We start from the raw sequence: 272,476 nt of genomic DNA on the forward strand, positions 1-272,476 counted from the left end.
GCCCTGGGCCACATCCTTCCCTCTTGCTGGCAGACTGAATGGTTGTCCTGTGGCTGAGGACCAAGTTGCTCTCACACTTCTAGAGGGTTTGTGTTGAAACTTTTCAAAAGTATCATTGCATTTATCTGCGGATATTGCATAATAGCAATTGAATTGAAAAATAATGCTTTTTAATTAGTGTTAGTGCTGTTAAATAATACATTTTTAAACCAGATTATAGTAGTTTTTTTCAAATTTGTAAATTGCAGTAAATTTGAATCAGCTGTGGTGAGCATTGTTGGCAGCGTGATCCTAAGGATGCAGAGAACGGTAGGCAGAATACAAGTAAAACGAGATTTAATTGTCAAAGGAAGCAGGGACCACATCATTACAGCACCTCAACAGTCTACAAAGTAAAATGATCCAGCATTGAAGGGGAGAATCAGGTGGAACTAAATATAACTAAATTATTAATGAGCATTAGGCATACTTGCCAACTTTGAGACCTCTGATTTCGGGAGGCGGGGGTCGGTGGCGTGGCTGGGGGTGTGGTTGGGGCGGGAGCGTGGTTAAGAGGGAAGGAGTATAATTCACCAACTCGAGTATTTCATATATATTTCATATATATATGAAATATTTGACTTTCAGTGAATTCTAACTATATATATTTATTTCATTATATATATAAATAAAAGAAAGAGTTGAATTTCAGACGGCACCTATTAAATACACAGTAATAAAAACACAGTTGCTCTACTAACTGTACTGTGCTTGCTGGTTACTAAAAAAAACCAACAACACTTACCTTTCACTATTTGATTAACCATTAAATAAAGTACAGGGATCAATAAAGTACATTCTATTCTATTTTATGTACAGTAGATGGCAGTATTGTCCTGTTTAAGAGGGTCACAACATTGCTGAGTTAGGTCCGCATGGAGCTGGAGGGGGCGCGGCATCCAGCTCTGCCTGAATTTTGGAAGAATTTCGAAGGAAATTTGTCCCGGGAGGTTTTCGGGAGAGGCGCTGAATTTCGGGAGTCTCCCGGAATATCCGGGAGGGTTGGCAAGTATGGCATTAGGTGTGCTGGTTGGGCAATAAAATGAAGTAAACGTGCTTCAAAACACAAAGCCCAAACAGAAAATACTGACAAAATAAGACCACCAGGACAGGAAGTGAATCCAAACACAGGAAGTTAATAACAAAATAATAGTCATGAAGCATCAGGACATTAACTTCAGAAAATTACCCAATGTTTTAACAGCAACTCAACTTAAATGCCAGAATATTGTTAAGTGTTTAACTTGAATGGATTCCATTTATTTTTCCAAAATCTAGGTAACTTTTTTTTCTAAAGTCTCGTCTGGATTTATTTTGTAGTGAAATTTGCCAGTGAGCACAGAAGTGTGGTCACTCTCCTTTTCACTGACGTATGCCTTGACCTGATCACTGAACATATAACAACCCACATCGCCTTTCAGCCAAAGGAGCATGTACCGTCAAATAAATTGTGTGATTAATATGCATTCATAATCAATGTGATACTTTTATGTGGTAATGCAATAACTTTAACAGCATATATATATGTGTATATATATATATATATATATATATATATATATATATATATATATATATATATATATATATATATATATATAATCAGAATCAGAATAGTTATTTTTGCCATTGTTTGAGGACGGGTACACAAACTAGGAATTTTTCTTGGTGCAATCGTGCAACATAAAAGACATAAAACACAGAATAGAATAACATGAGCTGTAACTGAGCTATCAGATATTGTTTTTGTATATATATATACCTAAATAAACATAGCTTAGTGATGCATATAATGTTCAAAATTAATATATATGATTAAAATAAACCATTTATGTGAGATACTTTATTTTCCATTATCAATAATTATGATCAATTTTAAAAATGGCATGCTCTGACTGAAAATCTCTATGGTTGTAATTGTACATGCTGCTGCCTTTCGTACAGATGTCGCAGGTTTTATTCCAGGGCCATTGGGCATGTCCAGTACCTGTCCCAAACATTAAGGTAAAATGGGAGAGTTGTGTCCAAAAGTGTGTAAAAATCAAGCTGGATCAAAACATGTGATTTAGTTGCTGTGGAAAATTAATAATCTTACACTTGAATTTAATTGTCTTCAATAAAAATTCTATCTGACCTACTTACAGTTTATAACCTTACCAAATGAAAAACAGCCAAATATTATTATTTAATGAACACGTAAACCTTAAGCTAAGGTCAGGTTAATTTAGAAAAATAAGTACCAACCAAATATACTGCATAAGAAGGAATTCAGAAACTGGTGAAAATTACATTTTCACTGCTAAAGTAAATTGATTTTAACTGAATGAATAGACAATAGTAAAATGATGTTGTTGTTTTTTTAGAACTTAGTCTAAATGTATTTGTTGCACTTAAGAAACTTCTCTATGACTTTAGTTCCAGACTTCCTCAGTTTATTTGAGATTGTCATTATGCCACAAGCGGTGGAAAACTGTATTACAACTGAGTACTGCTGCGGCCCATACGGACCACAGCTGAAAAAAAAAAAAATGTTGATGGCCTTTCGGCACTCTAACGCTGATCTAAATTAGCAACCTAAGAGTGAATTTAGCATATTGATTTAAAGATAAAAAAGGCAACACTGCCACGCCTTGCTTATGTCACTTTTCCTAATTTCCATCAACAAGTTTGTAAAATAGGAGTTGTTACTTCAAGAGAATAGTCACATTTAGGGATGTTGTTAATTGATACACGGGATATGACTACCGCAAATTAAATTGTCTCTTCTTATTTTAAAACAATGAACAAGTGACAACACTGAAGGGTAAACATTGACTATCTTGTGTTCCAATGGCAATGTTTCTTTATTTTCATTATACATCAGTGTATTCTATAGCCATATTAATTATTAAATCAAAAAAAGGTTACAATAAATCCACCTGGTGTAATAAGAAATAAAAAAAACTTAGTCTGAATTCAAACTTTTTAATTGATGCAGACAATGTCCTGAATGGTTGTGAATAATGAATCTCTGTGATAAAAATGAGGACGATGTAGAAGAATGGCTCAATTAACTTCTGTGGAATTATTATAATAAAAACCGGTAGATACATTTCAAAATGACTCTTTCCTTAAAAAAAAGTTTGTGTTTAATTACTGTGAGTGCAATAATGTTTTAAACAGTATTAAGCATGTATCCTAATGTCTCATTTGGATAATGTGTTTTGCCCAATGTGCTACCGTTCCTGAAAATATTGCACTTTGTTTCAGAACTGCCGTATTTTCTTATTCATTTTTTTTTTACCCTCTCTGTCCTTCGGTCACGCACACGCACACACACACACACACACACACACACACACACACACACAAACACACACACACACACACACACACATACACACACACACACACGTAATACATTTAAGTCATTGTGATGAAAAAAATGAGTGGCGCTGTGATTTGGGCTGGTTTGTAGAAGCCAGAAGCGATGCCCTCAAGTATCACCCTGGATGATAAGGCAATCCCAGTCTCTGAATAAATAAATACATTAAAATCATAATCTATGTGTTTTCCCCTCCACCCTTCAGAACCCCATGCCCAATTCTGACCCCTCATCCCCACCCCCTCCACCCAGGAACTGACATACCACTAATACACACCCCTTCGTCGCTGATGCAGCCACCACTGCTGTTACTGCCCCCAGCGCCATAAGAAAAAAATGAATGCAGCTTTGCAATAAATAATGTATCTCACATTCAGGTGGAGTCAGTCTTTGGCCCCATCACTTGCACACCCAGGAAAAGCGAAATATTGAATCAGGGATGGGGAGTGGAGGGAGTCCAGTGACAGAGCACCAAAGAGTGAGAAAAAGAAGAAGAGAGAGGGAGTGGAGGAAGATGGAGGGGCAGGAGAGGGAGAGAGTGGCAAGCATATTATAACTCATCCATGTGGATCACCCTAGTAGATTGGGAGCAATCCCTTGTTGAAATTGTCTTCTAAACACTCAGAGAAAGAGAAGGAGACGGGACGGAGCGGCCAGCCCATCTCAGTGTTGCTGTGTGTGTGTGTGTTCTCACACTGTCCCAGCTCAGGTAGAGACAGCTGTTTGTGTGTCCATTCCACTTGGTGTGTGTGTGTGCGTGTGTGTGTGTGTGTGAGTGAGTGTTCTCACACTGTCCCAGCTCAGGTAGAGACAGCTGTTTGTGTGTCCATTCCACTTAGTGTGTGTGTGTGTGTGTGTGCTGTCTTGTGAGTGAGGCATGCTAGTGAGTGTCTGCACGTGTGTTAGAGCGAGAGAGGGAGAGAGAGAGAGGTACTGTGTGTGTGTGTGTGTGTGTGTGTGTGTGTGTGTGTGTGTAAGGAAGAGGGGGTATTATGCACCCTGGATGTTGCCTTGTGCTTTAAACAGCTGCCTACAAGCCCAGGTATTGCGCGCCGGCTCCTAAATAAGCAGCACGTTCATGGTGCCCCTCTGTAGGACAGCAGGCTCAGCTGCAGGGTGTGAAATCAGACTAATACAGATGCTTGAGCGGGAGCAGGAGGTGGCTCCTGTGTGACTTTCTCAGGCTAGAGGTGGAGAGGAAAAAAAAAAGAAAGAGGGGACTGTAACGGCATAGAGGGGGAAAAAGAGACAGTAAGGTCAGTAAAAACCTTTTTGTAATGTGTGCTGTGTGGAAGTCAAGACTACTTTTGAGCTGCGGTTGTGTTTTTTTTTTTTTTTCTGGAGAAACTATCGATTCTTATAAAGTTTGTGGCAAGTGTGTTCTACGACTTGAGGCTGCCAGCTGAGTGCAGATAGAAACCCTGGACCTGTGTGCAATGGGGAGGCGGGTATTCACTTGGAGTTGTCCAACTCTGAAGTTTGGTGTGTGTGTGTGTGTGTGTGTGTGTGTGTGTGTGTAATGTCCAGTGCTGCTATGTGCAAAACTTTCATGCAAAGTGCAAGAAACATTCAATATTTGTTGTGCAATCCCGGCATCGGATATTCTGACTTTAAAGAGAGGCGGAACACGAGTGTGTTTCGTGTAAAGTGCAAAGTAAAAGTCCATAGATTGTATATGTATGATACGTTATCCAAACAACTGCATTTAAATTGTTGACATTTTGGAGGCTATATTGCTCAGTGCAGGTGTGTGTTTTAACGTGCACTACTCAGCGGTATTGCATTAAAAGAATTGTATGTTTTAGAAGAAAGCCACCATTCACAGATTGTGGATTTGTTGCACACACCAAATTGTCAGTGTGTCATGTGTTGACGTTGCCCAATGGGAGAGGTCAGTGTCTACACGTGACCGTTGCACAGACACACACACACACACACACACACATACACGTACACACACAAAAATAAGATGGCGTCCAATGTTTTCTTCTTGTTTTCACTTCACATGAGGAAAATAAATCTATACATTGTATATTTTAATCCATACTGAGCAGGAGAAAAGAAAAAAAAAACATAATACGGCGGCTCATTTTTGTTCGCATCCAGTATTTAAATGTGTGGCGCAGCACACCAGCCACAAAGGCGAAAAAGCCGCTACTACCAAATTGTCAGCAATACTAAAGACATCAACAAAAAAATTTCAGCCATCCATCACAACTGTCACCCGGTTTCTGTGGTGACAGTGATTTATTCCCGGCCTGAAATCCATTTGGACTAACTCACTCACTTCCTCACACACACACACACTTACACACACACACACACACACACGCACAAACACAAACCTCCCCAACACCAGGCGCAGAAAGTCTTACAGTGTTAATAAATGGTGATTCAGTTTTGTAATTATATTGACAAGTGTTAATTGTCCATCAGGTAGCTAACATGGCAGGTGTCTGACAAGTCAAATATGTTTTTACTTCACTGCAGCTGTCATACTTTGACTCTAAAGGAAAGTACCATGCACTTTATTTTTCTAAGTCTTGTCTTTGAATGATCTGGATCAGAGATGATCTAGTCATGAGGAAGGAATTGGTTATTATTGCAAAGACTAGTTTTGACATGTGCGTTAGCCATGTGATATTTCATCTGCCTGAATGCATGACAGTAGGTGCATGGAAACTGTACACTGAGGTGTGTGTAATCCCAGGTGTGTGTGAGGATGGGGGGAGGGGGGGGGGGGGGGGTTAGGAAAGCCGGCATGCTTCCCTTCTTCATCCTCGGCTTCATTTAATTTCCTCTCTTTTCTCCATAGCTTCTGTGATATTTTTTCATATATCCCATGATAAGTCATGTCCTATTTGCTGTGTAGGCAGATTTATCAGTCCAGCCACTGCTACTCATATCCTCCAACAGGCAACTAGCAAAGCCCCAGATATTGCCTTAAACCTTGACCAAGGCCCACGACTGCTTCCTTGGCTCGCATGTGCATGCAATCCTTTGTTTGTTTGTCATTTAGCCGTTTCCGCGCTGTATCTTGTTTTATGCATTGGTTGATGGGTGACACGCCGATGCTGTTCTGGTAGTGGCTGCCAGCTCTTGATATGTGTGTGTGACTATGTTCGATGTCTGTGTGTGTGGAGTTGCGGTCAAGAGATGCATCACTCTGCTCTGGCCCGTGCTCGTCGGGAAGGCCGAGTCTGACTTTGAGGTTGAGACTGGCCGGAGAGATCACATAGCCTTAAAATGCTTCACACTAGGGACGTGCAGTCAGGGTAGGCAGGTCAGGCCTGAATAATAAAACCATAAATAAAAACATTTTGTCCAATTATTTCTCTTATTAATATATGTTCTGCAACATTACAATCATTTGGAAACATTAAAGGCCTACTGAAACCCACTACTACCCACCACGCAGTCTGATAGTTTATATATCAATGATGAAATATTAACATTGCAACACATGCCAATACAGCCTTTTTAGTTTACTAAATTACAATTTTAAATTTCCCGGGACTTTTTTCTTGAAAACGTCGTGTAATGATGACGTGTACGCAAGACGTCACGGGTTTTTAGGAAGTATGAGCACTGCGCACACACACAGCTAAAAGTTGTCTGCTTTAACGGCATAATTACACAGTATTTTGGAGAACTGTGTTGCTGAATCTTTTGCAATTTGTTCAATTAATATTGGAGAAGTCAAAGTAGAAAGATGGAGTTGGGAAGCTTTAGCCTTTAGCCACACAAACACACGGTGATTCCTTGTTTAAAATTCCCGGAGCTGAAACTTTACTATGGATCAGAGCGCGGTCAAGCGAACATGAATCCCAACCAAATGTCAACCGGCAGGTTCTGGTGAGAAAATTGTGGTCAAAAAGTCGGCACTTACCGTAGAAAAGCTGAGCGTACAGCTGCCGTCGACTCCCCTGAGACATTGTGATCAACTCACCCGTGGACGTACACTTCCGACTATCAAGTAATATTAAACTTACTAAAACACTAGCAACACAATAGAAAGATAAGGGATTTCCCAGAATTATCCTAGTAAATGTCTCTAAAAACATTAGAATCCGTCTCAATGCAATCACCTTTTTTTTTTTTTTACTTAAGTTTTTTTTTTCTAGTCCGTCGCTATCAATATCCTCAAACACAAATCTTTCATCTTCGCTCAAATTAATGGGGAAATTGTCGTTTTCTCAGTCCGAATAGCTCTTGCTGTTGGAGGCTCCCATTAAAAACAATGTGAATATGTGAGGAGCCAATAACATGTGACGTCATTGTCTGCGACTTCCGGTAGAGGAAGGGCTTTTCTCCAGTTGCGAACTTTATCGTGGATGTTCTCTACTAACCCTTTCAGCAAAAATATGGCAATATCACAAAATGATCAAGTATGACACATAGAATGAACCTGCTATCCCCGTTTGAATAAGAAAATCTAATTTTAGTAGGCCTTTAACATAACTATAAATGACTATTCGGTACGGCGTGGCGCAGTTGGGAGAGTGGCCGTGCCAGTAACCCGGGGGTCCGTGGTGCAATCCCCACCTAGAACCAACCTCGTCACATTCGTTGTGTCCTTGAGCAAGACACTTCACCCTTGCTCCTGATGGGTGCTGGTTAGCGCCTTGCATGGCAGCTCCCTCCATCAGTGTGTGAATGTGTGTGTGAATGGGTAAATGTGGAAGTAGTGTCAAAGCGCTTTGAGTACCTTGAAGGTAGAAAAGCGCTATACAAGTACAACCCATTTACCATTTACTATACACTCAAAGTTTGATATATTGCAGTCCTTTAAATAAATCATGTTATTCCCTAGATCGCGTTACATAGAATTTTTTTTTTTAACCCTTCTCTTTTTGAAAAATGTATGCGCTGTAGCTCGGCTGCCTAACTGCTTGGTGAATAGTGCTCCACTTGATGTGACGTGAATGGTGGATTGAGCTCCCAAGCCACGGAATGGTGCAGACACTATCCACCAGCAGACACTATCCACCAGTAGGTTTGGACATTGCTGGGTTAACATTTTATTTTTATTTAATTATTTTCTGTCTTTTTTTATTCCTTATTTTCGGACACTTTCATAAAGAAATTACCATGTTAGTTTGTAAATATGCAAACATCCATCCATCCACCCATCCATCCATTTTCAACCGCTTATTCCCTTTGGGGTCGCGGGGGGCGCTGGTGCCATCTCAGCTACAATCGGGCGAAAGGCGGTGTACACCCTGGACAAGCCGCCACCTCATCGCAGGGCAATATGCAATCATTTGGTGAAAAAAACAATGTAATTGAAAGGGTGAATATTCGGGGTCCATGGCACAATCGCGCAATATTTTACTACGTTATATCAAACTTAGAGTGTATTTGCACTAGGGTTGTACAGTATACTGTTTTTAGTATTGTGCCGCGATACCAATAAATCATTTTCAGTACTATACTGTCTCTGAAACGTATCAGTAATGCATCACCCCCGCCTGCGTCGTCGTCTTGACATTGCTGGTTTACGAGCAGAGGAGCAAGTTCGGCAGCGCACAATACTGGAGTACTTACAAGCAGACACAGTGTGTAGACAGAATAGGGAGAACGGATACATTTTGGCTCAAAAACCAAAGATAAAAGTGAAGTTATAACACTGAAACACCCTCGGGAAGAGGTGCTTTAAGACATGGCTAGGTAGCTAGCGGCTAACGTTCATCAGCCGTCTGCAGGGTTTTAGCTACTTCTAAATCACTAATCCTTGCCTCCATGGCTACAAATAAAGTAAGTTTCTTACAAGTATCATCACAGAGGATTATATATATATATATTTTTTATTTTTATTTTTTTTCCTCCTTTCCAGCTTCTCAGGCAAATCATATAGTTGATGTAGATGCCCATATCGGCTGTTCAGATTTACTTTACAAAAGAAAAGAAAAAAAGTAGGACAATTCTCTTGTTGCCTTATTTGTATTTGACTTTATTAAATGTGTTTAAATTATCATTAAGTGCAGCCGGGCCGGAGCAGAAGGTGATAGAAAGAGAAAAAAAGGAAGACCGAGGGGGAAATTGTGGGGACAAGAGGTGTAATAGACAGATAAAAGAAAAATAACAACAGCAAACACAATAACAACAACAACAACAATATAACAACATCAGCACATACGATATGTACAAATATCATGGTAAAAGTGATAACAAAGAAGCAGTTAGCGAAATCAATCAATCAATCAATCAATGTTTACTTATATAGCCCTAAATCAAATAAATAATAATGCAGAAATGACAATGAGCATTTTTACACAACAATTGGAGCATTACAAATACCAATAGAAATAGCGCTATTGATAATGAACAATACCAATAATTTACCTCTATTATATACATAAGATCAAATACTTCTCTAAACTGGGCTTTCAAGACAAAATTGAGGTGATCATACAAAGTATGTTTTCATGGAGGATAGTGCACGTACCTCACATACACGTACAATAAAATGTAAGACGGACACCCATTTAAAAAAAATTATTTTTGTGTTTTTATTTTATCAAATGCAAATAAATGAGACCAAGAAGTATTTGAGAAAACATGTTTTGATAATGAATTGCTCTCTTCTTTCTCTCGGTATATCATCCTAATGAGCAACATGTTTAAGAACATATGAATTTCAGTAAAATCTCTCTGAAGTGCTTTGAGTCTCTAGAATAGCGCCAAATAAATGTAATACATTACTATTATTGTAATTTAAAAAAACAACAACAACAAAAACAGTCCAAAGACGTCTGTGCCTCACCTGGTGTGAAGGTCACCACTCGTCACTGCTTCACACTCAGTCTGCAGCGTGGATGTTTCATTTGTAAGGCAATTAATTATCATTATCACTGGAATAAAGAATCATTTTTATGGGTCAGCCGTCATTGTTTTTTTTGCATTTTCTGTCGTGTGCATGCCACATGACACGGCGGATGTTTAGTGTGCACTATATGTAAACGGTGACTATTCAGTAGAATGAGCCTTTGACAAAACTCTTGTATATTATTGGAGTTATATATTCATACATTTTTTTATATATAAAAAATTATGTGGTCGTTAACGTCATTTTCATCAAAAACAGATTCCAGATGACTTGTAGAACAGGCATTTGTCTACTGCTTTTATATAATTTTATCGATTTGCAGCGGAAAATATTTGACACTTTAAATTGTGTATACTTTTTTTATCTGACAGGAGAACACTTTTTTTTATATCATTTGGATGTATTTATTTCAATCATCTGAGCAGACCAATGCTAACCAGTTAACACTTGAATCACGACAGACTCAGGGACTTATACACCCCTATTTGTGGCCCTGCTTGAGATTTTGAGTGCTGCTGGTCATAATGATTCAACTCGGACTAACTCGGTCTGGGCTCGGCCAAGATTCTGTGCCAAACTTAACTCCGCTCCTGAAATCCTGGATTCATGGCTGCTTTAGGAGCTTAACATGGTCGGCCGGCCATTCAAACATACTGGATGGACTTTGCTGCCTGTTATCAGCCGTCTACTCGGAGGAAGCCATTCGTTCCTGCACTTCTTCACGAGGCAACCATCATCTGTTCTGACATTTTAACTATTGCAATTATTTAAATTTTTAACTCACAATCATTTTGTAAAATACTCACCAGGCAAACATATTGTATGAGGACATTTCTAAAGTGTTTTTGTTCTGAGGTCCATTTAAGTTTAATTTAATAACATTTATTGTAAAGATTAGAGGGAAAAAATCTGAATTATCATTCAGATAATAGTGTATTTATCATAATTTTTTACTTTTTGATTAATAGAAAGTAAAAAAAAAGTGTTAAAAATCAGTGTTCATACAGTTTTACAAGAAATAAACATTTATCATTGTATTCTGTACTACTAATACACAAACATGGAAGGCTGGGTATATATTTGGTTTATTGTGTTCCCATTAAGGATGAAAATTATAATTGCATAATAAATTAGCTGATTAGAAATAATTGTGACGATTGCATGAATGGTATTTTGTTGCTTTGTTTGTTTTAAATTGAGACAAAATGGAGTGCATGGCTGCACCTAGCAGGAGTGCAGTTGATTCAGTCCTAAAGGGGTCATATTATGATTTATTTATCCATATAAAAAACTTCCTTCTTATACGTAACATGTAATGGTGGTTCTTTGGTCAAAATGTTGTATGGATTATTTTTTACAGACCATCTTAAACCACTTTCTGACGTTTTGTCTTATTTACTTCAACTGGATCTTCTACTCGTCAGCCAAGTTGTAGTTTTTAGCGAGTCTGCTGACACACATAAGTCCAAACTAATTTGTATTAGGAATGGCAACAGTGGAGGATGCATGTGCATGTACGAACCAATCTGCCCCACAACAAGAGGATAGCAAAAGTATTCAGTGCAGCACAGACTAGAATTGCGGTGTCATGCCATATATGGAGAATTTCACTGGTGTCCCAATTAGGAAAAACGTCATAATTTGGTCAAATTACAAAAGAGCTGTTTGGAATTTGCCCAATTCGAAGGAAATTTTGTGGCAGCAATATTGTTTTTAAATATATCTTTGCTAGGCTACCATGGTTTGGTTTCAAATTTTTCACGAATTACGCAAATCCCAAATACACAAAAACAGGTAGCTATAGGTATGAAAATATATATATTTTTTCTCTGAATATTAGGTTCCACGTTAAAAGTAATTTTAATTTTAATTTAAAACACTACCTTCTTCACAAAAAAAACAAATCTCAATATTTATGGAACATGTCCACAAAAAATATAGCTGTCAACACTGAATATTGCATTGTTGCATTTCTTTTCACAGTTTATGAACTTACGTTCACATTTTGTGGAAGTATTATTCAATAAATATATTTATAAAGCATTTTTTAATTGTTGCTATTTGTAGAATATTTAAAAAAAATCTCAAGTACCCCTTGACATACCTTCAAGTACCCCGAGGAGTACGCGCAGCCCCATTTGAGAACCACTGGTCTAGATATTGTTTTGAATATGTTTTGGTGTACAATGTGCGTACATTTTGCTCCACAGTCATATTTATAGCCTGTGTTTGGAGTCTGTTCACAGTTTGGAAATCTAACCCCGCCTTGCGTTCTCCAAAAGTATCGTAATTTATTTTTCTGAAAATGTTCACTGTTTCAATATATATCTTGAAGTTGAAAATAAACTTCACAAACATATAGATTCACTCGGTCCCAACATTGGGTACACCGGCACACTCTCTGATGTCGCAAATCGTTGTTATTGTGCACATGCCACGATTGGATAAAAATAATACTTTATGCTACCTTTTATTTATGTTTTTTCAAGGCCTGAAGTGAAGAAGGAGCTTCTGTTAAACACAATTATCCAACATTGTAACAACATTTATTAGTCAGAAAAGATGAAAATCACCGCAAGTCCCCTTTAAATAATTTGCAGTATAAAAAAGAAGAACATGACCCTAGCTTCCATGCAGACCTCCACTACGGCACAGAATGATGGAGTGTGATTGAAGCAGGTACATTATTAAAAATGTTAATGTGCTCAAAAGTCCCAACACAAAGTGTAACTGCAGGGAAGAGTGAACCAATCCTAATCATGCAGAAGTTCCTCAAGCATGCATACTGACTACAGTCCATCCAAGGGATTAGTTTGATTACATTAATGTCACTGATTTTACAAAACTCTTCTTGACATCCTCATTGCTGCCTTTGCCATTGTTGTCTGCAAGTTGGTGTCCATGCTGGGCTGTGGGTTACATTCCCTTAAGTCTGCAACATTCATTGCATGGACATACAGTACAATTTAATCATGTTAGGCCCTCTTGCACAATGTCTAGAGTAAATACGTATGGTCGTTCCTTGCCTTATTACAGCTTATTACTGCAGTCATGTGCATAATCACCCCACGCTTTTGTTATGTGTGAGTAACTTTTGCACCCCCAGCTGCAATCCTGACAAATTATTGTTCTTTTTTAGCCCCGCTTGTTTATCTGTGCTGTCGCCTATGTCTATAAGAAGAAATCTAATTGTTCGGTCTATCAGCGTGCTCTCTCAACCATGACACATAACCAAAAAAAAGCTAACTGAACTACCCCAATCAGCCAGCATAAAACAATCATCAGATGCAAGTTATGATTTACTTCTTACTTTATACAGTTGTGTACGATAAATAAAGAGCACATATTAATTGGGGATTCGAAAAAACAGCACAGCGTTTGTTTTATATGGTTTGACAAACACTACTTTCAGATTTCTTTCGGTGGAATTTCTCATTTTGATGTACTGGTCTAGTGCGCTATCTGTAAGAGTAATGGTGGTGGCGTTTGGTGGTATGTTGATTCAATCTTGGCTCTTCTGCAATAATTCAGGAGAACGCAAGAGGTGGGGTGAAGGGGGAGGCACCATTTTACTCCGCCATTCCCCCTCCACCATCACTGGAATATAATACGCTGTCTCCTGACCTTCAAATCATGCAGCGTTGCAGTCATTCCAATTGGCCCGGCCGCCATTAGCGTGAAATGTCCTCTAGCCACAGTGGCTTTTGCACATGGAAGATTTCCTTTCACTCAGCGTGGTTTCCCTCCTCTACTTTGCTCCTTCCCTCCATCTCGCTTTTTCTCCAGCACGCTCCCTGAAGCCGGTGATGGAGGGTGGGAGCACCATGCAAAGAAATGAGTCACCACAGGAGATGCTGTTGGTTAAAAGACGGCATGAAAAACATTTGCCCCATTAAATATCATTAAGTTGCTTAATTTTCCTTCAGAAAATCGGCTTTGTTATATATGACAAGAAATATACTATAGATTTTTAGTGGCTATTCAGCTTTTTTTTTCTCGAAATTAGCAGCTGGAAACATCTCATATACAATCCTATTGTGAACCCAGTGGCTACTTCATTTGGTGCATTTGCACATTTTAATGTGCTGTATTTTAAACTCAGGCCTTATTATGAGGATATACCTTTCTTTACTATTGTAGGGATCGACGTACAGTATATCATACTGAGGTGTTTTAACAGTTGGGTTTTCTATTTTGCTGACAGGAAAAGATACATATATGTAATTACTACAAAAACAGGTGCAGTTCTACACCACTATCCAAAAGAGGTGTGAAAACAAATTGATTTTCAAATGAATCCCGATTTGTATTTGCAACCATTCTTAATCAATTCCAAAAATTTAATTTATATTTAACAAATATATTATTTTTCCATCCATCCATCCATTTCTACCGCTTATTCCGTATCGGGGTCGCGGGGGGCGCTGGCGCCATTTATTTATTATTATTATTATTATTATTATTATTTAATCCGTCCTTTGTAGCCAAGCAAATCCTAGTGTTGATGGAGATGCTCATATTTGCTGGACAGATAAGTAAATAACACAAAAATGTATCAAAACTGTTTATTTTATGGAGAACTGTACTTAATCATAGAACTGGAAACTGATGTTATTGAAAATGTATTGATTATGAATTGAGAATCGTTTTGAATCAAAAAACGATTTTGAAGCAAATCCTTACCTCCAAGAATCAAATCGACTCAAATCATGTGGTGCCCAAGGATTCACAGCCCTACTATCCAACCACAACAATAAACATATTCTACAGATTGATATTTGACTGTATTTTATTGTATTTTATTCTACTTTGTTTATATTGATTGACTAAGGGCAAAATATATATTTTTTTCAAAAGTGAGGGATATCTCCCTGTTTGTGCTGAACTCCTGTTTCTGCTGGTGCTCCTGTTTTACAGACCAGGACTGTCCAACTCATTTTCTTCGTAGGTCACTTTACAGTAAAGGCTGTCCTCAGAAGGCCGTTTGTAACTGCATAATTTATATAATATAACCTCATAGAAAAAAGTGTAATCTCCACAATTCCTCCTTTATTTGATTATTATCATTGTTTACCAACAAACTGGTGAAAAACCTGCTTTGGAATTATCAATCTAGGTGACAAGCAGATATTCAAGTTCAGCTATTTATTTTAAAAATGGTTGAAAAATAACCCTAAAAATAACCCTTGAAATAGCTTATTGCATCAAATAATTGCACAATATCCAGCTAAGAAGAATTTCAGCTGCATGCAGTACCATTTTTTGTGTCAGAATTAAAAATTTAAAAATATATTTTACTTTTATTACTTACACGCTTTGTGAGCCACATAAAATAATGTGGCAAGATGTGGATCTTGAGCAATGAGTTTGACACTTTAAACCACAAACTGGCTGAGACTGAATCAACAGCACCTCTGCTGATTCTAGTCAAGTAGTGCACACTGTTTTTGCCTCACTTATTAATTAACTAGCAGTTAAATATTTAAATAACAGACAATTACTTATTTTTTTATTACAATTATTCAGTTAATATGCACATTGTATTATGTACTAAAAAATGTTGATCTTTGCAAAGGCAAAATGGTTCATAAAGCGATCTTGTATTGGCTCCAATGAGATGTAATGTACCTAATATTGTGGCCAGTGAGTGCATGTGTGCATTTTCTTTTAAAATAGGAACAGAATATTTATTTTTTAAAAATAGGTCAAAAATATTAGTCATAATCTTTTCTGCAGGCATAGCTCCCAGTGCATGTAGATTGTAGTGCAGACCCAGCATCAGTGTGATGGGCTTACGTTCAGCTGGTTGATGGTGTTTGATGGAGCATGTGTCCGTAGTTCCCTTGGCCAAGCGCATGACATGCAGAGTGTGTCGCCACCCTTACTTATCATATCGCATAAAAAGATCGACGGACTGGGCCATAGAAATCACATGACAGAGCTCAGAATGCATTATGTTGCCAGTATAGATAGATCAATAATTGAAATGGGACATATTTGATATGATCTGAATATTAAAAATATATCAGAGGGCAAACAATAGCCATGTCTGTCTTCAAATCTGTGCTGCAAGATGTGTGTCAAACCTCCAGAGAGATGCTTCATTCAGAAGGGTCAAGGGGTTCACGCAGTGTTTGATGGATGAAAGATTTTTTTTAATACCATCATTTGGATTGTTCATTTTAAAAAAGGAGCGGTAAATAGCATCAGCTGCACCTTTCAGTTTAATGTTTATTGGCAGCATGCCTCATAAATTATTACTCTTCTATATTCATAACTACAAATTCATTTTCAGATAATTTCAGTATACTCACACATCTCAACATTTCATTGTTGTGTTTTTGTTGATTTGGCTCACTACGTCACAGTGTGTTATGTTTCTGGGACAATTGAGATGTTTTGTTTTTTTCTGCTGCATTTACTCGCTCACTTTCTCTTGCATTTGTGGATAGGTGACCCAGGTGCAATGTGTGAACTGATCAGATTGTCTACATAAATCACCATTGTGTTAGCTGATATCACACACTATGTTGTCAGAAAGAAGTCTATCTCTCAGTACGGGTTGTTGAATTTTTTTGTAATGCATAGTGTGCGTACATTTTTTGATTAATGCTATTATTATAAGTGCTATTACCTTAAGGTAAAATTGAAAGGCATGCACTGGATGCAGAGGATTCTAATATTATTGCGCAAAATACTTAGCAGCAATTACATTTGTGAAAATAAAAACAAGTGCAATATGAGGCTAACCATTAAAATGGCTTCTGTTTTGGAATTGCATTACGTTGATTAGACTGACAAAATAATTTTGTTTCTCCCTGTTGAAAAGAGTGTATTGACCGTCCATCAGAATCATTTAGATGTCCTGATGTATGTGCTGTAGCAAAACAATGGGTTGTTTCCACCTCCTGAGCTTCTTCTCAGATTTGCAGAACGGATCATATCCTTGTAAAAAAACAAAACACATTTGGGAACCAAAATTCTGATGTTCCATAACCAGATCAACCTGAGGCCGATGCCAGCAAGTCATCTAACAAACTGTTGGACTGATTGTAGAGTGGCATTATTGTCCATTTTCACTTTTTTTTTTCACAAATTATTTTGATCTGAGGAGAACATAAAATAAATTCAACCAAAATTAAAGAAAAATGCTACATTCATAGGTAACATTTTTAGACTTAAAGTAATCTATGCACAAAATAGATGAATGAACACTCTCCAAACAATGGTGGCACACAAAAATTGCACAAAATGTGTACACAACACTAAAATGGCATGCTAATACAATGTGCTAAATTTGCTGTTTTATCTTATTTTTCTTATTTATGAAAATGTTATATTTTCATATTTTCAGAACTGTTTGCTTCTGAACAAAATGCTATCCCATTATGCAGGAACATTAAAAAGAGAATAAAAATAACAAATCCTTAAATATCACGCAAATATACAATCCATATTTACTTAATGCATTAAATAATCAGATTTTGTTGACATAAGAATAAAAAAGATTAATGAAAAATATTAAAACAAATTGGAGGTGTTTGGGTTTTCATTGGATGTTTGTGATGAATGTTGTATGATTATTTTACCGTGGTAAGATAAACCATATTAATGATAAACTGCAATAAAACATTAGCACTTTAAATGAAAATTATTGTTTAACCGTGGTTAAAAACGGCTCTTTGATAATTTATTGAAAAAGCAAGATAGAAGACCAACAGCTATACCAATCTCAAATCCAAACATGAAAACAATCGATAATGTTGTATTTTCTCAATAGGAAACGACATACCCCAATCTAAACATATATAAACACATTGCTGTTTGAGCAACTAACGTATTCAATGGTGCACGTTGAAACTCCACGCTGTGCTCTTTCAGGGCAGAGTGATCGTTCTATACTCGGAGGAATATAACCTGGAGGTGTCTACAACAGAAAGTGAACACACGTGTGGTCACAAAAACAGAACACAAAGCACTCTTTTCGCCTCTGTCATGAAAAGCACTCTGAAAACCTTTACAAATTAAAATGGAAAAGAAAATCATATTTCAGAATCAGAATAAACACTAAAATTAAACAACTATGGCAATAAAGAGGCAAGAACAATAATAAGAACAATATTTCTTTATTCTGCTAATAATTCTTTCTTCTGCTAAGAAAGTATATTGTGTGTATATTTATGTACTTATCTCAATAAATCTTGATTAAAAAGAAGATGTCAGTAAGTTTGTCAATCAATCAATCAATCAATGTTTATTTATATAGCCCTAAATCACAAGTGCCTCAAAGGGCTGCACAAACCACAACGACATCCTCGGTAGGGCCCACATAAGGGCAAGCAAAAACTCAACCCAGTGGGACGTCGACACTGATGACTATGAGAAACCTTGAAGAGGACCGCATATGTGGGCCCCCCGGGGGACCGAAAGCAATGGATGTCGAGCGGATCTAACATGATATTGTGAAAGTCCAATCCATAGTGGAATTAACGTAACCGTGAGAATCAAGTCCAAAGTGGATCCAATATAGTAGCGAGAGTCCCATCCAAAGTGGAGCCCGCAGAAACCATCCCAAGTGGAGGTGGATCAGCAGCGTAGAGATGTCCCCAACCGATACACAGGCGAGCGGTCCATCCTGGGTCCGGACTCTGGACAGCCAGTACTTTATCCATGGCCACCGGACCGGACCCCTTCCACAAGGGATGGGGGGACATAGGAGAAAAAGAAAAGAAACAGCATATAAACATTGATTGACATTGATTAATTGATTGATTGATTGATTGATTGATTGAATGATTGAAAGTATTTTGGTTATGAGTTACAGCTCATCTTATTACCTGTTCTGTCTTATATGTCTTTTATGTTGCACGATTGCACCAAGAAAAAATCCTAGTTTGTGAACCCGTTCTCAATCAATGGCAATAAAAACTATTCTGATTGTGATTCTAATTCTGATTCTGATTCTGATTTTAGAGTACATTCAGCAATACTGTGATAATAATGGTACCTGTGATAATTGGGGTCACAATAACTGTGATATGAAATGTTCATGTCATTAATTAGACATTTTGACCACTGCAAAATTAAATGTTTAATTAATATTTGCATTCAAACTAATTGCACACATTTTCATTTAGCTAATTATACACAAAATCAATTAAATCTGTGTTAAGGCTAATTATTTTGTTTTGAACATGAATGTATTTCAATTGAAATGAACAGATATGTCTTTTTTTATAACAATAATAAATAGTCTGTTTAGTTAGGTATTATTTTTATTTTTGTACAAATAAAAGGTCCTAGTAATCTGACAATGAGAAATTACAACAATAGAGTAATGTCTGTCACTGTTTATGTATTTGCAATGCATCACTTTTTGTGCAATATGTCCATTATCTGTTGATCGATCAAAGTGCATTTGGTCACTTTGACTATGTTGCACTGGTGAACCTCTGTGGATCTCATTTTTATTTTGGGACAAATATAAGTGCCTGCATGTTTGTGCTGATGAACATGAAAAATGGGGTCTAGGAAAGATGGGGTTGTGAAGGGGCCAAGCTGTCCCTGGCCATTCATTCTCTGTTGCCCCCCCCTGTCTAATTAATGGGCCACATTCATACACGTTATTGCACCAGAGGGTCTGTCACTCATTAATCATGTGACCTTCTGTGGCACAGTTAATGACCTTGTAGGAGTAGATCAGCTGGAGATGGCTGAAGCGCTAGAATTAAATTGTTTCTGGAAGTGGTCATGGTCACATCGGGCCCTTTTAACAGCCACTCAGCTCAGGCCCTCTCTGGTTACACCTCGACCTGTCATGCCCACCATCATTTGACATGGTTTGGATTAGTAATCAGGGCATGGAGTCAGTGATTATGTAAACTCAGCCCAATTTGACAGCTTAGCTTTATCTGCATGTAAATTACAATTATGTGTCATTCTATTTCTATTGTTTCCCCTGTTTTTGTACATTATTATTGCTACCACCTTCTTACAGCACGTGGTAATGACTTGTAATTGTGTAGTTATTTTTTGTAATTTATTGCTGCCATATATCACCGTTGCTTGCGTTTGAAAGAGCATACAAAAGAAAAGGACATATTTTGATGCAGCGTAAGATTTCACACATTGTTTTAACTTCAATACAGCAACCATAGCATTCGCTTTTAAATCTTCTCGTTTTGCGTGCACATCCAGGGCAGATCAGGGTCTTTTATGACATTTTACCGCAAACAGATTCCTAGCCACTTCCTGCTCCGTCACAGATAAGAATGTCATAGCTAATGTTTACAAAGACCCCTGTAGTGTGCTGAATTAGTTCTGAAAAGACATTTTTACTGTTTTGGAAGTCTGACATTTTGACACCACATTTGTTAACGGTACTAGTTTGATTTCTGTATCAAAGAGTAAGAATACAAAAGTTGCATTTAATTGTTGAGGGATTGTAAACATTGCCAACTTTAAGTTCTTTTTTTCGTAAAGGGGTACTTTTTTGGAATTTTATCTATGAATTAGGGCTGGGCGATATATCGATATACGCGATATATCGCGGGTTTGTCTCTGCGATATAGAAAATGACTATTGTATTTTTCGGAGTATCAGTCGCACTGCCGAAAATGCATAATAAAGAAGGAAAAAACATAAATAAGACGCACTGGAGTTTAAGTCGCATTTTTGGGGGAAATTTATTTGATAAAACCCAACACCAAGAATAGACATTTGAAAGGCAATTTAAAATAAATAAAGAATAGTGAACAACAGGCTGAATAAGTGTACGTTATATGACGCATAAATAACCAACGGAGAAGGTGCCTGGTATGTTAACGTAACATATTATGGTAAGAGTCATTCAAATAACTATAACATATAGAACATGCTATATGTTTACCAAACAATCTGTCACTCCTAATCGATATATCTGATGAAATCTTATACGTCTAGTCTCTTACGTGAATGAGTTAAATAATATTATTTGATATTTTGCGGTAATGTGTTAACAATTTCACACATAAGTCGCTCCTGAGTATAAGTCGCACCAAACTATGAAAAAAACTGCGACTTATAGTCCAAAAAATACCGTATATCGTAATATTCGAGTATACATTCTTACGCAGTTGTTTTTAGCTGCGGGCATTACACTACATGCTCTTCCCACTCCTTCTTGTCTCTCCTTCTCACACGCTTACATACATACATCACATACTGTCATATCATACGTCACATACGTATACGCCCTTGTTGAGCAGAGAGGTAGCAGCGTGGATAACGTTAGCTGTGATACTAGTGGAGTGTTGCGAGCGGTAATACGAGAAAAAAAAAGGTGCGAATGAAGGAAGAATTAATTCCCAAGAAAAACAGCAGGAGGTCCATCGTCTGGCATTGATTTGGCTTAAAGCGGGTAGATGTTGAATAGACAACTTTAATTTGTCAAGTGTGGGGCACAAGCGTTACTACCAAAAGTAGCATTACTGCTAATATGTAGCATCATTTGAAAAGTCTCCTGCTAGTAACTGAATAATAAATACAGTTTTGGTCAATTGACTTAGTTGTGATTTCCTTTTCTGTATGAAAGTTTAAAACGAGCATATATTAATGCAGCATGAAGCAGAATGTTTTAATGTAGACACATAGAATCATCATCTTGCTGTGATTATATTTATCAAGTGTTAATTCAAAGCTAAGGCAAAATACCACGATATATATTGTATATCGCGATATGGCCTAAAAATACCGAGATATTCAAAAAAGGCCATACTTTGAATCACAATTAGAGATGTCCGATAATGGCTTTTATCTGATATTCCAATATTGTCCAACTCTTAATTACTGATTCCGATATCAACCGATACCGACATATACAGTCGTGGAATTAACACATTATTGTGCTTAATTTTGGTGTGATGCCCCGCTGGATGCATTAAACAATGTAACGAGGTTTTCCAAAATAAATCAACTCAAATTTTGGAAAAAAAAATTCCAACATGGCACTGCTATATTTATTATTGAAGTCACCAAGTGCATATTTTTTTTTTAACAAGCCTCAAAAAAGCAGCTTGGAATTTGGGACATGCTCTCCCTGAGAAAGCATGAGGAGGTTGAGGTGGGCGGGGTTTAAGTGAGGGGTTGGGGTAACGAGGGTGTATATTGTAGCGTCCTGGAAGAGTTAGTGCTGAAAGGGTTTTTGGGTATTTGTTCTGTTGTGTTTATGTTGTGTTACAGTGCAGATTTTCTCCCAAAATGTGTTTGTCATTCTTGTTTGGTGTGGGTTCACAGTGTGGCGCATATTTGTAACAGTGTTTAAGTTGTTTACACGGCCAACCTTTAGTGTGACCTGTATGGCTGTTGACCAAGTATGCGTTGCATTCACTTGTGTATGTGAAAAGCCGGAGATATTATGAGACTGGGCCAGCACGCAAAGGCAGTGCCTTTAAGGTTTATTGACGCTCTGTACTTCTCCCTACGTCCGTGTACACAGCGGCTTTTTAAAAAGCCGATACTGATCATTTTGAAAACCGATGCCGATAATTTCTGATATTACATTTTAAAGAATTGAAATTATCTTACACAATCCTTGTGAAAGAAAAGAGCACGTGTTTCTCTTTTCTAATGCATCCTAACTCGTAAATAACACTAGCAAAAGTCAGCTAACAATGGCGCTAATGACATTTGTTCTATTTTGCCTGTACCAGTAAAGCAATCTAAAACTCATCCAAAAAACTCCATCAATGTTTCACATACATGCTGTAAGAATATGTTTAATGGAGGATCAGACACATTTACAATAATATGTAATATTTACGTGTTTTGTTCATTTTACGCATACGGCGGCATATTCATTTTACAGACTCATCACAATGTTTGCTTTTCTCTTCAACAACAACACTACTAATCATGACAGACTTCATTAGAGACAACAAAGACGACTTTGTGACAAATTATTATCCAGAACCTTATACTTTTGAGCCTGAATATAAATGTTTCTACAAGTTCTAGAAGCTCTGTGCGAAACAAATGCAGCTTTAGTAAAACACTAAGCATCATCATGTCGTAGTATTGCCTAATGGTAAACAATAAATACAAACTACGAACATAATACAACAATCACTTACTGTACAATGTCTCATTTCACTGGGATGCAGACTGATGGGAGATATTTATATCTTCCCATTTAGATGAAGAATTAATCATAATCTTCATGCAGTTTAACAAAAAAGTGCAGCAAACGAGTGTCAATTTGTGCCTTTCTCGCAATCTGAGGGTATAGATTGGAAGTCAAAGTTAATCATTTGGTCAATATTCAAGTAACAACATATAAATACAAAACATATTGTTGGCGGTTTTGTTGAGGACTTTATGGCCGGTGTAGTGTGCTCCCATTAGCTGCATCAATAGCCACCTCGTACTTGCCGTATTTTATGAAGTAGAATGCATAAATGAAATAAAATAGTATGTGTTCTTGTCTTTGATAGAGATTGTTAATGATAGGCAAAATAATTTTAAAAAGTGCAGTTACTCTTTAAATATAGCAAATGCTGGTACTCACTAACATCTCTTGAGAGTGTGTTCTTATTTTGTTTCTTTTGTACAAAGAATCACACAATAATAGTAAGCCATTTTTTTCGTGATTTCATTTTAGTACAATACATGCATCAAATTAAATTAAAGTTTGATTTAAAAAACAAAATCATGAATTAAAAATAACATTGTAAAAAACGTTTCTCATGAATAAAAAAAGTGTAAAACTAATTGTAATTGGGTGTATTCTGGTGGGGGAGGGGCTCAAAATTAAATTCTGCTTTGGGCCCCAATTAAGCCCACTGTGCATTTGTCTCATGAAAGCCAATTTAAGTTTAACTTCTAATTGTGACAAATAAAGAAATTAATTTGTTAAATCTGCTCTCCTAAACCACTATTGGTAGCACATGGTTGCCGTTTGTAGTGTTGTTATATGTTGTTGTCTGTCAAATGCTGGATTTTTAAAATGTGATGAATCCATTTTTTGAATCCCTGGTAATGCAAACAAAATAAATAAATTAATTTTAACATCAATCCTAAAAAGACCCCAACATTTGACACACATGCAAGTTGATGGCCAAAATGTTATATAGGAAAATATTTTTTTATGTTTTGCTTGAATATATATCATTTATTTGATCAAAACCACATAAAAAAAAATCTAAAGTGCTGTAAAGGCCTATTTTAAAGTACAATTTACCAGTGAGCACAACAAACTGAGTTTCCTAACTCATTTTTGCAGTGACGTATGCAATGACCTGATCACTGAACGTGATGTGCGTTCAAAAACTGCAACTATACATGATTACTCCAATACTTTTTGTGAATAATTACATGAGTTAATGCATTTAATTTGAGAGCCTTATTTTGACAAACATACAGTGCTTTAAGTAGTGTTCAAATAATTTGTTGATGTATCGATCTGTCCATCCATCTTCTCACGCTGAGCTGAGGTCGGATCACTGGGGCAGCAGCCTAAGCAGAGAAGCCTAGACTGTTTGTTGATGTAAAAAACCCGTTTCCATTTGAGTTGGGAAATTGTTTTAGATCTAAATTGAAACAGAATACAAAGATTTTCAAATCATTTTCAACCCATATTCAGTTGAATATGCTACAAAGACAACAAATTTGATGTTCAAACTGATAAACTTTTTTTTTTGCAAATAATCATTAACTTTAGGATTTGATGCCAGCAACACGTGACAAAGAAGTTGGGAAAGGTGGTAATAAATACCGATAAAGTTGAGGAATGCTCATCAAAGACTTATTTTGAACATCCCGCAGGTGTGCAGGCTAATTGGGAACAGGTTGGTGCCCTGATTGGGTATAAAAACAGCTTCCCAAAAATTCTCAATCTTTCACAAGAAAGGATGGGGCGAGGTACACCCTTTGTCCACAACTGCGTGAGCAAATAGTCAAACAGTTTAATCATCATCTATGGTACATAATATGATCAAAATGTTCAGAGAATCTGGAGAAATCACTCCACGTAAGCGGCATGGCCGGAAACCAACATTGAATGACCGTGACCTTTGATCCCTCAGACGGCACAGTATCAAAAACCAACATCAATCTCTAAAGGATATCACCACATGGGCTCAGGAACATTTTAAAAAAACACTCTCACTAAATACAGTTTGGCGCTACTTCTGTAAGTGCAAGTTAAAGCTCTACTCTGCAAAGCGAAAGCCATTTATCAACAACATCCAGAAACGCCGCCGGCTTCCCTAGGCCCGAGATCATCTAAGATGGACTGAAGCAAACTGGAAAAGTGTTCTGTGGTATGACGAGTCCACATTTCAAATTGTTTTTGGAAATATTCGACATCGTGTCATCCGGAGCAAAGGGGAAGCGAACCATCCAAACTGTTATCGACGCAAAGTTCAAAAGCCAGCATCTGTGATGGTATGGGAGTGCATTAGTGCACAAGGCACGGGTAACTTACACATCTGTGAAGGCACCATTAATGGTGAATGGTACATACAGGTTTTGGAACAACATATGCTGCCATCTAAGTGCCGTCTTTTTCATGGACGCCCCTGCTTATTTCAGCAACACAATGCCAAGCCACATTCAGCACGTGTTACAACAGCATGGCTTCGTAAAAAAAGAGTGCGGGTACTTTCCTGGCCCGCCTGCAGTCCATACCTGTCTCCCATCGAAAATGTGTGGCGCATTATGAAGCGTAAAATACGACAGCGGAGACTCCGGTCTGTTGAATGACTGAAGCTATAGATAAAACAAGAATGGGAAATAATTCCAATTTCAAATCTTCAACAATTAGTTCCCTCGGTTAATTGAGTGTTGTTAAAAGAAAAAAATGGATGTAACACAGTGGTGAACATTCCCTTTCCCAACTACTTTGGTACGTGTTGCAGCCACGAATTTCTAAGTTAATTATTATTTGCAAAAAAATATATATAGTTTATGAGTTTGAACGTAAAATATTTTGTCTTTGTAGTCCATTCAATTGAATATGGGTTGAAAGGGATTTGCAAATCATTGTATTCTGTTTACATTTACATCTAACACAATTTCCCAACTGATATGGAAACGGGGTTTGTTTGTATTTATGTTTTGATTTAATTTATTGTTATATGGAACTCCTGCAATGAGGGGGCGATTTGTCCAGGGTGTACGACGCCTTCCGCCCGATTGTAGCTGAGATAGGCACCAGCGCCCCCTGAGACCCCAAAGGGAATAAGCGGTAAAAAATGGATCGATGGGTAAACTTCAAATCTTTGCATTTGCAGTTCAAAGACACAGTTAAGTAGTGCTTGTAACATTCAAAACAATTAGGTATTTATTTCCAAAGGCATTGTGAGAGATATTAAGAGAGAGGGTTTTTCTCATTTTCAGGCTGTTTTAGCCGCCGCAAAGTGCAAGAAAATCATTGTTGGATCCGATATGTTTATAAATAAATATTATGAACAAAACATTCCAGGATGTGTCCAAAGTTTAATCGTTGGTTGCATTGGGGCTGCCACCTTCTTTTCACCATCGCAACATTGAAATGTTGGCTTTCTTCTCAGTGACATTGAAATGGAGGGATTTTGTTTATCCTCGCCTTTTGTTTATTTAACATTTTGCTCAGCGGGGGAGTTTCAGATAGATTGTTTTCAAGACAGTCCCTGCAGACAGCGAGCAAACACTCTACAGCTTCATCAAACACAACTATCTTCAACTTTCCCCCTCTGCCGCATGCAGGGAAAAATGAGTGAGAGGAGCATGGTAATGGAATATGATTGTAAACCATTGTCATAATTTTATGTCTGTCTCTCTTACGGTTGTTTTTTAGAAGGTTTTTTTTTTTTTTTTTCCCTAGCTCAGGAAGGAAACTCATTGATGGTTAAAAACATTCTCATGTGGCGAACATTTGTGAGGATGATGCTAGTTTTTTTCCCCCTCTAAGAAGGCATCAAGACATAAAATCTAACCTGAAGTTAAAACAATTCCATTGAGTCAAGAAGTTCAGCCTTGCACAAAATGACTTGTAAGTTGATTTCTTTCAAAGTTTAGTTCCAGCTTGGGACCAACATTTATTTTTTCAGTCAAAATTCCATTGTCAGGAATAGTGTTGTTGTTTTTTTTACCGTCAGAACTGGTTGCAAAGGGGCAGTGAGCTCTGTGGAGAGTGTAGATAAATAAAGAATCCCCAACACAAACGGCCACCGTGCCATTATCCCTCCAACCAACCTATCATTTTCCTTCTATCCATTCTTCCACCATCTTTCTCTCTGTTGAGAGTGCAGGCTTGATTAATTTTTTCCACTGTTCTGTAACCATGGCAATAAGGTCACTGCATATGATACTTAATTGAATCTTCCTGGTGCTTTTGTGTGCATCTCCTGTGTCCAGACAATATATATATATATATATATATTAAAAAAAAATCTTCCACTGATGACTCCAACCCGCGTTCCTCACTCCTCTCCCCTCCATCTTCCCTTTCATTTGTGCCCCATGAATTTATTCATTTGTTTCCGCTTTCTTGTACGTCCTTTCATCCCTAGGCCTAGTCTTCCTTGTCCTGTCACACTATTTTACTCTTTTTTTTTCTTTTCCACCAGCATTGTTCCCTTACATGCTCTGTCCCCTCCCCGTGTCAGTGCCATAAGCCAAATGCCGCTTTATTTAAATGTGTCTTGTGTTTGCACGTGCTTGCTGGACCAACACTTGAACTACATATTGCCGTTTAATCTCCAAGTAATGCACACTGCCTTTTCCCCCCGAAAAAGCATTTGCATACTCAAATTAGTCTCTGGCACAATCATTGCATGTAATACAAATGACACTGATGACTCAAGTGCCCAAGCAAAAGTCTATCAGAAAAGCCCAAGGTCCTCTTAGAGCAGGTGCCCTGATTAATGATTAGAAAAGCAGGGTCCTCTAAGATGGGGACTTAAGTGGGGAGACGTGTCTCCTCTTCACAGGGACATTGGGCAAACACGGAAACATATGCTCAAGCGTCTTTGTTCAGGCAAGTATAAAAGATAATCCACGACAAAAGGGCGTCGACTTTTCCAGGGAGGAAACTGTGGAGTGGGTGAAGAGCAGAGAGTTATGGATATGGTTTTGGTTTACCAGGCATACAGTTACAAAGAGGTACGTCGCATATTTACAGTTTCACTCGTCTGAAAACGAGTAGGAAGAAGCAGAGCCTATTTATTCCTACCCATTTCATAGCAATTGTTCACTTCCTGTACTTAATGTATAACATAACATCTGTAACAAATGCATTATATACAAACCCCATTTCTATATGAGTTGGGAAATTGTGTTGGATGTAAATATACACGGAATACAATGATTGGCAAATCTCTTTCCACCCCTATTCAGTTGAATGCACTACAAAGACAAGGTATTGTCAGAGTTAGTTTGTGACGAACCCCAAAATGCTGAGAAAGAGGCAGGCTTTTAAATAAATAAAATGATAAATGGGTTGTACTTGTATAGCGCTTTTCTACCTTCAAGGTACTCAAAGCGCTTTGACACTACTTCCACATTTACCCATTCACACACACATTCACACACTGATGGAGGGAGCTGCCATGCAAGGCGCTTACCAGCACCCATCAGGAGCAAGGGTGAAGTGTCTTGCTCAAGGACACAACGGACGTGACGAGGTTGGTACTAGGTGGGGATTGAACCAGGGACCCCTCTGGTTGAGCACGGCCACTCTTACACTGTGCCACGTCGTCCCAATGTTTTACAGGATGTTTTACAGGTAAACATCCATCCATCCATTTTCTACCGCTTATTCCCTTTTGGGGCCGCGGGGGGCGCTGGCGCCTATCTCAGCTACAATCGGGCGGAAGGCGGTGTACACCCCGGACAAGTCGCCACCTCATCGCAGGGCAAACACAGACAGACGGACAACATTCACACTCACATTCACACACTAGGGCCAATTTAGTGTTGCCAATCAACCTATCCCCAGGTGCATGTGTTTGGAAGTGGGAGGAAGCCGGACTACCCGGAGGGAACCCACGCAGTCACGGGGAGAACATGCAAACTCCACACAGAAAGATCTTGAGCCTGGGATTGAACCCAGGACTGCAGGACCTTTGTATTGTGAAGAAGACGCACTAACCCCTCTTCCACCGTGAAGCATGCAGGTAAACATGTTTTAATTAAAATACTAGAAAAAGAACAAAAGGGGTAAAACAAAATGCGCGCACGAAGCGGAATACAAAACTAAAATAGCTAGCATGGGAGCTATAAAACAAAAGGATCTTAACATGGAAGCTAGCAAAAACAAAAGAGCCTCACGTGGAAGCTAGCCGGTAGTGTGCAGGAAACAGAAGTCGTTACTTGTAGAATGAAAACAAAACGGAAGCAGGGAACAAAAGACAGTAAGCTACAAACAGATACCGAAATATAGCTTACCGCTACGCTGCAATGACACGACACGAAACGACACGACAGGAGCGACAATACGGAAGTAACATTGACACGACAATAATCCATCACTGACTTGATGGGAAGACAGGTCTAAATAGGAGCGGGCTGATTGACACCAGATGTGGCCAGGTGCCAATCATCCGCAGCTGAGCGGAAAACGCTTTCAGAGAGAAACAAAGGAAACAGACAAAATAAGAGCACTGACAGGAAATACTACACACACAGAGGAAACAAAGACAAATGCAGAGGAAAAACAAACATAACCAAACTGTCAGAGACGAACCTGACAGATATTTGATGTTCTAACTCATAAACTTTTTTTTTTTTGCAAATAATAATTAACTTAGAATTTCATGGCTGCAACACGTGCCAAAGTAGTTGGGAAAGGGCATGTTCACCACTGTGTTACATCATCTTTTCTTTTAAAACACTCAATAAACGTTTTGCAACTGAGGAAACTAATTGTTGAAGCTTTGAAAGTGGAATTCTTTCCCATTCTTGTTTTATGTAGAGCTTCAGTTGTTCAACAGTCTGGGGTCTCCGCTGTCGTATTTTAGACTTCATAATGCGCCACACGTTTTCGATGGGAGACAGGTCTGGACTGCAGGCAGGCCAGGAAAGTACTCACACTCTTTTACTATGAAGCCACGCTGTTGTAACATGTGGCTTGGCATTGTCTTGCTGAAATAAGCAGGGGCGTCCATGATAACGTTGCTCGGAGGACAACATATGATGCTCCAAAACCTGTATGGACCATTTAGCATTAATGGTGCCTTCACAGATGTGTATGTTACCCATGCCTTGGGCACTAGTACACCCCCATACCATCACAGATGCTGTCTTTTGAACTTTGCGCTTATAACAATCTGGATGGTTATTTTCCTCTTTGTTCCGGAGGACACCACGTCCACAGTTTTCAAATATAATTTGAAATGTGGACTCGTCAGACCACAGAACACTTTTACACTTTGCATCAGTCCACCTTAGATGATCTGGGGCCCAGCAAAGCCGGCCGTGTTTCTGGGTGTTGTTGATAAATGGGTTTTGCTTTGCATATTAGACTTTTAACTTGCATTTACAGATGTAGCGAACAACTGTAGTTACTGACAGTGGTTTTATGAAGTGTTCCTGAGCCCATGTGGTCATATCCTTTACACACTGATGTGGGTTTTTTGATGCAGTACCGCCTGAGGGATCAAAGTTCTGGAATATCGTCTCTTACGTGCAATTATTTTTCCAGATTCTCTAAACCTTTTGATGATTTTACGCACCGTAGAAGGTAAAATCCCTAAATTCCTTGCTATAGCTCGTTGAGAAATGTTGTTGTAAAACTGTTCGACAATTTGCTTACATACTGTAGTGGTGACCCTTGCCCCATCCTTGTTTATGAATTACTTAGGATTTCATGAAGGCTGCTTTTATACCCAATCATGGCACCCACCTGTTCCCAATTAGCCTGCACACCTGTGGAATGCTCCAATTAAGTGTTTGTCGAGCATTTCTCAACTTCATCAGTATTTATTGCCACCTTTCCCAACTTCTTTGTCACGTGTTGCTGGCATCAATTTCGAAAGTTAATGATTATTTGCACACAAAAAAAAAACATGTTTATCAGTTTGAACATCAAATATGTTGTCTTTGTATCTTATTCAACTGGATATGGGTTGAAAAGGATTTGCAAATCATTGTATTCCGTTTATATTTACATCTAACACAATTTCCCAACTCATATGGAAACAGGGTTTGTATATAGTTCCCATGAATATACAGCTATTAATAATAAGTTTGAGCATTTTAGCAAGTAAGATACAGTAGGACCTCAATTTAATAGTTAATTTGGTTCTATGGCAGAGTTTTTGGTAACAATTTTGTATGAGGAACATATTCACCATTAAATAGTTGATTATTGAAGTAACAAAGACTTAATTGAGAGTTATTTGGACACTTGGGTAACATATGAGGGTTAGGGTTAGGGTTAATAATAAGCAATAATTCTGAGGTTATTGAGGCAAGACTCTTAGTTAATGGTTTACTGGTTGTATAATAAGGCCATGCAGAATAAGGCATCAATAAGTACTTAATAATGAGTAATTAAGTGCCAATATGTTACTAATTTGCATGTTAATAAGCAACTAATTAATGCTGAATATGTGTTCCCCATACTAAAGTGTTATCGAGTTTTTAACTCAAAACACTTCAAATCAATGTTGCCCACCGTAAAAAAAAAAAACTAAATCAATTCAGTTGATGCTTGCTCCCCGAAAACAGTTACACTTTTAACATGAAACATGCCTTTTAAAAAGAAAAACAAACTTTCCGATAAGTAAAACTGTATGAAAAACCATACAATAGAATGTATAGTAAACATAACTACATATGTTTGTTTAAATAATGTAATAATAATGTGCCTTGGAAAGTGAACTTCTATGGTATCTCCCTCCATCGTCTTCTCCATCAAACAAACCATTAGCAGCTTCTTCACATTTTCATGGATAAATGTCCGCTGATTAGAACATAATTGGCTGGCGTTGGACTCATTCTTCTTCAGTATGGCGTAGACTAGCAGTGATACACTCAAACTGCTTCACCCAGGCGCCAACACACATGCAATTTTTTTTTTTTTTTACAATTTCTGTCATTATTTCAATGACTAGGACCCTCTACTTCTTCTCAGCACTGTCCTTCACACTCACTTTCTATTTTCCAAACGTTTGAAAAAAAGCTATGCTGATCTCTAGCTATAAGCTAAATGTAGCGAATAAGACCCGATGTTTTGGTCGCATCTTACGGGATTCACTGCGACATGTGCTACACCAACTAAAGGCGGAGATGCTTGCAACACAAATATTTGCCTGAAACTTAGAGCATAATAGCCGAGAGACAGCTCTTATCTCTTAAGTCGAGGCACTCTTTGTTATGATTTTCTACTTGGCAAGGAGATGGCATAGCAGTGGAATGTCAAGTTCAATTGGTTTATTGAGAACTTGATGATTACGTGGATGTGTATGCTACTATGTGTCTGCATAAATGGCTATGTGTTGAATTATCATATGTAAATACCGTGAAGGCTGTTGAAGTGCGTGTTGGATGAAATGGCGTCTAAATCCGAAAGGGAGCAAGCCAGAGGAAGTCCAAAGTCAAAGCTAGGGGCCAAAGGCAGGAGACCGAGTCCAAAGTCCAAAAACGAGGTCGAGGATCCAGGAAGGCAAAATGGGGGCCAGGAGGGAAGCAGCGGTGGTGACACGACACTGTGGGAAGAGCAGGAGAAACAGGGATCAGGGAAAACACAAGGGCACAAGGAAATAGGCAACGAGCAAGATTAGGAGGAAGTCAGAAACACGCAGTTTACGAGGCGTAGTTTACGTTCCGACATCAAGGAGTCAGCGTCGGCCTTCTTCATACTGCCCTCCTTCATCAACGTCAGGTGTGTCAGGTGGAGAGTGGGCATGGACCGCTTGATGAGTGCTGGGGGCGTGTCTGGAGTTTGCAGCGGAGCCTTTGTGTGCTCTTGCAGCAACGGGAAGCACAAAGTGTGTGTGTAACACAATACTCTTACAACCCCAGTTCAGTCCAAAATTGTGTTTTGAAGTTGTGACCTGAGAACTGGCTGCGAATACGATCTCCGATTATTTCGAAATGCAAAACAATGACGACTAATTAATGCTTTCAAGCAAACGGCATATTTAACATAACTTCAATGGTACACAAAACCCTGACGGTCGACAGTACGATTAGGTTTTTTTAAGTCAGTCCCAGTTCCAAGAATATAATACGTGTTCGCTCATGCACTCTCCATAAAAAAAATTACGTTTTCCATCCATCCATCCATTTTCTACCGCTTATTCCCTTTCGGGATCGCGGGGGGCGCTGGCGCCTATCTCAGCTACAATCGGGCGGAGGGCGGGGTACACCCTGGACAAGTCGCCACCTCATCGCAGTTTTGTTGAAGCATAATTTGTGGAACAGTTTTTTTGTTCTCTGCTGTAACTAAACAGTTATTCATTTTTACTTAGAACAAAAATAACAATAGCTTAGCTTAGCTGTGAAAATTATGTTTTTCTTGTTTTTCTAGCTATTCTGCCTAACAATTTGACAACCCCTGCGCCATACCATTGGTGGACCAGCCAGGACACCTATCAGGATGGGTTTTGCTCGATAATCAGTGTTAGTACTGGTCATGTACGCAACCCTTTAACATATTATGTTAAAATACTTAATTCAAGACATTAAATCATATGCCTTTAGATTTTAGCATGCTTATGTGTTTACTTACAGTACCTTCTAATGTATGGACATCCGACACATTCAGTAATTACCCCCAAAATAATTACCAGTGATTTTAACGGGGCCACATATACATGATGGCCACTTTAAATATGCATAAATGTCCATATTTACTGTCCAACATAGTTTCACCATTTAAATAAATACGCTATTTGGCAAATGGAAAGTCATTTTCCTTAAAGGTCAAATTTGTGAATGTTAGTCTATTGTATAGGAAGCCATTTTTTCTCTAATAAAATTGTGACAGTGATCTCAAGGCAATCATTACACTCAAATAAAACCGAGTGGTATGCGGAACGAGACAAGAGGGGAACAAAATATAAAATAAAATTATACATCAGTTCTGACATGTTTGCCATAAAAAAAAACATTAGCAGTTAGCTACAATTTGAAGAGACGGTCTATCAATAATATCAGTCTGAAAATGGGACAGGTTTGTTGCTGTCTTTAAATCATCAGGGACTCCATATTGCTGAAAAGCAGGCAGGTATAGGAAATGCATTAAGGCTTGATGTTAATGGGTGTGGCAGGAGCTGTGGGACACCCAGGGGCACATCGCTCACATCTCACTGGGTCACATGCCCCACACAGCCGCCTCTGACCAACCCCTCTTTTACAAGCACCACAGCAACACAAATATTGCATTTGCTTTGTTTTGCTTCTGTGGATCTTTACATTCACTTACTGGCCACGACATTAGGTACTCAATATGAGACCCAATACAAGAATTGTTTAAAACGTTCAAACGATATAAAAATGTAATTAAATTTAATGCATTAACTTCTTTCATTAATGACCAATAATATCACAATAATCGTGTATCAACGCAGATTAATCACACGATTTATTTTGAGCGCACATCATTCTTTACCGTACATTTACCTTAAGAGACACTAGGTCAGGGGTCGGAAACCTTTTTGACTGAGAGAGCCATACACGCCAAATATTTTTAAAACTATTTCCGTGAGAGCGATATATATATTTTTTTTTAAACACTGAATACAACTATATGCGTGCATTTTTAAGAAAGACCAACACTTTTAGAGTATAGAAAGTCTCGTATTCTTTTTAATAACATAGTTATTCTGAGGCTAACCAAAAATAATTAAAATACTTCTTACCATCAATGCGACTTCTTGAACAGGTGCGGTAGAAACCGGATGGATGGATGAAAATGCATGAGAATGTTTTATATTTTGAACGTTATTTTTGACACTGTGATTACCAGCGGAATTATTCATTACTTACCTTGTTAAGCAATGTCAGCTAAGGTTTATCTGAGAGCCAGGTGCAGTCATCAAAAGAGCCACATCTGGCTCTAGAGCCATAGGTTCCCTACCCCTGCACTAGGTCTTGTGGTGAAATGGTTCGCACGCCACTTTCACATGAACTCAACCGACTACGATCAACTACCGACGACGACCGGTACCACTGGCTTGTTCAGTGTCGAATGGGTGCTACAAATTGTGAGTTCAAATATTTTATTTCTTAATTGTTTCCTGTTTCATTTGGTTTTATACAATTATTTTAATTTTGACAGTGCCACATAAGATATGTTTTAATTGCTGAAGTGGGTTTACTGAATGTTAAATGCACCAAAAAATAGACCGATTTGTACACTGTTGAGGGGATTTAATGGCCAGCAGTGTGCAAGTGTGTTTCTGTATAGTATCTCCAGCCATGTCCATGTGGTGACATATATTACGGTATATTGAGAGGTGAAGTCGGACTAAATAGGACATCACTGTAGGCCTATGTGAGAAACTGTCATACCTATGGATCATGTTTTGTTTTGTCATGTTATGTCTTGGTTGACAAGACTTTGCAGCATCGCGTGGACATCGGGGGCGGTACCTCTGGATTGGCAGACCGTGGTGGTCGTTCCTCTCTTTAAGAAGGGGGACCGGAGGGTGTGCTCCAACTATCGTGGGATCACACTCCTCAGCCTTCCCGGTAAGGTTTATTCAGGTGTACTGGAGAGGAGGCTACGTCGGATAGTCGAACCTCGGATTCAGGAGGAACAGTGTGGTTTTCGTCCTGGTCGTGGAACTGTGGACCAGCTCTATACTCTCGGCAGGGTTCTTGAGGGTGCATGGGAGTTTGCCCAACCAGTCTACATGTGCTTCGTGGACTTGGAGAAGGCATTCGACCGTGTCCCTCGGGAAGTCCTGTGGGGAGTGCTCAGAGAGTATGGGGTATCGGACTGTCTTATTGTTGCGGTCCGTTCCCTGTACGATCAGTGCCAGAGCTTGGTCCGCATTGCCGGCAGTAAGTCGAACACATTTCCAGTGAGGGTTGGACTCCGCCAAGGCTGTCCTCTGTCACCGATTCTGTTCATAACTTTTATGGACAGAATTTCTAGGCGCAGTCAAGGCGTTGAGGGGTTCCGGTTTGGTAACCGCAGGATTAGGTCTCTGCTTTTTGCAGATGATGTGGTCCTGATGGCTTCATCTGACCGGGATCTTCAGCTCTCGCTGGATCGGTTCGCAGTCGAGTGTGAAGCGACCGGAATGAGAATCAGCACCTCCAAGTCCGAGTCCATGGTTCTCGCCCGGAAAAGGGTGGAGTGCCATCTCCGGGTTGGGGAGGAGACCCTGCCCCAAGTGGAGGAGTTCAAGTACCTAGGAGTCTTGTTCACGAGTGAGGGAAGAGTGGATCGTGAGATCGACAGGCGGATCGGTGCGGCGTCATCAGTAATGCGGACGTTGTACCGATCCGTTGTGGTGAAGAAGGAGCTGAGCCGGAAGGCAAAGCTCTCAATTTACCGGTCGATCTACGTTCCCATCCTCACCTATGGTCATGAGCTTTGGGTCATGACCGAAAGGATAATATCACGGGTACAAGCGGCCGAAATGAGTTTCCTCCGCCTTAGAGATAGGGTGAGAAGCTCTGCCATCCGGGAGGAACTCAAAGTAAAGCCGCTGCTCCTCCACATCGAGAGGAGCCAGATGAGGTGGTTCGGGCATCTGGTCAGGATGCCACCCGAACGCCTCCCTAGGGAGGTGTTTAGGGCACGTCCAACCAGTAGGAGGCCACGGGGAAGACCCAGGACACGTTGGGAAGACTATGTCTCCCGGCTGGCCTGGGAATGCCTCGGGATCCCCCGGGAAGAGCTAGACGAAGTGGCTGGGGCGAGGGAAGTCTGGGTTTCCCTGCTTAGGCTGCTGCCCCCGCGACCCGACCTCGGATAAGCGGAAGATGATGGATGGATGGATGGATGTTATGTTTTTGATTTTGGACAATCAGTCACGTTTTGCACTTCCTGGTTTTGTTTGTTTCCATGCCAACCTCATTAGTTTTCACCTGTCACGTCCCTGTTCTCAGCCTCACCTGTTTTCACTAATCATCACAGCTATTTAAGTCACTCTTTTTCTTGTCTTCGTCCTGGGATCCTCACACTCGCACGCACCCTATCCATGCTGTTCAAACCTTCACGTCCTCGCCGACAGTTTCATGCCGAGTAAGTTTATGTATTTATGCCACAGTGCTATTTTTGTTTTGTATGTTCATAGTTCATTCATGCCAATCAAGCAAGTGTTTTTGTTTCCTGTTTATATTTTGTAGTCAAGTTTTATACCTCCTTGTGAGCGCCCTTAGTTTGATTATTTTTGATTATAGTGTTTGTTTATTTAATAAATCATGTACCTGAATTCATTCCTGACTCGTCCCACATCATCCTTGCATCGAGGAAGCACAAACATCCACAGCCCCAGCCTGACAGAAACTGATATACAGTATGTATATATATATACATATATATATATATATATATATATATATATATATATATATATATATATATATATATATATATATATACATACATACACATAGAAGTGGCGGGCCGTGCTGTCTGACTTCAATGATTACTTCTCAAAATACCATAATTGATGTCACCATATGATCATTGCTGGAGAAACACTATACAGAATCACATTTACACCCCACTGGTCATTGAATTACATCAACGGCATACAAAACGGGTTATTTTCTAGCTCATTTAAAAATCAGTTAAAACGTATCAGCGATTAAAACATATACCTTACACTTCTCTGCTTGGCTTATGCAACTTCCGGTCAATAAAGTTTGATTCAAAGTACACACTTATCAAATATATATTAACTGCCCTGACCACATGATGGCAACACATACACATGTAACAATGTTAATTAAATGACAAGCATGACACAATTTAACAGCAAGAGTTTACAACTTTTAGTTGAAACAGAACAGCTACTGTCAACACCTTGTGATCTGATTGGCTATCACAACTGTCTTTCAACTCTATGTGTTCTCTAATTCATCCGCTAACGGTCCCGGTGAGTATCCAATCCCAGGACGCGTAAATGTCACTTTCAACGTGGGGCCATCAAGAAGGCCTTACTGACAACACCTCGTGATCTGATTGGCTTTCGTAACTGTCTATCACCTGTATGTCCTCGATCACTTACAGTGCATAACCGCCCGCATTGTTGATCTTGAAAGATTTGATACAGCATGGCAACAGAAGCTAGCTGAATTCTGATTGGATACAAACTAAAACCCAAAACAACAGCACTGGAAGGAGCATAACATGACATGAAGACAATATGAATACTTTTAGATATTTAGGAAAAGTAAATCAAAAAATAATTGTATCTTTGATTATGATCATGATTTCTGGTTACTTTAGGCCAGCAGAGAAGGCCATGGTGGCCCTGAAGGCACACCACTGGTACATCGTCACAACAACAAATGATTGCATTTATCATGTATGGGGTCTTTCTGTGTGGAGTTTGCATGTTGATTGGCAACACTAAATAGACCCTAGTGTGTGAATGTGAGTGTGAATGTTGTCTGTCTATCTGTGTTGGCCCTGCGGTGAGGTGGCGACTTGTCCAGGATTCCCCGCCTACCGCCCGAATGCAGCTAAAATAGGCTCCCCTGACCCCGAAAGGGACAAGCGGTAGAAGATGGATGGATGGATGTATGAACGCAGAGTAATCACCCAATTTTTAAGAAAACCTCTTTGATGCATTGTATTTCTATTATGACGGTATTAACAACCTAACTAGGCATCTCCTTTATAAACATGATGTCATGATCCAAGACTTGGATCATGTCATGTTCTGTTTTTGTTCTGTTTGTATATCTTGTTTTGTTATTTGACGTCTCTTAGTTCCTGGTGGCACTTCCTAGTTAGTTTCTGTTGCCCTGGTTATGCATTTAGTGTCACCTGTTTCTTGTTTGTCACGCGCACTTGATGTTTGATTATCTCCCTATATATGCCTGCCTTCTTTTGCCATTCAGCCTCTGACTGTAGTTTGCTACACGCAACAAGTGACGTTGCATTTCCGCATTGTGGTACAGTTGTGATCAAAATAATTCAACCCCCACACAATTTTGGTGTTTTAGCAAGTTGGACATTTATTCCGTATTTTGTTTATAGTCACATCAAATAAAGATGCATTAAATAGACAAATGCAACTTGAATTACTACATTATATTTTGTAACATACCAAACAGTGTCATTTCTCTTAATGTCTCATTAACAAAATTATCTAACCCCTTGAAGATCATAACTCTTAAGAACAGAATTTGAATAAGGTCTTTTCAATCATGTGTTTAAAACACATGTAGATGTGATTAGAATCATAACGAGCAACAATTAAACTGATTGAAAAAGACTGTGACGCTCAGCTTCTTGTAGATGGTCAATGGTGTATTTGCAACATGGTGAAGTCCAGGGAGTGGTCAAAGAAGTCAAGAGAGGAGGTAATTTCTCTTCATAAGAAAGGATATGGATTTAAGAAAATAGCAAAGACATTACACATTCCAAGAGACACAGTTGGGAGCATAATTCGCAAGTTTAAAGCTAAAGCCACAATGGAAACACTACCCGGGCGTGGTAGAAAGAGGATGCTGAGTGCAACTGCTGTCCGGTATTTGAAGCGTACAGTGGTGAAAAATCCCCGGGTAACAGCTGAGGAACTACAACAGGACATTGCAGAAGGGGGAACGCAGGTTTCGTCACAGACAATAAGGTGCGCACTACAAGATGAAGGCCTCCATGCCAGAACTCCCAGGCGCACCCCACTTCTGACTACCAGCCACAAGTAAAATAGACTCCAAAAATAGACTTATTTGATATGACTAGAAACAAAATCGTCTTCAGTAATGCGGACGTTGTATCGATCCGTTGTGGTGAAGAAGGAGCTGAGCCGGAAGGCAAAGCTCTCAATTTACCGGTCAATCTACGTTCCCATCCTCACCTATGGTCATGAGCTTTGGGTCGTGACCGAAAGGATAAGATCACGGGTACAAGCGGCCGAAATGAATTTTCTCCGCCGGGTGGCGGGTTCTCCCTTAGAGATAGGGTGAGAAGCTCTGCCATCCGGGAGGAGCTCAACGTAAAGCCGCTGCTCCTCCACATCGAGAGGAGCCAGATGAAGTGGTTCGGGCATCTGGTCAGGATGCCACCCGAACGCCTCCCTAGGGAGGTGTTTATGGCACGTCCAGCTGGTAGGAGGCCACGGGGAAGACCCAGGACACGTTGGAAAGACTATGTCTCCCGGCTGGCCTGGGAACGCCTCGGGATCCCCCGGGAAGAGCTGGACGAAGTGGCTGGAGATAGGGAAGTCTGGGCTTCCCTGCTTAGGCTGCTGCCCCCGCGACCCGACCTCGGATAAGCGGAAGATGATGGATGGATGGATGGATGGATAGAAACAAAATACGGAATAAATGTCCAACTTGCTAAAATACCAAAATTATGTGGGGGTTGAATAATTTTGATCACAACCGTAAATACCCTTTGTACTGTACGTGATTAGCTTCTATGCTATTTTGTTGGTTTTTCCCTAGCTTACACACTCGCGCCTTCTCTTCTCTTTGTTCTTTCTAGCTCATATGCTACTTCTGTTGGTTTTTGCTTATAGTGCCTTTTGGTTCTTAGTCTGTTTTGTAGTGTGTTAATAAATCATTATCCTTACCCTAACGCTGTGTTCCATCCTCCGCTGCACCCACGAGAGAGCAACTCTTCACCACGATGCCAGCTAGGTGTTAGAGTACAGTCCGAAGCCGAATGGCAAAAGAAGGCAGGCACATATAGGGAGATAATCAAACATCAGGTGCGCGTGACAAACAAGAAACAGGTGACACAATGCGTAACTAGGGCAACAGAAACAAACCAGGAAGTGCCACCGGGAACTAAGAGACGCCAAATAACAAAACGAGATATACAAACAGAACAAAAACAGAACATGACATTATCCAAATCTTGGATCATGACACATGACTTGGATCATAATAGAAGTGTTTCTAACTAGTGCATGCTGTGAGCAACATTTATATATGTGGACATATAAACATATAACGGGTAAAAACAATTTCAATGAAATTATATTAAAATGTCGTTGACCTCTCAACTCAAAATACTCCACCACCAACCTCCTGCAGTGAGCAATACGTTCAAGTATTTTATTTGCAAACCGGCTGACTTTTAAATGAATGCAAACATCATTCAAATAAGTCCTCACATACAGTATATACACAGCCCCAGAAGCACACATGCTACTTTTAATTCACTGGCAATCCCTTCCTCCCAAGTGGGGCATTTGTCTACAATCAATCTAAGTGCTGCATAAGAATGGACCTATTAATGAGCGGAGCACGCACAAGGCACGGGGCACGCTTCTTTTCTCTCTCCACGTTGAATATGAAAGCGCGTCGAGGCTTTAGGATGCCCATCTGCTCCCCACACATGTCGCCCCATTGCTACAATGTGCTCGCGTAACAGGCAGCCATTGTAGCAACAAGTGTGCGCACATTTCCACGCTCACCAGTTCCCTTTACTTGGCAGCGTGCCTGCTAAACTGCCCACCCCCTTATCAGAAAGAGACTTGATTGTGCAAGGGGGGAGAGCACGGGGAGTAGACACGGGGCGAGGGCAAGGAGGGGGATTTGATTTACATACTACAGCTTAGGCAACACTCATCTGATTCTAAACAGCTCCGAAGCAATTAAGGGTCATTAGTCCTTTTGTTTTGTCTCGTGGCGGCGTGTTACACTGACAGCATCTGGGGCACAGTGACCCCTGTGGGGATTGCCTGTGGGAATGTCAGCCTTGTACAGCGTGTCGCTCCCACCCCGCGCCCACCCTTTCCGCGTCTTCAATGGTTGCCACTCTGCCACTGACACAGCCTGCATGCAAACACTCAGGACCAGGCTGGTAGTTTGGCAAAGACCCAGCATTTGGAGTGTGCAGCTGCTTGTAACCAAATCCAGTCTTCTTATCCTAATTAACCTCATCAGCTTCTTCTAAATGAGATACTTTGCGGTATTCAATTAAACATTCATAGCATTGTACAACAAATTGGCAGGTGTGTATATTCAAATGTCATGGAAGACAATGTGAAAAAAACAACTACTTACTGTAAGACAAATGTGCTTTACACACTTAGATATTTGCATACATTGACTTAATGTGTGTCTGTACACCACAACAATATGTTAGCGGGAAGGAAACCTTTCATGATCTGGCAACTTATTTTTGTTGAAGTGCCTGGTTTGTGGGTCATGGGGCAAAGCCACCTGTGCGCACACCTGGTACTCATTTTCTCATGACTACTTAAGCTCTCTAGTTCTTTCCCTCGGCGCCAGTGGATTCCTGATGGTTCACACTTCTAGTCGTGAACTTCTCCTCTGCTTTGGCTCCACTCACGCTCCTCATTCCCTGTGGCTCGGACGCGCCTTTGCCATGTAGTCTTAACTGTTTCTTCTTCACACCTTCTGTGTGCGATTTCTGTTTCCCCACATCTTAAGTATGCATCCTTAGTAATTTTAGACAAAGCTAAAGCTATTCAAAGATCGTCTCTACCAGGGGTCAGCAACGCGGTGCTCGCGGGCACCAGGTAGCTCGTAAGGACCAGATGAGTAACCCGCTGGCCTGTTCTGAAAATAGCTCAAATAGCAGCACTTACCAGTGAGCTGCCTCTATTTTTTAAATTTTATCTATTTACTAGCAAGCTGGTCTCGCTTTGCTCGACATTTTTAATTCTAAGAGAGACAAAACTCAAATAGAATTTGAAAATCCAAGAAAACATTTTAAACACTTGGTTTTCACTTGTTTAAATAAATTGATTATTTTTTTCACTTTGCTTCTTATAACTTTCAGAAAGACAATTTTAGAGAAAAAAATACAACCTTAAAAATTATTTTAGGATTTTTAAACACATATACCTTTTTACCTTTTAAATTCCTTCCTCTTCTTTCCTGAATATTTAAAATTTAAAGCCTACCCAGCTGCACCAAACTTTTGGTGCCTTGTTGACCCAGAAAAGTACAGGGGTGTATGCGCAGCAGCTATGAAGGTTGCAAGCCTGTTTGGTTCAACTTATCTTTGTGAATCAGCCTTTTCTGACATGAACTTCATCAAGAACAAACACAGAACACGCCTCACTGATGCACATCTGCAAGACTCACTCAGAGTTGCAGTGTGAAGTTACACACCAGAGTACAACACACTAGTTAACAGCATGCAACGCCAGGCTTCCCACTAACTGACAAAGAAACAGATAACAGATTTGATGTCCAGTTCAAAGCGTGACATGATTTAGTTAAAAATTTGAGTTGACTCTTGTATTTTACATGTGTTATTATTTGTACAAACATGGTGCAAAGTAATTCATGATTTTTTTTAAATGTTGGTGGGTAGCTAGTTAAAATGGGATATTGTGATTTCACAAGACTGTCTTAGAAGTGATCATTTGAAAATGTTCAATTTAAAAAACGTGCACTTAGAGAAAATACACAAATAAAGTGTTGCATATTTATATGCATCTGTTTCTATATATATTTATTGTGAGACATCATTAAGAGGATCAGTGTTTCCACAAAGATAAATATCATTGATTATTGATAATAAGATAGAGTAAAAGGTAAATTGAGCAAATTGGCTATTTCTGGCAATTTATTTACGTGTGTATCAAACGGGTATCCCTTCGCATTAATCAGGACCCAAGAAGTAGCTCTTGGTTTCAAAAAGGTTGGTGACCCCTGGTCTATACCATAAGCGCCAATGCCAAGCACCCATGTAGGATTAATGGCAACTTTCAAACTTTAAAATCATTTTTGAAAAATTAATATTGTTGTAGTTAATTTTGTGGCCAGTTTGGTCCGTTTCACAAAAAAAATAAAGCCACAAATCATATGGGATATTAAATTTGCTGAACGTCTATATTTTTTTCAATACACACACACCGAGCACCCACTGGCAGAAAAGTAGATCGCAACCTACGGTCTATACTACAGCACTCTAGTGTTTTTAAGAATCTGCTGTACAAACGTGAGTCCCACAATTTTATAAATCTGAAATCCTGGGTCACTAGTTGAATAGCCCAAATGATGGAAAAGAGAGGACCTAAAATGGAACCTTGAGGAACATTTCTCGTATAACTAAAATGTTGAACAGTTGACTACTGACTGCATCTGAGTTAAATAAACTGCAGCAACATCTTAGCTGCATAAATCAGATCAGGAAACAAATTTAACTGCCAACTGGAGAAGACTTAAAGGGGTACCTTGAGGAAAGCTTCAGTTCTGTAAATCACCAGTTTGAACCACAGCATTCTGTGTTTGCTAGCAATGTTAAAATTTTAATTCAAGGATCTGCCAACAGAAGACTCAAGTGTTTTTAGCAGCTTGCTGCAAAAAATGTTTGTCTTCCAAGTTTTGAACCTAACTCAAGGGCTGGAATGGTGTCATTCCCCAGCAGGATTTGGGCGCCGGACCACCAGTTGAATAGCACTGCTTTAGAGAATGCATGCGGTCAAACAGCCGCTCTAAATAAGAGTTAATGCAAGCACATAACATTGCCTCAAGGACAATTGTGCATCTGTAATGAAGGCTGAGATGTATCCTGCAATATGTTTGTTTGTAAGTTTCATTACCCACGAGTGTTCAGCACCCGTGTTGGTGTGTAAAGGCTTCCAAAGCTGCAAAAAGACTCAAAGGTATGGAATGAAATGTGAATGTTGTCCATTTGTGTGCCTGGAAGACCCTCCACACCGGGTATAGAAAAACACTTACTGTTAATGTAAATTGCAAGGCGGCATAAATCAGGCGCCTGTGCGCAGCCCGGGAGAATATCGTGTAATAGTTATTGCAAAATGAAGTGGCATTGGGATCAATATCTCACTATATCTCACTCTGGCGTAATGGCACCGAGGGAAGCTGGAGGCCAAGGGAGTCCGGTCCCTCCACCTTACCATGGGCCAATAAATCTGCCTGACCTGCAGCCTGCTTATTAAAGTGCATACACAATCGGCAGCAGCCATCCGAAAATACAAGCTTACTTACTGACCTGGAGTCGAGGGAAATGGATGACTCTACCTTGTCTTAGGGCAAAGGTTAAAGACTGAAGCTTTTGCATTTTTGCATCTTTGTTTAGCATTCCAATACAACACTTTCAGGCTTGGAATAAAATTGGTTACCGAGTATCTGGGAGTAACCAGTTATACGTAGTAAAATTGTGCAAATAAAATAAAATAGTACAATTAAATTACTCCCATTTGGCAGTACTTAGTACAATGATATGCCCAGTCGTGTGCAAAGATATGATGTGGTTAGTTGGTATTTAAAGGCAACATGATGATTTTAATCAGTGTTTAAAATACTTCATTATGGTCTAGATCAGTGGTTCTCAAATGGGGGTACGCGTACCCCTGGGGGTACTTGAAGGTATGCCAAGGGGTACGTGATATTTTTTTAAAATATTCTGAAAAAAGCAAAAATTCAAAAATCCTTTATAAATATATTTATTGAATAATGCTTCAATAAACTATGAATGTAAGTTCATAAACTGTGAAAAAAATACAACAATACAATATTCAGTGTTGACAGCTATTTTTTTTCTGGTCATTTGCCCTAAATATTGATGTTAAATATTTCGTTTTTTGTGAAGAAATGTTTAGAATTAGGTTCATGAATCCAGATTGTTCTATATTACAATCCCCAAAGAAGGCACTTTAAGTTGATGATTACTTCTTTGTGTAGAAATCTTTATTTATAATTGAATCACTTTTTCAACAAGTTTTTAGTTATTTTGATATATATATTTTTTCCAAATAGGTCTCACTACAAATGAGCAATATTTTGCACTGTTATACAATTTAATAAATCAGAAACTGATGACATAGTGCTGTATTTTACTTCGTTATCTCTTTTTTTCAACCAAAAATGCTTTGCTCTGATTAGGGGGTACTTGAGTTAAAACAAATGTTCACAGGGGGTACATCACTAAAAAAAGATTGAGAACCACTGGTTTAGATGATACTGTATGTATCGGTTATGCTTTGGTGAAAATCTTGCTCCACAGTCATATTTTTAACCTGTTGTTTGAGTCTGTCTGCAATATGTTCGTTTGTGGAGGCTTTCCGAGATTGCAAATGAAACCACGTCCCACCCACTCCAAAAGTATCATAATATATCTTTTGAAAATGCACACTGTTATATATATCTTGAAGATGAACAGTAGCAAATCAACTTGGTGTAGATGTACTCGGTCACAACATTGGATACACCGCATAGGCGGTTAGTTACGCGCTACATTTACTCCGTTACATCTACTCGAGTAACTTTTGGGATAAATTGTACTTCTAAGAGTAGTTTTAATGCAACATACTTTTACTTTTACTTGAGAAATTCTTATAGAGAAGAAACACTACTTTTCCTCCGCTCCATTTATCTACATTCAGCTTGCTACTCGCTACTGATTTGTATCGATCTGTTAATACCCGTTTTTTTTTTGTTTTGGTTCGTCAGCCATGCCTTCAAAGTAGGATCTATCGCATGCCTGCGTTTCACCAATCAAATGCAGTCACTGGTGACGTTTGATTCCGTTTCACCAATCAAACAGAGCCAGACGGTCACATGATTAACTGCCCAAAAAGTTTCAGAGGCAAACAACAACAACAATGGCAGGGACGACAACGAACGCAAACACCCGTGGCCTCACATAAAATCGATGTTCACGCTTCAGACAACCAAAAAAAACAGTTATGTAGGGCGTTGTCATATGTGTCTCCCCAAACAAGTGGACATTTCTGCTTACATGAACTCAACGTCAAATTTGAGGAAGCACATCGCGGTAAGTTACGTTAATAGATATTTTGTCTGTCACCGCGGGCTAATGTTAGCTTCCCTGCTATGAATCACTGTCAAATGTACGTAGTTTGGTTATAATTTATTAACATACTGCAGCTTCATAGACAGACAGAGACACACACACTCACGCATGCATACAAACACCAATCAGAAGTGCACCTGTGTTCCCAGGTGCAGCCCCCACCTATCAGACTTTATGATTTGCGTAAAGGTTAACTTGTTATTTTGCTTTGTAAAACTCTGCCTACTGAGCCTTTGGTGCTGTTACGTTACTGTGGCTCAATTTGCCTTAATTGTTTTTATTTTAATGTCCATCCATCCATTTTCTACCGCTTATTCCCTTTTGTGGTCGCGGGGGGCGCTGGCGCCTATCTCAGCTTCAATCGGGCGGAAGGCGGGGTACACCCTGGACAAGTCGCTACCTCAATTACTTAATACATTTTAATATAATATTATATTAATAATAACATTTTTAAAATAACATTTTTCCCCTCAGGGATTATTACAGTATTTCTGATTTCTGATTCTGATATATTATTGTTTTAGTTGCTTAAGAGTTATTCCTGGCTCTGAATTTGTTCATTGCTATTCTTATGTTTTTGTGCATTATTTGTAGCCGTCATCATTAAACGAACAGGTTACTCATAATTTACTCAGTACTTGAGTTGTTTTTTCACAACATACTTTTTACTTTTACTCAAGTAAATATTTGGGTTACAACTCCTTACTTTTACTTGAGTAATAAATCTCTATAGTAACAAGACTCTTACTTGAGTACAATTTCTGGCTACTCTACCCACCTCTGACACACCGGCATACTAATTGATACAGAGAGGCATTACAAAAAAACGGTTTTGAGCAGCATTTAGGTCACTGCATGTTGCACGTCGGTGTTATCATCCACATACTAATATTAAATGAAAATAATTTGTTTTCCTCTCTTTTGTTGTATTTTCTCAAACCAAGACTTGATGTTCTCGTCTTTTTACGTCACAGTTTAGCGGCTAATCCAGTGTCGTACTGGTCGATCTTGACAAAATAGTCCCATGTAAAATGTCTTAAAAATAAATAAACAATATTTATATTAGAGCCATCAAAGCAAGTGGGGGTGGGCATTAGATGAGAATAAATAACACAAAAGTTCCAGGCAGAAACCTTTCCCACTCTGCAGCCCGTTCCAAAAAACTCTTGTTTCAGACCACGGAGAACGCCGTTTACAAGAGGAAAGGCTGAAACGATACATTTGTTTAAAGTTTCCATCTAAATACATTACTTTGGGTACAGGCCGTGAGTCTCAGAGCCTGTGAAGCAGAGGGGGAGAAGTTCTGTGTACTGCATACTAAAAATACCCTAATTAGGAGATCCGCCAATCTGTGGCGTCACTCAGTACACGTCCGTACACTAAATTAGTTAAATTTAAAAATATATATTTTGGCTCTAAATGAGCCTCCTATGACCCATGGAAACACTTTAATCCGATTGTGTTTGTTTTTTGAAAAGTTTAACTAACACACCTGGATTATGCGATTGGAAACCAGATCCCTCCAGGGGGTTTTTATGCCGCAGAGGACCCTTCGTACCGCGCATGCGCCAGTCTCAAAGAGCGGGATACAACCCAGAAGCAGATACCATTAAATAAAAACATAGCAATAATTCTAATGAAGAGGAAACTTTTTATTTGCTTCACAAATGAAAAGAACATAACATTTTGAAGTGCATTGATGGTAAAAGAAAAGAAACAGATTTATTTCAGAAGATAGCTTAGAAAATCTAGAATCCCATTTTAATTTGGATTCCCGAACAAAATTCGAGCGAGATGAAAGATAATGAAGCAGGTACTGTGTATTAAAGACGAATAATAAACCTCTTCATGCTGAATTTGTGCATTCCAAACCGATTAACTTTCCGCACAATTGGCAAGATAGTCCAAAACAATAGCAACCTTCTTCTGGAACAGTATCAGACAGTCTTTTCCTTGATGCTACTGTCATTATTGGTAGTAGCATCATGTTTGTAGCACAATTTAGGATCTTTTCTTGAGGCCGTCTGCTATTTAACATCAGCATCTCCATTAGAGTACTAATGTTTAAAATATGTGCTAATATTACAGCGGACATCACTTATAATGAGGTGTGAGGATCCGCAGATGGCTAGTGTGACGTTATAAATCAACCAGAAAGGGAATTAATTTAACTGTGCTAAATTGTACAGTGTACAGAAGGCACATGGCATATGACCAATAGTCGCATTAGAGAGTGTGCTTGGACACTTGGACTTCACACGTGGATGTGAAAATACAAAAAAACTAACTATTTGAGAAATCAGACTAATTTAGTGAATGGAAACACAGTGAGTGACTGACTCCCACCGTTAAAAAAAGACTGCTAAACACAGGATTCAGAGGCATCCAAAAGTGTATGTAAGCTCTGGCTAAAATGCATGGACCTTAAGAAATTCACCACAGGTAACCCTTATATGTAAAATTATACCCTTGCTAATTATTTGTGTACACATATACTTAGATATATAAAAACAGTATAGTGCATGCTACCATAAATATGCAGTATAAAATAGATTATAATATAATAGAATAGAATAGAATAGAAGAGAAGAGAATAGAATAGAATAGAATGAACTTTATTGTCTCTATATTTGCATATAACGAGATTAAAGACTCCAACTTAAGGTGCGGTAGTGGGAACAAATATGGGGTGAAATAAATGACATAAGAGGTAAAAAGGAAAAAGTAACAATTGAAATAAACAGACTACTATCCAATAAAAATAATAAGCAATTCTGTACAATATACAAAACACTATAGAAGTACAAAATACAAATACTGTACAATATACAGAGCAAGACAGGAGTACCGAAGTAATAAATAACAATCAGTGACGGACGTATTGCACTCGAAGGGTAGTATTGAGAGGGGCGGGTTGCCCACATCTGAGGTCCTCTCCAAGGTTTCTCATAGTCAGCATTGTCACTGGCGTCCCACTGGATGTGAATTCTCCCTGCCCACTGGGTGTGAGTTTTCCTTGCCCTTTTGTGGGTTCTTCCGAGGATGTTGTAGTCGTAATGATTTGTGCAGTCCTTTGAGACATTTGTGATTTGGGACTATATAAATAAACATTGATTGATTGATTGATATTGCACAGTATGGTATTAGGGCATTATATTTTATAGGGGTGAATTATTATTATTATAAGTTAGAGTTCAACATGGTGACAGCTTTGGGAAAGAAGCTGGCACTGAGCCTGTTTGTTCTGGCTTTGATGCACCTGTAGCGCCTGCCTGATGGTAGCAAGTCGAACAGGTGGAAGCCAGGGTGTGTGCTGTCCTTGGTAATGGCTCTGGTGTGTGTTGTTTGTTTGTTTGTTTGTTTGTTTGTTTGTTGTCCTTCAGGGAGCATTCCCAGAGTTCAGCAGTTGCACGGCTGTGGGGAAGAAACTATTTCACAGGCATGTTGTCCTGCTCTGGATGCTCCACTGCCTCCTTTCCAACAGAAGCGGAGCAAACAGTGTGTGTGACGAGTGTGAGGAGTCCTTCCTGACATCAGGACAACCTCCTTTGCAGCGTTTACTATCTTTTGTAGAGCGGACCACAATATATGACGACCCTCAAAATAATAAGTTTTTGTAAAACTATTTTTGAAGACAAACTCGATGGCAAAAAAGACAAAACTAAAACTTTTAGAATTGTGTTTTCATTACCAGTGTAATAAATTAAAATAGAACATCAACACTATGGAACGGTGAACCGTATTGTTCAGATATTTACAAACCCTCCTGTCAGTCTCCTGGAAGTGATCAGTTTGTGGGCCACACTATTCCTTTAGGTGTACTTTTTTTTTTAAATTGTATTATAATTTTTTATATCTTTCTCACGTAATGTATAACTCCCGGCATTGGTTTTTCTACTCACCAAATCGCTGAGACACCCTTTGGGGCAGCTCTCTGTTATGTGGTATTATCTTCCATCGTCACTGGTATATGTGAGTGGCAGGAAGAAAAGACCTTAATCACTGGTACAACTACATACTATTGGCTGCAAAACAGGGGGGCCTAAAAACTGAGGGGGAAAATTCTGCCTTTTAAAAATTAAAAAAATAATTACAAATTAAAATAAGATTCCATAAAAACTCAATACAATATCAATCTGGTCCTGAAAGTAAAAAAAAAAATAGGGTTACCAGAATAAAATTGAGAGAATGTCTAAAACTACCTACATCCCCTATCCAAAATGCAAAATAGTTCATTCCATCTGGATAGCGGAAACCCCAACGTGAAACGCTTCACTCAACACAGAGGTCATTACGTCAAATATCTTGTCTTTGTAGTGCATTCAATAGAATATGGGTTGAAAAGGATTTGCAAGTCATTGTATTCCGTTCATATTTACATCTAACACAATTTCCCAACTCATATGGAAACAGGGTTTGTAAAAAATAGCAACAATTCAAAAATCCTTTATACATATATTTATTGAATAATACTTCAACAAAATATGAATGTAAGTTCCTAAACTGTGAAATGAAATGCAACAATGCAATATTCAGTGTTGATAGCTAGATTTTATGTGGACATGTTTCATAAATAGTGATGTTAAAGATTTCTTTTTTTGTGAAGAAATGTTTAGAATTCAGTTCATGAATCCTGATGGATCATGAAAGAGGGCACTTTGAGTTGATGATTACTTCTATGTGTAGAAATCCTTATTTATATTTTAATCACTTGTTTATTTTTCAACAAGTTTTTAGTTAGTTTTGTATATTTTTTTCTAAATAGTTCAAGAAAGACCATTACAAACGAGCAATATTTTGCACTGTTATACAATTTAATAAATCAGAAACTGATGACATAGTGCTGTATTTTATTTCTTTATCTGTTTTTTTTCCAACCAAAAATGCTTTGCTCTGATTAGGAGGTACTTGAATTAAAAAATGTTCACAGGGGGTACATCACTGAAAAAAGGTTGAGAACCACTGCTATATGTTAATACCATCTTTAAAAAGTCAAAGACCTAATTAAAAGTTTAAATGTGTTTTAAAAATATTATTTTCAACCAAATTGCAATCATTAGTTTTACTGTATGTAGATATAACAAGTTTCAGGGTATAAGGCGGTGACGTTGGGTTTAGGGTGGCATGGGTGGCCCTTTAGGAGTCTTGTGTATGGGGGCCCAGAATTTGGTACTGCAACTGCCTATGAGTGCTATAAAACACTCCTGGTCAGTCAGTCTTCAAGCAGATCTGTCATTAGGGCAACATTATACCATCTGAGGAGATACAATGATGAAAACAAGCACAACCTGACTTTTCCTGTTGCTGTATGGGTTGTGGTTTTATAGTGTACAGCAGTGACGTGCGGTGAAGTTCATGGCTGGTGAGACACTGACTTCATCACGGTCAGATTTATAACCATAGGAACCCTATAGAGTATCTTATTCACCATTTGATTGGCAGCAGTTAACGGGTTATGTTTAAAAGCTCATACCAGCATTCTTCCCTGCTTTGCACTCAGCATCAAAGGTTGGAATTGGGGGTTGAATCACCTAAAATGATTCCCGGCCGCTGCTGCTCACTGCTCCCCTCACCTCCCAGGGGGTGAACAAGGGGATGGGTCAAATGCAGAGGACAAACTTCACCACACCTAGTTTGTGTGTGACAATCATTGGTACTTTAACTTAATGTGGCAGGTACTTTAGCTAGTATAGTAGAAGTTCTCAATATTTGGGCCAATCAGAAGTCTAGATTACGACTCGGAGAGAGTAGGACAGACACAAATAAATACTTTAAATGATACTGGTGTTGTTTAAACATGTACAATGCAACAAGTAGTGGACAGACATTAAGAAGAATGGCCATTCAAAACAAAAGAAAAAAACAGAACGGAATCTCAACAAACAATGTTGGTTTAGTTCAGGTAATTCATAAAAAGTAATATCAAAAGTTCTTCGCATTTCATACAGCCACACGGGTTGGCGTAGTGGATATGGCAGTTTGTAGTGAAAGTTCAGTTTATGGCAGGTTTTGTATGAGTTAGTGCAAAAGGCCGCAGAGCAATGAAGTGCGAGGCAAGGGGTTCAGCTATAAGCCGCCTACCTGCCCGACCAGAGCAGGTGGAGTTCAAGGGTTGAGGAGGTGGAGATCCTTGGGCTCGGGCTCGAGGCCTATCTACAGCTCGCCATCCAAGACTTAGGGACAGGCCTACGTAAACACAGGACCCGGAGTTCAATCAATGTGCGCACATATATATCGACATCAAGTCATCTATCGTTCAAACTTCAATAAATAAATAACACTTATTATTATCATTATTAGCGATAATACTGCTAACATTAACAATATTAAATAATCACATGTATGTAGAAAATAACAAACACGACAGTACAGAGTGGTTTCACTATGACAGGTGTAAACGCGCTCCACCGGCAGTGTTCATTCATTGTCTTTACTGTAGCATAAAAAAATGCAGATGGCCTTAAAACGCCACAATACTCAGTCACCATATTTAAATATCCAAAATAAAGACTTGACATAAATATAAATTCAATCGGATCAGAAACATTGGACGAAACGGGATTAGAACCCGATGCTAAGTGCCCATAGAAAATACATGGGTACGGCTAGTAGCTACTATTAGCAAACAAATTCACTTACCAACTCGGCTTAATATCTCAACATCGACACACTCTTTCGTCACAACTCGGCCCTGATGGTCGGCACCTTTAAGTTTAGAATAAGTTGTAAAATGTTGGAATGTTGTTTTTACGATATGCAGACAAACAACAACTTTAAAACATACTGGCTTCAGATGTCCCCTGGCCTAGCCAAGTAGTCGCAAGAATGATCCCTGGGATCACTCTACCACCAGGAGGCGAGCCTCACACAGTGCGTCTTCGCAGCCATTTTATGATTGCCCAGCACAAGAAATACGTTACACACATACAGTTGTTGACAAAATACACTGTACATCATATACCTTAGCTAACTGAACTATGGAAATGTATAATATAATTCATATAGCAATACGGTATCACTGCACAGCAGCCGCCTGTTAGCCGAGTCATTGTGCATTCCATGGTGAGGCTCAACTGGTTCAGTATTTGAACGGCAAATGTGAATAAAAATAATCTAAAACTGGTGAAGTTAAATGGAAAATAACTTTATAGTATAATCACAGGATACATATAACAATGTATTTATTTTTTTTCTTTTTACATTTTTTTTCTTTCCATGATGGCACGTGAGGCTCCGGCTCACCTGCCTCCCCTGACTGCACGTCACTGGTGCACAGTATCCACTTGTTCAATTGTATTCATCAGACTGTAACACTCGACACTTCCAGTGTAAGGGTTTCAAATTCCTTAGCTGGAAATCCTTCACCCGAATTCAACTATAATGTAATACTAAGTGAAAAAAATCTACAATGTCATCTGCAATTATTTATTTATTAACAAATGAAAGAAAAACTGATATATTTTGAAGGTTGTGGTTTCATTGTTTGAAAATAGTGTTAATTTAGACATTATTAGGACTGCATTGCTGACACCGTTGATGAAAGAAGTGTAAAGTATGAAGAAAACCATGTGCTCTCGCCGCTTTGGCCTAAGCCCTTGTAAATAAATATTGAGATATATGAGATGCAGAATCAAATGATACTCTACAAAGGAGTAGTTATGATTTTATATATTGTTTGTGCCTTTTCTGTATTTCACACATGTTATTGCTGTCCTTTTTTTCCCCCTCTGGTTTCAAACTAACTACAATAAACAGCAGGAAGCCAGCAGACTGAGTGTACTGCAAAAATAATAATATAATGATATTGGCTCGGAGTGATTTGCTTGATTATTCAGCTTTTATCCATCCTTAAGATTGTTGCAAGCTATAGTTCAGCTTTGGGGCAAATATTATTGGCCAGTATGGCGGATGTTGGCAAAAGGTTATGAATTGGAATGGTAGGAAAGTAGAATGAGCGGTGAGACTTGTGGTTCACAGTTTTTTCTTCTTGCATCCAGTTAAGGATATGAAAGTCAAGCCTGCTTGTAGACAATGATGCACTTGTATTATGTTTTGCAGGCAAAGGACAGTGAAATAAGCGCGTCTTCTGCTTCACAGTTGGTAAGTACTTTCTTTTTATTCTTCTAGTTCACAACTGTGTGTAGGAGCTGCATTTTTTCCTCTGCAAAAAGTTGAATAAAGTAAGGGTTAGATAGATACTGTTTTAACCATATCCTAAAGTAATTGATAAAGTTTATTTCATATCTTGTCTATGGTACTACAAAAAAATAGTTTTCAACAATCCATTTCCCTGGATCGCCCTGCGATGAGGTGGCGACTTGTCCAGGGTGTACCCTGCCTTCCACCCGATTGTAGCTGAAATAGGCGCCAGCGCCCCCCGCGACCCCAAAAGGGAATAAGCTGTAGAAAATGGCATTTCCCTGGATCGTTCTTATATACATCATAATCATGTTCAATTTGATTTGAGTCTGTGTCTAATTCCAATGTCGAGCAAAATCATTAAAAAGGAGTGACTTCAATTTACAAAAATCCCACCTCATTCTGCGTAGGCATATGTGTATTTCCATCCATCCATCCATTTTCTACCGCTTGTCCATTTTGGGCTCGCGGGGGGTGCTGGAGCCCATCTCAGCTGCATTTGGGCATAAAGGCGGTGTACACCCTGGACAAGTCTCCACCTCATCGCAGCATATGTGTATTTGTGTTTTTAATTATTGAAGTTAAAGTGAAGTGAATTCGAAAATGAAGAGTAAACTCAAGCGATTGATAACAAAAAATGATTGCATTAATCATGTATATACGGAGATGTGATCAGGTCAACAGATATGTCAGTGCAAAGATGAGTGAGGAAACTGCGACTGGTGCTTTCTTTCAAAATATGCCTGGATTTTCTTGAGATAAAACTGTTACTAAAAAATGCAAATACCGTATTTCCTTGAATTGCTGCCAGGGCACTAATTAATTTAAAACCTCTTCTCACTCCTGCGCTTACCAAAGGCATGCGATAAAAGTAAGCATGCACTAATTATTTTAAAACCACTTCTCACTCCGGCACTTACCCAAGGTATGCAGTAAAAATTTGAGTGTGATGTAAGCTTGGACCTTAAATCCTACTGAATAGCTCTTAATCTTCTTTTCTTTATGCGATTTCAAATTACTGATATTGAAATCAGCCTCCTCCATTTTGAAAATGATGACAGGGGAAGTGTCACTCGTGACGTCACGAGTTTGACCAGGCGGTAATACTAAGCATGCGCTAATTATTTTGCGAAGCGAGTTTGACCCGGCAGTAATTCAAGGCAGGCGCATACTATATGCCCTGCGGTAATTCAAGAAAATACGGTAAATGACGTTTATTCAAGTAAAACATTTGAAAAATGTTCCTGGATGACACACAGACAACAAAATAACACGTAAGTCCAAATATAAGAGCCTTTTTTAAATGAGAACTGCATTTTGGAGAAATGTTGTTTATCATTCAATCGACAGAAAAGACAGATGTGTTTGTGTGTGAGCTAATAAAATCTTCTATTTCGCCCAACATCCAAAAACCGCCAACAATAATCAACAATAATCATTTTGTGACCCGAATGTTAACCAAGTATTAGTGATATTGTCATTATGAGTGCTAACACAGACAAACTATTTATAGAGGCGCCGAGATCAGAGAGCGGTTGCATGTGTGGCTATATTGACACCATCAGCTGGTGAGCTGCTTTCTCACCTCGGAGCTCCATCCATCCATCCATCCATCCATCCATCATCTTCTGCTTATCCGAGGTCGGGTCGCGGGGGCAACAGCCTAAGCAGGGAAACCCAGACTTCCCTCTCCCCAGCCACTTCGTCTAGCTCTTCCCGGGGGATCCCGAGGCGTTCCCAGGCCAGCCGGGAGACATAGTCTTCCCAACGTGTCCTGGGTCTTCCCCGTGGCCTCCTACCGGTTGGACTCGTAAAAGTTAATTCTAGATCGTAAATATTGCCTCCCACCTTGAGAGTAGAAGGATGAGAACATAATTAGACAAATTGGTAAACTTTGGCATCCAATTTAGATCCGGAAATGGCAAGAAAGACACAAAAACACGCTTAGTTTCACTCCCATTTATTTCTTCACATGGATGGTCACATTTATTTTTTATTTAAAATGCATAAAAAATGAAAATATACGTTTGTTGGTTTTACTTTAGGATTGTAAATTATAGGCAAAATTATTTTAAAAAAAGTGCATTTACCCTTTACGCTAATTTTGAATTATGCAAGCAAGCAATAACCTGTGATTAATCATGATTAATCCCCATTCAAAATAGTGATTAATCTGATTTTAAAAATGTATTAATTGATAACCCTTGTTTATTGTTAAAATTACATAAAATCCCTGAAATGTATTTGGCAATTTCAGGTTGTTGGTCAAAGTTACCGTGATGCATGTGCAAATGTGCATTGTCAGCCAGTGATCTGGTACTGACAGGCTGTAGAATCAAACATTTCAAAAGCACGTTGGCCCTCTCAAAAAATCTCTAAGACACAGCAGAAGGCCAATTTAATTTAATCATGATTAAATATCCCTCATTTTTATTTTGCATGTGCAAGGAGAGTAAAGCGAAAAAATACCAAGCATGTAGAAAGTAATATAGGCAGCAAGTAGTAGTTAGGGCATTTCTGTGTGACGTGAAAAGTCTAATTTGTAATTAAGAAAAAAAGGATGAGCCCAAATTGTCCTAACCCAGACACATGTAAATGATGAAATATAGTTCAACCTCTTTGAAAACATTTTCTTCTGTGAATTTAGCTTTTTTTTTTTCCTCATGGGAAAAAAAAGTAGGGTTGTTCAAATGTTTTATCACATTAATCACAGGATTGTTATGGATTCATTTGTATTAATTACGTGTCATTTTTATTTCATCAATATTAATTATTTCATTTTGCCTGAGCAAAGAGTCAAGAAAGAAGGGAACATATATACACTTACCATATTTGCCAACCCTCCCGATTTTCCCGGGAGACTCCTGAATTTCAGTGCCCCTCCCAAAAATCTCCCAGGACAAACATTCTCCTGAATTTCTCCCAATTTCCACCCGGACAACCATATTGGGGTCACTGCCTTCAGCGTCCTCTACAACCTGAAAAGGAGACTATTATATATGTCTCCGTTATCCATAGGTTTATCTATAACCCATAAAGTAGGCAGGCACGGAGCTATTTCTCAGCGTGTGTTTATTCCAGCCGGCATGTTAATACACTGACACACAACATCAGGATTCCCATCATGCATTGCTTCAAAACTACTGTAATGTCCAAAAACATAACAGAGATGAAGCAGAAGAACGAAGAAGAGACATGCCGACGACGAGTAAGAGGAAGAAGTACGCTTGCAAGTTCCAAAATGATTGGAAAAAAATATCTCAAATTCGGAGGTCTCAAGGTTGGCAAGTATGTTTATCAAACATTATTTGTTTCATTCATTTAAAACACTTCCTTGTGTTCTAAAACAGTGTTTCCTAACCATAAGGGATGGGGCCCAATTTTGGGCTGCAAGGAGGGGCGCCAAAAATGATCTGTTTCTCAGTTTTGGTTCGTATGGGCCGCAACGGTACTCATTTATCATACACTTTTATACCACTTGTGGCAGTATTGACAATATGAGCAAACAAAGGACGTCTATAGCTAAAGTCATAGAGAAGTTTATTAAGCGCAAAAATATGACTAAATTGTTGAAGCTGTATTTTCATTTACACTTAAATTTTAATGACAGTTTAATTAGGAAACATAAATATTGTTATTATTTATTATTAATTTAGTTGGATTAGTTTTATTTTAGCGTTGCTTATTTGTATGTAAATGTTTTTTTCATCAGGTTTTATAAGTCCCTTCTTTTGTAGTCGATAGTATTTATTTTTGTAATCTTATTTTTGCAAACTGCAAGTATTAAAATCAAGCGTAAGATTACTAATTCAGTGTTAATATTTAAGTCAGCTATACAGTTTTAAGTGCTGTCATATGTCTACTGACAGATTTATGTTGGCTCGATACGCTACTTTGTATTAGAAATTGCAACAACATGTGCATGTACGAGCTAGTTTTCCCCTCAACAAAAGGATAGAGAAAAAGAAGTAACTTATTAACTACAATGACGAACTACAATGTCAGACTCGCACAAGGTACTTCCACTATGTGTCTACCATATATGGAGATATCCGCAAGCAGTGTCACAGGACGCAGCAAATTCCAAACAGCTCATTTGGAGGAAGTACAAAGGAAGGCAAAGTTGTTTGATAAACATCTGCAGTTTGATTTTTAATTTCCGGGTCTAATGGGCCTTCACAAAAATATGTACCTTTAGGTAAGAAATGTTGGTTTTGCATAATAGGTCCTCTCTAACATGATGTTCATGTTGACAAAATAAACAGTCTTTCTAAATATTTATCCACATTAATGTGGACTTGATACTCCTTCTGTGTTATTAATGTGCTATTTTAGCTGGAAGTGCTACAGTGAAAAGAAAACTCCTTCCTGCAGCTTGTGCATAATACTTTGTGTCGGTCGACTGTTCCCTCATGTTTTTTTTTGTACTCAAATTTCCCATCAAGAGGACCGAAGTGCTGTTTAACGTCTGCTACGTAGACTTGTTTGGTTCTGCAGCCTCTCACTACCCGACCAACTGCCCATTTGTGCAGGCAGTAACTTGGACAAACTAAGATTTTGAGTCAATCTGCCCTACAGGTTGACTCCAATTGCAATGCAGTTTTATTCTTGACATATTGTAGAAGTGTATCTAACACATGAGCCTAAACATCCAACACAACGTGTTGCCTCAGGTGTTCATCTTAGCAGCATCCGATGGATGTAAACGACATGTAAATGTAATACCCAGACTGACCTTGTCGTCTCTGTGTCGATTTGTGACCAGTGGCTCACCCATCATCTGCTCCTAAATGAGTTGACAATAGAGCTGTGTATTGATCTGGTCAGGCTTCAGGGAGAAATGTCAAGAGCAGGACACACCCTACACATCTGCATAATGTCTGCAGACACTATCTTGCCTTGGCATCACTGATACTCATGTTTTCTGTCTAACACCTGTTAGATAGAGACATAGACGAACGGACGGACAGATGGACTTTATCCATCCCAAGTGGGAAATCAAGCCCAATGCAGCTATTTCAAAAACCGTACAGACATAGAGTGTATCATTTAGAACGTAATACTTTGTTACAAAAACGTCTAGCACATTAGTACCTCAATTTTCGAGCTTAATTGGGTCTGGGATGGAGCTCTTAAATCAAAACACTCGCATCTCATATTAACGTCTCCCATTTAAATACATTTGAAATCAGTTTCCTGTGAGGGTTGGACTCCGCCAAGGCTGCCCTTTGTCACCGATTCTGTTCATAAACTTTATGAACAGAATTTCTAGACACAGTCGGGGCTGAAGGTATCTGGTTTGGTGGCTGCAGGATTAGGTCTCTGCTTTTTGCAGATGATGTGGTCCGGATGGCTTCATCTGGCCAAGGTCTTCAGCTCTCACTGGATCGGTTCGCAGCAGAGTGTGAAGCGACTGGGATGGGAATCAGCACCTCCAAGTCCGAATCCATGGTTCTCGCCCGGAAAAGGGTGGAGTGCCATCTCCGGGTTGAGGAGGAGTGGAGGAGTTCAAGTACCTCGGAATCTTGTTCACGAGTGAAGGAAGCGTGGATCATGAGGTCGACAGGCGGATCGGTGCGGCATCTTCAGTAATGCGGACGCTGTATCGATCTTTTGTGGTGAAGAAGGAGCTGAGCCGGAAGGCAAAGCTCTCAATCTACCGGTCGATCTATGTTCCCATCCTCACCTATGGTCATAAGCTTTGGGTCATGACCGAAAGGATAAGATCACGGGTACAAGTGGCCGAAATGAGCTTCCTCCACCGGGTGGCGGGGCTCTCTCTTAGAGATAGGGTGAGAAGCTCTGCCATCCGGGAGGAGCTCAGAGTAAAGCCGCTGCTCCTCCACATCGAGAGGAGCCACATGAGGTGGTTTGGGCATCTGGTCAGGATGCCACCCGAACACCTCCATAGGGAGGTGTTTCTGGCACGTCCGACCGGTAGGAGGCCAGGATGAAGACTTAGGACATGTTGGGAAGACTGGGGGAGAGGGAAGTCTGGGCTTCCCTGCTTAGGCTGCTGCCCCCGTGACTCGACCTCAGATAAGCAGAAGAAGATGGATGGTTGGATTGATGGATGGATGGATGGATGGATGGATGAATGGATGGATGGATGGAATTAATTGAATTGGTGCATCACAAAACAGTACAATTTTAACATGTAACACGCCTTTTAAAAAGACACAAAAACTTTTGGATAACAAATATTGTATAGAAAACAATACAATAAAATGTAAGAGTAACAGTTACAGTACTTTTATGATGTAAAGTAATAATAAAGTGCAGCATTTACCTTGGAGAACAGACTTCAACGGTATCTCCTTCTCTGTCAAGCCCGCCATCAGCAGCATCTCCCAATTTTCATGAACACATTTCCACCATTTGCATGGCTGTCACAATGTGTTCCTCTGACTCCAGCACAGCTTAGCCAGTCGGGCTGACAGTTGCAGCTGCAGGTGGTTGCAGCACATTAATGGCAGCCAAGGAAAGGCACGCCCTTGTGTCACATACGGCTGCAACCGCAAGTAGCTCTCCTGAGTTGTAATAATACATTGAGTAATCAAACAAGAGTCAAAGTCTTTTGTATTCTTTTGTGATATGCTGGCATGTTTATATCTAACAGATTCCAAAACAGATATTACACAATTTTCACATGGAACTCTAATCTGGCTGTGAGCAGGCTACTGTTTGACACATTTTGTTGTAAAATACACAAATTATATTTATCTTGGGGTAATCAGAGTCATGTGCTCCCACCTCTTCTGAACTTTTATGTATCATTACAGTTATTATCTTTTCAAACGGGGTGAACACTATATCTTCTTCACCATCTTCCTGATGTAGTATCATTTATTTCTCACTGGTGCTTGTGTGCGGTTGTCTGACTACACGCCATTGACCGCTTTGCACACTTGATCACACTCAGCCCTCTTTCGTTCGCTGGAAACGCCAGAGGACAGCGTGCCAAAGAGCATATTTCGGCGTGAAGAACCAGCAACTCCTTGTTGGTGAATTCTTGCTCATTATCTTTGTGTTTTCTGACTGTGCAGAGTGTGCGATGCCAGGCACTTGGCTAATATAAATATGATTTTGGTATTAAAATGGGGGTGCGGACAGGGAGTGGGCCAGCCTCTTCTACATGTACACTCAATTTTACGTTAATTGGGATATACAAAGAAATGTGCTTGAATTAATGCACGTGCACACTTTATTACTTTATTTTTTGTGCGTGCATTTTCTGGGTTTAAGCGTATACCTTTTTTTCTGTAGGAAATGTACTCTTAATGCATGAGGTCCCAGATGTTTGGGGCTGATCTTATGCGGTTCACTTTCACATTTGCTATACCAACTAAAGGCATGGATGTTTTGCTTGCAACTTAAAGCATTTGAAATTTAAACTTTTATTAGTAGACTGCACAGGACAGTACATATTCCGTACAATTGACCACTAAATGGTAACACCCGAATACGTTTTTCAACTTGTTTTTTAGTCGGGGTCAACGTTAATCAATTCATGGTAAATAATGAGTTGAAAAACAGCTCTCAGATCAAAACAATTTTGATTTGAGGCACCAGGGTATTGCTTCTTTATTCACTTGTCATATGATGTTGCACAAACACATGAGACTACTAGGCCGAGAACATGTCTAAAGAGAACGTACAAAAGAAGAGTTTGGCGATTCTGCATTTGGCCAGTCCAGGCAGGAAAAATGCGGGGAAATTCCATTTCTAACCACTAGTTCACCTTCTTGCATACTGAAACGCCATCAGGGCTCTCTCTCCCTCTTTCGGAGTGACCAGTGATAGAGCAACATCTGGAAGGAGCAGCAGTTTTTATTCCTGTGTTTTTTTTGGTCGAGATCCTGGCCCCTGATAATCTGTCTCCCTCCTCATTAAAGGAGCTGAATAAACACGGGCCTCTTCCAGTTGTTCCTATGAATTTCCTCACCAGGCGTCAGGAGACCTAAGCATGGGCTACTGGATCAAAGCTGCCGGCAGTTGCACCCAGAGTGAGCGTGTGTTCCAGGGTTTGGCCCATTACCTTTTTCCCTGAGAGCCTCAGAGGCCACTGGGTCACACAGGCAGTCAGCTCACGGGACTGAAATCAGCATAAAGGAGGTGGAGTAAGCAATAGGAAAGGAAAGGAAAGGAGAACATATGATTAGGGTTATAAGATATGTGTATGGATGTCACGACAGCTATTTAAACATAGAATTTTTATTATTATTCGTTTGTGGTTTAATACCGTTTTTCATGTACTAGTCTGTGTAATTCAACTGGTAGCCACCGGGCCAAATTTGGCCTAGGAATTACACCAGACTGGCCCAGTTCAGTTAAAAACATGGGAGATACTTTAAAGTACCAGTGGAACGGAAAAACAAGTTGCCTCTATATTGAAGTTATTATCATATGTCATCGTTGACGCCTAAAGACTTCCAAAGTTTGCAAATAAATACATATAATCAAAATAGTATCAACTGAGATTCCCGAGCCATTTTGAGGGATAATGAGAAAGTTTATATTGAATAATTGAAAGGTTTAACAGTACATTGCATAACACCATGCTAGGAACCACAAATCGCTTCCCCATCAACAACAGAGCCAATGACGCAAACTTTGTGGAAGACAACAACGATTACTTTAGAAACGAATTATGATCCTGGACCTTATAATGTTTGGGCCCAAACACAAAGTTATTGAGCAATACATTTTAGAAGCTGACTGCTACCCGGATGTAGCTTTATTGAAACACTGATAGCGTCAACTAACCTGACTCTCGCCAGATCATTGTAGTTTGTTGAGCTCCACACAAGGATCAGGGAGTTCTTAATAGGAGATGTATTTCAAAAGGCGGGGCCTTGTAAAAAAATAATCGTATGTGATTGGATAAACCTGTTGTCCATTATCTTGAATGATGTGCTACTTCAACCACTCACATCGAAATCAACCCGTGACGGTGATGAGAGCGACGCTGGGAAATCCACAACAGAACAGCCAACATATTGGATAACGACAGAGCAAAAGTTCTCTGTTAATTTTTAAATAAATAATATTTAATAGATCCAACAAAACAGTTGCAATAGCAGAATCAATGTCAGCACACGACTCCTCGCTGCGTGCCGCCATTATTGTTCGAATCAAACAGTGGCTTCGGCGCTACGTCTCATCTATGAAATCCCACATGGCGATCCTGATTGGTTCATTATATTTTGCTATCTTGAAGGAGTATGCATTGCCTTCGAGCCCAGATCCTTGTGTGGAGCTCGGCGAACTACAAGGATCTGTCACGAGTCAGGTTAAGCATCAACAGCATTGCTCGGTGCAAAACATACAAGCTAACCATAGTTAACACAAATAAAACAAAAACTTACAATAATTCCACTCCCGCTGATATGCCGACCAACGGAAAGCTCACATAATTCCATTTAGATGAAGTTTGAGATGAAGCAGAAGTAGCCGCCGGCTTATAGTGTGTCAACAACAGCATAGTAAACTATCATTAGCTATCAATGCATCACTAAAATAGTCAATCTGCGTTTGCGCTTATACTAACAAAATCACTTACTCATATTTGGTTAGTTTTCAGGTCATGACATGTACAAACTCCGTTTCCATATGAGTTGGGAAATTGTGTTGGATGTAAATATAAACGGAATACAATGATTTGCAAATCCTTTTCAACCCATATTAAATTGAATGCACTACAAAGACAAGATATTTGATATTCAAACTCATAAGCTTTTTTCTTTTTTTTTTAATAAATAATAATTAACTTAGAATTTCATGGCTGCAACATGGCCAAAGTAGTTGGGAAAGGGCATGTTCACACTGTGATACATCACCTTTTCTTTTAACAACACTCAACAAATGTTTGGGAAGTGAGGAAACTAATTGTTGAAGCTTTGAAAGTGGAATTCTTTCCCATTCTTGTTTTATGTAGAGCTTCAGTCGTTCAACAGCCCGGGGTCTCCGCTGTTTTATTTTACGCTTCATAATGCACCACACATTTTCGATGGGAGACAGGTCTGGACTGCAGTCGGGCCAGGAAAGTACCCGCAGTCTTTTTTTACGAAGCCACGCTGTTGTAATATGTGCTGAATGTGGCTTGGCATTGTCTTGCTGAAATAAGCAAGGGGGTCCATGAGAATGACGGGGCTTAGATGGCAGCAAATGTTGTTTCAAAACCTGTAAGTACCTTTTAGCATTAATGGTGCCTTCACAGATGTATAAGTTACTCATGCCTTGGGCACTAATGCACCCCCATACCATCACAGATGCTGGCTTTTGAACTTTGCGTCGATAACAGTCTGGATTGTTAATTCCCCTTTGGTCCGGATGACACAATGTCGAATATTTCCAAAAACAATTTGAAATGTGGACTTGTCAGACCACAGAACACTTTTCCACTTTGCATCAGTCCATCTTAGATAATGTCGGGCCCAGAGAAGCTGGCTGCGTTTCTGGGTGTTGTTGATAAATGGCTTTCGCTTTGCATAGTAGAGCTTTAACTTGCACTTATAAACTGTATTTAGTGACAGTGGTTTTCTGAAGTGTTCCTGAGCACATGTGGTGATATCCTTTAGAGATTGATTTCGTTTTTTGACACAGTGCCGTCTGAGGGCTCGAAGGTCACGGTCATTCAAGGTTGGTTTCCGGACATGCCGCTTACGTGGCGTGATTTCTCCAGATTCTCTGAACCTTTTGATGATATTATGGACCGTAGATGTTGAAATCCCTACATTTCTTGTACCTCGCCCCAACCTTTCTTGTGAAAGACTGAGCATTTTGGGGGAAGCTGTTTTATACCCAATCATGGCACCCACCTGTTCCCAGTTAGCCTGCACACCCGTGGGATGCTCCATATAAGTGTTTGATGAGCATTCCTCAATATTATCAGTATTTATTGCCACCTTTCCCAACATTTTTGTCACATGTTGCTGGCGTCAAATTCTATAGTTAATGATTATTTGCAAAAAAAAAAATGTTTATCAGTCTGAACATCAAATATGTTGTCTTTGTAACATATTCAACTGAATATGGGTTAAAAATCCATCCATTTCCTACCGCTTATTCCCTTTCGGGGTCGCGGAGGGCGCTGGCGCCTATCTCAGCTACAATCGGGCGGAAGGCGGGGTACACCCTGGGCAAATCGCTAATTCATCGCAGGGCCAACACAGATAGACAGACAACATTCACACTCACATTCACGCACTAGGGCCAATTTAGTGTTGCCAATCAACCTATCCCCAGGTGCATGTTTTTGGCGGTGGGAGGAAGCCGGAGAACCCGGAGGGAACCCACGCATTCACGGGGAGAACATGCAAACTCCATACAGAAAGATCCCAAGCCTGGATTTGAACCCAGGACTGCAGGAACTTCGTACTGTGAGGCAGACGCACTAACCCCTCTGCCACCGTGGAGTCCTGATTTGCAAATCATTGTATTCCATTTATATTTACACCTAACACAATTTCCCAACTCATATGGAAACGGGGTTTGTAAATGGACTATTGTTGGCACTTTCTGGATGTTTTTAGTGAAAGTATAATGAGCGCAACAGAGGACCCTCCATCTAATTGTTGGGTATTTATTTACGATTTCAAATGCATAAAAAAAGCCAAGAATACGTCTTCCTAACATACATAAGGATTGTGAATGATAAACACCTCATCTCCTTCCAATTTGTTCGTATTTCCAGTATGACTGATCTGAAAACATGCCAATGACGTCACTCTTCTCCGAAAATAGCAGAAGGTATTCATAGTCGTTCAAAATGGCTGACTGAATTTGTGTAATTTTGTGATGTTTAAACAGTGTTTTCACATATTTTGTGAATTGTAAATAAAATTGGATATGTTTTATTAGTTTCAATGAAGCACAATTAGGCATGTACATTCAACTTGTTTTTCCACTCCAGTGGTACGTTAAAATTTTTGCAGCAAATTAAATATTATATCAAACACTCAAACGCGTCGGTTGTATAGCAAAACTTGGACCAGTCGAAACACACTGGCAGATCCCTGAATTGTTATTTCAACCTCCTAAAGGCCAGTGTCAGGCCATTTTCGGGAAAAAAAGGTGCATGTAAAATATTTTTTGTTGCATTCAAAATAACTCATATTTAGGTCCATAATATATACGTAACTATATTTGAGTAGAAAAGTAAAAAAATGTATAGGGCCCTAATTTAGACATGGGTGACCCTGTCCAGTGTCCACTGCAGCGCATAGACCAAAAACAAGTCTACTATGGACAATACTGATTTTCAAAATAAGAATAATAGTAGTGAAGGGAGAAATCGAGACGTTTGGTCATTTGTTTCCTGGAAATGTGGCCCCTCAAACAATTCAGTCTTATAGCCTTGGCCGAGGTTCAGTAAAAATGTCTGAAGCGGAAGTGCCTGTTTTGAGGACACTTGTGGCAACCAAAACATATATTCACTAAAAACACAACATGATAAAACATGTTTTTATTGATCAACATAAATTGCAAGGTTTAACAGTAGATGCATATTAAAATAGTTGTGGTTCTATCAGGTAGGCAATAGATAAGCAAGAGCTATGCTTATGGTGAAAAATTATTAAGTGAGACTGACCACTTCAAGCTAAGACTGATTCATCTTTTAAGCTTTGATTGTTCGACGGCCTCCGTTTAATATAAATAAATGATAAATGGGTTGTACTTGTATAGCGCTTTTTTACCTTCAAGGTACTCAAAGCGCTTTGACACTACTTCCACATTTACCCATTCACACACGCATTCACACACTGATGGAGGGAGCTGCCATGCAAGGCCCTAACCACAACCCAACAGGAGCAAGGGTGAAGTGTCTTGCTCAGGACACAACGGACGTGACGAGGTTGGTACTAGGTGGGGATTGAACCAGGGACCCTCGGGTTGCGCACGGCCACTCTTCCACTGCGCCATGCTGTCCCTTGATATAGATGCTGTTCCCTTTAGAACAGGGGTAGGGAACCTAGTGTATGGCTCTAGAGCCAGATGTGGCTCTTTTGATGACTGCATCTGGCTCTCAGATAAATCGTAGCTGACATAGCTTAACACGATAAGTAATGAACAAATCCACTGGTAGTCACAGTGTTAAAAATAACGTTCAAAATATAAAACATTCTCATGCATTTTAATCCATCCATTCGTTTTGTACCGCACCTGTTCAAGAAATAACAATGTCATTAAAATAATTAGAGACTTATACTCTAAAATCGTTGGTTTTACTTAAAAAAAATGCATGCATTTAGTTGTATTCGGTGTTAAAAAAAATATTATATGGCTCTCACGGAAATACATGTTAAAATATTTGGCTTTCATGGCTCTCTCAGCCAAAAAGGTTCCCGACTCTTTGCTTTAGAAGACTACAGTCTACATTTTGTTAGAAGGACACTTTCCAATGTGAACTGCTATGTTGTTTTTGACATCTGCGTAACACACTTTTACATTTTTGGACAAATGGTTATCATTAAGAGCAGAAACATGTTGAACAGCTTTTTTTTATATTTGCTATCCATAAAGTCTAAATCCTTCAGGGTTAGCTTTATCGCCGTAGGTTGACGTAAAGCCTCTGAATGAGTGTCTCTATTTGACAAGTTGAAAATGAGAATGGATTATACACACACACGCACACACACACACACACACACACACACACACACACACACACACACACACACACACACACACACACACACACAACAAATATTAAATGGCCAATGTAATTAACTTATCTGGCTTGCAGCATGATAGGTAGGGATGTGCATGGAAATGACCGTTGTGTTTGTGGGATTGTAAATGTCCAGTGTGTGTGTGTGTGTGTGTGTGTGTGTGTGTGTGTGTGTGTGTGTGTGTGTGTGTGTATAAATGGCCCTGTGGTCGTCATCAGCCTCCCATCAGCCCCTCCATTAGTTACTGAGCTGTGGGTCTGTGCTGGTAGCCCACCTGCCCTGAATACAGATTAGAACGGGAGAGTATGAGCTGAAAACACAATGAAGACAAACACACACTCACAAATGATCAAATTAATATATTGTTTACTTGGACATGCAATGGCTTAATTTATTACTGACTGCTAAAACACAATAATTGCCTTGTGTACACCTTAGTGATTGAGATGCTGCACAAGAGACATAAAACAATACTGAAGCCATTGGAAATACTTCCTCCGGCTGTGAAAAGCACACGGACCTACGACTACTTCATCTGGTGGCTGGCGGCACATCATAGCTTACACACTCTAAAATAACGTCACACACCGCAGAGTACACACAGCACAAAAGCAAACACGGTTGCCTACTTCTCCTGTCCTTCTGGAGCCTCAGACCCACACACTCGTGACGAGAAATCTGCAGGCAGTCATTACAGCGAGCCAAGCAAACACGCTGCCGCCATGCTCACGCTCTCACACTGTTTTCACCGCTGTTGTCTTGATGCATGTGTGCACTGACAAGCGTGAAGACGCAATGATAAAATGGATCTGCAACAATACCTCTGTAGGAGGAACTGTGGATAGGTTCGCATGGTCAACAATCACCTCAGTATTGGACGCTATCCTAAATAAAAACAAATGTTCACCTATATAATATTATATTTTACATTTAACATATAAGAGTGCAGACTGGTTTTATCAAAATAAAAGTGTCCGCCCTGCAGCTCGAAAGTCTCTTTTTAGTATACAGTAGCCATTCAGTTTTGGACTTGATTGAAAACTTGCTGGTAAAAAATGTCATTAAACACCAAAAATGAGAGACAAAATTAGACCAATAACGTTAGGGTGTTAAAAAAGGATTTGCGGTTTTCAAAATATTTGTAAAAAAAAACCAATTTGAATTCTAGTTAGTTAATTATATTTATATAGCGCTTTTTCTCTAGTGACTCAAAGCGCTTTACATAGTGAAACCCAATATCTAAGTTACATTCAAACCAGTGTGGGTGGCACTGGGAGCAGGTGAGTAAAGTGTCTTGCCCAAGGACACAACGGCAGTGACTAGGATGGTGGAAGCGGGAATCGAACCTGCAACCCTCAAGTTGCTGGCACGGCCACTCTACCAACCGAGCAGTTTCAGTTTATTTCGGACATGCATTCGATATAATGTAATGCATCACATGTTTCCAGTTGTTTCATTACAGCCCGTCTGAAAAGGAGTAGGAAGAAGCAGAGCTTATTTAATCCTACCTTTATTTCATACCATAGCAATTGTATCCAATTTCCTTGCTCTCTGTAACAGAACAGTGAACAAATAAATAATAAATAGATAATGTAAACATAGAAATATTAAATACATAAAATAATCTTTGTCTCAATTTAAAAAAAAAAGAGGAAAAACAATAGGGTTCAAGAAGTTCATCCTAATTCTTGTTCTGTGTACTTTCTGAACACTTGTAGTTTGAACAGTCTCTTAAAGTTAATCATATTGGTGCTTTGTTAGATTTATTTTGTTAATCCGTTCCATAATATAATTCCACATACTGATATACTAAAGGTTTTAAGTGTTGTACGAGCAAACCAATGTTTTAAATTACATTTTCCCCCTAAAGTTATATTGCTCCTCTTTTGTTGAGAAGAATTGTTGTACATTCTAATGTAGCAAGTTATAGTTTGCTTTGTACTTCATTTAAGCTGTTTGCAAATGCACCAAATCATTGAATTTCAATAATTGTGATAGAATAAATGTATATTTGTAAAAATATTACAATAAAACAATAAAGTTGACTACACATCTAAATGATACTTACATAAATATTTTTGATAGTAGTTTAATAAATATCTAAATTACAGCTGAAAGAGAACTGATTTTGAAATGGCATCATGGCGGTTGTTGGCATGACCCCAAGATGGACTGATGGTAGGTAAAGTGCAAATAAGAAGTTTTTTTAAATGAGGGACTAGGAAAGCAAACAATTAAAAACATTAGTCAAACTGGTGTGGCAAGAAAGGCAACACCAGCATACACTGTAATCCAGGGGTTGCCACCCCATCAATCACGATCGACCAGTTGATCTGTGGGACCCTACCGGTCAATCGCGAACATTTTAGAAAAGAAAATGTATTAATTCGACATCAGTATGTGACAACCACACCCACAGAATGATCAAAAGACCCGCAATCAGGCAAGAATTTTAACACCTGAACACACCCGCAGGTCTCTCTCTCTTTAGCCTAGTATCCAGCTGTCCTCGACACCACAGCCACACACCCCCGAAACGGACGCTCGCCACACCCGTTCGTTTCACAGTTCGAAACATTGACTTGTGCAAAGGCAGCAATATGTGATAAAACAAGGCAGCAACTACAGGACTTCCCCGTTCATCCCTTTTTTTTAATCACAGAGGATGAACCTGCCAGGTGAACAGCTGATTATGCTATTTCCGGTGCTGACGTAAGACAAGCGTGTGACTCGAATCCCATAAGTGATCATAGGATGAACAAATAAAGTACAGTACTAAGACTATAGTGGTCTTAAACAATTAGCCTCTACAACAAGAGTGCCCAAAGTGCGGCACAGGAGCCATCTGTGCAGCCCAGTGACTTGTTTGTCATTGGCCCTAAACAATGGCAAAATTGGAAAGCAGCAATAAACACAATGCGAAAAAGCCAATAATAATGACAAAAAGCTTTGTTTTTAAAAAGTAAATTAATAAATACATGTATATGTTTTTCAATATAATTATTAATATGTCTGCATATATATATATATATATATATATATATATATATATATATATATATATATATATATATATATACATACAGTGGGGCAAAAAAGTATTTAGTCAGCCACCGATTGTGCAAGTTCTCCCACTTAAAATGATGACAGAGGTCTGTAATTTTCATCTTAGGTACACTTCAACTGTGAGAGACAGAATGTGAATTTTTCTTTTAGGAATTAACATTGTAGGAATTTTAAATAATTTATTTATAAATTATGGTGGAAAATAAGTATTTGGTCAACCATTCAAAGCTCTCACCGATGAAAGGAGGTTTTGGCTCAAAATCTCACGATACATGGCCCCATTCATTCTTTCCTTAACACGGATCAATCATCCTGTCCCCTTAGCAGAAAAACACACCCAAAGCATGATGTTTCCAACCCCATGCTTCACAGTAGGTATGGTGTTCTTGGGATGCAACTCAGTATTCTTCTTCCTCCAAACACGACAAGTTGAGTTTATACCAAAAAGTTCTATTTTGGTTTCTTCTGACCACATGAAATTCTCCCAATCCTCCGCTGTATCATCCATGTATCCATTTTGGTATAAACTGGTATATATATATATATATATATATATATATATATATATATATATATATGTATATAGTTGAAGTGAGGGGGGCTGTGGGCAGCAGCGGTGCCACATCCGGGAATCATTTATGGTGATGTAACCCACAATTCCAACCCTTGATGCTGAGTGCCAAGCAGGTAGGTAATGGGTCCCATTTTTCTAGTCTTTGGTATGACTCGGGATTTGAACTCACAACCTACCGATCTCAGGACACTCTAAACACTAGGCCACTGAGTAGGTATATATATATATATATATATATATATATATATATATATATATATATATAAATATATATATATAGATATATATGTATATATATATATATATATATATATATATATATATATATATATATATACATACATATATATACACATACATATATATACATATATAAATAAATAAATATATATGTATATATCTATATATATAGATATATACAGATATATATATGTGTATATATATATATATATACATATATACATATATATGTATATATATATATATATATATATATATATATATATATATATATATATATATATATATATATATATATTCATTTTATTTATTGAAATTAATTTCAATGAATTTCAAAAGGCGAGGCTAATTTGAGAAACAAGTGTTTTGAGTTACAAGCTGGGTCGTGGAAAGAATTGAGCTTGTAAGTTGAGGTATTACTGTAGTTTTGCAAGTGTTGTGGTACCAGAATTATCTAACGTATTTGTTATCGTGAGGTGAGTAGGTGGAAGAATGAGAATTGTGCAGGAAGGGCTGGTTAAATAGGACAGAGTGCACCGTGAAGTGTGTCCCCTCTGACAGTGCAATGGGGCCCATGGGAGACCCGGGCCCCCCCACCCCACACCCTTAACATTACTTTGCCATTTTAAGTCACCTAGTTTCTATTTCCTCCAATAAAACTAATAAGCTTTTCTGTCGCAAATCACGCTCGCTCTTGAGTGCTGGATCTGGGGCCCTCCTGTAATTGCGGTCCACTAGTCTATTTTTTGTCGTGTTTTTGGATTGACTCCTCCCCCCCATCACTAACGCCCCAAGTCCTTTTGGACCTGTGCGCTTTACGGCTGATTGCCTGTGGCGTATGCCCCACACTTAGTAATCAGACAGGAACTAGAGAAGGGGCCAAAACAGCAACTCAAGGATCTTTTATAATTGGGAGGGCTTTGAAGGGCAGTTGGACTTTACAGTTGGACCCGGAAAAGGTTGCTATAAACAAAGGTGGCAAAAGCCTCCATTCAGTTCATGGCAGTGCAGCTATGAGTGGTCTGCGTGTATTTCTGTTGTCATTGGAGGTGTGATGGCATTTTTTGCATGAAAAAATTAAATGCATTTGAAAAATCACTTTTAGGACCATAATTGCATACTCTTGACTGCACTCTGTATATGCTTCTGAATTTTACTGATAGCGTGCATTTTTTCTCCAAATGTGTCAGCCACTTGTGTTGATTTGTATTGTAGTGTGAAGTGATTAAAATCTATTGGTGTTTAATGGTGGCATTGAGTTGTGAATCTTTCCTTTTACTGACATTTTGTTGAATTGAGGTCGGCTAACATAGAAGGTCTATAGAAACCCGATGAATAGCGAAAATTATTTGTCTTAGTGTGTTATAATTGCAGATGGAAAGATCTGAAAAGATCTGACAAAACCTCCTACTTAATAATCATAACTCAAACCTGGCTCTAAATAAACATGTGGCACACACCCTGTATCTGCAATGTTGTCATACAACAGTATAATAATGATCATTATTAATTAATAATTTGTTTATTCTCACCCAAAAGAGCAGACTAAATTTTTTTTAATCTCCACCAAAGTTTTGCCCCGGTTTTCTATATTGTCTCCTACGCCAAACATTGCGCGCAAAAAACTAGTCTTTTTACCTGTGAAATCATTCCACAAAATCAAGTGCCCAAAAATGCTTCGGTGACTCAATCTTTGAGCTTTTTTTATTTGAGTACGACTGTAAAATAAGCCACCATGGGGCCAAAGGAAGTTGCAAGTGCCATCACTTTGCTAAAGAGGATGAGAAAAATATTCAAGAAAGTGCAGCCCTCCCCTCCACTCATCTCTCTTTACTCATCACCATCTTCCACATTAGAGTTTTTAATGAAGACAAAAGTGATGTTAATTGTTTGTTTATAAATTTCATTTGTCATTTATATGTATTTCACAATAATTTCTGCTTGTAAAACTATAATTATTCTCTATAAAAAAATGTTGGGATATTAAGTACGTAATTGGATTATTTATTATAGAAACTATGTATTATTTTTTTTTGTACTGATTGGACTGTCTAACCTTTGGAATGCATTGCTAACACAAAACAATGTCCTACATTTGGGACACAAGACCAACCATACGTCATCCCCTCAAAAGACATTTGTTTTACAGTTTATAATTACTGACTCTATAACTGTGTCAATCAAAACAGATCATTATTATCTTTTTTAAAGTAAAATGTTGTAGGTCTACCGGATACAATTGATTTTTCTGCCCAAAATGCCCTCATTTTTATTTTTAATATTTGCAAATTAGTAGTACTATAAATGTAAACAAGTAATAAAAAAAAGGGCCTGTAAGAACACCAGAGTGGGCAGGGGGTTTGGTTGGCACAAATGGAGCAAAAATTATTCTGGTGAAAAAATATTGGCTAATAAATTGGCTAGTTTTTAATTGCATGGCAATAACTGTTAGTAGTTACTGTAGGGAAAAATAATGTTCTCCCCATGATGCACTTAGCTGCTGCTTCTCAGGGCCCACAGGCCACAGTCCAGCCTTGGTAAAAGAATAAAAAGTTTAGAGCATTGCAGTATGCAGCTTTTTTTTTTTTTTACATGCAGGGAGGATCATTCTTGGGTTTTGTGCAATCGTGACCTTGTAAAGTTATTAAAGGTTGTATTAGCAAACAAAAACATACAAACAGTACAGTTGAAAACTACTTTATACAATTCATCCTTCCGCAGCACTTGGTAAGAACAATACTGATATTACTCATTTAAATAAAATCCTTAAGAATGAAGTCAGAGGTAAACACGCCACATTTTTATCAGTCAGTTGAGGATTTTACTGTCTGAAAGACATCCAAAAAAGGATGTATTAGTGTGTAGAGTATTCCTATTCAACTGGTGACCTGTGGGCCGAATCCAGGCCAGCAATGACACCACACTGGCCCCCTGAGTTGAGTTCAAAATATGGGAGACACATCAACGTTTTTGCAGCAAATGAAACATAGAAAAAACACTGGAGCGCTGCCATTCAGTGACACTTGGATAAGTGTAGGCTCAGTGGCAGACCCTTACATTGACATTGAGGATTTTCGATTTATTTTCCTTTTGTCATGTTCTTTTTCTTTTTTTTTTTGCTTTTAAAAAAACTCTTAATTCGGTCCAAAATATGCATCTAATTGAATTCAAGTTTGTGTCAAGTCATAAAAATTTCTGCTTGGAGCCCCAATTTTGCATAAAAGGACTATAAAAGGGTTTGTGACAGGTCTCCAACCGTCATCGTGTGGGTTGCAGTGACAATCGATACAGGACGCATCGTAGCAGGTTTGACTCTGGTTTATTATTTCAATAAACACATTTTCTTGCCAGTCGGTCGCGCCAATTTCTAGCGCGCCCTCTTTTCCTGCTCGTCGCGGCGTACCTTTCTGTGGCCGGTGGCTGCGTCTTCCACGGGGGCTCATCTCGCTCTGGGTCTCTCTCGTCACGTTCGTGGTCTTCCTTCTCGAGTGGTTCCTCTCCTATTTCTGCCCCGATTGTTCCTCCTTCTCCCCTTATATGCTGCAGAAGAATATGTAGGGATTGAGAGTAGGTGTGTGAACTATGCACCTGACTCTGATGGATGCAGTGTCGCTCCAGGCGTGCCCTGTCTCTCTGCTCCGCTGCATGCTCCGCCTCCTGGCCGCCATCTTGGGCCATACCACCGTTTGTCCGAGCCCGCTGTCGGCTAGTCGGCTCTGCCTCTCCACAGGGTGTTTTTAAGTATGTAACTCTGACAAAAATAGATTAAAAAAAATAATATCTATTACAGAAAATGTTGGTTGCCAAAATAAAAATAATAGTGAAGGGAGAAGTCTGGCCCCATCAGTCCTTTGTTGTCTGGAAATGTGGACTTCCTAGAACAGGGGTGCCCACAATTTTTTTTGCAGGCGAGCTACTTTTCAATAGACCAAGTTGAAGGGATCTACCTCATTCATATATATAATGTATATTTATTCATTCATGAGAGAGACGTTTTTGGTTTACAAGTTAACTTTGTTATTATAATATAAGCATGTTTAACACATATAGATTCATTTCTTTAATGAAAACAAAAATATAAGTTGGTGTATGACCTGATTCTGATGACTTGCATTGATTGGAATCAGACAGGATTCACAGTAGTGCTGATGACATGATGATGTCCACATTTTTGAATGAAGGAGAAAAAAACTCCTCCTTTCTGTCGAATACCACATGGAAGTGGTTGGTTTTTGGCATCTTATTTTTCCAGCTTCCTCACTCCTTTGTATAGACTTGTTATGAGAGTAGCAGATGTGTGTGTGGCCCTTCAATGTGTGACAGCAGGTAAGTGACGTCAGTTAGTGTGTGGGCGAGAGAGGAGAGGGAGCGGTCGCTGAGGGCGGGGAGTGGCTAGTGTTTTGTGTGGGATTTGACTGTGTGCAAGATGTAAATAAAAAGCCACAATTTGCAACTAATCGCTGGACTCGTCATTTTGCCCGGCAGTCCGGGATTGTGAAGACCCACTGCCGGTTAAAGTGAAAAGGGTGTTGCCCCGAGAATCCATCGGCCCTGGAGAAGTGTCTCCCCTGCGCTCCTTGACTACAATGTAGGTGCCGGAAGCAGGAAAGGTGCAACACACTTTACAATAAATACAGTGGGGCAAAAAAGTATTTAGTCAGCCACCGATTGTGCAAGTTCTCCCACTTAAAATGATGACAGAGGTCTGTAATTTTCATCATAGGTACACTTCAACTGTGAGAGACATAATGTGAAAAAAATCCAGCAATTCACATTGTAGGAATTTTAAAGAATTTATTTGTAAATTATGGTGGAAAATAAGTATTTGGTCAACCATTCAAAGCTCTCACTGATGGAAGGAGGTTTTGGCTCAAAATCTCACGATACATGGCCCCATTTATTCTTTCCTCAACACGGATCAATCGTCCTGTCCCCTTAGCAGAAAAACAGCCCCAAAGCATGATGTTTCCACCCCCATGCTTCACAGTAGGTGTGGTGTTCTTGTGATGCAACTCAGTATTCTTCTTCCTCCAAACACGACGAGTTGAGTTTATACCAAAATGGATACATGGATGATACAGCAGAGGATTGGGAGAATGTCATGTGGTCAGATGAAACCAAAATACAACTTTTTGGTATAAACTCAACTTGTCGTGCTTGGAGGAAGAGGAATATTGAGTTGCATATTTGTAACGGTGTTAAAGTTGTTTGTACGGCACTCTCAGTGTGACCTCTATGGCTGTTGAACAAGTACGTCTTGCAGCCACTGACGTTCTGCACAAGTCTCACACAACATGTCACAGAGCCGGCACATCGGTTGTGTGACATGTAGTGGAGCAGTAGTCTTCTTTTGGGGGTGCGCGGACCCCTGGAGGTACTTGAAGGTATGCCAAGGGACAAGTGAGATTTATTAAAAACATTCTAAAAAACAGCAGCAATTCATAAATCTTTTACATATATGTTCATTGAATAATCCTTCAATGAAGTATGAATGTAAATTCATAAACCGTGGAAAAATAATCCAATAATCTAACATTCAGTGTTGACAGCTAGACTTTTTGTGGACATGTTCCATAAATATTGATGTTAAAGATTTTTTTTTTTGTGAAGAAATGTTTAGAATTAAGTTCATGAATTCAGATGGATCTCTATTACATTCCCCAAAGAGGGCACTTTAAGTTGATGATTACTTCTATGTGTAGAAATCTTTATTTATAATTGAACCACTTGTTTATTTTTCAACAAGTTTTTTTGTTATTTTTATATCTTTTTTTCCCAAATAGTTCAAGAAAGACCACTAAAAATTAGCAACATTTTGCACTGTTATACAATTTAATAAATCAGAAACTGATGACATAGTGCTGTATTTTACTTCTTTATCTCTTTTTTTCAACCAAAAATTATTTGCTCTGATTAAGGGGTACTTGAATTAAAAAAATGTTCACGGGGGGTACATCACTAAAAAAAGGTTGAGAACCACTGTTGTAGAGGACGTTAAAGGCAGTGCAGTCACGGCAGCCCTTAATAATGTTGGCTGGGTGAAAATTGGGAAAAATTCGGGAGAATGGTTGCACCGGTAGATTGTCGGGAGGTGCACTGAAATTCAGAAGTCTCCCGGAAAAATGGTGAGGATTGGTGAGTATGTTGTTAGGGCGGAAAAGCCATTTATAGAAGGTAAATTCATTAAAAAGTGCATGTTAGATTTTTTTTAAGAAATATTTTCTTGCGGCCCAGCCTCACCCAGTTTCTGCATCCAGTGACCCCCAGGGTAAATTGAGTTTGAGACCACTGAGCTAGATGGAGTTACGAGTTAAATTATTAAGATAATGCTGAATTCTGAAAATGTCCAATGTCATTTATTCTTTCTTTAGCCAGCTTTGGACAGAGTTTAAATGTTTTTTGTTTCTTTTAGCCCATACCTGACCACTCTGAATTAGTTTTGCTAACATCGCATAAGTAGATAAAAATTAGCACATGCTGGTAAAATGCATTTTGAATTATTCATAGTCGGGGGAGTTTTTTTTTTTTTTTTTTTTGCTGATTGTGAATTTAATTTTGCATGGTATTTTAAAAGCTGAATGGGAATTGCATACCTTTAGAGTCCATCCAGCTCCTCGGCCTTCCCGGTAAGGTTTATTCAGGTGTACTGGAGAGGAGGCTACGCCGGATAGTCGAACCTCGGATTCAGGAGGAACAGTGTGGTTTTCGTCCTGGTCGTGGAACTGTGGACCAGCTCTATACTCTCGGCAGGGTTCTTGAGGGTGCATGGGAGTTTGCCCAACCAGTCTACATGTGCTTTGTGGACTTGGAGAAGGCATTCGACCGTGTCCCTCAGGAAGTCCTGTGGGGAGTGCTCAGAGAGTATGGGGTATTGGACTGTCTTATTGTGGCGGTCCGTTCACTGTACGATCAGTGTCAGAGCTTGGTCCGCATTGCCGGCAGTAAATCGAACACATTTCCAGTGAGGGTTGGACTCCGCCAAGGCTGTCCTTTGTCACCGATTCTGTTCATAACTTTTATGGACAGAATTTCTAGGCGCAGTCAAGGCGTTGAGGGGTCCCGGTTTGGTTACAGAAGGATTACGTCTCTGCATTTTGCAGATGATGTGGTCCTGATGGCTTCATCCGACCGGGATGTTCAGCTCTCACTGGATCGGTTTGCAGCCGAGTGTGAAGCGACCGGAATGAGAATCTGCACCTCTAAGTCCGAGTCCGTGGTTCTCGCCCGGAAAAGGGTGGAATGCCATCTCCGGGTTGGGGAGGAGACCCTCCCCCAAGTGGAGGAGTTATAGTACCTAGGAGTCTTGTTCACGAGTGAGGGAAGAGTGGATTGTGAGATCAACAGGCGGATCGGTACGGCGTCGTCAGTAATGCGGACGTAGTACCGATCCGTTGTGGTGAAGAAGGAGCTGAGCCGGAAGGCGACGCTCTCAATTTACCGGTCGATCTACCTTCCCATCCTCACCTATGGTCATGAGCTTTGGGTCATGACCGAAAGGATAAGATCACGGGTACAAGCGGCCGAAATGAGTTTCCTCCGCCGTGTGGCGGGGCTCTCCCTTAGAGATAGGGTGAGAAGCTCTGCCATCCGGGAGGAGCTCAAAGTAAAGCCGCTGCTCCTCCACATCGAGAGGAGCCAGATGAGGTGGTTCGGGCATCTGGTCAGGATGCCACCCGAATGCCTCCCTAGGGAGGTGTTTAGGGCACGTCCAACCGGTACAAGGCCACGGTGAAGACCCAGGACACGTTGGGAAGACTATGTCTCCCGGGATCCCCTGGGAAGAGCTAGACGAAGTGGCTGGGGAGAGGGAAGTCTGGGTTTCCCTGCTTAGGCTGTTGCCCCCACGACCCGAACTTGGATCAAAGGAAAAGGATGGATGGATCCATCCATTTCCTACCGCGTGTCCTTTTTGGGGTTGTGGGGGGTGCTAAAGCCTATCTCAGTTGCATTCGGGCGGAAGGCGGTGTACACCCTGGACAAGTTGCCACCTCATAGTCATTTTGTTATATTCATGTCTCTCATTGAAAATGACCTAAATGTAAATAGTTTACGATAAATTCAAGTTAGGAATTGATAGATTAACCAGCATCCCCTTGTGTTGTTTCTGTGTCGCTCTTTTTGTTTTTTGGGGGGGTTTTCAGAATAACTTTATGTTTATTTGCACACTTCCTTAATTGCATTAAGAGTATGACGCACTTTCCTACTTTGTTTAAGCTCACTTTAATTGCCTGTGAATGGTGCACTGGGGAAGCGGGGACTAAAGGCACAATGTGGACATGCAATTAGCTATCTTTCATAAGCTGGTTCGATGGGGTGTGAGCCAGGGCTCCAATTCATGGAGGAATTCGGCACACGGGGCAACAAACGCTATTTTGTGGCAGCATCTTGATGGACTGACATTTTATTCATTAAAAAGTCAGACATTTGGGGAAAGCAAGACAGAGAGAAGTGGTCAAAGGGAGCTAGTACCTGTGATGAAAAAGGTGTAGACGCCAGCAAGATAGAGGTGAAGTGCAAATAAGAAATGAAGACGGATTGACTGAGCTAAGAGTGATTGAAGGAGGGATATCACACCAGAGAAGCATTTGTGTGCGTGCGTGCGTGGGTGGGTGCGTGCGTGTGTGTGTGTGTGCGTGTGTGTGTGTGTGTGTGTGTGTGTGTGTGTGTGTGTGTGTGTGTGTGTGTGTGTGTGTGTGTGTGTGTGTGTGTGTGCGTGTGTGTGTGTGTGTGTGTGTGTGTGTGTGTGTGTGTGTGTGTGTGTGTGTGCGTGTGTGTGTGTGTGTGTGTGTGTGTGAGCCCTGGCCAAATGTCAGTTTAGTTGTGATGACAATACATCTCAAAGAACCAAGAACCATCCGGCATGTGCTGTATCTGGGAATTGCACCCATTTTACATATTTCACCCAAAGTGACATATCAAGTGGAACACATGCAGGATGGTGCCAGGAGTAAGACTGTTGGAAAAATAATATCAACGCTCCTTCATTTACTTGTGTCGTAAAGAGGACCATTTTATCGTTTTCCAGCATAAACGTTTTCACATTCCTTCCCTGATCGTAATAATGGCTCTGCAGTCCATAAAACCCTTATACTTTATAAATATTAATTTCTTCAGAGCGTATTTTTCAGGCATGTCTGATGTGGACGGACGATATTCATATAAGTAGCCCTTAAAACATGTTATTAGTTTACGATCCCCTATCCGGTTTGGAATCGCGCTATGCAAGCATTTTGCAAGTGTATAAATTCATAAATGTGAGGGTTTAAGTAAATGACATCATGCATTTGGTTTATGGCGTTGTTGCGTATACCCTTAACTTGTACTACCACAAAATGTAAGTACACACTGTAATAGGCCCTGCAATGAGTTGGCGACTTGTCCAGGGTGTACTCCGCCTTCCGCCCAATTGTAGCTGAGATAGGCACCAGCGCCCCCCGTGACCCCAAAGGAAATAAGCGGTAGAAAATGGATGGATGGATAGACACTGTAATAGGTGCATCACATAGTTGTACATATTGCAAAAGGTACAACACATTCTAATTCACATAGCAGGTACAACACAAACCAGCACAAAATGCAATACTGTCGATACAACTTACAAACACACAATGCAATAGGTACAAGTAAACAATGCAAAAAGTCACAGGTGTCAAACTCAAGGCCCGCAAGCCAGATTTGGCCTGCAACATCATTTTATATGGCCTGTGAGAGCCTGGAAATAAAACACGTCAATCAAATACTTTGGGTTATTTGTTCATCCATCTCCATTTGGCAAAACAAAAGTACTGTGTGCATGTACTGCATGCATCTTTCAAACTTCATTATAATTTAATAGAATTTACGATAAAAAATAAAAAAAACTCCACTGTACGCATTGTAAAAAAATAGTGGTACCAAATTTCCATTTACAGTAATAAACCATAAAAAAATAAAACCTGGCAGCTCAGTTGCCATAATTTTAAAATACAAAACAGTGTTACCTTTATCTATTTACAGTAATATGCTGTAGAAAAAAAAAAAAAAACACCGTAAATTCTATGGTAAAATTCTGCTGACTGAGCTGCCAGTTTTTTTTTTCCTTAAAAAATCTCTTTATTTTTTTACATTTTTCTGCAGTGTATGTCCAAAACTATAACATAATCTGACAAAAAAGCAATTGTGTAACAATATCATGAGGCAAATCCTTTTATATCTATATTAATTTATTATTTACTGTCATAAGCGGGTCTTCTAGGTCAACCAAAACTGCCACGTGCCCCTCAATAAAAAGGAGTATGACACCCCAGCAATAGGCCCACGACGTACTGGTATACAAAGCAGGTACAACACGTAGCACACAATGCAATGGACATCATTGACAGGCACACAGTTCAATAGATACTAGAACAAAATGCAATAGAAACAACACATACACAGTGCAATAGGTACTAGTAGTAGTCAGAAGGCATGGTAGAACACAATGCTATAGGTGCAACTCATACTAGTACACACTGCAAAAGGTACAATACATTGTAAAATACCGCCAACCCCTCCTTCTCCCTGTCGCTGTCTTTTTTTTTGCCCCCCACCCCTCCACCCCTTTTTTTTTTTCATTTTTCCCTCCTGTGCCCCCCAAACGGCCCTTCCCCCATCTTGGACAAACTCTCCCTGTCCCTGCTGTCTCTCCTCGTCTCCCCTTTTCTCTCATCCCAACTCAAATCTCCCCATCCCTCTCTCTCTCTCTCTCTCTCTCTCTCTCTCTCTCTCTCTCTCTCTTGCTCTCTCTCTCCCGCTCTCTCTCTATCATTCTCGCTCTCTCTCTTTTTTTTTCATTTAATAGTGGACTTCAGAGTGGTTGCCATGTCGACCAGCAGGCATATTACTATGGCAACCGGTCTGAGCGAGACAAGGCTGCTGATTAGGGAGAGATGTCTAGTGTAGCCTGTCCAGAGGAGGGTGGGGGGATAAGGTGGGGAGAAAATGGTGTTGGGATGCTGGAGGGGGATTGCAATTGCATATTGTAGAGCTGCATATTGTATATGTGAATGTGTGTATGTGTGTGTGCGTGTGTGTATGTGTGCATGTTGTGCGCACTGGCTGGTCGCTTCTTAAATAGTAAGTCAGAGCACATACATCATTTCACCTGCAGCCATACTGTCTTACAGTTGTCCTTGTTCATTCTATTATATATATATATATATATATTTTTTTATATGTATATATATATATATATATATATATATATATATATATATATATATATATATATATATATATTGCGATGATGTGGCGACTTGTCCAGGGTGTACTCCACCTTCCGCCCGATTGTAGCTGAAATAGGCACCAGCCTATATATATATATACATATATAATATATATATATATATATATATATATATATATATATATATATATATATATATATATATATATATATATATATATATATGCACATTTAAGCAGATAATAGAATAGTATAGAAACATGCTTTAATACATGTGCACGTCATATTTTCATGGTGCAGGTTCTGGACTTGAACTTGGCTGCACACCTTCTGCTTTTGTACTCACATCTCGTGTTATGACATGTGAGGGACAGACCTTTTTTAAGCAGCGGGTGCACTAATGAACACGGTAGAGGATGCCACAGACCTCCCAGATCCATCGGAGAAACTAATTACAAAGATCCAATTAAAGAGAGAGGGGGGGAAAGGGAATGAGAGGGGGTCATGGAGTCGGGCAGTGTGGGGGGGATGATTTTTTCACCAATGGGGCCCAGCCAAGCCGTCAGCTCATTGAAGATCATAATTATATCTTATTTATTATTCATCCTTAAGCTAAATAAGAGCTTGGCATTTCAAGAACAATAATAAGTGCAGATAAAAAAGCAGCGCAAACTACAGACATACTAATTGCTGTGCTTTGGAGATTAAACGACTGGAAAAATGTTGTTGTTTACTTATTCATAACATCCAGAAGCAGCATAAGCGTGTAGCAAAGCACACAGCAAATTAGGTTTTCCTCACGAGATCTCCCTGGTGGACATAATCCTCAAGAAAACCGGGATGCCATGCCTCTTTTAACAAGTGTGTGTTTTTGTGTGTGCACGCTTTAGTGTCTGTAGCACTGGACAGACATTCAATTGCTGGCTGTTTTTATTCTGATGAGGTCTCATTAGACTGTGATGTGAAGAATTGATGTGTGACCTCAATGCTTCAAAACATTAGAAAATATACATAGTGCATATGAAAGTTCTATGCAACATGTCTATTTAGTGTTCAGAAACAGCATGTGATGGACAAATTGGGAACAGAAACCAATAGATAATGTACCGTGCAAATACTAACTTTGTTGTTTTAATGAACGTTTTCACAGCAGTCATTTTGGTATTGTGAAAGAGTTGCACGGATTCTAAAAAAACTTTGTAGAGACATGACGAAAGGGTCAATGACGAATCATTTAAAACTTGGAAATTATTTGCATAAAAGTGCTTTTACAGGAATTTATTTCCAACAGTTAAGTCATGAGCAACACGGTGGAAAAGGGGTTAGTGCGTCTGCCTCAGAATACGAAGGTCCTGAGTAGTCCTGGGTTCAATCCCAGGCTCGGGGTCTTTCTGTGTGGAGTTTGCATGTCCATGCTTCCTCCCACTTCCAAAGACATGCACCTGGGGATAGGTTGATTGGCAACACTAAATTGGCCCTAGTGTGTGAATGTTGTCTGTCTATCTTTGTTGGTCCTGCGATGAGGTGGCGACTTGTCCAGGGTGTATTCTGCCTTCCGCCCGATTGTAGCTGAGATAGGCACCAGCACCCCCCGCGACCCCAAAGGGAATAAGCGGCATAAAACTGATGGATGAATGGAAAATATTAAATTATTAAGTAAACAGTGTTATATTATCCTGTGCATGTGTGTTGCTGAGTTGATTTCAACCAAACCTAACCCCCCGGATTGTAAATAATGTAAATAATTCAATGTATATACTCTGATGATTAACTTGTGTGATTACTGTATTATGCTGATAGTATATATTTGCACCATGAATTGATTAACTTGGACCCCAACTTAAACAAGTTGAAAAACTCATTTGGGTGTTACCATTTAGTGGTCAATTGTACAAAATATGTACTGTACTGTGCAATCTACTAATTAAGTTTCAATCAATCAATCTATGCTGTCGGTGGATTTACCTCCTGTTAAGGGAGAAATATTTTATTTTTAAACATAGTGTGCTACTTTATCCATCCATCCAGTTTCTACCACTTGCTGGAGCCTATCCCAGCTGCATTCGGGCGGAAAGTGGGGTACACCCTGTATAAATAGCCACTTCATCACAGGGCCAACACAGATAGACAGACAACATTCACACTCACATTCACACACTAGGGCAAATTTAGTGTTGCCAATCAACCTATCCCCAGGTGCATGTCTTTGGAGGTGGGAGGAAGCCGGAGTACCCGGAGGGAACCCACGTAGTCACGGGGAGAACATGCAAACGCCACACAGAAAGACCCCGAGCCTTGGGATCGAACCCAGGATCTTCTTATTGTGATGTACATACACTAACCCCTGTACTGCCATGTTGCCAGGGCTACATTATACTGTAACCTGAGGTGTATAGAGCACTCTAGTCAACATTATTTTTAAAATCTGCTTTACATATGCAGTGAATTTCAGCAATGAGAGGTTTTTAGGATTTCTAAATGTGCATTACATTTTGTATTACTTATGCATTAATTCATTTTTACTAACTGGATCGAGATACTCTGATTGTCTTCATAAAGCTAATAGTTATTGAGTAGTTTATGGAGAAATATTATATGATGAATGCTTGATTAGTTTGTTTTTAGATATAATCTAATATGTAACAAAACAATCAGCGTTGCAAACTCACTTGAGGAAGTTGGACATATGTGCATCCTCAGAACGGAGACAATCCAGATAATGTTCCAAACAGAGAAGTCTTTCTTGTCTTTTTTGTTAGAATCCACACAGTAGCATCACAAAGTACAATTCAGATATTATTTTAAACACACCAAATGTGTGAATGTGAATGTTGTCTTTTTGTGTTGGCCCTGTGATGAGGTGGCGACTTGTCCACCCGAACGCAGCCGGGGTTGCCTCCAGCTACCCACGTGAACCCGGGACGGACAAATGGTAGAAAATGGATGCAAGGATGCTTTAAAATAATAAGAAATATAAATGTTCACAGTGGCAGAGGGGTTAGTGCGTCTGCCTCACAATACGAAGTTCCCGCAGTCCTGGGTTCAAATCCAGGCTTGGGATCTTTCTGTGTGGAGTTTGCATGTTCTCCCCGTGAATGCGTGGGTTCCCTCCGGGTACTCCGGCTTCCTCCCACCTCCAAAGACATGCACCTGGGGATAGGTTGATTGGCAACGCTAAATTGGCCCTAGTGTGTGAATGTGAGTGTGAATGTTGTCTGTCTATCTGTGTTGGCCCTGTGATGAGGTGGCGACTTGTCCAGGGTGTACCCTGCCTTACGCCCGATTGTAGCTGAGATAGGTGCCAGCACCCCCCGCCACCCCAAAAGGGAATACGCAGTAGAAAATGGATGGATGGATAAATGTAGTCTGCAAAAGAGCAGACTATTTTTTTTAAATAATTGTAAATATGTCTCTACAATATAGCAGATGGTTTGTTTTATCCTGTTGTAAAGGTTTTTACTTTCAACTGTACTTGTAAATATTAAGTGGAGTTTTTTTTGTAATAACTGAATATATTCCCCTATTTGGAAATAGTTGCAATTAAGGCAAGAAATTAATCACAGCATCAGTAGTCTCAGTATTGTGTATATGTGTACAGGTAAAAAACAAGGGAATGGGTCAAATCCAGAGATTAATTTCACCACACCTAGTGTGTGTGTGGCTATCAGTGGTACTTTGACTTTTAACTTCTATAAATAAAATTCACTTCACTTCACATGTTTCCGAAGCGACTGCAGTTGGAATGACTGGGTCGCCTTCATCAGACCAATACGCTGTCAAAAAGTGATAAGCATCATAGTTACTCGTCAAAATAGACAGTTGCAGAATAAATAGTTGAAAAATGAGCAGAAAACGGGTGAAAATAATGATTTAGAAACTCACATCAAGCTTCCACTGCTCACCCACACGCACTTCGAAGCAGACATGGAAGCAGATGTCCCACAAACTAGAGTCAAAATGCTTGCTCCTCCTTCTTAATCTTCAACGCGCAATAATTCTTTGCACAAAATCCTGGAATTTGCCACACATGCGTCAGGACTAAGACCTATTATAATTGGAGCCATCTGTACTTCCGTAAACACGACAGCACTTGTGACATTATGTCCGTACGCAGGTGTTACGAGACACCACATTTTTTTGTAATGTGAACGACTTCATGAAATCAGACATCCGACACATCTTGAACATAGCTTTAGATGAGAAAAATAAGGAGCACAATATATTTAACACAGTTTATCTTCATGGACATGCAGAATATACCGTATTTCCTTGAATTGCTGCCAGGGCACTAATTAATTTAAAACCTCTTCTCACTCCTGCGCTTACCAAAGGCATGCGATAAAAGTAAGCATGCACTAATTATTTTAAAACCACTTCTCACTCCGGCACTTACCCAAGGTATGCAGTAAAAATTTGAGTGTGATGTAAGCTTGGACCTTAAATCCTACTGAATAGCTCTTAATCTTCTTTTCTTTATGCGATTTCAAATTACTGGTATTGAAATCAGCCTCCTCCATTTTGAAAATGATGACAGGGGATGTGTCACTCGTGACGTCACGAGTTTGACCCGGCAGTAATTCAAGGCAGGCGCATACTATATGCCCTGCGGCAATTCAAGGAAATACGGTATGTTGATCATCAGAACACACACGATACGGGAGGGAGAAAATGCAAATATAATTATTTAGCACACACAGTGTAATTCATTCAGACTAAAACTGTTCTGCAGGCTTTGTCTTACGTCTTTATTTAGTACATCTATATAGGACGTGCAAACTAGCAGATGTGCAGAAATGGCTCGTCCATATATGTTTGTTACATATATGGACTTTCAAAAATAAAAAGATGTTACCCAAATATTTCTATTCAGCAATATCATTTTATAATTGTATAGCTGCTGGATGGTTGGACGTACTGAACCCCACCAGTTTCATATGCGCCTTCACCAAACCCTTTTTGAGTGAAAAATATATATATATTTTTTCAAATTCAAGACAAAGGTATGTTTTTTTTACTGGTGCACAAAATTAACTTTGCATGAACATCACCTTGTTCAAAGAACAACACAAACACAGTGCATGAACTCAACAAATTACACACCTGCAAATCAGAGGGAAAATTGTTCTGGGGTATGCGTAATACGCCGATAGGGAGAAGTTTTTTTTTACACGATGAGTTGAGTGTGTCTTGACCTCAGCGGCGGAGGCTCCGCCGAACCCCTGAGGCCGACTCACCGGACCCCTAGGGTTCGATCGAACCCAGGTTAAGAATCACTGACTTAACGGGTTTAGAACAACAAATTCAATTGATGCATTTTGGTGTCTGTTGGTGTTTTTTTAAAGACCTTCATTTTTTCATACAGCATATATGAAAAATACTTCGTGCAGTATGCATTTTGTTGTGTTTGTAACATTGTGGTATCAAAAAATCTTTCCAATCCCCTTGGGTGCACCTTTAGCATGCTAAAAAAATACGGGGTTCAATTGTAAATGCTCCACAGGACTCTTTCTAAAATAGCCAGAAAAAATGGTCTGCTGCATGTTTGAAAACAAAACAAAAAATTAGGGGCATGATATGAATATGCAGTAAATGATTGTCTCCATGGTGAAGGCCGCATGGATTTTAGTAAATCAGGCCCATTGTGTAACACCAGAAATCAATAAGTATTGAATAACGTGAGGTACTTGTTATTTTAGTGGTTGGACTTGATTAAAAAATAATATCCAATTAGGGTGACTCTCAATTATGTAATTTATGGAGCAAAAATTCAGACCAGAACACCTGTACTTGGAACTTTGCAACTAAAAACACTAGTTTTGATGTGATCAGTGACACCCCCTATCTGTTTTACTAAATTATCTGTCATGATTCCAAGCCCGTTTAGTTGACACGTGCCCCTCGTAGAATTCAGGCCAAAAGTCTGAATCCCACCTCAAAATGTTTGAATCTTAAAATATCTGAAACTGGGGAAACGAGAAAACTTTGAAAAGTACATTTGAATCTGGAAAAAAAACAGAAGCTCAAAAATTAAAATATATGAAAGTTAAAAAAAAAATGTTTTTTTAATAATTACCAGAATTAATCAGAACTACCTTCAACATGAACCTTTCAGGCAATATTTGATACTTATTATTTTTCAAAATACAACACTAGATTTTTTTGAGTTTAAAACTTTTGGCCTTAATATAGGGCCATACTAATCCCAGAAAATCACATTCTAATTGAATACCAATATTTGACACATCCATCCATTTCTACTGCTTGTCCCTTTCGGGGTTGTGGGGGGTGCTGGAGCCCCTCTCAGCTGCAATCGGACGGAAGGCGGGGTTCACCCTGGACAAGTCGCCACCTCATCGCATATATTTGACACAATAGTCAACATAATTACAATTGCATGTGGTTGACGACTGACTCAATGACAAGACATACAGTGTACGCGCCCTCAAAAAACAAAATTCAACCACAAATATGTTCCACCACATTCATGGACAGACTAGCACAATTTTTAGCAGGCAATATTATCAGTGCTCTAACTGAAATTGAAATAGTCTATATTTAAAAAAAAAAACCCGTTTCCATATGAGTTGGGAAATTGTGTTGGATGTAAATATAAACGGAATAAAATGATTTGCAAAAAATCGTCTTCAACCCATATTCAGTGGAATATGCTACAAAGACAACATATTTAATGTTCAAACTGATGAACATTTTTTTTTTTTGCAGATAATCATTAACTTTAGAATTTGATGCCAGCAACACGTGACAAAGAAGTTGGGAAAGGTGGCAATAAATACTGATATATTGAGGAATGCTCATCAAACACTTATTTGGGACATCCCACAGGTGTGCAGGCTAATTGGGAACAGCTGGGTGCCATGATTGGGTATAAAAGCACATTCCATGAAATGCTAAGTAATTCACAAACAATGATGGGGTGACGGTCACCACTTTATAAGCGAATTGTCGAACAGTTTTAGAACAACATCTCTCAACGAGCTATTGCAAGGAATTTAGGGATTTTACCATATACGGTCCGTAAAATCATCAAAACGTTCAGGGAATATGGAGAAATCACTGCACGTAAGCAATGATATTACGGACTTTTGATCCCTCAGGCGGTACTGCATCAAAAACCGACATCAGCGTGTAAAGGATATCACCACATGGGCTCAGTAACACTTCATAAAACCTCTGTCAGTAACTACAGTTGGTGGCTGCATCTGTAAGTGCAAGTTAAAACTCTACTATGCAAAGCCAAACCCATTTATCAACAATATCCTGTAACGCCGCCAGCTTGGCTGGGCCCGAGCTCACCTAAGATGGACTGATGCAAAGTGGAAAGGTGTTTTGTGGTCTGACAAGTCCACATTTCAAATTATATTTGGAAACTGTGGACGTGGTGTCTTCCAGAACAAAGAGGAAAATAACCATTCGGATTAATATAGGCGCAAAGTTTAAAAGCCAGTATCTGTGATGGTATGGGGGTGTATTAGTGCCCAAAGCATGGGTAATTTACACATCTGTGAAGGCACCATTAATGCTGAAAGGTCCATTCAGGTTTTGGAGCAACATATGTTGTCATCCAAGCAACGATATCATTGTTTTGCTTATTTCAGCAAGACAATGCTAAGCCACGTGTTACAACAGCGTGGCTTAGTAAAAAAAGAGTGTGGGTACTTTCCTGGCCCGCCTGCAGTCCAGACCTTTCTCGCATCAAAAATGTGTGGCGCATTATGAAGTGTAAAATACGACAGTGGAGACCCCGGACTGTTGAACGACTAAATTTCTACATAAAACAAGAATGGGAAAGAATTCCACTTTCAAAGCTTCAACAATTAGTTTCGTCGGTTCCCAAACGTTTATTGAGTGTTGTTAAAAGAAAAGGTGATGTAACACAGTGGTGAACATGCCCTTTCCCAATTATTTTGGCATGTTTTTCAGCCATACAATTCTAAGTTAATTACTATTTGCAAAAAAAAAAAAGTTTGAGTTTGAACATCAAATATCTTGTCTTGTAGAGCATTCAATTGAATATGGGTTGAAAAGGATTTGTAAGTCATTGTATTCCGTTTATATTGACATCTAACACAATTTCCCAACTAATGTAGAAACGGGGTTTGTATAAACATAAGTGCTTTCAGTATCTGGGAAGCATTTCTCCATCAAGTTTGTTAATTGCTTATATGTGGGCATCCTTACCTTGGCTCTGATTGCCATCATCTGTTCAAGTGTGGGTTGGTGACTTCCCTCGCTAACATTAGCGTTATGTATTACAACAGTCTGCCGTTTTTCCTGATAAATCTATTTTTTTGTCTTGACCCGGTGTTCCCCAGGAAGCGACACACGGATGACATGAGTTACACGATTGGCCGCTATTCGGAAGTCATTGTTAAAGCATACTTTTTGCTGATTAACTAGCACAGCGTCTTAATGAGATAATAAATTCAAAAAACATGTTGGAGTCTCGGATAGATTTGATATGTTAGCATAGCGATCATCAGCTCTTTTCCATATGGCCGCCGTCTCGCTTCCCCCTAAGCTGAACCCTTAAGGCACCTCATTATAAGACTGCCAGCTCTTGGCCTCAATGGCTGTGGCAGAGGTGAAGAATATCACATCATCATTAAGTGGAGATGGCATTACACTCGTCACAAATTATAGATGAATTTTAGTGTGTGTTGGCAGCCCTGGTAGACAAGTGCTTCACTCAAGTGACTCTCATGGCCTGCAATCCCCTTCAGCCTTCAATTGGAAGTATTTATCAAGACGGTCTATACCGGCACTATCCATGTGTGGTTTGTATGGTGTAATGTCAAAAGTGTGTTGTTTAAGGACAAATCTGATTGTGTTACTTACAGGACAGCAGCAGTAAGACCTCTTGGTAGCAATCGGATAGTGCAATCAAACCAGGTTGCTATCAATCAACCTTAAGAATAGAATAACAGTTTCAAATCATTCTATTAGATTTCCATTGCAATATAATGTTATTTCCACACGCAATATATACAACATCCATCCATTTTCTACCGCTTATCCCTATCGGGGTCGCAGGGAGTGCTGGAGCCTATCTCAGCTGCATTCGGGCGGAAGGCAGCTACACCTTGGACAAGTCGCCACCTCATCGCAGGGCCAACACAGATAGACAGACAACATTCACACTCACATTCACACACTAGGGTCAAGTTAGTGTTGCCAATCCACCTATCCCCAGGTGCATGTTTTTGGAGGTGGGAGTAAGCCGGAGAACCCGGAGGGAACCCCCGCAGTCACGGGGAGAACATGGAAACTCCTCACAGAAAGATCCCGAGCCCGGTATTGAAATAAGGACATGTGAATGTGAATATCAGTTGCATTAAATTGGTGTTATTGTAATAAACCATCACACGTTACTGACAAGCATAACTTTTTGCTCTCGTACTGGATCCCATTAGAATGTAGGTGTATCTAATTAGATGTCCAGTGAGTTAATATCAACTTGTATTTTGGAAAGCATTAACCATGAAAAAATAACTAAAAGGCTGCATCAAATTAAAGCATACTATGTATTTCCCATTACAGATATAAGCTAGTTAGCTGGCAACAATTAAACTTAACGGGGAACTGCACTTTTTGTGGAATGTCGTCCATAACAATGTTACTCAACCTTATTTTAGTGATGTAGCCCCTGTGAACATTTTTTTAATTCAAGTACCCCCTAATTAGAGCAAAGCATTTTTGGTTAAAAAAAAAGAGATAAAGAAGTAAAATGCAGCACTATGTCATCAGTTTCTGATTTATTAAATTGTGTAACAGTGCAAAATATTGCTCATTTGTAGTGATCTTTCTTGAACTATTTGGAAAAAAGATATAAAAAATAACTAAAAACTTGTTGAAAAATAAACAAGTGATTCAATTGGGGCGGTATAGCTCGGTTGGTAGAGCGGCCGTGCCAGCAACTTGAGGGTTGCAGGTTCGATTCCCGCTTCCGCCATCCTAGTCACTGCCGTTGTGTCCTTGGGCAAGACACTTTACCCACCTGCTCCCAGTGCCACCCACACTGGTTTAAATGTAACTTAGATATTGGGTTTCACTATGTAAAGCGCTTTGAGTCACTAGAGAAAAGCGCTATATAAATATAATTCACTTCACAATTCACTTCAATTATAAATAAAGATTTCTACACATAGAAGTAAAAATGATTTTTTAATTGTTGCTATTTTAAGAATATTTAAAAAAAATCTCACATACCCCTTGGCATACCTTCAAGTACCCCCAGGAGTACGTGTACCCCCATTTGAGAACCACCGCTCTACAACTCACAATCCTTTATGAGAGACTATAACACGTCTTTTATTTATTTATTTATTTATTTATTTTTTAAATAGATAAAAGCCTGCTTACAAAGGAGCTAATGCGAGCCATGACATCATTGGGTCCATTTCGACCATAAAACCCAATAAATAATCCATCAAGCACCAGCAATGCTCCATTTACATTTTTTGACCTGCATATTAGCCAAGTATTAGTGATATTGCTATCATAAGCACTACTATTAAAGACCAACATTTCACGGCGCATTGATCATAAAGAAGTAACTTCCTCATGCTGCTGTATTGACATCCTGAGCTGGTGACAGAGCCGGAATTTCACGGCCGTGGTTCTCGTTGCCCCTCTGGTTGGCCGTGTGCTCCTTGAAAAATGACATGTGCCACGGCCACATTGGCCTTGATGCCCCAAACGACGCATCTCTTTTCCTCTGAGCCATTTCCATGTCATTACGGCTTTTTTGACAAGCGGTAGGTTTAACTCTGCCTCTTCAAGAGGAACGCTCCAACAAGATCTTTCAAAGGCTGAAACCATGGGTTTGGTTTTCCCAGCATCGCATAAATAATTTTACTTTGAGCAACACACAATGAAAAATCCATGTTTTTAAATTACTATGCTGAAGTTAAGCATATTAAACGATGTCAACATTATCAAAATATACATTTTGGAAACGTTTATTCAACTCGGACACGGATTTGAACTCACAACCTATAGCTTTGAAGTGCATGTCCTAGTCACACACGCCATGAGAAATATATGTTAATATTCTAATCAGTGACAGTGAAGTGAAATGAAGTATATTTATATAGCGCTTTTCTCTAGTGACTCAACGCGCTTTACATAGTGAAACCCAATATCTAAGTTACATTTAAACCAGTGTGGGTGGCACTGGGAGCGGGTGGGTAAAGTGTCTTGCCCAAGGACACAACGGCACTGACTAGGATGGCAGAAGCGGGGATCGAATCTGGAACCCTCAAGTTGATGGCACGGCCACTCTACCAACCGAGCTATACCTCCCAGACAGAGCATGATGTGTCCAGGAATATGTTTGGGGTAAAATATTACAAAAGAGATTTTACATTTCACATGCACTTGTTCAATCAAAGCGCCCTCACCCCTCTGATCTCGAAGCCCTACGCAGAGTGTGTCTTCTGCATTTAGGGCGGAGCTAACACAACGTTATTACACCGCCAGCGTTTCACGTCAATTTAATTTAGGTGAAAGCAATTAGTTACATCTGTATGATTCAATGTTCAAGTTTTGCTGACAGCACATTTCGGATAAGATTATGTTTGAAGGAAAAGTAAATGTTTGTTGTGTTACGTTGTTGTCTGTAGTTGTAGCGGGTTCAGCTGTGCATGACCAACGATTGTCTATTGAGAAAGGATGATCTACCGCATGGTGATGTACACCGCACAAAATGTTCAACACAAAGTATATTTGCAGTCAGTCGTATCATCGTCTTCTTGTCACTTAAAAAAATACACAGTACATGACCTCGGTGTCCTCAATTTGAATCATGGCCATGTATATACTTGCAGTGTGTATATTACAGGCCTACTGAAACCCACTACTACCCACCATTTTATATATCAATGATGAAATCTCAACATTGCAGCATATGCCAATACGGCCTTTTTAGTTTATTAAATTACAATTTTAAATTCCCCCTGAGTTTCGTCTTCGAAACGTCGTGTAAAGATGACGTGTACGCAAGACGTCACGGGTTTTTAGGAAGTATGAGCGCCGCACACACACACACAGCACAGTTTTTTGGACATCTGTGTTGCTGAATCTTTTGCAATTTGTTCAATTAATATTGGAGAAGTCACAGTAGAAAGATGGAGTAGGGAAGCTTTAGCCTTTAGCCACACAAACACACGGTGATTCCTTGTTTAAAATTCCTGGAGGTGAAACTTTCCTATGGATCACAGCGCGGGATCCCTACCACATGTTAACCAGCAGTTCAGTTCTTACCGGAGAAAAGCTGAGCTTGTGCCGTCCATAGTTGCCGTCGACTCCCCTGAGACATTGGGCGTTAAGACACCCGTGGAGACACCCTTCAGGTACTATTTAACTCACTAAAACACTAGCAACACAATAGAAAGATAAGTTATTTCCCAGAATTAACTTATTAAATGTGTTTAAAAACATCGGATGCAATCGCGTTTCTTTTTTTTTTTTTTTTTTCTAGTCCGTCGCTATCAATATCCTCAAACACGAATCTTTCATCCTCGCTCAAATTAATGGGGAAATTGTCGTTTTCTCGGTCCGAATAGCACTTTTTGTTGGAGGCTCCCATTATAAACAATGTGAATATGTGAGGAGCCATCAAACATGTGATGTCATCGTCTGCGACTTCCGGTAGAGGCAGGGCTTTTCTCTTAGCACCGAAAGTTGCGAACTTTATCATGGATGTTCTCTACTAAATCCTTTCAGCAAAAATATGGCAATATCGCGAAATGATCAAGTATGACACATAGAATGGACCTGCTAGCCCCGTTTAAATAAGAAAATCTCATTTCAGTAGGCCTTTAAACTGGGTTTTGAAGTTGCTTCAAAGGGCTTTGAAGGCTGCAACGGTGACTACCATCAGCCACATGTTTCAAGTGTTTTTTTTATAATTTTTACAAAACTAAAAGCAAAAAAAGACTTTCTTCTTCCTCTTTTAAGGGAAACTGCACTGAATGTTGCTCATTGTTTACAATCATTATGAATGACATGGCGGATGGATTTTTGATGCATTTTAAATATTAAATAAATTATAAATATAGATATAATAAATATAAAAATACAATAAATTATTGTCAGTGGGAGCTCCATTATTCTGCATGTAAAGTCTGATAAATAACAATCTAAAAGCGCCAACAATACTCCATTAACATTTTGTGACTTCAATATTGACCAAGTATTACTGATATTGTTATTCTAAGCGCTAACACAGATAAACAGTGGTGGTTCTTTGATCACCACAGTTTGTCCCTCTGTTTACATCATCGAGTGGTCTGCTGTTTCCTCGCTTCTCTGATCCCTATAAGTTTATTCTAGATCACAAACCATGCCTCTCACCTGGACAGGAGAAGTCTGAGTAGGTATTCCAACAGCCATTTAGAACCCGGAAATGGCACAAAAAGACACTTTGTCCCAGCCAACCACAATTCTTGAGGATTATGAGTTATTTTGACTGACTGACAGACCACAGTACATGCGACTGCAGGACTGTGAGTCTGACAGGCTGGTCAGCAACACCGGGGCCCCGCAGGGCACAGTCCTCTCCCACTTCCACTTCACCATCTACCCCACCAATTTCCACCATCAATAAGAGTCCTGCCACCTTCAGAAGTTTTCTGATGACTCTGCGATAGTGGGGTGTATTGAGGAGGGTGATGATGAGAAATAGAGGGCACTGGTGGAGGACTTTGTCACATGGTGTGGAAAGAGCCACCTCCAGCTCAATGTGACGAAGACCAAGGAGCTGGTTGTGGACCTGGGAAGGAGGAGGAGTACTTTAGTGACCCCTGTTTCCATCAAGGGGGTGGATGTGGACATGGTTGAGGACTATAGATACCTCCATGTACACATGGACAACAAGCTGAATGGGTCAAAACACGCTGAGGCCCTCTACAAGAAGGGACAGAGCCGCCTCTACTTCCTCAGGAGGCTAGGATCCTCCAATGTCTGTACTAAGATGTTGAAGATGTTCCATGAGTCAGTGGTGGCGGGCACCTTCTTGTACGTCGTGGCTTGCTGGGGCAGCGGGCTCAGAGTGAGGGACGCAAACAGACTGGACAAGTTGGTCGAGAAGGCCAGTAACGTGGTGGGAGTGGAGCTAGACTCTCTGGCGATGGTGTCAGAGAAGAGAGGTTTAGCAAAACTCCTAGCCATTATGGACAACACCTCCCACCCACTACACTCGGACCTTGCGGAGAGAATGAGCACGTTCAGCGGAAGGCTCAGACTCCCAAAATGTAACACGGAACGACACAGGAGGTCCTTCATACCGACAGCCATCAGACTGTATAATGCACATGTTCCTTGACTGCACTTAAATGTAGAATATATGTAGAATATATTTATATTATCCATATATTATATATTATATATATAATATATGTCATATATTATTTATTATTATTACTGTCTATTGTGAGCGAACTGTGGTGCTGAATTTCCCCCTGGGATCAATAAAGTACTTTCTATTCCATTCTATTCTATTTACATCTAAACAGGAATATATTAAAATCCTGTCAGTCGGGATCCTAATAACAGCAGACATTGCACAGTAAGTGATGTTTATTAAAGCAAAGGTGATGCGCTTTTAAATGACGATGCTGTGCGTGCTTAAAATGATCAAAATACGTAAATATTAAATGGTATTATAATTCTGCTTGTTACTACATTACATACATACATACATCATGCAAATGAAACCTCAATAGATATGTTTGAATGTTTTCCTAAAATTATTGTAGGCGGAATTGCGCGGATCCCATAGTCTCCATTATAAGCAGACTTTTGGCCGCGTTGATTTGATATTTAGAATGCAAAAAAAAATTAAAAATTATCCTCCATCATCATGTCTTTCATAATGATTATGAACGATAGTCAAAATTCCCAAAAAAGTGCATTTGCCTTTTAATAGATGTTTTTATAAGCGCTTTATAAGCAGAAAAAGCGCTTTATAAGCAGAATAGAGCGACTCCTAATAGGCTACATTGTAAGGTAACTTTTTCTTGCATTTATTTACTGGTTAGATTGCATTAAAAAAAGAAAAACACAGAAGGGTTGTGAATAATAAGCACATTAAAAAAAAAAAAAGTGCAATTCCCCTTTAAAGACTTGGTGTAGCTCCAGTCCGTCTTAATTCAGTATTTCTTTTGTACACGCATCTTTGGACTGAGGTGTGACTCTCATGTGTCTTATTGCAGCACACTGTTATGTTCATCTCAATGTCTTTGTCCTTGAATCTCAAAGGATTCTTGCTAATATACTTATATTAGGCCAATCAAGCCGCTGCAGACAGTGTAATTCAATAGTCAATACCTGGAAGAATAGTAAGCAATGTTTAGAGACGTCTCTATTTGTGTTAATGGACTTTTCTTCCTCTCTCGTCTCTTTAAAATATTGCATCTCACAAAATTTAAGGCCATGTATATTGGGTGCGTTCTTAATAATGATCATATGTTGGGCGCTTGCATGGATATGTTCACTATTGTGACCTTGCAGGGAATGATCTTTGGAGGGCACGGACTTTATGTCCCCTCCTCTATTCCTCTACATCAGCTGTGTCAAACGTACGGCCCGAGGGCCGGATCAGGCCCGCAAACAGGTTTTATCCGGCCCATGGGATAAGTTTGACAAATATCAAAAATGTACCTGAAATTATTGAATGAAACAAACGGCTGTTCTGAATGTGTCCACTGGATGTCCCAATAGCAATTCTTTGTATCTTGGTAGATGATGCTACATATGTACAAAATAAACCACAAGATGTAAGTATACCAGTTGAGGAAAATGATCAAAGTACATAAATAATGTACTGTAATTTTATTTCATATTATTTCCTTATTTTGATAGGTTGAAAATTAACACCAATGGGTTGACAGATGAACATTATTACATAATTTCTTCAGAAAATATAAATAATGACAACTAAAGATATAATACTATTAATTGCAATATATATATATATATATATATATATATATATATATATATATATATATATATATATATATATATATCGAGGACCACATGGAGAATAATTCACTCCCAAATTGGCCGCACTGGTAAAATCACGGCACAATAACTTTAAAATAAAGACAACTTCAGATTGCTTTCTTTGTTTAAAAAAACAACAAGCACATTCTGAAATTATACAAATCATAATGCTGTTGTTGTTTTTTTACACTTACATGTTGCCATATATATATATATATATATGTATATATATATATATATATATATATATGTATATATATATATATATATATATATATATATATATGTGTGTGTATATATTTACTTATTTATTTTTTAATTCAAATATTTTTAAATACACAACAACATTAATTTAACACAGTGTAGTAAACAGAAGAATTCAACATGAGATTTTCTCCAGAACTACAGTAGTTGCAGGACAATGGTTTCTTAAATACACAACAACATTAATTTAACACAGTGTAGTAAACAGAGGAATTCAACACGAGATTTTCTCCAGAACTACAGTAGTTGCAGGACAATGGTTTCTTGTGTACGCCTCACGTCTGGGTGTGCAACGCTGCTCTGTATGCTCACTGTTTGGAACACGACACGGAAGAGATTTTAATAGCACCTCTTTTTAGTTACTTTTAAGGACTTCACTATGCAGTGACACGGAAGTGAAAATAAACATTAGCTCAGAGAGGATAAAACGGACACCAATATTACCCGCACATTTGTTACCTATTACATGGCAACTTCTTGACCCTCATTAAAACCAGGTGTATAATTAATGTTTATGAAAACTATGAGTGGTCTTTGATTATGTGCCGTTACAAGTTCTGTCAGGAGAAGAAAAAAATATCCTTCCTGACTAGCCTGGGACAATATTTTAAGAAGGAAGGAACACCTGAAGGACAACAACAGGGGTTTAAGACGTTAAGCCCAACTGTAAATCAAACACAAGGATTAGCGTTTTATATTTATTCATATTATTATTCAGTTAACCGCAGTCAGGCAGGACGTTTGATTGTGAAACTCGAGTAGTTGGCTTTGAAGCGCTTGACAATTGCAATGTGTGATGTGACGATATCACTATCTGAGATTGGAACTTATTTATAACCTGTGGACCTCCACCTGTATTCACCAGAATTGCACTAAAACAAAGTACCTTTAGGATAGGGTTGTACAATATACCGGTGCTACTAAAGTACCATAGTACTAATGAACCATAAACAGTGCTATACCACCTCTCAAAAATACCAGTTCCCTTTTTTATGATTTTTAAACGGTCATGACAGTGCGCCGTCGTCACGTGGTGACATTGCTGGTTTTACCAGCAGAGGAGCATGTTTGCCAACGCACAACCACGTAGTTCTTACAAGCAGACACGGCATGTAGACAGAAAGTGGAGAATGGATGCGTTTTGGTTGAAAAACTAACGATAAAGGTGAAGCTCTAGCACTAAAATGCTGCTCTGCAAGTGGTGCTTTAAAATAAGGCTAGTTAGCTCGCGGCTAACGTCCATCCACAGTCGACAGTGTTTTAGCTACTTCTAAATCACTAATCCTCTCCGCCATGGTGAAAAATAAAGTGCGTTTCTTACAATTTCATCCCTGCAAGACGAGGAATATCTAAACATGCTTCACTACACATCTTAGGAGAGGGGTCGGGAACCTTTTTGGCTGAGAGAGCCATACAAGCTAAATATTTTTAAAAGTATTTCCGTGAGAGCGATATAATTTATTATTTTTTTAACAGTGAATACAACTATTTGCGTGCATTTTTAAGAAAGACCAACATTTTTAGAGTATAATAAGTCTCTTATTATTTTTATTAACATTGTTATTCTGAGGCCAACCAAAAATAAATAAAATACTTCTTACCATTAATCCGACTTCTTGAGCAGGTGCGGTAGAAACCGGATGGATGGATGGATGAAAATGCATGAGAATGTTTTGTATTTTGAACGTTATTTTTGACACGATAAGTAATGAATAATTCCAGCGGAATTATTCATTACTTATCGTGTTAAGCAATGTCAGCTAAGATTTATCTGAGAGCCAGGTGCAGTCATCAAAAGAGCCACATCTGGCTCTAGAGCCATAGGTTCCCTACCCCTGCCTTAGGAGGGTACAATACCTCACCGCTAAAAGGCTAGCACTGCTCAATGAAAACAAATGCCCTGTGGATTCACACCTGACATCCACTGTAATGATATCAAGTACAAGAGCGTATCTAGTCGATACTATAATGATAACATTGATATTTTTTATCATCATATCTTTTTTCCTTGTTCAAAATGTATATTGTGTTTATAAACTCAGGAAATTGAATGATCACGTAAGTACTAGGTATCAGATCAATATCCAAACTTGTGGTATCTTTCAACACCTATGTTAAGCATTCAAACAACAGAAGAATAAGTGATTATTACATTTTAACAGAAGGGTGGATAAAACATTTTAAAACAGATAATAACCAGATATTAACAGTAAATGAACAAATAGATTAATAATTATTTTTTTACTGCTTGTCCCTCATAATTTTGACGAAAAATAGAATGCGAAATGACACAAAATGTTACTGCATACGCCAGCAGCCAATTTAGGAGCCTTTGTTTGCTTACTAATAAAAAACAAGTTGTGTAGTATGTTCACTATTTTATTTAAGGCCAAAATTGTTATTCGGTTGTTATAAGAAACATATGTTTAATAACCCCTAAGATTTTTTGTTACTATTAATCCATCCATCCATCCATCCATCTTCTTCCGCTTTTCCGAGGTCCGGTCGTGGGGGCAGCAGCCTAAGCAGGGAAGCCCAGACTTCCCTCTCCCCAGCCACTTCGTCCAGCTCTTCCCGGGTGATCCCGAGGCGTTCCCAGGCCAGCCGGGAGACATAGTCTTCCCAACGTGTCCTGGGTCTTCCCCGTGGCCTCCTACCGGTTGGACGTGCCCTTAACACCTCCCTAGGGAGGCGTTCGGGTGGCGTCCTGACCAGATGCCCGAACCACCTCATCTGGCTCCTCTCGATGTGAAGGAGCAGCGGCTTTACTTTGAGTTCCTCCCGGATGGCAGAGCTTCTCACCCTATCTCTAAGGGAGAGCCCCGCCACACGGCGGAGGAAACTAATTTTGGCCGCTTGTACCCGTGATCTTATCCTTTCGGTCATGACCCAAAGCTCATGACCATAGGTGAGAATGGGAACGTAGCTCGATCGGTAAATTGAGAGCTTTGCCTTCCGGCTCAGCTCCTTCTTCACCACAACGGATCGGTACAACGTCCGCATTACTGAAGACGCCACACCGATCTGCCTGTCGATCTCACGATCCACTCTTCCCTCACTCGTGAACAAGACTCCTAGGTACTTGAACTCCTCCACTTGGGGCAGGGTCTCCTCCCCAACCCGTAGATGGCATTTCACCCTTTTCCGGGCCAATAATAATATGTTTTGTGGTCCCCTTCATTTAGAAAAATATCGAAATATATTTTGGTACCGATACTGGTACAAAAATATTGGTACCGGGACAACCCTACTTTAGGACCAGCTTAATTTAAAACACAGTGTTACACAAGATATACGTATAACTAGGCGGTCCCAGCTCCATCTCTACTTTAGTTTGGGGGTCCTTGGCATGGAAAACGTTGAAGGCCCCTGATCGATTGGTTCCAATTTTAACACATCCAGACTAGTTATTCAGGAGGAGGTTATAAAACTGAACAGCTGAAATGGGACATGACAGACAGAGCCATTGATTGTATTGATTGATCTCACTAAGGTTTTCTCATCCACTTACATGCTTTGTTTGTTGTTGTTGTTTTTGTCTGGGCTTATATAAAGGCTCATGGAATTTGTCAACAGGACTCTATGGGATGTTAACAGTGCTGGGGAATGGAAATGACAATTAATTATCTCATGTCTTTGATGTAGATCAGATGAGGGTGCATATGTAGGACTTCTTTAAAATGCTCCCTCATTTGTCAGTCGACAATGTTTAGCTGAGTACAAATGTATTTGTGAAGATTCTTAAAACTTGCTTAATAATATTCCATTCATCCATTTCCTACCACTTGTCCCTGCGGGGTCACAGGGGGAAGCTTATCTCAGCTGCATTCGGGCAGAAAGCAGATATTGTTTGATGAATATACTGTATGTATTTGTTCTTTCCAGTTGTTGTGAGGAGGTTTTGTTGCGTGCACTATATGTATGTGCACTATACTGTATGTGCGTGCAAACAATATTGGAACTTTGAGTATTGGCCGATTGTTGATTCTCTATTGCATCATACATACTTATAGTACTTAGTAGTGTTCAATGTTAGAAAAGGCTTGATCGGGTCAATTTAGTCTAACAGAGAACAATGGTAGGTAATACAAACATTAATCTAATTTATTTTCCAAATCTGAAATTGACTTGTGCTGTCTTTAAATTCAAGTGGATTGATATTTTTGGTGACAAATATTGGCCATAATGATTCTTTAAGTTAAGCTCATCACACTGTAAGTTGAATGATTTGTTATTGAATACTTTATAACACACCTTGGATACTTTGTATCCAATATGGAACTACAATGATTTGATATTTTACAACCCCGCCTTCCGCCCGATTGTAGCTGAGATAGGCGCCAGCGCCCCCCGCGACCCTGAAAGGGAATAAGCAGTAGAAAATGGATGGATGGATACAAATGTTGTGTTTTAGGTTGCAATATTGTTCAATTAAGGACACTTACTGCGTATGTCTAGCTTGTGTGTTATGGTGTGCTTAGCTGTTGAGTAGCTGCTAGCTCCAATAGGTTACCATGCCTATCTTTTGTACATGACTCAAATCAAATACAATATAAGACCAAACTTGTGCGGACATTTGGATGTTAACTGGCTGTCCAACTTTGCACAGGTAAATTTGCAGCACTACTGCTTGCATCATAGTGCGTATGTCAGACATTTTAGATGCTAACGAATATATTGCAATCCAATACTCGTTTTTTTTTTTTTTGCTGATATCGGACCGATATGATTACTGGATCGGGCATCCATAATTTGTATTACATGTATGCTAGCATGTCTTCCAAATATTTTCTAACGCAACACATAGGGGGTGCCTATATGAATAAACTTGACCGCAAAGGAATTAAATTACTTTTTAAAAATGTTTTTTATAACTTTTGTTGATTGCAGAATTACAGGACAAGTGCCGCCCTAAAGAGGAACCGCACTTTTGGGGAGGAATTTTGCCTATCCTTCACAATTATTATAAAAGACAGATGGATTTTGTTTTAATGCATTCAAAATATTAAATACACAACATAAAAGTCCACCTACAGCGGAGTCAATGGGATTTATTGTTATTATAAGCGCTAACACAGGCAAACTATTTATGGCGTCGACATGATCACCAGCGTGTGTGCCTATGCTTACATCATCGATTGGTCTGTTCTTTGCTTCCCTGCTCCCTGTAAGTTTATTCCATCCATCCATTTTCTACCGCTTATTCCCTTTGGGGTCACGGGGGGCGCTGGTGCCTATCTCAGCTACAATCGGGCGGAAGGCGAGGTAAACCATGGACAAGTCGCCACCTCATTGCAAGGCCAACACAGATAGACGGACAACATTCACACTCACATTTACACACTAGGGCCAATCTAGTGTTGAAAATCATCCTATCCACAGGTGGAGGTGGAAGTGGGAGGAAGCCGGAGTACCCGGAGGGAACCCACGCATTCACGGGGAGACCATGCAAACACCACACAGAAAGATCCCGAGCCCAGGATTGAACCCAGGTCTACTCAGGACCTTCGTATTGTGAGGCAGACGCACTAACCCCTCTCCCACCGTGAAGCCCTGTAAGTTTATTGTAGATCATAAATCATGCATCTCACCTGAAAAGTTAATAGCTTTAGCAGATTATCCGACAAGTTGGGACACTTTGACAGCCATTTAGGGCCTGGAACTGGTGAGAACCACAAAAAAGGGCTTGTTCCTGCTGCCCCTCCACCCATTTATTTGCGAAGATTTTGAGAAATGTTTTCATCCAAATGGGAATATATGAACATCCAAGCGGGCAGCACGATGAAACGGGTGTGCCTCACAATACAAAGGTCCTGTGTTAGAGCCACGGACTCGGGGTGTTTCTGTGTGGAGTTTGCCTGTGACTGTGGGGGTTACCTCCGCGTACTCCGGCTTCCTCCAACCACCAAAGACATGCACCTGGGGATAGGTTGATTGGCAACACTAAATTGGCCCTAGTGTGTGAATATGAGTGTGAATGTTGTCTGTCTATCTGCGTTGGCCCTGCAATGAGGCGGCGATTTGTCCAGGGTGTACCCCGCCTTTTGCTTGAGTGCAGCTAGAATAGGCACCAGCACACATGCGACCGCCGAGTAGGGCAAGCGGTAGAAAAATGGATGGATGGATGAACATCCAAGCAGTCTGAGTCCTAATGACAGCAGACCTTGTAAAGTAAGTGATGTTTTATTACGTTTGTTGGCTCTCATAAAGTCTGCAGTGAGCAGAAATCAGTGATGAAAAAAACTAAACCAATGTGATGTGTTACATGTATATTTACATTATGTATATAAAACCCTAATGGATGTGTTCGGATGTTTTTTTAGGGGCTCTATAGGCAGAAATGAACGATTCCCATTGGCTTCATTGTAAGCAGACTTTTGATCGAATTTATTTAATATTTAGAATGCATTAAAATAATCCATCCAGCTTACATAATTGTGAACGATAGGCACAATTCCCAAAAGAGGTGCAGTTCACCTTTAAACATTTCAGTCCAGTTTTTCCCCCAATGTACAGTATATCCACAATATTTAGGTGGGGGGGGGGGGTATAGACTCCACCACTGACATTGTTCTTTGCGCTCCTCTAAGTGCTCTTGTTCTTAATGCAAATGCTCCACATGGGTGGACACGCATGACCATTCTCGCGGGATAACAACAGACCCCGCAGACGAAACACATCACCTTATTGCTCTCCCAGCACACTCACATAAACACGGGCACACTGACCAGATCACACCCCCTCAGGGCTGTGGCCAGCGCTTGAGCGATGTCTCCCCAGGGGGCTGATATTTTATAGTTTGTGTCCATCAGTGCCATAGCCCAGGGCACCAGGGTTGACAGTAAGTGCTCTCAACACCGGCGACACTGATTCATCTGCGCTATGACACAGATGAGAAAGAGAGAGTAGGGGGGTGCGGCGGGGGGGGGGGGGATGCGCATATTCAGTTTACTATCAGTACATATGAACTGGGCTCCAAATTGCCTGCTCTTTATTTGTGGGTTCACATATAACCATGCTTTTCTACAATATGGCGGCCGAAGCCTAACAAAGGGTTCTTCAATCTAACATGGCATTTCAATTTTACAGCTTCTACCTCCACCATCTTATGTAGCTCTTCTACATTTATATAGGAAGGTTACCTATGAACCTCAGCCTGCTGGATGCGCATACTAAGCAATCAATGTGTCACCTCATCCTGACAATCCTATTTTTTTTTTTCACATGAGACCGCTGCTCATTTTTCCTTGTCAGCAGAAGGTAATTTGCTGTATTGTGATTCGGTCCTAAAACTTGGTGACGAGGTGTCTGATAAGTGGCGAGCCCCTGCCGCAACCCCCACCACACCCGAGCATCACGCACAATATGCACCGGGGTGAAATATGATGGATGCACCCCAACCCCCATCCTATCTCCGACCGACTGCACCCCGCACCCCAACGCCTTCTTTCCAGGCCAAGCCCAACATAGTTGAAGCTGAGGCGGGCTGCTAAATTAGATAAGCAGGACTGTGGCGCAGCGCCCCTGATTAATAAAAGATGCAGTGCTCCCCGGGGATGGCCCCTCTGAGGGCCCGGCAGAATCTAGCTTCAGACAATGGAGCCTGCTGCACAATGAACAGGAAACGAAAAAAATTAACCAATCATGTAAATATAACATTTAAAGCACTACTAGCCTGTGACCCTCTGTAACATTACACATGCAGCATAATAGATAATAATGCTCGCTGAAAGTGTAGAACCTGAACAAAAATGTCAATATATTCACTTATTTTGGAAGTATTGCCCGCTCTTGACATATGTTGGATACAGAAACACATTTGCATGTGTATTTGCTACTTTAAATTATTTTTGTACAGTGGGGCAAAAAAGTATTTAGTCAGCCACCGATTGTGCAAGTCCTCCCACTTAAAATGATGACAGAGGTCTGTAATTTTCATCATAGGTACACTTCAGCAGTGAGAAACAAAATGTGAAAAAAAAATCCAGGAATTCACATTGTAGGAATTTTAAAGAATTTATTTGTAAATTATGGTGGAAAATAAATATTTGGTCAAAGCTCTCACTAATGGAATTAGGTTTTTGCTCAAAATCTCACGATACATGGCCCCATTCATTCTTTCCTTAACACGGATCAATCGTCCTGTCCCCTTAGCAGAAAAACAGCCCCAATGCATGATGTTTCCACCCCCATGCTTCACAGTAGGTATGGTGTTCTTGGGATGCAACTCAGTATTCTTCTTCTTCCAAACACGACAAGTTGAGTTTACACCAAAATGGATACATGGATGATACAGCAGAGGATTGGGAGAATGTCATGTGGTCAGATTAAACCAAAATAGAACTATTTGGTATAAACTCAACTCGTCGTGTTTGGAGGAAGAAGAATACTGAGTTGCATCCCAAGAACACCACACCTACTGTTGGAAACATCATGCTTTGGGGCTGTTTTTCTGCTTAGGGGACAGGACGATTGATCCGTGTTAAGGAAAGAATGAATAGGGCCATGTATCGTGAAATTTTGAGCCGAAACCTTCTTCCATCAGTGAGAACTTTGAATGGTTGACAAAATACTTATTTTCCACCATAATTTACAAATACATTCTTTAAAATTCCTACAATGTGAATTCCAGGACTTTTTTTCACATTCTGTCTCTCACAGTTGAAGTGTACCTATGATGAAAATTACAGACCTCTGTCATCATTTTAAGTGGGAGAACATGCACAATCTGTGGCTGACTAAATACTTCTTTGCCCCACTGTATATCAACAGTCAACATGCGCATTCTTGTCTACTCTACGAAAGGTATTTATACCAGTTGCCATTCACATTAGGTAAACACAATCACATAGGATCTACTCCAAGAGCTGTAATCAAAACAAGTGTATTATCAATCAATCAACTGAAGTTTTTTTATATAGCCCTTAATCACAAATGTCTCAAAGGGCTGCACAAGCCACAACTACATGGCAAGAATAAACTCAACCCAATGGGAACAATGAAAAAACCTTGGAAGGGACCGCAGATGTGAGGACCCCCGCCCCAGTTTTGACTCCCAAAAATTAAAACATCATGTTGGTGCTTGGAGTGGTGTAGATCTGCACTGCATCATTCTGACAGTGTTTCTAAAGGTTAATTTACTTTATTTATCATTTTATTCATGTACCTACCGTATTTAGCAACTACAGTATAGGTAAGAGGCATGAAATATGAGAAACCGTCATGATGATGCAGTGCGGACAACTTAATCACCGCAAACCACAGCTACATTTTATAAACAATAAAAAAGAATACATTTCAGACACATTGGGGTTATTACCTGGGTAAAATCACTTCAGATATTCAAAGTTATTGTATTGTTTAGGTGTGTGTGACGCCCTGGCTTGTGAGTGCATTTTTTTCATTGTAGAATGTCCATCCATTTTCTACCACTTATTCCCTTTGGGGTTGCGGGGGGCGCTGGAGCCTACCTCAGCAACAATCGGGCGGAAGGCGGGTACACCCTGGACAAGTGCCCATCCATCCATCCATCATCTTCCGCTTATCCGAGGTCGGGTCGCGGGGGCAGCAGCCTAAGCAGGGAAGCCCAGACTTCCCTATCTCCAGCCACTTCGTCTAGCTCTTCCCGGGGGATCCCGAGGCGTTCCCAGGCCAGCCGGGAGACATAGTCTTCCCAATGTGTCCTGGGTCTTCCCCGTGACTGTGTAGAATTTATTCATACATCCATCCATATTCTACCGCTTATTCCCTTTGGGGTCGTGGGGGGCGCTGGTGCCTATCTCAGCTACAATCGGGCAGAAGGCGGCGTACACCCTGGACAAGTCGCCACCTCATCACAGGTGTAGAATTTATATACTTTTAATATTTATGCTCATTCTAAAAGGCGATTTGATGGCAGGTACTTGTTTATTGGCTAAATCAGAACCTGAATAGTCTGACTGTTGTTGATAATATGAGACAGTCACCAGCATGTCAGCACATTATGTAAATCAAGTAGACCAGGGGTACTTGAGATTTTTTTTTAAATATTCTAAAAATAGCAACAATTCAAAAATCATTTTTGAATATATTTATTGAATAATACTTCAACAAAATATGACTTTACGTTCATAAACTGTGAAAAGAAATGCAACAATGCAATATTCAGTGTTGACAGCTAAATTTTTTGTGGACATGTTCCATAAATATTGATGTTAAAGATTTCTTTTTTTTTGAAGAAATGTTTAGAATTAAGTTCATGAATCCAGATGGATCTCTATTACAATCCCCAAAGAGGGCACTTTTTTGATTGATTGATTGAAACGTTTATTAGTAGATTGCACAGTTCAGTACATATTCCGTACAATTAACCACTAAATGGTAACAACTTGTTTAAGTCGGGGTCCACGTAAATCAATTCATGGTACAAATATATACTATCAGCATAAAACAGTCAACACACAGGTTAATCATTAGAGTATATACATTGAAATATTTACATTATTTACAATCTGGGAGGTGGGATGAGGAGGGTTTGGTTGATATCAGTACTTCAGTCATCAACAATTGCATCATCAGAGTAATGGACATTGTAACAGTGTAGGTCTGACTTAGTAGGATATGTACAGCCATCAGAGAACATAGTGAATTCAAATAGCATAAGAACAAGTATATACATTAGAAGTGCATTTGATTATTTACATTAGATTTTTTACAATCCGGGGGGATGGAATGTTGATGTTGATGATGACTTCTATGTGTATAAATCTTTATTTATAATTGAAACATTTGTTTATTTGTCAACACGTTTTTAGTTAACTTTATATCTTTTTTTCCAAATAGTTCAAGACCACTACAAATGAGCAATATTTTGCACCGTTATACAATTGAATAAATCAGAAACTGATGACATAGTGCTGTATTTTACTTCTTTATCTCTTTTTTTCAACCAAAAATGCTTTGCTCTGATTAGGGGGTACTTGAATTCAAAAAAAATTCACAGGGGGTACATCACTGAAAAAAGGTTGAGAAACTCTGTAGTAGAAGAACTGAAAATAAATATTGCAATTGTATCACCTCTTATAATGGATGTAATGCACGTCTGTTAAAACAAAAACAGCTCTTGGAATCATGTTTTATTCCCCCTTTGGACTACAATTAATATTAGTTTGAAATAAATATGTTTTAATAATAACAATAACTACTATTGTATTGAAATGGTATATAATTGTCCAGGTACATTTATTACATTATTGAATGTTTCACATTATAATACTATATGAACTCAAATGTTTCAATATTGCCACAGAAGCTGCATTCAAGCTAAAAAAAACATTACTCGATTATTTCTAAAAAAAAACGTTTCATAAACTTCCACATGGCAGAAAAAAACATTTTTAATAGAAGTGTGAATACAAATAAAAAAGAGTCTGCGTGTGTTAATGTCTGTCTACTTCCTGATGCACAGAGACTAATGTTATGTGCACGAGTGGTGACATTTTTATACTGGGGCCGACTGTAGCATTTATGTCATCATGACTCAAATGGATGAAATTAGAATTACAAAGTGATACGCTTTCCCTGGAAACGCACCAAAAATGTAATAGCTTGTTTTTCCCAATGCAGCAACCATTTGCAAAGTTCTGGAGGAGACTTGCTAACTAACTAATCAACAAATGGTGATCAAAACAAATCTCAGAACATATTATTTGCAGGCGTTCCGATGTTCAGCACTGCGTCATACTACCATGTCACTCCAGCTTTCTTTTGGCTCCATTCACGTGCATCCCTTTTGGCTTTGTAGAATGCGATCTTCCTTCTCACCCCTGTCTGTGAAATAGCCTGCGATGAGCCAGTTGCCTATATAGACCAACAGAATCAAAAGAACCTGCCCGTTATTTTCAAACTTGGGTTTCAGATTGTCTTTTAAGGTGGTGATTTGTTCAGTACTCACATCATTATGCAAATGCATTCAGAGGGTCCTGAGTGCACAACAAAATGGTTCAGTAGTCTGAATACTGAGATGAGTCATCTAAACATATGTGCGTGACTTTTCAGAGGAACGTTTCTCATTTTGTACACGACGTGCAATTGTCGCGAACACCAGGGCCTTTATCTTGAAATAACCTCCACCTGCTTCTGCCTGCGAACAATAGCAAGACGCTTCTAATTTTCTGCAAGATAATGCAAGTCATATTGAGATGAAAAAGGTCAAGGGTTAACCTGTGAGATTCTGATTGGTTTTGAGCCCTTGCCGTCCCCCTTGCTGGAGATAAAATGGAAAGTAATATTTCATTTACAGCACCGCGACTCTAAGGCTGCGTCGAGATTTTAGGCAATAGTTGGGTGAGGAGGTGTGCAGTTGTGCGATGATTACAGTGCATCTAACCGTCAGCACTCGACACACAACAATGGTCCTGATGATATCTTGCATCAGCAATTTTTTTTCTGTCTCTGCTTTTTAGTCGTTCAATTTTCTCCATAGCCCTCCAACCTACAAGGATTGATGGCTTTTGTGTATGCATATGTATAGGCTGCCAATGTGCACTTGAACTTGCGTTTGACCTTCATCTGCAGCTGAGCATTCTTTTTTAAAGCAGTTTTAGTCCAAGCAGCTATTGTAAGTTGTAATACAGCACACGTTATTCATGATTTATTCTTGATGTTTGAAAAACAATGATTCGGTGAAGATGTATATATATATATATATATATATATATATATATATATATATATTTTATTTTTTATTTTTTTAATTGGTTCAAAAGGGACCCATTATGATTTTGGTAACACTTTAGTATGGGGAACATATTCACTATTAATTAGTTGCTTATTAAAGACTTACAAAGACTTAATTTAGAGTTATTTAGACACTAGGAGAACATATAAGAGTTAGGGTTAGGGTTACCAATAAGCAATAATTCTGAGGTTATTGAGGGAAGACTCTCAGTTAATGGCTTACTGGTTGTGTAATAAGGCCATGCAGTATAAGGCATTATTAAGTACTTAATAATGACTAATTAAGAGCCAATACGATACTATAACTAATGGTGAAATATGTATTACCCGTACTAAAGTGTTACCATGATTATAATCTACATTTGAAACACTTAGTTGTAATATGTATCGGGAATGCTCTGCGGACATTTACCTTCCTGAAAGCATTCCCAGATTGAAAATGAATCCATGCCACACCCTCTCCAAAAGTATCATAATTTATCTCATGAAAATATACACCGTTAAATATAAATCTTGAAGACTGATGTCACTGCTTTTTATTTCCAGATATGTTTCAAAATAAATCTCATAAATATTATATAGATTCACCTAGTCACAACATTAGGTACACCTGCACACTCACCGATCGAAATAGACCAGTGGTTCTTAACCTGGGTTCGATCAAAACACACCTGACTCATCGTGTAAATAAAAACTTCTCCCTATCGGCGTATTACGGATACAACAGCAGAAGTAATTTTTTGTGAGTTTATGCACTGTGTTGGTTTTGTTCTTTGAACAAGGTGATGTTTGATTGTTTGATTGAAACTTTTATTAGTAGATTACACAGTACAGTACATATTCCGTACAATTGACCACTAAATGGTAACACCCGAATAAGTTTTTCAACTTGTTTAAGCCAGGGTCCACGTTAATCAAATCATGGTAATGGTTAATGCATGGTTCATTTGGTGCAACAGTAATAAAAACATAGTAACACTTTAGTATAGGGAACATATTCACCATTAATTAGTTGCTTATTAACGTGCAAATTAGTAACATATTGGCTCTTAACTAGTCATTATTAAGTATGTATTAATACCTTATTCGGCATGGCCTTATTATCACCCTAACTCTCTAACCCTGGCCCTAACCCTCTAACCCTAACCCTAACCAGATAACTCTAAATTAAGTCTTTGTTACTTAGAATTAGGGCTGCAACAACTAATTGATTAAATCAATTGAAATCAATTATAAAAATAGTTGGCAATTAATTTAGTCATCGATTCGTTGGATGTATGCTAGAGGCTAATTTTTTATTTATTTAAAAATATACATATATATATTTTTTTTTTTTTTAAATAAACCTTTATTTATGAACTGCAACATTTACAAACAGTTGAGAAACAATAATCAAAATAAGTATGGTGCCAGTATACTGTTTTTCAAAAAAATACTGAGAAGGATAGAAATGTAGTTTGTTTATTAATCGAAGTAATAATCGACAGATTAATCGATTATCAAATTTGTTGTTAGTTGCAGCCCTACTTAGAATATGTTCCCCTGGTGTCCAAAAAACTCTAAATTAAGTCTTTGTTTTATTTAGAATATGTTCCCCATACTAAAGTGTTACCAAAAACATATATACCGTATTTTTCGGACTCTAAGTCGCTCAGGAGTATAAGTCGCACCCACGGCTAAACTATGAAAAAAACCTTGACTCATAGTCCGAAAAATACGGTAACTCTGTCTTGAATTTGAAAAAAACATTTAAATTGTATTTTTCACTAAAGAAGGGTTCGGTGAATGCGCATATGAAACTTGTGGGGTTCGGTACCTCCAGCAAGATCAAGAACCACTGAAATAGACTGCATAAAAAACAGAGGCTTATCATCAGAATTTGTGTAACTACATGCCGCATGTCGGCGTTATTATGCGCATGCCACGATTAGATGAAAATAATATTTTATCCTGTGTTTTCTCATAGCCTGAAGCACAGAGAGTGGAGCTTGACTTAATGTCCAAATAAGTACGTCCACTTCGCTCTGACATCACAATGTAGCCAGACGGCAAAACTCCCAGACAGAAGCAGCCAAAACTGTGTGCAAGCTTACGCCAAAATGCATTATCCTTATGATATGACGCTTTGGCATTGTTTAACACGACTATCCAACATTTTAACATATATAAGTCAGAAAAATATACTCAATGGATCATAGATCCCTTTTAGAAACCCACTTATAGTGTGTTTAAATGTATTGAGCACCACATTGTAAATGACACAGTTTCTTGGCCGATGTCAGTTGGTGCAAAAAAGCTTAGAGAAGTAATAAACTTGCAGTGTATAAGCAAAGTGCTGAAGGCCTAAAAAAAGCCTAAACTAATGCAACTCAAATCACAAAATCCCTCTGTCTTAATAAAGGACCCAGTGACACCTATAACAAATCTATGACATAAAAATAATTCATATTAGTGGATATTGTGCGGAAATCCCCCAAAGCATTACAGTACATACAAACAACATGAGCTCATTTATCATTTTCTCTGTCTTTCATTTCTTTGCTTGAATAATCTCTTTGACCTGGTTTCTTGTGCATCTTTTTTTCTTCTTTTATGGCACCCCGAGGGCTATACGCATCACACATTATGCAGTCATCCAAACAACCTCTTGCAGAGAGCGGTCCAGTTTGTGGGAGGGGCTTCCAGCTGCCCTGGAAGGTCACTCCCAGTGGTCATGTGACCGGCCACTGGCGCCCCTTGGGTCAAATGACAAACGAAGCTGCCAGGACCAGGAGGGTGTCAGGGGTGTTTTTGCACAAAGCTTTCTATAAAAGTGTAACTGGGCTGTATTTGCCCTTTCCTCTTGCTGTGTGTTCGGCCAACAGGCCCCTGAAGATCTCTTAAAAAAGTGCTGATGCACTAGTGCTCATGTAATCCTTCTCGCTCTGCTCCACCTCAAACCCCTCCCCTAACCCCCCTCGCATTCCCTCACAGCCTGCTGCTGCTGATGCGGGCGACATGGTGACGGGATGAAGGGGGCTTGTTTGGGCCCCAAGCTAATCAGCGCACATTAGAGCATGACTAAATAAATCTTAAGTGCTGCTAATTGCTTACCAGTGAAAACAATAACAGGACACTTGCCCAGAGGCTCTGGAGTAGCGAGGGGCTGGGGCACTGGGGACCATGGGTGAGGGGATGGCGGGGGCTGGCACCGGGCCAAGAGGAGACACCGGCACCATCCGTCACCCCCTCTGCCTTCATGTTTAACTCACACACCACTTGGCACTGTCACTGCATGCGCCAGATGCCCCGCACCCGCCATATGCAGCACATGTTGCCTGCAAACCTCATCAGCCAAGAATTAGCCTTACATGACGATTCCAGACAGGCCTGGTCCTCTTCCAGCACCATCTTACATCACTGCATTAATACACATGAATTAGTAATGACACAATTAGACTGGGTTGTTCCGACATTTGCTTTACATTAATGCTTTCTCCGGTGCGCACCATAAGACCTCAGACCTTTAGATATTAGAGACCGAGAAGAAGCCCTGGTTAGTACAACGTAAGAAGGCTACCATGACCCTTACATCAGACTAGGATGTCTCCTCTTTGAATTGTTGAAAATGTGCCACCCTGTCCTGTCCTGTGCTGTCTTTTAAAATTCTGTTTGTTTCTGACACAGGTTGCCTGTCTGTGAGGGAGGTGTTTGAACAGCCTACAAACTACTGTGACAAAAGGTACGTGTAGCTCAGTTGCAGACTCACACAAGAATTTAAAGGGACATAGAAAAACAAAGATTTTATGTTGGTCCTACAAAATGGGCATCAGTGCCCCTTGTATGCTCTGTACATTTGTGGTCAGAAGATTACGTACAGAAAGTCCTATTTATTAGTGGTCTTCAATTATTTATTTTAAAGTTGTTGTTTTTTATTTATTTTGCCTTTCATTCACAATCCCAATGTGAGACGAGAACACATGTCTGTTTGTATGCATTCGAAATTGTTAAATACTACTGGCACTAGACAGCTAACGATGTAATTAATGGGAGTCATCTATTCCGCCCAAAATCCCTCTAAAAAAACATCCAAAACCGCCAAAAAACAGACTCAGTGCCAGCTTCTTTCCCAGAGCTGTCACCATGTTGAACTCTAACTCATAATAATAATAATAATTCACTCCTATACAATATCCTGCCCTAATACCCTACTGTGCAATACTACCCTTCGAGTGCAATACGTCCAACAATGATTGTTATTTATTACTTCGGTACTCCTGTCTTGCTCTGTATATTGTAAAGTATTTTGTATTTCTAGTGTTTTGTATATTGTTCAGGATTGCTTATTATTTTAATTGGATAGTAGTCTGTTTATTTAAATTGTTGGTTTTTTCCTTTATTACCTCTTGTGTTATTTATTTTACCCCATGTTTGTTCCCACTGCCGCACTTTAAGTTGGAGTCTTTAATCTCGTTATATGCAAATATAATGACAACAAAGTCCATTCCATTCTCTTCTATTCTATTCTATTCTTTACATGTCTGTATATTAATCAAGTACTGTATTAGCAACATTGTTATTGTAAGAGCTGACGCAAAGGAACTATGATTAGTAATGCAGCGTTTTTTCCAAAGTGCTGCATAACAATATTAAAAACAATATTCAAATATTATCCTTAGCTCCACCAATGACTGAATAAAAAACAAAACAATAAATAAATATAAAACCAATACAAAAACAATATGAAAATAAATATGATTAAAACGATTTTAAAGGGTAAAACCAATTAAAACAACAAATATTAATCACAATTTAAAAAACACGGAGCACCACACAACTCACGTAGTGTTAAAAGCCAAAGAATAAAAGTGGGTGTTAAGACGAGACTTAAAACACTCCACCGTGGGAGCAGTTTGAACATGGAGGGGCAGAGTGTTCCAAAGATTAGGGCCGACCACAGATAAGGCCCCGTCTCCCCTGGTTTTAAGTCTGGTCTTGGGCACCAGGAGCAGGAGCTGGCTCTCGGACCTCAGAGCGCGCGCAGGAGTGTAAATTTGGATGAGGTCCGAGATATAATGAGGTGCCAGTCCATGTAAAGATTTAAAAGCAAACAGCAAGGTTTTAAAATCAATTCTAAAATGAACAGGGAGCCAGTGTAAACTCTGAAGAATTGGGGTTATATGCTGGCGTTTCCTGGCCCCTGTTAAAAGTCATGCTGCCGCGTTCTGGGATAACTGCAACCGGGAGAGAGCTTTTTGGCTAATGCCAGCATAAAGTGCATTGCAGTAGTCCAGGCGACTTGAAATAAAAGCATGCACAACTTGTTCGAAAAGGTTAAAAGATCAAAAACGGCTTTACCTCTGCTAAAAAACGAAAATGATAAAAACACGATTTTAAAACTTCATTGACTTGTTTGTCAAGTTTAAAATCGATCCCAGAGGTAACGAGCTTACGCAGCTGTTGACATACTGAGCTGCTGCATCGCCTCTAAATTGGTAAAAGTTTGTGCTGTTTTTTTTATCAGAAAATTGTGGTCAAGATGTTTAAGCTTTGCCTTTTCTTACTCTTTTTTGGACATGTTGCAAGGAGAAACTAGAAATGTTGATGGAACATGCTGTAATTGTAAGCATGTTTGAAATAAACGACCAAAAATCATAAGCCAAGACGTTGGTCAACATTATTATTCAACATAGACCCAAAGATGCGACCAAATGCTCATTTTCTCCCAACTTTTTATTTTTTGGGGAGTGAAGATTATGATTAATTTATTATCTAAATGGAAAATACAAGTATTGCGCTGAAATATATAAACATCCCATCAGTTAGCATACCAATGAGAGCCTACGTTGTACAGTAAGTGATTATTTTATTATGTTTATAGTTCATATTCCTTGTTTAACTCTTAACTCAATACTGCTATATGATACTTTGTGTTCCACTAAAACTAGATCTGCTTATCACTCAGCGTCTAAAGCTTCTAGCTCAAACATCTTCTGTATATTCAAGCTCTAAAAAGTAAGGGTTTGGAACATTGTTTTCCCCAAAGCTATCCTTGTTGTCTTTCACAAAGTCTGTCATGATTTGTAGGTTGTTGTTGGTATTGGAAATACTGAACATTGTTATGCGCTCAGGACCAAAATACATAAATATGAAATGTTATTGTAATTGTGCTTGTTACTTCATCACATGTACAGTATACTTACAGCATGTATATAAAACATTGATGGAGGTTTTTGATCATTTTTTTAATTGCATTTTACAGGCGGAAATTGTAATCATCATTACATGCATTATTAGTTGACAATTGCTATCATTTAGTCTCGATTTAGAATGCATAAGAAAAAGAAATACATATGTTTTTCTTGTCTCACATAAAAATTGTGTATGATATAAAAAATTCCCCAAAATATGCAGATCCCTTTTAATTACTATTTTTCTCTTGGAGGAATAATTCAACTGTGGTGGTCTTAGGTTTGCTTGACAACACAATGGAATGTGCAGCAGCGCCACTACACGTGACACTAACTTAACTCATGGCACGCACTCAAATGACAGCACAACACCTGACAAGTATGTAAAACACACTAAAGGCAACTACAGCTACTACAGAGAATAACAACGACTCAAAAAATAGTTGTCCCAATTTTGTGGGGTCAAATAATTTAGAGTCAAGTTTTAACCATGCGACTAAATTTGTTGACTACTTCTACCGGCAGCTAGCCTCAACCCTCAACTATGGTAGGCCTTAAATCATTCTCCCTGTAAAAGTGTATGTAAATATTTTTATTGTTTTGACACTGGTAAGTTCCCGGGAGATGGTCAGGGACAGTTCCGCTTGCTTATTAGAAGTTGAAATAGAATAGATTAGAAAGTATTTTATTGATCCCTGGCGGATATTCAGCACCACAGTAGACAATAATAATAATAAATAATGTATAACATATATTATATATATATATAATATATTAATAATATGAATATATTCTACATATATTCTACATTTAAGTGCAGTCAAGGAACATTATACAGTCTGATGGCTGTCGGTATGAAGGACCTCCTGTGTCGTTCCGTGTTGCATTTTGGGAGTCTGAGCCTTCCTCTGAACGTGCTCATTCTCTCCGCAAGGTCCGAGTGTAGTGGGTGGGAGCTGTTGTCCATAATGGCTAGGAGTTTTGCTAGACTTCTTCTATCTGACACCACCGCCAGAGAGTCCAGCTCCACTCCCACCACGTTACTGGCCTTCTCTACCAACTTGTCCAGTCTGTTTGCGTCCCTCACTCTCAGCCCGCTGCCCCAGCAACCCACGGCGTTAAAGAAGGCGCCCGCCACCACTGACTCGTAGAACATCTTTAACATCTTTGTCCAGACGTTGAAGGATCCTAGCCTCCTGAGGAAGTAGAGGCGGCTAAGTCCCTTCTTGTAGAGGGTCTCAGCGTGTTTTGACCCGTTCAGCTTGTTGTCGATGTGTACACCGAGGTATTATATATAGTTGTTGTACAGTTGCTCCTTGTGTTGCCATATGTGTGTATGTTGTGCTGTCAATTTTGTATCTGCACCGTTGTTGTAGTTCTGCTCAGCCTCAGCCCAGGAGTGCCAGCAACAAATATACAAAATTATGACTCACGCTTGCCATCCTTGAGACCTCCGATTTCGGGAGGTGGGGGTGGGGGCGTGGTTAGATGGGGGTCGTGGTTAAGAGGGGAGGAGTAGTATTCACCAACTTGAGTATTTCATATATATTCCATATATATAATATATATATATATATATATATATATATATATATATATATATATATATTAAATACTTTACTTTCAGTGAATTCTAGCTATATATATTTATTTTATTATATATATATATATATATATATATATATATATATATATATATATATATATATATATATATATATATATATATATATATATATATATATATATATATATATACATATATATATATATATATATATATATATATATATATATATATATATATATATATATATATATATATACTATAAATAGTTCAATTTCCGACAGCACCTATCAAATACACAGTAATAAAAACACAGTTGTTCTACTGACTGTAATGTGCTTGCTGGTTACTAAAAAACTAAACAACAACACTTACCTTTCACTATTTGAGTAACCTTTGTTCTGCCATTTGCTTATTGGCGAGCGATCTCCGAATCCAGGAACATATACCACAGATTTGTTGTAGACAAATGACAAATGAGAACAGGATGTTGCTTCCAGCTATCAGCATAGCCATCTTTGTGTCAGCAAAAGTTACACCATCGGGTCTCCATTTTGCAAGGTGGCCCATAATACTGGGTTGTGAACGATGCTTCGCTGCGGACGCTTTGTGCTTCGCTGACCGTTCATGGCTGAGTATATCCGGAAAATCCGGGAGGGTTGGCAAGTATGTTATGAGTAGAGAGTCACAAAATACGAGCTGGTTTTGAGTACCCGAAAGGAAACCCATGCAGTCACGGGGAGAACATGCAAACTCCACACAGAAATATCCTGAGCCTGGGATTGAACTCAAGACTACTCAGGACCTTCGTATTGTGAGGTACATGCACTAACCCCTGTCCCACCGTGCTGCCCTTGAATTGTACAACTAAATGCTAAACATGATTGACTCAAGGTTTTTTTCTTCCCCTTTTGGTCGTTCATTTCCTTCAAGACATGAGTGTTGGAGCAGGGTGTGATGTCAGGGAGGTTCTTCAGCTTTCCACTGTTCATCCTCATTCTCCTCTCTTCCTGGAAGGAGCATCTAACTCCCTCTGTGTCTCCTCCGTTGTGTTTTACAGCTTTCCCACGGGACGTGTGTGCTTTTGTTGGCTTTTCTGCCGACATGTGCCGCCTAATTGTTTGATCAGTTAAGGTTGACTGACCTGTTAATTGAGTACTAATTAGGATGTGATGTATCTAATGAAGATGCTAATTTATTGTTTGGCACTCATCCAAGTGTTGGCTTTGAATTCAGAACTGAATCAAACACGAGATGAAAGTAAACAAGAAGAGGCAAGGAGGTGCTTTGAAAGCACATGACTCAAATGTGCAAAGTGATCACGTTTAATAGCCTTTATCTGCCTGAAATGAGCATGCTATTATATGGGGGCTAATGCAAGAATAGGAAAAACCATTACACATCACTGAAATTTTAGTATTAGTGTTCTTAACTTTGCAGCATTTGGGATATTGTCCTAACGGGGACTGTCGTAATTGTCCATTCAGTGAAAACTGTCATGTGCTGCATACTCATACTCATATTTAGCACTAGTAAAATTGTTATGTATACTTTTTTCTGACATAATTAAGAAGTTTAATTAAAAAAGCTGTCGCAAAAATTTATTTTTTCATATTTATTTTTTTTTAAGTACATCAATCCATCCTTTTCTACCGCTTGTCCCTTACGGGATCTCGGGGGTACAGTAGTACCTAATTTACGAACCTGACTGGTTCTGTGACAGGGCTTTTAACTCATAACACTTGCATCGCAAATCAACCTATCCATTTGAATTAGAATTTAAATCAATTTATTTGGTGCTTGCCCACCCGCGCCCCAACAGCACAATTTTAAAATCCAACATGCTTTTTAAAAAATCTAACAAGCTTTTTAAAAAGAAAAAACAACTTTTATACAGGTAATATTGTATAAATAAATACAATACAATGTACTACTACAAACTAGATTTGTTTAATTATGTGATTTAATAATGAGGTACAGTACAACTACTTCAACAGTATTTCCTTCCAGCTGCTTCTCCATCAAACACACCATCAGCAGCTTTCCCATATTGTCATGGATTAATGTCCACTGTTAAGATACTATTAAAACATTGTTGGCTGGTGTTATGATTCAGTATGGTGTAGACTTGCAGTGATACGCTCAAATTGCCACACAGCCATGATTTTAATGGTTTATTTCTTTGATTCAATTAATATCATACACATTTTCCTTTAAACTCACGTTCTTCTTCCCAAAGGTTGGAAAAACAAAATTGTATCGATCTCCAGCTATAAGCTAATGCTGGCGAGTAAGACCGAATGTTTTGAGCAGATCTTGCAGGGTTTACTGTTACATTTGCTTCATTGACTAATGGCGGGGATCTAGTCAACTTAAATATTTGCTTGCAACTTGAAGCATAAAAATGAGCAGAGGAATAGTTTTTTTCTCGAAACACTCTCAATTTGGGGCCCTCTTACATTGAAGTACCGCTGTATAATGTTAGGTACACATTTTGTACTGTAGTTTAACCAACACATTGGAGCAGAGGACATAGATTAGTGTTGTTTGCTGATACCGCAGTGATTGATTACGCCGACAAATACTAAGAATGCACGAATAATATCGGACAGATGATTATCAGGCAGACATTACAGTCATACCGATTAAATACATAAAAGAAACATAAAACTTAGCTCCGTAAAAGATAAAAAAAAACAACAACCTCCAATTACAGTATATAAGACTACTTGCACTGTGCTGTTAGTTTGAGCAAATCCAGCACTCCTTTCCCTGTCCCTTTACTTCCCCTGAGCTCCTTGTAAACAAACATGGCATCAACCGTGTGGGACATCTTCACTACTTCAGAAGAAGACATTTTCTGTGCTATTTTCACCAAATGTTCTGCAAACATTCTTTCCAAGGAGGGGGAAAAAAAACCATTAAACCTTATTAGCCGCCTGAAACGCCAGAATTGCTCCAATGCGTTTTGAAAGCCTTAGAAGACGCCTGAGCTACTATAGAAATTGTCCCAAAGCCAGCTGTAAAGAAAGGTGTCCACGGATTACAATTTCATCTGAATTAAAAAAAATTATATCTATTACTAGGTTAGCTGTGTCGGCCGTGAGAAGCAGAAATTTAGCTGCATCAGTATCAGCATGGAAAAAAAATACAGTTATTCCTTAGTACACACACACACACACACACACACTAATTCATTAGGATCACAATCTAATGATGATATAATATCTTTACAAAGACAGTAAGGCTGAGTTTTTATTGACATTTTCAGTATTAATTTGGTAAATTAATTTATGGTTATTATTGTGGTTAAAGATTCTAGTTTTGTGAAGGTGAAACTTTGCAATAAAGTGCATCCAGAAAGTATTCACAGCGCATCACCTTTGCAGACTTATTATAAAATGTAATAAAATTAATTTGTGTGCTCAAAATTCTACAAACATTACCCCACAATGGTAATTTTAAATGTTTTCTTATTTTATAATTTAGCAAATGTATCAAAAACCGATATATATATATATATATATATATATATATATATATATATATATATATATATATATATATATATATATATATATATATATGTATATATATATATATATATATATATATATATATATGTTTATATATGCATATATATATACATATATATATATATATATATATATATATATGTATATATATATATATATATACATATATATATACATATATATATATATATATATATATATATATATATATATATATATATATATATATATATATATATATATATATATATATATATGTATATATATATATATATATATATATATATATGTATATATATATATATATATATATATATATATATATATATATATATATATATATATATGTATATATATATGTATATATATATATATATATATACATATATATATATATATATATATATATATATATATATATATATATGTATATATATATGCATATATAAACTATATATATATATATAGGTTTTTAATACATTCGCTAAATTATAAAAAAAATATTTATATATATATATATACATATATATATATATATATATATATATATATATATATATATATATATATATATATTCACGGTGGCAGCAGAGGGGTTAGTGCATTTGCCTCACAATACGAAGGTCCTGCAGTCCTGGGTTCAATCCCAGGCTCGGGATCTTTCTCTGTGGAGTTTGCATGTTCTCCCCGTGACGGCATGGGTTCCCTCCGGGTACTCCGGCTCCCTCCCACTTCCAAAAACATGTACCTGGGGATAGGTTGATTGGCAACACTAAATTGGCCCTAGTGTGTGAATGTGAGTGTGAATGTTGTCCGTCTATCTGTGTTGGCCCTGCGATGAGGGGCGACTTGTCCAGGGTGTATCCCGCCTTCCGCCCGATTGTAGCTGAGATAGGCGCCAGCGCCCCCCGCGACCCCAAAAGGGAAAAAGTGGTAGGAAATAGATATATATATATATATACATATATATATATATATATATATATATATATATATATATATATATATATATATATATATATATATATATATATATCCATCCATCCATTTCTACAGCTTATTCCCTTTTGGGGTATATATACAAAACAAAAATCCCATGTACATAAGTATTTATAGCCTTCTCTCAATACTTTGTTGATGCACCGTTGGCAGCCATTACAGCCTCAAGTCCTTTTGGATATGATGCTACAAGCTTGGCACACCTATTTTGGGGCAGTTTTGCCCATTTTTGTTGCAGAACCTCTCCAGCTCCGTCAGTTTGGATGAGAAGCATTGTTTTTTTGATTCAGGATGTCTCTGTACATTGCTGCATTCCTCTTTCTCTCTCTCCTGACCAGTCTCTCAGTTTCTGCTGCTGAAAAACATCCCCACAGCATGATGCTGCCACCACCATGCTTCACTGTAGGGATGGTATTCGCCTGGTGTTGAGCGGTGCTTCCAAACATGATGCTTGGCATTCACGCCAAAGAGGTCAATCTTTGTCTTAATAGACCAAAAAATATTTTTTCTTATGATGTAAGAATATTTCAAGTGCATGTTGGAAACATTTTTACGAAGGAATTGCTTCTGTCTGGCCACTATAATATACAGACCCAATTGGTTGATTGCTGCAGGAATGGTTGTTCTACTGGAAGGTTCTCCTCTCCCCACAGAGGAATGCTGTAGTTCTGACAAAGTGACCATTCTTAGTCACCTCCCTGCCTAAACTCGAATGAATGAAGCAATGTACAGAGACATCCTGGTTGTACACCAACGCTTCCCATTCAACCTGATGGAGCTTGAGAGGTGCTGCAAAGAGGAATGGGCAAGAAAAATGAGCATAATTGCCCAAAGGTGTGTCGAGCTTGTGGCATGGTATTCAAAAAGGCTTGAGGCTGTAATTGCTGCCAAAGGTGCATCAACAAAGTATTGAGCAAATGCTGTGTACATGTGATTTTTGTTTTTGTTTCAGTAAATATCCATCCATCCAGTTTTTACCGCGGGGGGCACTGGGGCCTATCTCAGCTACAATCGGACGGAAAGCGAGGTACACCCTGGACAAGTCGCCACCTCATCGCAGTTCAGTAAATATGTAAAACTTGGAAAAAAAACAATGTCTTTATTGTGTGCAGAAATTTGAGGGGAAAATGTATGCATTGCATTTTGAAATAAGGCTGTAACATAACAAAATGTTTAAAAATTGAAGCGCTGTGAATATTTTCCGGCTGCACAGTATGTTGAATACCATGTTTAACTGCATAATTAGATGGAGTTTCCTCATTATATGTCATTAAAATTGTGCAGATGTACCCATTGCAGTGGCCAGCTTGTGTAAACATGTCATGCACATGTGCTGAAGGCACATCTGGAACCAAGAGAGCAAACTAAACAGTCTGATGACCACCACCTGCCATTACTTCCTGTTGTCACTTCCTGCTTTCCACGTGGCAAAACATGTGCATAACAATACACCCAAGTCCAAACAGAGGGATGAGTAATGCCACAACTGTATGCAGATGTTTATATTGTCTCAAATGGATGAGGTTAATGATTTTAATTTCGCTATCATATTTAAAGATGTGTCTGTTATTTGTTCTAGTGATGTGTACTTGTTGAGGGACAGATGTGTCTCTCAAATAATCAATTATGCTCAAGGATATTGTCTTTAAAAGCAATCAATAGCAGCGTGATTTGAGTTTAGCGTGTTGGCCGCATAGGTAGGTGGGTCCCAGAGGGCTCTGGACCTTCCCTCAGGTGCAGCACAGCTCAAGGCCTTTCATTGACTGCTCTTTCCTTTAGTTGAGCGCAAATCAGCTGTCCCGCGGAAAAGTCCTCCGTATTTCCACAATAGAGCAAGTAAAAATGCATCCTGGTATTCCATGTTGGGTATATCCACGCACTGGCTTTAGTTTGATCGGGCAGTTTAATGATTAAAAACGTTCTTCTTTCTTCTTGATGTTTGTATCCTTGGAAAAAACATTTTTTTTCCAGCATTTTCAGTACCAATGTTTCTTGTTGCCGTTAGAGCTCAGTTGGGCCTCCTGGTGTCCTAATTGTGTTTCACCGGCAATCAGAAGAGCTTTCGGTTTTCCAGCATGTTTTTTTTCTAGGCACAACATAGACAGTGATAATAAAAGTAGTGAGATGGCAGTTTTTATAAAAAAATTAAAAATAATTGCCCAAGCTCTCGTATCCTCTTATTCAAGCTCACCGCTCACACGCAACAATCTACCTGACAGTGCATCACAGCAGGCCTGCAGCGTTATTGTTAGCGACCACAGGTGTGGGATGACCTCCATTCTTGCACACATTTACACATGCATTTTGTTGCATTGTCCCTCCATCTATCACTTAGCTGAACACTTTAGGCAGTAGTCGTTAGTCACCCCACACCCGCCCGCGCTTAATGAGAAAGCAATTACCATAGGCTTCGCCCCAATCCCAGTGGCTTGGCAGCATAGTCCGAAACCGGCATCCCAAACTGCCCGGCTCTGCATCCGCCGCTCGGCTCTGATTCCCCTTCTCCTCCCTTTTACCTCTTCTCCCTTTCACTGTGGCTGCAGACTCTCTCTTTTTCTCCATCCTCTCTGCAGCCTCTCTCTTTCGCTCCTCCCAGCTCCCAAGCTGCTCTGGGTTTTAGACGGATCACTCTCACAATGGTTGATCAATACAGGTATTGATCCACTGGCAAAATGTTTATAAAATCCTTCTGGGCAGCCGCGGTGCAGTGAGGAGAGGAGGTGGGGCGGCGAGAGGGCCAGTATGCCATGTTATTCTTCAGCGGGAGTAGCCGACCTGATTGGCTAACAGCCTTGCCAAGAAGAGGGCTGGCACGCTGTGTTGAGCCTTCGTCGCTGTGGCTTGGCACAGCGCAGGCGTCCCTGGCTCACGCTGCTAAACGTCCCAGACCACCAAAGCAGAGCGCTGCCCGATGTTCACTGCTGGCCAAGCAGTGGCGCCAGCTCCCTCTCCTTTCATTTTCCTCGGGAAATTAATTTGCATAAATTAGCAACCCCGCAGGCAACCCTTAACGATGATTTCATTCCCACCGGCTTGCCTTTCTTAGCAGCCAAACAATACAGCGCCTCCCTACTGTTGCCCTCAACATTATTCAACCCTAATTATGAATCATATTTATTTGTGAAGTTTACAATCTTGGAGTGGTTTGCACAAATGGCCACTATTTTTTTTAAACATGCCAGCTATTAAAAGTGTTTCACATTTTGCAAATACATGTAATTTATTTGAATTTATTTGAACCCAAGACTGCAGGACCTTCGTATTGTGTGTGCGTCTGCCTCACAATACGAAGGTCCTGCAATCTTGGGTTCAATTCAATTTCTGTGTGGAGTTTGCATGTTCTCCACGTGAATGCATGGGTTCTCTCCAGGTACTCCGGCTTCCTCCCACCTCCAAAGACATGCACCTGGGGATAGGTTGATTGGCAACACTAAATTGGCCCTAGTGTGTGAATGTGAGTGTGAATGTTGTCTGTCTATCTGTGTTGGCCCTGCGATGAGGTGGCGACTTCTCCAGGGTGTACCCGCCTTCTGCCCGATTGTAGCTGAGATAGGCTCCAGCGCCCCCCGCGACCCCAAAAGGGAATAAGCGGTAGTAAATGGATGGATGGATGTAATTTAGATGTAGAATAACTTGCATTTCAACTGTACAGTTGTTGTATGACAGTCAATAGCACAATGTGCAAAAACGGAAACTTCTACACCAGAATGCATCAGTTCCATGAGGAAGTTTCATGGTGGCTTTCACACAGCTGCAAAATCCTATAGCAAGGCACAGTTTTGCTAAAAGATGACATGATCACAATTAGTAGGGTATCAGAAAGCCTTATGAGATTGTTCGACATCAGAAACATACTTTTGCTCGAATTAGATTGAAAGCTAAAGGGGCGCAGAGGTCCCTTAGTAATTTGGGGTGATATATGCATACATGTGCATGGAAATAAACAGACAGATACACAATGCTACTGGTGTACAGAACGAAAGTTAGTTTAGCCAGGACCATTTGGACTCTAAGTGGCTGTACTCTGATGAAAAGCATGACTCATTTATAGGGTCGAAAACCTAAACTTTTGGTAAGATTTTTTAATTGTGTTTGTCTGAATCAAACCCATGTTACAGCTGTCAATGGAGCCACTAGTTTAGTAACAATGTGCAATCCAGACTACATTGAGGACCTGATCTACATAAGGTTTGCATGTATTAAAGGCCTACTGACACCCACTACTACCAACCACGCAGTCTGATAGTTTATATATCAATGATGAAATATTAACATTGCAACACATGCCAATACAACCTTTTTGGTTTACTAAATTGCAATTTTAAATTTCCCGCGAATTTCTTGTTGAAAACGTCGCGGAATGATGACGCGCGCGCGTGACGTCACGGACTGTCAGGAAATATTAGCGCAGCACCAAACACGGCTAAAAGTCATCTCTGTTCATCGCGTAATTACACAGTATTTAGGACATCTGTGTTGCTGAATCATTTGCAATTTGTTCATTTAATAATGAAGACTATAAAGAACAATGATGTTGGTGGAAAGCGGTGGATTGCAGCTGCCTTTAGCACCGAGACACAGCCGGTGTTTCTTTGTTTGTTGTGAAGCAGAGTGGTCAAGCGAACATGTTTTCTCTACGTCAACAAGCATGTTTTTGGATGGGAAAATTGTGATATATATCTTACCGGAGACATCATTGGATTATTCGTCATCCTGCAGCAGCTGTCAAAAAAGGCAGCTGTGAGCTTGGCTCCTCGGCTTCTCTCTGAGACACTGCATGTTCACCACAGCCATCCGACCTCGAGGTATGTCTTTACAATCTTTACAATCTCACTAAAACACTATTAAAACAATAAGCAGATAGGGGATCTTACAGAATTATCCTAGTAAATGTGTCTAATTACATCTGAAACGCTCACACTGCCGCCGCCCGGAGCCGTCGCTTTTTTTTTTGTAGTCCTTCACTATCAATATCCTAATTCACAAATCTTTCATCCTCGCTCAAATCAATGGGGAAATTGTCACTTTCTTGGTCCGAATTGCTCTTACTGCTGGTGGCACCCATTAAAAACAATGCGAATATTTGTGGAGCCCTGCAACTCGTGACGTCACGCGCACATACTTCCGGTAAAGGCGGGGCTTTTTTATTAAAGACCAAAAGTTGAGAACTTTATCATCGGTGTTCTCTACTAAATCCTTTCAGCAAAAATATTGCAATATCCCGAAATGATCAAGTATGACACATAGAATGGACCTGCTATTCCCGTTTAAATTACAAAATCTCATTTCAGTAGGCCTTTAAAACATGTGCAAACTTCATAGCACTTCATACATATGCAGAATGTATGCTGATATATATGCTGATTATTAGAATACCCACAATACTGGGAGGAGGAGATGGCAAGCGGATGTAATCATTTAACGCTCGCAATTTGATTCATTGAGACTGATATTGTTCTGTGAGTGCAAACTGTCACAGACACTTGTTAACAATTACACACACAGTCTTAAAAAATGACCCGCAACTCGCCCACTAATAGTACTCGATTTTTTTTACTTTGTGTTTGTTAATTGAATGTTAGTAAACAAGGCGCTAAGTGATCTAAAGAAGTTTAGGTCGATACAAGCAAAACAGACATCATTAACACAGCAGGGGCAATCCAAGGTCATGGCTTTCTTAGCGAGGGTATGTACTGTTTAATATATTCTTTTACACATAATTGCAGTGTAACATGCAGCGTTATGTAACATATTCTAGCATGCCAGCTTTTGTTGAACAGGGCAAAAATCTGTCCACTATAAGACCAACCACGATCTCGTGTGTGTGCGTACGTGTGGCTTTTCAGTTCACCTCCCTCTTTGGCTTGGCCGCATACATCCAAATGCCCATACGGACCGTGGTACAAACCACAAAGTCCATCTTAGACAACTTTGTAAAACATGGGAGATGTTACAGGCGTGTCAGGTTGTTTACATGTCAACAATAGAGAGTTATGCACCATAGTTGACTATCACTGTACTATGATGAGTAATTATACAAGCCCATTCAAACATTTCTAGACAGTCTTTTACATTTAAGTTACCCCTAACCCAGTGTTTTTCAACCTTTTATGGGCCAAGGCACATTTTTTGCGTTGAAAAAATCCTGAGTTACACCACCGGCAGAAATTATTAAAAAATTAAACTCTGTTGACAGTAAAAAGTCGTTGTCGCAATTGTTGGATATGACTTTAAATCATAACCATCCATGCATTAATATAGCTCTTGTCTCAAAGTAAGTGTACTGTCACGACCTGTCACATCACACCGTGACTTATTTTGAGTTTTTTTGCTGTTTTCCTTTGTGTGGTGTTTTAGTTATTTTTCTCTTTTTTTGGTATTTTCCTGTAGCAGTTTCATGTCTTCCTTTGCACGATATTTCCCGCATCTACTTTGTTTTAGCAATCAAGAATATTTCAGTAGTTTTTATCTTTCTTTTTGGGGACACTGTTGATTGTAATGTCATGTTCACTGCTCCACAGTAAGTCTTTGCTGTCGTCCAGCATTATGGTAATTGGTAAATGGGTTGTACTTGTATAGCGCTTTTCTACTTTCAAGGTACTCAAAGCGCTTTGACACTACTTCCACATTCACCCATTCACACACACATTCACACACTGATGGAGGGAGCTGCCATGCAACCAGCACCCATCAGGAGCAAGGGTGAAGTGTCTTGCTCAGGACACAACGGACGTGACGAGGTTGGTACTAGGTGGGGATTGAACCAGGGATCCTTAGGTTGCGCACGGCCACTCTCCCAACTGTGCCACGCCATTCTGTTTTTGTTTACTTTATAGCTAGTTCAGTTTTAGTTTTGTTCTGCATGGCCTTCCCTAAGCTTCAATTCCTTTTCTTAGGGGCACTCACCTTTTGTTTATGTTTGATTTAAGCTATAGACACCTTTTTACCTGCACCCTGCCTCCCGCTGTTTCCGACATCTACAAAACAATTAGCTACCGCCTGCTACCTACTGATTTGGAAGAGTATTACACGGTTACTCTGCCGAGCTCTAGAGAGCACCAACACACAACAGCAACAACACAATTTGCGTACTATAATTACTGGTTTGTGAAAAATATTTTTAACCCAAATAAGTGAAATTAGATAATCTCCCACGGCACACCAGACTGTATCTCATGACACACTAGTGTACTGCGGCACAGTGGTTGAAAAATACTGCCCTAACCCATTCATTATCGTAATATGTGGTAAAGGAAGTCAAACTCTTTGTATGTTGTTGTTTTACGAGTGTTGCAGGTCACTCCGACAACCTTCACTTTCTCTCAGTATTGTTTTTTCGCTGTCACTCAAAGTTTTTGCCAAACTGGACATTCGTAGCATTTAGGGGCCCACTATTAATCTGTTCCCTATGCATCTTTTTGGTTTTATTTGTACATTCATCTTGAACCCCAACCATCATTTCCCTCTTCAATCTTTGCACCTTCTGCTCCTTCCTCTACCTGCCCTTCCCTTCTGTGCGAGAGTATGTTATTAATTTCATATGAATTCAGGGGCTCTTTGGTGCATGCTTCCAGCAGAAATCAATTTCAGCGCAGACAGCATAACCAAACAAAGCTCTGCAGTCGTTTCAGCGCGGCCTCTGTGTTACCCATCTCACTCATTCTCCCTTCCTGTGCTTCTTCATTGGAAGACATTTTGTTCTCACTCTGATGCCATTATGTGTCAGTCACTACAGACGTGTGCTCACGTGTGACTGCAGCCGCTAAATGGATCCTGGCAAGCGATGATCATTAAAGAGTTTGCATCTGGTAATGTATGGCAGTTGTGTGTGTAAATAAGAAGCGGTGTCCCCTCACTGCAGTGTGAATGAAACTGACTGCAGATTCTCTTTGTACAATCAGTGGAGGCTGTGCACCAGTTAAGGCAGCCTCTGGATTGTTCTCTTTCCTTTGCTCTGCTTTTATTGATTTCAGCAAGACATGGAGACGAACGCAAAGAAAGGGCCTTTTCACAGAGAAGTTAAACGGTCAAGTAGTGAGTAGAGGTGGCTTTCAACACTTTATTGACTAGGTAGAAAAATGTCACTATTATGGAGGCCTTTGCAGCAGATAGCGAGCTGATTGGATGAGTGCCCTCAGGTCAGAGTGGAACATGTTTCCCCTGCAGCCAAACGAGAGCAAATAGAAAAGCACAGGAATTCACTAGTTTTGCAGGGTAGCTTTGCTTCCACTGGACTTGCCTTTAGATGTCTATTGAAGTACGCAGGAGAGCTTGTCTGACTACGAGATCATAGAAGAATGATATTAAGGTCAACAGGTAACAATAAAACACTTAATGTGTCAGGGTTTTTTACCATAACACTCTGACAGTGTCAATCAAAAATTAGCATTACTATCTTGGTAAAGCTGTGATGAGGTGGTGACTTGTCCAGGGTGTACTCAGTCTTCCGCCCAAATGTAGCTGAGATAGGCACCAGCGCCCCCCGCGACCCCAAAAGGAGTAAGCGGTAGAAAATTGATGGATAGATGGATGTTTTGGTCAGTCTATATTCATGTGTGGAGAAAAAAAATAGTCAATGAATCAAATCAATGGAATGGTAAATGGAAAATTGGTTGTACTTGTATAGCGCTTTTCTACCTTCAAGGTACTCAAAGCGCTTTGACACTACTTCCACATTCACCCATTCACACACTGATGGAGGGAGCTGCCATGCAAGGCGCTAACCAGCACCCATCAGGAGCAAGGGTGAAGTGTCTTGCTCAGGACACAACGTATGTGACGAGGTTGGTACTAGGTGGGGATTGAACCAGGGATCCTCAGGTTGCGCACAGCCAGTCTCCCACTGCGCCACGATGGAAGCTATTGCTGACCTTATGGTTGGAGGCCATGGTGACCTAAACCCATAGTTCCAACAATGTCCAGTTTATGGCAGACTCGAGCCTCTGTGGCTCATGGGTTGTTCCTGGACAAACTTACCAATTTCCTTTCATCTGAAGGTGACAGTATGGGTCTTTTTACAGAAACAACTTTCAAATAATGTGTATTTACCTACAATTGTTTGAACTGATGATCTTGGAATCTGCATTTCAGAAATTGCTATGAGATACTTTCCCAACTTGTGTAAACTTTAAAATAACGGCTTCCTATAACTTCACATAGTTCCTCGGACCTATTAGTGCCCAACATTAATACAATATTCTCTGTAAGTTTCTAGTTTTAATGTCATTATATTTTATTATTATTTTTGTGATTCCTGTGACACATGTAATATTAGCCATTAAATACATGTTTTGGTGAATATTGTGTGGGCCTCGTGGGTTGGGTGATTTGATTTCTCATCAAATGTCTCAAGAGTTCAAATTCAAGCCACTCTCAAGCCCCGCCCATTCACGTCAGTCAGCCTAATTAGCTCAGCATATCATAGGGCTGGCCGGCCTCTCCTGGCAACACAAGACGGACCTCTCGAAAGGTCAACATGCCACAACAGAGACTCAGCAGCGCTTAATCAGAGGTGAAATGGTTTTGTTTTTCCGAATTGATTCCGGTTCAAATCAAACAAGAGTGTCTCGTGTTGAGCCACTCAAATATGCAAACGGAAGGCTGCTGGCATATGATGGATGTCATGTGTCATTTATTTTTTTCTGCCCTACATGGCACATTGTACGCAGCATGTGAAGAAAACTCTGCTTGAAACTTTGGACTGTACTCAACACTGAAAAAACATAATTTTTATAATATTGACACAAAGCTTTAAGAAATAAATATGTTGTCTTCACTCTCTCTAACAAAGTATAATAAGTACCATTAACACTGGGCCCCTGAATCGTTATATATATTTTTACACTCTCTTAAAAAATATTATTTTACTCACTTGTCACAGACATGTATACATAGAGGAAAGCGCCCGAGCTCACCCACATGCCTGCAAGCTGCACGTCCACCTACCTGCATAATATGTGTAATGAAATAATGTTTCCAGTGGGATGGTTTTGGCTGGGGTATGGAAATGTGTTGTGAATATCAATTTGGCATCCCCCGGACTCTCTGGTTCAATTGATGTGATGGTGGGGGGTAAATGGATGTGCCAAAGTGAAGGAAGCGTTATCCCTTTGCCCAAAGCTAGCATACACAGACGGGGTGAAGGGTTTTTTATTTACCCCATTAGTCATTATTTTTGTGTCCATTACTCCCTGTGTCCGAGCTCAGTTCTTTTGTTTGTTTCCTGTGACAACCACCTATCATTTAAAAACAATAGATGTCAAAACATGATGTTGTAAGAGAGGGTCTCAATTCAGTCACTGCATCTTTTATAGGGTGAATGTAAAGGCTGTAAATCCATGGCAAGCCCAGCCTATTCCATGTTGAAGGTTTCTTCAAATACAACCCACAAACACTGCCTTCTTTTCATCTTTCTAAAGAATGCTGCAAAACTATCTTGCTAGAAATCAAGTATTCAGTTTAGAGTAAAAACCTTTTTACTCATTTTTGCAACTAATGTCTTAAACCTAACATCACATTAGTAATGCTAACATGTAACCATCAGGAATTGGTGGAGCTGGACTCTTTTGTGCCGGAAACAATACCTATGCTATGTATGTACGGCATCAACTTCAAGAGGTCCGTTCCTCGAGGCGGCTGGATTATGGGGCAGGGTTTTGGAATGTGGTCCGCCATCTAAGTTAGCACTCTGCACTCTCCACAGTTGTTCTTAGTCTCCACTGGTACATGTTCAGTGCCAGCATGGGTCTGGAGTTAATCGAGAGTGACCGACCCGCTCCTTGACAGGTCCGATCCAGGTAGGGCTTTGGTTTAGTGGTCTCGTTGCTCTAATAAGTGCAATGCTCCCATGTCGTGTTCCACTCCTCCTTGAGGTCAAAATTGGAGGTGCAGAAAGGGCCAACTGTCGGGAAGAGAGCCTGTGGAAGCGCAGTTGTTGGTGAACAAAAAACAAAGAATCTTCTACAACTTGATGAAGAGGATGGTTAGAGTAAGTATTACTGATGTTAGGACTGACATGGCGTTCACAGCTAACGTTGAAGGTGTCACCTCTGTAGATAGGTAGGTCTTTGAAAGTGTGCAACTCCTTAAATTAATTTGTGTCCAGCTCAAAGTTTTTTGATGGGGTTGGGTTTAGGGTTATCATACACAACCACACCAAACTCTTCTGATCATGCCTTTGTGGAATTGTATGTATTGCGAACAAAAAGGGCTTTCCTGAAACCGTTCCTACAAAGTTGGAAATTAATTGTCCAAAACATTTTGAATTAGGATACACAGAACTAAATCCTCTACCCTTCATTAACGTATTGATTGTTTTTTCTTTTCATGTTAAAAATAATGTTTTCATAGCATTTGCAAGCCAATGAGAGAGGACCTTTTTGAATTCAACCTGCTACCTCCCCAGAAGCCTTAATAGAAATCAGTGAAGAGACAAATTACATTTTCTCCCATACCTCACCTTGACTGACTCAAGTGAGCTCATCTGTTCCATCATGTCAGAGTCAGAATGCCGCGTCTCTGCAAGTCTGTGCTTTGATGTTTTAAACATTACCATTAATAATGTTTTCAGCACCAGAATTAATTGCTTTGCTACTCTTTCCTACTCTCTTCATCCTACACTGACACATGAATAAATCAGCCTTAATCACCTTTGTCTCGAAATTTAGAAGGCAGGAATTTGGGACGATACCAAACTTGAATGTTCATCCTAGCGGTGTGTTTGTGTGACTGAAGGTAAATGAAGATTAATCCTTATTTTGGGTGGCTTTTGTACACGGTCTAATTCAGTGTATTTTTGAATACGAAACCTTTTTTCTCTCCTTCATGACGCTTTTCCCAAATACATAGAAAGTTCTTCAAAGATGGCTGCTGCCTCTGAAGACAGAACCTGAAATACTGGAATTCTAGCAAGACTCAATTTGGGTTGTCATTCATTGTAGAATGTTATGACTTTTGAATTGGTTTGGATTAGACGCTACAGATGTATTTTGGTGACTTCCAGATGTTCTGTTATCTATAGTTCCCAGCTGTGTCCTGAGATATTAAATGAGCTGGAAAACATTCTGACCAAGCTCTGTTAAACTCATCATACTCTGGGAAATGTAATTAGTGCCTTTTGGAGCTCACATCGCATAGCAACTCCTTCCCAAATAAACAATAAAAACGTCTTCTTGTTCATTTAGCCCCACCTCTTGTCTGCCACGCACCTCCCTTTGAGTGCCTTTGGCCCTACCCATTCTCAGGGGCCCTGCAATGTGAAGACAGGGTGAGGAATGTGTGAAGCATCCGAGGAAACATGAACTGCGATTTTCCCACAAGTATGAAAAAACAGAGACCGTGGCTATGGAATTTTTCTGACGCAATCATCCAGCAGGAAGGCCCCTGTACAGTCAAGCTGTATTATTAGGACCTATACATCCCAACTGGACTTGGAGAGCTGCTGACTATGTTAAAATACATAAGAGCGAAACTTGTTGATGGGCTGGTTTCAGAGCAGCACATATTCATTGTTTAAGGGCCAGCTTATTGTTTGTTGGGCAAGCCATCATTAAAAAATTAGATGTGAGCAGAACGCACAAGCAAAGTGATGGATAACTGACGGGCCCCCATGAGGACTTTGTAAGGACCCTCATGATTGCCTCTGTAATTCTGCATACATTAAGAGACAATGTTGAAAAGAATTCGCAAATACATAAAAAAAACAGTACCAACTTCAAGGAGTCTTTCTTTCTGTCCTGATGTAATTATCGCATATCCCATAATTGTTGTTATATTCATCACAGTGCTCCGTATTTATAGGGTCTGGTTTCATCATAGTAATAAAGCCACTCTGGGATTCTCATGCAAAGATTCGGAGGGAGAGAAATACATCACAGGGTAAAAGGCAGAAATACATGAAAATAAAGGAGGAGGATTTTGGATCCCGATATTTAATGTTGGAGAAGATAACAACAAAGTAGAAAGTCTCCTCTTGTCTGGACTTCAGGTCCAGGCTCCATCTTTGCTCCTTATTCACCCCGACCCAAATTCTGTTATAAAGGGAACCCAAAGCATCATATGTTTCTCCCAGTGTTTGGGTATATATTTAACACCCACATGTGAGGCCAGTGAGAGTGCCTAGGGAATGGAAAGGAAAACAAGCATGCCCTCTCTCGCTGCCCTTTGGTGCTGGCCTGCTATAAATACCTCCGGGTGGCGCGCCAGTTGCAGCATCAGCGGCATGGGAACCTCCTTCGGTCCTCGGCTTGGCCACTCAAGGCCAGTCTGAGAAGGATTCAGCCTACAGGCAGGCCATGAGGAGAAGAGGCTAAGAGTGTTCAATGTGGGCGGCGGAACATGGAAGGGAAAAATGTTTTGGCGAGTGGAAGGAAATATGTCCGTGGTGGTCTTTGGATGTGTCTTGGTCGCTCGTCTCTCCCTTGCCATCGTCCCCTTTTTCTAAAGACACCATGAATACCGCATTTATGTGGTTTTGTCTTAAGAAGATTGTGTGAATGAGGGCTTTTCAGACTCTTCTTTGCTGCACGGCAGTGAAGTGTTGATGCTACTCCCCACCCTAAAAAATTGGTTTTGACTTTTCAAAGGTTTGTGCTTCACAGCGCCGTCTCCCTGTGTCGGCGCACAACCGCTTTAGCTGAAGTTTTCAGAGTTAGCGGTAATAGCTTTAAACTGACAGACTAAACATCTCTCTTCCTGACTTTTCCACTTCTACTGAGTAAATAGTTCCACGCATATAAATAGGCTCTAATGATTATTTATTTTATGGCTAGTGAGGTTTCATGGAGAATTTGTAAGTGAAAAAGATGGTGCTTAGGGCCTCTTAGGAGACCTCCCGAGTGGTTTTGGAAGCTTCTTGTTGCACAGGCGACATCTTTGTGCGGTGTCTCAACTCAAATACGAGTTTACAGACATTAACATGGATTCAGTAAGTTGTAATTGATGTCCATGCACTAACTGTGTCTTTTCCAGCGCCTGACTTAAAAAAGAAAGAAGAAATAACATCAAAGATTTGTGTTGGGTTATTTAACATACTGAGTCAACAGATTAAATGTCTCTGTTGTTCATCCCCTCCTTGCACCTCTTAGCATTCTCTAAAGGTCTCGTTTTTTCTCACTCTCTTAATACTTTCCTTGCCTCTCACCCACTCCTACAAGGCTCACTTGTTATTTTTTCGTACAAGGTCCTGTAATTAAGTTTGACATAAGCACAGGGATTAAATATGCGGTTCAGAGGGGAGAGAAAGGAGCTCTGTTACAATCCCAAGGCCAGCTGTAAAATGGAACCAGATTGTGACACTTGGAGTTGGAAAGTTTCGGCGAGGTGCCGAAACTGGAGCCGCGTGTGGAGCTCTGCCCCTGGCTGAAAAATATTGTTAATCATTTCTAATCAGATGCGCGATACACATGTCAATCTAGTGGTTATTTACATTTTTGAAGCTTCACAACTGCTGCCAATGCTGACTAAACCTTGTCAAGCTTGCGGCTAAGCATATGATGTGCTGCCACAGACTAGACAGTGAAATACGTTCTTGGTAACGGAACAGGTAAACATTATACCCCTCATGATGCTTATGCCTTCCAACTAGAAATAATGTGGTTTGCAAACTGGTGCCATTGTCCATCCATCCATCTATCCATCCATCCATCCATCCATCATCTTCCGCTTATCCGAGGTCGGGTCACGGGGGCAACAGCCTAAGCAGGGAAACCCAGACTTCCCTCTCCCCAGCCACTTCGTCTAGCTCTTCCCGGGAGATCCCGAGGCGTTCCCAAGCCAGCCGGGAGACATAGTCTTCCCAACGTGTCCTGGGTCTTCCCCGTGGCCTCCTACCGGTTGGACGTGCCCTAAACACCTCCCTAGGGAGGCGTTCGGGTGGCATCCTGACCAGATGCCCGAACCACCTCATCTGGCTCCTCTCGATGTGGAGGAGCAGCGGCTTTACTTTGAGTTCCTCCCGGATGGCAGAGCTTCTCACCCTATCTCTAAGGGAGAGCCCCGCCACACAGCGGAGGAAACTCATTTCGGCCGCTTGTACCCGTGATCTTATCCTTTCGGTCATGACCCAAAGCTCATGACCATAGGTGAGGATGGGACCGTAGATCGACCGGTAAATTGAGAGCTTTGCCTTCCGGCTCAGCTCCTTCTGTACCACAACGGATCGGTACAACGTCCGCATTACTGTCCATCCATCCATCCATCCATTTTCTACCGTTTGGGGGGTGCTGGAGCCTATCTCAGCTGCATTTGGGGTACACCCTGGACGAGTCGCATCCTCATAGCAGGGCTAACACAGATAGAAAGACAACATTCACACTCACATTCACATTCACTGGTGCCATTGTGCCATGAACAATTCTAATCTCCCAAAAGAAGACAAAAAGAGCAATTTACCACATTACCTAACCTACCGATGGTGGAAAAAACTAACTGATTCGAGCCATAATGCAATGTGGAAAAAGTATTTCTCGTGCTATCATTCAATTGCTGACACCAAATATAGAAATATAGGCTAAGATCAGCCCCCAGTGCACCAAGCATGTTGATAGGATTTTCCTCTGTTCTGAACTCTGAGAGGTCTCACATGGAACTTTGCATTCTTAAATAACTCTGGCAAAACGCTTTAATCTTAATGAGTCTGAACAGCAAATCTCTCATCTGCAGCAAAAAGGATTAGGAATGCAGAAAAAAAGAAGAAGTGCCGTTCCTCTTTGATGAATTGTGTTTAGAAAATCCCTGGGCATGATGTTCTCCCAATGAGCAAAGTGTTAGGCAAGAATTCATGCTTTTATTCGAACAACACAACTTTATCTGTGCAAAACAGAACATGCATTTAAGTAAAGATACAAAAACACAAAAGCATCGCTGAATCAACTCCTCTGCAAATGATAAAGGTAACTAACTGTTTCCTTCAAGCAACTTCGCTACTTTAGCTTTGCACAAATTATGTACATTGTGTTTTGTACGTTTCATAAGTGGTGTATTTATTTATTCTGTTATATGTAGTTCTCTGCTGTTTGAAAAAACTGAATGACATCCTGTTTTGTGTTGTTCTTTGCCTTCTAGTACTTGAAAGACTAGGCAGTGATAAAGCAAGCAGTCAGTGTTTATAGTTAAAGAAAAATATGGAAAAATTGGACAGTTTTGCTTCAGGGCTCCCCTTATAGTGAACTATAAATACAAACCCTGTTTCCATATGAGTTGGGAAATTGTGTTAGATGTAAATATAAACAGAATACAATGATTTGCAAATCATTTTCAACCCATTTTCAATTGAATGCACTACAAAGACAAGATATTTGATGTTCAAACTCATAAACTTTATTTTTTTTTTGCAAATAATAAATAACTTAGAATTTCATGGCTGCAACACGTGCCAAAGTAGTTGGGAAAGGGCATGTTCACCACTGTGTTACATCACCTTTTCTTTTAGCAACACTCAATAAACGTTTGGGAACTGAGGAAACTAATTGTTGAAACTTTCAAAGCGGAATTCTTTCCCATTCTTGTTTTATGTAGAGCTTCATTCGTTCAACAGTCCGGGGTCTCCGCTGTCGTATTTTACCCTTCATAATGCGCCACACATTTTCGATGGGAGACAGGTCTGGACTGGAGGCGGGCCAGGAAAGTACCCGCACTCTTTTTTACAAAGCCACGCTGTTGTAACACTTGTCTTGTTGAAATAAGCAGGGGTGTCCATGATAACGTTGCTTGGATGACAGCATATGTTGCTCCAAAACCTGTATGTACCTTTCAGCATTAATGGTGCCGTCACAGATGTGTAAGACAGGTGTATTAGTGCCTTGGGCACTAATACACCCCCATACCATCACAGATGCTGACTTTTGAACTTTGCCCCTATAACAATCCGAATGGTTATTTTCCTGTTTGTTCCGGAGGACACCACAACCTCGGTTTACAAATATAATTTGAAATGTGGACTCGTCAGACCACAGAACACCTTTCCACTTTGCATCAGTCCATCTTAGGTGAGCTCGGGCCCAGCCAAGCCGGCGGCGTTTCAGGATATTGTTGATAAATGGGTTCGGCTTTGCATTGTACAGTTTTAACTTGCACTTACAGATGTAGCGACCAACTGTAGTTACTGACAGTGGTTTAACGAAGTGTTCCTGAGCCCAAGTGGTGATATCCTTTACACACTGATGTCGGTTTTTTGATGCAGTACCGCCTGAGGGATCAAAAGTCCTTAATATCATCGCTTACGTGCAGTGATTTCTCCAGATTTTCTGAACTTTTTGATGATTTTACGGACCGTAGATGGTAAAATCCCTTGACAGAATGTTGTTCTAAAACTGTTCGACAATTTTCTTACAAATTGGTGACCCTTGCCCCATCCTTGTTTGTGAATTACTTAGCATTTCATTGTAGCTGCTTTTATACCCAATCATGGCACCCAACTGTTCCCAATTAGCCTGCACACCTGTTGGATGTTCCATATAAGTGTTTGATAAGCATTCCTCAGCTTTATCAGTATTTTTTGCCACCTTTCCCAACTTCTTTGTCACGTGTTGCTGGCATCAAATTCTAAAGTTAATGATTATTTGCGGAAAATAAAAAGTTTATCAGTTTGAACATTAAATATGTTGTCTTTGTAGCATATTCAATTGAATATGGGTTGAAAAGGATTTGCAAATCATTGTATTCCGTTTTTATTTACATGTAACACAATTTCCCAACTCATATGGAAACAGGGTTTGTACCTTTTAGGCCAATGTACTAAATGTACATTCAAGGTTATCCACAAAGATAAGGTGGCCAAGAGACACTACATGTACAAACATTACCAAGACTCATCTGCAATACAGCAACTTAAGAAAAATATACAGTGTGCATAATTAGTGTTGCACTGAACAGTCCAGGCTTGGGAAACTTTTCATTAGTCTTTCTCTGGCAAAAGAGTCACATTTCGATTGGCTTTATTAAAATATCATTTGGCCACATATGCATGTACTGTAAATATAAACACACACAATCTAAGGCTTAGGCATGAAGATATCAAACTCTGGAAATAAGTGTTTTCTGTAAACAGTCAGAGGTCATAACTGATTATTTTCTTCTGGGTCCATAATGTCTTTTGAATCTGTGCTATTATTTTTACCAGGGTAGAAGTCAGAAAACTTTAGCATTAAAAAAGCCATTTCGGCCCAATTCTGACAAATTAAAAGATGCCAATTCATAAGTTTCTTGAACTAAGGCCTCGTATAGAAAAAGTATACGGGGCCTGTTTTACTAAGATCGAAACGTTTTCAAACATGCAGAAGACATGTACCACTTTTTATGGGCATTTTAGAAGCAGTCGTGCGATGTATCTACACTGACACCGCTTCTTTTTTTTCCCTTTTTTTACCGGTGAAGGTGCATAGTATGGAGGCTACACTACGGTGCTCAAGGCGCAAAAAATGTATCCTTCAATATTTTTTTTTTTCATATAGGATATATTCTCCACCAAAATGCATCGATTTCATTTGTTTTAACCCGCCATTAAGTAATTTAGCAGCTATGGAAATTATAAAAGAATGTTGCTGAATGTGTCTAATATTTTATTTATATTTTCCAACCGTCCAAACATGTTGAAACGCACGATTCTTTGTCCATCGTGTGTCTTTGCAGCGCGTTCACGCCTCTTTCTGGAACTGTGTCAATTTGCACGCCCTTTTCAAATGTCCTAAAAAAACACGCAAAAAATACCTGGCAAAATTATGATGAGAGTTGATAAATCACACTGCGCGTGCTGTATAATATATCTGCATTTTCTCCTCAAAGTATTGTTTGCGTTTTGATAAACAGTATATATTTTGCATATTAATGAACACAAAGACGCAAATTAGATTGCACGCCTTATTCTGCTGACTTCACGATGCAAATCACTGCACACACTTAGTAGATCAGATTTGCGTGTGTTATTAAGTTTGCACGTGGTTTAGTACATGCAAAACTTTAGCAAATCAGACCTATAGTGTTTTAAAAAACAATAAGTGACTTATTTTGCATTTTCAACTTTGAAAAACCCCAAATTATTCAGAATTTAAAAGGGAAATGAATACACAAGTATTACAATGTTTATTTTCAACTATAATATTCAATGCGGGTCTTTGTAGATTTTTCCCTTGTTTAACTATTAATTATTTAATTATTGATCCCTTATTTAATGTTTAAATTCAAAACAACTCTGCCTACTTTAGTTTGAGTTCCCTGATAGGGCAGTTGGTTGAGATTAAGCGATTTTTATCCAAACCGTAAAATAAACTAAGTTTGTAATCACACAGGGTGTCTGCACATTTTTCAAGATTGAATTTGACTACTTTCAAGACCTTTTGAAGACCTCTACATAGAAAAATTAAGGCTATATCTCGGGGTTAAAAGACCAACATTTGTATTTAAAAATGTGGACTTAAATTAGTTAACAAACAAACTTACAATACAAGCGCACATTTAATGAACAGTGGGGAGCATTCATTAATTGTTTGACATGCAAACTGCTTGGATAAACCATGAGCCTTCAGTTGCCTCCTGCACCTTTTAAATACTGGGCAGGGAAATAAAACACTGATTGGCCAAGGAAAATAAATTATTTGATAACCAAACACTGGTTTATTTGCTGGTGAAAGTAACTATGATTGATGTATGACATATGATGTTAGGAAGTGGATACTTTTAGCCCATTAATCTTCCTTATTAGTTAGCTAACCTCAAAGGGAAAAAGTGCATTGACATATCCTGTTTTTGCTGTAATTGTGTTTTTAATTTTTATTTTCCATCCATCCATCCATATTCTTCCGCTTATCCGAGGTCGGGTCGCGTGGGCAGCAGCCTGTGCAGGGAAGCCCAGACTTCCCTTTCCCGAGCCACTTCGTCCAGCTCTTCCCGGGGAATCCCGAGGCGTTCCCAGGCCAGCCGGGAGACATAGTCTTCTCAACGGTTGGACGTGCCCTAAACACCTCTCTAGGGCGGCATTCGGGTGGCATCCTGACCAGATGTCCGAACCACCTCATCTGGCTTCTCTCGATGTGGAGGAGCAGCGGCTTTACTTTGAGCTCTTTTCGGATGGCAGAGCTTCTCACCCTATTTCTAAGGGAGAGCCCCGTCACCCGGCGGAGGAAACTAATTTCGGCCGCTTGTACCCGTGATCTTGTCCTTTCGGTCATAACCCAAAGCTCATGAACATAGGTGAGGGTGGGAACGTAGATCGACCGGTAAATTGAGAGATTTGCCTTCCGGTTCAGCTCATTCTTCACCACAATGGATCGATACAACGTCCGCATTACTGAAGACGCCGCACCGATCCGCCTGTCGATCTCACGATCCACTCTTCCCTCGCTCAGGAACAAGACTCCTAAGGATATACAATGTTTAGCGTTGTAGAAGGGTGTTCGCTTAGCTTTACGTATAGCTTCCTGTTGGTTAATTAACTTCTTACCCAGTTCAAGACAAAACTTCTGATGCCATACATTTTAAATGTTTTGGATAAAAATGTTTTGTTTAATTGTGTCAAATGCTCTGGTTAAAGCCATAAACACTGCCGCTCCACACTCTTTGCTATCTATTGCATTGGTACTCTCCCTTTCGGACAGTTTACGGCTGATGTAGAGGATGGGTCGGTCGACGCCCTCCACCTGCTGGGACAAAACCTCTCCCAGACCCCTGCCCGACGCCTCAGCCTGCAGACAAAATGGGAGAGAAAAATCTGCATGTATAGGACCGGCTCTTCTCAGAGGGCCTTCTTAACCCTCTCAAACGCCTGCTGACAATGCCCCGTAAACTGGACCAGATCCGGGGCACCCTCTCGGGTGAGGTCAGATATTGGGCTAATCAGGTCTGCAAACCGGGGGATAAACCTCCGGTAGTTACCCGCCAGACCCAAATACTGCCCCACCTCTTTTTTCGTCTTGGGGGTGGGCATGCCGCACCTGCCCTCCTCCCAAGTGGTACCCCAAATGCTGTACTTCCCTCCGGCCAACTGCACACATACCTGGGTTGGCGGTGAGCCCTGCCTGCCTCAGGGACTCGAGCACTGCCCCCACCCGCTGCATGTGTTGTTCCCAGCCGCTACTTTGGATGATGACATCATCCAGGTAGGCGGCCGCGTAAACAGCGTGGGGTCGCAGCACCCTGTCTATGAAGCGCTGGAACGTGGCGGGCGCACAGAACAAGCCAAACGGAAGTGTTACAAATTGGTATAAACCTTCCGGAGTGGAAAAGGACATTTTTTCCTTGGACTCTGGTGACAAGGGAATCTGCCAGTAGCCCTTGGTTAAATCCAGTGTCGTGAAAAAACGCGCAGTGTCCAGCCGATCCAGGAGCTTGTCGACCCGAGGCATGGAGTACGCATCAAAACGTGATACTTTTTCCACCTTGCGGTAATCCACACAGAACCGCACAGACCCATCCTTCTTCCCTACCAGAACTATGGGGCAGCACCACACACTGTGGGATTCTTCTATTACCACCAATTCCAGCATGGATTTTCATTCCTCCCGAACTATTTTGTATTTGTGTTCGGGGAGCCTTTATGGCCGAGATCGCACCGTAACCCCCGGGCTGGTCTCAATATGATGCTGGATGAGATTTGTGCGGCCGGACCGAGGGGAGAAAATGTCAGAGGAGCGCCGCTGCAGCTTAGCAATATCCGCTTTCTGCGCTAATGTGAGCTGGTTATCACAGGGGAGTGGAGAGGGAGGGACAGGGCGCAGGATCTCTGGTCCCAACTCCTCTTCCTCCCTCACTACTGTTACCATAGATACAGGCTCCGCCTCCCTACATGCCTTCAGTAAGTTTAGATGGTAGATTTGCGTGTCTCCGCCCCGGTCCGAGCGTCAAACTTTGTAATCCACATCACCCACTTGCTGTGTGACCTCAAAGGGTCCTTACCACCTCGCAAGTCATTACGAGCTGGATGTTGGGAGAAATACAAGCAGTTTTTCTCCCGGTGAAAATTTTTTTAGCTGGGTCCCCTGGTTATACGTGCGTAGTTGCCGTTCCTGGGCACCGAGCAAATTCTCACGTGACAAGTGCCCCACCGTGTGGAGTTTTGCTCGCATACCCATAATGTACTGAATTTCATTTTTGCTGGAGCTTGGGCCCTCCTCCCAACTTTCTTTAATTACGTCCAACACTCTGCGTGGTTTCCTGCCATATAATAGCTCAAAAAGTTTAAAGACAGTGGAGGCTTGGGGTACCTCCCGCATCGCAAACATTAAGGGATCCAGCCATTTATCCCAATTTGGTTTGTCCTTGTGCATAAACTTACGGATCATGGTTTTTAGCGTTTTATTTAGCCGCTCCAATCAATCAATCAATCAATCAATGTTTATTTATATAGCCCCAAATCACAAATGTCTCAAAGGACTGCACAAATCATTACGACTACAACATCCTCGGAAGAACCCACAAAAGGGCAAGGAAAACTCACACCCAGTGGGCAGGGAGAATTCACATTCAGTGGGACGCCAGCGACAATGCTGACTATGAGAAACCTTGGAGAGGACCTCAGATGTGGGCAACCCCCCCCCTCTAGGGGACCGAAAGCAATGGATGTCGAGCGGGTCTAACATGATACTGTGAAAGTTCAATCCATAGTGGCTCCAAGACAGCAGTGAGAGTCCCGTCCACAGGAAACCATCTCAAGCGGATCAGCAGCGTAGAGATGTCCCCAACCGATACAGGCGAGCGGTCCATCCTGGGTCCCGACGAGCGGTCCATCCTGGGTCTCGACTCTGGACAGTCAGTACTTCATCCCTGGTCATCGGACCGGACCCCCTCCACAAGGGAGGGGGGGACATAGGAGAAAGAAAAGAAGCGGCAGATCAACTGGTCTAAAAAGGAGGTCTATTTAAAGGCTAGAGTATACAGATGAGTTTTAAGATGAGACTTAAATGCTTCTACTGAGGTAGCATCTCGAACTGTTCCCGGGAGGGCATTCCAGAGTACTGGAGCCCGAACGGAAAACGCTCTATAGCCCGCAGACTTTTTTTGAGCTCTAGGAATCACTAATAAGCCGGAGTCTTTTGAACGCAGATTTCTTGCCGGGACATACGGTACAATACAATCAGCAAGATAGGCTGGAGCTAGACCGTGTAGTATTTTATACGTAAGTAGTAAAACCTTAAAGTCACATCTTAAGTGCACAGGAAGCCAGTGCAGGTGAGCCAGTACAGGCGTAATATGATCAAACTTTCTTGTTCTTGTCAAAAGTCTAGCAGCCGCATTTTGTACCAACTGTAATCTTTTAATGCTAGACATTGGGAGACCCGAAAATAATACGTTACAGTAATCGAGACGAGACGTAACAAACGCATGGATAATGATCTCGGCGTCTTTAGTGGACAAAATGGAGCGAATTTTAGCGATATTACGGAGATGAAAGAAGGCCGTTTTAGTAACGCTTTTAATGTGTGACTCAAAGGAGAGAGTTGGGTCGAAGATAATACCCAGATTTTTTACAGTCACCTTGTTTTATTATTTGGTTGTCAAATGTTAAAGTTGTATTATTAAATAGAGGTCGGTGTCTAGCAGGACCGATAATCAGCATTTCCGTTTTTTTGGCATTAAGTTGCAAAAAGTTAGCGGACATCCATTGTTTAATTTCATTAAGACACGCTTCCAACTGACTACAGTCCGGCGTGTTGGTCAGCTTTAGGGGCATGTAAAGTTGGGTGTCATCAGCATAACAGTGAAAGCTAATACCGTATTTGCGTATGACGTCACCCAGCGGCAGCATGTAGATGCTGAAGAGTACAGGGCCAAGGACCGAACCCTGGGGAACTCCACACGTTACCTTAACATAGTCCGAGGTCACACTGTTATAGGAGACGCACTGCATCCTATCAGTAAGATAAGAGTTAAACCATGACAGGGCTGAGTCTGAAATACCAATTCGTATTTTGATACGCTCTAATAAAATATTATGATCGACGGTATCGAAAGCAGCGCTAAGATCGAGGAGCAGCAACATAGATGACGCATCAGAGTCCATCATTAGCAATAGATCATTAGTCAGTTTTGCGAGGGTTGTCTCAGTCGAGTGATTTGCCCTGAAACCGGATTGAAAGGTTTCACATAGATTGTTAAATGCTAAGTGCTCATTTAGCTGCTCTGCAACAATTTTTTCGAGGATTTTCGAAATAAAGGGAAGGTGAGACACCGGTCGGTAGTTTACCATGAGGTTTGGATCGAGGTTAGGTCTTTTAAGGAGAGGATGAATAACCGCTTTTTTGAATGCAACGGGAACAGTGCCCGAGGAAAGTGATAAGTTTATAATATTTAGCACTGATGGACCTAATAATACAAAAAGCTCCTTGATAAGTTTCCCAGGAAGTGGGTCAAGTAAACATGTTGTTTGTTTTATTCCATTTACACGTTGTAACAATCCTTCTAATGTTATTTCATCAAAACGAGAGAAACTATTTTGGATATTTGCAGTATCCGCCGTATATACAATCGTATCTGTGTTACTATAACACCGTTGTAGCTGGGACGCATTGTCTTTAATCTCCTTTCTAATAAGTTCAATTTTCTTATTAAAGAACTTCATAAAGTCATCTGCCGAATGGGTGGAGCTACTGGAAGGAGTCCCTTGTTGGGTTAGCGATGCTACTGTACTAAACAAAAATTTTGGATCGTTTTTATTAATGCGGATGAGATTTGAGTAATAATTAGTTTTAGCTAAGGTAAGCATGCGTTTATAAGTTATTAAACTATCACTCCATGCTTGATGGTGCACCTCAAGTTTAGTCGTGCGCCATTTGCGTTCCAGCTTTCTACATAATAATTTCTGAGCTCTAGTTTCTTCAGTAAACCATGGCGTACGCCTTTTTGGAGCCTTTTTTAACTTCAGCGGTGCTATACTATCAATGGTTTCGCGCAGGGCGTTGTTAAAGTTGTTAGTGAGGTTATCAATAGAGCCCACATACTTTGGGAACGGTGCCATTACCGAGGGCAGTAGGTCCGCAAGAGTCGTCATTGTGGCAGCATTAATGTTGCGGCTGCTATAGCAGTTATTATTATTATTATTAGCTTGCCGAACATGAGTCTGAACTTCGAATTTTATAAGGTAATGATCGGACATTACTTTAGTATACGGGAGTATCATAACTTTGGAGACGGTGATACCTCTGACAAGCACTAGGTCTATCGTATTACCGCTGCGATGCGTCGGTTCATTTATTATTTGTGTAAGACCACAGCTATCATTTATAGTCTGGAGCGCCACGCACGGTGGGTCCAATGGGGTATTCATATGGATATTAAAGTCCCCCATTATAATTATATTATCGGCGTGCGTCACTAGATCAGCAACAAACTCTGAGAATTCACTAATAAAGTCCGAATAGGGCCCTGGGGGGCGGTAGATAACGGCCAGGCACAGAGGCAGAGGTGTGGCAGACTTCATAGAAAGCACCTCAAACGATTTATATTTATTATTTAAGTTAGGACTAAAGTTAAAGTTTTCGTTGTATATTAGTGCGACACCCCCTCCCCTTTTGAGGTGACGGGCAATATGCGCATTCGTATAGTTAGGAGGGGATGCCTCATTTATCGCAAAAAAGTCGTCTGGTTTAAGCCAGGTTTCGCTAAGACCGATGACGTTAAGCCCACCCATTTGTGGATGGTACACGCTGGTGCGGATCGCTTTAATTCCCAATAACTTGTAGAGTTCCTTTATCGTGCGTGACATAAAGGACGTGCCCTGGTCAGTCAGAATCTCCTTCGGGATTCCAACTCGGGAGATGACCTGAAACAGTGCTTGCGCCACACTCTTTGCAGAGATGGACCGCAGGGGCACTGCTTCGGGGTAGCGTGTTGTGTAATCCACCAGGACTAACACAAAGCGATATCCCTTTGAGCTCAGGAGAAATGGTCCGATGAGGTCCATCCCAATTCTCTCGAATGGGACCTCCATGAGCGGCAATGGCTGCAAAGGTGCCTTCAGAGTGGCCGCTGGGTTCACCAGCTGGCAGTCCGGGCAGGCAGCGCACCAATGGCGCACGTCTGCCCGGCCAATAAAACCGGACCATGACCCGATTGAATGTTTTGTATATTTCATGTATATTTCAGCTCATTTAATTTCCTATGTCCTCTGTGTATTTAATGTATATCTGGATTTCTCATGACATATTATCTGTATGTAATATTGGCTGCATTTCTGATAGTTGTTTGTGTGCCATGTTGTCCCAGACCACAGCAAACATTACCCAGCTTGCATATATTGTTATAAATCCATTCGAAGAAGACAGCCCGCCATTCTCTTTAACTTGGACCTTTGGCCATCCTAAGCCGGTAGTATCTAAACATTATCTCAACCTCTAAGAAGCCTCTGTTTTACTAATGTTTTCCAATTTTGTAAAAATGGGTACAATAAATATTATCTTTCAACATTTCGGTCAACAAAGATTTGTGTCAGCCTGTGACACAGTCATTTTGATAGTAGCCTAATATAGCTAATATAGACACTTACGTCATGGGTTGCCTTCATTATAACACTGATATATGGCTTTTCATTTTTTACGGCTCTAAACAGATTTTTTTTTTATTTTTTTTTATTTTTGGTCCAATATGGCTCTTTCAACATTTTGGGTTACCGACCCCTGGTCTAGTCCTAAAATAACCATTATCATTATGCACTCATCAGAGCGTGACTTTAAGACTCCTATGTTAAGAATAGTCACTAAATATTGCCCTTTTAAATACACATGTTCTTCTTATACATAGCAGTCATGTCATCTTCATTGACAAAGGTAGGTATGGAAATGTCTGCAGTTAAGCATGCTATTATACAGCGGTGTTTATTTGTATTTGATTAATACATTATTGATCATATGGTAATGTAATCCAAATCAAAGCGACTCAACATTTACTTGATTAATTATTGCGCCGTGGTATAATTTCCCCAAACAGTCAACGGTGGTACGGGTTAAAGCAAAAAGCCTCTGGCAAGTTAAGCCTGCTCCAACTACAAAGAGCCTCGCTGCACTGGGACCTGCTCAGGGTACCCGCTCTCCTAGAACCCACCCACCTCCCTACATGCCCCCCGGGGCCTTTGGAGGACTGCTCAGGCTGCACTTATTTTACCTTTCCTTTCAAATCAGCACTGCCCTTTGTTTCCAGCAATGAATGTACACAAAGGACATATGGATGATGTATTAGGATCATAATAATGAGAGCATATTGGAAGGCCTGAATATGTTCTTATACAGAAAAGAAATGTTATTTCGCATTTTGCATGTATATCACTATAAGTTCACTCCGTATCTCTGCCTTTCCCATAAATCAATGCCTTCTGTTTGGCGACAAGTGGTAAATATTGCCTTGCACTTGACCTGTATTGATCCACCAGTAAGATGTAGAACCAATCTACCACACTGAGCCTAAACATCTGGTCACCAGAGTTCTCCTTTGACTGACAGATAACATCTGGGAAGTCTGCTACTATCACAGGAAACAATGTTACTATCTCCTCCTCCCCTCTGTCTCTGCTCACTCTCACTCCAGTGTCCCTCTTTCCTCATGTCCTGCTCATAAGCACATCTCTCCCATTGACTTCCCTTTAACCCCTTCCAGACTGCTCCCTGCCCAGGCTCACGGACAACACTGGGTGCTTGATTATTAATGTATTGGCATCAGTATGGACGCCCATTCTTGGTTAGTTTCAACGATTCATTGTACAACTGGAGTACAGATTAGCCCGTCTTGTGGCTTATTCCAGCTAAAGCACATTCCAACAGTATTCATATTAGGTAGATATCAAATTGTCCATAGGGGTAAATGTGAGGGTGAATAGCTGTTTGTAAATATGAGCCCTGCGTTAATAGCCTAGATGTACCCCACCTCCTGTTCGAAGTCAACTTGGATTGGCTCCGCAATACCCATGGCCCTAATAAGAAAAGATTGATATAGAAAATTGATAAATGTATGTTTTTTCTTTGTCTATTCAATGGCCTATGTTAAAGAGGTGACCTGTCTCAAGAGTAACTTGCTTCTCACTCAAAGTCATTCACTTGTGACCCTGAACAGGATAAGCTGTAGACAATTATTTTGGGTCCCATACTGCATTTTTTCCACAATCTTGATGTTACGTAGGGTTTTCATATTCGTATTTTCCCATTCAGTCTGCAGACACACATGTAAGTTTTAAATCAATCAATTGATCAAATATTGTGTATATAGCCCTTAATCACAAGTGTTTCAAAGGGCTGCACAAGAAAAAAACTTAACCCCCACTCCTGCCCCCTGGTCGACCAGTGCAATAGATGTCGAGTGGATCTAGTTAATAGTGTGAGAGTCCAGTCCATGGTGGGGCCAGCAGGGGATCATCTTGAATGGAGACAAGTCAGCAGCGCAGAGACGTCCCCAGCTGATGCACAGATGAGTGGTCCACCCCAGGTCCCGACTTTGAACAGCTAGCGCTTCATCTGTGGTCACTTGAGATAACCTGAGAGGGGGCAGAGCAGAAAAGAAATGGCAGATCAACTGCTCTAAAGGGGGGTCTATTTAAAGGCAAGAGTATACAAATGAGTTTTAAGGTGAGACTTAAATGCTTCTCCTGAGGTAGCATCTCTGTTACTGGTAGAGCATTCCAGTGTACTGGAGCCCAAATAGAAAATGCTCTGTAGCCCGCAGACTTTTTGGGAGGGCTCTGGGAATCACTAATAAGCCGGAGTTCTTAAAATGCAGATATCTGGCCGGGACATATGGTACAATACAATCAGCAAGATAGGATGGAGCTAGACCGTTTAGTATTTCATACGTAAGTAGTAAAACCTTAGAGTCACATCTTAAGTGCACAGGAAGCCAGTGCAGGTGAGCCAGTATATGCGTAATGTGATCAAACTATTTTGTTCTTGTCAAAAGTCTAGCAGCCACATTTTGTACCAACTATAATCTTTTAATGCTAGACATAGGGAGGCCCGAAAAAAATGCATTACAGTAATCGAGCCAAGACATAACAAACGTTGAATAAGGATCTCAGCCTCGCTGCTGGACAAAATGGAGCAAATGTTTGCGATATTATGGAGAAAAAAAAGGCTGTATTAGTAACACTCTTAATATGTGACTCAAATAAGAAAGTTGGTTCGAAAACAATACCCAGATTCTTTACGGAGTCGCTTTGTGTAATTGTCTGGTTGTCAAGTTTTCTGGCTAGCAGGACCGATAATCAGCATTTCTGTTTTCTTTATGTTGAGTTGCAGAAAGTTAGCAGACATCCATTGTTTAATTTAATTGGAGACACGCCTCCAGGTGACTACTATCTGGCGTGTTGGTCAGCTTTAGGGACATGTAGAGTTGGGTGTCATCAGCATAACAATGAAAGCTAATACCGTATTTATGGATGATGTCAACTAGCGGCAGCATGTAGATGCTGAAAAGTGCAGGGCTACGAACCGAACGCTGTGGAATCACGTTACCTTAACATACTCTGATGTCACATTGTTATAGGAGACGCACTGCATCGTGTCACTAAGATAGGAGTTAAACCAAGACAAGGCTAAGTCTGCCGTACCAATACGAGTTTTGAGGCGTTCTAATAAAATATTAAGAAAGAAGCAACATAGATGACGCATCACCATCGATAATTAGCAACAGATCATTAGTCATATTTGTGAGAGCTGTCTCCGTCGAGTGATATGGTCTGAAACCAGACTGAAAGGGTTCACAGAGATTGTTAGACGCTAAGTGTTCTTTTACTGCTGTGCAACAGTTTTTTAGAGGATTTTCGAGATAAAGGTAAGGTGAGACACTGGCCGGTAGTTTACCATGAGGTCAGGATCCAGGTTAGGTCTTCTAAACCCTGGATAAATAACTGCTTTTTGGAAGGCTAGGGGAACAGTGCCAGAGGAAAGTGATAAGTTTATAATATTTAGCAATGATAGTCCTAATATTACAAACAACTCCTTCCCAGGAAGTGGGTCAAGTAAGCATGTTGTTTGTTTTATCTTATTAACATGCCGCGGGAGTTCCTCTAATGTCATTTCATCAAAAAGAGAGAGTATTTTGGAGGGCAATATCTGTCGTACATACATTTGTATCTACATTAATAGAACCCAGTTGGAGCTGGGACGTGATGTCTACAATCGCCTTTCTAATGAGTTTATTTTTCTTATTAAAGAAATTCATAAAGTCAACTGCCGAGTGGGTGGAGCTACTGGGAGAAGTCCCTTGTCGGGTTAGCATGCTACTGTACTGAACAAATATTTAGGATCGTTTTTATTGAGGCGGATGTGATTGGAGTAGTAATTCGCTTTAGCTAAGGTAAGCATGTGTTTATAAATGTTTAAACTATCACTCTATGCTTGATGAAAAACCTCAAGTTTAGTTAATGAAGGCAGGTCCATGTGGTTAATTGACAAATGAGGCGCACTTTGCTATGATGCAGTTGTTTTAGCTTTGTGAAAAATATGGGGAAAAAAAAAAATTTTTACAGTTGGGAATGTCATTGAAACCCGTGAAAAAGATAATACTTAAAATTTGAAAAGGTTGTATCTATCCAGGCAGCGATTGACGTGTGTACTTATATTGCCGCGGTGATTTGAGCGCATGTATGCATGTGCAACAGCCTCTTCTTGTGGCTGGATGTCACTCCAAAGATGAAACTTTGTTTCACTTATTTAGTGTAGCTACTAAATGGATGCAAAACACTTTTCTTCAGCTAAATTCAGACACTACTGAAATCATGGTCTTTGGCCCACAGAAGCAAAAAGAAACTATTAGTAGTCACCTTGAGACCCTCTCACTGAAACCTAATAATCAAGTTCGAAATCTAGGGGTAATAATGGTTTCAGAGTTTAACTTTAACAGCCACATTAACATCAGCAGCTTTTTACCACCTGAAAAACATTTCCAAAATCAAAGGAATAGTGTCCAAAGCAGACTTTGAAGGACTAATCCATGCCTTTGTCTCCAGCAGGTTAGACTACTGTAATGGCCTTCTCACTTGGCCCTCTAAAACAGTGGTTCTCAAATGGGGGTACGCGTACCCCTGGGGGTACCTGAAGGTATGCCAAGGGGTACGTGAGATTATTTAAAAATATTATAAATACAGCAACAATTCAAAAATATTTTATAAATATATCAATTGAATAATAGTTCAACAACATATGATTGTAAGTTCATGAACTGTGAAAAGAAAAGCAACAATGTTGTTGACAGCTAGATTTTTTTGTGGACATGTTCCATAAATATTGATGTTAAAGGTTTCTTTTTTTGTGAAGAAATGTTTAGAATTAAGTTAATGAATCCAGATGGATTTTTATATATTTTTTTCCAAATAGTTCAAGAAAGACCACTACAAATGAACAATATTTTGCACTGTTATACAATTTAATAAATCAGAAACTGATGACAAAGTTCTGTATTTTACATAGTTATCTCTTTTTTTAACCAAAAATGCTTTGCTCTGATTAGAGGGTACTTTAATTAAAACAAATGTTCACGGGGAGTACATCACTGATAAAAGGTTGAGAACCACTGCTCTAAAAGAACTGTAATGCAGCTGCGGTACATCAGGAAAGCTGCTGCTTGAGTCCTGACTAGAACCAGGAAATATGACCGTATTAGTCCAGTGCTTAGGTCACTGCACTGGCTTCCTGTTGCTCAGAGAATAGACTTTCTTGTGTACAAGTCTTTTCATGACATGTTAGAGTCATATGAACCATCTCGGCGTATGAGAACTTCATAGAGTGGTCTCCTGCTGGTGCCTGGAGTCAGGAACAAACATGGTGAAACTGCGTTGTAGTTCTATGCTCCTAAAATATGGAATAGTCCTCCAGAAAATATGAGACAAGCCTTCTATTTTTATTTCATTGTGCGTATGACATTGGAAAGTATTTATCTACAGTACTTGGTTTTATTGAAATTGTGATTGTTTTATGACTCCATTTTTTTTTATCTTAATTTGAATCATGATTATTTTTATGATTATTAATCCATCAATTTTCTACCGCTTGTCCCTTTTTTGGGGTTGCCGGGGGGGCTGGGCTGGAGCCCATCTCAACTGCATTCGGGCGGAAGACGGTGTACACCCTGGACAAGTCGCTACTTCATCGCAGGGCCAACACAGATAGACAGACAACATTCACATTCACATTATTTTATTTCTATTTTTGCCTTTGTGTAATTTTGTAACTTTGAATTGCCGTGTGTAAAAATTATGCTTTATAAATAAATGTGGCTTGCCTTGCCTTTCAGGAACTAAAGTGCTTAAGTCGATGGGAGTATGTGCAAAGCCAGACTTGAAAGGGAATTTCTTGGATGCACTCACTTACACACTTACGTATGGGGGAGACTGTCTTATGGTTATAATGTGCGCAACTCCACAGTTTTTTTTCCAGTTAAGCAAATGGGAGAATAGGGCACTTAATGAGTGCAGTACATCCAGGTTTTACCAGCTCACCTGTGAGCCTAAGGAGGACAAATGAAATAGGAAGTGAATACATGTGCGGATGTTGAGTGCACTTGTAGTTATTTTGCTTTGCAAAATTCAAACTGTTAGGTGAAGTACTATTTTATACCTTACAGTATATTCCCACAAAAAAAACATACTTATAGAAGTGCAAACAATTTATATATATATATGTATATATATATATATATATATATATATATATATATATATATATATATATATATATATATATATATATATACACACAGGGCCTGATTTTCGAAGACTGCGATTAGGTTGCGCCTTGTCCAGGGTGTAACTCGCCTTCCGCCCGATTGTAGCTGAGATAGGCGCCAGGGCCCCCCGCGACCCCAAAAGGGAATAAGCGGTAGAAAATGGATGGATGGATATACATATACATGTACAAAAAAAGTGCAAACCCCCTTTAAATGACGATTTTGCATGTACTATAGGCGGCAACACCACCGAGACACTCGATCATTTACTGCACATTCATGTTATCATGGCTTGCATGTTCTCCCCGTGAATGCGTGGGTTCCCTCCGGGTACTCCGGCTTCCTCCCACTTCCAAAGACATGCACCTGGGGATAGGTTGATTGGCAACACTAAATTGGCCCTAGTGTGTGAATGTGAGTGTGAATGTTGTCTGTCTATCTATGTTGGCCCTGCGATGAGGTGGCGACTTGTCCAGGGTGTACCCTGCCTTCCGCCCGATTGTAGCTGAGATAGGCGCCAGCACCCCCCGCGACCCCGAAAGGGAATAAGCGGTAGAAAATGGATGGATGGATGGTCCTACCCGTGGCCTTTTGATATGTTTTCAAACCTGCAGGAGACAGCTACCACATTTTATGGGCATTTTAGACCCAGCTCAAAGTGCATCTACGAAACCCACTTTTGTTTCTCTTTTTTTTTAGCGCTGAAGGTGCGATCATGGGACAGAAGAGCAGGTTATTGTGCTCGAAACCCCAAAAAAAACATACTATAAAAAATGTTCATCATACAGGAGATGTGTTATTCCTATATGAAGAAAGGAACACCATAAAAAAAAAAATAAAGGACACAAAATACATACATGGAATTCGTTTTAATCAGCCCCTTAAGTCAGCCAGCATACAGCTAAAACAAACCTAAAGGATGTTGCTGAATAGATGATACCATATTTCCTTGAATTGCCGCCAGGGAACTAATTAATTTAAAACCTTTTCTCACTCCTGCGCTTACCAAAGGCATGCGGTAAAAGTAAGCATGCGCTAATTATTTTAAAACTTCTTCTCACTACGGCGCTTACCAAAGGCATGCGGTAAATTTAGGCCTGCGCTTATACATTTGAGTGTGATGTAAGGATACTATCATGAAAAGCACATTTAATAAAAAACAAAACGTTAATGTACGGGAGCCTGTGAATGACTGTATCTTACCTTGGGGGGGGATGTTCCACATATTCACTATTTACCCAATAAATCTAGTCTAAGAGAGAGTGAGAGGAGACGGCTTATATAGTTGAACAATTTACTGTATACACCACATAAACATACAACAACCAGACAATAATAAACACACATTAATTACACTCATACACTCGCCCCCACTCACACGCTACCTCCCCAATCTTCTGGCTGGGCCAGAAGATTGTCCTTTGTGGTCCTGCTGAATCGGTGGTGCACGTAGGGCTGGGTCAGTTGAAACTGCTGGATACAAAGGGGGCGTTGGAGATGGGGGACCTCTCCCGTCGTAGAGAAAAGAAGTGGGGGCGGGGGGCTCAGCAGATCTTCCATTAGCCGCCTCACAAGTCCAGTCTGGAGCGAGAGTAGAACCAGCCTCTTTCTGGGTCACCTTTCTGTCGTCTAGTCCGTGAGCACGTGCAATTAACACTCCAACCTTGCGTTGTCCACTTCTCTCGCAGCAATGTAGCCACACGAACACACAACTAAACTCTTTATAATGTTCCACACTCACTCTCCAAATAGTAAACAGTCACAGGGGGGAGGGTCTCTTTAACGGCATGGCGCAGTGGGAGAGTGGCCGTGCGCAACCCGAGGGGCCCTGGTTCAAATCCCACCTAGTACCAACCTCGTCACGTCCGTTGTGTCCTGAGCAAGACACTTCACCCTTGCTCCTGATGGGTGCTGGTTGGCGCCTTGCATGGCAGCTCCCTCCATCAGTGTGTGAATGTGTGTGTGAATGGGTAAATGTGGAAGTGGTGTCAAAGCGCTTTGAGTACCTTGAAGGTAGAAAAGCGCTATACAAGTACAACCCATTTATCATTTATTTATAACTAATACGTGACTAAACCTGCCGTTCGTGAAGTCACTGTGCAGCAAACAAACAGACGTGCGAGCTGCGGTTAGCACACCCGTCCCATCTACTGACAACGTGAGTGCCCAAACTTCCTAAACTCTAACAAGTGCAACTTATAAACTTTGACTTGTAACACACTGAAAAAGGAAGCTTACTGTGGTTATTTCTCTGAACTTCAACCGTGGTGAACTATCTCCCGTGTAGTATTACCGACGCTACGTTGCTTGTTAATGCCGGAGCTCTTTAACACTTTGTTTAACTTGCCGGCGGAAACGGAACTACCCGTAACCACAGCAACCGGAAACCATAGCAACCAAGCCATAGCAACGGCTAAACAACTGAAAGAAACACATTTTACCTTTCCAAACGACACGAATGAAATAGAAATAAATAATGATAATTTAACCCTTAACAGAAACGAGCTCCTATTTGTAGAACTAAAGGAACAATTACTTAAATATGCAAACCTTCAGAACAGTTAATATGTAGCATAAAAAATGCAGATGGCCTTAAAACGCCACAATACTCAGTCACCGTCTGTAAGACCCCAAAATAACGACTCAACATAAACATAAATTCAATTGGATCAGAAACATTGGAGGAAACAGGATTAAACCCCGATGCTAACTACCCATAGAAAATACATGGGTACGGCCAGTAGCTACAGTACTATTAGCAAACAAATTCACTTACCAACTAGGCTTAATATCTTAACATTGCCACTTTCTCTCATCGCAACTCGGCCCAAATTATTTTTAAACATATTATTTTTCACTATAAAATGGTTCGGTCAATCCGCGTATGGAGGTACCGAACCCTATGCGGTACCTCTGGTACCTTTAACAAGGTTAAGGGTTCGGTACCTTTAACAAGGTTAAGAACCACTGGTCTAGAGGGCTCTCATAATGTTAAAAAGAAGATTTAGGTGGTTCTAAACAGTTTATTATACTCCATCAATGTATAATATTTAAATTATAATGAATAAGGTGGCGACCTTCCTGAATGCAGCTGAGATAGGCTCCAGCACCCCCCGCACTCCGAAAGGGACAAGCGGTAGAAAATGGATGGATAAATGAATGAATAAATTCATTTATTCTGGCAGACAAACATAGAAACACTTCATCACTCCTTGTGATTTGATAGACATGCAACAGCACCCACTGACAAGGGATATGGGAAAAAAGCAGGAATGCTTATCCATGTCCCGTCCCTAATTTACAATCAACTTATATGTTGGTTATAAATGTTGGTTAAATAGTCGAAGTTTCAGCAACAGATTTGATGGATGCATGACAATTTCAGAACAAGAATATCATATGCTGGAAAAAACTTTGTCAGTAGCATTAAGGGACCATGAGATTAGCTCCATCTTGCCTAGGTATCTTTAGTCTTCTGGAGCTTTGTCTGGTGTGTTCTGTCCCTTATTCCACAGTGAGTTCTTTTGCACCTGTGTTCCACAGTTGAGATAGTCCAAACAACTAGTCATGTTTTTGATAGTTTCCCAACAACACATTTTTTAATGCAAGGTTGAACACTCTTAGGCTTTAATTTCTCCGCTCACATTGTCCCACAGTTTCACCGCCGCTACAGATAACGTTTGAGCCTTAAATGTGGAATTCACCATGTTATGTTTGAATCTCAGTACACCCCTGAGTTCAGGTGGACCCTCTCTGGGTGAAAACAGACTCTGCATATTTGCAGGTAGAGCCCTTTGTGAGGCCATAAACATAACTTGAAGGCTACTGTATCAGATCATATCATGTAGTTAAAATGACATGATTATGAACAGACCATATGTATGTGCTATATATGGGGCATAATGTATCATTCTAATTGCCTTTTTCTGGAGCTTAAATAGCGGTTCAATAGTGTCCCTGTATGTGTGCCTCCAAACTTCAGCGCGATACTGTAAATGCGGCAAAATAAGAGCTAAGTAAATCGAGTCGATGGAAGTGCTTCTTTGTACAAATTAATTTATCATGTTCAGGCTCAGAAAAGCGATAACAGCAAAAAATGGGTATTTACAGTTCCACAAACCTGGACTTACTATTGATTATTTTATTTCTCCATCCATCCATTTTCTACCGCTTGTCCCTTTTGGGGTCGCGGGGTGTCGCTGGAGCCTATCTCAGCTGCATTCAGGCCGTAGGCGGGGTACACCCTGGACAAGTCGCCACCTAATTGCAGAGCCAACACAGATAGACAGACAACATTCACACTCACATTCACACACTAGGGCCAATTTAGTGTTGCCAATCAACCTATCCCCAGGTGCATGTCTTTGGGAGTGGGAGGAATTGTTAATTAGCTTGACAGTTAGCAGGACTACGAAAAATTTAAATAACTGATTTGCACAAAGCTGGAGGATGGTGCAAGGAACTGGACGATCTGCATTAAAGTGTTACAAAAGTTTGTTTGAGTCACTATAGCAGCAATGAAGTGTCCACCCCACAGAAACAATAATGGCCTGTCGGTTATCTATCATGAATCAGGAAGTAGCGTACTATCTCATTTATACATGGACAAAGAAAACAAATACAATGCTTCTCAATGAGTTTCACGTCTGTTGACGGTTCAGCTTTGGCAGAGGCTTGCACTCCACCGAATTTCTGAACGTTGAGCTCCAGGCACATAATGTACGTAGTGTGAGTGCACCCAATCTCTGCAGCACAGTACTCAATGTTCTCATTTGCTTTCACAAAGCCATGATAAAACATGAGCACACATGTGAATGTGTGCGCATATCTCAACCATGTAGGTTGGATGGCACAGGCGGGTTGGTTTAGACGTTGATTGTTTAAATTATTTCTGCATGTACGGATGGTTATACTGATCCGTGGACAGATTTAGGTTTCCTCTTCTGCTGTTGAACAGATCGCCGGTTAAAATATATACTTACATGAAAGGGTGTTATCTGCTTCACTGTGTATTTCCTTCCCGCACGCTCAGAACGGCATTGGCGGTGGAGATAAAGCGAACACGCGTTTGTTAGGTTGAGTTTGTGAAGCGCCAAGGAGGCGAGCGAGAAAAAAGCCCTTCATTTAAGCATGCCTCCATCAGTCCCAGCCTCTGATGTACAAAGAGCCCAGAGGAATGAGCTTCACAGCTGTTTGTAAACTATGGGAACAGGAAAGGTCAACAAAGTAATGCATTGCGTTTCTCTCTCTATTTCTCCCCCTCGCTCTGCCTGTGTTCCGTACTGAGACATCATGGCCGCCTTAGCACGAGTGGTGCAGTTGAATTACTGTTCTTGCCCGGAGAATAATGGCGAAAGCATAACCCCATTGTATTCTTTGATAAACTCTGGTATACGCTGAGGAAGAGACGCGCTTCAAGGGCACAATTGCCTTGCAAATCTACCATGGCAAAGTTTTTCTGAATAAGAGAGAAAGGTTGGGGGAGAAGCGGGAAGTGGAGGGCGACGGAAGGGTGGGTGCAGCATGGGTGGGGGGATGGAGTGAGGGTGGTCCGTGTAGCAGGGTGACATGTGTTATCTTGGGGTGCAGAGGTCTTTGTTTGCAGGGCAGGGGGTATAGATTTCCTCTCCATGTCAGCGCCTTTATTTATGGCTCAGCACAGAGGAACAATAGCAAACTAATCCACAACTGAATCAGGTTTAATATTCCAAGCGCAAATATTAATTCACTGCCTAAAAGGAGGAAATGCAGAACGTGATGGAAATACGCAAACAAATAAAGAACAACAGAAGCAAGGATCCTTGACTGAAAATTTCCATCCTGACTCTTTTATATGAGTGCTTTTCTTCTTATTATTATTACTTACCAGGCCTTCTGCGCTCTCATCGCCGCATTCTGTCTGATTTCTTTATTCATCTTCTTAATGATTTTCTATAGAAGACTGAGAGCTTCGGGAAGCTGAAAAGCCGCATGTTGTTTTTGGCTATTCTTCTCGCTAAGCTTGGGGTTTCTGATCTGGATTTGAATATTTATTACAGAAAATAATAAGAGGTTGTAAAAAATAAGTCCCCGCGGTGCTAGGCTGTAACTTCTAGGGGTAATCAGTAAGTCTCGTATGCAAGGAGCAGGGTGATGATGGCCAGTTGTCTGATACCTGTAAAACACAGACTACACCTTGCAGCCAGAAACCAAAACCGAGGCTGCTTTTTTCCAAACACTTCCAACCTAGTTTTGTTCTCCCTGGAAACAAAACAGATGTGCCACTGGGGTGAGATCGTTTGACTGGTTTCAAATGTACTTTTACTTGCTCTGACATTGAAACAAGTGACAGGATGTGTAAGTGACAGCTTTAACAGAACATCTCTTGCTTGATCCAACACTGGTTTGCATTTGAAACAACTGATACTTTGCCTTCTATTTGACGGTTATTTTTATTTACCTTTTTTAAGACAACTTTGACAACAATTTTGGAGAATGGTCTGATGTCTTTTTGTCTAGTCTGCATGAAGTATCCCAACCTACCTCACCATTGTTCAATACCATATGTTGCGTTTAAAGATCTAGTTCTTTACTGGATTAGGATGCTGGCCCATCTTTATATACCTATTCATTCATGACCGTTAATAAAAGAAGCTGATAGAAAAAGAGATTTCTACAGTAGATAACCAAACAAACAAAACACGCGTGCCTGTCCACGCTGCTGCAATATAATGCACACATACACGCTTGCCTCAATAATCCCACATTGGGGGGTAACGGTCTGTTGTGTTCCAGCCTGAAAAACCATTGTGATGTTCAAAGAGACTTCACAGAAGCTTGAAGCATTGATAAGGTCTAATGTGATGAGGGGAAGGCAAACTTCATCTTTTATACATGGCGACATCATGTGAAAGGTCATTTTATCTTAATCCTCAAATCTGCCGCATCCAGGCTTGTGGCCCCACGTTTTCTAAAGTTGAGCAAAGAAATAATCTCGGAGTCTATTCTGAAGAAGGCCCTTTATTATCTTCTCCACATGGTCCAATCAGAAGACATCATTAAAGTCTTCTACCAATACACTATGAGGAATTATTTTTTTTTTTCCTTTCTAATCGCCTCCAATTGTATCATAGAATCAGCTGGACTCTAGGCCCATGGTGAGAACCTTTATTACATTCAGTGATTATATATCAAATTCTGCCTTATTCAACAGCCCCCTCTTCCCAATACACCACCAGCCTCTTTTACACACAGAACCTAGGGACAAGAGCCTTTAAATGGTCAAATACTTACAAGACAATGTCAAAAATAGGTATACAGTTAGAGGTCATTTATCTCTCCATTTTTATAGACCATTTATCCCACCCAGTGTGATGGCGCCAGGAGCCTATCATAGTTGAATTAATTCGCAAGTCACCACAAATAAGGCATAAAGTAGGTATTAATTCAATGCATTTGACGGCCCAGGCAAGAGTGGATTTTGCACCCCACCTCATACTTCCCCGCCCAGAAAAGTTCATATGCAGCAATAAAGTTATTCATCAAAATGTAACATCCATCCCCATCCATTTTCTACCGCTTGTCCCTTTTGGGATGGCGTGGGGTGCTGGAGCCTATCTCAGCTGCATTCGGGCAGAAGGCGGAGTACACCCTGGACAAGTCGTCACCTCAACACTGGGCCAACACAGATAGACAGACAACATTCACACTCACATTCACACACTAGGGCCAATTTAGTGTTGCCAATCAACTTATCCCCAGGTGCATGTCTTTGGAGGTGGTAGGAAGCCGGAGTACCTGGAAGGAACCCACGAGGTCACGGGGAGAACATGCAAACTCCAGACAGAAAGACCCCGAGTCCTGGAATCGAACCCAGGACCTTTAAAGCGCTTTGAGTACCTTGAAGGTAGAAAAGCGCTATACAAGTACAACCCATTTATCATTTATCATTTATATTGTGAGGCACATGCACTAACCTCTGTTTCACCGTGCTGCCCTGCAACACAACAATGAGAATTTAAAAAAATATAAGCTATGTAAATAATTACCATAAGAAAATTATTACCCAAAACTTCCAAATGTTTTGCAATTTACCATTGGTTGTAAGAAACGACCATGCGAGCTGCGTAGTCATCTTTTTTTCTCTACCAATGAGTATCACTGCTCTCAACCTTTATTTTAATTGACAGGAATTATGATCATTTTAAAGTGTAACCATTTTTCAGAAACCATTTTTTAGGTGGCACAGTTGGAGTTGAAGTACCAGAAAAACAAGTTGCCCCTATATCGCAGCTATTATCACATATATCTCATTTACGACTTTCCAAAGTTTGGCACTAAACAGATATGATCAAAATAGTATACATCTCAGATTCCCAAGCCATTTTGAGAGTTAGAGCCGAAGCCATAGTCACGTGATCTGTGACGTAGCGTTTGGAACCACAGATCCCCTCTCCATCAACAACAATGACAACCAAGCAGACATTGTGAGAGCCAACAACAATTACTTTGGGTAAAATACTTCGATTACAATTTTTGAGCCGGAATACAAAGAGGATGAGTAATAGGTGTTAGAAGCCAAGTGTTAAACAGATACAGCTTTATTATGACAGTGACACTACAGCACCAGCAGCATTGCTTGGTGCGAAACAAACAAACTAATCATAATAAACACTTATTGTAATACTTCCACTTTTGCTGGGATGCCGACCGAGGGGACGCTAACATAATCCCGTTTGGATGAGGATTTAATCGCAATCCTCTCGAAGAGTTAAAAGAAGTTGCGCAACTACGTCTTTTTTGCCACTCCATAAGTGTTTCGAAATGTTTTCTGGCATCAAGTCTGCACACGCACAGGAACATGGAATAGTCCATGGTGTGAGAAGAGAAGGGGAGCTCTTGAAACAATGATGATTGATTGAGCATTTTGTTGTATTTTTAAGATCACAAATATGAATAAATAAATATAAATTTAGATACAAATTTAGATATAATGCATCTTTATTAATAATTTTAGTGATGGTGAAATTACCCCTAACTTTAATATTTTACCAATACATACTGAATGTAAAGATTTAAGATACAGTATTGAGGTTCTATTTTTATTTATTTAAAAGTAAACTTCCCTAATAAGTGTACAGAGTGAGTTTATTTCTACATTCATTTGTATATACCTATTTCTGGATATATATTTTATTTTATTTTATTATTAAATTCTGCAATCTGGCGCATCTTTCAGCAGATTGCACCACAGCCCCTGGGCTTTACATATTATTAAAACTAATAGATGAATATTATATTTTTGTAGGCCTAAACACGATTTTGTTTGTGGCCCCTTTTCGGTCTTTAATATTAATTGTGTAACATGCAAGGGGCTGTGAGTATTCTAATACAATGCTTCCTCACTACATTGCGCGTTGATGTTTGTAGCTTGAAAAAGTGACTGTGTGGGGGTTATATCATGTCAAGAAGGCATTCTTAATGTTAAAAAAAAACATATGTAAATACCGTATTTCCTTGAATTGCCGCAGGGCATATAGTATGCGCCTGCCTTGAATTACTGCCGGGTCAACACTCGCTTCCAAAAATAATTAGCGCATGCTTAGTATTACCGCCTGGTCAAACTCGTGACGTCACGAGTGATACTTCCCCTGTCATCGTTTTCAAAATGGAGAAGGCTGATATCAATACCGGTAATTTGAAATCGCATAAAGGGAAGAAGATTAGGAGCTTTTCAGTAGGATTTAAGGTCCAAGCTTATATCACACTCAATTTTTTACTGCATACCTTTGGTAAGTGCCGGAGTGAGAAGAGGTTTTAAAATAATTAGCGCATGCTTACTTTTACCGCATGCCTTTGGTAAGCGCAGGAGGGAGAGGAGGTTTTAAATTAATTAGCGCCCCGGCGGCAATTCAAGGAAATACGGTAGTTTGTTTTATGCTCGAGCTCTGAAAATATCATCATTCTTACTTTGCATAAATTAATTTACCACAGCCAAACACCCGAAGCAATTAACAGTGAGAAACGAGGGTTTACTGTATTAATCTGGGAGACCAGAATTAGATTAGTTATAGGAATCTTAGTGTGTACCATAAAGACACAACCAACAAAAATGCAGTTTGAATATGTTTAGATTTATATATTATAGTATTATTTATATTTTACAAATTACGTAAAGACTGCGATGAGGTGGCGACTTGTCCAGGGTGTAGACCGCCTTCTGCCCGATTGTAGCTGAGATAGGCACCAGCGCCCCCCGCGACCCCAAAGGGAATAAGCGGTATAAAATGGATGGATGGACGTTACGTAAAGATTTGTATTGGCATAAATAATCACATATGGACAATAAACAAACTACTACTGTACATTAACAGCTACAATTCAGTTAAATCCAATATTTCAGATATCTTGTTTTTTCATATATTTACATTCCAGATAATGTCCAAATGAAAATTAAAAAGCAAAAAGATTGGTCCAAGAAAGAATAAAAGGATCTCTCTATACGGAGTTAAGCCAATTCCAAACTGCTTTTCCGCTTTGGCATTATTTGAAAGGAAATAAGACACAATAAATGTTCAAAAACTATGAAAAAAAAAATGTTCTTTATATTTGAGAAAATATTTGGCTACAATACAAACTTAAAACAGTGGGGTTGTTTTAGAAATATTGCCATAAATCTGTCAGAATGATTGCATTCAAAGTTAAATTCGCAATTATCCCTCTAGACTTATGAATGGACACGACCACGATGCTCCTAAACCGAACGTAAACTACTGTAAAGAACATGGCTGAATGAAGCCTTGCACCCAAGTGCGCCCTACTCAGTGGCCTAGTGGTCAGAGTGTCCGCCCTCAGATCGGTAGGTTGGGAGTCCAAATCCCGGTCGAGTCATACCAAAGACTATAAAAATGGGACCCATTACCTCCCTGCTTGGCACTCAGCATCAAGGGTTGGAATTGGGGGTTAAATCACCATAAATGATTCCTGGGCGCAGCACCACTGCTGCTCACTACTCTCCTCGCCTCCCAGGGGGTGATCAAGGGTGATGGGTCAAATGAAGAGAATCATTTCGCCACACCACGAGTGTGTGTGACAATCATTGGTACTTTATGACAGGGGCCGGCCCTGCCATGAACTATGCATTCGATGATCGATACGTTAGTAACTAGAATTTGCAAAATTGAAAATTAAAGCTGACCACACAAAACTAATTTGCACGCAGGTGTGTTATGTGCGGGTGTAGTTTACGTAATTACATGTTAAAAACCGAAGTCGGCGAGTGAAATGCTATCGCACCATTTTGGTATCTACGTACAGGTTGCAAACAGCCCCATAAAACAATTGGAGCTAACCATCGAGAATGAACACCAATTTTGATTTTCATACAAGCCAAAATTTGGTCTACCCATACCTCAATGAATGATCCCAATCTGTTTGTTGTTTTGGAAATGCGTTACTGTTTGGACGCATAGTGCTAGATCGGTTTAATTTCGTTTAAATCGGAATTAACATTTTACTTGACTTCCCAAAATAATGAGGATGAATTGCAATAACAGTACAATAAGAATTCTAAAAGATGTGGTCAAAGGAATTATTTTTGCAAGTTTTCAGAAACTGTTGTTTTGGAACTATTTGTTCTCCACCTAAAGTGTGTCAGATGTAGACAGATAGTTAAATATTTATCCCTTTGACTGCATTTCATATTAGTCTGTTATTGTTGTTTCATTTTGTTTCCCCACCCTAATTTGCCACCGATACTGTTGTTTTTTTTTTTCCTGGTAAGTCGAGAAACCTCACATCATCTTCCAGAAAGGTAGACCTCATCTTGTAGCCTTAATTAGAAGGAAATTGTAAACAGGCGCCTGCCTTTCTTGTAAGGATTATCCATAGTTTATGACTGACTGTTTGAAGTTGTAACACATTCCGAATCAGCACTGTTGGAGTGGGGCTCTTATAGGACATTGTTGTCTTCAATTATTTTCAGTTATATTCCCGTCTGTAACAGGCGGGGGTTCATCTATTATTTAAAGATGCAATCGTTGCTGTTTATCTGGGATTCTTAAAACCGGGTTATCTTTTCCCGGACTTTTTTTTATTAAAAGGAACAAAGTGTAATAAAGTGCACTTTCAAACAGATGCTTGTCTCTCTAGCGCTGGAGCTCATCTGCCATTGTGGTGATTTAATACGAACGATGCCACGCTGCTGCCAGGAGACAAGATCTAACGAGCATCGTGGATGCTTTAGTGTGTACATAAATGGTCGCACGCAGACATGGCTGCGACAAACGCAAACCCGGTACACGTTTAGATGGAGACAAACAATTACACACACCTCCATCCGTATGCCTTCGCTAACGATGGCAAACACAAGCGACGGGATTCCTTTATTATCCATTGCAGAGCTAGTGAAGTTCTCCAGCAAGTGCCACAAACAAGTCTCCCTCATGCTCCCTTTTGAGAAATCGTTCCAAATTGTACGAAAAGTTAAGCACTATACTTAACCCTATAAAAGAAAACAAAGCCCTTGTTTTTTGCCAAATTTTCATAGCACTTGTGTTATGTTAGGTTATATAAGTCAACAAATTCCGGACAAAAATATGGCAACACATAACATTGCGTGGGTTTCTCCAGGTATCCCTGCATCCTCCCACATTTCAGAAATATGTATTTCGGCTAGTGGAAAACTCTAAATCGTATAAAGGTGTGAGTATGAAATTGTGAATTATTGTTTAAAAGTGTCCTATGATTGAGAGGTTACCAATCCAGGCTGTACCCTCTGCCTCTCACGCAAAATCGGCTAGGATAGGCTTCACCATACCCGTTACCCTGAACCCCAAAGGAAAAGTCTGAGAAATTAGAATAAATTAGTATGTACTCATAAACACATACATGTATATGATGGTTTTCAAAAATAACGAGTTAACTAATGTTATTAATTACCAAAAACATTGCAATATTATTACTACTTTATGTCTATGAAGGTTCTCATTGATCCAGGTCATTGTCATCTCAGGGCATTCAATCGATCGCAACTGGACTGCTTCATTTGTCTTGGAAGACGTATCGCCACTCATCCGCGTAGCTTTCATCAGTTCGTCCTAATTGACTTAGATTGGTCAGATCTATTCTAACGGCTGTTGCCAAAACCCCCAATATACATACTCCAAAAACCAGGAGCGTGTGCCTGGCCAAGGATGATTTCGCCCTGTCGTAGTGAGAAAAAACAACTGTTTTGATGAAAACGAGCAATCCTAAATGTCAAAGCCAACGACAGTCATTGAAGTGTAAATTCCCCTCGTTAGCATTGAAATGGTAGAGTATTTAGCCTGTGACACCACCTGTCTCCCACATACAACACTGTCCTTTCAACCATTCCTAAGAGACTGCAATTTAGGCTCCAACAAATAACAGGAGTTATTTTTGTACAGCTGAATAGAATGCTTACGTGGGGGATTCAGACTATTTTGGACTGTCCATCCATCCATCCATCATCTACCGCTTATCCGAGGTCGGGTCGCGGGGGCAGCAGCCTAATCAGGGAAGCCCAGAATTCCCTCTCTCCAGCCACTTCGTCTAGCTCTTCCCGGGGGATCCCAAGCGTTCCCAGGCCAGCTGGGAGACATAGTCTTCCCAACGTGTCCTGGGTCTTCCCCGTGGCCTCCTACCAGCTGGACGTGCCCTAAACACCTCCCTAGGGAGGTGTTCGGGTGGCATCCTGACCAGATGCCCGAACCACCTCATCTGGCTCCTCTCGATGTGGAGGAGCAGCAGCTTTACGTTGAGCTCCTCCCGGATGGCAGAGCTTCTCACCCTATCTCTAAGGGAGAGCCCCGCCACCTGGCGGAGGAAACTCATTTCGGCCGCTTGTACCCGGGATCTTATCCTTTCGGTCATGACCCAGAGCTCATGACCATAGGTGAGGATGGGAACGTAGATCGACCGGTAAATTGAGTTTTGCCTTCCATCTCAGCTCCTTCTTCACCACAACGGATCGATACAACGTCCGCATTACTGAAGACGCCGCACCGATCTGCCTGTCGATCTCACGATCCACTCTTCCCCCACTCGTGAACATGACTCCTAGGTACTTGAACTCCTCCTCTTGGGGCAGGGTCTCCTCCCCAACCCGGAGATGGCACTCCACCCTTTTCCGGGCGAGAACCATGGACTCGGACTTGGAGGTGCTGATTCTCATTCCGGTCACTTCACACTCGGCTGCGAACCGATCCAGTGAGAGCTGAAGATCCCGGCCAGATGAAGCCATCAGGACTACATCATCTGCAAAAAGCAGAGACCTAATCCCGTGGCCACCAAACCGGATCCCCTCAACGCCTTGGCTGCGCCTAGAAATTCTGTCCATAAAAGTTATGAACAGAATCGGTGACAAAGGACAGCCTTGGCGGAGTCCAACCCTCACTGGAAACGTGTCCGACTTACTGCCGGCAATGCGGACCAAGCTCTGACACTGATCATACAGGGAGCGGACTACCCCAAACTCTCTGAGCACTCCCCACAGCACTTCCCGAGGGACACGGTCGAATGCCTTCTCCAAGTCCACAAAGCACATGTAGACTGGTTGGGCAAACTCCCATGCACCCTCAAGAACCCTGCCGAGAGTATAGAGCTGGTCCACAGTTCCACGACCAGGACGAAAACCACACTGTTCCTCCTGAATCCGAGGTTCGACTATCCGGCGAAGCCTCCTCTCCAGTACACCTGAATAAACCTTACCGGGAAGGCTGAGGAGTGTGATCCCACGATAGTTGGAACACACCCTCCGGTCCCCCTTCTTAAAGAGAGGGACCACCACCCCGGTCTGCTAATCCAGAGGTACCGCCCCCGATGTCCACGCGATGCTGCAGAGTCTTGTCAACCAAGACAGCCCCACAGCATCCAGAGCCTTAAGGAACTCCGGGCGGATCTCATCCAACCCCGGGGCCTTGCCGCCGAGGAGCTTTTTAACTACCTCAGCGACCTCAGCCCCAGAAATAGGAGAGTCCACCACAGATTCCCCAGGCACCGCTTCCTCAAAGGAAGACGTGTTGGTGGGATTGAGGAGGTCTTCGAAGTATCCCCTCCACCTTTCCACAACATCCGCAGTCGAAGTCAGCAGAACACCATCCGCACCATACACGGTGTTGATAGTGAACTGCTTCCCCTTCCTGAGGCGGCGTATGGTGGTCCAGAATCGCTTCAAAGCCGTCCGGAAGTCGTTTTCCATGGCTTCCCCGAACTCTTCCCATGTCCGAGTTTTTGCCTCCGCGACCGCTAAAGCTGCACACCGCTTGGCCCGTCGGTACCCGTCCACTGCCTCCGGAGTCCTATGAGCCAAAAGAACCCGATAGGACTCCTTCTTCACCTTGACGGCATTCCTCACTGCTGGTGTCCACCAACGGGTTCTGGGATTACCGCCACGACAGGCACCAACAACCTTGCGGCCACAGCTCCAATCAGCCGCCTCGGCAATAGAGGTTCCGAACATGGTCCACTCGGACTCAATGTCCCGCACCTCCCTCGTGACATGTTCAAAGTTCTCCCGGAGGTGTGAATTGAAACTCTCTCTGACAGGAGACTCTGCCAGACGTTCCCAGCAGACCCTCACAATGCGTTTGGGCCTGCCAGGTCTGTCCGGCATCCTCCCCCACCATAGCAGCCAACTCACCACCAGGTGGTGATCGGTAGAAAGCTCCGCCCCTCTCTTCACCCGAGTGTCCAGAACATGAGGCCGCAAATCCGATGACACAACTACAAAGTCGATCATGGAACTGCGGCCTAGGGTGTCCTGGTGCCATTTTGGACTGGTAGTAGTCAATCCACGAGATCATTCTGCTACACAATACCTCAATGCTTTTGAGGGGAATTTACACCTCAACGACTGTCTTTGACTTTGACAGTTAGGATGCTCGTTTGCATCAAAACAGTTGTTTTTTTCTCACTACGATAGGGCAAAACCATCCTTTCCCAGGCACACCCTTCTAGTTTTTGGAGTATAAATATTTGGGATTTTGGCACCAGCCGTTAGACTAAATCTGACCAATCTAAGTCTATGTGCACAAACTGATAAAGTTTACTAGGATGAGCTGCAAATAGCCTTCCAAGACAAACCAAGCAGTCCAGTAGCGATCAATTACTACTTTGTTTTTTTATTTGATAGCATACATGGTCCACCACGTTAACCACTGATGGTTACCAGAAAGGTGTGGGTTATTATACGATCACTGATCAGGTCAATGCTTAAGTTAATGCTAAAAAAAAATGAGGAGACACTGACTGACATGCTTCTTGGCAAATTTTGCTTCAAAATACACCCTGACTGGACCTTACAGTGGATACCACTGTGAGCAAGTTTTGAACAAATAAATGACATACATTGAGATAAAATATTTCAGAATATTCCTTAATGACATTCTGACAATACATTTGTCTTCATGTCCAAATATTGGGGTCTTTTTAAATTCATATATATAATGCAAGCGAGCAATAATCTGTGATTAGTCATGAATAATCTAAATTTGAATGTGCGATTAATCTAAACACGTTTTGGGGTGTCAAAAAATCGATTTTTGAATGAACCCTTTGTACGATTCAGAAATTATTTAAAAAAAAAAATGTTGTTGTTTTTTTAATCTGTCCTGTCCAGCCATTCAGGCCAATCATATTGTTGATGAAGATACCCATATCTGCTGTACATATTTACTTTAGAAAAGAGAAGTGTGAAATACTAAATTGTTGCCGTAGACTTTATTAAATATTTGGGTATGATTCAAGTAATATACACACACAGAGCTGTTTATTTTCTGAAGCAACGTAGTTAATAATACAACTGGCAACTAATTTTATTAAACAAGTATTGTTTTTCAACCGAAAATCGTTTTGAATCAAGAATCGATTCTGAATTGAATCGTTACCTCCAAGAATTGAATTGTGCGGCACCCAGAGATTCACAGCCCAAATATATATATATATATATACATATATATATATATATATATATATATATATATATATATGCTATTTTCTACCGCTTGTCCCTTTTGGGGTTGCGGGGGGCGCTGGAGCCTATCTCAGCTGCATTCGTGCAGAAGGCGGAGTTCATCCTGGATAAGCCACCGCATCCCATGGCCAACACAGATAGACAGACAACATTCACACTCACATTCACACACTAGGGCCAATTTAGTGTTGCCAATCAACCTATCCCCAGGTGCATGTCTTTGGCGGTAGGAGGAAGCCGGAGTACCTGGAGGGAACCCATGCAGTCACGGGGAAAACATGCAAACTCCACGCAGAAAGATCCCAAGCCCGTGATTGAAGTATATACACAAATATATAAATGTGTGTGGTATTTACTTTTTTTTTTCAGTACGGAGACACCTTCTTCTTACCACTCTTTTTGCAGCTAAGTACAACAAAGCTCAAAATCCTTGTGTTTCCATGATTTGCTCCCAAGAAAATTTACGTAATTGTAATTTAGAATGATCCTAGGTTAATCTTTATATGTTGATATCAAGAAATGTGTATTATCTATAAGTTGCCTAACTGAAGTAACATTAGCCAGCCGGACAAATGTGTCAGACTAATAATAATTAGTGTTGTCTTTCATCATGCAATGAGATAATGTGTGACAGAAATACACACCAAAAGTGGATAAACCATGTTTTTTTTTCTCATTGCACTTACATGTCTTGTTATTGAAGTCCTTAAGACATGTACAATTAACATTACCATATTACTCCACCCTCAACTGAAGGAGACAAAGTGCAATCAATACCTGATATAAGCAGCACACCCAGGTCAGGAGACCCTCCTGGATAGCCTCCCCATTTAGCACATCCAGTAAAATTCCTTTATAGATTCTGGAGGGTGACCCTTTGACAACCTGGGCGAGATAAAGTCAGTCTGGTCACAGTGACCTAAAGCCAATAGGCTAGTGTCCAGTCAGTCTGGCTGTCTTTATAATGAAGTGGTCACTATTGCTTTTCTGTCACTCAGCAATTACTAGGAGAGATATGGAGCTCTAGATAGGAGTTGAATGCACAACCAGGTAGTGGTCACAAAATTACATTCACAAGTGAAAGGACCAGTAAAGTGACATGTAAACTACCCTAATATGAAGCGGTAATGACTGAAACCAAGATCGATTGGAAGGATGTTAGTATGCATACAAACAGAACATCTATTCCTGCACAATATGTCAACATTGTCCTAAAAAAGCAATAAAGGCTTCAGTTTGTAGTCCCTTCCCGATCTTGATTGAACAATGGCTGCACTTGCTTTCATGTTATCCAACTGTGTTTGTCCGTTTACTATACGGAGACAAAGTATTACGGAAAAAGGAGCATTTAACAACAAAAGACGTTTTGCTAAGCTCTAGCTTCTCGACACGATATGGCATGCAACTACTGTTTGGGAAAAAACAAAAACAATGACAACTGCATTTACAAAAATAAGTACTCTTAAACGTGAGTAAGACTATCAGAGTAGTATTCATTTAAGAATACGATTTCATCTTATTCAGATGAATGAAAGAAAGCAAAAACTATAGCTGATACAGTAGAGCTGACCCTGGTTTATTGCGGTTAATGGGACCTCACAAGACCAATAACAAACCAAATATTGTCAGAGGTAGAGCATTAAAAAATGTTTACAACCTTCTAAATATGTTTTTTCAACAAAATTATAGTCTGTTAAATAATACTCAAAGAGTCACCTTTACACTTGTTTCACCCAATAGCTTTAAGTGTATTCTACTGTCATTTAGAATACTCACTGGTAGCCCAGGGGATCCACCAAGCATCACTGTTTTGCCCATCACATAGCGACCAAAACATGTCCACGACATAAAAATGCTTTGCCACACCTTGGTTAATATCCTCTATGTTAGAACTGGGCTTTCATATCCTGAAACCACAGGCGTAAGTTGTTATGCAAAAACGGGCTCAACGTCACAGTCGCAGCTACGATCCTTAGCTGTGATTGATTGATTGATACTTTTATTAGTAGATTGCACAGTACAGTACATATTCCGTACAATTGACCACAAAATGGTAACACCCGAATACGTTTTTCAACTTGTTTAAGTCGGGGTCCATGTTAATCAATTCATGCTAATGATGTTATCATTGTGTTGTTTTGTGGTCATTCCACTTTGCTCAAGTCAAAGCTCTCTTACTGATGTCAAAGCTGAAGTGAAAAGAGTGACACTCTGTACTTTGGCGAGACAGCGGTTGTTAGCTGATAGCTGTTAGCAGTCTCAGTTAGCCTAGAGTGCTGCGCAGGATGTCCAATGCTATTTTAAGTTGTTGTTGTTCGCATCGCTCTTGTCAAAGTATCATCAGTGTGGAGATGTGTTATTGACGAGGAAGGGGTTGAGGACGAAGTCCATCTAAAAGTTGTTTTAACCATGGCAGACTTCGCAATAGATAACGAAGATGGCTATTTTTAGACAAATGAGGATTCACAACCTTATATTTTTAAACAGAATATACAAAGAATGAACTACTGGTTAAATAAGCTTAGCGAGCATGAAGCGTGGGTGAAACAGCTTGGTTATTGAACAGCCTACAGAACATAAATAAAGAAATAAATGATGGCATTTTTTTGGATGCATTTTTAGAGTGATTTAGAGGCCGAATGGATTGCTCCCATTAGCTGCATTACTAGCCACCGAAAACAAGACAAATATGTTTTTATTTTTTAAAGTTGCGGTGTAATGAAGTCATGATATTTGAAGTATGATATAGGGATGGACGACTGTATACCAATGCCCTCTTGCCCCAGATTTCCTCTGGATACGAAATGGCCGTGGAACGGCAACTACATGGTGCACATTCTTTCCGTTTTTATTCAACTCAATGCATCAGTTTCCACCGCCTGCATAACGTCACCAACATTCCATTTACGTTCTGCATTCCAGCACTAAATATATGCGTAGCTTCCATATTTGCCAGACCCCACAAGAAATCTGTTCAATTTAGCTAACTGTCAGTATTATGTTAGAATAGATAGAATAGAATAGAATAAAATGTACTTTATTGATCCCTGGTCCAGTCCATAGATCCACTATGGACTGGACTCTCATTATTATGTTAGAGCCACTATGGACTGGACTTTCACAATATTATGTCAGACCTACTCGACATCCATTGCATCCGGTGTCCCCATTTGCGGTCCTCTTCAAGGTTTTGTCATAGTCATTGTTATCGACTTCCCACTGGGTTGTGAGTTTTTCCTTGCCCTTATGTGGGCGCTGAACTGCGGATGTCGTTGTGGTTTGTGCAGCCCTTTGATACACTTGTGATTTAGGGCTATATAAATAAACATTGATTGATTGATTGATTGATTGATTGATTGATTAAAGTCAATTCAAGCTTTATTTATAGAGCACATTAAAACAACTGATGTTGACCGAAGTTCTGCACAGGGCACACAAGATAATAAAAACAATAAAATAGTGAATAACAGAATTAACAGTAATAAAATAACAAGATAAGAAAATAAAAATTGTTGAGGTAAAACACTATAAAACCAAGGTGTTATTTGCGAAATGCTTGTGAAAATAAATTAGTTTTTAGCAGGGTTTTAAAATACTTTAATGTTTGAGCAGCCCAAATGTGCAGGGGTAGATGGTTCCACGATTTTACGGGGAGCTGCAGAAAAGGTTCTGTCCCTTCTAGTGTTGTGGGAAAGACAGGAGCAGTTTGTTTGCAGACCTTAATGCTCAGTCTGGGCAGTGAGGCTGCAGGAGCTCAGACAACTAAGATGAGGCAGGTCTAAAATCTGCTTGTGTTGGACAGCAAGTCATGCACAAACACAAAATAAATCATCCGATTTACTTTCAAATTATAATACCGAGTTTTAAAGGTGGATCATATTTTACACTTTGAAGCATCCTAATGGGCGGCGACAGACATGAAGTCAACTTATCAAAGGTTTTCATAATTGACACAACTGGATGTGGCCATGCTGATTCTGGATGTCCAAAATGAAAGAAAAATATACAGGCATATCTCAGGCAGCTATATGGGGGTGTGGGGGACTTTGTCAAACACCAGCTGATATAGGGATGGGGAAAGCAGGTGAGTGGCTGTTGTGACAGCTCACCTGCAGGATTGATGTTAGTGTTATTGTTGCTTCCTACAAAAAAAATTGTTTATGAAGGCAAAACTGTCAGCACCTGTTATTAATGGCAGTTTATTTGCTTCTGCTCCTTCGACTAGACAGAATAAACTGTCTGTTGTTCACTCTATTACAAGTTCCCTTATTAGATATTTTTACACGGATTTGTGAAATTTCGTAAGAGTCCGCGCTATTTAGCGCGGTATTGCTCGGTTGGTAGAGTGGATGTGCCAGCAACTTGAGGGTTCCAGGTTCGATTCCCGTTTCTGCCATCCTCGTCACTGCCGTTGTGTCCTTGGGCAAGAAACTTTACCCGCCTGCTCCCAGTGCCACCCACACTGGTTTAAATGTAACTTAGATATTGGGTTTCACTATGTAAAAGCGCTTTGAGTCACTAGAGAAAAGCGCTATATAAATACAATTAATTTCATAAATGATAAATGGGTTGTACTTGTATAGCGCGTTTCTACCTTCAAGGTACTCAAAGCGCTTTGACACTACTTCCACAATTACGCATTCACACACTGACCGTCACTGACTGTCAGGACACAACGGACGTGACGTGGTTGGTACCAGGTGGGGTTTGAACCAGGGACCCTCGGGTTGTGCACGGCCACTCTCCCACTGCGCCACGCCGTCCACTTCAGTTCACTATTTCGCTGCACGACGGAGCCGCAACCTAAGGGCGGTGGGGCTTGCCGGACTATGGATAGCGGTGATTTTTTGAGGGGGTTTCTTTCAGCAGCCGTTTCGCATCTAGTGCAAATCCGGGGTTACACTGTCACTGAGCATTATTTGCTCTGTTTTGACACTGGCGCTCTTTAGGTGTACCTAATGTTTTGTCTGCTAAGTATATGCTGATTGTTGACAGCGAGGTGTCCAAATGAACAGATACAATGGAGGCAGGGGTCATGCTACCTGCACAAATTGAAGGTCCGCTCATGGTCCATTGACATAGGGTCATAGTCACGTAAATCCCCACAGCCACCCAGCTGCTGCCATCAGTGACTCTCCGCATTCTTGTGCGCGCTAACTATTTAGTCGTCAATGATTTGGTTAAGTGGAATTGACTTTTATCTGTGGTGTGCTGCGGGGCTGCCACTGGCAATTCAGCATCCCCCATTTTCTCAGCGCTCCTGTTTTAGCTTAGTGTCACAGGCAGCACAGTGCGGCCATTGGCAGCTGAGCGAGGCCTGATCAATAGGCTGGGTCAGGGATGGCCCGCGGCGCTGCTGTGGGTGGGCTATTGATCCGACAAACACACTCCCACAGGTCGCATTGGCAAACCTTGAAGCGTTGGCCCTTGCCTGAGCCACGGAGAAAAGGAGGAGACGACAAATTATCGCTGATACTTTGTCTGTCAGCCACAACTGCTGACAAAACAGTCATAAAATTAATTTTGCTATTGATTAACTACTAATGTACTGTGCTGTCTGTATTTATGGTGGCTGGTAATCGTTGTTGGAATTGATATTTCAAAGCAAAAGCATTAAGAAACGCTGAGCACACATTGCAATCAGAGCCGAGAACTTACTTTAGGATGTAAGCTCAATATTAGTCTAGTCTGTCTTTGTCACTCTTCTCAACCTGTGGCCAACAAGCACAGTTATTTTTGACTCGATTTTAAACGGTGTTCCCCAAGCGCCTTATCAGCGCTGCAATAGGAGCTCTTGGGAACAATTAAACGTGGGGTTTTAACTTGAGTCAAAACCACAGAGGTAAAAATAATCGTGCAGTGTTTCCAAATGGAAGTGTCTTCAAAAGAGCTACTCAATTATCACAAAGTGTGTTTCCCTTTCCCATCTATATTCCGTCACTAAATCTCTATTGGAACACATGACAAGCATATTTACCCTGCTTTACAAACCAGGCCCAATGTGGAATTCAAAGGCTTTTTTTTTTAAACACTTTTTCCCTCTTCTGGAATTGACAGCAGAGTAAATACGTATTGTCTATAAGACTTTGTTGTCATGTGAGAGCGATCTGGTGCAGAGCAGCCCATTATGCATGCTATTACAGGAATATGTCTTGCTCCGCTTACGAGAAAATTAAGTTTCACCGGAAATATTTGTCATTCCTCCTTTTTAAAGTCTACAGCGGCATGAGAATTGGAATTGAAAGTAATCACAAGCGGCTGTCTGCTTGTATTTGCTTACAAATAAATATACATAAACTGAACTGCTGATTAGCTTTGCTGTTTGTACTCAAATTGGACTTGAATTTAGTTGTATTCAATTGTTTAAAAAGCATGTTCTATATTTTGTTTCTCATCGCAGGTGATGCTTTCATCCTGATTTGTCCTTCTTGGACCTGGGAGTCCCTGAATCCCAGTATGGCTTTGGAACACCCTGGAAATACCTGGACTTCTAGGAGTGTATAACCAAAAGATCTTGAGGTGCCCAGGCGCCGCAGTGATAGCTTTACATTTGCCTGTACAATTTTGACACCAAACAAAAGAAGAAATAGAGGAGAGGACTTTAGCAATAGCTGCCACAATTGTTTCGACAAGCCTACTGTGACCAGGAGGACTCGACCTTTGGGCCGGCGGGCTTCAAACCGACACTTGAAAAGAGAACGCCGCCAGGGAGGCATCCGTGTGGTAGCAAGACAGACCAAAAAACCCTATCAGGTAAGGCCTGACCATCTCTTTTCCCCCTGCTGTCCAAACTCTGAGCCCTTTACCATCTGCTGGGCTTTGAAGCTATTTATCTCGAGCATCGGTCTTCCTCTTTGTTAGCTCCCCTTCTGTGTTCACGTACACAATACTGGCTGATAAATGTCTCACTTTCATGCTCTGCTTACCTGTTTGTTCTCTTTGGACAGTATGAAAGTTAGCAATCCAATGCACAAGAAACTGCGCTCGACTACATGCGCTTAAAGTGTGTCACTGTTGCGACATTTTATACAATGCACAACTTTTGGTATACTTGTACAATTCAATAAGACCAAGCTCTGCCTTTTCAAACAAAGTGATTCTACGTTTTGATTGACACTGCCTTTATCTTTGGGGAGTAGACCAGTATCCTAGTCAAAAGCGGCCACAAACAGTATGTTGTTTTTTTTAAGGGGACCTACGATGACTATTGTCTGTTTTGACTCATGAATGTTGTTACAATGTTGGATACTCATGATAAGCAATGCCGAAGTATGAAATCATAAGTTATGTATTTTGACGTAAACTTGCAAGTAGTTTTTGATGCCTCTGTTTACGGGGTTTTGCAATCTGGCTATGCTGTGACGTCACCAAGAGTTGGATGTATTTAGACATTACAGTAAGTCAAGTTCTCGAGGAAACAAAAACCTAGGATAAAGTATAATTTTCATCTAATACCACCAACATGCGACATGCAGTGACATTTAATGCAGAGTCCGAATCTATCGGTAAGTGTGCCAGTGTGCCTAATGTTGTGAATCTACAGTTTATAGTGCTTTTTAGGGCTGCACAATTTGAAGAAAAACCCCAAATTAAATTTTCTCTCCATAATTGCAATCGCAATTAAATGTGCGATTTTTATATTTTATACATAAAAATGCATAAAACTGCAAAAATAACAAGCAATACCTTTAGACTGTCAATCCACATATTCTTGTCTCAAGGTGCCAAACATTTGAACAATATGCAGTAATTTACTTCAAAAAATATTTGGCTGTGTGCAAACTCAGAACTTTTTTCTACATCATGCTCTTAGACAGAATATCTAACGGATAAAAACTGTACAGTAATTATAATACAAACCCCTTTTCCATATGAGTTGGGAAATTGTGTTGGGTGTAAATATAAACGGAATACAATGATTTGCAAATCCTTTTCAACCCATATTCTGTTGAATGCACTACAAAGACAAGATATTTGATGTTCAAACTCATAAACTTATTTTTTTTTTTTGCAAATAATAAATAACTTAAGAATTTCATGGCTGCAACAGGTGCCAAAGTAGTTGGGAAAGGGCATGTTCACCACTGTGTTACATCACATTTTCTTTTAACAACACACAATAAACGTTTGGTAACTGAAGACACTACTTGTTGAAGCTTTGAAAGTGGAATTATTTCCCATTCTTGTTTTTGTAGAGCTTTAGTCGTTCGACAGTCCGGGGTCTCCGCTGTCGTATTTTACGCTTCATAATGCGCCACACATTTTCAATGGGAGACATGTCTGGACTGCAGGCGGGCCAGGAAAGTACCCGCACTCTTTTACTACGAAACCACGCTGTTGTAACACGTGGCTTGGCATTGTTTTGCTGAAATAAGCAGGGGCGTCCATGATAATGTTGCTTGGATGCCAATATACAGTATGTTGCTCCAAAACCTGTATGGACCATTGAGCATTAATGGTGCCTTCACAGATGTGTAAGTTACCCATGCCTTGGGCACTAATACACCCCCATACCATCACAGATAATGGCTTTTGAACTTTGCGCCTAAAACAATCTGGATGGTTATTTTCCTCTTTGTTCCAGAGGACACCACATCCACAGTTTCCAAATATAATTTGAAATGTGGACTCGTCATACCACAGAACACTTTTCTTCTTTGCATCAGTCCATCTTAGATGAGCTTGGGCCCAGCGAAGCCGGCGGCGTTCCTGGGTGTTGTTGATGAATAGCTTTCACTTTGCATAGTAGAGTTTTAACTTGCACTTACAGATGTAGCAACCAACTGTAGTTACTGACAGTGTTTTATGATATCCTTTACGCACTGATGTCGGTTTTTGATGCAGTACCACCTGAGGGTTCAAAGGTCCGTAATATCATCGGTTACGTGCAGTGATTTCTCCAGATTCTCTGAACCTTCTGATGATTTTACGGACTGTAGATGGTAAAATCCCTAAATTCCTTGCAATAGCTCGTTGAGAAATGTTGTTCTAAAACTGTTCGACAATTTGCTTACAAATTGGTGACCCTCACCCCATCCTTGTTTGTGAATTACTTAGCATTTCTTGGAAGCTGCTTTTATACCCAATCATGGCACCCACCTGTTCCCAATTAGCCGGCACACCTATGGGATGTTCCAAATAAGTGTTTGATGAGCATTCCTCAGCTTTATCAGTATTTTTTGCCACCTATCCCAACTTCTTTGTCACGTGTTGCTGGCATCAAATACTGAAGTTAATGATTATTTGCACAAAAAAATGTATATCAGTCTGAACATGATATATGTTGTCTTTGTAGCATATTCAATTGAATATGGGTTGAAAATTATTTACAAATCATTGTATTCTGTTTATATTTACATCTAATACAATTTACCAACTCATATGGAAACGGGGCTGGTATAATGTCAAAAATAATATACAATAAAAATGCAAGTAAATATCAATCCATCCATTTCCTACCGCTTATTCCCTTTCGGGCCGCGGGGGGGCGCTGGTTGCCTATCACAGCTATAATCGGGCGGAAGGCAGTGTACACCCTGGACAAGTCGCCACCTCATCGCAGTGCATGTCCTACTCGTGACTGCGTGGGTTCCCTCCGGGTACTCTGGCTTCCTCCCACTTCTAAAGACATGCACCTGGGGATAGGTTGATTGGCAACACTAAATTGGCCCTAGTGTGTGAATGTGAGTGTGAATTTTGTCTGAATGCAAGTAACTAGTTAAAAGTAAATAAACTTCTATTTCTCATTACTGTAGAAATGTGCACCATTGGAATGTAATTGGAAGGTAAATAACCTTCAGTTATTCTAAAAATAGATAAATAAATAGTAAGATGGACTCATTTCTGGAAGCAAAAGTTTAACTGAAATTAATATTGAACATCTTAAAGTGGCTTTTTTTTACCCTGTGGGAAAAAAACAATGTTGGACGTTGTCTTTTTGTCTGATGCCATCACGTCATCACAGCAGTGTTAATGGGCGTGCTGTGTATGCCCATTGAAACTGATGCTGGAATATTATCACAACGAGACATTTGGCTTTGGACTTGTATTTGATTCCTCCTACCTTTTGTTACTTTGCGACACTATTCACTGGCAAGTTAGGTGTTGCGGAACTGTCTGTCCTTCCAGTGTGTGTAAACCTGCGCGTCGCGTCTATCATGAGAAAGATTGTGAATGACTAAAGTGAGGGTTCACTACGTTCAGTTAGTTATGCTGTGAAATAAACGCGCTTCGGTGCTGAGAGCGATGCATAGAGTGAGACATATGTTTCCCTGTTTCAATCAAGAGACGAACAAACGTTTGTCTCAACAATTCTGATTTGCGAACATGTGTGTCAATCAAAGGCCGGTGACAAAAAAAAAATTAATCGTACCAACTTTGATGTAAATTCAATGTTGATTATCCTGCAGCTCTAATGCTTATTTTAGATTATGTCTGAAAACAAATAGTGGGGACATCTTCAACATATTTGTTTAAAAACCCTCTTAAAAATTTTAAGTTTTGGTTGATTTTTGCCAGTGAACCAAATAGGTAGTGTTTTCCTAGAAGAAGACCACATTTCCCTCCAGGACTAGCGCATATAGCGTCAAACTGACATGATGGCCGCTGTATAGATGTTAAATAGCAGACACTATCCAGAAATGATCTTGGATTGGGCTACATACATGTAGCGCAAATGAGACCGAGAGTGTAATGGTGGGGAATGCAAGTCCAAAGAAAAGAAAGACCGACAGGTGAGTTTTTGCAAAGGAAGTATTGTGGAACTGCACACTGTGGCTATTTATTGCTACCACGCAAATTTCCGATAGCGAACATTAGCATTATAATTTTGATTTGCGAAACGAAAGGAACACAGCATTTGCGGAAAATCCCTAGCTATCTTTGAGTTCACGGCAGCGAGTGAAAGCTGGGCCAATGTTGTTCCCGACTGTCCTTTTATACGGGTAAGATCTGTGTGTTTGTTTTTGTCTCCTCAGAAAAAACCTTTCGTTTCTTTGGTTGTTTTTGAGCATCGGCCGTGATAGCAGTAATTGCACATTCTTTTTCTTTTAACTTTCTGGCGACACGTCAGCGTTCACATAAACTTCTGTCGTTTTAACGAATGAGGAGAGGGCGCAGTGACATATGCCGTAAAGCAAGTCAGAACATTCGTAGTTTTTTGTGTGTGGCGGAATTCCTACCACCCTTCTCAAAATTGCTAAGTGCCAGGTAAAACAATACAGACTCCCTCAGGCTATGACAGAGCTGTCGTTCAACTAGTTGTAAGTCAATGTATCATCCCAAAAGTTATGAACATATTTTATGAGAAATTTACTTGATGCTGCTTTAAACAGTATTTATTTCGAAAATATAAATTATGATATTTATGGACAAGATGTGGCGTGGTTTCGTTGCAGACAGACTCAAAACACAGCTTAAACAGTTACTATAGAGCAAAGTTCACACCAAAGCTCATCCAATACAATTAGACCACAAGGAAGTTTTTAAAATGGAGACTAAAATACTAAAGATCCAATGAGACCAGATCAATGTGCAGAAATTTTAGACAGAGGCTTGGATGGGTATGTGGGGATGTTTGTGCCAGGTACCCAAGCACGAGTGGACCAGGGCTTTTGCAAAAAAATTAAAAACTTTTGTATGTTATGAAAAACAAAGTCATAAATCTTAAGTTTAAATTAGCATATCTGTGAAAGTCGAGTAATTGGGTTGCTTGAATCAAATTAGGAAAGCATAAGACATCATACACCCTCTATCAAAAGTAAGAAATAGTTTGTTTCACCTTGATAGCAGCAAAGCAAGCTTGGAATATCTTTTAGCATTCACACAAAGCACCAGTATTTTAGAACAAGGATGAAGTGATAAAAGAAAGGTTAACCATTGATAAATTTGTGGTGCATAGGAGAAAGTTTTAAGTTTCACTTTTGTATCACATTGCACATAGCTGTGGGGCGTTCAAAGACCCTCGATTAAAAGTTAAAAAACACAGGCATCTCTAGTTTTTAAAAATGTAACCCCTAGGAGATTAACAAATAATAATGTAATAATCTCTACTTTACACTCTGAAAGTATATACTGAATATACAGTAATTATTTGAATTCATATTCTGGCTGCTTTATATTAAATGTGTTTGTATAACCCAAAACTTAATTATTTTAAAGACAAAAACAAAATATTTAGAAGGATTTAGATGTTCTCGTATGTTAATACCATCTATAGAAGTCAAAAACCTCATTAAAGTTTTTATATTTTTAAAAAGCTGATTTGTACCAAATGTATGCAATAAGTTGTTTCTTAGTGCATGTAAACATACCAAGTGTTACTATAACAATCTACAAGATTAATATAAGTTGCCTCTCTCTCTTCCCCTCCATCTTTTGATATTCCTTTTTTTTTTTTTTTTATCTTTGTAGTTATCATTATGTATATGTATTGTTGCATTTAAACAACTGTATTGTTGATAATAGAGTTAAACTGTTGGTATTGTTCATGATCAATAGCGCTTTTTCTATTGGTATTTTTATTGCTCCAGTTGTAGTGTAAACATGCTCATTGTCATTTCCAAATTATTATTTATATCACTAACTGCTTCTTTGCTATCACTTTTACAATCATATTTGTACATATCGTATGTGCTGGTGTTGTTCTATTGTTGTTGTTGTTTTTGTTGTTATTTTATGTGTTTGCTGTTGTTGTTTTTGTCTCTCTGTCTAATCCCACTCTTATCCCCACAATTTCCCCCTCTGTCTTCCTTTTTTTCTCTTTCTATCCCCTCCTGCTCCGGCCCGGCTGCACCAAATGATAATATAAATATATTTATTAAAGTCAAATTCAAATAAGGCAACAAGAGAAGTATCCTACACTTCTCTTTTGTCAAGTAAATCTGAACAGCCGATATGGGCATCTACATCAACTATATGATTTTCCTAAAAGGCTGGACAGGACAAAAAAAAAAAAACATACCAAGTGTGAATGTATAAGGGCGGCGGCGTTTGGGTTTAAGCTGGGATGCAGGGGCCCTTTCGAAGTCATTTGGTGCTATGCCCCAGTTTGAGAACTACTGTACATCTTCGCATGTCTCCACAAGGTCAACTGGCGCCCTTATTCTGCTCAGTACTTCCATGGAAACAGAAATTCAGAACAATCAGAGATAATTGTCTCATCCCATCAAAAAAATATATAAACCAAAAATAAAATGCATTCATAATTCATTACAATGTCTATGTCAAGGAAATATATGAAGAAAAATACCTTCTATCAGTCTATGTCAACATATGACATAGATCATTTCTCCACTACCAGTGTGAAGTGAATCCTAGTGAGCGGTGTTCCTATTTTGATAGTTTGGTCTCATTTCAATTCCATGCGCCTGTGTGTGTGTGTGAGTGTGTGTGCGTGCGTGCGTGTGTAGGTGTACACCCTGGATATAAATATGTTCACAAAGTTTGCAATCTTCGCTAGCATTTCTGTGTTGATGCGAAGGTAAATATTTAACTTTTTTTGTTATTGTTACTGTAAATCATCTTTTAACGTGGTGTGTTGAGCAAACAAAGTATTTTTTTGTGGTAAACAAGCATATAATAGTCGGCTTGCATACAATGGCTTGAATCGGGAGGAATCCCAAAGTTGTACCTTCTGTTGGAACTGGGTAACATTCTGAAGTTGTACCTTTTGATGGATTTGTGCATCTCTGGGCTTCACAGCACACAGCTGTGAAATGACTATTTCCATTCTGAGTGACTTAGAAATTGATTTAACCGAGCTTCACGCTCTGACTTTTATTAGCGTCTGGCTTGTTTCATAAGTTGACAGCACATGATTCCAGGTATATATTGAATTATTCTACTTGATGCAAGAGAGACATCTGTACTTTTTATTTTATTTTTTCAGGCAATAGTTCAAAATCACAGGCAATGATTTTTCTATTCAAGATGTATAGAAATATACCTTTGTTCTTTTGTGTTTTGAGAAATTATTTTACAAAATGTTGCTGAATCGGACAGCATTCAGCACTGAACTAAGGTATAAAAAAAAAGGGAGAAGTGATTCTTTCTTGCTTTGTATCTTTAGACAAGTCATTTTGATGAGGGGATGAAAAAGCAATTTGAAAACGGAGTAGTAGCTGTTGTCGAGCTACAGTGATTAATAACATCATCTTTGATTTGTTTTCTAGGAAGTCTGGCTTCAGGTCAGCTGTGTCACAACAAAGCAGAGTTAGTAGTGGATAGAGCTCCTGTGTGTGTGTGTGTGTGGGGGTGTGGGGGGTGTGTGTGTGTGTGTGTGTGTGTGTGTGACTTCCCTCCTGGCCTGTGTGCTGATGGAGCTGCGATCCTCGCCCTGGGCTCATACACTTGCTTATTTTTCATGAGGGCTGCATGCACGCTGTTCTTCTGTACGACGGGTTCCTCCCTTTGTGGAAGCCCTTCCCCTTTTAGAGGAAAAGACATGCATGATTTCATACATGATAGATATATATATAATTTGACAGCATGGCCTTATGCGATGCATTTACAATTCTAAACAGACCACGGTGAGAAAAAAAAAGAAAAACGTTTCCTGTGACCTACCGCTCCACCTCCGTCTTTCTTCCTGAGGAAATGCGTTTGCACATATCCAAATGCATAAGATCAAAATAACAGACAAGACACAAGTTATCATTCTTATTACACGCTTTTCCAAATTTACAAGTACATGTCTCAGGCAGTTTTATTTTGATACTCTAGTAATAATTCATTCATTATCTTGTATCACCATGCATTCATGGGGCCCTTTTTCACAAAAAGTACCCCCTTTTTTTAAACGCAAAAATGTATTTGGTAAAAAAAAAAAAAAAAAAAAACAGCCACATTTTTGGAGTTGCTGAGACGTGTATTTTTGGATGAGCTCATGCATGCAATTGATAGCATAATGAAGTTAAGATAGTACTTATCTTTTCTTAAAATGTCCTGCAAGGTTGTGTTGATTCAGTGGATTTTGTTAAACTCAGATGTATTAGATTAAAATGTATTAATATAATTAGTTATGATTGCTGAAATAGTTTATCCCTGGAACTACCAAATAAACATATAAATACAAGTAAAATGTTAACACATTAGTATGGGGAACATATTTTAAGTAAAAAATATTTAATTTAGAGTTATTTGGACACTATAAAGGTGAGGGTTAGGGTTAGGGATACCAATAAGCAATAATTCTGAGGTCATTGACTCGTAGTTAATGGCTTACTGGTTGTATAATAAGGCCATGCAGAATAAGGCATTAATAAGTACTTAATAATGAATAATTAAGAGCCAATATGTTACTAATTTGTATGTTAATAAGAAAGTAATTAATAGTGAATATGTTCCTCATACTAAATTGTTACCAGAAAAATATTTTTCAGCTTTTTTTTTATTTTAGTTTAGCTTTCAGGATTTCAGAACTAATACACAAGATTAATCACAACAAATCATCGCATATACTGTAAAAGCAGATTTTGCTTCAAACATACTCCAACAAGACTTTACATCAGGGGTCTCAAACTCAATTTACCTGGGGGCCACTGGATGCAGAGTCTGGGTGAGGCTGGGCAGCAAGAAAAGATTCTTTGAAAAAAATTTTTTATCTGTGCAAATAAGACACGTCGGGGTACCCCTGTGTTCAACAAAGAAATATTGCATCTCCCACTTCTCCTGAAATTGTCTTTGCTCATCACAAACCTTTCTCTTCACTGCAAGACATGACATGTTTGGGGTTGTGGAAAATATTTGTATTTAGCCGATGCACGGAAAATAATGTAATTTCCGCAATGTGGGTCGTTCCGCTTTTCCTCCCTACAGCAACTCGGCGGTTGACGGATAATAGCCGAGAAAGTACCGGGATAGCGAGCGCAAAAAAGTTTTATCCAACGTCACATAGAAATATATGCAGTGTTCATCGTGTGAGGAAATGTGAATTAAACAATAAAAAAAACAAATAACGGTTTGAATTGGTCCAGGTTATCGGGGACTGTTATTACTGACAGACAGGTGTCGCAGTGCGACTGCAGCCAAGCGAAATACAAATATATGTCGCTTTCACTCATTTCCCGCTTTTCCACTAACGCAGAGGTAGGCAACCCAGAACGTTGAAAGAGCAATTTTGGACCCAAGTAACACAACGCTGTAAAGCGCCATTTATATAAAACTCGCAGGCCGCACTAACATTAAACTTTCATATAAAGGGGGGGGCCGCAAAATAACGTCTCACGGGCAGAAAGTGGCTTACGGGCCGCGTGTCTGAGTCCCCTGCTTTACATAATACTGTTACTTTAGCAAATTATCGACGTCCATTCAAGTAAAATGTTTAAGAAATGTTCATGTATGACATTCTAACATAAAAATTACATATTTTCCAAAATATTGGGGTCTTTAAAAAAAAGTTAATTTAAAAACATCGTATTATGATTTTTCTTCAACATGTGAACACTTTCTTGTGGTCTACATAACATGCAAAGGTGGTTATTTGGTCTACATTTTGCGTAGATTATGTTTTACAGACAATCTTCAAGCCACTTTCTTGCCGTCTCTTCAGAATGCACCGTTTTGTGGGCGGTCTTATTTACATGCCTCCACTTTGACACCATCTTCTCCCCGCCAGCCATGTTATGATTTTTAGCACTTCCACATCGAGTCTACTGACAGATATAAATTAGAACTATACGCTACTTTGTATTAGAAATGGCAACGGCGGAAGACACATGTCCATGTCAGAGCTAGTTTGCCCCACAACAAAGTAAAATACTTATTGACTACAACAATTGACTACAATGGCGGACTCACACAAAGCTATACGGATAAACCATATATGGAAAAATTCACTGATGTCACCAATGGAAAAATATTCACTTAGAAGTTATGTTGCGATTTCCAAACATCACTATCTTAGTTTAATTTATATTCAAAGATCATTTGTTTGTGTCCATCCATTTTTTTTTACTATATCTAGCTCTGTGTTTACTATATTTATGGGCTCATTATAGTCATCACTACTGTAGAATATATTTGTGTCATCTGCAAATAGTATACATTTCAGTACTTTAGATGTATTAAACATATCGTTAATATTTACATTAAACAGTTTGGGCCCCAACACGGACCCTTGGGGGACACCACAAGCAATGCCAAGAGTATCAGATAAAAATGGACCCATTTTTACAAACTGTATCCTTCCTGTTAAATAACTTTTTAACCAGTCACCAGCCAGCCCCCTAATTCCATATCTGTCCATGTTATCTAGTAGAATTGAATGATTAATGGTATCAAAGGCTTTTTTTCAAACAATAAAGATACCAACTAATTATCTTCAATGCTCCAGTGCATTAGTCATTTCTCCAATAGCTTCAGTTATCGCCATTGAGGTTGTTGTTTTGGACCTAAAGCCATACTGACCGTCATTGATTATATGATGCCTCTCAAGAAAAGATTCAAGTCAAGAGTTACATAGTTTCTCTAAGATTTTTGAGAACTGAGGCAAAAGTGAGATTGGTCGGTAATTGGTGAAATCGTGTTTGCTGTCACTTTTGAAGAGCGGCGTTACCTTAGCCATTTTCATTTGACTTGGAAATCGGCCAGTCTGGAATGATAGGTTACATATATAAGTTAAGGGTTTTACAATATTCAGTATAACCTTTTGAAGCAATATCATGTTGATATCATGGCAGTCAGTGGAGCACTTACTTTTACACTTGCGTACAATGTTTGTCACCTCCTGTTCATTTGTAGCTGAGAGGAAGAATGACCAAGAATTGTGTTCAATAGTTGATTTTGTAACTCCATTGTCTGGGTTATCAACAGCCAACTTAGGACCAATATTTACAAAATAACTATTGAACTTATTCACTACATTACTCATATTATAATCTTCACCGTTTTCATCAATAAAGTAATCAGGATAAGTCAACTTTGAATATCCTTGTTTGATTAGACTATTCAAAACATCCCAAGTTCCTTTTATATTGTTTTTGTTTTCATATAGTTTTTGATAATATAACCTTTTGTTTGTTCTTATAATAACAGTTAATTTATTTTTGTACTTCTTGTATCGTTGTTTGACTTCTTTTGTTTTTATTTTGATGACAATTTTGTATGGATTGTTTTTCTTTTTACAGACATTAATTATACCTTTTGTGATCCATGGGCTATTTTTATTTTTCCCTTTTATAAAATATTCTTTCACAGGTTAGTATTTATTATGCAGGGTAGTTAAGATGTCTAAAAAAATGACAATAAGCACTGTCCACATTTAGTTGTCTTTAAACTGAAGTCCAATCCTGAACTGCTAAACCATTGTTTAGGGCAGTGGTCCCCAACCATTGGTACCGGGCCGCAGAATAATTTTTTATTCATTTTCATTTAAAATCCAAGATGGCGGCGCCCGGACGGGCTGCGACATTGCGGAGCTATTGCTAAAGATGGAACATTTGGCGGAAATGCCGGACAGTTCTGCAGACTTCATGGCTGGCTCGCATCGTGGTCACTCCGTGATCACGTACGACCGCCAGACACTTCTGGATATGGACATATCGGGCCGTTTTGGACTGATAGACGCGTGCTTGTTCGACGTGCTGACTAGCATGGGAATACATCGGCGGCTACATCCAGCGGCCTGTGAAGCAGGGAAGTATAGTAGCAGCGGGGGCCGTCTACGGAGCAGACGCCAGCGGTGTGATCGTAAACGCGGATGCCGAGCGGGGCTAAAAACAAAGCAGAAGGCTAATCCCCCACAGGACACCACTTCCCTCCATCCTGCAGCCGGATTTAAATGAAAGATGCAAGACTACTGGTCTGGGTAAGGAGTCAGTTAAATTAGAACAAGTTTTTTCTGCTTTGAGTGTTTCAGAGTTGGACATGTGTTTTACTGAGGTGGCTAACTATGATGCGTGCAGTTTATCAAAGCAACAAACAAACAATCGGAAAATCCCCGTTACTGAGGTGGCTAACCATGATGCGTGCAGTTTATCAAAGCAACAATCAAACAATCGGAAAATCCCCGTCACTGAGGAGGCTAACCATGATGCGTGCAGTTTATCAAAGCAACAATCAAACAATCGGAAAATTCCCGTCGTATCAATTCCTAGATATGGACGTAACTATACTAAATGCACTGGGCATAATAAACACAACATTATTAATATTGCTACTACGGATAATTTGATCAAAAATTCCCTAAAACAGCCCACTACCTATAATATAGGTTTTTTAAACATAAGATCATTGTCTCCTAAAACGTTGTTAGTTAATGATATTATCAGAGACAACAATCTTAACGTCATCGGTCTCAGTGAAACCTGGCTTAAACCAAACGACTTTTTTGCGCTAAATGAGGCATGTCCTCCTAACTTTACACATGCGCATATTGCCCGTCCGCTTAAAAGGGGTGGGGGGGTCGCACTAATATACAACGAAAACTTTAACCTTAGTCCTAACATAAATAATAAATATAAATCGTTTGAGGTGCTTACTATGAGGTCTGTCACACCGCTGCCTCTACACCTGGCTGTTATCTACTGCCCCCCAGGGCCCTGTTCGGACTTTATCAATGAATTCTCAGAGTTCGTTGCTGATCTAGTGACACACGCCGATAATATAATCATAATGGGGGACTTTAATATCCATATGAATACCCCATCGGACCCACCGTGCATAGCGCTCCAGACTATAATTGATAGCTGTGGTCTCACACAAATAATAAATGAACCCACGCATCGCAACGGTAATACGATAGACCTAGTGCTTGTCAGGGGTATCACCGTTTCCAAAGTTACGATACTCCCGTATACTAAAGTATTGTCCGATCATTACCTTATAAAATTCGAGGTTCAGACGCATGTTCGTCAAACTAATAATAATAATAACTGCTATAGCAGCCGCAACATTAATGCTGCCACAACGACAACTCTTGCTGACCTACTGCCCTCGGTAATGGCACCATTCCCAAATTATGTGGGCTCTATTGATAACCTCACAAACAACTTTAACGACGCCCTGCGCGAAACCATTGATAACATAGCACCGCTAAAGTTAAAAAAGGCTCCAAAAAAGCGCACCGCGTGGTTTACAGAAGAAACTAGAGCTCAGAAATTATTATGCAGAAAGCTGGAACGCAAATGGCGCACGACTAAACTTGAGGTGCACCATCAAGCATGGAGTGATGGTTTAATAACTTATAAACGCATGCTTACCTTAGCTAAAGCTAAATATTACTCAAATCTCATCCACCGTAATAAAAACGATCCTAAATTTTTGTTTAGTACGGTAGCATCGCTAACCCAACAAGGGACTCCTTCCAGTAGCTCCACCCACTCAGCTGATGACTTTATGCAATTCTTTAGTAAGAAAATTGAAGTCATTAGAAAGGAGATTAAAGACAATGCGTCCCAGCTGCAACGGGGTTCTATTAACACTGACACGATTGTATATACGGCGGATACTGCCCTCCAAAATAGTTTCTCTCGTTTTGAGGAAATAACATTAGAGGAATTGTTACGTGTAAATGGAATAAAACAAACAACATGTTTACTTGACCCTCTTCCTGGGAAACTGATCAAGGAGCTCTTTGTATTATTAGGTCCATCAGTGCTAAATATTATAAACTTATCACTCTCCTCGGGCACTGTTCCCCTAGCATTCAAAAAAGCGGTTATTCATCCTCTTCTTAAAAGACCTAACCTCGATCCTGACCTCATTGTAAACTACCGACCAGTGTCTCACCTTCCATTTATTTCAAAAATCCTCGAAAAAATTGTTGCGGAGCAGTTAAATGAACACTTAGCGTCTAACAATCTATGTGAAACCTTTCAATCCGGTTTCAGGGCAAATCACTCCACGGAGACAGCCCTCGCAAAAATGACTTATGATCTATTGCTAACGATGGATTCTGATGCGTCATCTATGTTGCTGCTCCTCGATCTTAGCGCTGCTTTCGATACCGTCGATCATAATATTTTATTAGAACGTATCAAAACACGAATTGGTATGTCAGACTTAGCCCTGTCTTGGTTTAACTCTTATCTTACTGATAGGATGCAGTGTGTCTCCCATAACAATGTGACCTCGGACTACGTTAAGGTAACGTGTGGAGTTCCCCAGGGTTCGGTCCTAGGCCCTGCACTCTTCAGCATCTACATGCTGCCGCTAGGTGACATCATACGCAAATACGGTGTTAGCTTTCACTGTTATGCTGATGACACCCAACTCTACATGCCCCTAAAGCTGACCAACACACCGGATTGTAGTCAGCTGGAGGCGTGTCTTAATGAAATTAAACAATGGATGTCCGCTAACTTTTTGCAACTCAACGCCAAAAAAACGGAAATGCTGATTATCGGTCCTGCTAGACACCGAACTCTATTTAATAATACAACTCTAACATTTGACAACCAAACAATTAAACAAGGCGACACGGTAAAGAATCTGGGTATTATCTTCGACCCAACTCTCTCCTTTGCGGCACACATTAAAAGCGTTACTAAAACGGCCTTCTTTCATCTCCGTAATATCGCTAAAATTCGCTCCATTCTGTCCACTAAAGACGCTGAGATCATTATCCATGCGTTTGTTACGTCTCGCCTCGACTACTGTAACGTATTATTTTCGGGTCTCCCCATGTCTAGCATTAAAAGATTACAGTTGGTACAAAATGCGGCTGCTAGACTTTTGACAAGAACAAGAAAGTTTGATCACATTACACCTGTACTGGCTCACCTGCACTGGCTTCCTGTGCACTTAAGATGTGACTTTAAGGTTTTACTACTTACGTATAAAATACTACACGGTCTAGCTCCATCCTATCTTGCCGATTGTATTGTACCATATGTCCCGGCAAGAAATCTGCGTTCAAAGGACTCCGGCTTATTAGTGATTCCCAAAGCCCAAAAAAAGTCTGCGGGCTATAGAGCTTTTTCATTTCGGGCTCCAGTACTCTGGAATGCCCTCCCGGTAACAGTTCGAGATGCCACCTCAGTAGAAGCATTTAAGTCTCACCTTAAAACTCATTTGTATACTCTAGCCTTTAAATAGACTCCCTTTTTAGACCAGTTGATCTGCCGTTTCTTTTCTTTTTCTTCTATGTCCCACTCTCCTTTGTGGAGGGGGTCCGGTCCGATCCGATGGCCATGTACTGCTTGCCTGTGTATCGGCTAGGGACATCTCTGCGCTGCTGATCCGCCTCCACTTGGGATGGTTTCCTGCTGGCTCCGCTGTGAACGGGACTCTCGCTGCTGTGTTGGATCCGCTTTGGACTGGACTCTCGCGACTGTGTTGGATCCATTATGGATCAAACTTTCACAGTATCATGTTAGACCCGCTCGACATCCATTGCTTTCCTCCTCTCCAAGGTTCTCATAGTCATTATTGTCACCGACGTCCCACTGGGTCATTATTGTCACCGATGTCCCACTGGGTGTGAGTTTTCCTTGCCCTTATGTGGGCCTACCGAGGATGTCGTAGTGGTTTGTGCAGCCCTTTGAGACACTAGTGATTTAGGGCTATATAAGTAAACATTGATTGATTGATTGATAAAAAAATATATATATATATATTTTTTTTTTTTTTTATTAAATCAACATAAAAAACACAATATACACTTACAATTAGTGCACCAACCACAAAAACCTCCATTTTTCATGACAAAAATGTCCCTTTTTCATGACAAAGAAAAAAAAAAAAAAAAAGATCCCCCTAAACACGACACAGAACAAACCAAAAGTAATGAAACAAAAATGAATATTATCCACAACAGTATCAATATTAGTTATAATTTCATCATAGCAGTGATTAAAAATCCCTCATTGACATTATCATTAGACATTTATAAAAATAAAAAAAAAGAACATTAGTGTCACAGTGGCTTACACTTACATCACATCTCATAAGCTTGACAACACACTGTGTCCAATATTTTCACAAAGATAAAATAAGTCATATTTTCGGTTTGTTTAATAGTTAAATAAATAAATGATAAATGGGTTGTACTTGTATAGCGCTTTTCTACCTTCAAGGTACTCAAAGCGCTTTGACACTACTTCCACATTTACCCATTCACACACACATTCACACAATCAGTAGATAAAACATTGTCCTTTACAATTATAAAAGCTTTTTTTTTTTTTTAAATCTACTACTCTGCTAGCATGTCAGCAGACTGGGGTAGATCCTGCTGAAATCCTATGTATTGAATGAATACAGAATCCTTTTGAATCGGAAAAATATCGTTTTTGAATCGAGAATCGAATCGAATCGAAAAAATTGATATATTATCGAATCATGACCCCAAGAATCGATATTGAATCGAATCGTGGGACACCCAAAGATTTGCAGCCCTAATATATACACTTTACAAGAAATCCATTAGCTCCGTAGCTTGCTACCTTGTGCACGCCAGCTTTCTGAGACTCTTATTTTGTTAGCGCAGGCAAGAGGAAACAGCGCTTTTAATGTGAAGATAGGAACTGTGCAGTATGTCATTAGAGTTTTGACAGGAGGTGTGGCGCGAATGTGTTGAAATAAAAAGTGTTTCTCGCCTTCCTGTTTATCACTTTTTCTTAGTAATGAGCTCGCAACAGCCAGTGTCATCTCACAAGACCCTCAGCTGTCGTGAATGTCAATCAAGTGACGAAAGTGACGTCTTGGTGAAGATTGATGATCGCTAATTTTTATGTCTAATTTTTTAAATGCCTGGCTGGCGATCGACTAACACATCCTCCGCAATCGACCGGTAGCTCGCGATCGGCGTAATGGGCACCCCTGCTGTACATTGTGTCAATGAAGTCATCAACATGTTTTTGCTTGGTTGACTTTAACAAATCAATTTTAAAATCACCACAGATATGGTTTTATGGTTCACAGAGGAACATTGAAAATGTCTATGCTTGAACCAGGTGCCCAGTATACACAACTCATGAAGATATTTGTCTTTTTGTCATTTAGGATTTCCACTGTTAAACATTCAAATAATCCATCGACTGCTATGGTCATGTATGTTAAAACTTTAACTGTAACATATTTATGAATGTACAATGCGACCCCTTCTTATGTATCTTAATTCATAGTCATTCAGACTAAAATCAATACCTTTATCATTGTTGAACCAAGTTTCAGTAATTGCAATAATGGTAAATGGATGAGTAAATTCTTTCAAGTAATCCTTGATAACCTCAAAGTTAGTGTACATGCTTGGACTATTGAAATGTATTATTGACGGACTATCTTCCGGCATAGCTCGGTTGGTAGAGCGGCCGTGCCAGCAACTTGAGGGTTGCAGGTTCGATTCCCGCTTCCGCCATCCTAGTCACTGCCGTTGTGTCCTTGGGCAAGAAACTCTACCCACCTGCTCCCAGTGCCACCCACACTGGTTTAAATGTAACTTAGATATTGGGTTTCACTATGTAAAGCGCTTTGAGTCATTAGAGAAAAGCGGTATATAAATATAATTCACTTCACTTCTGATTTTACACTATTTTCACATTGTTCACAGGTAAAATAATTAAAGTTTTTTACAATCGCAGAGAAAAAAATTCTTATCAGGGTCTATCTCCATATCAGTCTGTGTTGTGACGTGCTCTTGATACTCACACATTTCCAGTTATGATGTTGTAGGATCTTCTGTAACATGTCCAGGTCAATACTTGGTGTGGTGTGTGTTCTTGGTGTGGGTCGCATTGAGATGATGTCAAAGCTTATGATGTCAATAGCTCGGATAACCGTCGGGAGTTTTACAGCAATTGTCACAACTAATGTTTATTTGTAGTACAAACGCCCGCACCCGCAGAGACCTATGATAAAAAGTGATTGCTCCTGCAGATCTTCTTGCTCGCTGCATATGCAAATAAACATAAAAAAATGGAAAAAAACAACACAAACTAGGAACGTAAAAGCTGCATGAAACCAGGCAAAAGAGCTGCATGCTGCTCGGGAGCCAAGGGTTGACCAGGCCAGCACTATGTGATGCCAGTAGGCCAGTGGCTAACATGCAAACAACAGATATCATTCCGGGGGCTTCACGGTGGCAGAGGGGTTAGTGCGTCTGCCTCACAATACGAAGGTCCTGCAGTCCTGGGTTCAATCCAGCCTCGGGATCTTCCTGTGTGGAGTTTGCATGTTCTCCCCGTGAATGCGTGGGTTCCCTCCGGGTACTCCGGCTTCCTCCCACTTCCAAAGACATGCACCTGGGGATAGGTTGATTGGCAACACTAAATTGGTCCTAGTGTGTGAATGTGAGTGTGAATGTAGTCTGTCTATCTGTGTTGGCCCTGCGATGAGGTGGCGACTTGTCCAGTGTGTACCCCGCCTTCCGCCCGATTGTAGCTGAGATAGGCGCCAGCGCCCCCCGCGACCCCAAAAGGGAATAAGCGGTAGAAAATAGATGGATATCATTCCTCGCCTCACAAAGAGTCACAGACACTTAATGAAGTACAAAATGATTCACCCCCTGCTTTGCATTTCGCTAAAGCTACTGAAACCGATGAAAAGAGTGAATGCTCTTCAAGCATGCACATGGCAATTTATTGCCGCTGGAAAACTTACGGACTTAGTTTTAATTTATTGATGGTTGAACGACTTATCGAATATCAGCTCAGGCCTAGTCACACAATACCTCTCCAACAGTGGCACTTAATTATAAAATATTCCGGAATATGGCTTATTTTTGTCTGTATGTGAGACTTATGAGCAAATCACATAGTCAAAGTGGTCAATTTAGGAACTGCAAACTTACTGGCTGAAGAGGAACATCACATAACTGTCATTTGACCACAGGCGGGGCTGTGACCTTTTGGGAATCCAAAGACAATTTTTCATGTTGATATATTTTTGCCTTTCAAACATCAAAACAAGTGTGCTGATATTTGACACCCAGTTGCAGGGATGCCGCTTGGGCATTGCAAATTATTCAGCACACCACACGTTTGACGGAATTAAAAGTGGCCGTATACTGCCCTTAATGTCTATCCATCACACGTGTGTGAATGTGTGTTGACACATCGTGAAGCCAAGCGGAAAGCAACACATCAAGCTCTGTTTTGAAAACCCCTAAAACACCTGCAATAGAAAGCCAGACTACCATACACACAATGTGTTCTTTGGATTTGTGCTTCTCCTCGCTAATGTGCATGCTTATAACACAGAAAACAGATAGTATTGATTTCTGCTGGCTAAACAGATATCTAACTTATAGTGAACGTTATATAATTTGTTTTTGGACTTTTTATCATGGTCATAACCTAATAAATCACAAATGTTGTAATTTAATATGTTGTATCCAGTTTAAAACATTTATATTAAGTGACAAATACAGGAATATACCTTTAAACTATTAAACTGGCGCTCCACGGGCTAAATTCAGCCCGGGAATGACATCAGACTGACCCTCGAGTTCAGTTCAAAACTTAAAAGAGACTTAGCGTTTTGCAGCAGATTACTCAAAACACTGAAGCACTGTCAAATAGATGATCTTTGATTATCTATTTTGCATTAGATTTGGCACAGCCTTTAATTGAGATTTTACTCTCCTGAGAGTCAGCGTCTTCTGATTGTGTTTTGGCGAGCACGAACAAGTGTAACTGTGACAACCAAATGTCCAAAATAAGAATAATAGTGACGAGTAACTCTAGCAACTTTGTGCTTAGTTTTTTTGGAAATGTGCTCCCCAGAACAATACAGCTGCCGTTGACTTCCATCCGACACTGGCCTGAAGACACCCGTGGACACACCCTTCCAACTGTCAGGTACTATTGAACTCACTAAAACACTAGCAACACAAAAGAAAGATAAGGGATTTCCCAGAATTATCCTAGTAAATGTGTCTAAAATCATCTGAATCCGTCCCAATGCAATCGCGTTTTTTTTTTAACTTGATTTTTTTTTCCGCTATCAATATCATCATCCACGAATCTTTCATCCTCGAAATTGCCGTTTTCTCCGTCCGAATATCACTTTTTGTTGAAAGCTCCCATTAAAAACAATCTGAGAATGTGAGGAGCCCTCAACGGGTGACGTCATCGTCTGCGACTTCCGGTAAAGGCAAAGGTTTTCTATTAGCGACCAAAAGTTGCAAACTTTATCGTCGATGTTCTCTACTAAATCCTTTCAGCAAAAATATGGCAATATCGCGAAATGATCAAGTATGACACATAGAATGGACCTGCTATCCCTGTTTAAATAGGAAAATCTCATTTCAGTAGGCCTTTAATATTGTATATTAACCGTAAATATCCTCTTGCATGTAGACACGTCGGGGCGCAGAGACATCACCAATTGATGCAAAGAGGAGTGGTCCATCCTGTGTCCCGACTTTGAACAGATAGCGAATCCTCCATGGAGGCTGATCCATGGTTACCTGATAACCTCCCCACGCAGGAGAGGGGGGGAAAGCAGAAAAGAGAGACAGCAGGTCAACTGGTCTAAAAAGGGGTCTATTTAAAGGCTAGAGTATATAAAGGAGTTTTAAGATAGGACTTAAATGCTTCTACTGAGGTAGCATCTCTAACTGTTCCAGATAGAGCATTCCAGAGTACTGGAGCCCATATAGAAAACACTCTAAAGCCTGCAGATTTTTTTGGGGCTCTGGGAATCACTAATAAACCAGACTTCTTTGAATGTCGATTTCTGGCTGGGACATATGATACAATACAATCAGCAAAATAGGATGGAGCTAGACCTGTTATGATCCACTGCCCGGATCATCGTCTGTTTACATTTTTCGGTTCACTTGTGTTCTCAGCATCTTTTGAGTTTGTGTGTCTCAGTTGCCATGACGGCAGATTGCATTCACCTGCCTCTGGTTAGTGTTCGGGACGCGCACCTGTTGCCCGGGCACTAATCAGAGGGCTATTTAGTCCATGCCCTGGCCTCACTTGGTCTGGCTTCCTAGTTTGTTTCAGACAACATGACAACTTTTATTTCCTGCTAAGTACCTTATAGCTTCCACACTAGGTTCTTTTTACCTTCTAGCTCCCATGCTAGCTCCTTTTCTTTTTGCCTTAAGTGGTATGAGCACATTTTTCTTTGTTACCCTCTTATTTATTTATGATAAATGATAAATGGGTTGTACTTGTATAGCGCTTTTCTACCTTCAAAGTACTCAAAGCGCTTTGACACTACTTCCACATTTACCCATTCACACACACATTCACACCCTGATGGAGGGAGCTGCCATGCAAGGTGCTAACCAGCACCCATCAGGAGCAATGGTGAAGTGTCTTGCTCAGGACACAACGAACGTGATGAGGTTGGTACTAGGTGGGGATTGAACCAGGGACCCTCGGGTTGGGCACGGCCACACTCACACTGCGCCTCGCCGTCCCTAAATAAATCATTTGTTCCTACCTGCACGCAGTGTCTGTAGCCCGATCTGCATTCCTGGGAGAACAAATCCTGCATCAGGATGCGACCCGGTCGCCACAAGACCGTTTAAAATTTGATACGTAAGTAGTAGTCCTGCTCTACAGATTTTGCTCCCATGAAAGATTCCTTCAAACGACCATTAAAAGAGGATTCCTTACAGTTAATTGTGTTTGTTTTCCTTTTTATACACATGCACAGTTGTCCTGTAGCAAAACTCGATGGGAATGCAGATCTCTTCAGAAAACCAACTGCTTTAATGTCTACCACGAGAGTTGGCTCTGTGGTTGTTAGCTAAAGATGCATATTTGATTCTCCCCTATAAACTAACCAAACAAGCAGTAGAATTTGAATCCGCTAGTTACAGTACTATTTTATTTTCTTTCCATGGTAAAAGGTCCCAAAATATTTGAGATGAACCATCCCACTGTTTACACCAGGGCTATTCAACTACATATTGAAGAGGGCCGCGGTTTCAAGAGCCCAAAGTCTCAGGGGCTGGACATCAAAATTTGGATGTTTCTTTAGAAAGTGCTTCCTCAGGTTATAATCCTTTGAGACTGTGTTTACTTATTTACAAAGTAACCACATCAGCTTTCACACTGCACTGTCAATAAATTCATTCCTCTGCCCTCTCTACTCTTTTTCAGCGTGTGCAGCTAGAAAGATAGTTAACAAGTTTAGTTGATGATTGATGTTCCTTCTTTTGAATTATTTTCCTTCCTCAGTTGTATTTCTTTATACGTCTTTCTTTATTCAGGATTGTAAGACTGAAAATATCCATCCATCCATTTTCGACCGCTTATTCCCTTTTGGAGTCGCGGGGGGCGCTGGCGCCTATCTCAGCTACAATCGGGCGGAAGGCGGCGTACACCCTGGACAAGTCGCTACCTCATCGCAGGGCCAAAACAGATAGACAGAAAACGTTCACACTCACATTCACACACTAGGGCCAATTTAGTGTTGCCAATCAACCTATCCCCAGGTGCATGTCTTTGGAGGTGGGAAGAAGCCGGAGTACCCGGAGGGAACCCACGCATTCAAAGGGAGAACATGCAAACTCCACAAAGAAAGATCCCGAGCCTGGGATCGAACCCAGGACTGCAGGACCTTCGTATTGTGAGGCAGATGCACTAACCCCTCTTCCGCCGTGAAGCGACTGAAAATATAAACATTACAAAAGTACAAAGTCCATTGTGTATTTTACATAATATCCATGTCGTGTGTTACATAAATGAAATAGAAGGTTTCGTGTTAATACACACAGCAAACTCCGCACACATGTGGTTAAAACAATTGAACCTAAGGTGTAGCTTTATCGCCCTCTGATGGTCAAATTTAGCACTAAATGTATTTAACCAGTTTTGATTGCCAGCGTTAAACAGCCAAAAACAACCAACCACAAATACAAGAGACATCAAAGCCAGCAATTTCCATACATTCATACTTTGCTGTCCGGTCGCTGACAAAGTCCGATATTTGCAATTTTTTTTTCCTTCTTCAGGTTCCATAGTGCCATTTTCTTTTACTCACCCACTGCTGTTTCATTCATTGTGACACATATGCCTCGCGGCTTCACGGTGGAAGAGGGGTTAGTGCGTCTGCCTCACAATACGAAGTTCCTGCAGTCCTGGGTTCAAATCCAGGCTCGGGATCTTTCTGTGTGGAGTTTGCATGTTCTCCCCGTGAATGCGTGGGTTCCCTCCGGGTACTCCGGCTTCCTCCCACTTCCAAAGACATGCACCTGGGGATAGGTTGATTGGCAACACTAAAATTGGCCCTAGTGTGTGAATGTGAGTGTGAATGTTGTCTGTCTATCTGTGTTGGCCCTGCGATGAGGTGGCGACTTGTCCAGGGTGTACCCTGCCTTCCGCCCGATTGTAGCTGAGATAGGCGCCAGCGCCCCCCGCGACCCCGAAAGGGAATAAGCGGTAGAAAATGGATGGATGGATGGATGGGGCATATGCCTCGCTGTTTCCCCCTGCAGGGTGGCAGGGGTTGTGCATATATGAGCAACCCGAGTTTGAATGGTTTCATCAAGCCTATTTGGGTGACGTTCGAAGGGCCAAATTAAAAGCTTTGGCGGGCCGGATGTGGTCTGCAGGCCACCAGTTGAATAGCATACAAAGTAAATATATAGAAGCTGAAATATGTCAATATTTTTTAATATAATAAAAAATCCATCCATCCATTTTCTCAGGAAGTCACAGGGGGGTGCTGGAGCCTATCTCAGCTGCAGTCGGGCGGAAGGTGGTGTACACCCTGGACAAGTCGCCACCTCGTCGCAGGGCCAACACAGATAGACGGACAACATTCACACTCACATTCACACACTAGGGCCAATTTAGTGTTGCCAATCAACCTATCACCAGGTGCATGTCTTTGGAGGGGGGAGGAAACCGGAGTACCCGGAGGAAAACCCACACAGTCACAGGGAGAACATCCAAACTCCACACAGAAAGAGCTCAAACCCGGGATTGAACTCAGGACCTTCGTATTGTGAGGCACATTCACTAACCCCTGTTCAACTGTGCTGTTTAATAAGTTAATAAGTCTCATGGTGTTCTCAAATAATATTTTTTATATGTGACATGCTGATAGTACCAGCACGGTGTAACAGGGGTTAGTGCGTCTGCCTCACAATATGAAAGTCCTGGGTTCGATCCTGCGCTCAGGATCCCATTTCCAAAGACATGCACCTTGAGATAGGTTGATTAGCAGCATTAAATTGGCCCTAGTGTGTGAATGTGAGTGTGAATGTTGTCTGTCTATCTGTGATGGTCCTGCGATGACGTGGCGACTTGTCCAGAGTGTACACCGCCTTCCGCCCGATTGTATCTGAGATAGGCTCCAGCACTCCCCGCGACCTCGAAGGGAATAAGCGGTAGGAAATGGATGGATGGATGCTGCCAGCACATCCCAGCCATAGGAGTTACTGGTGGTGAAAAATCTCTAAACAGTGTCTTTTGACACTAAAATGTGTTTGTATACACATCAAAATGAATACAGAGTGAACAATTATACGTGGATGTTTTGTTAGTCATTAGACAACAATAATAAATAGCGGTAGATGGGTTTGAGAAATGGTGTGATTTTTCCGGTTAAAATTCCACTTTCAATTCTGCTTAGCGATTCGGTTCTTTATCGATTCTCTTATTGATTTTAATTTGGAAAAAAATAAATAATAAAAACGTGGATTAGCATCAACTTTGTTTCGTTTAGAGGTAACATTACCTCACAAAACCTACAGTGAGTTCTTAAGATGCATTTAGCATAAAACACATATTCATTCAGGTTCAATTGCTGGTATAAATGCACTTTTGCTCTATATTTTATTTTTTGGAGTTCCACGTGTACAAGGGAATGATACAGTAAAAATGTGGTTGAGGAGAACATGAATCTACCAAAGAAACGTCTACTGGGACGGCGTGACGCAGTGGAAGAGTGGCCGTGCGCAACCCGAGGGTCCCTGGTTCAATCCCCACCGAGTACCAACCTCGTCACGTCCATTGTGTCCTGAGCAAGACACTTCACCCTTGCTCCTGATGGGTGCTGGTTAGCGCCTTGCATGGCAGCTCCCTCTATTAGTGTGTGAATGTGTGTGTGAATGGGTGAATGTGGAAGTAGTGTCAAAGCGCTTTGAGTACCTTGAAGGTAGAAAAGTGCTATACAAGTACAACCCATTTATTCATCTATTTACTGTGATAAAAGGGTTTAAGTAGATATGTCCGATAATGGCTTTTTTGCCGATATCCGATATTCCGATATTGTCCAAACTCTTAATTACCGATTCCGATATCAACCGATACCGTTATATACAGTTGTTGAATCAACACATTATTATGTCTAATTTTGTTGTGATGCCCCGGTGGATGCATTAAACAATGTAACAAGGTTTTCCAAAATAAATCAACTCAAGTTATGGAAAAAAATGGCGACATGGCACTGCCATATTTGTTATTGAAGTTACAAAGTGCATTATTTTTTTTAACATGCCTCAAAACAGCAGCTTGGAATTTGGGAAATTCTCTCCCTGAGAGAGCATGAGGAGGTTGAGGTGGGCAGGGTTGGGGGTGGGTTGCGGAGGGGTTTGTACATTGTAGTGTCCTGGAATAGTTAGTGCTGCAAGGGCTTCTGGGTATTAGTTCTGTTGTGTTTATGTTGTGTTACGGTGCAGATGTTCTCCTGAAATGTGTTTGTCATTCTTGTTTGGTGTGGGTTCACAGTGTGGCGCATATTTGTAACAGTGTTAAAGTTGTTTATACGGCCACCCTCAACGTGACCTGTATGGCTGTTGACCAAGTATGACTTGCATTCACTTTTGTGTGTGAAAAGCCGTAGAAATTATGTGATTGGGCTGGTACGCAAAGGCAGTGCCTTTAAGATTTATTGCCGATCTGTATATCTCGCTATGTTCGCGTACCTCTCCGTACAGCAGCGTTTTAAAAGTTCATAAATTTTACTTTTTGAAACCGATACCGATAATTTTCGATTTTACATCTTAAAGCATTTATCGGCTGATAATATCAGCCGTCTGATTTTATCGGACATCTTTATGTGCAAGCTTTTGACCACAAACTTAGTCACTGCTCGGTGACATTCATCACTCTTCCCTGCCGCGGTGAAAGCTAGCAGCAGAAGTGAACTGGAGCTATCTATTACTTGCTGCCTGGCTCAAAACTAGTCAGAATGTTGCCGTCTGATGTCACTACACACGTTGCTTAATGACATCATTACCACCCGCAAGAATCGTTAAGGGAATCATTTGAAAAAATGGCAAGTGATTGCAAAGAATTAGTTCAATAGGAACCGGTTCTGAAAAATAACCGCTTTTCATTTCCCATATCTAGTGGTAGATCACATGACTTCTGGACATCATCGATTTCATTCATTAAGATCATCCACAACAACATTGTTGGTCATACTTTATTTTGTGATGTAAGAATTAAACGTCCAATTACAACAATTACAACATCATTGACATGTAATCAGTAATTACAAATAATTCACTGCGTTGTTAGTATTAACAATAAATAGTCCAAGCAGTTCAACAAAATAGCATTCTTTTTTTATCTCTCTGATTTGCAGAATAACCACTCGTGTCATTTAAACACATTATAACATTACCAAAAACACCAAATAGCAGCGGAACGTTGTTATCTGTTAGATCCGGAGCTTGAAAAATACTATGTAGCATGTAGCATTCTCTTCTTATTTTTACATTCCCACATAAGCCTGGAAAATGGGACTTCACGTGTATTTGTGACAATACAAAAAAAACAAATTATTTGAAAAATAAGATTAATTTAGTGCATGGAAATGTACCGTTGCATGTCTGAGCAAGGATTGGCACGGAAACCTGGTTCCAGATTGGCACCGTAGTACCCAGATCGAAAAAGAAGAAGCTATCAGTCCCTTATTTTGGTGCTAATCACAGCATTTCCACATTATAAATCAATGGCAGTTAAGCTGAGCGAACTTTCTTTCAGGAACAGCCGGAATATGAGCATCAAACATTACAACTTAAGTAAGACCTTTTTTTGCATGTTCTCCATGTTCTGTATTTGTATGATTTATTTCTTATTTTTAAAAAATAAGAAATTAATGTAATTTATATCATTTGAATTACTACCGTAGTCAGTTGTATTTAACTGCCACAAAACTACTTTTTTTGTTTGTTTTACTTCAAATGTTTTTGATTTTTTTAGTACTGGTTTGGGCACCGTTCAAAACCGGCACCGTTTTTAAAGTACTGATTTGATACTAGTAACAGTATAAAGGTAATCGATAACCATCCCTATGTGTGAACGAGCACAATTATATGACAGCCCTTCAGTTTTCTGTGTAGAATGCACAGTGAGTACATCCAGATGTGTATTACGGCTCTGATGTGTGAGAGGCTATACCGCCTCGCTGATAGGATTTCATATCACAGTATTGACATATAGATAGTTAATTAACTAGAATGACCCAGCTGTGGAAATGCAAGACCGATTTTTATCCAATCCAGTCTGAACCAGACAGTGGCGAGCGATACTTTGTGGAAATACATGTGGTCTGGTCAATGATAAAACACGAAGCAATATGTTATGCTAGACAGTAGGGGTGTGGGAAAAAATCAATTCGAATACAAATCGAATCGTTTACGTTGTGCGATTCAGAATCGATTCTCATTTTTTTTCAATCTATTTTTTTTTTTTTTATCAATCCAACAAAACACTACACAGCAATACCATAACAATGCAATCCAATTCCAAAACCAAACCTGACCCAGCATCACTCAGAACTGCAATAAACAGAGCAATTGAGAGGAGACACAAACACGATACAGAACAAACCAAAAGTAGTGAAACAAAAATGAATATTATCAACAACAGTATCAATATTAATTATAATTTCAGCATAGCAGTGATTAAAAATCCCTCATTGACATTATCATTAGACATTTATAAAAATAATACAAAAGAACAATAGTGTCACAGTGGCTTACACTTGCATCGCATCTCATAAGCTTGACAACACACTGTGTCCAATGTTTTCACTAAGATAAAATAAGTCAGATTTTTGGTTTGTTTAATAGTTAAAACATATTTACATTATTCCAATCAGTTGATAAAACATTGTCCTTTACAATTATAAAAGCTTTTTTTTTTTTTTTAACTCTGCTAGCATGTCAGCTGACTGGGGTATATCCTGCTGAAATCCTATGTACTGAATGACTACAGAATCGTTTTGAATCGGAAAAATATTGTTTTTGAATGGAGAATCGAATCGAATAAAAAAAAATCGATGTATTATCGAATTGTGACCCCAAGAATCGATATTGAATCGAATCGTGGGACACCCAAAGATTCACAGGCCTACTATACAGTCATCGTCGTGATCACTTTCCTCTACTGCTCATTCTTACTCTTTGGAAACATTTGTGTTCTGATTCTGGATTCTCTTCTACCATAATTTTCTTGAAATTTTAGTTTGCCTGCATAATTGTTCTACTATCAAGGTTAAGTGTTCCTAGAAAGACTCAATGGAGAATTCAAAAAAGATCTTCTAGATGCGTGTGCGTGTGTGTGTGTGTTGTGCAAAAGTAAACACCTTCTCTATTAAGCAGTTTAACGAGCTAACACCTAAAAAGGGAACAGCTCCACTAATCACAGGGTTTTATGGGTCCCTAGAAATTTTGGGTCTATAAAGGGGGCCTCTTGACTGAGGGCCAACCTCCTGAAGGACAGGCGGTGCCTCAGTGACCCCGACCGACTATGTCCACCCGCCACCGACACGTCTGGGTGGGCTTATACCTTTACTATGTCTATCTGTTTACTGTACCTTTCCTTCTGTGCACTGCCTATTTACCTATAATATACACAACTATTTTGTTTTCTTTTTCTCATTAAGCTCAACGAACAGCCCAATTTGTTGTATTTGTGTGTGATGCAGGACACATAATAGTGATGAGGATGTCGAGCCATTCCAGGGCTTGATGCAAAATTTGGATTCGACCCCTGGCAATAATCCTTGATCTGTATTTGCCTCGTGCATATCTTCCACATGTCAGCTTTCATCTCATCTTGTTTTTTTTTTTTTAGGTGCAGTGTGTAAGGGGGTTGGGGATGTGGTATTTTCTTGACATGAAGGAAAATGACTTGCTTTAAGTTTGTATATTTTAGAGCAAAGAGGCATTATAATAGCTTTGGCATTGTGGAGCAATGATTATCCTCTGTTCTGTTTGGGTCGACTTACCAGCAGCTAGTGTTGCTCTTGCCTGCAGGGCTCATATGGCTCTGATTTGGGATCCCTCCTTCTTAGACAACCTCTCCAAAGCGCATAAAAACCCACAAGAGTCAAGTCCGAGTCACAACCCGGACAGCATCTCGGAAGGCTTCTTCACACCCTGACACACTGTGCATGGTTTTTCCTTTCAAATAAATGTGATTTACTTATTTTAATACAACACTTTTAAATGAGCTCATTTGAATCGTTTGCCTAAATGCATTCGTTTTTACTTGTTTAAAAAGACTTCATTTATTGTGGGACATGCACCTGTTTAGTTCCTAAACAGTCTATATTTATTTTTCTTATATGTTTACAATTTGAGAGCTAGAAATGTACAAAGTGCAGTATACATCTCATAATTCTCCAGGGAATAAACATAATAAAAAACAGGAACAAAAAATTTAAAAAAGTATAATTTACCAGCATTTTTTCAACAATATTCTGACATTGTGGCAATCGTGCTTAGGGTGCACACACGCACTTGCACACACACACACACACACGTTTTTGTATACGTGTTTTATATATTTGTTTATTATTGCAAATCCATTTAACATAACAAATAAATAAGACAAATAAAAAACACGTGCACGCACACACACACACGTTTACGAAAATGGGCGGGTCACCTTTTATTTACTTTATTTTGAAGGTTTTATTCGATTACCGGGTAAATGTTTACAGTGATAAAATAGCATAATTCACTAATGCATATGATGCAATACTTTAAATATTTATTTCTAAAATATTGAGCGACTTGACTTTAAGAATTAACAAATGTTAAAGAGAATACAAATGCGCTGTTATGGTGCAACGTCCAAACTGTTATTGAATTATGCATGGAGTCATTAATAGGGTGGCGGGACAAATAGATGTAGAGGGAGATGAATTGATATGGCTTCTTGTTTCTCATGTAAATGAGGCAGACTGACCAGACGGCCACTTGCCTTTTTATTTTTTTTCTAAATATTCTACGTCCAACCCTTAGCATCACCACAGCAGGATAAAACACATCATGTTTTTCTTTCTGTCTTGTATATTGTATGTTGTCATGCATAACATTGCCTCACTATGTTAAACACACACACACACATATATATATATATATATATATATATATATATATATATATATATATATATATATATATATATATATATATATATATATATATACATATATATTTTTTTTTTAAAAGATACAAAATGTAGTCCAAGGTCATTTCAATAATTTTATTAAAATGCATTTATAATTCACCTTCAATGCATGAATTACCAAACATTCCCTAAAAAATACAAAGTTAAAATTAAATCAACAAAATGTTCATGATTAAAACATATCAATTATGCAAACTATATGTTAAACAAAACAAAACAAATACTGCTGGACATATAGCCTCCACCAACGGGGCATTAAAAAGGCACATTTTCACATCAAATGCATATCCTACCGTAGGAAACCACATTTAAATAAACGATTAACACGTTTTTGTTTTTTTTACAACAACATTACATGTAAACGAAACGTTCTATTACAAACCAGCATTTTACTCTCTCTAAATAGGCCCAGAAATAAATGACTGATTTATATTTATTCATAAATAATTTAATGAGAGAGCAAAACCAACCAGAAAACCAAAAATGTGCATGTGCCGAATGGACTTAGAATTTTGAAAAAGAAGCATATTTTTAATAAACAATTATTTACATTTGCATCCAGGTTGCATTTCATAATGACTGATTTTTTTTTTATGCACGTGTAATGCTGTGTCCAAATGTATTTGTACGTAAAAAAATAAATAAAAAACATGTTTGTTCTATCATGTGCACCACGACATGTTTGGACTTTGACGTGATAACAGAGGAGTGGTTGGCTCATTTCTTTTCGCCATCTTCGTCACGCGTCCCTTCTCAGCACACACATATGTGGGCCTGTGTTGTTCGAAATGACCCACTCAGAACCAGTCTAACCTGTCTAACGTTCCTGGCGTGGGCTCGTCTCCCGCAGATCTGGCAGTGCGCTGCATGGTCCCTGTGGTCCACCGTCCTGCTGAACATAAGAGGGCGCTCCCATTGCACCTGGCCGGGCTGCCCTGCTCCAGGGGAGCCGGACCTCTAACATGATCTTAGTGGAACATGTTCGTCCCCCAAAAAAAAATAGAAATAAAAAGAAAATATATATAAAAAATACTCAATGACAAATACAAATGATGTCTTTATTTTTTTACCCTAAAATAAATTAATATTTGCTACATCAAAATGACTTCTAATATAATATGCACGCACCATTATAGCAACTTTCAAGCTGGGTGTTCATCATCAATATACAAAATGTAAATTATATATATATGTGTATATATATTCATACACAGTGGGTTTATTTATCTTAAACATAATTGATTATATTTATTTATTTATTTTAAGAAATACACACAACTTCATCATATGCTATGATTATTATATACAGCAGTGGTTCTCAACCTTTTTTCAGTGATGTACCCCCTGTGAACATTGTTTTAATTCAAGTACCCCTTAATCAGAGCAAAGCATTTTCGGTTGAAAAAAAAGAGATAAAGAAGTAAAATACAGCACTATGTCATCAGTTTCTGATTTATTTAATTGTATAACAGTGCAAAATATTGCTCATTTGTATTGGTCTTTCTTTAACTATTTGGAAAAAAAGATACAAAAATAACTACAAAAAATAAACAAGTGATTCATTGATAAATAAAGATTTCTACACCCAGAAGTAATCATCAACTTAAAGTGCCCTCTTTGGGGATTGTAATAGAGATCCATCTGGATTCACAAACTTCATTCTAAACATTTCTTCACAAAAAATAAATCTTTAACATCGATATTTATTGAACATGACCACAAAAAATCTAGCTGTCAATGAATATTGCATTGTTGTATTTATTTTCACAGTTTATGAACTTACATTCAGATTTTGTTGAAGTATTATTCAGTAAATATGTTTATAAAGGATTTTTAAATTGTTGCTATTTTTTAGAATATTTGAAAAAAATCTCACGTACCCCTTGGCATACCTTCAAGTACCCCCAGGGGTGCGCGTACCCACATTTGAGAACCGCTGATATACAGTATATCTCAGCCTCTTGAGCATCGTTCAATCCTCCCCCCAAAATCCTGCAGCCTCGATAAAAGAAACTTATGACTTTTTTTTTTCTCGATAGGATCTTTGATCCCTAAATACTTTCACCCCTGCTCATTTCCTCAGTTTCCCTTTGTGCTTTGTCTAGGGGTTAGGCGTGTGCACATGCAAAAAAAAAAATAAAAAAAAATAAAAAAAAGATGCAACACAAACAAATATCACGTGATTACAAATAATAATTCTGGAATGAAAAGTCCCATTACAGTCGACTTTCATGCTGCTGTGTGCGCACCAGTTTGGGTGATGGTCACGTGATTTATTGTATTTTATTTTTTGATATATATATTTTTTTGGGCGCACTAGAGAACTTACTCCACGTGTCAGTGTCACGTGCACGGGCTGTCATATAGCCACAGGTTGTGTTCAATGTACAATGTGCCACTCGTGGATGGCGCGTGGACGCTTACCCTTCCCGCAGAGAGTCGCAATTGAATGCTGCCGACACAAAAGCAGCAGACCCCCCCGGCCCCCCTTTTTCCTTTTCAATCCCTTTTCAGAGATGCACGGGGCCCTAAAAGCATTAAGGGCCCCCCACACCCCGCCAACATCACCCCCCCACCCCCGTCAGCCCACGCTGATGCTGCTGGACTAATGTCACTCAGGCCTTTTGCATACACTTTTGTAAACTCCAGTTTGCACTGATGGCTTTTGCAGGCTGCCTACAAGCCTCAAATTACACCGGCCTCTTTTATTATCTCCTAGCCCCTCGCACGCTATTTTCAACCTATTCATTTTTTTTTTTTTTTTTTTAACAATCTCTTCTTCCCCGAGAGAGAAGGCATGTCGCAAATCCTCTGGATTCCTGCACTCTGGCCCCTCTTGCAGAAGTGGGGTCCAAGCGTTTGCGTGTCTTTGTGTTTTTGGTAACAAAAAAACAAAAACAAAAAACAGTTATCAATGCTTGCTTCGACAAGTGTGCAGGTAAGGCCAGGTTGCAACTGACCATATATTTTTTTGCAGTGGGGGTCCTTATGCGACATTTGCTGCGTTCACGTCCATAGGACATTTTACATAACTTTATAAAGAAAACATAGCTCACATATTTTATCAGCATGATAACATGCTTTACACATCAGATAGGTTAAAAACAACCTGTCAACTCTCATGCAAGTCCTCTTTATGCACCCCATATCCATAATCTGACCTGTGTTGGAATGCATTCATGCTTTATGGACGCAGAATAACAAATTCACGTTGTTTCCATGAACATATGACGCTTGATGTGATCTCTGCACTCACTCTGAGGGTGTCATCACAAAACACACGCATGCACGTTGCAGTGTAGAAAAATAGGACATTGGGTATAAATATAGCATATTTTTATTATAAAACATGAATTACTTATTTATTGACATAGGCTAATATAATTACATTTAAAGTGGAAGTGCTCCGCCTTACTATATATTTGATAATATAGAATATGTATTGACAATGTGTTTCCATGCATGCAGCCTCTGAATATGTGGCACGATGACCTGCTTCTTCTTCTTCTTCATCACACTACAACTTTTGGAAACATATATATTGCTGTATTATATATTTTTTTATAAATAGAAACAATATTTTTGATTGTGCTCGGTATCTAAATAAAAGCACTCATTCATACATACACACACAAACTAAGACAAAGTGTTTTGTCTGCATAATGCAATATCTCACTGGAAAATACTAGTTCATTTCATGTTATAAAAAAATGCATTTTTTTTTAATTAAACGTTTATTAATTTATAGGATTTACAATAGATCACAATTTACAAGACACTTTGTAGTACATCCTGGGCTTAGTTAAGAAGCGTATTCAGATGTATTGATAATTAAGGTTATGTATTTTAAAAATTAATGCACAAATTATCCTTTCAATTGCATGTGTCAGATTCCTATTTTCTGTATTGTGCAGTATTGTTCAGTAATATTTCCATCCATAACCAAATATGAATTTTTGTCGTTCAACGCACTTTTTGAACGGGTTATGGCCATATATTCAAAGTTAAACTGCACACAGCCGCGACTAAAACACAGTCACATTTAAAGGCACCAATATAGAAAAAAAAACATTTTCAAAAGTTGCACTAAAAAAAGAAAAATGTAATAATAAAAAGTGTTTTGGAAGAAAAGAGATGAGCGGAGACTGGCGCAGGAGGCGAAGAGCGCGCACTTTCCCCTAATCAAACTCTTACTTCCCGCCTGTCTTAATTCCATATTTTCTATTCCTGATCATTACTTTCCTCTTTTTCCCTTCTTACTTGTATCTATCCATCCCTCCCTCCCTCCCCTTCCTCCCTCCCTTCCTCTCCCTCCCTCCGCCGAGCTCTCCTCTGCTGAATCTTATTGATCCACAAGGCGGCTAATTAGCCCTTCCCTTCGTGCCTGTGTAATGAAGCACATGCGCACTGAATTAATCACAGCCATTTTTCCCCCCCTCGCAGGAAACTAATTAGCAGGAATAAAGATCCAAAGAGTTTTTTCTTCCCAATCATCAGATCTCACTTTCACCTCTTCCTCGCTCGCTCCAAGTCAAGACTCTCGGCTGCTTTGCATCCAAATTATTTTTGATATCGCCTTAACAACTAATAGCTGCCTACTTGCGCTGCCTTTTTTTTCCACGCACTCGGCAACAACAATGATCTTTCTTTTTTGGCCACCCCTGCACGCAAACTGACCGAAAAGGGGGCGACTCTTCTCGCCTTGATGGGATCTTTAGCGCCGTCGACTCACTACTGGATTAAAAAGCGAACATCACAAAGCGGCAAAAGACAAATTGTAAGTTTCAACTTTAGCTCTTTTTTCCCCTCTTTCTTGCACGATCCCATTCTCTCTTTCCTCCTTCGTGTTCGTGGCGATGGAGCTGCCCCCCCTTCCCAAACTCACATTTCCACTGATTTGGTGCAAGTTTTCCGCTTTATTCGGAGATTCTGCCGTCCTTTTTAGGCGTTGTGTGGTTACCTGTGTTCACATCAGCGTCCGTCCTCTCCTCTTCGTCTATACGGAAAACGATCCTTCCCCCCCCAACGTACCACACAAAAAAACGATTTTCAAGCATATTTTGGGCTCGGGGGTCGTGGGTAGTCGAGAAACGGGGGTTTGGACGCACAAAACGGGGTAATAGAGAGCTGAGCGGACGGAAGGGCAGCGGCGACTCCTCACCAGCGCTGCCCGGGGAAGGAGCTCCAAGTCCAGCCTGTTAGGTCCGACTCTCTCGCCCTCCACATTTTGTCAAAAAAACGTAAAAAAACCCCCGAAAAAAAACAAGCGATGGCTTCAGGATTCTAATAGATCATTCCTGCTGGTGATTTTTTTTGGGTCTTCTCCATAACATAAGTGCGAACCCTCCGCCCCGACTCACAGCCACTCGTCCCCCCGGCGTCACCCCACCTCAGCCCGGCTTGTCTCCCCCACACTCAGCCCCTCTTTGGAACCCTTGGATTTTCTTTAAAGTCGATTCTCAGCCGTTGCCAGACCAAGTCCCGTGCAAATCGATCCCGGGTGTGTGCGTGCGTGCGTGCATGAGCAGTTTTGCGCGTGCGTGTGGGCTATGGAAAAAAAAGAAAAAGAAAAAGGGAGCCCCGGGTTCTCCTCCGTGACAGGAGCGGATCAGTAGGCTGCAAAGTGCACGCTGGCTTTCAGACGTTTGGGGATATAGGCAACATGGGCTGCCTGGTTCTTTTGGATCCAACCACTTACTGGCTACTGGAAACAAAACCCCTGGCCATTAGGATGACCTGCTAAAGGAACAAGGGCAAACTTACACATTTTAAACCACTCATTGTGATCTTGACCACACTTATTTGAGATAAAAAGTACTAATGTTAGAATTAAATAAATGTTAAAATAAAAAACATTTTTTGTAATTTTCTGAGTTAGTGCACCGAGCAAGGCTCAAAACCCCTCCAATATCAAAAAGTGCATTGTGAAAAACGTACAATGCAATAGCGGTAAAGTCAGTCTCAATAATATTTGGCTATGGAAAGCGTGGAGGAGGATTTGTGAGCGAGCAAAGGCGCCGGTATTTGTGTGTTCGGGGTGAAGAGTGAGTGTGCTGGGAAAAGGGTGCGGGGGTGTATAGGTCAGACAATAAGAAACATGGGGAACAGGGGTCATGGAATGGGCGCAGAGATAAAAGAGAAAGGAGAGGAAACCCCCTTGCTAAACAGCCGTGGGACTATGTTGGGGCTTGGAGGTGGCTATACACGGAGGAGAAGGATGATGATGTTTTTTTTTTTCTTCTTTCGGTTGGGGGGCGTTGGTGGTTGTCAAGAAAGAAGACTTTGCATGCAGTGGAAGTTGCAACAACATATGTTAACATAACATATTGCGACATAACGAAGGGGGAGGGGTATCATTGTGGTTTTTGAGTTGAGGGGTCAGACAGCCATGGATCATAGAGGAGGAATCAGTGGAAGAGGTCAGATAAACACATCCATATACCTCTCATACTGCAGACAAGCACGCTCAATGAGATAAAACTACTAATGCATATTTTTATTATTTTACTCTTTGCATTAGGTCAAAACAAACATGGTTGTTTGTGCCTAGGATTTATGCACGTTGCACCTGAATTTTGTGTTTGGACTGCCATGAAATGTATACAGGTCTAGATTTCAAATGATCAGCCTTCCTTCTCTGTCAGACACTATCACTTCTTACCTCCCCCCACCATCCCTTTTTTTTCTCGTCTTCCTATTCTGTTGCAAAATGCACGCAAGGAAATATTTACCGTCTTTTCAGCCGTATTTCATGTTGTATTATTTTTTGGTAAATAGGAACCGTTTTCATTGTAGAGCCTTTTTAGCATCGTAGCTACATGTGTGTGTGTGTGTGTGTGTGTGTGTGTGTGTGTTTGTGTTTCATGTTTCACCATTCATTGGGCTGCGATGAGGTAAATCGCCACAGTGATGGTATAGCCGCACACTATAAATTGGAAGAAATCATTTTAAAAGTGAATCACTAAATATGAGTAATTCACATCAAAAGTGTCATTGTATTTCTACCATGTTGCCATTGGCTGCCCTTTGCTCAAATTAAAATATATGGTGACATTGTTTAAATTTGCAATTTTATGACAACACAGTTATTTGACTTTATTTCAATTCATTACAATTACAATTTAATTGGATTAATTGTAAACTGTCAACTGTGCATATTTTGTATATTTAGAAAAATAAATAAACTAACAAAATTATGTTTTATCAATGTGTTGCATGGACACTTAAAAATACACATACTTAAAAAAACCCGTTTGCATTTGCTGAATAAATGTGGATTGCTTTGATTATTGTCACATTTGTGCATGGTTTTTGCTGGTCCAATCATGTGTCACTTTTTAGCATTTTATCGTTGTGATGTGAGTGTAGCCTCCTACTGTCTGTAAATTGTACAATACAATACTAATGATATAATTTGTGTGCGTGTGTGTGCGTGTGTGTATGTGTGTGTGTGTGTGTGTGTGTGTGTGTGTGTGTGTGTGTGTGTGCATCCTCTCCCTTCACATCTTGGCATATTTGTGCATCTTTGGTATCCGTGAGCAATAGTGGAGACAGATAGGCTCGTTTCATGGAGTACTGTTAGCACGGAGCCAAGGGAGGTAAGCGCCTCTGGCTGTCGTAACCCCTTCTCTCCCTTTGCCTCCCATCCTCCCTCCATACCTCCCTTTCTGGTTATCTGCTCCTCGGTGTGTCTCCAAATACTGTGGCTCCCTCTTTACCTCCCACCTTCCCGTTGGCGGGCATGGCCACGGGCCCAGCAGGGGAACTTGCTGACATGTCCTCAGTCAGAGAGAGAAAGAGAGAGCCCTCTCTGGGTGAGTGCTATAGGCTTGCACGGAGAATTTATTCATGCAGTGTTGTAGTATTGGGTTAAAAATATGAAGGCCTTTGTCGCGGCAGCACTATCAATGTGATGTGTCTTTCTTTAATGTGGATGTTTCCTCTTTAAAGTCAAAGGTGTGCATGGGAAGAGGGTCAGCCATTTTTGAACATGCAAGGCCATGCAGTGAGAAGACCAGTTATTCCAGTTGACCTGCATCTCAGGGCCATTATGACGTGTCATCTTATCAGAAAGAAGCATGCAGATAACGACCTGCATGGGCTCAGCAGCAGTAGAAGAGTTGGATGAGAGGACCGTGGTACTCGGAGGTGTGTGTTTATGACCCTGAATGCGAGCCTGCAATCAATACTGCCCGAAAAATGATTCAATTCCAGTCTTACTTTTTTCCTTAAATTCTTGCTTCTTTAATTATATTGTCTCTGGCATCTTGGTAGCGTTTTTCTGTGGTTTTGCTCTTTGTCGATATGTTAGCATGCTACCAATGCACTGTGACTCAAAAGACGCGTGAGGGTGCAGCTGCTTTACGACTGGTGTGTATTATTATTAACAATAACACATTTCTTGAAGGTGTGTGCATGTTTAGAAAATAGCAAACTAGTGTGCACAGAGTATGCAGAAGCGTCCTGCGACGCTGCATGGCTCACATGAGTCACCTACTCAGATGATCACAAGCTGTCACAGACGAGGGCACAATATTGAATATTTAATTAGGTAATTTTAATCATTTTAATTTCTTCCCAAACTAATAAATGGTGTCATTATAGAAGGGTGTGTACTGTATGTGTTTTGGATTGAAATCTTTATTTATAGCAGATAGAAGTGTTGTTATGACTATCAGGAAGACTCATAGTGTGTGAGAATAACTTAGCAAATAGGATGCTATCCATGCAACTTATTTGGGTTGCAACAGCTAACACCGATTGTTACGAGATTGAAGATAGGGTATCCTTGCATCATTAGAGGACACGATTACAAACTGGGCTAGAGAACCATAGGCTCCAAGGGTTGCAAAAATGGACCACAGCCTGCCATAAGCCCACCCCTCTTTTGGACCCCGCAGGCCAGCATTCCACCCTCCGCTCTGGCGCTTATCATCACAAAGGACAGAATGCATAAAATATGGAGGACGCTTAGACAGGTCGCCTTTCTTTTGCCATACTGAGCCCTTGAACAATACATGGGCCCCTCTGGCCTGTGACTCTGACGACACACACGCCATCTTTTTTATTCTCGCCTATTCCTTTGTCATCCTCTTCCTCTTCCTCTGTGTTACTGCAGCGTGATAACCCCACCACTATTGTTTATCAGTACTTGTGAAATATATTGTACATGTGCGTGTATGGAAGATGTGTATATGTATTTTTTAGTTAACATATTTCATATTTTTGCATTCTGTGTAATCAGCAAATAATATAAAATAATAATATCCTCCTTAGCAATGGTTGAAATATTTACAAACAGATTAAGTACACCTATACTGAACCTTGAATTTTGGATGGGAAATAAAAAGCTCAATTACTGCAAGATGATTTTTTTGGTATGGTCTCATGACTAAATTACAGTGCTGTCACAAAGCACCATGCATGAACCATCCAGACACCCATTAGTTGCAATATTTGTGTGTGACGATAGATATAATGCCACATATTTTACACACTCTTAGTCTGACATTGCATGTGGTTTTGAAACTATATCCTGACTACTTTATGCTTTATTAAATATGAATTATGATTCCTGTAATTACTGCATTCCTCGCTTTTCGTGAGCTACATACTCTAAAGGTTTTTAACAGTCTGCATCTGAGAGGCTTTTTTATTTCTGTCTCTCCATGCATGTGGGTGATAGCTGAGCTGTTGGAATGTACTGTTCGGATGTGCCGGACCCAAGGTCTATGGCACTTCCTCTCTGTGTACTTTACAGCTTATCCTCCTTGGGATTACGCAGAGAAGAAAAGAAAAGAGCTAACGCTGGAGCGCCCTCTCACTCTCACACCCTCTTCCTCATTTTTTCCCCGACCCACGCGCACAATAAATTCTTGACAAAAAAGTGTAATTCACTTGCAAATGTGCAGTAGTCCTGTCCAAGCTGCATGCGATTGTGAGGGGGAAGAGACGGAGAAGGAGAGCGAGGAGAGGAGGGAGGGAGGCGCTGTGATGCAAAGACATAAAAAGCACACGGCGGCATATTTCACTAAAAGAGAAGGGTGAGGTGAAGCTACCGGCTGCCTCTTTCTGGCCAGGAAGCGAAACTCCATCCTCCCCTTGATAGATTCATGTGAGCTTTGTGCACATGTATTATTTTTTTGTATCCAATATTTGTATAAGAACTGCCACATGCTCCATGTATACATTTCAGCTCGCTATTTGTCATTCCCAGTGCCCCAGGCGACTGGAGGGTCAGCAGTGAAGGGGTTAAGGAGCAGGGATAGCCCTGTTTTGTCTCTGCGGCCTTCTTTGCCATTGTTGTGGTGGAATTGAGCTCGGTGCACCTCACTTGACCACAGCAAAGCAATAAAATGGCCTCTAAGTGCTGTAGCCTCCATAGTCCTCTAATGTCAGATGTATTCTTTAGCTTCTGCACATTTATCCCATTTTCTGCACATCATACACTCACAGCTGTTTACATAAATACACAACACACTAACATACTAATATAATCCATGCATTGCATGCTTTGATTTGCATGTACTATTTTTTGGGGAATTTGACACTTTGTGTGGCTAAAAGTACATGCTAATTTTGCACATACGGGTGCTTATAAGATAGCCAACAGCTTGTACCTTGTCAAGCAACATGCACTTGTACCTCTAAAGATACAATCATATATCTGTTTTTGAGAATTTACATTCAACCGAAGGGCTATATTTTATATGACTTAATATGCAACCATCTATGTATTTCTATCTGGTATTTTACCTCCATATTCACTTGGTTTTCCTTGTGTGACAATAATGATGCAAATATCATGAATAATTTAGTTTTTCAGGTTTGAGAAATGTACGATATCAACGCACCGTGTTGGCAGTGCCGTGTTTGATTGTTTATAGCCCACGGTCGCTACAGACGTCGTAATTAAAAAAAAAAAAAACTAAGATATACTCCGCATCTGCCACAAAGCCAGCTCATCAAGTAGGCATATGTGCAGGATTTGTGAGATATTTTTGAATTATAAATATAAATGGCGCCGTCTGAATGTGTCAAGTTTTTATGTGGCACAGGCTGTATTAAATGGAATACTAGTGTAGATTATTACAAACATTTCAACACCATGACTCTTTGGCTATCATAGCTGTCGGGTTGGGGCACAATGGCTTGCCACTGGGTAAAATGTACTGCTTATCTTCCCTTGAAATTTCATATTTACAGTTTAGGAACAACCTGGATATAGTTGGGCATGGAAAAAAAGGCACTAACCTTTACTTTAATGGCAATTAATTAGCCATATGTGGTACATTAGTGGAGTTTGCATGTTCTCCCCGTGAATGCGTGGGTTCCCTCCGGGTACTCCGGCTTCCTCCCACTTCCAAAGACATGCACCTGGGGATAGGTTGATTGGCAACACTAAATTGGACCTAGTGTGTGAATGTGAGTGTGAATGTTGTCTGTCTATCTGTGTTGTCCCTGCGATGACGTGGTGACTTGTCCAGGGTGTACCCTGCCTTCCGCCCGATTGTAGCTGAGATAGGCGCCAGCGCCCCCCGCGACCCCATAAGGTAATAAGGGGTAGAAAATGGATGGATGGATAGATGGGTACATTAGTGGCGATTGTATATCTCGAGGGTTGAAATATACCCCCCAATTTTCTGACAGTATTATATTACATATATTTATATGTACCTCAGTAGTGCCTCTACTTTGTTTTTTATCCTCACACTTCTCTCTAAATCAGGGGTAGGGAACCTATGGCTCTAGAGCCAGATGTGGCTCTCTTGATGACTGCCCCTGGCTCTCAGATAAATCTTAGCTGACATGGCTTAACACGATAATTAATTAATAATTCCGCCGGTAATCACAGTGTTAAAAATAACGTTCGAATTATAAAACATTCTCATGCATTTTTGTCCAACCATCACACCTGTTCAAGAAGTCGCTTTAATTGTAAGAAGTACCATATTTTTTATTGGTTAGCTTTAGAATGACAATGTTATTTTGTTGGGCACAGCGTGGCGAAGTTGGGACAGTGGCCGTGCCAGCAATCTGAGGGTTACTGGTTCAATCCCCACCTTCTACCGTCTTCGTCACGTCCGTTGTGTCCTTGAGCTAGACATTTCACCCTTGCTCCTGATGGGTCCTGGTTAGCGCCTTGCATGGCAGCTTTCGCCATCAGTGTGTGAATGTGTGTGTGAATGGGTGAATGTGGAAATAGTGTCAAAGCGCTTTGGGCTCCTTAAAAAGGGGTAGACAAGCGCTATACAAGTACAATCATTTACCTTTTTTTTTTACCATTTTTAAAAAGAATAAGAGACTTATTATCCTGTAAAAATGTTGGTCTTAAAAATGTACGCATTTAGTTGTATTCAGTGTTAAAAAAAAAGATTAAATGGCTCTCACAGAAATACATTTTGAAATATTTGGCTTTCATGGCTCTCTCAGCCAAAAAGGTTCCCGACCCCTGCTCGAAATATTAATCTACCGGTATATCTTTTTACCCTTGGTTTCACTGTACCCAAAACAGATACAGTGGTTTTCCCTTGGTGTCTCATAATAAATTGATTATCAAGAATCACACAAAGCTATACAAAAAATGGAAGAATGCATAATATTATAAAACATGCCCATATGGGGAGATGAAATACACTCACTCTCCCCCTTAGCATTATATTTTACAGTATATTTATTCACTTTAATTGCGGTTCTCGCATGCTGTCTCTCATTCTTCACCCTCTTTGGCAATATATAATCAAACGTTCTGTTTTGTGCCCAGTGGCTCGTATAGCAGGGACAGTGCTGTGTGATTTACATATTCAACATGGAGCTCTCTCTTACTGCTTGCTGCCCATTCAGATGTGCAGTGGCACACAGCAAAGATTTGACCTAGGTGGTCCACAGGGAATAAGGCAGGTCCCGAGGGGACAGAGCAGGGCCAGACGGTCGCGACAGACAGGTGACCTCGGCCTTGTGATGTCGTTTACGTTGTCTGGTTGCCATGGTATCCATTTGCTTTAATGAATGAAGATGGGGACTGAGGCTTTGGTTTATGCAGCCTTTCTCTGTGAAATGTGTCAGTTTATGGCAATTTGCTCATGAATAAAAATACTACATAGTAGTGGTGCTGACATACAATTCCAATTGGGCAGTGAAAGAAAACAGTCCGATATAGGAAGTCAGTTTGTGGTCACAGCTAGGATTAAAACGGATACCGATTGTTAAACCACTATAAAACTCCTCCTCACGCACACTGACACACATACTATGTTTAAAAAGGGTTTGTTTTGGCAAGCATCTTTATTGATCAATTCAAGGTCTGTATCTGTACAAAGATTATAGCAGTTAAAGAGGCCCCTCGCACTCCTTGTTTTGTGTTGCGGCCAGGTGTTTCCTCTTGTCGGATCTTGCCCTGTTGTCACATGACAGGTGAGAGACGTGTTTTCTAATATTACTGTTTACGTTTTGGTGGGTTTCTGCACATGGTAAAAGTGCAGCGATACAAAGTGGGCTTGTTTTTCCTCTGCAATCATTGAGGCACATTTGGATCACAGTATGCATTTATTAGTCCTTAGCTTGGACCAAATATGATGCATCAGCAGTCTATGTTCTTGGTAAAAAAAAAAAAAAAACACAGCTTCCTGTAAAATGTCTTCCCGAAAGAGTGGAAACTGCTATATCTGCAAATTATCATCTTGTTTTTCATTCGGGGGTGGTGCCCAGGCGTCCAAATACTTATGGCACTAACCATGTAGATGACACATGATTTGTTTACAGTAGAGAGAATATGGTTTTAGAGGAAGCGCTGTAGAGAGCAAAGCAGTGGTCAGGGACAGGAAAAGGGGACCGGCGGGGAGGGGGTTGCAGACACAAGTCGCATCACTTCCTTCCTTTATATCGGTCTTTTTATATGAATCACCATTGTCAAAACAACATTAGGCAGAAAAGGAAGTCCAGAACCAAAGCTGAATTTCCATCAAAAAGTTAAGCTATTAACAAAAAAAAAACTACAGCGTATATAAAAAGTGACAGCATGTCTGTTATCAAGTTACGTTCACCTTGTGTAAATGTACTCTATCTGGCTAATCAGCACAATGTGTTTGGCCAAAACTGCAGTTCACGTCTCTCCGTGAGACAGGCAATATTCAACAAGGCTGCACGTTTTGACCCAGATCAGGAGAGAACAGTCATTTCTCACACTCTGCGGACATGCTACATCATCTGGACATCTCGGTGCATGCGTAACGTATCTGCATGTGTCGTTTCCTCTTTTTCCTCAAATAGTGCGGAAACAAACACCTGCACACGCCCCTCGTGTCTGCCTGAGTCCTGTGGTCAGGGTGACACATGACAGGCGGCTGTGTAGGTCTTCGACAGGAAGCAGGGGCCCCCGCTGTTTCGCAATCTTTCTAGAAACAAGAAGCGAGTATACCCACTCTATGGTGTCCAATCCACATTGTGTGTAATGCATGCCAGCTTGGCTGATGTGGGTACGAAACACAAGGCGAGAGGAGGGGTTGTCCCGGCATAAGTGGACCCCTGAGACCCACGAGAGAGTGTAGAGGTGTGGCACATTTCTGTTTTGGGCATGGCTTGTGTCAGCGTGTTTAGTGTTTGCTGTCGGGGCATTTATATGCAAATGCTAAACAACCTATTGGGTGGCTAATTACAGCAGGGCCTTTGTGTGTACCAGGCTGTCAGAAGCTGGCAGTTTGCAAGCGAGCATGCCGGCCCCGGACTTCCCCTGCTTGTTTACTCATTGTCTTTTCTTATTACCCCCTCATTGACACTCCCCTTTTGTGTTTGCCTGCATGCTAGTTCCCCCCCTCTTGGTGCTCCGGTTAATGTAGTAGATTTGAAAAGGGGACCACCATGGCCCTGTTTACTTCCTCTTTCATTCCCTCTCTAGAACCCCCGTCCTGTTAATGTTCACACAGGGAACATTCAGCTTCCACAACTGATGCGCCGCTACTAACCGTGGTTAATATAAATGCATTTAGGTCAGGTACTAATGCAATGCAAATTTATGAGCAGGCAGAAGCAAATATTAACTTGTGGAGTTACTGAGGGGACAAAGGTGCGCCTTCCTCACCTGTCAAAATGTGAAGGTCTGTCTACCTTGTGTAAGTAATTCAGAACAGTTTGAAGCCCTGCTAAAAGAGCAAAGCTTTTTTTCCCTCATACTATAGAACTGAAGTCTGAAATAGAGACGGCGCAGCGGCAGCTCAACAGTTGCTATTTGTAGCAATGAAAACCAAAAAAAGGGTTTCCTGGTTAAGGATGATTCTTGGGAATATTGCAAATGGAGAAGATGCCATGAAGCAAAGTGTTTTGTGTGTAGCCATATCTCAGAGCATCATCTCATCATGTGATTGACGAGTGTCAGTGCAAACACAGGCCAGGTTTCTCTCCTGTTCTAAACACTGTTTCACTCTAGTCTGTTATATTCCCAACCTTAAAGGGGAACATTATCACAATTTCAAAAGGGTTAAAAACAATAAAAATCAGTTCCCAGTGGCTTGTTGTATTTTTTGAAATTTTTTTCAAAATTTTACTGGTCTCGGAATATCCCTAAATAAAGCTTTAAAGTGCCTTATTTTCGCTATCTTCGAAACCACGATCCATTTCCCTGTGACGTCACACAGTGCTGCCAATGTAAACAAACAATGGGAATACCACAGCAAGATATAGTGACATTAGCTCGGATTCAAACTCGGATTTTAGCGACTTAAGCGATTCAACAGATTACTCATGTATTGAAACAGATGGTCGGAGTATGAAAGTATTGAAGAAGAAACCGAAGCTATCGAGCGAATAGCTATTGACGCTATTCACAGCCATAGCATGAACGAATAGCTGCGTTAGCATTGCCGGTAAAATGTGCGGACCAAACGATCAGGACTTTCGCATCTTTTGACACTGGAGCAACTTAAATCCGTCGATTGGTAAGTATTTTTTTCGCATTAAATGTGGGTGGAAGGAAAGGTAATATAGTTGCAAATGCATCTACAGGTTATCCATACATCTCTGTACCATGTCTGCTTTAGCACCGCCGGTAAATAGCATGTTAGCATCGATTAGCATAGCATGTTAGCATCGATTAGCTGGCAGTCAACATCAACAAAACTCACTTTTGTGATTTCGTTGACTATCGTTGCAAATGCATCTGCAGGTTATCATTACATCTCTGTGCCATGTCTGCCTTAGCATCGCTGGTAAAATGTGGAGACACTCCAGCACATTCAATGGGGGTCTGGGGGCAGACACTTTCGCATCTTCGGGCCAGTGGTGCAACTTGAATCCCTTCCTGTTAGTGTTGTTACACCCTCCGACAACACACCATCGAGGCATGATGTCTCCAAAGTCCCCAAAAATAGTAAAAAAAAACGGAAAATAACAGAGCTGAGACCCGGTGTTTGTAATGTGTTGAAATTTTTCTGCACCATCAAGGTATAGATTGACGCTTACATGGGTCTGGAGATAATGTTCCCCTTTAAAGTGTGGACGGTTAGAGCAGTATTATTGCTCACTTGTACTTTATTGGCAACTTCAGTGCAGTTCCAAATCAAGGTGACTCACTCACACTAGCCCGCTTACTTCCGGTACTGTGTGTCTCACTCAAAATGTTCCCCCCTGCAACATGTATTAATATGATGGAGTATCAACGTAACAATCATATTGTAACATCCTTTCTCTTTTTTTCCCCCTTTTTTTCAAATAAGATTACTTTACCATAACCCTATCCTGCCCAATTATATAGAAACATAGTATTGCAAAATGCAATAAACTTAGATTGTAGACATAAACAGTTACAGTAGAAAAATGAATGATCATCTTACTTACAAACCAACCCAGGCTGAAAACAAAAAATATCAGTACCACCTGTCATTCTTTACTTTTACAGTATGGTTTTCTTTTCGTCTTAACAGAGCAATTTCACATCAAATAGCAAGATATTTGCATCTTCCCCTTTTTTTAATTTTTTTTCCCTAACAACCAAAATAACATGTATTAATATGATGGAGTATCAACGTAACAATCATATTGTAACAAACACCTCCTTAGAAAAGCAGCGCCTAAAATAAAAAGTGTATTTTCTCTCTGATTGGCTTTATTTCACAATGTTCTTATTTGTTTGACGGAAACTGTTTCTCCATCGGTGTGATTTAGGCGCCCCTTTGTAATCCTAAATCTCTGCGGAATATACAGCCATATCGAACTGGCCAGGCGGCATTCCTAGGAATTATTTGGCCTTGTGCTAAAACAAAGAAAGAGCAAAGAGTGCAAACGTGTGTTTTGTATTGCCTCTCAACTTCCCTCAAGTAAAGTGTCATTGTTTGTCCTGTGCTCTGTGAACCATTTGTGTTCCTCCCTCTGGCATATGCAGCAACGCACGCAAAAAAATAGTACACTGGAATTGGAGCGTGTAGTGTATGTACTGTATATTGGAGCCACCTTTCCAACAGTTTAATCTTGCTCATCTGAAAGCAGGGGTAGCAAACTCATTTCAGCTCAGGGGCCACATGGAGGAAAACCTATTCCCAAGTGAGCTGGACTGGCAAAATCATGGCATAATAACTTGAAAATAAAGACAACATCAGATTGTTTTCTTTATTTAAAAAAAAACAAGTGCATTCTGAAAATGTAGAAATCATAATTGTTTTGTTTTTTTACACTTACATGTTGCGGTTAATAGTATTCTATTTTCATTTGTCGCTATTCATGCTTTCTGAATAAATCATGTGATAATATTTATCATAATAATTGTCAGACATTAGTCTGGTAGAGTCTTAAAATTCTCCCATTGGTGTTAATGTTTAATCTATCAAAAGATTCAATTAATATTAATATCAAAATCATGTTAAAGGATGTTATTAATGTAATTTACTCATTTTTTTCAACTGATGTACTTTCATCATGTGGTTTAATCTGTACTTACACTATATTGCCAAAAGTATTCGGCCACCCGTCCAAATGATGAGAATCAGGTGTCCTAATCACTTGGCCCGGTGTATAAAATCAAGCACTTAGGCATTGAGACTGTTTCTACAAACATTTTGTGAAAGAATGGGCCGCTCTCAGTGATTTCCAGCATGGAACTGTCATAGGATGCCACCTGTGCAACAAATCCAGTCGGGAAATTTCCTCGCTCCTAAATATTTCAAAGTCAACTTTTTTTATAAGAAAAGTGAAGAGTTTGGGAATAACAGCAAGTCAGCCACCAAGTGGTAGGCCATGATAAAAGGACAGAGAGGGGTCAGCGGATGCTGAAGCGCATAATGCAAAGACTTTCTGAAAAGTCAGTTGCTACAGAGCTCCAAACTTTGTGTTACCTTACAATTAGTCCACATATAGTACGCAGAGAGCTTCATGGAATGGGTTTCCATGGCCAAGCAGTTGCATCTAAGCCATACATCACCAAGTCCAATGCAAAGCGTCGGATGGAGTGGTGTAAAGCATATCGCCACTGGACTCTAGAGCGGTGGAGACGCCTTTACTGGACTGATGAGTCACACCTTTCCATCAGGCAATCTGATGGACGAGTTTGGGTTTGGAGGTTGCCAGGAGATCGCTAAATTTCTGACTGCATTGTGCCGAGTGTGAAATTTGGTGGCGGAGGAATTAGGGTGTGGGGTTGTTTTGCAGGAGTTGTTCTTGGCCCTTTAGTTCCAGTAAAAGGAACTATGAATGCTGATACCAAACCATTTTGGACAATTCCATGGGATGGCACTTTAAGTTCATTTGTGGGTAAAGGCAGGTGGCCAAAAACTTTTGCCAATATACTGTATGTAGCATCATCTACAACACAATTTGTGAATGTGAATTTAGACTCATTTCATTAATCACACATGAAATTACAAGGGGATACATATTTCAGCTTTTTAATGTGCATCTACAAAATGTGTACCAACAGTACAACACAAAAAGTATGGATTGTCAAAAGCATGTTTTTGGGGGCTCGGGGGGATGTCACAGGTTACATTATCAACAGGATCTTTGACAATCAAGGCATGAATGTAAAAATCCACAATTTTTTAATACTATCACTAATTAGCAGCATAAATATGTAGTGTCCAAACACATAGGTGTTACATCTAACTTAATGCGGCACATAGCTCCGCCCCCTTCAAAGGGGACGGCGTGGCGAAGTTGGAAGAGTGGCCGTGCCAGCAACCTAAAGGTTAAAAAATTACAGCTAATTTTTAGACTTACAAAACGATGTACGATTTCAATGACATACGTTTGACCTTTAATACAATCGTTATATCAGGATAATGCATGTTAACGATGACTCATTCCAGCTCTGTCTCGCAAATCCGACAGCGACAAAGAACGGCTGTGTCGCACTGTAACTGAAACGTCCGCCACCGTTCTAATAAAATGATTCCCGAGCGCGGCCACCGCTGCTGCTCACTGCTCCCCTCACCTCCCAAGAGGTGGAACAAAGGAATTGGTCCAATGCAGAGGATAATTTCACCACTTCGAGTGAGTGTGAGACTATCAGTGGTACTTTAACTTTAATTTTAACTTTAAGCCACTCCTAAACCAGCAATCCTTCCCTGCATGGAAAATAAAATACTGGTATGGACAAGGAATAGCTAAACATACTACACTACAGACAGTAGGAGGATACAATAAGCTATGCTATGTACTAGGCCAGTGCTTGGGGGATCAATATATAGACAGTAATCAATGATAATGTATTATCACTATATGGTCAATACTTAAGTGATTAGGTCGATATTGTTTATCATTACAAAGTCTTATTTTTTTCCCTTCTTTAATTGTTTAGAAACTCAGAAAATAAGTTTCTGGACATAGGGGAGGTTCTTTAAGGGCAAATCCCTAAGGGAATTAAATAAGAGAAAATAGTAAGAAATAATTTAAATGTTTAATTGATATCATCAAGTCGCCATCCTGTGTTTTTGTCTGATTACAATTGTGATCAAAAATTCAATCAATCAATATTCAATACCAACATTGGTATGACCAATACTACCCCTGAAACTACTTGGTGTTGGATCAATACCCGCATTGGTAGTATTAACCAAAACTAATGTAAAATATCCAAACAACAGAAAAATAGGTGCTTAGTACATTTTAACATATGAGTGGATGAACCACAAAGTGACGAGCTATTACCAGTAAATTAGCAAGTGTATTATTAATCATTTTGAGGAAATAACATAACCGGAATGATTAAATTTGTTACCTCGTACGTCAGAAACAAAATTGGGAGCTTTTGTAATCTGTAGGGCTGGGCGTATCGATACCAAGTATCGATAGTATGGATACTTGGTGAGTATCGGTATCGTATCGATACTGGTGTGATGGTATCGATACTTCACCAAATTAAGCGAATGACTGCGATTTAAAAAAAAATGTGAGCGCAGCACTCCACTCCACCCTCCTCCTTAGTGACGGGTCGCGAACGAGATTTAAAAACAATTTAAAAATGCATCTTCAACCCAAAATAAAATAAACTAAATACAATTAACATGACGCTTGGTGCGTTTGCGCACACACATCAGTATAATTCGCCCCGAGGTTCACTCGGACGCGCACACACACACACACGTGCGTTTCCAGTGCGACTTAATGTCTTGGTTGTAAACTGTAAAGTATTTTATAACACTAAAATAACGATAAGAATTTCTCAGTTCTTTTGTTTTGTGTTCATTTTTACAACTGTTTAATAACTAGTGTTTTCTTTTTTACTTAAGTTCTTGTGTGTTGTGAGGCGACTAGCCAAGTTCAGTATTTGTTTTCACTTTATTTGCACTATTTACTTTATTGTAATAGATATTATTAGTTTTTTATTTGAATTTCTCAGTTCTTTTGTTTTGTGTTCATTTTTACAACTGTTTAATAACTATTGTTTTCTTTTTTACTTAAGTTCTTGTGTGTTGTGAGGCGGCTAGCCAGGTTCAGTATTTGTTTTCACCTTATTTGCACTACTTACTTTATTGTAATTGATATTATTACTTTTTTATTTGAATTTCTCAGTTCTTTTGTTTTGTGTGTATGTTTACAACTTTGTTCAATAACTAGAGTTTTGTTAATTTACCTTAAGTGTTTGTGTGTTTTGATGCGACAAGCCAGGTTCAGTAGTTGTTTGCACCTTATTTGCATTAGTTTATTGCTATTGATATTACTTTTGTAATAAATGTTTTATTTTTTACTTAAGTCGTTGTTCTGTGTTGTATTATTATCATAATCAATTAATTTGTTTTTCAAAAGTATCGATACCCCGAAGTCCCCCCCCCCACCATCAGATGACGACACTTCCGGTATCGGTATCGGCGATACTGGCGGGTATCGAATCGGATTGGTATCGATACCCAAATTTGCGATATTGCCCACCCCTAGTAATCTGTTCTGAAATTGCTCTATTATCATTCATATACCAAACATTATATTGTCATTAATATTGAGGCTGTATATAATATATAATTTGGCATAGATTTTAGGTCACGTCGCCCATTCCTAGTTTTACACTACCCCTTTTCCTGTCACCCATCTTTGCAGCAGTGTGCTCGGTACCTTGATGGAAGGGTGCCAGAAACCGATACAGTTTGGATCAGTAACTGTGATACGCTTTAAAAGGTGTAACTTAAAGGGAATAAAACAGCAACATGGTTGTCTTGGGAGACTGTGCTGACCAATGAAGCTCCAGTCAGAAGGCCCCGTGTGATTGAACATCTGCTCCTTGCTGTCTCTGCTCTCACCTTGCTCTGCCAGCCAGAAATATGAGGCCTCTCTGGATTTCTGTACTGGATTAAAAAAAAAAAAAAAAACAAGACCAATACAGCACATATCTGCTCTTCTTAGCAAACAGAGAAAAGAAGCTGTTTGTCCAAGCTCATTCACCCATCCCAACCCAAATACAAATCTTCATCACATCTACACTGCTTCCACCGCCTTCACAAAGCCATTAAATCATTGCATGCTTGATTTCTCTTGATTGTCTCTTTTTGTTCAACGCTTCTATTAACTGTTTTAGTCAATTTGTTACAATTTGTCTGTCAATCGCACACTGCGCTTGCTTTTCTCAGCACTTGTTTTTTTGTCTTTAAACATTGTGCTATGAGCTGGGTCTTCCCATGTTGACAGTGCCTTTCTCTTGTCTCCACATTTCCTCCCCACATGTTTGGGATGTCTCGCCTTCTTCTCTGCGTTCTGTTTCCGTGTTAAAACCCTAGCTCAGCAGAGAAAAGCATTCAGCGCCATAATCCGGGCTCCTCCATCAGGAATGCTAATACTTATGATTGTGTGACCTGCCGAAGCCCGACAACATCTGCAGGAGCCTATGGAGAGCCCCTGCCCTGCCCCTGCCTTTGAGCGCTCACTCACAACCATTATTTCATTGTTTCACTTCACGCCTGTGACCGGGCACAGCAGTTAACTCTGTAATGCCGCACAGAAGGCCGGAGAGGAGCATACTGTGGAGGGGTGTGTGGTTTTCGGGACCCGGGCGTTCCCAAGACAGGCCTCCCTGACTGCCCATCTGGACCCCTACCCTCTCAGTGTTTACTTATGCATTCCATCACTCGTCACAGTACGTTTGGGTATGTGTTCATGTTGTCTGCATAAAAGTCTGGCTCCGTGCAAGTTAACGCATAATTGCAGGAATTATGCCCCTGTATGTGTACACGTGAGATGTTTTTCCATGAGTAGGCCTTTCTTTCTCAGGGACATCAGGAAAAGAAAACTTATTCTTGGGATCTGAAGGGACGCTGGTGTTTTCACCCCTCGAGCAGGTATTGCAGTTGAAAGGAATGACTGTTGGGATAGTGTATGTTTCCAGAAAGATGAATTACTGCTGAGGCAGAACTGACAATGTGAATCTGTGTCAAGATGGAGTGCTGCTGATTGAATTACCCTTCTCCTTAGTATTGGCTGTATGCCTGTTTTCAAGCTACAGGCGACTATAGACAAGCATAAGGACAAGATTAAATGTATATGTTCTTAATAAATATCCAAACATGAAACTTTTTAAGCTTTTGCGATTCATACTGTTCTGTACCTTGCTGCAACACATTCTACTCATGATAGGACACTTATTTTCACTACTGTTGTTACATTTCCGTTAATCAAATATTTCGTTACCATGAGGATATCAAATGAGAAAATTAAATATGTTCTATCACGGGCAGATATTGTAATGCTTCTATAAACTCAAAATGCAGTAATCTGCTAAAATACAGTAGAATGAAAAGAAATGTAGGGTCTCATGGAGTGAAATTAGATATTTAAGTGATTATTTGGCACGGAACATTTTGTGTGGTACTGAGGCGTTCCAAATTCCCACATGATACACATTGACCGGAAGAATAAATCTCTTACAAACTACAGTTAGTCAGTAGTCACACATCTACAATGTGACAGTCCTGGCTTTCAATAGTGCCAAGGAGAAGCTAAAGCTTGAAAAAATTAGTGGCTAAAGTCTCCTGTTTGGGAGAAGGAAGTGTGCATCCAATAGCATCAATCCCTTTCCAAAAATTACTTTTACATAAGAACAGTCTTCAGACTGAATATAATATTTGATGTTTTCATATTTTGTAGTGTAAATCGTGTATATAACATTGCAAAATACAAAAAATATACCACCAAATTTTGAAATAAATAAGTATTTTTACAAATTTAACCACACAAGACCATTAGCGCAGATATATGCCGGTACAAAAGCTTTTGAAAATGTTTTTTTACAAACCCCGTTTCCATATAAGTTGGGAAATTGTGTCAGATGTAAATATAAACGGAATGCAATGATTTGCAAATCTTTTCAACCCATATCCAATTGAATGCACTACAAAGACAAGATATTTGATGTTCAAACTCATAAACTTTATTTTTTTTGCAAATAATTAACTGGCTGCAACACGTTCCAAAGTAGTTGGGAAAGGGCATGTTCACCACTGTGTTACATCAGGGGCGTCGCCAGACATATTTCACTGGGGCACGTGCCCCACTGTTGATCTGCAGTGCCCCAGTAAAAATTTCACCAATAAAAAAAAAAACGCTTCAGAGTTTTAAGTCTACATAACATACACAACAGCGCACATACCACTTAGTATGGCAATTGATTTCTACTGTATTCACTCCACGAAACAGTGAGCACATGGCTACTTAATATGGTAATTTATTCACGTGTGGATCAGACTTCAGTTGAGAGAGAGAGAGAGAGAGAGAGAGTGAGAGAGAGAGAGAGAGAGAGAGAGAGAGAGAGGGGGGATGCGAATCACTGCATGAGGTAGGTGACGTTAGCCAACAATAATTTGTTAATTACAATATTTTGATTTTGATTTGACTCAAATTGTAACTCCTAGATGGATTTAAGAAAGTTATTCGCCCGCAGCAGAGAATAAGCGAGGAATGAGAGATGTAAGTGAAGTCCTAGCTAGCTAGGCAACATCATTGTCTTAAGTTGATGCTAAGTTAGCTAACGTTCTTCCTTGTATCAAGACAAACATATTCATTTGCTGTACGAGCTGTCGGGGGAATTTCTAATGAACATGAAACATAATGTTGGTTATTGTCTGCTGGTTCTGCATCAATGATGATTTGGAGTAAGCATGTGTGAGTTGAGTGCTTCTCAAATGGTTTATCTTCAGGAAGAACAACATTTTTCCATATCATCAAGTCGTGAGCCACATTTTTAAATCATTCAAGTTTATTTCACAGAAAAATAGCACAGTAGACTTGTCTTGTTAATCGGTGTGACTTTAAATAAAATAATCTTGATTGTCACCAGAAAAATGGCTACAGCTAAAAATATATGGTTTTGTTTCCAGAAAAAATAGTAACATTTCTGTATTTGTTTTCAGAAAGATGGCTGAAAATATCGGGTTTTGTTGCCCCATTTAGATTTTTTTAAAATAGGTTTCCATGTCTGTCCTGAGTCCTCCTCCAACTTGTTAGTCGGTTTGCCTTTTGCTAAAATACTCACTAATAGTCATTAGAAAAATGGCTAAAAATATCTGGTTTTGTTGCCACAATTTGATTTTTTTCTCCCTAAACTTTTTTTCGTCATGCACACATGTGACTGCGACTCACTGAAAATGACACACAATCCACTTTTATGTCACGACCCAGCAGTTGGGAACCACTGGTCAACTGTATAACAGTTACTGTAATATTTCCATGTCTGTCCAGAGTGATTGACCACTTTGCAAAAATGAAAACGAGACGTTAAAGTTTACTTCTCAGAAAATGATTCCCTGAACAGACACACAATAGTTGTTCATTTATTCTACTACTGTGGCTTTATTGTTTTGTGTATATTTTATAGTTTTGTGTATCTGAAATAGGATTAGCCACATTGCCATAAATCAATCAATCAATCAATCAATGTTTACTTATAAAGCCCTAAATCACTAGTGTCTCAAAGGGCTGCACAAACCACTACGACATCCTCGGTAGGCCCACATAAGGTCAAGGAAAACTCACACCCAGTGGGACGTCGGTGACAATGATGACTATGAGAACCTTGGAGAGGAGGAAAACAATGGATGTCAAGCGGGTTATAACATGATACTGTGAGAGTTCAATCCATAATGGATCCAACACAGTCGCGAGAGTCCAGTCCAAAGCGGATCCACAACAGCAGCGAGAGTCCCGTTCACAGCGGAGCCAGCAGGAAACCATCCCAAGCGGAGGCGGATCAGCAGCGCAGAGATGTCCCCAGCCGATACACAGGCAAGCAGTACATGGCCACCGGATCGGACGGGACCCGGACCGGACCCCCTCCACAAGGGACTGTGGGACATAGGAGAAAAAGAAAAGAAACGGCAGATCAACTGGTCTAAAAAGGGAGTCTATTTAAAGGCTAGAGTATACAAATGAGTTTTAAGGTGAGACTTAAATGCTTCTACTGTGGTGGCATCTCAAACTTTTACCGGGAGGGCATTCCAGAGTACTGGAGCCCGAAATGAAAAGTCTCTATAGCCCGCAGACTTTTTTGGGGCTTTGGGAATCACTAATAGGCCGGGGGCCTTTGAACGCAGATTTCTTGCCGGGACATATGGTACAATACAATCGGCAAGATAGGATGGAGCTAGACCGTGTAGTGTTTTATACGTAAGTAGTAAAACCTTAAAGTCACATCTTAAGTGCACAGGAAGCCAGTGCAGATGAGCCAGTACAGGAGTAATGTGATCAAACTTTCTTGTTCTTGTCAAAAGTCTAGCAGCCGCATTTTGTACCAACTGTAATCTTTTAATGCTAGACATGGGGAGACCAGAAAATAATACGTTACAGTAGTCGAGGCGAGATGTAACAAACGCATGGATAATGATCTCAGCGTCTTTAGTGGACAGAATGGAGCGAGTTTTAGCGATATTACGGAGATGAAAGAAGGCCGTTTTAGTAACGCTTTTAATTAGTGCCTCAAAGGAGAGAGTTGGGTCGAAGATAATACCTAGATTCTTTACCGTGTCGCCTTGTTTAATTGTTTGGCTGTCAAATGTTAGAGTTGTATTATTAAATAGAGGTCGGTGTCTAGCAGGACCGATAATCAGCATTTCCGTTTTTTTGGCGTTGAGTTGCAAAAAGTTAGCGGACATCCATTGTTTAATTTCACTAAGACACGCCTCCAGCTGACTACAATCCGGCGTGTTGGTCAGCTTTAGGGGCATGTAGAGTTGGGTGTCCTCAGCATAACAGTGAAAGCTAACACCGTATTTGCGTTTGATGTCACCCAGCGGCAGCATGTAGATGCTGAAGAGTGCAGGGCCAAGGACCGAACCCTGGGGAACTCCACACGTTACCTTAACGTAGTCCGAGGTCACATTGTTATGGGAGACACACTGTTTATTATTAGTAAGATAAGAGTTAAACCAAGACAGGGCTAAGTCTGACATACCAATTCGTGTTTTGATACGTTCTAATAAAATATTGTGATCGACGGTATCGAAAGCAGCGCTAAGATCGAGGAGCAGCAACATAGATGACGCATCAGAATCCATCGTTAGCAATAGATCATTAGTCATTTTTGCGAGGGCTGTCTTCGTGGAGTGATTTGCCCTGAAACCGGATTGAAAGGTTTCACATAGATTGTTAGACGCTAAGTGTTCATTTAACTGCTCCGCAACAATTTTTTCGAGGATTTTTGAAATAAAGGGAAGGTGAGACACCGGTCGGTAGTTTACCATGAGGTCAGGATCGAGGTTAGGTCTTTTAAGAAGAGGATGAATAACCGCTTTTTTGAATGCTAGGGGAACAGTGCCCGAGGAAAGTGATAAGTTTATAATATTTAGCACTGATGGACCTAATAATACAAAGAGCTCCTTGATCAGTCTCCCAGGAAGAGGGTCAAGTAAACATGTTGTTTGTTTTATTCCATTTACACGTTGTAACAATTCCTCTAATGTTATTTCCTCAAAACGAGAGAAACTATTTTGGAGGGCAGTATCCGCCGTATATACAATCGTATCAGTGTTAATAGAACCCCGAAGTACCTGGGACGCATTGTCTTTAATCTCCTTTCTAATGACTTCAATTTTCTTACTAAAGAATTGCATGAAGTCATCAGCTGAGTGGGTGGAGCTACTGGAAGGAGTCCTTTGTTGGGTTAGCGATGCTACCGTACTAAACAAAAATTTAGGATCGTTTTTATTACGGTGGATGAGATTTGAGTAATATTTAGCTTTAGCTAAGGTAAGCATGCGTTTATAAGTTATTAAACCATCACTCCATGCTTGATGGTGCACCTCAAGTTTAGTCGTGCGCCATTTGCGTTCCAGCTTTCTGCATAATAATTTCTGAGCTCTAGTTTCTTCTGTAAACCACGGGGTACGCTTTTTTGGAGCCTTTTTTAACTTTAGCGGTGCTACGTTATCAATGGTTTCACGCAGGGGGTCGTTAAAGTTGTTAGTGAGGTTATCAATAGAGCCCACATATTTTGGGAATGGTACGATTACCGAGGGCAGTAGGTCAGCAAGAGTTGTCGTTGTGGCCGTATTAATGTTGCGGCTGCTATAGCAGTTATTATTATTATTAGTTTGACGAACATACATCTGAACCTCGAATTTTATAAAGTAATGATCGGACAATACTTTAGTATACGGGAGTATCGTAACTTTGGAAACGGTGATACCCCTGACAAGCACTAGGTCTATCGTATTACCGTTGCGATGCGTGGGTTCATTTATTATTTGTGTGAGACCACAGCTATCAATTATAGTCTGGAGCGCTACGCACGGTGGTTTCGATGGGGTATTCATATGGATATTAAAGTCCCCCATTACGATTATATTATCGGCGTGTGTCACTAGATCAGCAACGAACTCTGAGAATTCATTGATAAAGTCCGAATAGGGCCCTGGGGGGCGGTAGATAACAGCCAGGTGTAGAGGCAGCGGTGTGACAGACCTCATAGTAAGCACCTCAAACGATTTATATTTATTATTTATGTTAGGACTAAGGTTAAAGTTTTCGTTGTATATTAGTGCGACCCCCCCACCCCTTTTAAGAGGACAGGCAATATGCGCATGTGTAAAGTTAGGAGGACATGCCTCATTTAGCGCAAAAAAGTCGTTTGGTTTAAGCCAGGTTTCGCTGAGACCCATGACGTTAAGATTGTTGTCTCTGATGATATCATTAACTAACAACGTTTTGGGAGACAATGATCTTATGTTTAGAAAACCTATATTATAGGTAGTGGGCTGTTTTAAGGAATTTTTGATGAAATTATCCGTAGTAGCAATATTAATAATATTGTGTTTATTATGCCCAGTGCATTTAGTATAATTACGACCATATCTAGGAATTGATACGACGGGAATTTTCCGATTGTTTGATTGTTGCTTTGATAAACTGCACGCATCATAGTTAGCCACCTCAGTAGAATGCATGTTCCGATTGTTTGTTTGTTGCTTTGATAAACTGCACGCATCATAGTTTGCCACCTCAGTAAAACACATGTCCAACTCTGAAACAATCAAAGCAGAAAAAACTTGTTCTAATTTAACGGACTCCTTACCCAGACCAGTAATCTCGCATCTTCCATTTAAATCCGGCTTCAGGATGGAGGGAAGTGGTGTTCTGTGGGGATTAGCCTTCTGCTTTGTTTTTAGCCCCGCTCGACATCCGCGTTTCCGATCACACCGCTGGCGTCTGCTCCGTAGACGGCCCCCGCTGCTACTATAGATTGGAAATTAATTAATTAATAAATGGAAATTAAATAATATAAAAGAACCCAGAGATGTAGGGGTGCTTTATTTTTTGTTTTACTTTTGTAGATGTTAAATTTGCAGATGATTACTGCAATATATATTTCAAAAAGATTCATTGCTCTTCCTTTTTGCTTTTACCAGTGGCAGTTTAGAAGTCTGGAGTAAAAAAGTGCACAAGTAGGTCAAATGCATTAGTTAATTTCAGGTGGTTAATCAATGATCCATACAACATAATCTGATATGATTTCATAGTTTAAAGCACTATTTATGTATTTTTAAGTGCTAAAAATGTTTTTGCTTGCGCGCTTTGCACGCTCACATGAATTATTTGTGCCCCAGGTGTGCCCCAGTACAGTATTAGGTCTAGTGACGCCCCTGTGTTACATCACCTTTTCTTTTAACAACACTCAATAAACGTTTGGGAACTGAGGAAACTCATTTTTGAAGCTTTGAAAGTGGATTTCTTTCCCATTCTTGTTTTATTTAGAGTTTCAGTCGTTCAACAGTCCGGGGTATCCTCGGTAGTATTTTACGCTTCATAATGCGCCACACATTTTTGATGGGAGACAGGTCTTGACTGCAGGCGGGCCAGGAAAGTATCCGCATTCTTTTTTTACGAAGCCACGCTGTTTTAACACTTGTCTTGCTGAAATAAGCAGGGGCGTCCATGATAACGTTGCTTGGATGACATCATATGTTGTTCCAAAACCTGTATGGACCTTTCAGCATTGATGGTACCTTCACAGATGTGAAAGTTACCCATGCCTTGGGCATTAATACACCCCCATAACATCACAGATGCTGGCTTTTTAACTTTGCGCCTATAACAATCCGAATGGTTATTTTCCTCTTTGTTCTGGAGGACACCACGTCCTCTGTTTACAAATAAATTTGGAATGTAGACTCGTCAGACCTCACCTTTCCACTTTTCATCAGTCCATCTAAGGTGAGCTCGGGCCCAGCTCGTTTCAGGATATTGTTGATAAATGGGTTTGGCTTTGCATAGTAGAGTTTTAACTTGCACTTACAGATGTAGCGACCAACTGTAGTTACTGACAGTGGTTTTACGAAGTGTTCCTGAGCCCATGTGGTGATATCCTTTACACACTGATGTCCATTTTTGATGCAGTACCGCCTGAGGGATCAAAACTCCGTAACACCATCGCTTACGCTTAGGGATTTCTCCAGATTCTTTGAACTTTTTGATGATTTTACAGACCATAGATGGTAAAATCCCTAAATTCCTAGCAATAGCTCGTTGAGAAATGTTGTTCTAAAGCTGTTCCACAATTTGCTTTCAAAGTGATGTCCCTCACCCCATACTTGTTTGTGAATTACTTAGCATTTAATGGAAGCTGCTTTCATACCCAATCATAGCACCCAACTGTTCTCAATTAGCCCGCACACCTGTGGGATGTTCCATATAAGTGTTTGATGAGCATTCCTCAACTTTATCAGTATTTATTGCCACCTTTCCCAACTTCTTTGTCACGTGTTGCCGGCATCAAATTCTAAAGTTAATGATTATTTGCAAAAAAAAATGTTTATCAGTTTGAACATCATATATGTTGTTTTTGGAGCATATTCAACTGAATATGGGTTGAAAATGATTTGCAAATCATTGTATTCCGTTTATATTTACATCTAACACAATTTCCCAACTCATATGGAAACAGTGTTTGTAGATACCCGGATTTTTTCCAAACGGTGCCTGTCACTCGGCAATAAAACAGCTGATCAAACAAAACATAATTCATTGTCATGGACTCATTAGCTCCAAAGGCTTTCCCTCAAATTAAATAAACAGATTCAATAACTCCACAGTGACGTTTTGGTGAATTTATGAAACTGAAACAATATAAAAAGAATGCTGTTGTAAGTTAATAATATTAAGACATAAACTGCTAGCATATTCACTAATGTTAACTAGGCAAGCTTGATCACAATATAAAACTCCTAGTCATCACACATAGGACAGTTTAGTAAGTATGAATTGTTTTAGTTATATTGTAAAACTTACAAACGTTGCTAGGAGTGTGGAATAAGGAATAATTTTAAGCAATACCGCTATAGACAAATATACTTCCGCCACAAAACAGGAAGTACATGTTCAACCCGCAGCACCTGCAGTGAGGAACTCATCCAAAAGATGGCACCATAGCACAAACAATAACACAGATTTCAGTGTCTTTGTCAGCGTTATATAAAACTATTTGTTGAATACAAAACATTATGGCCGATAGCAAAAAAAATCCATAAATTAGCCGCACAGTTTCATAAGCCGCAAGGTTCAAAGCGCTGAAAAAAAGTAGCGCTTATAGTCCAGAAAATACAGTAGCCTTATGTACTGTGTAAACTTGTATTCATGTAAAAGATTAATTTTATAAAAGTTGGCACTTGCGACAGCTAGCAACACACACTCGTGCCGCCATCTTTCACAATTTTTACGTCTTCATATTCCACGCTGCTTGCCTGTTGTAATTCCAGCAGTGAATTGATTTATATTATCTTGTGTTCACCTCGCTGCAAGTTTTGACAGCCGATTCTAACAAAGACTAACTGTTACTGTACGCTACCGCTGCCATGGTAACACACGCAACAATACGCTGCTGTCATCTTGCACTGACATCACATCATTAGGCAGTATATCATTAGGGTGAATAAGATGTTTATTCTGTAGATAAAAGCCTATTTTTGGAGAAAAAAAACATTTAATTAAAAATTAAATATTTAAATTGTGAAATTATTGTTTTGATCAAAAATCAGCAAATTTGCAGAGTTGCAAATGTTCAATGGTAAATACGTACATAAATCAACTTTACTTGAATTGTTGTTTTTTTTAAACATATCAACTTAAATCTTATAGCCGGATTTAATGGTGTTAGTATTGAATTCACAAACACAATTGACTAAAACATAATTTTGTCGTGAGCAGCATGGTGGCCAGTGGTTAGTGCATGTGCCTCACGATACAAAGGTACTGAGTAGTCCTGAGTTCAATCCCAAGCTCGCGATCTTTATGTGTGGAGTTTGCATGTTCTCCCCGTAACTGCGTGGGTTCTCTCCGCCCTCCCACCTCCAAAGACATGCACCTGGGGATAGGTTGATTGGCAACACTACATTGGCCCTAGTGTGTGAATTTCAGTGTGAATGTTGTCTGTCTATTTGTGTTGGCCCCGCGATAAGTTGGCAACTTGTCCAGGGTGTACCTGCCTTCCGCCCGAATGCAGCTGAGATAGGCTCCAGCACTCCCCATAACCCCAAAAAGGACAAGCGGTAGAAAATGGATGGATACTTTTGTCGTTGTCCTGGTTAATAAGATCCATCTACTAATTTCACATTTTTGAGGAAGGAGGTTAGATGATTAGGAGCATAAGAAATTTCTTTTCAAACTCATTTAATGGTTTTTGGAATTGGATGGCAATGATAACTCTCAAGAGACTCACTATGTTGAAAGACAATCCTGCAATGTATATCTGTAGAGCAAACTTTTAACACTTAGAGCTTAATCAAGAGATGGAAGAGGGCTATTTGTTGATGAAGTTCAGTTATAATCATTATACAAGGGTTCTTGAGACCTCAACCTCCTAAACAGATGTTCCCTGTTAGGTGGATCTAAACTGTTTATGAGTCATAGGCAAATATTAGTCGGCCTGCTTGTCCGATTTCCATCTTGGCTCACTGAACCCAGCAATGGATAGCCTCTATTTTTAAGACCAAACTTCCTGTCATATTTATTCACATCCACAACAATACAGCACATGGGCATTGATACCGTATCCACTGTATTTAATACACATTGATTTTTAATCTTATCATTCCAGATACATTGTGTCTCTTTGATACCAAATATAAATATTTGATTCAAACAATTGCAGATTAGAGAACGCCCCTCTTTAGTTCTCTGTTTACAGAAGTGCTTCAGGTTTTCAAGATGGTTTAAAAGGAATGGGCTCTGCAGAGCCAAATTGGATCTGGGTATGTAAATACTGCTCTGATGTTTAATGAGAAACAAAGTTAGCTAATTATAGCAGCTCTGAGAAACATGAGGAGGACAGTGGGAAATGTTTCCATCACTCCGTGGCTCTATAGATTACTGCCTAATTGCCTCAATCGAATCAGGCAGAGACATTAGCCAGACAGGCAGAGAGGGAGAAATACAAGGATAGGACTGATTACACGTATCCGTCGGTGGCTCTTAATCCAGGGAAGGACCCTCAAATTGTGCTCTCTTGCCTTGCATGAGCCTGTCCGTCCTTGCTGGTCTGTGTATTTCGCCCCTTGACACATCTGAACTGTGCTTTGTTTTTGTCTCTACACACCACCAGCACAGGTTATTAAAACTGCGATGCGGATGTTCTTTACCCATAATTACATGTAATTCTGGTATGTTTCCACCTGATGTTGGCTGACAGCTTATTAACAAAGTAGTCTGTGACATCTCTCCAAACGTTGTGGCAGATTTCCCTGCCTTATTATTATTATTGTATGTTGCAATCTTAAGTGGGGGGTTGAAAATCTGCAGTGCTACTCTTAACTGTAGTTTCATGCCCACAACTAATATTTATTTTTCCTGCCCGGCTGAGCATCTGGACTTAAAAAGCACTAAAGAATGTCTAAACACAAAGACACTTTTTCAGAATTTTAATCAAGGCTTTACTATGACTATCAAAAGTGCGTCCTGGTTGTATTTGTAAGCAGGGTAAGGGGGAAACCAGGATCCATATAATCCGTTTCGTCCTCATACCCATATTGAGGTCAGCTGTCCAAAATGATCTCACGTTAAGAAATCGGCAAGTCAGCAAGGTCAGAGCAGAACCGCGATGACGACACACTCTCCAGCGGTGATAACGCTGCCCTCTTTCCCCTCCACTTTGCTTCCTCTGCATGGGAACAGCACAGTGCTGTGGTCTGTGCCACGTCTATCTGTGCCCTCCACTTTAAAGCCCCACCGGTACACACCCTTTATTCCCCCCACTGAGCCACACTCTGAAATCAAGTGAAGACGGATAGGATTAACTGGATCTTAAACTTCAGGTGTTCCAGAGCGCTGTAGCTAATCCTTCCATCTTATTTCCTCTTAAACAAATATCTGGGTGGCTGAAAATAGCTCTTTCCTGGATGTTGTGGCGGGTGCCTGACTGGTCCTTTGCTCATGTTCCTCAGAAAAAAAACGTGTCCAAAATGAAATCGGGAAAAACATATACAAGTTCTGTGTGAGCACATTAAACTCATGCCGATTATGATTCTTTCCGTGAGGAACTGAGTAAACAGATCATGGAACTTATCCGGAAAGAGTTGACACTCATTCTTACATATTTTAAGAATGGAGCTTTATGGGTATGTACAACAACTGTGGTACTTTACTGCAACCTTGGTCTTCATTTACATTGTGCTTTACCCTTTTTAATTGGCTGCAGTGTAACCTGACTCGTCTGAACGGACTAAACGCCAACAGTTGCCTTGTCAGCTGTCCGGCCTTAATTGCTGAAGTATAATCAGCAGAGTTCCACCTCATGTCCCTGTTCAAACCAAAATATCAGTCATTTGGCCCGGCAATCTCACTTTCTCACTTAGACGACTTTCTGTCTGCCACCCCCCTTCCTCCCTTGTACATGTTCCCATAATTTATGGCTGCCAGGCCCTTGATCAATTGATAGCAGGGAATCCTTTGGTAAATAGAGTTTTAGACACATTGCCAATAGACCTGGGTTATTGATTGGAGTGTAAATTAAAAACTTAATCAGGTCTCTGAGATAAGATTTATCTCTACCCCAAGCAAATTGCAGGGCTGACATGGAGATGTAAAAGCAGGGCCGGTGGGGAGACGAGCACTTCCCCTCGGTGGGTGCCAAGAGGGGGGACAGCCTTGTCCCTGCCTCTGTCCTCGCTTTGTTGCTGGTGGCACACTTGCTCCTTCGCATTGAGAACATCACAAAGACTTCAAGTGTTGACATAGAAAACAAAGTCCTCAGTGAACACAAGACCGTATCTTACGGATATTGTGAACATATTTATCCACTATATCGTATTGAACGATGGCTCATCCAAATGGGGAGTAGTTTTATTTCTTTATCATTTTCTTCTGTTCAGCACTTTGTCTTGTTCAGCCTTGTCAATATTCCCCTCCCCTGCTCACATATTGAATGTGTTTAATCACTTGTGTTCATTGCAGCCTGTGATGGAATATGTAAATCATTACAACCAGCTTTTATTCCTTCAATAATATTCCCATATTGTCGAGCTCATTTTACGCCACAGTAAATTCATACACATTCGCACTCACATAATGTTGTCTATATTCTCTGTGTATTAAGACAATCCTTGGGATTGCACATTGATCAGGACATATAGATTTTTGCCATAATTGCTGAGGGAAGTTTTCACGTCCCAATACTTCTTCAATATTAATATTGGGAAATGGCTACGGATTAAGAATGTCTCTAGTATAATACAGTTTTTAATGCTTATACAGAGAGGCACACACACTTCAACAGGGCTTTCTTCAGATTTCACAGATAAGACATTGCAAGGATCCAGCCAAAGGTACCTCAGGTATCTGTCTGGATCTTTGGGTCGGTAATTAAAACATACATTCCCCCTCTGTGATTAAGGCTCCTATAAGGCTTCCCATTGGGACTATAGGAAGTCTTATTATCTCTGCTTATAGTTCTTCTATACATAAGCCTTTGGAGTGACATTGACCCACAGTGAACTGCATACAGTGAGAGGCGGAGCACAACTGCAAAACAGGGTTATGTACCCCTTTTGCGAGCCATAACAGCTTCCACTCCTTTAGGAAAATGTGGAGAGTTTTCGAGATGTTGTTATCCATACATCCAGAGGGATAGTTACAAGGTTACTGATTATCAGCAGGAGAGAGAGTGTGCAGTCTCACCATATTTGTTCTGGTTCATCACAAAATTGGTCCATGGGATTCTCCCACGCCATTGCATTGCATTGAAAACAGAAAATACACTTTTCAGAACAGAACAGAAACAAGTTAAGTCTAAATACATGTGACCATGTACTGTGAGTCCACATGAATATATGTTTATATATTTGTAATTTGAGTGTGTTAAAGTTATCAAATAAACTCTTGAGCCATTGAGTGACAACAGAACGGTGACTAGCGTTTCTTTAAGTTGCGGGGTAGGGGGCCTGAGACCAACAGTAATAGGCTTTTTGCCTGATAAGCCTGGAAAATACTCGTTTAGTTAGGGAAAGTGCAAAGGGATTCTAGCAAGATAAACCCGCTGTTTCCTTCTGTAATACCCAACAGCTAAAATCAATAGTTGGGATAATTCTCCTTCTGGTCATCCAGTCTCCTTTATCTGCAGTCTTCTTCAACCTATGTACTGTGATGGGGGTGGGGGTTTAAAGGAGGATGCCTCAACGTACATAATATGTAATGCACTTATACTTGTTTGGAACTTAGAGTTTTTTGTAATAGTATTAAGCAACATAAAAAGGCTAAGCGTTTTCCAACATCTTCAACTCAAATATAAAAACAAATATGTGGTTTTCTTGGGGACAGTTGAGGTATCGCTTGTCAGTTTTTCCTGAAATAAGAAGATGAATGGTCAGACAATACATAGAAAGCAAATTATGCCATGGCATTGCCAGAAACTTTGTGAGTCTGTCTTTGCATTGCTGTGATCTGCTGGCTTTGTTTTGTTTTCTTATTTGGCATTTTGGCTCACAGCAGCATTCATGCACAATATCTTGCACATGTTCCTCATTTATCATAGCGTGCCGTTACAGACATGATAATGTGAATCCCGCCAAATACACAGGTGTATAAGTGAGTGTCAAATGGTCACATCAGTTAAAGTTCCCAGGTTGCTGGAATTTGTGTCCTTTTTTGTTTAAGGGCAAACATAAAACAGTGTCCTGCGCTTGACATTTAGCTCAGGTGTGTATAAATCTGGTCAGAGGAAGTGGCTGTCACCACTACCTCTGTCCTGCTAAGAGTGCTGTGTTCTGTCAACACATGTTCAATGTTCTGCCACTTGTTGATTTGGCTTGAGAGTAGCAGTTATAGGACTGCTGGCACAGTCACAGCGTTGGAAGGTTTGGAGGTTTGATGACCTTTTGGAAGGTTGTCAACAACAGTCCAATACTCCTGAATCTTCATGGCCTCTGCATTTTGGTGAAGTGGTGTCACCGCTAAGGTGCAAAATAATTTCCCTTTCTCCACTTCTGTTAGTTTCTTTGTGATGTCTCACGCTATCATGGCTCAGCTGTAAAAATGGTGTCAGTAGGCAGGGTGGTTAGTCTGCAAAACCGTTACCTATAGCACACCCTGACTGTATTAAAAAGCAGTCAGGGCCCAGGATCACAGTATATCACCAAGCAGAGGTGGCGATAAGGCCCACTGCTCGCCTGCAGATCAATGAAGGTTACTGACATCATATCACAAAGTGAAAGCAAGTGCTGCACCCCAAGCTATTTATCAGCTGCAGATCTGACATGAAAGAGGTGGAAGAGAGAGAGCCAGAACAGCCCTTTTCTCCCTCTAATGTTAGGGGCTATAGTCCTTATTCCTAAACTACTTGGTCTGACTCTTCCCAGTAGACCTCCCTGGCTGAAACATGCCTGGCAAATATTCACATTATCTATCCCTGTTTTCTATGCAAAATATGTTGTCATTTAATAACCAGCAATGCAGGCAAAACGGTTTGGTTTCATTTCACAGTTGCTATTTTGCTACATAATGTACTTTTTGGCACCCTGTATTTGGTATATGACATGCATTGGTGCAATACCTAAGGAGTAGACCTAGACACTGCTACCGTAGCTCTTGATTGATGGGCTGAAAATTGTTTATACCTTGCAATGTAAATAGAGTGGAAGGAATCCACAAAACCTAAAACCAGTGAAGTTGGCACGTTGTGTTAATCGTAAATAAAAACAGAATACAATGATGTGCAAATCCTTTTCAACTTATATTCAATTGCATACACTGCAAAGACAAAATATTTAATGTTCCCACTAAGAAACTAAATTTTTTTTTGCAAATAATCATTAACTTAGAATTTAATGACAGCAACACATTGCAAAAAAAGTTGGCACAGAGGCATTTTTACCACTGTGTTACATGGCCTTTCCTTTAAACAACACTTAGTAAATATTTGGGAACTGAGGAGACCAATTTTTGAAGCTTCTCAGGTGGAATTATTTCCCAGTCTGGCTTGATGTACAGCTTTAGTTGTTCAACAGTCGGGGGTCTCCGTTGTGGTATTTGACTCATCATAATGGATCACATATTTTCAATTGGAGACAGCAGGCCAGTCTAGTACCTGCACTCTTTTACTGCGAACCACGCTGTTGTAACACGTGCATAATGTGGTTTAGCATTGTCTTGCTGATATGAGCAGGGGCGTCGATTAAAAAGACATTGCTTGGATGGCAAAAAATGTCGCTCCAAAACCTGTATGTACCCTTCTGCATTAATGGTGTACACAGATGTGTAAATTACACTTGACTTTAGCATTAATACACCCCCATACCATCACAGATGCTGGCTTTTGAACTTTGCGCCTATAACACTCTGGATGGTTCCTTTTTTCTTTGGTCCAGGGAACATAATGTCCACAGTTTCCAAAAACAATTTGAAATGTGGATTCGTCAAATCACAGAACACTTTCCACTTTGCATCAGTCCATCTTAGATCAGGCCCAATGAAGCCGGGGGCGTTTCTGGGTGTTTTTGATAAATGGCTTTTGCTTTGCATAGTAGAGTTTTAATTTGCACTTACAGATGTAGCGACAAACTGTAGTTACCTACAGTGGTTTTCTGAAGTGTTCCAGAGCCCATGTGGTTATATCCTTTACACACTGATGTCGGTTTTTGATGCAGTACCGCCAGAGGGATCGAAGGTCACGGGCATTCAATGTTGGTTTTCAGCCTTGCTGCTTACGTGCAGTGATTTCTCCAGATTCTCTGAACCGTTTGATGATAACAGACCGTAGATGTTGAAATCCCTAAATGTCTTGCAATAGCTCGTTGAGAAATGTTGATCTTAAACTGTTCGACAATTAGCCTCCGTTTACCTGTGGGATGTTCCAAGTAAGTGTTTGATGAGCATTGCTCAACTTGTTCAGTCTTTTTGCCACATGTTGTAGTTTTTTTTTTTTAAACATTTGCAGGCATCAAATTCTAAATGAGCTAATATTTGCAAAAAATAAGAACGTTTACCGGTTCGAACCTTAAGTATTTTGTCATTGCAATTTATTTAATTAAAAATATAGTTTGAAAAGGATTTGCTAATCATTGTATTGTGTTTTTGTTAAAGATTTACGCAACGTGCCAACTTCCCTGGCTTCAGGTTTTGTAAAAATATCTTATCTATTTCTGGTAATAACAATATATAGAGGAAGGACAAACAGATTGCTAAATTTTCCATTGTTGTCTGAGTCACATTTATCTTTAAAGTCATTTGCAGGTACACTAATAACTAGAGATGTAACAATCACCAGATGTAATGATAAACCCCAGTAAAACTTCCAACGATTGGTATAACTGTTTTAAATTATAATTATTGTAAAACTGTGATTGATAACCACACTTTGGTAAACACACAGACTGGTGATATTGCGCATTCCTAAAGAAGCAAGCTATTGCGCTACTTGCTAACATGAATACAAGACATATTAAGACCTCTGTCACCAATCGAAACCTGTATTAACACATTGTTGTTTGAACAAGTGTGGAACTCAATTGTGCACAGATGTGAAGATCCATACACGGGTGGTCTGTGTATAAGGCAAACTTACCATTAGAAAAACACAGGTAGTTTCTTTGGGTTTGTAAATTTCAAGGGTCTTGCCAACATCTTGTTAAAAAAGATTAATAAAGTTTTCTTCTATTTAAAAAAAAAATATATATATATAGACGTATTTTTATCAATTCATGCAAATAAAAGTACATCAACGTTTTCTCACATAGTGGACTATTCCAGTTAGTGTATAAGTACTTCTACGATAACATGATAATAATGATAAATATGATAATTTTGGGGCAGCATGGCGGCAGAAGAGTAAGTGCATCTGACTCACAATACGAAGGTCCTGAGTAGTCCTGGGTTCAATCCCGGGCTCGGGATCTTTCTGTGTGGAGTTTGCATGTTCTCCCCGTAACCTTGTGGGTTCCCTCCAGGTACTACAGCTTCCTCTCACCGCCAAAAACATGCACCTTGGGATAGGTTGATGGGCAACACTAAATTGGCCCTAGTGTGTGAATGTGAGTGTGAATGTTGTCTGTCTATCTGTGTTGGCCCTGCGATGAGGTGGCGACTTGTCCAGGGTGTAAACCGCCTTCCGCCCGATTGTAGCTGAGCAAGGCACCAGTGCCCCCCGTGACCCCAAAGGGATTAAGCGGTAGAAAATGAATGGATGGATGATAATTTTGGTCACAATAACCGTGATACATACATTTTCATATGTTACATTACACTATTATTCTGTCACACTTATCCTTAATCCCTTTCCCAGCTTTTTACAGTAGTGCCATACATTAAATAAAGATGTGGATCAACCAAGGCACTTGATGCCTGCACAGTTGTCCTCTGTTGTATGATGCAGCGTCAGCATTAAGACAAAAACCAAGACAAAAGAAAAAGGCCCAGACTGCAGTAACCCTTGTTTTGTTTTCTTCTTAGCTCCCTGCAGCTTCATGGCTTTATTGCATTATATATCATAAAATCCCCCTCCCCTCCCCTCACTTATGTCTGCATTAGTACGGTAATATTGAGCCGGGTGCACACACAAATGCACTATTGCGCGCCCATGCGCAAGGAGATCATGTTTACAGGTACTGTATGAGTTCCATTTATCAGCTGCCTGGGGCACAATGTTGAGGATCTCCCCCAATGGGTTAGTGTGTAACTGCTCTGTCAATACAAGCTTGTCAAGGCAGGGAGAGTGTGTTTATGTGCGTGTGTATAAGAGAGAGGGGGGCGCTTACTCCAATGCACTAGAGCCACGTTATTGAGCAGCCAATAGCTATTTGCTTCTCATTGGTGGCAGGTGGGAAAAAAAAGGGGTCCCACTCGACAAGAAGAAGCATGTGGTTCGCTGCTAGGAGCCTGCACCGAGCTGCGGGAGCTCAAACACGGAGACCAGGAGTTTTGTGTTGATGTGGAGCAGGTTGTCCTCCCCAGCTCCCAGTCTTTGCAGGTCCTGGCTGTGTTTGCAGCTTGCCGCTGCAGTAAAACCCTGTTTCCTCTCTGGAATCTCAGTGTTGACAGAGCCCGTCTGGGTCCCGGGACAGCTTCCCAGCTGCAACAGGGTCTTCACATGCACACTGACACGCAGCGGAGAGAGTGTGAAAGTCTTTAGTTAAAACCTTGTCGGGCTATTTAACCTGTGTGAAGTGGCAACCTTTTCCCCTCTTAATTAACACATAGAAAGATGCTCCTTTTTATGAATAATTTTACCTTATACTCTTCTGTCTTTGTTTTCTTACCACTTCCTGTGAAGATACACGCTTTGTGGGGACCGTGTGCATCCGGGTTTTCGGGTTGTGTGTATCCTGTCCGAACATGTTCCATATACCTGAGTCACAGACGGATTAGTTAACCCTCACAGCGCAATCTATTGCCCATAGCTAGGTTCTAAAAAAGACACCTACTAGAGGTTTAAAAACAGCTAAGACTTCATTTAGTTTATTAGGCATCGTGACCAGTAGAGGTTGCCTTTTCTTAGCCAAAGTGTGTGTTGTGCTGAAGTGAAATGTCAGTTCTGCTAAAAGTAAGCGGCGCTTGATGTCCTGCTGTTACAGAGCAGCTGTCTAAACAAGGAGAGTGAAGGGGGGAAAAAAGACGAAGAAAAACACATTATATCAACATTTAACAACAGTTGCTCTGTAATCTGGTATTACTTCCACAAGCAAAGGAGGAGCAAGTTCCGAGCCAAGATGTACTTGGATACTGTTGTGGCAGGAGGAAGCCAAGCGCTTTGAGGAGGTTAACCCGAGATGTGAAGGTCTACGGACTCATCTTAATCCACAAGGCTTGTACTTAATCACTTTTGATGTGCATGTGAACATAACTTGCCTCAACATTCCAGCACTGGCCATTCCAAGTTCAGAGGACTGGGGCAAAGGGGGTGTTGCAAGGGTGGCTTCTGCCTATTGGCTTAACAGCCTCTGGCAAAAAGGAATAACCGGAACCTATTTTCCTGACCTCATTATAGTGTCCTCTTCCTTTCTTTTCGGTGGTCGTATGTGCCCTCATCATTTATTACGTGACTATTTGCATGCTGTTCTGTGTATGTACACCATGTAAGCTGGTACTTTATGAAGGGGAATTCCAGCAAAAACAGAGAAGTTGAACAGAGAAGGATTTGTCCCCTGGAAGTGTGGTGGGTGGGATTGGAGCATTCTTTTTTGCCTTTGTGATTCATGCCCACAGTGACTGTGTGTCTCCCTCTGGCCGAGTTGGTGATATATCACTGCGTGGTGGCACTTATGAATGCAATGTGAAGCATGAGAACTCCTATATGTCTTGACTTCAATGAACTTCTTGTGTACGTTTCAGAGGAAGCATTTAAGCTGTGTACCGATTGAGGGACTGCTAAGCGTAGCCTACAAATGTGACCTTTTGGAGGATACGTCGCTAAACTGTGCTTTATGACATTCAATATCAAATATCTGACACTAGATTATCATGTGGAACAGTAAGGAGGGGTGGCGGTTATGAAATCCCCTTTGGGCTGTGCTCTGAATGCTTTTGAAAACATGCTACCCTACTGGCAGTGGTGTGCTGTCAGGGCCACCAAGGCCTTCTCTGCTGGCCTAACATAACCAGAAATCAAGATCATAATTAAAGATAAAATTATTTTCCTATTTACTTTCCCTAAATATCTAAAAGTATTCATATTCTCTTCATGTCATATTATGCTCCGTCCAGTGTTGTTGTTTCTAGTTTTAATTGGTATCCAATCAGAATTCAGCTAGCTTATGTTGCCATGCTGTACCAAATCTGCCCGAGGCCTTCAGAATCAACAATGCAGGCGGTTATGCACTGTAAGTGGTCAGGGACATACAGGTGATAGACAGTTGCGATAGCCAATCAGATCACGAGTTGTTGTCAGTAAGTGCTTCTATATGGCCTCACGTTGAACGTGACATTTACGTGTCCTGTGATTGGATACTCGCCGGGACCGTTAGCGCAGTGGTTCTCAAATGGGGGTACGCGTTCCCCTGGGGGTACTTGAAGGTATGCCAAGGGGTACGCAAGATTTTTTTTAAATATTCTAAAAATAGCAACAATTCAAAAATCCTTTAGAAATATATTTATTGAGCAATACTTCAACAAAATATGAATGTAAGTTCATTAACTGTGAAAATAAATACAACAATGCAATATTCAGTGTTGACAGCTGGATTTTTTGTGGACATGTTCCATAAATATTGATGTTAAAGATTTTTTTTTTGTGAAGAAATGTATAGAATTAAGTTCATGAATCCAGATGTATCTCTATTACAATCCCCAAAGAGGGCACTTTAAGTTGATGATTTCTTCTATGTGTAGAAATCTTTATTTCTAATTGAATCACCTGTTTATTTTTAAACACATTTTGAGTTAATTTTATATCTTTTTTTCCAAATAGTTCAAGAAAGACCACAACAAATGAGCAATATTTTGCACTGTTATACAATTTAATAAATCAGAAACTGATGACATAGTGCTGTATTTTACTCCTTTATCTCTTTTTTTCAACCAAAAATGCTTTGTTCTGATTAGGGGGTACTTGAATTAAAAACATGTTCACAGGAGGTACATCACTGAAAAAAGGATGAGAACCACTGCGTTAGCAGATACATTTGAGAACACATAGAGTTGAGAGACAGTTGCGATAGCCAATCAGATCACATGCTGTTGACAGTAGCCTATCGAGGTAGCCTGATTTTAACGAGGCTGTGATTGGTTACACACTTATCATTCCAAAGTGAGCATCCAATCACAAGTTTTAATTTAACGAGAAGCAGGAAGTGTTGCGCCATAGCCAGACAGGGGTAGCAGAGAAGAAGAACAAAACGTTGATTAGGTGGCAGATATATATTTGCAAGGCCATTTTCAAGAAGGATATTTGACGAGAAACTGCATCTTGTGAGACGATGTCGGCAAACCCCGGAAGCTAGCTCAGCTGCTCTGGCGATGAAATGCCAAATAAGCCAATAACGAGCACGGCCACTGGCTTATATGGCATCGGATAGGTCCTACTAATTGTGAGTTCAAATATTAAATTTTTTCACTTTTAATATATTTTTTGCAATTTAAATTTTTACAGTATCACATAAGATATGTTTTAATTGCTGATGCGTTTTAATAGATTTTAAATGTGCCAGAAAATAACCTGTTTTGTACACTTTTGATGTGATTCAATGAACCGTTGGGGTGTAAATGTGTTCCTGTATAGTATTTCTCCAGCAATTGTTCCGTTGGTGACCTCAATGATGGTATTTTGAGAGGTAATATTTGAAGTCGGACATCACTGAAGGCCTAGGTGGGAAACGCCTGGCCCGCCACTGTTACCAGTAGGCAACTGGTAACATAGGTTTTTACAAATGTTATAATTATTAGACATATGGTCAGTGACTTATTAACAATTAGTCAGCTCACACAAATACATTAAACAATGGTCATTTACAGAGTCCGTCTCACTGGGATGCTGGCTGATGGTGTAGTTGTATCGTTCAGCACAAAATCTGTGCTCACTTTTCAGGAGGAAAATTCAGCATAATCCTCACTCCTCAGGTAAAAGAGGCTGGGATAAAACAAGCATCTTGCCGCGTCTTCCTAACAATGGGTCTAAGGTCAATGTCAAAGTTGGCCAACTTCTGGGCTTATGGTCACAACCTTGTGTAGTTTGGAATTACTGTACATAAAATCTAGCATTACCTTTTGCAAATTTAGAAGCAGCACCAGCATCCTCTCAGCAGCTAACTTACCTCTCACTACTGGCCAAAGGAGCAGTGTGAGTGTATCTGTGTTACTAAAAAGAGATCATTCTTATAATAACAATGTGGCTATTGCTTGGTTTATTTGCAGGTCCCAGCATGTAACTGGACCGTTGTTTGCGGTTTTTGGATGATTTTTAGAGGGCTTTATAGGTGCATTGTTACCTGCATTGTTACCTGCATTGTTAGCCGCTTTTTGCTAACAGTTTTTCACTATTTAGTACGCACAAGAAAAAGACAGACACTGGCAAAAAAAAGAAGCATTTTCCCTTTAACACTGAATTAGTAATCTTACTCTTGATTTTAACCATTTTTAATAATTAAATCCAACCTACTTAATATTTAACATGTCCAAACCTTGTTGAATGATATTCAACCATGTGCTAATCAAAACAATTATTTTTATTTATATCATAAACTAAGGTTTCTAAACCTTTTCGACCCCGTGACTGAACTTTTCCTCGACAGAGGCCCAAAACTCACTTGGATGATTACACTGAATTAGTAATCTTACTCGTAGTAAATAATTATATTTAACCTATTTACAGTTTAACAGAATACATTTTGTCAAATGATATGAACACAAATGTTATTCACAAAGCATATTATCAAGGCTTAGGTCAGGATGATTTCTAGTTTGTAAATACTAACCAAATATATGGCAAAAAAAAGATGAAACATAAATGAACACACAATTACACAGTGTTACAATAAATAAATGATAATTAAATTGATAATAAATAATAGTATATTTGCTCTATAAATAAATTGTCAATAGAATTAAGGTGCTGCGATGAGGTGGCGATTTGTCCGGGGTGTACCCTGCCTTCCGCCCGATTGTAGCTGAGATAGGCGCCAGCGCCCCCCGCAACCCCGAAAGGGAATAAGCGGTAGAAAATGGATGGATGGGAATTAAGGTGCAAATCCAACTACAGCTTCACCACTTTAGTCTTATTTTTTGTGCTTAAACATAGTTCTCTATGACCTAAACTCCAGACTTCTTTGGTTTGTTTGTAGTGGAAAAGTGTATTACAAACATATAAATGAGTAATGCCGCGGCCAATAGGGTCTGCATCTGAGAAACTTTTTTTTTTGGCGGCCCTCTACAGGGCACATGTGGCCCAACAATGGTTAAGAAACACTGCCATACTGTAAACAAGCACATACAACAACATGCCAAACAAGGCTTAGGTCAGGCTGATTACAGAAATAAAAAAAAAGAAGAAGCAAAACAACGCACTGAAAAATACATTTACATAGAAATATGCATTGCTAAAATAAATACATTTAAAATAAATTATAAATATAGCTCCATATAGCAAATATGTTTCTTAAAGTTTGGATTGTATGCACATAAAAAAATAACCACTTTGGTCATCATTACTGCCACAAGTGGTGTAAAAGTGTATTAAAAGTAAATACTGCTGCATTCCATACAAACCACAGCTGAGAAACAAAACATTTTTGGGGTACTTCTAGGGCAGGGGTCGGGAACCTTTTTGGCTGAGAGAGCCAAGAAGCCAAATATTTTTAAATGTATTTCCGTAAGAGCCATATTATATATATTTTTTAACACTGAATACAACAAAACACGTGCTTTTTTAAGTAAGACCAACATTTTTAGAGCATAATAGGTCTCTTATTCTTTGTAATAACATTGATATTCTGAAGCTAACTGTGGAGGGGGCATGCCCTGCGGGTCTGCAGCGAAGCGGGGTGTTGCCACGACCGGCCTCGAAATCAGCGACAGGTGCGTAGAAGGCCCACCTGGGCCTTGTTATCTAATCACCTGTCGCTCTGTTTATAAGCGGCAGCCAGGAGGAGAGACGGGGATGGGGCTGGAGCCAGAGTGCGATCGAGAATAAAAGAGAAAAAGACAATTGCTGGAAAGCAACTGAGAGACTTATTGAAAAATAAAAAATATTGTAACCCTGAAACAGGCTCTCATGTCGGTGCTTGGCGGTCTGAATAACCCCCAGGAAGGCGAGCCCTAAACTAACCAATAACAAATATATCACTTCTTACCCTTTATGCAACTTCTCGAACAAGTGCAGTAGAAAAAAGGATGGATGGATTCAAATGCATGAGCATGTTTTATATTTTGAACGTTATTTTTAACAGAGTACAAGTGGAATTATTCAATACTTATTGTGTTAAGCAGTGTCAGCTCAGATTTATCCGAGAGCCAGATGGAGTCAACAAAAGAGCCACATCTGGCTCGCGAGCCATAGGTTCCCTACCCCTGCTCTAGGGAGCACTGGTGGCCCATTGTGCCCTATGATTAAGAAACCCTACACAAAAAGGTCCAAGACCTAAACTGGCACACAGCATCTAGGTTAGTGTGTGAGGGGAATTTGGCTAAGTAGTGGTGGAGGCTCTGGCTTTGCTTCCATAGCATCCAAAGGCGACATGACAGAGGATTGCCATATGAGAAGCGATGAGTTGGCATAGTTTTCACACAGACATGGACGCACACGATTAAGAAGCTTTCTATGTTTTGCCAAGACATTGGAGGAAAGTGCATGCAAACGTTCCCTGTTTTGTCCCTCCGTGTGTGTGTTGTCTAGTGGTTCAGGTGTGGTTAATGTTGGCAGAAAATCTTCAGGCCCGCGGCAATAAACAACAAAGCAGGCAGGAGGCCAGATGCAACACTACAAACTTTTAACCTCTCCCTGGCTAATCCCTCGCTGCGCTGGTAACTCTTTTTTTAACTCATTCCTTCACCTCTCCCTTGCTCTCCCTCTTTATTTCTCCACCCACTGTTTTGTCTTCCCTTTCCCTCGCTCCTTCAGTCCCACTTTGTTTTTAAGTGAAGTTGGTGTGCTGACCTCTAAATAAAGGCTGGAACACTACAGCTGTTACCAACTTCAGACAGCCACTGACTCTGAGTGGAGCCTGTGCAAGTGTTAGGGGGGAGAAATAATGTTCCCATTAAAACTAACTTAGGCCCTGTTTACACTAAGCCGGATAAGGTTATCCAGGATAAATCACACCTAACCTTATCCGTGTCCACACACACACATCCATCGATCCATCTTCTTCCGCTTATCCGAGTTCGGGTCACGGGGGCAGCAGCCTAAGCAGGGAAGACCAGACTTCCCTCTCCCCAGCCACTTCATCCAGCTCCTCCCGGGGTATCCTGAGGTATTCCCAGGCCAGCCGGGTGAGATAGTCTTCCCAACGTGTCCTGGGTCTTCCATGTGGCCTCCTACTGGTGGGACATGCCCGAAACACCTCCTTGAGGAGGCGTTCGAGTGGCATCCTGACCAGATGCCCGAACCACCTCATCTGGCTCCTCTTGATGTGGAGGAGCAGCGGCTTTACTTTGAGCTCCTCCCAGATGGCAGAGCTTCTCACCCTATCTCTAAGAGAGAGCCCCGCCACTCGGCGGAGGAAACTTATTTCGACCACTTGTACCCGTGATCTTGTCATTTCGGTCATGACCCAGAGCTCATGACTATCGGTGAGGATGGGAATGTAGATCGACCGGTAAATTGAGAGCTTTGCCCTCCGGCTCAGCTCCTTCTTCACCACAATGGATCGATACAGGGTCCGCATTACTGAAGATGCCGCACCAATCCGCCTGTCGATCTCACGATCCACTCTTCCCTCACTCGTGAACAAGATTCCAAAGTACTTGAACTCCTCCACTTGGGGCAAGATCTCCTCACCAACCCGGATATGGCACTCCGGGCGAGAACCATGGACTCGGACTTAGAGGTGCTGATTCTCATCCCAGTGGCTTCACACTCCGCTGCGAACCGATCCAATGAGAGCTGAAGATCTTGGCCAGATAAAGCCATCAGGACCACATCATCTGCAAATAGCAGAGATCTAATCCTGTAGCCACCAAACCGGAACCCCTCAACGCCTTGACTGCGCCTAGAAATTCTGTCCATAAAAGTTATGAACAGAATCGGTGACAAAGGGCAGCCTTGGCGGAGTCCAACCCTCACTGGAGACGGGTCCGACTTACTACCGCCGATGCGGACCAAGCTCTGACACTGATTGTACAGGGACCGGAATGCCACAATAAGACAGTCCGTTACCCGATACTCTCTGAGCACTCCCCATAGGACTTCCCGGGGTACGACTTTGTCTAGACATGGCCTTAAAGCCCTCTTTGCTCTGTAAAGGCTTTTAAAATGACCACGCCAACTCACACTTGCCGCTTCCTTCAGCTCAACCGTGCCAATATCAACGCTACCGACCCAAACATGCATACAATTAAAAGGCTGGGCAGGCGCTCATTTCTAATGATCCAACTTGGAAAGGATTTGGTGGCAGTAAAAATCTCCACTCCCTCTTATTAGCCCTCTGTTTCATCATTTAACTCCCTGCCATTGGATAGCTCCATATGCAGAACCTTGTCGAAACACAAATCATACAAGCAGTTTGTTCTGTGCTCGAACCTGCACCCTTATATTTCTTTTTCTTGGCTTGCAGACGATGAGGATAATAATAACGCTAAGTTCACCGGCACACAATAAACATTTAAATCAGCTTAATATGTGCTGGTCAGCTAGCTCCAGTTCAGTGGAAAAAGTTAACCTCCGTATCATGGAAGAATTTGGGCTGACAAATTCCAGGTCTTGTTCACCATGAATCATCCACCTCAAGCCCACAGTAATAGAGCTTGTAAAAATGGAAGTTGTCTGCTATCCAAACACTCACTGAATGTCTTTGTGATAGAAACATTGAACCAAAACCAAAATGGAAAACACCAAGATTAGTCACCCCACGCCTATGTTTGTTGTCTGTCATTATAAAGGTGAGGGCTTACTGCCTTTTATTGACTTGATGTGTTTCCACGATTTGCTATCATGTCAGAATCACGTTTAGAGCACTGTGCAAAAGTATTGGGCCTCCATTAGTTTAAAAAGGCTTACATAACTCAAATGTCTCAGACCTCTGCAAAGGTTGATCTGTTAGTCAGCAAGCAACTTCCTCATTCATGCCACAGTGACCCAAACAATGGAAATAAATCCAGGTTCAAGATCTGGGTCTCATGCAACTCAATTTTTTACTTAGTTTTAAGGGAGTGGACTTATTTCTATTGTTTAAATTTGGTATGGGTGATAAGGCCTAACAACACCAACACCATCCCTACAGTCAAATATGGCGGTAGAACATTGTACTTTGGGGCTGTTTTTCTGCTGAGAGTTTTTCCTGAATGCAACCCTGGCGGTGAAAAACTAGAACAAATCTCTGACCTCTGCGCTTTAATCTCCAACAAGTGCTTTTAGATCAAATGCATGTATAATTTAATGTTTTTTGTTTTGTTTAACATTTTCTCTGTTATAGTAAACTCCTGGACTGTTCATATATTTTCTAAGGAAGTAAACATATCAGCAGTGGATCAAATAATTATATGTGTTTACTAGGGTTGTACGGTATACCGGTATTAGTATAGAACTGCGATACTAATGAATCATACTCGGTACTATACTGCCTCTGAAAAGTACCGGTCCGCCACCCCCAACCGGTAGAAAAATAAATGGATGCATTGTGTTTATAAACTCAGCAAATATATCTCTGGACACATCAGGAATTTTTTGACCAATGTATGATCCTGTAACGACTTGGTGTCGGATTGATACCCAAATTTGTGGTATCATCCAAAACTAATGTAAAGTATCAAACAACAGAATAATAAGTGAGTATTACATTTTAACAGAAGTGCAGAGGGGTTAGTGCGTCTGCCTCACAATACGAAGTTCCTGCTGTCCTGGGTTCAAATCCAGGCTCGGGATCTTTCTGTGTGGAGTTTCCATGTTCTCCCCGTGAATGCATGGGTTCCCTCCGGGTACTCCGGCTTCCTCCCACTTCCAAAGACATGCACCCGGGGATAGGTTGATTGGCAACACAAAAAAAAAAATTGGCCCTAGCGTGTGAATGTGAGTGTGAATGTTGTCTGTCTATCTGTGTTGGCCCTGCAATTAGGTGGTGACTTGTCCAGGGTGTACCCTGCCTTCCACCCGATTTTAGCTGAGATAGGCGCCAGCGCCCCCCGCGACCCCGAAAGGGAATAAGCGGTAGAAAATGGATGGATGTATAGATAGAACATGTTAAAAGAGAAAGTAGGCAGGTATTAACAGTTAACGGACAAGTAGATTAATAATTCATTTTCTACCACTTGTCCTTAATAATTTTGACAAAGTAATAAGATGGAAAATGACAAAATATGTTACTGTATATGTCAGCAGCTAAACTAGGAGCCTTTGTTTGCTTACTTACTACTAAAAGACAAGTTGTCTTGTATGTTCACTATTTTATTCAAGGACTTAACTTGCAATAAGAAACATATGTTTTGTTAAAATTAAGAGAATATTGCAATTTTTTTATGTCCCTTTTATTTAGAAAAGTACCAAAATGTATGGAAATCATTTTGGTACCCGTACCGGTACCAAAATATTGGTATCGGGACAACACTAATGTGTACTGTATGTGGAATCTTTGATGCATACTGTTAACCTTACTCTCGCCAGATCCTAGTAGCTGTAACACAAGGGTAACACAAGCCCAACACAAGGGTCTGGGCTCGAAGGCATTGCAAACTCCTTCCAGATAGCAAAAAATAATGAACCAATCAGGATCGCCAGGCGGGATTTCGTAGATGTGACCTATTCATTCTTTAAAAGATGAACAGAGAACGGTTTGAAGTCATTTATTGGTGGCAAGGATGTTTTGGCTCTTCTTCCGACCGGGTTTGGATTTCCCAGCGATGCTCTCATCAGCGTCACGGGTTGATTTCGATGTGAGTGGTTGAAGTAGCACGTCATTCAAGATAACGGATAAGTGGTTTGTCCAATCGCGTACAATGATTTGTTTTACAAGACTCTGCTTTTGAAATACATCTTCTATTGAAAACTCCCAGATTCTTGTGTGGAGCTCAGCAAACTCCAAAGATCTGGCAAGAGTCAGGTTAGCAAACTGTCGCCTTAAAAAAATGCTTGTATAGCGCTTTTCTACCTTCAAAGTACTCAAAGCGATTTGACACTATATCCACATTCACCCATTCACACACACATTCACACACTGTTGGGGTGAGCTGCCATACAAGGCCCTAACCACGACACATCAGGAGCAAGGGTGAAGTGTCTTGCTCTAGGACACAACGGACGTGACTTGGTTGGTAGATGGGGATTGAACCAGGAACCCTCAGGTTGCTGGCAGGGCCACTCTCCCCATTGCGCCACGCCTTCCGTAACTCATTCTTAATATGTCCCAATAACTTTTTTCTGCCTGTGGAGAGGTGGCGACTTGTCCAGGGTGTACGCCGCCTTCTGCCCGAATGCAGCTGAGATAGGCCCCAGCGACCCCCCGCAGGACAAGCAGTAGAAAATGGATGGATGGATGGAACTTTTTTCTGCATTTTTAAACATTCATTTTTTGGGTCAAAATATCTTATCTGCATTTTTTCAAATGAAAAATCAATAATATACAATATCAACAAAATTTGCTGAATGTTGGCCTCCACCGCAGGTACTTGTTTTTCGTATTGCCTAAACGCTACACTGAGTTGGAGGACAGTGAGACAATCAGGAGCACAGAAACAAGCTTGCCAGTTTGCTCGCCATTTAGCTAGCTTACTTGTTGTTGCCTCCATTTGCTCTCCGAGCCACAGCGTTGACGGCTGTCCTCTTTGCTGTTAATCATAAGTGGATGACTACAATCCGAACACTGTTCATTTCGCACCTGTTGTTGCTCTAGAGTATTATTAGTTATTCTGACTCTGAACAGATCCTTTTAGTTTGCTGAGCTCCACTCAAGGATCTGGGCTCGAAGGCAATGCAAACTCCTTCAAGATAGCAAAAAAATTATGAACCAATCAAGATTGACAGGCAGGATTTCATAGATGTGATGTAGCGCCGAGGCGACTGTTTCATTCAAACAACAATGGCAGCACGCAGCGAGGAGTCGTGTGCTGACATTGATTCTGCTATTGCAACTGTTGTTACAGTAAAAGTTCTCTAACTTTTTGATTTGTCGTTATCCAATCCAGTATGTCGGCTGTTTTGGTCAAGATAACGGACAAGTGGTTTATCCAATCACATACAATGACTATTTTTACAAAGCCCCGCCTTCTGAAATACATCTCCTATTGAGTCCCCCGTTTCCATAAAAATTTGGAAATTGTGTTGGATGTAAATATAAATGGAATGATTTGCGAATCCTTTTCAACCCATATTCAATTGAATGCACTACAAAGACAAGATATTTGATGTTCAAACTCATAAACTTTATTTTTTTTTTGCAATTAATAATTAACTTAGAATTTCATGGCTGCAACACGTGCCAAAGTAGTTGGGAAAGGGCATGTTCACCACTGTGTTACATCACCTTTTCTTTTTACAACACTCAGTAAACGTTTGGGAACTCCATCCATCCATTTTGTACCGCTTATTCCCTTTTGGGGTCGCGGGGGGCGCTGGGGAAACTAATTGTTGAAGCTTTGAAAGTGGAATTCTCTCCCATTCTTGTTTTTTGTGGAGCTTCCGCTGTCGTATTTTACGCTTCATAGTGCGCCACACATTTTTGATGGGAGACAGGTCTGGATTGCAGGCGGGCCAGGAAAGTACCCGCACTCTTTTTTTTATGAAGCCACGCTGTTGTAACACGTGCTGAAAGTTGGCTTGGCATTGTCTTGCTGAAATAAGCAGGGGTGTCCATGAAAAAGACGGCGCTTAGATGGCAGCATATGTTGTTCCAAAACCTGTATGTACCTTTCAGCATTAATGGTGCCTTCACAGATGAGTAAGTTACCCATGCCTTGGGCACTAATGCACCCCCATACCATCACAGATGCTGGCTTTTGAACTTTGCGTCGATAACAGTCTGGATGGTTAGCTTCCCCTTCGGTCCGGATGACACGATGTCGAAAATTTTTCACAAAAAAATTTGAAATGTGGACTCGTCAAACCACAGAACACTTTTCCACTTTGCATCAGTCCATCTTAGATGATCTCGGGCCCAGAGAAGCTGGCGGCTTTTATGGATGTTGTTGATAAATGGCTTTCGCTTTGCATAGTAGAGCTTTAACTTGCTCTTACAGATGTAGCGACAAACTGTATTTAGGGACAGGGGTTTTCTGAAGTGTTTCTGAGCCCATGTGGTGATATTCTTTAGAGATTGATGTCGGTTTTTGATACAGTGCCGTCTGAGGGATCGAAGGTCACGGTCATTCAATTTTGGTTTCCGGCTATGCCGCTTATGTGGAGTGATTTTTCCAGATTCTCTGAACCTTTTGATGATATTATGGACCGTAGATGTTAAAATCCCTAAATGTCTTGCAATTGCACTTTGAAAAACGTTCTTAAACATTTGACTATTTGCTCACGCAGTTGTGGACAAAGGGGTGCACCTCGCCCCATCCTTTCTTGCATTTTTTTGGGAAGCTGTTTTTATACCCAATCATAGCACCCACCTGTTCCCAATTAGCCTGCACACCTGTGGAATGTTCCAAATAAGTGTTTGATGAGCATTCCTCAACTTTATCAGTATTTATTGACACCTTTCCCAACTTTTTTGTCCAGTGTTGCAGACATCAAGTTCTAAAGTTAATGATTATTTGCAAAAAAAAAAAGTTTTACAGTTTGATCATCAAATATGTTGTCTTTGTAGCATATGCAACTGCATATTAGTTGAAAATAATTTTAAAATCATTGTATTCCGTTTATATTTACATCTAACACAATTTCCCAACTCATATGGAAACAGGGTTTGTACAAGGATTTGGCGGGAGTCAGGTTAATTATTAGTAGCCAGCTGGGAGATATTCATTTGATGTGACAGACTGTAAACAGATGTCACAACACTGGAAGTGTATGTGGCTACAGGGTAGAGTTGCCAAATGGGAAACGTTATCAGAGGTCCTTGCGTAAATGTTATAGAATCCATCCATACATCCATTTTCTTCCGTTTATTCCCTTTGGAGTCGCGGGGGGCGCTGGTGCCTATCTCAGCTACAATCGGGCGGAAGGCGGCCTACACCCTGGACAAGTCGCCACCTCATCGCAGGGCCAACACAGATAGACAGACAACATTCACACACTAGGGCCCATTTAGTGTTGCCAATGAACCTATCCACAGGTGCATGTCTTTGGAGGTGGGAAGAAGCCGTAGTACCCGGAGGGAACCCACGCAGTCACGGGGAGAACATGCAAACTTCACACAGAAAGATCCCGAGCCCGGGATTGAACCCAGGACTACACAGACCTCCGTATTGTGAGGAAGACGCACTATCCCCTGTTCCACCGTGCTGCCCATGTTATAAAATATACATTACTTTTTCAAGGATAATAATGTTAGTAAATTATCTGCTTAAAAAAACTAAACACACATGCGACATATAAGTGTCAAAAAGACAACCAAAAGAGATGAGAATAAATCTAAAAGTGAAATATAGAGTAGATATGCACCCAATTGCAGGAAATATAGTTTTGATTTTCCAAATTTTCTTCCGAGGTTTGCGTGGCAACACTTTGTGCTCTGAGAAATGTTACTTTTATTTCTCAATTTTCCACTATTTTTCTTAAAGGTCACTGATAAATAACAAAAAACAAACAAACAAACAAAATAATTTAAGATAGGGTACTATCCTGATGAAATGAGGTTTATGAAGTAACAAGTATCTCTTGTTGGAAAAGAGACAAGCTTGAATACATTCCAGGCTGAAGGAGCCTGAGGGAGACAGTCTAGCTATGGCATAACATTCCTTTTGATCACCTGAGTGCTGACGGTAAGGTAGTGAAAGAGTGGAAATCTCTATGTCACTCTTTGCTCCACCCAGGGAATGTGTTACCTAATGGCCCACAACGCTGCCTGAAGACCACGGCATTCTTATCGCTCATATTAGATGAGCATGCGCAAAAACAAAGAGTCCATCATGATGAATCAGAGCCTTGCAGAAAAAAGTCGGCTTGAAAGCTTTGCTTTTTGTCTCGGACAGGCAAACAGAATAGGTAATATTATCTTGTTCACAGTTACAAGAATCCTGCTTTAGGAGGCTGCATGTGTCGGATTTCGAATATGTATATAAAGTTTCACTACACAATAGATCTTTTGTCCGGAGCAAACTAAGCACTCCCCTACCCCCTCCCTACTCTTGTAAAAAAAAAATGCATTCATGTGCTTGCAAGGACTCAGGTTTCCTCTATCTTTGTGTGCCATGTCGTCACTTGCCCCTGCAAGTTGAAATGTGTATCCTGCAGGGGCAGGCGCGCTGGCAAGGCTGCTTCCAGTCATGGATTACGGAGAATCCAGGAAGTTGCGGACCCCTGAAAAAATAGCAACATAACAGGTAACTGAAGTTACGCTGTGGGACAGCTGAGGCAGACGATAATTACAGCGCTTTTTGTTTTCAGCTGGCTACTTAAGTGTTTGATCTGAAATCTGTGCCTTGTAATTACAGTAGTGGGCCCGGTTAGGGTAAAGGTCTTGGTGGGATTTTTCTTCTTATGTTTTCCGTGTGTGAGAAAGAAAGAGAGAGAGAGAAAGAGAGGGAGGGAGAGGGACTAACTCCCACATCATGCATTAACCACAGCAGTGGCCGGGCAGGAGGAGGAGGAGCAGGAATTAGCCTGCCCCAAGCCTGAATGTCTTGGGTGCACATTCACACTTGCAGCCTGATCCCAGAGCCACTGAGACGACTGCACACTGACCTGTACTTACTTAAGTCCCGTTTACACTAAGCCGGATAAGGTTATCCAGGGTAAATCCCACCTAACCTTATCCTTGTCCACACACAACAATGCCACTGTTTAAGAGCCCCTCCCTCCCTCCGTCGCAACGCAACCAAGTACGCATGTGCGGAAAATGCACGCGTCATAGTCACATCCATTTTTGCTTTGTATGCAAGTTCTTAAATTGACCTTATTTGAACAATATCCAGTGGAATCCAGTGTGCTGCGGGCCCTATTGTAGTGAATCACACCTGTGCCATCATAAATTAATCAAATCTTTATTAGACACATAAACAATGTGATAAAGAACATTTTACATCAACCAAACTAGGGATCTAGATATCTGGTCAGGACACTCCTCACTCTTTTACCTTCACCTTCATTGTCTATTCGTTTTTTTGGTGACTTTTACACTCTGGATCTAGACGTTGAGTCTGCAACATACATGGCAGACACTAACTGATACAGTCTGTTTGTTAGTCCAAAAGCATTTACTGTTTTCCGTAGTTAGTTTTCCCTCGACGGCCAGGTAAAACAAAGCACACGCTACCTTTTTTTTATCACATCCACGGGAGTCCGCAAGTTCGAAAGTTTTCTTGCCATCTTAAAAGTGTTGTATCCGAAATAGCTGCACTCGTTTTGTTTTATGGTATTCATGTGTGATTTCCACAGGCGTCTTTACATTTATAAGAATGAGAAATACGGGCATGTCTGGATGACATGCCTCCATATTTCCAATGGTTTGCTCCTAGTTACGAAACCGCTTTATTATGAAGCTGGCTGTGGCGCGTTCAGTTTCTCTCCGAACTCAGTTTGTAAACGATCAATAATTCCACACAAAGCTAAGTGCCGGAGATTCAAGAAATACACGGCGCACTTAGCCGTGTAAAAATTTGTCCGAGGAGGGGGACCTTAAACACTGCTTTAGTGTGGCTGACACGGGGCTTAGGCTAAATATTTATTCGTTTAAGGGGTTAAACGACTTAGTGCAGACATGGCCTTAGTGTCTCTGCCTTCCCCATCTTTCCCCAGCAACGCAATACTTTCCCTGCTCATGCTGACACTGAGAGATTTGTGTTGATTATGACAGGGCTGTCACAATGACGAGCGTTTGGTGTGGCGTGTGTCATGTCAAGTTGACACAGACTTGGGTGTCTGTGGCTCCAGGTAGAAGCCATCAGGAATTTGTCTGCAGCTTGGTAGAAGGATTCCAAGATATTTGCTGATAGTGGCTGGGGGATAAACCTCTGCAATACCTTGGCATATGGATATACCGTATCATTGTACCAGTAGACACCATTAGACTGAAACTGAGCGTCAGGCACAATAAAAAGGCAGACTTGGTCAAATAACCTGGAGATGTGACCTGTTTTGAATCAGAAGAAAGTCTCCAACATCTAAGCATGAAAACAGAGATCTAGCAGTCAACATTAGATAGATCCTAGCTCTTTAGGCTGGTAGCCCTCTTAATAGATTCTTAAGCACTGGCTTTAGTGCATGTTAAACCAGGATTACCCAATCAATTATGGTCAGTACAAACAAGGATTACTTAAAACAGTAAATTTTTCTTGTTGAGCGGCTAAAAGCAGGCTAAATGGAAGAGTCAGCGCTGCTGTTGATGCAAAGAGCAGTCACGATGGGGTCACTGTAACCCCAAGCATGGGCACCACAGGGAGGAGGTAAATGTTCCCATTTAGCTGACAGTTTCACTGAGCTTTGGAGAATATAACCCTGCATGTCAGTCATCTTTTTATTTCTCAAACACTTTGCTTTTTTGTTATTGTGTGATGAATAAGAGTCGTTGTTGAAGTGGTTGAGTTGAAAAAGTGCAGCAGTTGATCAACCCTCCTGCTCAAATACTCGACCTCTGTCTGAACCGACTCTTTGTTGACATTTGAATCACAATTACAATAGCCAGCAAGTAAGGACATATATATTTATACATACATATTCTTGCCAAACCAGATCTCGTGCGCTCATGTGTGTCTTTGTTTGCACATGTTTTCCCCTCCCAAGTGAACAACCGCACACCTTCTCAGACACTGAGAATATACTGTCTTTGATGGCGGTGTTTTTACGACTCTGCGTTCCATGTGATTGGATGCTCAGCTGCCTATTATTGTCTTGGAGTCCTGAGACAGCAGAAATGATGTGTCATTAAAGCTGTCTAATGGCTTCGGATGATTTTATGTTTCATCTTAATGTTCTACACCATCTCTCTTCAGAGGGCAAACAGATGTGTAAGGAATTATGTAGCCAGCACGAACAAACGCACACACACACACACACAAACACACACACACACACACACACACACACACACACACACACGATGGTTGTTCCTTGATTCATTCAGTTTTTAACTATGTGGTCAGCAATGAGTGACTAGTGACTAAAAGACCATCTCCAGGAGTCAAAAGGAAAGAACGAGTCAGCTGTCTGTAAAAAAGCAACAATATCCAAAGCAGTAAATTACTCTCTGTGGATAAACGTTTTCGGACACCGGGCCATTGCACCTAAAGGAAGGGATTTACTAGGCGTGATTCAATACTTTTGTTCATGAAGTGTAACTATAAGACAGCATTACAAATGAGACAGCAGTTTAGATGGTCAGAGAGAATAGAGATACCTTTGCCATCATTTAAAGGGGAACATTATCACAATTTCAGGAGGGTTAAAACCAATAAAAATCAGTTCCCAGTGGCTTATTTTATTTTTCAATTTTTTTTTCAAAATTTCACCCGTCCCGTAATATCCCTAAAAAAAGCTTTAAAATGCTTGATTTTCGCTATTTGCTTAAGCCACTGTCCATTTCCCTGTGACGTCACATAGCGATTCCAATTCAAACAATGGCAAATAGCATAGCAATATATAGCGACATTAGCTCGGATTCAGACTCGGATTTCAGCGGCTTAAGCGATTCAACAGATTACGCATGTATTGAAACAGATGGTTGGCGTATGGAGGCAGATAGCGAAAACAAAATTGAAGAAGAAACTGAAGCTATATCTTTGCGTTAGCATCGCCGGTAAAATGTGCAGACCAACCGATCAGGACTTTTGCATTGACACTGGATCAACTTAAATCCGTCGATTGGTAAGTGTTTGTTTCGCATTAAATGTGGGTGGAAGGAAACGCTGGATGTAAATATAGTTTCAAATGTACATTCAGCTGGCCTAAATAGCATGCTAGCATCGATTAGCTGGCAGTCATGCCGCGACCAAATATGTCTGATTAGCACATAAGTCAATAACAACAACAACACTCACCTTTGTGATTTCGTTGACTTTATCGTTGGGAATGCATCTGCTTTGAGTGTCTCAGGATATCCAGACATTTTTGCCATCTCTATGCCATTTCTTTCGTAGCATCGCCGGTAAAAACCAAACGGGGGACTTTTGCATCTCTTGACACTGGAGCAACTTAAATCCGTGGATTGCTAAGTGTTTGTTTGGCATTAAACATGGATGGAGGGAAAGGCTAGATGTAAATATAGCTACAGATGAGGCATAA

The 272,476-nt window shown here is 40.2% G+C and overlaps 1 long non-coding RNA gene across 1 annotated transcript; it reads left to right on the plus strand.

Moving 5' to 3' along the window:
- Positions 1-4,499: 4,499 nt before the first annotated feature.
- Positions 4,500-181,619, plus strand: LOC133569556 (uncharacterized). The gene is made up of 4 exons (XR_009809829.1): positions 4,500-4,659; positions 55,156-55,197; positions 116,666-116,720; positions 181,272-181,619. It is a non-coding gene; the product is annotated as an uncharacterized LOC133569556 (long non-coding RNA).
- Positions 181,620-272,476: the final 90,857 nt, after the last annotated feature.

Source organism: Nerophis ophidion, linkage group LG02, assembly GCF_033978795.1.
Source record: "Nerophis ophidion isolate RoL-2023_Sa linkage group LG02, RoL_Noph_v1.0, whole genome shotgun sequence".
In the NCBI taxonomy this organism is placed as follows: domain Eukaryota; kingdom Metazoa; phylum Chordata; class Actinopteri; order Syngnathiformes; family Syngnathidae; genus Nerophis; species Nerophis ophidion.